Genomic DNA, 263,204 nt, shown 5'->3' on the forward strand with positions numbered 1-263,204 from the left:
CTGGTAACTTGTTTTTCACTTTTAGGTACTTTCCCACAGCATTTGTGCATATCTACCGATTCATCCACCTGGCCTCTCCCTTTTATGCACCGGGATGTTCTTCTAGCATAAGAACATAAAAAAGGCCATGCTGGATCAGACCAAGGTCCATCAAGTCCAGCAGTCTGTTCACACAGTGGCCAACTAGGTGCCTTTAGGAAGCCCACAAACAAGACAACTGCAGCAACATTATCATGCCTGGGTTCCACAGCACCTAATATAATATGCATATTCCTCTGGTGCTGGAGAGAATAGGTATGCATCATGACTAGTATTCATTTTTACTGGTATAAATACATAGCCTTGAATATCCCTCTTCTCCATGAACACGTCCACTCCCCTCTTAAAGCCTTCCAAGTTGGCAGCCATTACCACATCCTGGGGCAGGGAGTTCCACAATTTAACTACGCATTGTGTGAAGAAATGCTTCCTTTTATCTGTTTGAATCTCTCACCTCCAGCTTCAGCAGATGACCCCGCATTCTAGTATTATGGGAGAGGTCCTGTCCACTCTCTCCATACCATGCATAATTTTATAGACCTCTATCATGTCTCCCCTTAACTGCCTTCTTTCCAAGCTAAACAGCCCTAAGCATGGTGTTATCTCTTTTGGAAAGTCCAGACCTCTACCTTTAATTCAGCATATAGAGCTGGTCATAGTAGAGTGGTTAAAGCAGCAGTTATAGGGTTGCCAACATCCAGGAACTAGCTGGAGATCTTTAACTATTACAACTGATCGCCAGGCAATAGAGATCAGTTCACCTGGAGAAAATGACCACTTTGGCCATTGGATTCTATGGCATTGAAGTTCCTCCCTCCGCAAACACCAGCCTCCTCAGGCTCCACCCCAAAAACCTCCCACTGGTGGTGAAGAGGGACCGGGCAACCCTAAGAAGTTAGCATAATCAGGCCTCTTCATATAACTTGGCCTAAAAGCAGTGGCTCAAGCAGTATCCTGGCCCCTGGACCATCAATTCTAATAATGTTCCCTCCACCTGGAAGCCAGTTGTTAAGAAATTTCTTAAGACTGGAGGATTTTTTCTCCTGCTTGGATACAAGGCTGGGTGGGTGGTCAGTTGTGACTCCTTGAATTCAAAATGAAAACCTTTTCCAAAACCTACTTCTTTACTATATGAGGAACGATTTGGCTCAAATCTTTCCTCTTGTTTTGGGGGCTGGAGCAGGCACCCATGGAAAGCAGTCTATAGATTGTAGTTGGCAACAAAATTAAACATTTTTTTACCAGATTCAAGACAATGACATTGCATGATAAATTGACCTAATTTCTTGCCCTTTAAAAACAAGAGTGAGCCCATAAATGTTGGCTGACATTTCCAAACATGCAGTCCCTTACGTTTAGTCTGTATTATTCCATCTCATTTGAAAAGGCTTGGATCTGAACGAGAAAAGAAAGAACTGCTGCAATAACACTACAGAGGACAATTATTTCAGTTGTAATAAAGGGTATGTGTAGTACAGATTAAAATGATTATGTCAGTAAAGCGGTATGGGATTGAAAAAGATTGGAGTGAACCTCAGGGAGTCTTTTGACAGGCAGCGCTAACAGCCCGTCATATTGATGGCCCTGTGTTCAAAGTCCAATTATATATAAACCATTTCACATAAAAATTAATCACGATGAAGGCGGTTTCCTCCAGATGCTCAATGACGTCAGCTACCTGAAGGGCTTTTTGGGATTCTTCTTGATGAGCTGCCCTCTTTTCTCCTCCGTGGGTACAGCTGGCAGTGTCATGCTTAGCTGGTGCTACGTGGTAGGGGGAAATAGCCTAAGGAGAAGTAAACATGGTTATGAGGATTAAAGAAGCGATCCTAAGCAGGTCTACTTGGAAGTAAGTCCCATTATAGTCAATGGAGTTTACTCCCAGGAAAGTGTTCTTAGGATTGTAGCTAGCTGCAGGAGGTTCTCTACCACTCCATTTGTGGGCGGCCTTCTAAAGCAGTTGTCGTCATCTCAGTTAACATTTAGGATTAGAATCTTGAGTAGTTAGTGGAATGTGTAAAGTTATACAGACTTGATTGTTGGAAACGCCGACAGGCATGAAATGCCTAAAACCACAATTAAAACCCCATATAACCATTCTTCAAAATCAATAGGCATGAAATGTTTGCCACTTAAAACCAGAACTGCAAAAGCCGCCACATATTGTCGGAAGAAGCAGGGAAAACAACTGGCAAATTGCATTACGTTCAAATGACAAAGTCTCACTATGGATGCTTTTGACGCGACTCAACAAATGCAAGCTATTTTTAATATTCTGGCATCTTCATACAATGCTAGAGGCTAGTTATGACTCTGTATGTTTGCCCTTGCGTCAAACCAGATGACACCCGTTTGGAAGGGGGAGCCTGTGAATTCTAATGACTCAGTGCTCAGCTGACATTTTTAGGTCTCTTGTTGCCCCGGTATATTTTCAGCATGAGCGTCTCATGGCTTGATTTCTAGGGGGATGATATCTGACTGCCAGAAAACTGTACTTGGGTTTGCTCACAAAAAGGCTGTACTGTGAATTGAATGTAATGGAGATGTGATTTAGCTGCTATTTTGGAAATCTTGCATTTTGGACTTCCTAACGCCCCTCTGACCAAGTAAGGATTATAGGATGAATTTCTGAGAGCAGTAGGCTTGGATTCTTTTTCGAAAATAGTGTGGAAATCCCAACCTGGATACAGTCTTAGTCAGCCCTTAAATGGAATCTCTTAAATAGAATGTCTGTCCTGATTTGAAAACATATTACCATGATTGCACTTCCAATTTTTTCACATGGTATGTTAGTGACTACCGAGGAATTACACAATTTTAGGGTCGACAATGAAGAAATTGAAATTGTTAAAGATGTTCCATTCCTTGGCTCAATCATCAACCAAAACAGAGACTGCAACCAATGAATCAGAAGAAGATTGAGACTGGGAAGGGCAGCCATGAAGGAGCTTAAGTGTAAGGATGTGTTGCTGAAGACCAAGATCAAGTTAATTCATGCCATAGTATTCCCTATTACTATGTATGTGTGTGAAAGCTGGACAATGAAGAAAGCTGACAAAGTGGATTCCTTTGAAATGTGGTGCTTGCTGCAACCCCTGGTTCAATGTACCTGTGAGGGCTTTCAAAAAATATAACTCTAGAAGCTCTGAATTTTCCCGGAGAAGAGTTCAGTTTTTTGATTTACCCCCTTCTTTTACCCTAGCTACTTCCCTTGACCCAGAATGCCCCAGGCAGAGCATAAATCATCCCTGCCATAAATCTACTTCCCATCTGTCACTGCCTTCACTTTTGGCGAAGTTACTGGGAAAACAGTTTTTGACAGGTCCTAAGGTAAGCAACATCATTACAACACACTACATTGTAACAAATCACAGTCATTTACATCATGTTCACTGTGAGGTGAGAACAAAACCAGGATTAGTCATTGAAGCTGCAAGCTGTCATTTAAAGTTTTGTGAGTAGCAGCTGACCATAAGTATCTACAGGTTGGTATTTGCATACTCAAGGGCTTCTCTTTAATGAAAAACCTTTTTTTTTTCTGTTCAGACCATGAAAGAAAAAGTTCAGCTCTAATGTCACATTTCCTTTTAAATGTAACAGCATTGCTGTGTTTACAATAAAATATACAGTCGATCTGCTTTGTAGTTGTCATGTAATTGGAGGCTCCCTAGTTAGTCAAACTCCAAGAGCTGCCAGCAATGGCTCCATTGCTGATATCAGGATCAAGTTTGAAATTATTACAGAAAGGGTCCAATTGGACGGTCTCAAGATAAGCAGTTCTGTGTGTGATGTGTGTGACGAACTCCTTCCCTGAAAAAAATTCAGAGGATATGAGAAAAAACTTAAATTATTATTAGTGTGTGTGTGTGTGTGTGTGTGTGTGTGCGCACACACACACACACACCGTCAAGTCACAGCTGACTTATGACGACCCTGTAGGGTTTTCAAGGCAAGAGATGTTTGGAGGTAGTTTGCCATTGCTGGCCTCTGTGTGGGCTGAGAGAGTTCTGAGAGAACTGTGACTAGCTCAAGGTCACCCAGCAGACTTCATGTGGAGGAGTGGGGAATCGAACCTGGCTCTCCAAATCAGAGTCTGCCACTCTTAACCACTACACCATGCTGGCTAATAGTGCCACATTCATATTCTACACATGAACACACGAAACTGCCTTATACTGAATCCATCAAAGTCAGTATTGTCTACTCAGACAGGCAGAGGTCTTTCACATAATCTACTTGCCTCGTCCCTTTAACTGGAGATGCCCGGGATTGAACCTGGGACCTTCTGCATGCCAAAGAGATGCTCTACCACTGAGCCACCATCCCTTCTAATATTATTCTGGCTTTTGAACACATGAAGCTGATTTATACTGAATCAGACCGTTTGTCCATCAAGGTCAGTATTGCATCAGCTCTCCAGAGCCTTAGGTAGGGGTCTTTCACATCACCTATTGCCCAATTCTTTCTACTGGAGATGCAGGGATTGAACCTGGGACTTTCAGCATGCTTAGCAGATGCTTTACCACTGGGCCATGGCTCCCTTTACTGCTTGGTAGTATTTTATTGTGTTCATTCTTTCCAAACTTGTTCTTGAGTCCCATCACTTTTTTTTAAATAGATCCTAAAACTCAGCGTGGTGGTCTGAGTCCACATTTGGACATGTATCTATATAGCCAGTTGTTAAAACCTGTCAGCTGCTCCTGCTAGGACAAAAGTGAGGGGGAGATTTCTTTCTTGTGCTCGGCTGTTTTGGTGTGACTCGGGTTCCAGATTGGGAGATGGGGTCATTCTCATAGGACACATGTCTAACATACATGGTTACAAACCATACCACCCTCGGCTTTTTTTGAGAAAGGGTGAAATAAACTAGATAACTACATAAACCATCGAATCATAGAGTTGGAAGGGACCACCAGGGCCATCAAGTCCAACCCCCTGCACAATGCAGGAAATTCACAACTACCTTCCCCCTTCCCACCCCTAGTGACCAGAAGATGGCCAAGATCCCCTCCCTCTCATCATCTGCCTAAGGTCACAGAATCAGTATTGCTGACAGATGGCCATCTAACCTCTTCTTAAAAACCTCCATGGAAGGAGAGCTTACCACCTCCTGAGGAAGCCTGTTCCACTGAGGAACCGCTCTAACTGTTAGAAAATTCTTCCTGATGTCTAGACGGAAACTCTTTTGATTTAATTTCAACCCATTGGTTCTGGTCCGGCCTTCTTGAGCAACAGAAAACAACTCGGCACCCTCCTCTATATGACAGCCCTTCAAGTACTTGAACATGGTTATCATATCCCCTCTCAGTCTTCTCCTCTTCATGCTAAACATACCCAGCTCCTTCAACCTTTCCTCATAGGACTTGGTCTCCAGACCCCTCACCATCTTTGTTACCCTTCTCTGGACACGTTCCAGCTTGTCTACATCTTTCTTAAATTGTGGTGCCCAAAACTGAACACAGTACTCTAGTTGAGATCTAACCAGAGCGGAGTAAAGCGATACCATCACTTCGCGTGATCTGGACGCTATACTTCTGTTGATGCAGCCCAAGACTGCGTTTGCCTTTTTAGTTACAGCACCACACTGCTGACTCATGTTCAGTGTTTGGTCTACTAAGACCCCAAGATCCTTTTCACACACACTACTGCTCAAACAAGTCTCCCCCATCCTATAATTATGCATTTGATTTTTCCTATCTAAATGCAGAACTTGACATTTGTCTTTGTTGAAGTGCAATTTATTAGTTCTAGCCCATTTCTCCAGCCTGTCAAGATCATCCTGCAACTTGGCTCTGTCTTCTACCGTATTTGCTACCCCTCCCAATTTAGTATCATCTGCAAATTTAATAAACATCCCCTCTATTCCTTCATCCAAATCATTTATAAGGATGTTGAACAACACAGGGCCCAGCACAGATCCCTGAGGAACTCCACTAGTCACTTCTCTCCAAGTGGATGAGGAACCATTAACTAGCACTCTTTGGGTAAGTTGCAGATCCATCTAACAATAACAGGATCTAACCCACATTTTCCCAATTTGTCAACTAGAATACTATCACAAGTCTTACTGAAATCTAGATAAACTATGTCTACAGCATTCCCCTGATCCAGCAAGGTAGTAACTTTCTCAAAAAAGATTAGTCAGACATGACTTATTCTTGAGAAACCCATGCTGGCTCTTAGTGATCAGATCCATCCTTTCTAAATGCTCAAGGATGGACTGTTTGATGATTTGTTAAACACTTTTCCTGGTATAGAAGTCAAGCTGATGGGTCGGTAGTTACCTGGATCCTCCTTTTTCCCCTTCTTGAAGATGGGGACAACATTTGCCCGCCTCCAATCTTCTGACACCTCACCTGTTTGCCAAGACTTTTCAAAAATAATGGACAGAGGTTCCGAAATTACATCTGCAAGTTCTTTGAGTACCCTTGGGTGCAATTCGTCTGGCCCAGAGGATTTTGTTTCGTTTAAAGAAACCAGGTGTTTGTGCACTACCCCAACACCAGTTCTAGGCTGCAAATCCCTTCCCTCATTACATGTTCTGTTTATGCCATGTTGAGCACCACTTCCCTCACGAGAAAAAACTCGTTGTTGTTGTGACACTTCTGTAAGTATTTTTTGACACACCTGGACTTATTTGATAAAGGACCATATCATTATTCTGTGTATTTGTCCTGGGCTTTCCCATCTCTTAGCATTGATTCATGATTCTCATATTTATATTAGACCGTTTCATTTTCCCATTTTCATATTTTATGATGCATGCAGGATAGTGTGATAAAACTGGTCAGAGAGCCATCTTCTGGGTCCATTTCAATGGCATCTACATATTTTATCAGCCTCTTCTAGCCCTGTTTGCTTTCTTCTTTGTTCTTTCTTGATATTTACCCGCTTACAAGTTACAATGAACACACGTACAATCTGTATACAGCTTACCCTTTAAAAAAAAATAACATTCCTTCAGTGCTCAAAGTGCATCACACTACCAGCAAGGTAGTAGAAGAAGAAGAGTTGGTTTTTATATGCCTGCTTTCTCTACCACTTAAAGAAGAATAAAACCTTACAAAACCTTCCCTTTCCCTCCCCACAACAGACACCCTGTGAGGTAGGTGAGGCTAAGAGAGTGTGACTAGCCCAAGGTCACCCAGCTGGCTTCGTGTGGAGAAGTGGAGAATCAAACCCAGTTCTCCAGATCAGAGTCCACCGCTCCAAACCACCACTCTTAAGCACTACACCACTCTGGCGAACATTACACCACCCTGACAAACATTACACCACTATAGCACTCTGGCAAACCGCTCTTAACCACTACACCGTGCTGGCAAACATTATCCCTGTACTGCAGATGGGAGAGGCTGAGATTATGAGCAAAGTAGATGAAATATTCTCATTGGTATTTGTAATAATTTCCTGGTGCTCCTCACCTTTTTATTCCTGCCCACTTCCACAGTTGATTCCAAGAGAGAGTTCTCTATCAGAAGCAAACCCAGTCCTACCTAGCTGCTCCTCTCTAATCCAGTCCATCAGTTTTGAAAGCCAGTGCTTCTCATAATCATGCTTGGCTGGTTGAGAGAATGTAATCATTCATCTCTAAAGGAGTTTGGCAGTTGTCAAATGTTCACTTTCACAATTTCCTGAACTGTTGTGGGGACCAGGTGTAGCCTTCCTATACACTGCAGGTGGGGGTAAACTCTTTTGCTGACACTATAGCTATACTGCCTTTGAGAACTTTTAACTTTCACTAGTAAGAATCCTCTTTAAGATGCAATGTAAAATGATGAACTTTCCCACAAGTTTCATTGCTGTTGTTTTAAGTCAGGGAGAACATGAACTCCTTGTACGCATGTTATGTATGTTCCTTGTGTGCATATTATATACACTCAAAATCAAATTCTAACAAGCTGTTGTGCTTTATGAACTATGCTGTTGAGAATAAAGTAAACATATATTCTGTACCCCCATCCCCCACCCCGGCCATGTGTAGGACAGCAAATCTTCCAATGCAGAACAATTCACACAGCTGGGAACACCAGAAGTGGGTCATTTCTTTCTGCTGAGAAGCAAAGTATTGCTATTGGAATAATAACTGTTTTCTCTTTACAAATCTAAACGTTTCTATGGATAAGAAAAATGCTTGCAACAAAACTCACACACACACAAAAATGAAAAGGGCTGTAGAGGATTAAGATATTCTTTTACCAGGCAGTTCTCGATTTACCTCCTTGACCTGGCTTTTTACAACCACTTCTTTTTACCAATGGTTGCTATGCTATCCTCCTTAAATTTAGTAATGAATTCTGGAGCTCAAAGTCAACCCAAGGAAGACTGGAGTTGGCAGGAATATTGTGGCAACTTCCCTCCATACCCTCCAACATCTGGCAACTGAGTTCCACTGTCCTAATGGACAGCGCAAGGAGAATTCCTACCTGGTCTAGCTCAGCTCTTCAGCCTTCTGAGTGAAGGATTGTGCTTCTAAAGCAGAAGTCCCCAAGCTGTTCTGCTATCATTTCAGAAGTGTGTATCTTTCACTTTGAAAAAATACCAGTGCGTACTGACTCAGCTCCTTGGCTGTATTGCCCCCTACAGGGCCAAAATTATTAGGGGCTGTGGTATTTCACTGCAGTGGTCGGATCTTTCAAGACACTTTGAACTTGAGTTTAGCAACCTGAATTCATAATGCATAGTGGGGCAAGTTGGTTTATTTGTTTATTTGAAAGCAAGCATGTCTACGTGGCCTCCATCTTCTGTTTTATCCTTTGAACAATCCTATGATATAGGAAAGAATGATTGGCCCAATGTCACCTAGAGAGCTTCATGGCAATGGGATTTGAGGTCTCCCCAATCATAATCCACGGCCACACCCATCTTGATCCAACGTCACTTGTTCTTAGTTTCTTTTTAGACCCTATTCAGACTTCTGGTTTTGACCTTCAAGCCTCTAAATGCCTTGGAACCTTAAGGACCGCCTTCAACATAAGCTTAATCATTCACCAAGTTTATCTAGAAAGGTTCGGCTACTCTGTGGTCCTCCCCCTTCAGATATTCAACAGAACAGAGCCTTCCTGGTGGCAGCACCAAATTTGCAGAACTCCTGCATGAGATGCATTTGACACCATTCCAATTAATTTTTCAAAAATTAAGACAGTTTTGTTTATGTTGATTTTTAAATTTAACTATTTCATAGAATCATAGAATCATAGAGTTGGAAGGGATCACCAGGGTCATCTAGTCCAACCCCCTGCCCAACGCAGGAAACTAACAACTACCTCCCCCCCCCCATGTCCCCAGTGACCCCAACTCTCCCCCCACCATGCAGGATCCCACAATCAAAGCACTCCTGACAGATGGCCATCCAGCCGTTGCTTAAAGACCTCCAAAGACGGGGACTCCACCACCCTCCAAGGCAGTGCATTCCACCATCGAACAGCCCTCACCGTCAGGAAGTTCTTCCTAATGTTTAGGTGGAATCGCTTTTCTCTTAGTTTAAATCCATTATTCCGTGTCCTAGTCTCTGAACCAACAGAGAACAAGCTAGTTCCCTCATCAACATGACATCCCTTCAAATATTTAAACATGGTTATCATGTCTCCCCTCAACCTTCTCTTCTCCAAACTAAACAAACCCAACTCCCTAAGTCTTTCCTCATAGGGCATGGATTCCAGACCTCTGACCATTCTGGTCGCCCTCCTCTGGACATGCTTCAACTTGTCAACATCCTTCTTAAATTGTGGAGCCCAAAACTAGACACAGTATTCCAAGTGAGGTCTGACCAATGCAGAATACAGTGGTAGTATTACTTCCCTTGATCTAGACACAATAGTCCTATTGATGCAGCCCAGAATTGCATTGCCCTTCTTAGCCGCCATATCACACTGTTGACTCATGTTCAGTTTGTGGTCCACTAATCAATTGCTGAATTGATTCTGTTTCCTAACTCTGCTGGACTGAATGACTCTTAGTTTTATTGGTTTGGCTTACTTGCATTTCCCCCCTTGTCTGCTTTTTAATTGATCATTATTAATTCTAAGTGGGTAGCTGTGTTCATCTTCAGCAGCAAAACAAAACAATTCTTGACAATTGTGTTTTTGCTATTCACAATTTAACATATATTTGACTAGATTATTGTAAGTCACTTGGACAGTCTTGTGACCAAATTGGGGCAGAAATGTTTTAACAGGCAGTGAAATTAGATAAAAAGCTTTGGGATCAGAGATCAGATGCAAATGGATCCTTCCAGTTCTTCCTATGCCTTTGTTGCATATTAATATGTGGGTTTTTGAAAGAAAAAAGTCACGTTTGCTGCTGTGTACTGTCCACTGCTTTTTTGCTTCTGTTCTTTCTTCTGCTGTGATATATTCCTCTGAAGTATTGCTGTGTCTGGAAAATAAAGTCATATTTTCAGGTGGAAGGCACTGCTAATTCATATGCTTCCCCCTTGTTGCCAAGCCACATACCTCTTTCACCAGATGTATTTCTTAGTTAGAAAAGCTTTATTTTTTACTAGTAGTTTAAAAAAAACCAAAATTGATAGTCTATTGTAAAAGTTTGACACACAGGCCTATAAGCGAGAAGAACAACATCCCTGTTTCTTGCCTGAAGAAGATGTCTAGATGTCTAAAGGCATATCCAGTTGGTGATGCCTTTGATGAGTGGAACTACATCACAAGAAGAGCAAGTGGGAGTTCTTTTAAAAACGGGCAAGGCCAGGCCCCAAGCCAGCCATGCCATGACCCAGACTGAATAGATGCTTCCTAACCCATTGTCCACAGCTGTCAGAGTCACAAAGTGTAAGAAGCCCTGTTGACCAGGCAAGGAAGGTATCTCTGGTCCGGCCAATCCAAAAGAGTGACCCGATAACAGGTTTTGTGAATGCACAGTGCGATCTGGGTAGTATAAGACCATAAGAAGAGACTGGCTGGACCAGACCAGTGATCCACCTAATCCAGTATCCTGTTTCCACAAAAGTCAACCAGTTGCCCTGGAGGGTCAATGAACAGGTCACAGAGGCCGAGACCTTCCCCTGACGTTGCCTCCTAGCAATGGTGTTCAGAAGTTTAGTGCCTTTGGACGTGAAGGTTCCTTTTAGTCACCATGGTTAGCCACTGATGGACTTCTATCAATCTGTCATCCCCTTAAAAAGCAATCTATGCTTGTGGCAATCCCTACATCCACTTCCAGTGAGTTCCACATTTTAATTACTCATGGAATAAAGAACTCCCAATTCTATTGCCCCTCAACTTCATTGGCTGCCTTCAAGTTCTAGTATTATGGGACAGGGAGAAAAACCTTCATATACATGGGCGAAAGTTCCTTTGTTTATCTGGCGGCAGACCCTGTAACATGCTAATTTCCCCCTCTCTGGGTCTAGTTCAGCTATCACTTTTGTCTTTCTTCATAGGAAACGTGCGCCAAACGCTCACTGTAACAGTATCTTAACTCCATCTGCTCATCTAGTTAAACCTTTTTACACTTAAAAAGGTAAAGGTAAAGGTCCCCTGTGCAAGCACCAAGTCATTCCTGACCCATGGGGTCACATCCCGACGTTTACTAGGCAGACTTGGTTTACGGGGTGGTTTGCCAGTGTCTTTCCCAGTCATCTTCCCTTTACCCCCAGCAATCTGGGTACTCATTTGACCAACCTTGGAAGGATGGAAGGCTGAGTCAACCTTGAGCCGGCTACCTGAAACCGACTTCTGTCGGGATCGAACTCAGGTCGTGAGCAGAGCTTTTGACTGCAGTACTGCAGCTTACCACTCTGCGCCACGGGGCTCTTCTTTTATACTTAGAGGCGCCTAAGTAGTTTTAGGATTGGTTTTAGAATTTTAGGGCTATTTAAATGCTGTTTTAAATAGTTTTATTGATTAAATGGGTTATTATTCTCCTGTAAACCGCTCTGAGCCTGGTCTTGGCCGGGGAGACTGGAATATTAAATTGAAACAATAAATAAATAAATAAAACCCTGCTCAAACTCGATGTTTTAGGTTTGTATGGACTAGTTATTCTCTTTGGGCCCCATAAGTAAACTTACGTTAACATGATTTCTACCAGGGTTGCTATAAAGAGTAACGAAGTAATTAGTCTGATCTAGCAAAGGAGACATGTGCATGGAAGCAAGCCTTTGGGAGATTGAGTGCCATGCATGAGAGCAATCGTGGTGTATTGGTTAAGAGTGTTGGATTCGTATCTGGGAGAGTCAGGTTCAAATCCCCACTCTGCCATGCAAGCTCGCTGGGTGACCTTGGGCTAGAGTCACACCTAACCTACCTCACAGGGTTGTTGTGAGGATAAAATGGAGGAGAGGAGAACGCTGTAAGCTGCTTTGGGTCCCCATTGGGGAAAAGGGTAGGGTAGAAATGAATTATGTAGATAATCAAGAAATGCTTGTGATTTTTCCCATTGCTGAATCCCCCCTAATTCAGGACATAGGGTTCTGGGTGCAACACCAAAGAAAAAGTCAGGTGTCAGAATGGACAGTACCAGCTAGCTGTTCAGGAAGGTAAAAATGGGCAGATTCTCACAGGCAGCAGTGCTCACAGCCCAGTGATGCATAAAAGAACTAGGGGCCATTTACTATGAAGTTCTTTTCTAATTAATGGTACAGATTACGAGGGCTCTTTTAAAAGCCCAGAGACAGCGCAGTGGCTGAATTGCCTTGGTTTGTATATGCTTGAATTGAGTTCAAGCAAACTGTGTATTCAGCGTGAGATGATTTGCATGTGCAATCTTTTATGCAGCTCAATGTTTGGTTTTTATCATCCTGAATGCAAGGTTTATACTGTCGTGTTCACAATTCTGTGAGGTAAGGTGGGCTACAAATCCTGATGGAAATGTATTCTTATTAACCGAGCAACATTTCAAAAAGACGTAACGAACTATTTAAGTACATGGTGACGGCAGCAAGAGTGATATATGAGGCAAAATGGAATGCAGAGAAACACCCAGATTTAGACGAATGGATTAATAAACTAACAGAGTATGCAATTATGGCAAAACACATCTTTTATACATAATAGATCAATCTCAGAATTTCGGGGAAAATAGAATGGTTTTTTTTTCCAATTATATAGCTAGAAATTTGGAACAGAATTGAATTAAATGAAGAGAATGAGAATGATTTGGGCAATACATGTTTAACAAACAAGAAATAAATGTCATTAGATATGGAAAAATCTGTTGAGAACAAAGAGTAATGTCATACAAAGAAACTGATAATCGAGTTGTAATTTTGAATGACAAGCTTCATGTATATTATTATATTGTGTTTATGCTTTAGTGTTTTTATGTTTGTGTTTGTTAAAAGCAAAATTTAAAAAATAAGGTTTCAAGCACTCCCCCCAAAAGATAAATGTATTCTTATTTGATGTGATAATTTCCCCATTGATGTCCCAAGTGCCCCAAACCCAACATTCAAGCTTTCATTCTTCCAAGAATGACCTGAAACATTTAAACACCAATATCCTGGCATTTTTCCCTCTAGCTTTCCAACTTTCCCTCTATCCCCATCATCCATGTTTTCAATTGTCACTCTGCTATTTCAGATAATCATGCTCTCTGGCCTTCTGCCTGCTAGCTGTGTGGAGATTAGGCTCTTTCTTTCTACCTCTGTGATGATCCCCTGCTACTTCTACCATTTGTAAATCAGTGGAGCGAGAAATGAAACAGACATACCAGAAGCACTGGCGCTGGAAAACCAATAATGCGAACAGCACAGGGCTTGCTTGCAATGTTGCAGTCAACTCTGCATTTTAAAAGCTAAGGCTGTAATCTTATCCAAGTCATACCTACTGGAGTATGACGTGACCACAGGGGGGCTTGTTTCAGAATAAACATGCACAGGACAATGATGTAATGCAGATTGTTTTTTCCAAAAGAAAAACTCCTGTTAGATGTCACCATTACACCATACTGTAAGCCAGAAAGAGGTATTAAGGATATGCTTAACCTATTTCCTTACAATGAATATTCACCAGTCTTTTAAAGGAAACCCAAAACAGCAAAAGAACTTGGTTTTATTTTTCACATATAGAATTATGGTATTCTGATTTTTTTTTAAATCGATCTGTTTCCTCAGTTAAAAATACTCTGAATCTTTATATTTTGTTTGCAGTATAATGTATTACCTTAAATTATCAAGCTGAAATTTTATCAGTGTCATTTTAAAAAAATTACACAGCAGTCAATAAATAGGGAGATTCTGAGCATTATACTGGTTGCAGATTTTCATCTTTATCCAGGATGTACAAGAGATTACCTAGAAAAACCTAGTATCCCCACTGTGTGTCAAAAAATCTTCATTGGGGAGTTCACTTCTTATCCTCAAACTGCTGGTCAGTCTTGATTTGCCATATGAGAGCCACTGACATTTGACCAAAACATGAGTCCAAAGGCCAGGCAGGATCTTTGGTAGAAGCTACGGTAGTCAGATGGTTTTCTGTACTACACTGGCTGTGAACAATATTTTGTTTTAGTTAAACTGGAGAAATGGAAAAGTGACCCCTCCATCTTCATGAATAAAGAATGCTTGACTTATTTATTAGTGTGAAACTGAGAAGTTCCCAGGAATTAGTCGTACCAAACAAAGGCTTGCTGGTGTGTTACCTGCTCCTACACTTATTATTAATGAAGCTGCAAACACACAGGAAGTTTACCATCAAGTTAGAGAAAGTTCTTTGAAGTCATTCAGTGTAATTTCTTCCCATAAACAAATGAAAGTAATGGTGAATATCCTTCATGGAAATGCTGGGCCATTCTGAGGTCTGGACAGAAACCTGATAATCTTTCTCAGCGTCATAGCCAAAGGTCCCCAACACATGATACTACTCTCTTGGCATCCACAAGGTCCAGAACAAAATTGCAAGTACTTTCAGGAATTTCCTTTGATGGCATTGTGCTGAGTCTATAGATCATTAAGCACCAAAGTGGCACAGAAGTGGAAGTAGGGTTGCCAACCTCCAGGCACTAGCTGAAGATCTCCTGTTATTACAACTGATATCCAGCCGATAGAGATCAGCTCACCTGGAGAAAATGGCCACTTTGGCAATTGGATTCGATGGCATTGAACCTCCCTCCCCTCCCCAAACCCTGCCCTCCCCAGGCTCTGCTCCAAAAACCTCCTGCCTGTGGCGAAGAGAGACCTGGCAACCCTAAGTGGAAGCATGACAGGAATGGCTACAGGGAAAAGAAAATACAAGAAATCAAACTGTATATATCCATCCGTTTTTATCCCACCCTGCCCATGCGTGGTTCTTCCCTCCCCCATTTTATGCTCACAACAATTCTGTAAATTAGGCTGAACGTGTATGAGTGGCCAAGGTTGCCAAGGGACCTTCAGAACAAAGTATTTGTACCTAGCACAAACATCCTTTTAAGTCTGTAGGCTTTGAAGGGTTATATCTTATTAGGGATGGCACTGTAGACCTCTACACCCCAATCCACACTGGCTCCAAGGGCATTAGTATTGACCATCATGTTTAGAATTTCTGGACTTCCCCTTTATTCTCTCTATATACACCTCATTCTGTCTCTAGGATAAACATCAACCATGAGCACTTCAAAAAGGTAGACCTATAGTAAGATGGAGATGCCTGACACTGCTGAAAGTAGTTTGGATTACTGCAATGTTTGAACTGTGACTTCTAGAGAAAACATACATACATATTAGAAGTATGGTTTTACTTGGTTAGACAGTGGCCTGCTTAGCTTTGGCATAGATCTCTACCAGTAACTTCTACTGGGTGTGATACAAGAGTATTTAATTAGGGTTGGGTCATGACTCAGTGGCAGATCATCTCCTTGAGATGCAGAAGGTCCCAGGTTCAACCCCCATCATCTCCAGTAAAAAGAATCCGCTAGTAGGTAATGTGAAGTCCTTCGTGTGAGAGCCTGGAGAGCGGCTGCCAGTTGAGTATACAATTCAAACCTTGATGAACCAATGGTTTGATTCAATGTAAGACATCTTCAGGCATTTAGGTGTTCAGTTGCAACAGCTAATTATAGAGCCTAGCACTGTCTAAGATTGTTGTTTCCAATGACATCATGAAAGAATGGCCTGAAAAGGGAATGTGGTTGGCAGCCTGGCATACCTAGAAGATGGATGATTCTACCAGTAGTGTGTTAAGGATAAGTAGGGAACAGGTATCCTTTGTCCCCACTATTTTGACAAAATTATTTTACTGAAAGACTACTTTCTCTGTTGCAATTCTGGTGTTCATGAGCAATTTTTCATAGCCATTTACCTGGACAATGTTATCCTGAGTTCAAGCTATGGCCCCATCCGCTTTTAGGTCAATAAAGTGCTTGTGTCAAATACTGTGGGTTTCTTCAGGATCATTCTGCATGCTGATAAAGTTATTTTTGGATTCCCTTGGGGACTGTTGTTCAATAAATTAAAAGCAGAGACTCCAAGGCATGTTATCTCTCCCTCTTTAGACCTCCTGAATTAACTGGCAAATTGCTCTCTTCCGCTTAGCAGGTACAAAACACAACCCACTACTGCTCTAAATCCTCTTGAGCCAGATAGACGATAGCAAAGTGCAGTCTTTGTCTGAAGAATGAAACCTAAAATGAATGCTACTGCATTCAGTCACCAAGAAAGCATAGATGTGATGCTTGTGCTATGAAGATCTGATGCTACAAAGGTAGTTTAAGTTAATCAAGCCTCAGCAAATCTCTGAATGAGGTTTATCTTAAGTGGCATCTGTAGTGAAAATTCTTCTTTCATGTTATTTTAAATTGGTTGGTTCATTCTCCTGGGCTTTTGTTCCAGCTAGCTCTCCATCCACCTGCTACTGCTCCAAAAAAGCAGAAGGGAGAAAGTTGGGGTTGTAATATTATTTTGTACTTCTAAAAGTGTGGAGGAGCCCCGTGGTGCAGAGTGGAAAGCTGCAGTACTGCAGTCAAAGCTCTGCTCATGACCTGAGTTCAATCCTGACGGAGGTTGGTTTCAGGTAGCTGGCTCCTGGTTGACTCAACCTTCCATCCTTCCAAAGTCGGAAAAATTAGTACCCAGCTTGCTGGGGGTCAAGTGTAGATGAAACGTCGTGATGTCACATCACCCCATGGGTCAATAATGACCCAGTGCTTGCACAGGGAACTACCATTACCTTTAAAAGTGTGACTTGTGCAGCACAGGAGACCATGTGCCAACATTACTTAGGTAGTCCATACGAACCTAGAAAAGAGCAAGAGCCCAGTAGCACCTTAAAGGCTAACAAAATGTCAGGCAGGGTATGAGCTTTCATGAGTCACCAGTCACCTGGTACCTGAAGAAGTGAGCTGTGACTCACAAAATCTCATACCCTGCCAGAAATTTGGTTAGTCTTTAAGGTGCTACTGGACTCTTGCTCTTTTCTACTGCTACACACAGACTAACATGGCTACCCATCGTGATCTACTGTACAAACCTAGGAACTGCAAATGTCTCATTTTAATTATAGCTCTACTGTGTATCCAACCTTGCAGATGTTGCATTCCATGAAATAAGCGTGCCGTTGTTCAGGGCCGAATTAGCCATATGAACAGCATCATTAAAGTAAGAAATAAGTGTGCATTTGTTAAGGGATTGGCCCTGTAGCTGTTTTGCACTGCATTCAGAAGATGGCTCAAGGTTAGGCTCAATAAATATGAGCAATGGTGGTGGTTTCTGATATCAGTAATCCATGTACATTTCACAGCACAGTATGTGCACCATATGCCTCACTTAGGCTAATTAAACACAAGTATTAGTACTGTAATTAAAGCTCATTACTCATGCCTGCAACTATTTAATAGTGCTGAGCCTCAATTGCCACTTCTTCACACTAAGTGTCTTACAATATGACTTAGTCTAGATTTAAAATAAAATGGGATTGTATGAAGTATGAAATTGTCCATCATTATATGGGCATCATCCATCATGATGCGGACTCAACCCAGCATTATGCTTGATCCAGCTTGCGTGACGCTGCATCATGTGGACATCTTTCCTTGGAGTGACAAGTATCATCTAGTCAGCAGTTGTACTGATCATTCCTTGGTTCACCTTCCTTTTCCACCTTCTATAAGAGCACCAGTTCTGCTCTACAGCAGGCAGGCAGGCAGAGTCAGCATGGAGGGTACAGCAACTTTGGTTCTTAAAGACTGCGGAAGAATAGGAACCATTCATGAGAGGGGATGATTTGTCAATCTTAGGAATGGCTCTTCCCATTTTACTAGGACACATCTGACTCAGAGATGATGACTCGCCCAAGTCAAGACATGTGACGGAAATGGAATCTGAACTGAGATCAAGGCCTGTTGCATGAAACAACCTTCTTTATGCACACACACACACCTTTACAGCGCTTCCCAAAGTTGAGCAGAAGGGCTGGCATGGTGAATGCCAACAAGAAGACAGCTCTACCATTATACGATCCGATGGAGTGAATCACGATTAGTTTACTTAACTTATACCCCACCTTTCTCCCCAATGGGGAAACAAAGTAGTTTCCATTTTTCTCCCCTCATCTCTTTTATCCTCACAACAACTCTGTGAGGTAGGGTAGGCTGAGAGAGAGTGACCGGACCAAAGTCCACCCAACAAGCTTCCACGGTAGAGCAGGGATTTGAACCTGGGTTTCCCAGATCCTAGTCCCAAGCTCATCAGGGGTTGACAGAACAATACCCTTCCCCCCCCCCACACCCAAACACAAGGTGCTTAGCCACCTGTTCTTCCCTTTTGTTAGGATTTAGCGCATCACTACCTTCATTCAGGGTCTGGACGAGGGAATGAGCATGCCGATGGTACAATTTCCATAACTACAGCAGAAAATGAGTTCACATTCTTTTTTAATTTGTAGCACCGGCAGAAGAATTCACTATACCTCTCCTGCATATCTTCTTTGAAATCCAAATGTTTACAAAGGTTTTTTTTAAAAACACCATCCATAGGCAACAGCACATGGGTCCCCCACCCCCACGTGTGTTCATAACCTATTTTTCCTGCTGCTTTTATTTTTTGCTCCTCTTTGTATTCTATTATCCTCTGGACAATCACTGCAATTAAAGAGGGAAGCTGAAATCACATAATTGTCTGTGGAAGAAAGAAGACTTTTGCAAATAAAGGATTGGTGGACACTGGGAATGCAGATGGATCACGTTTGATGTTTCAGCTTAGCAAATAACACAGTCCTTTTGTTTGTTTGATTTTTTTGCCTGTATGTAAAGCACAACCATTATAATCAGCCAGAAGAAATCCACTTAGTTATACAGACTACGAACGGAACTTCTACATTATATTTTATGAGCAGGGTTGGCCGAAGCCCCCACCCTGCTGTAGGAGCAGGTAGATAGTACCTTGCTAGGTCCCTCTTTGCCACCGGCAGGAGGTTTTTGGGGGCGAAGCCTGAGGAGGGCAGGGATTGGGGAGGGGAGGGACTTCAATGCCATAGAGTCCAATTGCCAAGGCGGCTATTTTCTCCAGGTGAACTGATCTCTATTCGCTGGAGATCAGTTGTAATAGCAGGAGATCTCCAGCTAGTGTCTGGAGGTTGGCAACCCTACTCCCAAGGCTGCCATTTACTGTGGCAGACCCCAACACTACATCTCCTGTTATACTCCCAGATATGTAGGGAGGTGGTGGGCTCCCCCTTACTTAGGGTTGCCAACCTCCAGATGGTGGCTGGAGATCTCCTGCTATTACAACTGATCTCCAGGCAACAGAGATCAGTTCCCATAGAGAAAATGGCTGCTTCGGCAATTGGACTCTATGGCATTAGAGTCCCTCCCCTCTCCAAACCCCACCCTCCTCAGGCTTCACCACCAAAACCTCCAGGTATTTCCTAACCTGGAGCTGGCATCCCTACCCTCACTGAGAGGGTTGCCAACCTCCAGGTACTAGCTGGAGATCTTCTGCTATTGCAACTGATCTCCAGCCAATAGTGATCAGTTCACCTGGCAACAGTTGCTTTGGCAACTGGACTCTATAGCATTGAAGTCCTTTCCCTCCCCAAACCCCGCCCTCCTCAGGTTCTGTCCCAAAAACCTCCCATCGGTGGTAAAGAGGGACCTGGCAACCCTACTGAGAGTCTTCAGTCGTTGGCTGGACAAACACTTGCTTTAGGCTGACTCTGTCTTGAGCAGGGGGTTGGACTAGATGGCCTCTGTATGGACCTTCCAACTGTAAGATTCTAAGCCCTCTGCCTATTCCACTTCTTGCTTTTCTGGGTTCAACATCATTCTATTTACCCTCATCTACTTGACCACGGTCTCTTTTGTAAACTCTTGGGCAGCGACCTTGTATTTCTGCACTTTCTCTATAAAGCAATGTGTACATTAACAGAACGATATAAACACTTTTCCCCACTGCCAAATGCCAAAGAAATCACTAACAATAACCTAATAGTAGCCCATTTTTCTTTAATAAAGCTTGTTGTCTGGCATCAAAGAACAGTGTGAAACACGGCCTGCTTTGCCATTACATTAATTAGTAACCTACTAGTTTTAAGAAACGGTTGTGGATTAGTTTACTCTAAGTTTGCCAAGTTCTATTATTTAACGCAAAGAGGAGACCACTTAACTCAGCACTCCCTTATCGCTGCTAAAGCACAGCAATAAGGAAATGTTGAGGATTTTTAACTATTCTTTGTTTCTGGAATACAGAATTTTGAAAATTCTCACTGATTATTCGTCAAGCTAAATTGCACAAGGAAATATGTTTTTCCATGAGAGTACAAAATTGTGATTATTTACATCTGGGGTTTCTTCCTCCCATTAAAATGATTGCTAGATGTGGTTATGCTTTATTATATTCACATCAGCATGAATTATAACGGTTGTTTCTCAGTAACGGGTAATGAAATACCGCAGGGACTTACTTTTTAATATATCTACAATTTGAGGTAATACAGATTAAAATACTTTAGTATTAATTGGATTCTCCTATCTGTTTCCAGCCATTAAAGGCACTTAAACAACACTGGTGGTAAAGAAACAGAGCTTGTACACCTCTGTCCTAGATAGGGTTAAGAACCTTCAGGAGGGGCCTGGGATCCTCCTGGTATTACAACTGATCTCTGGACTACAGAGATTAGTTCCCCTGGAGTAGATGGTGATTCAGGGGGTGGACTCTATGGCATCACATCCCCTCCTTTAGCAAACCCCCAGGCACTGCCTCTAAATTTCCAGGAACATCCCCAGCTGGAGATGGCAACCCTAATCCTAGGCCAGAATCGAGGAGGAGGAGGAGAAGTTGGTTCTCATACCCCGCTTTTCTCTACCTTTAAGGAATCTCAAAGGAGCTTCCCTTCCCCTCCCCACAACAGACACCTTGTGAGGTAGGTGAAGCTGAGAGAGTTCTAAGAGAACTGTGACAGGCCCAAGGTCACCCAGCAGGCTTCATGTGGAGGACTGAGGAATCAAACCCAGTTCTCCAGATTAGAGTACACCTTTCTTAACCACTACACCACAGACTAGATCCAGACCTGTACCCTTAAGAGTCCCACTTAAAGAAGGTCAGCGGAGGTGGCTTTTAGCAGAATGTACTTAAATGACAGACAAAGACCTTTGGTTTTTTTTTTAAATGTCTCTTCTGTCCATTTCTTAAAGGTATCGTATTCCTCTTGAGATCTGGGGCTAGCAACTTTAAGGAAAGAGCGTGAAGGGAGTGGTTTGTAAAATAGATGGGAAGTGCTAAGAAGCCTTGTGCTATCTTGTCTATTCTTATACATCTCAGGCCTCCAGAAAAAATAATAATAATAAAGTGGTTTGTGCTACTGTTTGCTGCACTCCCTAATTGGATAGAAACCACAACAAATCCAAATGCAAATCCCCAGATGGCTATTTTTGGAATATCCTCTAGAGATTAGTGAAAGACCCAGGGATGTTTGTTGGACGCACCTATGGGCTTGACAACGAAAGCCTTCAGATTCGCAAAGAGGACGGGTGCCATAGGACTGAACTGTTCAAACATTTAATGCCTCTTATAACAACTAAAAAAAAATAACTCCCCTGTAGCATTGCCAGCTTTTCCCTAGCTGGACACATGTGCAGTTACCTGCTGAATTATAAGCAGAAACTGAGCAGATTTTCATCTACTTGACTTCTCAAGCAGCTATTCTGGGCACAGGTGTATTTTTAAGACTGCCAACCTAAGAGTACTTAACCTCCAGGGAATATACAATACCTGTACTGCACAGACAGCACTATCTTTTTTTTAGGTGTGGTTGCTTGTAAGCTATAATTATCTATTAAGAAAACATATGCTGCCTTTCCAGAGACCTGCTAAATGCAATTCACAAGTAAAACACTACAATAAAATCATAAAACAACTGCATTAAAAGAAGCCTTTAAAAACCACAAGAAGAAATCAAGCTGCAAAAAAGTTTTCTATGGTTTGGAGCCAAGTTTCCATGGAAACTGCCTCTGTCCTGTTAGCCTATTGTGAGAGTAAAATCCATTTAGGTGCTTGTGGTGTATCAAGGTACCTAGAAGGTCAATACCAGAAGATCGCCATTTTAATCTCAACTCACTCCCCCTCATACAAATATCCCTCAGTTTGTGACGTTCCAGATACACTGCAACATTTATCAGTGACATGGGACTTTGAGATTGTGAGGGGAGGCCATTTTGATTTCTTCTGATGACTATTTCCCCATTGCCCCTTGGGTCAACCCTACTGGTGGCCTTCTCACTTATTTGATATTTTCCAGTTCAAAGGATGAAGATTAACCTCCTTCCCATCGGTGAACCAAGAATGGGGACATTTTGGGAGGGGCTGAAAATTCATTCTAAACAGGTAGCCGGCTCAAGGTTGACTCAGCCTTCCATCCTTCCGAGGTCGGTAAAATGAGGACCCAGCTTGCTGGGGGTAAAGGGAAGATGCCTGAGGAAGGCACTGGCAAACCACCCCATAAACACAGTCTGCCTAGTAAACATCAGGGTGTGACATCACCCCATGGGTGCTTGCACAGGGGACCTTTACCTTTAAAAGGGAATAACAGGTAAAGATGGTGGTGTGTTTTTTTTTTGGTGTAAGACTAAAGGGCTTCTTAGAGATGCTTTACAGAGAGATAGATCACGATGGGTAGCTGTGTTAGTCTGTCAATATCAGTGGAAAAGAGCAAGAGTCCAGTAGCACCTTAAAGACTAAAAATTTCTGGCAGGGTATGAGCTTTTGCGAGCCACAGCTCACTTCTTCAGATAGAGTTGATAGAGACTAGAATCTGCCAGTACTCCTACTGCCAGTGCACTAAAACAATCACATAGGGTGCTCCTGTGAATATTTATGGCCTACTGTGTGATCTCTTGTGTGGCACTTCCAAATAAAGGACTTACAAAGAATGACCAGTGACGGGCTGCAGAAACTTTTAAGGACTATTAATGAACATGTCAATTACCAGTAATGTTCAGTGATACAGTTTTTAGTTATGCGGATGGGTTTTCTTATACTGCCGTTTTTGTGGACTGCTCCCTCTGAATTTTGACATAGTTTGGCTCCTTAACCCTAAAAGGTTACAGAGACCTACATTAAAGGATCTTAGGTAACAGAGTCAAGAGAAGCCCTTGGCTGAATCCTTGGAGCTGATAGCGCCTTTCAGAACAGCAAATCCTGGCTGGATGGACCAGTGTTTGATATAGCCCTCTTACTTTACTCAGTTACTTGGGAGGGTGAGATGAAGCATGTGATTAACGTTGGTTAAAAGTGAGTGAATAGTGGGAAGGAGGGGCTGTGGCTCAGCGGTAGAGCATCTGCTTGGCATGCAGAAGGCCCCGATTCAATCCCCGGCATCTCCAGTTAAGGGGACTAGGCAGGCAGGTGATGTGAAAGACCTCTGCCTGAGACCCTGGAGAGCTGCTGCCGGTCAGAGTAGACAATACTGGCTTTGCTGGACCAAGGGTCTGGTTCAGTATAAGGCAGCTTCATGTGTGGCAATTTTGCAGTCCCTAGCCTAGAACTCATCATAGGGTTTTCTTTTGAAATGTGGTGTTGGAGAAGAGTGTTACGGATACCGTGTACTGCCATAAAAAGAAATCAGTGGGTTCTAGATCAAATCAAGCCTGAACCGACCCTAGAAGCTAAAATGACTAAACTGAAGCTATCGTGTTTTGGTCACATTATGAGAAGGCAAGTGTGTGTGTGTTAAGTGCCGTCAAGTCGTTTCCTACTCATGGCGACCCTATGAATGAAAGTCCTCCAAAATGTCCTATCTTTCATAGTGGGTAGCCGTGTTAGTCTGTCTGCAGTAGTAGAAAAGAGCAAGAGTCCAGTAGCACCTTAAAGACTAACAAAAAATATTTTCTGGCAGCGTATGAGCTTTTTCTTCAGATAACAGATGGTATCTGAAGAAGTGAGCTGTGGCTCATGAAAGCTCATAAACTGCCAGAAAATATTTTTGTTAGTCTTTAAGGTGCTACTGGACTCTTGCTCTGTCCTATCTTTGACAGCCTTGCTCAGATCTTGCAAACTGAAGGCTGTGGCTTCCTTTATTGAGTCAATCCATCTCTTGTTGGGTCTTCCTGGGAAAGACAGTCGTGCTAGGAAAAGTTGAGGGCAGCAGGAAAAGAGGAAGATCCAACAGGAGATGGTTTTACTCATAAGGAAGCCACAGCTTGCAAGATCTGAGCAAGGCTTCAAAGATAGGACATTTTGTGTAAAGCCTGTATTATTGTATCAATTCTCAATGACAATAACACAGCAGGAGGTTGAAAGATTAAACAATCTGTTTATTGCGGCCAAAATAAAGCAGCCGGGTGCAATCGCCCCAAAGCGCAGGACAATTCACACAACAGAACAAAGGATTGCAACAACGTTTATAACTTTGGGTCAGGGGTGTTACCATGACGTCGATTTACTGCACATTGGTTGTCTACTTCACTTTAATCAGCATAGCGTATTAGACATTGGTCAAAGCTGTCTCTAAGCAAGCATTAGGTCTTGTGACCACATTCCTAAGGACGAAGGTAAGATACTGTTTTTCTCTACTGGTGAGAGGCCGTACCAGGCAAGCAATGTAGGCTTTCATTCTGGCAGCTCACAGTGGCGACTGCCAGACTCATGCTAACTTAAACTAATACACATTAGGGCACCTGTTTCAAGGATCAATGTGTGTGTAAAGTGTCTTCAAGTCACAGCCGACTTATGGTGACCCCTTTTGGGGTTTTCATGGCAAGAGACTCTCAGAGGTGGTTTGCCAGTGCCTTCCTCTGCACAGCAACCCTGGACTTCCTTGGTGGGCTCCCATCCAAATACTAACCAGGGCTGACCCTGCTTAGCTTCTGAGATCTGATGAGATCAGGCTAGCCTGGGCCATCCAGGTCAGGGCTCAAGGATCGATACTTTACCCCTTATACCTGGGGCTGCATGTTAATTACACACATGTGCTTTCACATGGGATTGTGCTAGATGCTAACCCTTATATTCTGTCTGGGCTTAGCATCTTTATAAGTGCGAGTATGCCGACTGAGCATCAAGCATACATTTCAAATACATCTCCCATAGCATATAATGGTCACGTCATGAGACGACAAGAGTCACTGGAAAAGACCGTCATGATAGGAAAAGTTGAGGGCAGCAGGAAAAGAGGAAGACCCAACAAGAGATGGATTGACTCAATAAAGGAAGCCACCGCCTTCAATTTGCAAGATCTGAGCAAGGCTGTCAAAGATAGGACATTTTGGAGGACTTTCATTCATAGGGTCGCCATGAGTCGGAAGCGACTTGACGGCACTTAACACACACAAGCATATAATGCATTCAGGCATTACATTTGGAAGACTTCGATTATTAGGGTCGCCGTGAGTCGGAAGCGACTCGACGGCACTTAACACACACACACACACACACGCAACAGATGCATCCCTCAAAGCTCGGGTTCTGTTGAGTTCCGCTTGAAGGCACAACCCACGGTCCAGAGAAAAGGCTCTGGGGAGGAGCCGCGCCGCCCCTGCCGCTGGAAGCATAGCCGCCGGCGGGGGCCTCCCCTCGCCAGGTGGCCGCCGGAGAGGAGGGGCGCCGGGCTTCCAATCTGTTGCACGACTCCGGGGCGCGGTGGGGGGCGCCCTCGCCCGGAGCTGCCGGGGGGCTAGGGGCAGGGGGAGCCCGAGGTGGCCGCCCTGCGGTGAACCCCAGGGCTGCCAGGGGTCCCGCGCCCCGAGGGCGAAAGCCGCAGACTCCGGAGCCGCCTGATCCTCCCCACCCTTCGCCAGCCGGCGCGCCTCGCATGGGCCGAGCTGCCCGGGCAGGCGAGCAGGGGCAGGGGAGGAGGGGGCGCCGGCCGCCGCGTCCCGGCGCCAGGCGAGGTGAGTGGGAGAGGCGCCTGGCTCGGGAGGGAGGGAGGATGGCCCCCTGGCCGAGGGGAGCGGGTGGGATTGCGGGCGTGGTCGCCCGGGGAAGGGGGCTCGCGGAGTTAGCGCGTGTTGCGCCGGTTTTGTCCCGTCCACGTTCTCGACCCGCGACAGTCCGCCCCCGGGCAGAGTTTTGGGAATTCGGTTTGGGGGGATGTATACCTAGAGCGGCAAATCTAAGGCAAAACCTCCCGTGCATAAATGGCCCTAGAATCGGAAGGGACCACCGAGGTCAGTTACTTGTCTACAGAGTCTAGTTTTGCCTTTATTCTCTTAGCTGCCCAGTTCTTAACTAGAAGCTAAAACGACTAAACTGAGGCTGTCGTATTTTGGGCATGGCATGAGACGACAAGAGTCACTGGAAAAGACGGTCATGGTAGGAAAAGTTGAGGGCAGCAGGAAAAGAGGAAGACACGACAAGAGATGGATGGACTCCATAAAGGAAGCCACCGCCTTCAGTTTGCAAGATCTGAGCAAGGCTGTCAAAGATAGGACATTTTGGAGGACTTTCATTCATAGGGTCGCCGTGAGTCGGAAGCGACTTGACAGCACTTAACACACACACACACACACACACACACACACACACACTAGGGTCATCTAGTCCAACCCCCTACACAATGCAGGAAATTCACAACTAATTCACAAGCCCTGGTGACTTTAACCCACGGGTGACCTGCTGTAGCTGCACTTGGACCTTGCCCCCCCCCCCAAGTATGTGTGTGTGTGTGTGTGTGGGTTGGACTATCTTGGAAGAAGAAGTTGGTTTTTATATGCCAACTTTCTCTGCCGCTCAAACCGGCTTACCACCGCCTTCCCTTCCCCTCCCCACAGCAGACGCCCTGTAAGGTAGGTGGGGCTGAGAGAGCTGTAAGAGAACTGTGACTTGCCCAAGGTCACCCAGCTGGCTTCATGGGGAGGTGTGGGGAGACAAATCCAGTTCACCAGATTAGCCTCCGCCACTCGTGTGGGGAGTGGGGAATCAAACCCGGCTCTCCATGTCAGACTTCTACTGCTCCAAGCCACCTCTCATAACCAGTACACCAGGCTGTGCATGTTTACTTTGGAAATGAACCTTGCTATACTCAGTGGGGCTTCCCAGTAACCACCCCTTTCCATGGGAGGCCATTGATTTCAGAGGAATGTTACTCTGTGTATGCTTAGTGGGAGTACCTCCTAGTAGGCCGGTAGGATCAGAGTCTTTTTATCATCTTCAGGAACATGGGTGATCTGTAGGATGATAGTGATTTCAAACACACTTGCGCGAAAAGGCAAGCTGGTCTCCGGAGAGATCAATGGAGCTTGTTTCCCTTTTAAACTTTCATTTTGCGGTCCAGGAAATTAAAAGTGTGTGTTGGGTGTTAAGAGCTGTCAGGTCGCTTCCAACTCATGGCACGACATTCTTAAATGGAAGTCTCGGGGAACCTTTGGGGTGCCCTGAGGCTCCTGTTTCTTTTTCCTGCTACAGACTACCATGGGATAAAATAATCGACATTGGTGGCAAATCTCCAAAGATCCGAATGGGCGTAGGATTTTGAAACCTGAAACCCAGAAGCAACAGTAGGGTTCTACTTTTATCTGGCATAACCAAAACTGCAGGAATTATTCAAAAGTGATCCTAGTGAAGAAGAGCTCCTGTTTCTATAGCTCTTTCTTGTAGAAAGGGGAATCGGATGGGGCTATTTGGGTGGAACACAGGCAGGATGGTGCTGCTGCAGTCGTCTTGTTTGTGGCTTCCTAGAGGCACCTGGTTGGCCACTGTGTGAACAGACTGCTGGACTTGATGGGCCTTGGTCTGATCCAGCAGGGCCTTTCTTATGTTCTTATGTTGGGGAGAGGGGGGACCTAACATTTGAAGAGCTCTACTTTGAGTAAGGAAGGGAAAACAAGCTAATCTGATGATGATCTGCTAGTTTCTTGATACAGTTGAGAATAGCAATTGCTGCTTTTGAGTTTACCATGGAATTAGCAAAACAAGTTACTTGTTTATAGAGTCTAGTTTTGCCTTTATTCTCTTAGCTGCCCAGTTCTTAACTAGACAGAACTGGGCTGCATCTGCAACCTATCCCGGGGTTGCTAGTTACAATTCCAGTGATATTATTTCCAGACACTTAATTTTAAGAGAAAAGGAATTTCAAACTTTTGTGGTTTTTTTGTCATTTTATTGTGCAAAAGTATGCTACAAATAATATGGGTATGTTTACTTAATAGGTGGAATTCTCTGCTTCTTGCCTTACTGCCAAAGAGACATTACGTCTATTTTTCTGGCACAGTAATAACATGCTTTGTAAAACAGTGTTCCGAAAATGGCATTAAAATGTGTTGTAAATTAAATAGAACTCTCCCTCAATTAAGTGATGGACACATCACACACAATAATTTCCTATGCAGGCATTAGTACCCATGAGCATTGCATAAACCACCCTTTTGCCACCAAATTTTATTAGTTAAGGATCAGCTGGTAGGTGATGTGAAAGACCTCCACCTGAGACCCTGGAGAGCTGCTGCCAGTCTGAGTAGACAATACTGACGTTGATGGAACGTTGATCAGATTCCGTAAAGGCAGATTCATGTATGTGTGTTTGTGGTCTTTGCCATGGATCTGCTAACCACCTTGGAAATATTTGCAATGAAAACTGCTTTCTAATAAGTGTGTTGAGGGTTAGAGAGTGTTTCAGCTGCTCCTGCCCATACATATTCAGTTGTGTATTGGCTCGAGGGCCCCACTCTTGACACTGACTGCATTATTCATGTTTTAACATCATGTAAATGCAGGAGAACCCCTTATCCAAACTTGAGTCCAACCTTGGAGCTGACAAAAATCATTGTAAGTTTCATGTACCTGTTTCAGTGTAATCCCAGGACTCTTGTTGACTGAATCCTGCTTTCAATGCCTCCTATGGGTCACTGGGGATGTGGGGGGAAGAGGTAGTTGTTAATTTCCTACATGGTGCAGGGGGTTGGACTAGATGACCCTGGTGATCCCTTCCAACTCTATGATTCTATGATTCTAGATAGGTGCGCTGTCATTTGAGTGGTTTCTCTGAGGCCAGACATTGATATGGTTCCAACTTTCCTCCAATTTAAGCAGCTGTTCAGTTGGAGGTAGGCTTCTCAAACTGGAGGAAAGCTTCAAACCTTCTTCAGTGGAGTGGTCTGCTCAGGGTAGAATCCACCCCATTTTATATATGTCCAGTTGTTTAGTTTAGGGGCCTTTCCTTTCTTGTACTGTGTTACCTAATACTCTGGCGTAATTCCTGACTTTGATATCAGTTGCAGGTAAAGCGAGTCATTCTTGGGTTACTGGTGACCCAGTTCTTGTTTTTCGTCAGTCAAGAGACTTTAATCCTGAATTGATTTTTTTCCTGACATTGTAAATGTTCATTGGATTGTAATAAGAAAATTAAAAGGTCCGTAAATTTCGGGATCTCGCTTGCTGATCATAAATATTGATTAAGCATCCGCTTGCTGAAAAATTACCCTTATTTCTTTCTCTATTCTTTTTTCTATAATGGAGTGCTAATAGAATGAAAAGAACTGGGTTTTGTTCACTAGGGCCAAAAGACCAAAGCACTATTTTGCATGATTTATTTATATAACGATCGAATATACATTTATTATTTGCGGTGTGTTCAATCACTTCATGTATATTCAATATACAGCCACTGCAAGGTAGAGCCGTGTTTTCCTCATATTGCAGATGGGTGAGTGTGGAAGCTGTAACTGGGCTACCCAGTGAGTTAATGGCGACAGTGATTATTTGAATGCAGGACTTTGGATTCACATCTGAAGTAGCACTGAATATAGTAGTTAGAATGCCATTCAAGGACTGGGGAGATTCAGGTCCAAATCCCCCACTCAAGTTACCGATCTTACTGTGTGACTTTGGGTCAGTCACTCTCAGTCTAGCCTACCTCACACTGGTATTGCTGAGAATAAAATGGTGGAAGGAGAACCTGATCTCCTTGAAGGAGAGGCAGGATAGAAATGTGACACATAGACAGATCGTGACAAAGTGAATTGTCAATCGTTTTATAGGAGAGTATCTTTTTAAAATGTCTTTAACTGGATGGCCCAGGCTAGCCCTGTCTTGTCAGATCTCAGAAGCTAAGCAGCGTTGGCCCTAGTGAGTACTTGGATGGGAGACCACCAAGGAAGTCCATGGTTGCTTTGCAGAGGCAGGCAATGGCATCCCACCTCTGCCTTCTCTTGCCTTGAAAATCATACGGGGTTGTCATACGGGACTGCAACTTGACAATACTTTCCACTACCATCGTTTTTAAAAAATGAAAGTAGGAACAACAAATACTACTTTAACTACTTATTGTTGCTAGAACTTTGTCCCAGTGGCCTAATCAGGGTGAAGCTTATGAACTAGATTTATTCAAGGTTAGAGAAAATATTAGGTTGTGACCTGGTTGGCCCCAGTCCAACTCCCAGTCATGCATATCTATCTTAATTGAAATAATGTATGTTTACGCAACTCCTAAAAGTTCCATTTTCTTGGAAGTCTGTCAATTAGACAACCAGTACCTGGGCACCAGTAAGAGCTCATCTTTATGTTTACCTTGTGGTGGTGATGCCAGCCAAGTGAACTCATTGCCACTACTGTATCTGCACAAAGCCATCCAGCGGAATTGTTCCCATAAGTAAGAGATCTTTAAAACTATCCCTCTGGTGATTTAGACCCAAAACTGGCTTAGGCTATGCAAGTTCATCAGTTCAGTCTTGGAATGTTATCGGAGCTTCATCTAATCAAAATTGCTTGGGTGAGTTCAATTATTCTGGACAAGTTGCTAGCCATAGGGGGCTTAATTGACTGGGACCAGGAAACAAAGTGCAGCTTTAAAGGAGGGGGTAGAGCCAATTGTCTTGAAAGGCAGTTGTGAAATGCTTTCTTTAAAAGTCTCCTTGGGACCTTAAGGATCTTAGACTCATAGAGTTGGAAGGGACCATACAGGCCATCTAGTCCAACTCCCTGCTTAATGCAGGATCAGCCTAGAGCATCCCTGACAAGTGCTTGTCCAGCCTCTGCTTAAAGACTGCCAATGAGGGGGAGCTCACCACATCCATAGGTTGCTGAGTCCACTGTCAAACTACTCTTACTGTAAAAAAATCTTAACAGTATCCAGTAGATGAGGGCCGAAACCAAAGCTCATCCAGATACGATGGAGTTGGTACTGGCCAGTCAGGTATCAAAGAGTTGGCCTAGTCTGGATGGGGTTCCACTGCTTCTAAAGGAGCAGGGTTTTTAGATCTGACAGTGTAAATGTGCAGGTCTCCTCTTTAGTATACAGTATGTTTAGTATCTTTCACCAACTTCAGTTGTTGTGCCAATTGTGGCCCTTCCTTGAGAGGCAAGATTTGGCATCAACTACTCATGCTCTGGTGACATCCAGAATAGATTACTGTAAGTCACTCTTCGTAGGGCTGCCTGTGATTGTTCAGCAGGTTCAGTTGGTGCAAAATGTGGAGGCTAGTCTGTTGATAGTTGATGCCTTGAGAGAACACATCTTGCTGTTTCTTAGTCAACTGCCCTGGCTACCAGTTTGCTTCCAGGCCTAATTCAAAGAGCAGGTTGTCACCTCTGAAGCAGATCGGGGTCAGGGCATGTCAAGGCTTGGTGGGTTCCGTGTCTAGAAAGGAAGACTGCTACATGGTACTGTATTCTATGCTGCTTTTAATCTAGATTTTAGAATAATGGAATCATATAGTTGGAAGAGACCACCAGGACCATCTAGTCCAACCTCCTGCACAATGCAGGAAATTCACAACTATCTCCCCCCCACACTCCAAGTGACCCCTGCTCCATGCCCAGAAGATGGCCAAGATGCCCTCCCTCTCATAATATGTCTAAGGTCATAGAATCAGCCTTGCTGACAGATGGCCATCTAGTCTCTGCTTAAAAACCTCCAGGGAAGGAGAACTTACCACCTCCCAAGGAAGCCTGTTTCTCTGAGGAACCGCTCTAACTGTTAGAAAATTCTTCCTAATGTCTAGATAGAAACTCTTTTGATTTAATTTCAACCTGTTGGTTCTGGTCCAATCTTCTGGGGCAACAGAAAACAACTCCACACCATCTTCTATAAGACACCTCTTCAAGTACTTGAAGATGGTTATCATATCACCTCTCGGTCTTCTCTGCAGGCTAATTATTGACTCTTACTGTGTTTAATCATTTTAATGTTTATATCGCATTATTTTGTTACCATAGTTTTATTTGTAAGCTGTTTTTGTTGACAGGCAGGATTAAAATCTTCCAAACATAAAGGTAAATTGAGTGCTTTATGGAGATTGATAAGCATAAATAGATGATTTCCTGTCCCCAGGGCGCCTGCAATATAAGAGTGTGGCTGGAGAAGAAGATAAGAGTAGGGTTGTATAATGTTGCCAACCTCCACGTCGGGCCTTGAGATCTCCAGGGATTACAACTGATCTCTAGACTACAGAGATCAGATCCCCTGGAGAAAATGGCTGCTTTGGAGGTTGGACTCTATGGCATTATACCCAGCTGAGGTCCCTCCCCTTCCCAACCCCCCCAAGGCTCCACCCTCAAAATTTCCAGGAATTTCCTTGCTTGCAGTTGGCAGGCCTAGGGTAGTGTGAGCAAATACGTCCGGCTGTAATGGCCCATATTCTGTCCTTGTCTTTGTGGGTTTTTTTTTTTTAATGAGTATACAAACTCTACGAGTGTGTGTATTTTTCTGCTGACTTTCAACTTTTAATAATGATGGATTCAATGCATAAATTTTGGTTTTGTTTCTAGGGATTAATATTTGAGATGATGCCCTTAACTGGCAAAACGATAACATTTGATAACTTTCCCGATCCTTCGGATACCTGGGAAATAACTGAGACTATCGGCAAAGGAACGTATGGCAAAGTTTTTAAGGTATTCAACAAGAAAAATGGGAGCAAAGCAGCGGTCAAAATCTTGGATCCTGTTCACGTAAGCAACTTTAAGTTAATAACTGTGACTGTCACATACTTTTCTTGCACTGTTATCAAAATAGGAACCGTAAACAAAATGTACAATATAAATTATTTTGTGCTAAATCTACTGCTACATAAGATTGGTGTTTTTGGAAGAGGGCATGAACTTCGTGTTGTTGCTTTTTAAAAAAGATACATGGATATTTCTGCATACCAACATATCTAGAACTATGTTGGCTAACATAAGCACTAACTTGGAACATATGGGTGTGGTAGTCAATCTAATGAGTTAAGATCACATAGAGTAATCTTAATGTAAAGTATCCGGAAAGGTGGGACACATTGGGGTTTCCCCAGATTAATGTGAAAGTACAACAAATTGGGCATTCATAAATAGGGTTGCTGGGTCCCTCTTCGCCACTGGTAGGAGGTTTTTTGGGCGGAGCCTGAGGAAGGCAGGGTTTGGGGAGGGGAGGGACTTCAATACCATAGAGTCCAATTGCCAAAGTGGCCATTTTCTCCAGGGGAACTGATCTCTATTGGCTGGAGATCAGTTGTAATAGCAGGAAATCTTCTGCTAGTACCTGGAGGTTGGCAACCCTATTCATAAATATTCACACAGTTTATAACCATGTGTTCTACACACTCATGGATTTTCATGGCAATGTATTCTACACAAGGTTGATTATGAATTAGATACTTTACAACACAGTCCTAAGCAGAGATATGCCTTCTAAGCTCATTGCCTTCAGCTGACTTAGTATCGTGTAGCTCCGTTTAGGACTGCACTGCTAGTATATCTTCTCAACGAATCAAAGCTTCTGTGGCACAGAACGGGGAGGCTTGTTCCTGATGAGTGTGGGTTGATGAGAGCACATTACTGCTTTGTTCACAAGTTTGTATGAGCACAATCGAAAATATGGGTCAGAACTGGCATTAATAATGTCATACCAGGGTGCCTAAGATACTGCTTCTTCCCTTGTGTCTTATTCCAGTTTTTCCAGATCAGGAGTGCCTTCCTGGACTTCCATTGATACTCTGGGTTCAGGATTAGATTTACATTTTTTTAAGGGAAGCAAAAGTACAAATTGACACTCCCATATATCACATACGTATTTTTTCTTTATATAATCTGCTGCTGCCCCCCTCTGCATGCTTCTTGGGGCAGGTGCCCCCTTGGCCTCCCCCCCCCCCGCAATCCTGACTGAGTTAGAACATCAAGTACAAGCAAGAATGGTTTCTTATTGGCTATCCCACAACAATGGCCTGACACTTAAAAAAATGGTGAGGCCTTTTTATCGGGGGTGGCTTCTTGTGGCTTATGTCTCGTACATTTATTTGTATCCTTTCTTGATATACTCTATCTGGCCTTACAACCTATTGGGTCTATTGCCTGCCTCTACCAGTTTTCCTTATCCAGCAATACCCCCTTGTTGCTTACATAAGAACATAAGAAAAGCCATGCTGGATCACACCAAGGCCCATCAAGTCCAGCAGTCTGTTCACACAGCGGCCAACCAGGTGCCTCTAGGAAGCTCACGAACAAGACGACTGCAGTAGCAGCATTGTCCTTCCTGTGTTCCACTGCACGTAATATATTTGGCGTGCTCCTCTGATCCTGGAGAGAATAGGTATGCATCCTGACTAGTATCCATTTTAACTAGTATTCATGAATACCCCTTTCCTCCATGAACATGTCAACTCCTCTCTTAAAGCCTTCCCAGTTGGCAGCCATCACCACATCCTGGGGCAGGGAGTTCCACAATTTGACTATGCATTGTGTGAAGAAACACTTTCTTTTATGAGTTTTGAATCTGTCACCTTCCAGCTTCAGCAGGTGACCCCGTGTCCTAGTATTATGAGAGAGGGAGAAAAGCTTCTCCCTGTCCACTCTCTCCAAACCATGCATAATTTTATAGACCTCTATCGTGTCTTCCCTTAGCCGCCTTCTTTCCAAGTTAAACAGCCCTAAGCGTTTGAGGTGTGTGCATGGTATCCCAGTGCCGGTGCTAAGGCTTGCTTAGTCTGAGAGACACAGCCATGTCAAGTACTGTTGGAGTACAGCTGGACTGACCCAAAAAGGCACAAAGCTGATTCACTATCTGATTGAATGTATTAATTGATATTCATACACGCTAATGTAATATGTTTGTTATTTAAGAGTTTGTTCCCTGCCTGCTAGTCTCCCTGTGTATTCTGTCTATCTTTCCCACTGCTTGAAGTTTGCTATACTCTGGATGATGGGGATAGGCCATGGCTCAGTGGTAGAGCATCTGCTTGGCATGCAGAAGGTCCCAGGTTCAATCCCCGGCATCTCCAGTTAAAGGGTCTAGGCAAGTAGGTGATGTGAAAGACCTCAGCCTGAGACCCTGGAGAGCCACTGCCGGTCACAGTAGACAATACTAACTTTTATGGACCAAGGGTCTGATTCAGTATAAGGCAGCTTCATGTGTGTTCAATGAGGAAATGTGTGGGCGGAGCTTGCACTGTTCTCAGGGTTAGATTGCATGTCATTTAGGTATGTTCTTTCTCTGCTTTTCTATGGTCTGTTGGCTTTACGTCTCTTGAAAAGGTCAACCCTTGACAAAATGTGGCAGGACAGCATCCTTGTCTACAAGAGGGCTTGCAGCATACAAAACGTCGAAACGTTTGGTAGTATCCTCCCACTCTGTGTATGGAACACTGCGTTTACCCAATTTCTTCAGCCCCTTGCAGTCATTTCCGGGGCTGGTATGACCTGCACAGTGGAATGCATGCACAGGTTGGGTGGGCTGGAATGAGAAAGGAGCAGAGAATGAAATCATTCCCCTTCCTTCTGCAAGTGCTGCTCCACAGAGGAAAGGAGTAAAATTTGTTTCCTCCCCCTCTTCAGCTCACTGACCCTCTTCCAAGTGGATCCCCAAAAGATCTCTCTGGAGATCAGAAGGGGCTGCAGGAATGGAGAAGAGCGCAGGAGAACTTCCATGCCTGACCAGTATCCACACACCCACCATGAAGGGTTCTTTCTGGACAGATTATTTATCTTGCAAATTGCCAGAGCTTTGTAATATTACAGCATCTATCTGCTTCCAAAGAATTGGTCCCATTCCCAATGCATTAGTTGGTCTTCTTGTATGTGTTAAAATGTGAGATTATCATCTTCATGACATTAATTTAAGAAGAAGAGTTGGTTTTTATATGCCGACTTTCTCTGTCACTTAAGGGAGAATCAAACCGGCTTACAATCACCTTCCCTTCCCCTCCCCACAACAGACACCCTGTGAGGTAGGTGGGGCTGAGAGAGAATGACTTGCCCAAGGTCACCCAGCTGGCTTCGTGTGTAGGAGTGGGGAAACAAATCCAGTTCGCCAGATTAGCCTCCGCCGCTCACGAGGAGGAGTGGGGAATCAAACCCGGTTCTCCAGATCAGACTCCACCGCTCCAAGCCACTGCTCTTAACCACTATACCACGCTGCATCGAAACATCTTGTGGAGTTTCTCTACAGAGAGAGAAGGAGAATTCTGTTTTCTGTCATTATACTCCATGTTCATCTAAAAGATGTAATTATTTTTCAGCTCCCTTTATCAATGGGAGAAGGTCAGGAAAGCTTCTTATTGATAACTGAGGAAAGCAAAGGTTCTGAGCCAGCATCCCACACTGGAATAATGGAATGCCATTCCTAAAGGGGCTTCCTGTTCTTTTTTATGAGAGGGAAATGCTTTGCATTCAGAATGCTAAGGAATGCACAGTTGCACATTAAATGTTCCTTTCCCGTGGAAGATGAGCATCCATAGCCTCTGGACCAAGACCAAATGCTACAGAAGGCAAGTGGGGGAAAGGAGAGCACAGCAAACAGGCGTTCAGCAGCACCAAGGGCAGGCTAGAAACTAGTTGTGACCTATACAACAGTTTGTGAGGCACACAGTTTGACTGTACAAACAAGGCAGCTCCTCTGTTACAGGGCAGCTCCTGTTTCTCCTCAGATACCCTCACATGGTCACCTGAAAGCTTACTAGGCAGACTGTTCATACTGTCCCATAATTCCCCTTCTTGGCCATATGTGGATGGGCAGGGGAGCAAAATGGGCTCAAACAGTAAAAATGTTCTGGTGGCAAGAATCAGAGAGTCTGCATGAATGCTTCTGTAATGTCTTATTTTCATATTTTGTTACATTCAGATGAGTTTGTGGAATAGTCATGCAGGCATGCAAGCTTATATTTAGTACAGAACTGGGCATCATAAAAACCCACATATTTCTGTTCATTACCCTATGTTGTTCCTTATTGCTGCCACAAAGCTATTTTTCCCAGTCTCTGGTCCCTTCATCCACCGAGTTCTTCCATTCTCTCTGTTGTTGCCATAAAATCGCTACTTTTTTTTTTTTTACTTTTGGAAAACCTGGTGCATCCACATAAGAGGGATGTCAGATGCCATCTGAACAATAGTTTCTGCTTCAGTGACACTGAATGTGACACCCCCGATCTGTGGAAGCTGGTCTGGCTGAATAAACTAGACTTAACGCTGCCTTCTACTGAAACGGAAGGAACATTTAGCGGCTGCAGAGGGAGCCATTGCGATAAACAAGAAAGGCGCTTGGGCTGAAGCTCCATTTTCCTTGAGGAATGCTAAGGCTGGAGAGAGGCTGAAAAACAAAGAATCTGCAGCGTGCTCTCTGTGTGCATGTGTATGTTCGTTTCTCAAATAATTACCATCTGTTTATGTAACACTGAAATATTTACTTCTGGGCTTGTGATGCGATTTTGTCAATAGCTCTCGAATGTTGCATCCGAATGATATCATAGCAGGAAGGTAACTAAGTAATGCCGCGGAGACATTTCTGACTGGAATAACTTGCAGTACAGAGTAACAGACTCAAGAGTCCAGTTTTAGATGAAAAGTTTTTTTTATTGCTTCGGTCAGGCACTGTAGAGAGCCACAGGAAAAAAACCACCTATGCTTTTGCAGTGAAGTTGCAACATATACACTAAGCATTAACTCAGCGAAGTTGTATTTTCTTTTAACCATCTTCCTCTCAAACACAAATCCTTCCTCCGGCATCCCCTGTCCAAGTATGTGGTGACAGCTGCCAACTTGGAAGGCTTTAAGAGGGGAGTGGACATGTTCATGGAGGATACGGTTACTAGTCCAAATGAATACTAGTCATAATGCATTCCTGTTCTCTCCAGTATCAGAGGAGCATGCCTATTATATTAGGTGCTGTGAAACACATGCAGGTTGCTGCTGCAGTTGTCTTGTTTGGGGGCTTCCTAGAGGCACCTGGTTGGCCGCTGTGTGAACAGACTGCTGGACTTGATGGGCCTTCGTCTCATCCAGCATGTATCTCTTTCCCCCCCTCAATGCTTTCCTTTCAGCAGGAGACTACAAGTAGCAGCATTTAACATCTTTTCCCAGGCATTTTAGCTGTATAGCACAAAGCATTATGAGTGATCATAACTAAGCGCAGTATTTTCTGGAGCTGTAACATTTCTCATTCCCCTCCCCCTATATCTTTAAATTTTATTCACTAAATAATCTTCAGAGGATGAGGATCGTTTTCATATATGTGATTTTTAACATTCTGTTTGCTTGCTCTTGTTGTGTGACCCTAGGACATTGATGAGGAAATTGAAGCTGAATACAACATCTTGAAAGCGCTCTCTGATCATCCAAACGTAGTGAAGTTTTATGGGCTTTATTACAAAAAAGATGTGAAGGATGGGGATCAACTCTGGCTGGTGCTGGAGGTAGGTAACTTTTCATATAAGTTGGGTTCTCTTCTCTTAGGTTTGTAAGGGGCTGCTGGGTCTCCATAACCCAAGGCTATCTTTATGAACGGCCAAGACAAAACTTGTAGCAATACTTTTGAGGGGCACAATCACATAGAAAGGTCTCTCTGGGTTTTGGCTTCCCATCTGTGAGATGTGCTGAAGCTTGAATCTATGTAATATCTGTTTGTATCATGAAATATTTTTAATATTGTGATGTTGGCCGCCCTGAGCCAAGCTTGCCAGGGGAGGGTGGGATATAAATAAAAGTTATTGTTGTTATTGTTTTTTTTTAATTATTTTTATTTTTATATAATGGGATACAGAAAAGAAAAAAGAAGGGAAGGAAAGGGGGGGGAATCAAGTAAAAACAATATGTTGGTGGCCAGGCTTCAGTATAATAATAAATACATACATCCGTCTTTAAATTTAGACTTGCACTATTAAAGTCCTATAATGATTATTAATTTATGGATCTTCTGAGTTACATATTAAAAAGCAAAGAAATTGGGAGTGCTAATTGATTATTGATATTCAACTAGCGACTATTACAATACAACTATACATACCCTTTTTTATATCAGTATTCTAAAACAACAAGCTTCTAATTTTAACTGCTAATTTAAAGTTTAGCCTCTACACTTGCAAAAAAGCCTGAGAACTTGAAACGCATGAATATTTGTCATATAGTGGTTGCCATTTCAACTTAAAATCATCTATTGGATTCTTTTTCATCAAATGTGTTAACCTTGACATCAAAGCATACTCAGATATTGTCGAAGGCTTTCACGGTCAGAGTTCATTGGTTCTTGTAGGTTATCCGGGCTGTGTAACCGTGGTCTTGGAATTTTCTTTCCTGACGTTTCGCCAGCAACTGTGGCAGGCATCTTCAGAGTAGTAACACTGAAGGACACTGTCCTTCAGTGTTACTACTCTGAAGATGCCTGCCACAGTTGCTGGCGAAACGTCAGGAAAGAAAATTCCAAGACCACGGTTACACAGCCCGGATAACCTACAAGAACCAACATACTCAGATAATTTATTAATCCATCCAGTCATGTCTGGGGAGGTAGGATTGTTGTTATTGTTGCCACCAGACAAATACTAGGCTGCTGTTGATACCATCTTTCTCTTTACCCACCCTAATTTGTACGGAGACTGCCAAAAAAACAAATCAGTGGGTTATAGATCAAATCAAGCCTGAACTGACCCTAGAAGCTAAAATGACTAAACTGAAGCTATCGTATTTTGGTCATATCATGAGACGACAAGAGTCACTGGAAAAGACAGTCATGCTAGGAAAAGCTGAGGGCAGCAGGAAAAGAGGAAGACTCAACAAGAGGTGGATGGACTCAATAAAGGAAGCCACAGCCCTCAATTTGCAAGACCTGAGCAAGGCTGTCAAAGATAGTACATTTTGGAGGACTTTGATTCATAGGGTCGCCATGAGTCGGAAGCGACTTGACGGCACTTAATGCACACACAATTTGTGTGCATCCTGGTATGCTACTTCTTAGTCCTGAGGCAGCTTAATTTTCTTGTCCTTTGGGCCACCAGTGGCTTCCTTGGGAGACAGCCTGAGACTGCCACATCATCCCCAGTGGGGGGATGTGCCTTTTCTGCTATCCCCAGAGAGTTACCAGGAAGCAGGGAGAATCCAATCCACAGTGGGAAGAGTGCAACAGAGGGAAGCGCGCTGGAGATCTAAGCTTGGAGAGAGTTAACTTTGCTGGAAGTGCATCTTATGTCCTTTTGCCCTGTTTCAGACATCCAGTGATTTCAAGCAGATATATGAAATGGCACAAGATGACCAGGCTGGCAAAAAGTTCCAGAAATGCCTGAGTGTGGTGGAAACTCTCCAGTCATTTGCTTATCCCTGTCTTCCTTTGTCTGTTTGTGTAATATGCCTGTGCAGGGATTGCTTTGTTTCTATATTACATTTTCTGTCGTACATATTACTGGTACTAGATATGGGGTGCTACTATCATCACCTAACATTTAAGGTGATGTGCATTGTGAAGTGATACACATTGGAACAAAAAATCCCATCTTTTAGCACATGCTGAAGGGGTCTGAACTTTCTGCGAAGGATAGGGAAAGAGACTTGGTGTCTTAGAGGATAGCTCAATGAAAATGTCGACCCAATGTGCCACATCAGTGAGAAAAGTAAAGTCTATGTTTGGGTTTGTTAAAAAGGGGATTGAAAATAGAACAGATGATATTATAACGCCCCTGTATAGATCTGTAGTGCAGCCTCATTTGTAATACCGTGTGCAGTTCTTCTCACTATATCTCAATAAGGATATCGCAGAGCTGGAAAAAGTACAGAAGAGGGCAAGCAAGGTGATTAGTGAGTAAGAGCGCCTTCCCCAGGAGGAAGGCTGATGAGTCTGGGACTTTTCTATTTAGACAAGCAATGATAGAAGAGAACGTGATACAGCAGGCTTGCCAACTCCAGGTTAGGAAATTCCTGGTGATGCGGGGGTTTAGCCTTGGGAGGGAGGGGAGGAATTCAGTTGTGTATAATGCTATAAAGTCCAACCTCCAAAGCAGCCATTTTCTCCAGGGGAAGCTGATCTCTGTAGTCTTCAGATCAGTTGTAATTCCAGGAGATCTCCAGGCTCAACCTAGAAGTTGGAAACCCTACAATAGATGTTTATAAAATGATGTGTGGGATAGAGAAACTGAATATAGGGAGCTTTCTCTCTTTCTCCTATAGTACTAGAACTCAGAGGTATCCAGTGAAGTTGATGGGCAGTAGATTTCTGGTTGGACAAAAGGAAATACTTCTTTACTCAACTGAGGGATTAAAATGTGGAATTCACTGCCAGAAGATGTAGTGATGGCCACAGGAATAAACGGCTTTAAAAGGGGATTAGACAGATTCATGGAGGATAGGTGAGTGGCTACTAGCCATGGTGATTAAAGGGAACCTCCACATCCAGAAGCAGTAAACCCCTGAACCCCAGTGCCAGAAGGCAACATCGGGGGAAGGCCTCAGCCTCTATGCCCGGTTGTTGGCCCTCCAGAGTAACTGGTTGGTCACTGTGTCAGACAAGATGTTGGACTAGAGAGACAACTGGTCTGATCCAGCGGGGCTCGTCTTACGTTCTTAAAATAACACTTTGTGTGTGTGAAGTGCCGTCAAGTCACAGCCGACTTATGGCGACCCCTTATGGGGTTTTCAAGGCAAGAGACTATCACAGGTGGTTTGCCAGTGCCTTTCTCTGCACAGCATCCCTTGTGTTCCTTGGTGGTCCCCCATCCAAATACTAACCAGGGCTGACCCTGCTTATCTTCTGAGATCTGACGAGATCAGGCTAGCCTGGGCCATCCAGGTCAGGGTGTGCTTACTTTGGGGCGGGGGGGGGGGAGAGTGTAAAATGTACATTCGAGTCTGAAAAGGCAGCGCTGGTTTCTATTGTTTCCTTGCTACAACAAAGTAGGCGAATGTATGATGATTCATCTCTGTAGTTTGGCAAGGCTTGCCCTGAGAGTGTCCCGCTTGGAATTCTTCCTTGTAGCTCCCCTTGAAGTTAATTAAAAATGCTAATTGTAAACGGCTAATCCCAAAGCATAATTATCACGGAGGATTATTGTGATCCGGCTGGCAGCAGTGTTTGCTAATTTAAAGCCTGCCTGAAGTGATACTAAGTTATATTACTTGGCAATGATCTTTTAAAAGTTAATATCAAGTGCTGGAATTTCATTCATATGAATTCTACAGGAAAGATGTATAAATATTTAAATGAACTGTAAATGTCCTCAGTAGATTTGTCTTTTATCGTCTTGTGAGCTTTGCTTTATAAAAAGAAATGAATTGAATGTTTGGTAAGGAATTAACAATAGGTTATGACACTGTTTAGTATGCAGGGACACCTAAGAAGTATATTTAGGGAGGGTGAACAACCCAGTTACGAATCCTGCAAGTCCATCGTATCTTGAAATTTTCTAGACCTCATGGTTGTAAATGGGGGGGGGGGGAATTAAATGAATTGAAGTGCTGCCCTAAATAGAGTTACACCCTCTTAAGGTCATTGACTTTGGTGGACTTCAGAGGGTGCAACTCTATGTAGGATGGCACTGTAAGTTGCTCTGTAATGTGTAGTGTTTTTACTCTGGGATTTATTTCTGACTGTACATGCTTAGGATTGCACTGTTTTGAGTAGCAAAGGATACGGGTTTTGTTTTTCTGCTGTGTTCTGTAGCTCCTGTCCACCGGTTCAGTAGTCTAAGTCTGGCAATGGGAGAATACGGAGGAGCACCCTTCTCATGTTTGCTCGCTTCTTAAATGTGCGCTGAAGGGCTGTGGTACAGGTGACTGGCTGTCTGCGTAATATTTTCTAGTTGCAGTTGTTCCATCCCTAGTTACAGACTTCTTCTGTTGGTATGGGGTGAAGGTGCTAGTTCTACCTCTCCTTCCAGATGCATTGCTGTGGTATTGTCACTGTTTGGGGGTTCGTTGTGTATGGGGTGTGTTTTCCACTTTAAACGGTGCCCCCAGTGCATGTGTGCAAAATTGAAAATGGGGGGAAATCCCCCAAAGATTTTATAAGATTACAATCAAAATTAATTTTGTATACATATTACCAATACAAACAAACATAACTTCGTGGATATCAGGATATGGTTTCTCAATTTGGGGGGGAAAAACATTAAAAAAAAAAAACTACCTGTGTATGCATCTCAGCCTTCTGAAAGCTCTGAAGAAAAAGCAAGGGAGATAAGCTATTTCTTCAAAGAAACTGTAGCTCAAGGTATATATTTGTACTCAACTTCACCAGTCATGGATTACTAATACCGAAACCCATCCAATTCTGGGGGGAAACTTTCCCACTTTGTAATACCCCAGTCTTAGCCAGATGTAACACATTTATTTTATTTATTTAAAACATTTATATCCTGCCTTTCCTCTTGGTTCAGTGCATTTTGCAAAAAAGTTACATCTTTTTTGTGATGATGCTGACAGACAAGAAAGCACTTAGTAAAAAAATATACCTTATGATGTGATGAACTGATCTGCATTCACTCTATGTTGCCTTGGAACTGGAGATTAAAATCCCTGCAATATATAAACTGTGTGTGATTTAATATACATTTCCTCAGCTGGCCAGTTCACCTGTCTCTCTGGAGTATGTTTATCCTACCTTTCTTCCAAAGAAGGCAGGGTGGCTTACATAACTGTTCTTCCCTCCATTTTTTTCTTTACAAGAACTCCATGAGTTATGTTGGGCTGAGAGTGACTCCTAAGAAATGGGTAGCCCCCAGGACTACCTTGCAGGGAAGTGGAGTTTCCTTGTAGGATAACCCTGTCGATCTTTTCTTCCAGTATCGTTTGTGAGCAGGCAGGTTTTAAAAATCACCCTCAAACCTGAAACACCTTTTTTAAAAAAAAGCATGAGCACAAATGGGTCAAGTGTATCACAGGACTGCAATCCCTCTTTGGAAAGGCCATCAGGTTCCAGTTTAGGAACAGAATTTCATAAATGAGTGACAGTGGTATCTATTTGAATCCTTTTGTTTTTTTGGGGGGGGGTTGCTTGTTTTTGCTAGCAAATGCTCTCCCAAAAAATGTCTATTCAACCCAAAACACAAGGAACTACATTCTACTGAGTCATACTGTTGGGTCTGTCCGGACCAGACTTTTCTGTTCTGACAGGCCACAGCTCTCCAGGGACTCGGGGGAAGGTCTTGAACATCACCTACTACCTGATACCATTTTTAAAAATGGAGATTCCAAGGACTGAACCCAGGGCCTTCCTCATGCAGAGAAAGTACTCTACCACTGAGCTATGGCTCCTCCCCAGTGTGGGTATTGATACCTTGATCTGAGTACCTGTGAAATCTACTTTTCGTCAGCTTTTTGTGGCTTCATTTGGACATCTAGTATCGGTTCTCATCCAAACTGTTGTTGATCCTGTTCCATATTGAGTCCAGGTTTGACCCTCTGCTCTTGCCATGTAAGTTTGTGGGGTGACCTTTGGTCAGTCACATACTCTCAGCCTAACCAACCTCAGAGGGTTTTTGTGAGGATAAGATGGAGAGCGGAGACTGTTGTAAGCTACTTTGGGTCCCCATTTTGGGTTGCCAGCTCTGGGTTGGGAAATACCTGAAGATTTTGGGGGTGGGGCTTGAGTAGGTGGAGGGGAGGAACTTCAATAGGGTATAATGCCATAGAGTCCTCCCAAAGTGGCCATTTTCTCCAGGTGGGCTGATCTCTGTCACCTGGAGATCAGTTGTAATTTCAGGAGATCTCCAAATGAAGTAAGTAAATAAATAAGGATTTTGCTGTAGAAAATGCTTTTCTTTATTTAAAAGCAAGGAGGTTGCCAATTCCCCCCCCCCAATCTTCTTGTGAAAAACTTGATAGCAGTCTCCTTCCTTTGTCTACTTATACAATATTTTCTTGTGGGTTCCCTTCTCTGTACTCGTTTGTTAGGCTTCCCACCTGTGTAGAAACAATGGGCAAGTATGATATAGACAAAAGGAGCTTGAACTTGAAACCACTTTGTGAATGACGACAAAATTGTGTACTATAGAACAATTATCTCTGAAAACATCAATGTGCTGAAAATAGAGCGGCTGCGAGGTCTATTTGATTTGGCTGCGTGCTCTGTTAATGCAATGTAATACACTGCCTTTCAAAAGAAGCCATGCCCAGCAAGTAAATGGGCCTGGTAATAAGAGTTTTTCTCCCCCTCTGCTCTTTAGACCAGAGTATCTCTTTTTCCATGCTTTCCTTTTATAATTGCTCCTTTCAATCCAGCCCTGCCTTCTGTGATCTATTATAGCTCTAAATCAACCTTGATTTTGCCATTTCTGATCATCATACTCGGCAGGGACTCTTTTTGGCTTACCAATTACAGTAATTCCGCCTTTTTAAATTATGTCCTTTTCTCTCCGCAGGTTCAAAGATTGTGTGACTACAAGTGGGTTTTTAGTCCACTGAGGTCTGGTAAATACTCATTTCAGGGTGGGGGAGGGTTATATATTACCGCTTCCTTGGGCAGCATACATTATTGCCCACACCATTATGGAGAACAAAAATCCCTTTCTTAATGCTTAGCTTTCATCCATTGGAAGAAAAGCATCAACCAGATGAAAGTTAAGCGTGCTTTGTAAAATTCAGATTGTGAATGCAGCTACTGAATTATTCTTGCTCAACTCAAAGTTCGGAAAATGTTGTGGACGTGGGCACGCTTTAATATCACACATATACATGAACCATTATTGACATAATAACCATATTGGCAGATGCATTTATACAGGCACCTTAAAAGAAAAAAAGCGTGTTCCATCGTAAAATGACAAGTATGTAACTAACATTAAAAAGGATCTCCTCATATTTCAAGCTAATAAAACCCATTAATATGGACCCATTAGTAACAATACACTATTACATCTCTATGGTCATCATTTTTGTCCTAAACCATCATTCTCATTCTCTCTCTCTCTCTCTCTCTCTCTCTTTGTCTTTATGACAATTGCAAGAAATTCAGCAACATGCTCGGTGACTTCCAGGGATTTATCCATCAGTAAGAGCCCCGTGGCGCAGAGTGGTAAGCTGCAGTACTGCAGTCCAAGCTCTGCTCACAACCTGAGTTCGATCCCAACGGAAGTCGGTTTCAGGTAGCCGGCTCAAGGTTGACTCAGCCTTCCATCCTTCCGAGGTTGGTAAAATGAGGACCCAGCTTGCTGGGGGTAAAGGGAAGATGACTGGGGAAGGCACTGGCAAACCACCCCGTAAACAAAGTCTGCCTAGAAAACGTCGGGATGTGACGTCACCCCATGGGTCAGGAATGACCCGGTGCTTGCACAGGGGGCCTTTACCTTAACAATTTGGTACTCTTGTCTGCTGAATTTTTTGGAACTTGAAAGTGAGGATTAATTAATTGTAAATGCTGTTGAGTGAAAAATAGACAGCGCATGACGCTTTAATATACGCTGGGGACAGAGCAAGGTAAACCCCCCCCCCCCGAAAAAAATCTGCTTTTAAGTTTAAGAAGGAATGGCTGTTTCTTATGTGCATATTTTTCACAAGCAGGTTTTAGAGCTCTAAGGCTGAAATGGAAGATTTAATAAAATAATAACCCTGCCCAAAAAAAATTGCACACTGTTTTGTCACCACGCGACTGTCAGCTCAAGAAGACAGCGAAGGGGCTGAGGGCGACTGATCCACTCTTCTGTTTATCCTCCCAGCTAATATGGGATGTAAACAGATGGCTCTTTGAAATCCTAATCTTTTCATTGAGCTACATACACATTAGACAGGTTCAATCCAGCCACTCACATTCTGTCTGTAAATACTCCCCAGTTGCACAGTGCAGCTGGATAACGGGAACTTGAGGGATTCCTCCTTCCTCAGTGTGCAGATGTCTTATATGGAGTCTGACCATTGGTCTGTCGGGGACAGTATTGTCTACTCTGACCAGTTGTGACTCTCCATACTCTTAGGTACAGGTCCTTTCATGTCACGCCATCCTGGAGGTGCTGGGGACTGAACCGGGGACCTTGTGTTTGCAAAGCAGATGCTCTTTAGCGAATGGTGCCAAGTTGTTTTCTGTTGCCCCAGAAGGTCGGACCAGAACCAACAGGTTGAAATTAAATCAAAAGAGTTTCCGTCTAGACATTGGGAAGAATTTTCTAACAGAGCAGTTCCTCAGTGGTGGTAAGCTCTCCTTCCCTGGAGGTTTTTAAGAAGAGGCTAGATGGCCATCTGTCAGCCATGCTGATTCTATGACTTAGGCAGCTCATGAGAGGTAGGGCACCTTGGCCATTTTCTGGGCATGGAGTAGGGGTCACTGGGGTTGTGGGGGGTAGGTAGTTGTGAATTTCCTGCATTGTGCAGGGGGTTGGACTAGATGACCCTGGTGGTACCTTCCAACTCTATGATTCTATTATTCTTCCACACTGAGCCCTGGCTCCGTAATATTTGTCCCAGCATTTTATGCTGGATGCTTGTTATGATGAACACCACCCCGAATGCCTGAACTCTGACACGAAGGATAGCAGCTAGGATCAGAATGTTTATACAGTGAGAATTCCCTCTTTTCAACCAGTTCAGAGTTCTTTGCAGATATGCATAGTTAGTCCAAAATTATTATTTTTGGAGAGGAAGCGGGGAGGACCGGAAATGTCTAAGAATTTAGAATGTGTATTCCACAGGGCTGTAAGATGGAAGGTTGGTTTTCTAAAATAAGGTGGCTAGTGTGGAGATCGGCTTTGGTTATTTGACAGAGCCTATTGCCCAGCATCATTTGCCCCCCTGTGGTCCTAAGAGGAAGCAGGAGAGGCATCCGGAGACGCTTGAGCCATTTCTTTCCTTCTTTCAGTTTAGTTGGCAGTGATAGGGCTTAATGGAGCATGAAATAATCATTACTCCCTCCTGTGAGTGGAGGGTTGGGTCTGGAGACTTGAGTCTAGGCTAAATTTTCCATGAACGGAAGGAGTGGGGTAATCTCCACCAATTCCCCCTTCCTGCTGCTGCTCCATGATTTGCTTCTTATGCTGTTCCTAAGAGCCCCTGTCTCCCGTGAGCAGCATTTTGGGGAGGTCAGTCAGCTAGACCCTAGAAGCTAAAATGACTAAACTGAAGCTATCGTATTTTGGTCACATTATGAGAAGACAAGAGTCACTGGAAAAGACAGTCATGCTAGGAAAAGTTGAGGGCAGCAGGAAAGGAGGAAGACCCAACAAGAGATGGATTGACTCAATAAAGGAAGCCACAGCCCTCAGTTTGCAAGACCTGAGCAAGGCTGTCAAAGACAGGACATTTTGGAGGACTTTGATTCATAGGGTCGCCATGAGTCGGAAGCGACTTGACAGCACTTAACACACACACACAGTCAGCAACAGTGGGAGGAAGGGAGGCAGGAACATTCTGTTCCACTGACAGAATTGCCTTGCATGTCGGATTGCCCAGGGTCCTTCAAACATTTCAGAAACCAGGAGTGCACTGTGAAAAATCAAGAACTTTGGGATGGGTAATGAGGAAGTGGAAGTCTTAAACCAGGAGAAATTCCTGCCCAGGAAAGATGCTTAGGGGTCTCTAATGACACAGTAGTCTGACAACCCCTTCCACCTCCATATTATGGGTGCGATGCAGTCTCTCTTAAATTCCAGTGTTCAGTCATTGGCTAGCTGAGAATATAGCACCTGCATTGCTAATGGTCAGGGTGAATAGAAATGTGTCAACTGTGCTATAGATGAACAATGGGTAAAAGCTGCAGGATGATTTTGATGATGAGGCCGCAATTTAAAATGACATTTCACGCATCAGAAACAAGTGCTCCATTATCAATCTGTTGTAAAAGAATCCTCTGTGCACTTCTTAGTTAGCACACCATGGAGCCCTGTTGGACAGGCAAAGGGAGGAGTGACCCTTGGAGTGATCATTTTTCTTGATTGTCGGAGGAACAGGAAGAACAAGTGCTGTGAGTCGGACATAAGGTGACTACGGACAGCCATTTACCAAGTAATAATTTACAGCAGCGGGCACATGAACCAGTCATCTGTAGTGTCTATTATGTCTTAGTTTCTTAACACCTTGGATAGAGACTCTGCAGACCCAAGTCAACAGCAGAGGACCTTAGAGATCCTACACTCTACTCACCCTAGAGAGAGAGAGCCCACTGTGGTCTACCCAGAGAAATATGACTTTCTCCTGAAGTCTAGGCATTCAGATTGTTCAAGCAATGAATCAGAAACTGTAGCTATACTGCTGTACCTGGTTCTCAGGGACCCTTGTTTTCTTCTGATCTCTTGACAGAAATGAGAGAAAGGATACAGCGTGGCTGCCTACTGATACACAGCTCTGAGCCAAGCTTCGGTGCCTTAAAATTCCTGCTTCCTTGCTTCTGGCTAGCTTGTGTATCCAGCAAGCCTGCTTGGCTATTTAGATGAGCTGGGATAATTGACCCTTTACTGTTCGCTGGGAGCTTATCCATCGCGGACAGAATTCAATCCCTGCTCTCTGGAACTTGAGCTCGGTTGTCAGGTACTGCTGCCAGGGGATCTCTCATTGAATCCCCAGTTTCATCTTTCACTCCAACTCTTTCTCTGGATCAAAAGCAAATATTGAAACATTCTCAATGAGTAGGCAGGCATTAAAGTTGACCCACCCAAAACAGCTATGTGGACAATTGGAGGGGGGAAGGCTACATATACAAATGCTGTGTGGGAGGGAGAAGAGAATTGTGGCAGATTAAGTCAAACATCTGGCTGGCTGCAATCCAATAGGTAGAAGTGCTACACTACTGTAGTTGGAGCTACCAAAGGGATCTGATTGCACTGGGAGAAATTTAGCCCAGGAATGGTCACTTTCTCGTAAGAAAATCAAAGTTGTTTAATCCATTACTAACATCCTATTCCAGTGTTGGGTGAGCTGGAGAGGCTGAAGTGATGTGGGATTCTTGAAGGGCTCTGGGGGAAGCAAAGGCAGATGAGCACACGAGAACAAAGTAGGGTGAAATCAGGAGGGAACAACTATCCTAGTTCACATAAACACAACACAAGATGAACAAACAATCCTGGTGGGTTGCTGTAGCAGCAAAACAAAATTACCCCAATGGTTCCTTGAAGGCTAACGATATTTATTCCAGTTTAAGCGTTTGTGAGCCTGATCTTGCTTCCTTAGATGCATAAGAGTGCAAATCCATGAGGCGTGAGTTATATAAATAGCATAAAGGTGCAGGAGGTGTTACAAAGGCCAGTTCAAAGGAAGAGCCAATGCAGAATATAGAAGAAGAGTTGGTTTTTATATGCCGACTTTCTCTACCACTTAAGGGAGAATCAAACTGGCTTACAAACATCTTCCCTTCTAAAATATTGTCGAAGGCTTTCACGGTCAGAGTTTATTGGTTCTTGTAGGTTATCCGGGCTGTGTGACCGTGGTCTTGGTATTTTCTTTCCTGATGTTTCACCAGCAGCTGTGGCAGGCATCTTTAGAGGAGTAACACTGAAGGACAGTGTCTCTCAGTGTCAAGTGTGTAGGAAGAGTACTATATAGTCAGAAAGGGGTTGGGTTTGAGCTGAATCATTGTCCTGCAAAAAGTATCAAAGGTAATGTGCTAATCATTGTCCTGTAAGTATCAAGATAATGTGCTAATAAGGGTATGGTATGTTAATATGCTTGAAGGGCATATTACAAGAACCTTCCCTTCCCCTCCCCACAACAGACACCCTGTGAGGTAGATGGGGCTGAGAGAGCTCTAGCAGAGCTGTAACTTGCCCCAGGTCACCCAGCTGGCTTTGTGTGTAGGAGTAGGGAAATAAATCCAGTTCACCAGATTAGCCTCCGCCACGCATGTGGAGGAGTGGGGAATCAAACCCAGTTCTCCAGATCAGAGTCCACCGCTCCAAACCACCGCTCTTAACCACTACACCACACTGTGGTGTAATGTAATGAGGTAAGCAGACACAATATGCAAGACATTAGTACCTGTAGGGAAATGGCGGGTCAATGGCTGAGGGATTATGTCAAACTTTTTGATGAATGTTAATTCAGCTATTTAAATATGTTCCTGGTCTGAAGTGGGACAGATTTCAGGATGGGGATTGTACGATTGAATATGTCTCCATTTGAAAAAAGCTTTGCAATACAATCCCGTCACTAGATATGTTCGTCATGCTGAGTGAATCCCAGATTGGCATTATGACCCAAATGTGTGTGTGCATCAGCTGCACGCACAATTTAGTTGTGATGTTTTTAATAAAATGCAAATCAGACGTATGACATAGAGCTTGTATAATACGCTAGGCTTATAGCATTGTTTTCATTTCCCTCTGCTTATCAATGAATTGTTTTCTGTCGATGCCAAAGTTATATGTAATTTTAGCCCAGGGGATTGCTTGGAGGGATGAGAAGTACCTACTTATCCGTTGATCTCTGACTGCAAACACAGTCCAGGTGAAAGGAGCTTTGATGCAATTAGTAAAATTAGACAATGGAAAAAGAACAATTATATTGGAGGGGACACTTTGCCCAGGAGGTTTTCGTTGAGCTGTGGAGAAAATAGAACAAGGTTAATGTCCACAGCTCAGAAACCGGCACATTTATACATGTGCTTCCTGATCTCATTTTCTAGCAAGTACTTTAATAATCCCTTTTTAGCAACATCTCTTCTGCTGAAGCTGTCTCCATTTTGTCAAAAATAAATGAGCCCAAGCTATTTGCTAGGAATAAATGTGCTAACAGTGAACAGAACAACTTTTGGTATCTAGTTTTGTTCTGGCACAGTCTTGACTATAGTGAGTGAGGTTTCCTTTCTCAAGAATAACCATTGTTATACTTTGCCTGACAATTCCAGCTCTGGAACCTGGTTCTTTTCTTCAACATAAGAATATGCCCTTATTTTTTAAAAAGGCCTATTTACAAGAAGCTTTTAAAAAGTACCCAATCTGGAGAAAGCTGTGAGTTGCTTCTGTACACTTAACAAACCTGTTGGGAGTACTGGCCTAGAAAGCGTCATTCATGTAGTCTTAAAAAAACAATAATAACTTTCAGCCCATTCCTGAGAATGGGGCTGAAAGTGTATAGGAGGCGGTGTGACCTGGCCGCCGGCGTAAATGTGTGTAATCTCACGGTTACATGCATTCACGCCAGTGGCAAGGCCAGTCCTGCCGGCAGCCGAGCACTGCGGGACTGTGCCTCCCCCCTCCGCCGGCGAGCCCCCTCCGTGGCGCCGGCAACAACGTGAAGAGGCTACGCCGGCGCAGGGGGTGGGCCAAGGGCAGGCCGGGGGGAGTGGGTCGCCGCTTGGGTGGCTTCTTCACCACTTTCAGCCACTTGCGCCGGTGGCTGGAACAGCATTTCTGCATCTGCTATTTAGTAGGCGCAGCCTCGCTGTTTTCAATGGGGCGAAAAGCCCCAGTTAAACAAAAAACCGCGATATGGCTTTTTTGTTTTGTTTAACAGCGTCGGGGAAACGGCTTCGGAAGAGGCGCCGCTTTGGAAGAGGCGCCGTTTTTCAGAATTTGTTCAAATGTTAAGCTTGCCTGTGTTGGTTTCATTTAGCTCTCTGTTGAAGATTAGAATAGCCCAAACCATGAGCCGTTTTTTTTGCATCTGATGAGAATTACAGCACTTCTGTGAAGTTGCTACATGTGCTAACGGGGAACCAAACAACTTATGGTCTAGCACAGTCCTGACGGGAAGGGCTACAGGAGGAGGTTTCTAAATTGGACAAGTGGAACAGAAAATCCTGATTGTGGTTATAGCTCGACGAAAATGTTGACACAGTGTTCAGCTGAGGAGAAAAGCATAAACTTGTGTGCTAGGGATTATTCGGGAAGTAACTGAAAAAAAACAGCCAATACGGTAATGCTCCTATACATACCTACAGTGCAGTCTCATTTGGAATACTGTGTACCGTTCAGGTCGCCCAGTCTCAAAATGGATATTGCAGAGCAGGAGAAAGAGAGCAACCAAGATCATTAAAAAGTTACTTTTCCTATGAGGAAAGACTAAATAGTCTGGAACTTTTCAGTTCGGAAAAAAGATGGTTGGTGGGGGGATGATAGAGGCTTATGGAGTTATACTAGAACTCCCCTAATACTGGAATGAAGTTGATGGGCTATAGGTAAAGGTAGATAAAAGGAAATATTTCATTACTCAACAAGTGATAAAAATGTGGAATTCATTGCTGGAAGAAGTAGAGATGGTCTCAAGAGCACAGATGGGTTTAAATGGAGAGTAGGTCAACTAGTGATGGTAAGTGAAGGTAACCTCCATATTCAGAGGCAGTAAACCTCTGAATACCAGTTCCAGGAGGCAACATCAGAAGAGCACCTTGGCCCTGTTTCTTGACTCCAGGGCAACTCATTGGCTTCTATATGAAGCAGGTGCTGGACTAGATGGACCACTGGTTGGTTCTTAACTATGTGCTGATCATGCATGTGTATCCTTATCTATGTGCTGATCATGCATGTGTATTTTGCTGTAGCTGCTTGTGTCAGAGAGCTATGATGGCCATAATTTCTCTTCATGTCTATGAGGTGAGTACCCCCAGTGAAGTACGTGGATGTGTAATCATCATTCCCGTGTGATCATCATCCTATGTTTAAATAATTTCTACAAGGACCTGGTATCTATGTAGAAGAAGAAGAAGAGTTTTCTCTACCTTTTTAAGGAGTCTCAAAACGGCTTACAATTGCCTTTTCTTTCTTCCTCACAACAGACACCTTGTGAGGTAGGTGAGGCTGAGAGAGTTCAGAGAGAACTGTGACCAGCCCAAGGTCACCTAGCAGGCTTCATGTGTAGGAGTGGGGAAACAAGCCCGGTTCACCAGATTAGAGTCCACCACTTATGTGGAGGAGTGGGGAATCAAACTTGTTTCTCCAGATTAGAGTCCACTGCTCTTAACCACTACACCACACTGGAATTTTGTAATATGTGAAGAGTGCAATTATTCACAAACAAAATAATTTGGAATACTTTTGAAGACCATGCCACAGCTGTTTTCAGGTCAGTTATTCTGGAGAAGACCCCAAGAACAGTCCTAAACCAGTTTACTCAGAATTCTCCCCAAATCCATTCAGTGAGGCTTACTCCCAGGGAAGTGTTCTTAGGGTCACGTTGGGAGTGACATTAATAGTGTTTCTTCTATTTATAGGAATTGACGGCTACAATGTTGTAACAGACATCAAAATCAGTCCAAAGCATTATGGTAGTTTATGTGCATCTGAAGATACTACCTCTAATAAACAGTGATTCAGTTTGATACGTTGGGTATTCAAGCCTATTTCAGTGGAACAGTCAAGTGCGTGCCTAGTGTGCTCCCACTGAAGTGAATTAAGCTTGAAGTGCTTAACTTATTGTGTCTCGATTTGTCTTAATAGGTAATGCAATAGCCACTGACGTTTAATATGTACATAACTTGGATTGTGAATGCCTTAGGGACCATGATATACTCTTATCAGATTTATTTGAAATTGCCATGACCCACCCTGAACCTATGCCTAAGGATTTTTAAAATGAGTTGTGAGCTGATCTGGTTCCTACGAAAAGGATTCTGCTGAAAACCAGGTCATGTGATAATTACTTTCCTTTTTTTTACATTTATTTTCTGCTCTAGTTATGCAATGGAGGTTCTGTGACTGACCTGGTGAAAGGATTTTTAAAGAGAGGGGAAAGGATGAGCGAACTACTTATTGCTTACATTTTGCATGAAGCACTCATGGTAAGTAAAAATGGACACCTTGTTAAAATATGGGGACTTTGTTTTGACTTCAATCTAATAGTGAATTTAATATTTTATTTTAAAACCTGTTGAATCCCAGGAGATTATTAGTTAGCTGTTCAGGGAAAGGGGCAGGTTCTTGATTCCTCTGCTGAACAGCTCTTTAGTGCTGCTAAGAATATTTGAAAGAATATTTGTGTGTAGCCATAGATTGGAACCATTTTTTTCCTCTCAAGGAAAACAATTTCATATTGGGCAATATTTTGAACGATCAACCCATGAAGCTGCCTTATACCGAATCAGAACATTTGTCCCTCAAGGTCAGTATTGTTTATTCAGACTGGCAGCAGCTCTCCAGGGTTTCAAGTCGAGGTCTTCCACATCACCTACTTGCCTAGACCCTTTAACTGGAGATGATAGGACTAGAACCGGGGACATTCTGCAGTTGCTCTACCACTGAGCCATAGTCCCCTCCCCTTTATTCCATTATAGTTGCTTGTGCTTTCCTTTGAACAAATTACTGTGTGATTTGCTTGTACAAGTCAATGCAAGGCACTGAAAATGCCTGTGTAAGAGCAACAGGGCGCATACCTGAAACATCCTGACCAAATATAATTTCCTGTGATGCTAAAACAATACTATTCTTCATGGTGTTGTGCTGGTGCAGCTTTTTCAATGTGTCACTGCTTCCCCATCCCAGCATGGAGATCATGGACTGGGCCTGTGAATTTATATATGCCACTGACTTGAGAGCCATAGTTTTTAGAATTTTGTCTCAGATCTGGAGAGCCCCAGATTCAAATCTCCACTTAATAGTGGAGTTTACTGGGTGATCTTAGGCTGCTCGTGTACTCTTTTTCTCTCTCAGCCCAATTTATTTCACATGGCTCTAAGCAGAATGAAATGGGGAGTCCAGAGCTCCCTGGAATAAAGTTGGGATAAAAATGAGACCAGCTTGGGAAATGCTTGAGTGTATTAATTTTCTCCCCTCCGTAAATGATCAAGGTTCAAGTATTTTGCATATTAATGACGCTGCTTGGATTTTTAGTGTAGCTGTGTCTCTGCTAAATAAATAAAGTATATTTTGACTGCTTCCTCTTCTTTTCCTTACAACAAATGAAACTTCAGGGACTTCAGCACTTGCACAAAAACAAAACCATCCACCGTGATATCAAGGGCAATAATATCCTGTTGACCACTGAAGGAGGCGTTAAGCTTGTGGATTTTGGTAAGTTGCAGCGTCTTTCATGCCCAAGAGGTCCCCTGGATCCTCCAGCATTAGAATAACTTTCCCATTGTGTTCTGCCAGTGAAATGTCCACGTTTGATCTTCTAAAGGAAAAGTCATTCAGTATATTGTAATGAAAGGACATTTTATCAATCACTAAGAAGCAGCAGTGTTTATAATATTGTCGAAGGCTTTCATGGTCAGAGTTCATTGGTTCTTGTAGGTTATCACACAGCCCGGATAACCTACAAGAAGCAGTGTTTATGTTCGTGGTATATATTAATAGTTTTACTGCTTATAAGTTCCCTCCAATCTAAGACTAAATTTGAATTGACAGTCATGGGTGTGTTAGGAAAACCCAGATTGTCTTGAAAATCTTCGCTTACATCTCAAAATGGTATGCCTCCTGCAATTTTGACATTAATAAGGCTGGCCAGATCACTCAGTTTTAATTAGGTCAAGTCCTGTGTTATAATCTTCCATTCATAACAGAGCAAGAGCACCTCATTCAACCATAAAACAAATGGGGAACAAAGAGTAAAGCTGATCAGTCATGATGTGTGTTGACCGCAGGTCTGCTGAATGACTTTTTGTAAGCTCTGTTTAAAATGGTTTTCTACAGGTTTGTGAAAGCTTCTGCTACAATAAATTTGCTAGTCTTTACTGTTCCACAAATGTCTTTGTTTCTTTGGCTGCTGCAGACTAACGGGGGTTACCCTTCTGGTACTTAGCTGTTTGTAAATGAGATAGATGTTCTCAGCATTCAGAAGTCATGAGCAAACCATGAAGATGGAGGTGACGCCAGTTTTCCCTTCTGGGCCTGGGCAGTGCAGCTGAAAAACGGCTGGGGAGGCCTCCGCACATGGGCTTTCCTGCCTTCCCCATCCTCCTGGCCTTCCTCCATCTTCCTTCCGGCCCCCTCCCAGCCAATCAGGCTCATCCTGGGCTGGCTGTGTGTAGGGTCCAGGCCAGCAGAGCTCGTATGAGGGGGTTGGCTCTCCAGCCTCGCATGGCCCGGATATCAACTCCTGCTGCTCTGCCAGGCCTCAGTCTGCCTCATGGCTTTGCCAAGGCTCTGTCAGCTGCTGGCCCAGTAAAGTGGTGGCCGTTTTCAAATCCAAAAAGGTGGTTGTGTCAGTACATGTGTTTGCTGTAGGGTTGCCAGGTCCCTCTTCGCAACCAGCAGGAGGTTTTTGGGGCGGAGCCTGAGGAGGCCGGGGTTTGGAGAGGGGAGGAACTTCAGTGCCATGGAGTCCAATTGCCAAAGTGGCCATTTTTCTCCAGGGGAACTGATCTCTTTCGGCTGGAGATCAGTTGTAATAAGCGGGAGAGGTTTCGTGGACCTGGAGGTTACACAAACACCGCTGTGCGTGTACAGCAAATTACAAGAAAAAGAAGGTTCCACTTTCAGGAAACGAAGGGGAGACGGGCGTTTCCGATTCTACCTCAGTCCCTCTTCCATTCCTTAATACAAATAAATACATCCAATAAATGCTGCCAATGCCATTACCAGTCTTCAATTCCAACAAGAACATAAATCATACTTACAATACATAATTGTGTAAAGTCTCCTCTCAATTTATTACCGGAACCACCTGTAAAATTATTGAATTCTTACTTATTCCATCATTAGGACAGTCAACCCGGTTCCCAGAGGGATATCCTAAAGGAGTGGCAGAACACTCATCTCCTATTTAACTACTGGTTAGATTACCTACAGGTGTGTGTGACAACCCTTTGTCGGCAGAAAGACATCTGAAAATAAGAAAAAAATAACTCTTTATAGCTAATAGTACAAGATTTGGACTTTCATAATACGTGGAATCTTATGAGGACTGTTTCAGAGACACTTTATTACTTACCTTGCCGTCCATTGCCTTTAGGATAGATATATAGTTGCGTTGTCACTTACCTTGCTTTCTACATCGTGTAGCTTGACTAATACATCATTTTGCACTTTGTTATACTTATTTGCTCCCGTGTTTGTTTCCTAACGTTCAGTACCTGGAGGTTGGCAGCCCTAGTTTGCTATGGCGGGTGGGGCCTCGCCATCTCTTCGCCCCTTCACCGCAGGGGCCGCAATTACACATTTAAAGCTCGATGCACTATTAAAGTAATTCCTTTTCTCATGCTGGCTAAGCTGCAAGCGCTTGACGTTTCTGTAAACCTGCCGACGTGGCTGTGGCACCTCAGATGTATGTATCATAAGCAGGAAGGTTCCCAGCAGACTGGTTAGGACATATTTTCTTCTCTGTACACAAGCAGTCTTAGGTCACGTTAACATGAGCAGATAGTTCAGTACAGCAAATCTGTTAATATGCTATTCTGCCTGGGGTAAGAGAATTTTTACCGTACTTCTGCTTATGGGCATTTTTAGTCAATAGAAGGAACATGTTTTTTGTTTTGTTTTTTAAAAAAAACATTATTCAGAGGTGTAGAAGGTTATTATTTTGTAAGTGGTCAGATGTATTCACGCAGAGTGGCCCGGGAAATGTTTATGGTTATTATCTGGGTGGGACGAAAAACAATTACAAAGCTGAGTCAAACGCTGAATCAATTCATTCAGTTCACTGAATAGACGAGTGTCATTGTTCGAATTGGGAGGAGTTGAATTGAGAAGGAAGAAAACGTGGATTTCTCCCTAGAGAGTAATGTGAACCTTGTTCCTGAAATATTCATGAAAAGGTTTCTAGAGTAAGATCTGTTTAACCCCTTTCTCATAGCTCCTGTCTCCGGCACAAAAATGATTACTTTCTTTCTATAAATCAAAATACAGCAAATTCTGGGACAGAACCATATTATTTCCTTGATCATGATCCTTCTTACACAAACAAAGGAAAGACACATATGCATAGGATTAAGCCTGCAGAACTTTATACTGGAATATAACCTCAAACTATTGAACTATATATGCTTGAACACTATGGTAAATGTAGACCTGTGCAATTTAAGTTCTTTCTGGTAGAAGGAAGACTCTTAAATAGCCAGGTATCCTGATACAGTAGAAACATGCATGCATGGAACCCCTAGGTATGCACTACGGGCAGAAATCTGGCTGATTCTTCTTCTTCACCACACTACATAACAGAGAAAAAGCACCTCATTTAGGGTTGCCAGATCCAGTTTGGGAAATTCCTGGCGATTTGGGGGAAGTGCCCAGGGAGGGGGGGAGTTTGGAGGAAGGAGCTTAGTGCAGATATGATGCCTAAGACTCTGTCTTTCAAAGATGCCATCGCCTCCAGGGGAACTGATCTCTGTAGTCTAGGCCAGGGCAACTCCAGGCCTAGGGATGCCAGGTCTCCTGCTATAGCGGGAGACTTCCTGGCATCCTAGTTGTTTACCTGCCAGCTCCTCAGGCACCAGTGGGAAAAATGGAGAGGGGGACGCATGGCAGCATTGCACCGGTGTGCTGATGTCTCTTCTGGTAAAAACAGGAAACAAGTCATGGACACTCTAGAATTGATGTGAATAATGTGACTCCTACAGCATCTAATGATATTAGAAGAAGAGTTGGGTTTTTTTTTTATATGCCAACTTTCTCTACCACTTAAGGCAGAATCAAACTGGCTTACAATCACCTTCCCTTCCCCTGCCCACAACAGACACCCTGTGAGGTAGGCGGGGTGAGAGAGCATGGCTGGCCCAAGGTCACCCAGCTGGCTTCATATGTAGGAGTGGGGGAACAAATCCAGTTCACCAGATTAGCCTCCGCTGCTCAAGTGGAGGAGTGGGGAATCAAACCCGGTTCTCCAGATCAGAGTCCACCACTCCAAACCACTGCTCTTAACCACCACACCACACTGGCTCTCCAATATTTTTACTTCCAGTGTTTACCTAACGTTATGCCAGCATGCCTGGCTGCTCTCCACAATTGCTCCCTATGTTGCTGGTTGTGGCCTTGCAACCTTGTCCAGGGTTCGCCTTGAGGCTGGTACCCCTAACCTCATTCTGCCCAGACTGGCACATGGGGGAAGTCAGGGACTGAACCTGGGACCTTGTGTCTGCAAAACAGATTCGCTAGTACTTAGCTAAGGCCTCCATTTTAGCTTACACTTTTTAACTTTTTAATGCATTTACTGTGGCATACTTTATCTTTGCATTATTTAGTGCATTGCATGTGGCTCAGCAATAGCACTAGTCACAAATTAATTGGATCTGTGTTTATTTAATTAACTCTATTTAACTTAGGTTTTTTATGTTTTCATTTCATGTGTAATGTGCTGTAGGCTATCTGGTTATTGAAAATAGTTGCATATATTTGAAGATGAAATAATGAATTACTAATAAATTTCAAATCATGATCTATAAATACAATATATAGAAAGAAAAGCTCTGCTAACGACCTGAGTTCGATCCCAATGGAAGCCAGTTTCAGATAGCTGGCTTAAGATTGATTCAGCCTTCCATCCTTCCGAGGTTGGTACAATGAACTTGCGGGGGGGGGGGGGTAAAGTGTAGACAACTAGGGCAATGGCAATCTACCCCATAAACATAGTCTTCCTAGGAAATGTTGTGATGTGACATCACCCCATGGGTCAGTAATGACCCGCTGCTTGCCTTTACCTTTTACTTCATTTATACACTGCTTTTCTCCCCAGTGGGGACCCAAATCAGCTTACATCATTTCCCATTCCTCCATTTTATCCTCACAACCACCTTGTGAGTTGGGATAGACTGAGAAGATGTGATTGGCTCAAGGCCACCCAGCAGGCTTCCATAGCAAAGGGGAGAGGGGTTTGCCCTTGGGTCTCCCAAAACCTAGTCTGACACTCTAACCACTATTCCATAAGAGCCAGCGTGGTGTAGAGGTTAAGAGCAGTGGTTTGGAGCGATGGACTCTGAAGCCTGCTGGGTGACCTTGGGCTAGTCACACTCTCTCAGCCCCACCTACCTCACAGGGTGTCTGTTGTGGGGAGGGGGAGGGGTGATTGAAAGCCGGGCTGATTCTTCTTTAAGTGGTAGAGAAAGTTGGCATATAAAAACTTCTTCATCTTCTTCATCTTAAAATGCCCTAAGGGCTCAAGCAGAGAGCTGAAATGCTCTTGTTCCCTCCCCCCATGCCTCTTCAAGTGCCGAAACAGCAGGTGTGTGTGTGGGGGTGTTTCGGCACATGAAAAGTCATGGGGGGGAAAACAAATGTACCTTAGCCTGCTGCTCTGTGGGCCTGGCAGGACCTCACTGCACTTTTAAATCAGTTTACAATGGTGGTTACGGCCCCATGGCGAAGACAAGGATGCCGTCACATCTAGTTTGGCCCTGATTGTAAAGGTCTCCTAAATTGCCCTCCTAATCTTGACAAGTATGAAATGTGTGCATAGTTTTGGTTCTGTCCATGTATATAACAATAAATGCTTATTTTCATAAAATCTGCACTCTTGTTTTAATCCATCTGCCTTTATGCAATATTTCAACAATGTTACTGTTCCTCTTCCAAAAACACTTTCAATCAATTTTTCATTGTAGCTTTTCTTTAAAACAAAAAACAAAACAAAAAAACCAACAACCAACCAACCAATGCAAAAGCTATTGTTAGAAAATTTGCAAGGATTTTTTTTAAGGCTGTCTAGTTTTATGCTTGACTGGCTGATGAAGTGCTGGAAGAAAATATTGCCAAGCGGGGCATGACATCATGATTCTTTTTGTGAGCGGCAAGAGCCCAAGGAAATATCATTCATCAAGACAACTGAGATTCTGTAATCTGAAATGCTAGTTTGCTGCCAACAGCAAAAATGATGATGGTAATTTAAAAAGCAAGCCTTAAGAAAATTGTCTTACAATTAAAATTTGAAACATGTTTTCTGTTGCATCTGAACAAGGATCAGCTCTTAAATATTGCACTTTAGAGGAGTAGGAGATGTTTTCAACTAAGCATGCTGTGTAAGTGAATGCTAGTTTTATGCTTGCCTGTTTTCTCCATGAAGCAATTGGGGGTAATCAGATCTGACAATGTAGCATAATAAAAAATCTCAGTCACTGCTTTTTCTGTGGCACAAAGGTCCAGGCCAGCATCCCTTTGCCAAGCGGCTGTGAATGAAAGTACCGTAGTTCAGAAGCAGGTTCTGTCTTGGGTGAGGAAAAGATAGACTTGTTCTTTGCCAAGTTCTCCAGGCATGAGTGCCACTGTTTGGGCATGACAAGCAACAATCAAACAATTCTGCAGAAGGACAGAAAGGAGTGGCTTTTAAATTGGTGGTCAGAATCCTAAAGTGGGTTGTGCCTCTCTTGCGGGTAGGTTATGGGCCTGAGGTGGGGAGCGTGGGAGGAGGAGGGACAAGAAGCTGGAAGCTCTGGGCCTGCCTACTCCCAGTGGCAGAGAAAAGAGAGCAGCTGCTCCATTCCCTCTTCCTCCCCTCCTTTGCCACATGACCCACTCAATGCCTTAGAGATGGGAAGAACGGTTGATTTTTTTTAATACCCCGCTTTTCTCTCAAAGCGGCTTACAATCGCCTTCCCCTCCCTACAACAGGCACTGTGTGAGGTAGGTGGGGCTGAGAGAGTTTGGAGAGAACTGTGACTAGCCCAAGGTCTAGGGTTGCCAGGTGCTCTTTGCCACCAGTGGGAAGTTTTGGGGGTGGATCCTGAGGAGGGCAGAGTTTGGGGAGGGGAGGGACTTCAATGCCATAAGAGTCCAATTGCCAAAGCAGTCATTTTCCCCAGGTGAATTGATCGCTATCAGCTGGAGATCAGTTGTAATAGCAGGAGACCTCCATCTAGTACCTGGAGGTTGGCAGCCCTACCAAAGTCACACAGCAGGCTGCATGTGGAGAAGTGGGGAATCATACCTGGTTCTCCTGATAAGTGTCCACCACTCATGTGGAGGAGGAGGGAATCAAACCTGGTTCTGCAGATTAGAGTCCGCCTCTCTTAACCACTACACCATGCTAGAGAGAGAGGCAAAGCCTGCCACCTGCCAAGAACAAGGTGAATGTTTTACACATAGGATTTCTGATCAAGCCAACCAGCCATGCAACGTTGAGTCCCCAAATTCTCAGCGACATCTCTCTTTTGGCAGACAGACCAGTGGGTTGCATCCAACCAGTTTTCTGCTGATGAAAAATGGAGGAGGGGTCCCCACTGACCACCAAAAAAGGTTATGCTGGGGGCTGTGGAATACACATGTACAGAAGCTGCGTGGGATGTAGACTGTAGTGAGGAGGAGAAATTAGTGATACTAAATTAAGAGTCTGGCTGGATCCAACCCAGTGCAGCAAAGTTTCCATGAAAATCAAAAGTTCGATGTGTGTTTCTTAACAGCATTCCGTTATGCAATTTAGATTTTCTATGATACACATATTTCACATTCTAGTACAAATCTGGGATTTTTATTCAACAGACGCCGTATGCTTGATGATGGTTTCATCTTCCTTGTGTTTTTCTTTATTTTTCCTTGCCTTTATTATTGATAGTACTTTTAACGCAAGCAAGCTGTTCGAAGTCGCATTTTGTTTGAAAGGCTGGAATGGAATGAATGAATAATACATGAATCCTAGTACTGGTACTGTTCCTTTAAAAAGAATACCTCTGGCATGTTTTTTTTTTTTTAAAGTGCATGGTGCTTTAAATAAAAGGGTAGTTTGCCTCTCTGAAATGCTCATTGTGGTTTCCTGCTGCTAAGAAAGGACGCAGAAATACTATAATCACCCATCCCCAAAAAAACGTGCAGTCAAGATTGCTTGTAAAAACACTCATTTGGAACTAAACTCAGGCTCCTCCAAAGCCATCAGCAGGGAAAGAAATGCAGAATGTCATAGGAATATTTACCAGCATCCATGGCGGAGTGTTGCTGTCTTGCTTGCTGTCAGAGAATTGCAAGAATGCTAAAAAAGCTTTTAAAGGGGAAATGCCATGTTGCGATGCCATCATGAGATAATTAAAGGAGTGATAACTTCTGGGTGGCATTCCTTAAATATAACTGTCGCAATGATGTCCAGCTGCCTGTTTTGTCTTTAGGTGTATCTGCTCAGCTGACCAGTACTCGTCTCCGCCGGAATACATCTGTAGGGACTCCCTTTTGGATGGCACCTGAGGTTAGATGACTATTAATTCCTGGTTTTAGCTCTGTCTGTTTGTGCTTTCTCTTGTTAGCTTTTGCTTTCCCCCAGTTCTTTATGTTTTTGCAAAATTCTAGAACTCCCTGCTGTTATGTTCTGAATCCTTTGAAAACCCATTGGATCAGCGTTGAGGTTGCTTTATGAATAAGGGGATTATTTGGTGGTATTTATTAGAACACAACAAAAGAACTTAGCTTGTGCTGAAGTTCCTATAGATAGGAGTCTGTTCTAATATGCTCTGTGATATTAATTCTTAAAAAAAACCAAGATATTACATGCATGATAGAAAATTCTAATTGTATACATTTTACCTGCTCAGGCAACTTTGTGCATGCCTTTTTCCGGTGTAAGTTTCCCTAAGGAAAAACTAAGCAAAACTAGGCGATATTTAGGCCATTTATGCATGGGAGGGTTTGCCTTGGATTTGCCACTCTCCAGATGCACATTTTCCCCATCCAGATTCTCAAGACCCAAAAATAAGACCATATGCAGAGTTTTGAGAATTTGGATGGGGAAAACGTGCATCTAGAGAGTGGCAAATGCAAGGCAAAACCTCCTGTGCATAAATGGCCGTAGTAAATTGAGTTCTCTGTATCCAGTCCAAACCACACATTTAGGAATCTGAAGGGTTTCTGTACAAGGCCAAAGCCTTTCAAGGCTGAGGATGAGTCTGCAAATGGTTGTCATTTATTGCCAGCTGATGGCAGCAGGACTGTTAACTCAGAGGTACAGAGGCATGTTCCATTGCTTTTGTGTTCAGAAATGTTTTCACGGCTTATGCATTTGAGTACGTACGCAGCCTTCACAACTGAGGTGGGTGGGCCAGTTCTGCCACGTGGCATTACATCTGTATCAAAGTCCTTTGGGGCTCTGGATCAGTGCCTAACATCTCAAGCTGTCGCATGATTAATGGAAAAGAACAAGTTTCTGTAGTTCAAGTGTTGTCATTCCTAAGTGTAAAAAAAAGAAGGTATTGAGTACATTGTGTCATGAAATAATCAAGGCTTGTCAGGAGATAGAGCAGTTTTGTAATGTGATATGAGCAACAAGGTCTGTTCCTTCGGAGGTGTCTGTTTAGGGCAGGTATCCACAGTGTGGTCCATCTAGCCTAACACAGAACTCCTACTACCAAGTATTGGGGCCATCCCATTATTTTTGCACTTCCCGGTAGGCCATGCAAACAAGTTGTTTATTGAACCAGATGAGCCATCATATGTGGTTGGTAGACTGAGTTCTGGTGAGCCACAGGTTATCCAATCCAGGTTAATGAGGAGAAGGCAGCTACTCTGGTCAACTCTCCATCTAATCCAAGTAGACATATCCCATTGGTAATTGTCAACTGCCCTTCAAAGCTTTCTCCCATGTTTTGAAGAGGATATGTTGCTATTTCTAATAAAGGCTGATGAACACATTACAGAGTGCACAGATTGTATCTGGGGGCCCAGCCTGTGTAACGGTCAGACATGTACTGCAGGTTCTTCTCGATTCCTGTTCACAGGATGCCTGATTTGGATTGGGACCATAGTGTTTGTGGAGAAGGGGCTTCAGCCCACCCCCCCAGTTTTCCTCACCTGAAGCAGCCCCCAAGGGGAAGCTCTGTTTGGTGCATTGCAGAAAACCACGTGTCCAAGGGAACATATGGGTTTCCCCAATGGGTAGGGTTGCCAGGCCCCTCTTTGCCACCAACGAGAGGTTTTTTGGGCGGAGCCTGAGGAGGGCAGGGTTTGGGGAGAGGAGGGACTTCAGTGCCATACAGTCCAATTGCCAAAGCGGCCATTTTCTCCAGGTGAACTGATATCTATCAGTTGGAGACCATTTATAATAGCAAGAGATCTCCAGCCACCACCTGGAAATTGGCAACCCTACCAACGGGCCAAGTATCATCTGCACTGTTTCATGTTGGAAAAAATGGGGCGGGGTGGGAAGCTGAAGCCCTTCTCAATGCACACTGTTGGCCTGATCTGAATTGAGCACCCTGTGTGTGATAATGGAGAAGAACTTGCAGTTAACATCTGATTGATAGAGAGGGTGAAGTCTCCAGATCCAACCTGTGAGTTGTTCTATTGGGCCCAGTATCAGGTTCTGAATTGCAGTACCTTCGACTGTAGAAAGAATCAATTTGGGATTTCTTTTTAGATTGTTATGTGCTTATGCAGCTATTCTGTTACCATAGCAATAGCTGTGGAACCATAGATGAGTTCTTCTCTCGGTGTGTTACTGTCACGGCGGCACATCAACATGATTTTATGTGTCTGCCTCTCTGCTGTTTTCTGCAGCATAGCATTTATTCAGACAGCACGGAGGGTCAAAATACAGTTTAACTACTCACCCTTTTAGAATGTTTCCACTTCATGCTTAGGAGGTATAAAATGTCTAAAATTATGACTGTTCCGGCTGCTGCGCTGGGAAGCTTAAGAACCATGTCAGACTAAAACAATATGATTATCTGGGCAGCTCTCCAGTCAGACGCTTTTTATTTTATGTATTTTTTTCTCTTGATAGGTGATTGCCTGTGAGCAACAGCTGGACAGTTCCTACGATGCCAGGTGTGATGCGTGGTCACTTGGTATCACTGCTATAGAGTTAGGGGATGGAGACCCACCCTTGGCTGATTTGCATCCTATGAGAGCCCTTTTCAAAATACCAAGGTATGGTCTCTGTACACTTTTCTTGTGACTTTAGTTGGGCAGGTGATTTCTTCCATAACCAAGATAACACTGGAAAATTATATGGTTCTGTAAGTCTTTGCAATGCAGTAAGCGATTGTTCTCCACCAGTAAATTGACATAGGTTGGTTTCGGCGTGGTGTAGTGGTTAAGAGCAGTGGTTTGGAATGGTGGACTCTGATCTGGAGAACCAGGTTTGATTCCCCACTCCTACACATGAAGCCAGCTGGGTGACCTTGGGCTGTCACAGTTCTCTTAGAGCTCTACCTCACAGGGTGGCTGTTGTGGGGAGGGGAAGGGAAGGTGATTGTAAGCCGGTTTCAGTCTCCCTTAAGTGGTAGAGAAAGTCGGCATAGAAAAAACCAACTCTTCTCTTCTTTTTTCTGCCTGTACTGTAATTTTACAGAGGAAATAAGGTATCAGACACTCTAAAACCTAGGTGAGAGCAGGGGTTTGAGTCCAGGACAGTGTACAGAGATGTGGGACTCTAAGATGTAAACTGCATCATATGTTTACTAACTGCATGAAGGTACTTTCATTTGGTAGCAGGTAGCATAGCCTTAGTTCGGGCTGCTAAATTAAACTGAAGCTTAGAACCCTAGTTTTAGGCTACATCACTGGCATCTTTCAACAGGAGCACGTGTTTCAGTTGACATAGGAATACCTCTTGACATGGATTCATCAAGCTACAACTGTAATGTTTGGAACACTTTCCGGGCCACTGTCATGTAGAGCATATCAGTGCCACCAGGACATGTTCCTGGTGCTTGGTGGTAGGTCCAGAATGTCGAACCCAAGGAGAGTGACAACAGTATGCTGGACTAGCACACTCTATCATATTACATACAACAATCATGTAAATAGTGCAGTTACAACCCTACAATCCTGAAAAGTATGGGAATGTCCTGCAGTGAGCATTAGATGGCCCGGAAGGCTTTGCACAGCCGTTGGTAACATTGGGCAAGCCTTTCAGTTCAGCTGACACCTTGACTGCGTTGCTCTGTAACAAACAAAAGAAGAGTTGGTTTTTATATGCCTATTTTTTCCTACCTTTTAAGGAGAAACAAACCGGCTTATAATTTCCTTCTCTTCCTCTCCCCACAACAGACACCCTGTGAGGTAGGTGGGGCTGAGAGACTTTAAGAGAACCACGACAAGCCCAAGGTCACCCAGCTGGCTTCGTGTGGAGGAGTGGGGAAAATAATCCTGGTTCACCAGATTAGAGTCTGCCACTCATGTGAAGGAGCGGGGAATCAACCCCAGTTCTCCGGATTAGAGCCCACCGCTCTTAACCACTACACCACGCTGGCTGTCAGAGCTGTTGTCATGGCAAAATTGGTTCTCTTCATGTGCTACAAACCAGGCTTGGGATCTGGGAAACGAACTAACAGGTGTTTCTGTGGTATGCACCTGTAGTGGGCTGCCGAATGATGTGAGTGCGGCATTATTGCTTGATTGAGGACAATATTTATATGCCTGACTTTCTCCTGACCGACTCAGGACCCTGGGCATGGTGGGCAAAATATTCCTTTTGATCCAGGCTTGTCATGCACCAGTAGCTTTGCAGAAGAATTCTGTTTTGCAGCCTGACTCTAAAACCAGGAGGATCGAAATCCCCCTGACCTCTTCTGAGAGGCTGTTCTGCAAGCATGGGGGCAGCCCCTGGAAAAGCTGAAGCCCAGAGGCTGTTGCAGGGTACACTTCAGGCAGGGGATCCTGCTGTTCCTTCCTTCCTCCAATTTTCAGGGAAATACTTTGTAGATCTTTATAGAAGAGGCTTAGTTTTATGTAGCATAGGGTAGTGTTTTAATTGTTTGCTGTATATGGAATTTTTACGGTTGGAAGCCACTTTGAGCTTTTAGGAAATACATTAAATCAATACATACTTTTATTTTTAGGTACTAAAAGGGTGCAAAAAGGGTAATAACAAGAGCCCCGTGGTGCAGCGTGGTAAGCTGCAGTACTGCAGTCAAAAGCTCTGTTCACAACCTGAGTTCAACCCAGATGGAAGTTGGTTTCAGGTAGCCAGCTCAAGGTTGACTCAGCCTTCCACCCTTCCAAGGTTGGTAAATTGAGTACCCAGCTTGCTGGGGGTAAAGTGTAGACGACTGGGAAAGGCGGTGGCAAACCACCCCATAAACATAGTCTGCCGAGGAAATGTCGTGATGTGACATCACCCCATGGGTCAGTAATGACCTGGTGCTTGCACAGGTGACTACCTTTACCTTTTAAGAAGAGTAATATGGTATTAAAATAGCATTTTTGTCTTTTTTTAGTGAAAGCATGGGCTGTTGAAATTCAACTAATGCCGTACTTAAAGAATAGCTGTTGCAAGGGTGGATCCAGTGTAATTTGCTTATACAGCAGAAACGTTTTCATTTGCACAAGTTTTGCTTTTTCCATTTGTAGTGATGTTGTGCAGGGGGAAACGGAGTATATCTTGAAGGGTAATGATCTGTTGAAACCGTCTTGTTCAGATTTAGCTACAGTGAAGCAGAAACATTAGTTACTTCAACGGAAAGTAAGAGCCGGTGAGGTATAATGACGTGCAGGTGGAGCAGCTTAGATTTGGGAGCAACCGAGTCAAATTGCCACCCAGTTGTGTAGCTCACTGGGTGGCCAGAGACAAATTGCTGTCTTTCAGCCTAGCTGGTATCACGGGGTTGGGGTGAGACAAAAAATACTACTCTCTCAGCTAGGGTACAAATAATAAGGAAATGAAATGTAACCTTTGGTTAAAAGATCGTCGCAGTGTCCTGACACCTACCTTGTGTAAACTGGCAGCAATATCATCAGTCTAACTTGCTCTTCCGTTGCCTTCCCTATTCCTCTCTGTTGCCTTGGTGAAAACTGTAATACAAACTCTGATCTACCCTTAAACTTGACTAATGTCTGGCCTTCCATTGTCTCACCTCACCACCATTACCTCTATCGAGCGCTGTCTTCACAAAATCATTCTCCTTTCTCAGACCACATGATTACATTATTTCATTTTTTACACTGGTTTCCTGCTCTTTCCTGGATCCAGCACAAACTTATTAATCTTTCTGTTCTCATAACCTGGTACATCCCTGCTCCTGATGTTCCCTAACCCTCTACCACCGCTGTTTGAAGACCTCCTCCAGCCTCAAATGATGCTGCCTCTTGTACCTGGGACTGCCTCCAAGAATACCTGCGTTATGCCTCCTCACTCTCTCTGCATTCAAACCACTCCTCAAAACTCACTTTTTCTGTAAAGCTTTTGATACAACTTCTTAGTTCCCGTCCCCTATTGGAACTAAGGCCAGGAATGAAATGAACATATTGTTCTCCTGTTTATCCCTACCTCCTGCTCATCCCTGCCCTGTGGTTTTCTTCCTCACATTTTAGATTATAAATTCCTTGGGGACCTGGCTTCCTATGCTCTTTAAAGCATTGTGTGCCTTCAATAACAATAACAAAATTGGTACTTAATGACTCAGTAAGACGGGAATTTGAGATGTATGATGACCCATAATTTGGAAGAGGTGGGATGGGCAGTCCTGTCCTGGTGGGAGTTCAGTCATACGCTTTCATCTCATGGCATATTTCTCATGTCTCTCTGAGTGCAGAATAAATTCCATATTGTTAGGTTATAGGGAACTCTTTTCTGGATATCTCAGATCATGGTCATATGAGTTACAGAGGTAAAATCATTGCATTTAGTCCTGACAATATTAGCAGACCCAAAGCATTGTAAAGACTGCTTATTGCATAAATAATGATGAATAGCTCATTAGTAGTATCATTTTGTTGACATGCTGGAAAATTACAGCTGCACTTGATTTATTTGCTAGAGATTTTTAAATCTGCTTTTTATTTGGTAAGCCATGTAACGTCCAGACCATCATTAGCACACAATACTTTTCTAAATAACAGTCCTTTGAAACGAGACAAACTCAGTTGTGTTTTTGGTGACTCATCTACAGACTCATTACTCAGCCTGACTTCCTTCAGTCTTCTTTGTTCCATGTACACACTAACCTATTTTAACACCATATTATGCAGAAACCCCCCTCCAAAGTTACGGCAGCCGGAGTTGTGGTCACCTGAATTCAATGACTTTATCAGCAAGTGAGTGACAGTTAAGCCATTTACAAGCAAATCAGTGTATGAATTCACATCAGTGTGGTTAAAACTGTGTAATCATGTTTATTCAAAGGATTCAGATGTTCAGATAAGACAGGAATACTTTTTTTTTAACAAAGGGACTGCTGGACAGAATGCAAAGGAATTTCTAGCGTCTAACAGTTAGGGATAAAAGAATTGCTTGTATTTTTAATTAGATCTGTGTTATTCATTATATCCTTGTTACATACATAATATTCATCAGAAATGTAACAGGGGACTCAACGTGGGCAGGGACAAAATGGTGCACCCGTGGCCAGGTGTGATATTCACAGACATTGCAGGGGGGTGGGGGTCATACCTCTTCTTTAGAACTGGAAAGGAGGGGAAAGTGAAAGATAATCGAGAAGGCATATTTATCCACTGCCATGTTTCTCCTCCAAATCTCCAAGTGTCTTGTGTATTTATATATGTCCACGAGTCAATAAAGGGTGTGCCTTAGTATAAAGCAGCTTCGTGTGTTCAATGTGAACCCCTGGAGGGGAAAAGGGTAGAGAAGATTCTCCCTCACTCCAGAACTGGTAGGAGAATAGTGCCCCCGTGCTTGTTCCACGCCCCACCTGGCATTAGTCTGCAATCTCTGTCTTCATCCATCTTTGGTTACACCAAGTTTTTCTTTTTCCTGCCAGTGCAGGTGCTTGACCAAAGATTATGAGAAACGTCCAACAGTGACTGACCTGTTGCAACACGAGTTTGTGAAGCAGGTGGAGGGGAAAGAGAGCATCCTGCAGATGCAGCTGACGGAATTCATTGATGTGCATCAGCAAATGGGAGTCACAGAAAAAGCAAGGTACTCTTCCTCCTTCCTCCCCCTGATGTAGCAAAAAAGATATTTTCAAAACTGTTTAATTGGTACTGTTAAAATGTGTAGTGGAATGCATACCTTCTGAGAGAGATGTTTCTTTAGGATCTTTTTTTCTGGTGCCCAAATCTGAGTTTACCTTTGGTCCAAGCCTGGCCCAAACTTGGGCTGGCCTTTGGCAAGGAGCCTTGAAGAAACCGTTCCCTACCCCGTCCCAAATTGAATCAATGTGGATCTGAGCAACAGCCCTACCATCGCTCATTTTAGTTGGTCACATTGGATCTTGCAACCCAGTTACCCTGGAGCAGCCCCCATGGGCATGATGCCCACCAGAATTTCCCTTCGTGCCCACTGAGCTTTTCAGAGAGTGGACAGGGACATTGTAAAGGTACGGCTTGTGATTGGCTGCCCTCACTCAAATGAAAGGGTTTTCTACTGGAGGATCAGGAGGACTGGTAAGCACCTGGGCTTTCCTTAGTCAGCATGTAGCCCTTCAGGCTTTCTTCTTCCCAGAAGGTGTGAGGTATTCTGTTTGGCTCTGCTTCCTGTGGCAGCCGTTTTGAGATGGTGCTCACCACCCCTTCTCAAAATTCCAGAGATGCCCACAAAAGGTTGGGCATCCCTGCCCTAGAGGAATCTGTCAGTGTCTTGGAAATGGCTTTTACCATGCTAGAAAAGAATGGACGTGATATTTCTGAGGTTTCAAAAATGTTAACGTTTGAACATGCCTACTGTAGAATGGTGTGATGTCATTCGGCTCAATCAGGAACTGGTTTCATTGTCTTTTGCGAAAGAATGCATTCCATCGGCAATTTATTGTGACTCCCCTGTTTTGCAGTCCCAGGCAGATCTTCCCTAGTGGGGTAACCATGGCTAGTGAGACTTCTTCGTCTTGGCCACAAATCTGGGCTAAGCAGTCATCTACGGGAAGCTTGCTAGTTTACAGAGTTGCGCCTCATAAGTGTTCTCATCAGTTTCATGCTGCAGAAGCTGCTCAGCATGAATAATTGTGGTGCAAAGAGGCAGCTACTTTGCATGTGAAGGAAATATATGGCCAGGATATTTTCATTATTGTACCTAGGGTAGAAGAAGACGGAGTTGGTTTTTATATGCTGGCTTTCTCTACCTTTTAAGGAGAATCAAACCGGCTTACAATCTCCTTCCTCTCCCCACAACAGATACCTTGTGAGGTAGGTGAGGCTGAGAGAGCTCGAAGAGAACTGTGACTAGCCCAAGGCCACCCAGCAGGCTTCATGTGTGGGGAAACCAACCCAGTTCACCAGATTAGAGTCTGCTGGTCATGTGGAGGAGAGGGGCATTTAGCAGTGTAATCAACAATACAATACCTTTATTGGCATCATAACATGATACAACACGCCAAAACATCAGCGAAAATAGGTTAAAATCTGCCATTGTTCATGAAAAATAATATTTATTGGTTAAAATTTTATTTAAGTTCTCTTAAACCGGGTGGGCTTGATGCTTTTCTCAGTAAGGGCTGAAGCTAGGAAGGAAGCTACTGAAGCCGTGAGGTTTCGGTCTTGGTCCGCTAAAAGGAGACGAGTCAGATTCCTTTTTGATCTTGTGCACCATGGGTCTGGCAAATGGCTAAGCATTAGATGACGAGGTCCACTATGGAGAGGGCAGTCCAATAGGATATGCTCCACCGTGTCAGGAATTCCAGCATCACAGGCACATAGTCGGGCATTATGGGGAACATGATGGAATCTGCCAGAAGTCACTGCTGATGGAAAGGCATTTAATTTTGCCAGCATGAAAGCTCTTCTCTGGATTGGTAAAGCTAAATTGTAAAGGTAATTAGCACAAGAGCCATAAGATCTGTGCATCATCAAGCATCCAGAATCGGGCCGCCATTTTATGAAATAACTAAAACTGTTTTGGCTCAGTGTCAGGATTTCTGAAACAGCTTCATCAAAGCAAAATACTGGCTATGAAACTTATTAGACAGTTAGCATTGATATATTTCTGCCTTGCTTCAAGGTAAGAGATAATAGATTTTTAAAAAATGAAAAATAGGATTTACAAGGGTGTTTTTTTTGACACTATCAATTGTTAATGTCACTTTTCCCCCATAGCAAATGAGCTGCAAAGAGAAATCTTATTAAAATCAGAGACATTTTTTTTCTTATTGATATTTGTGGCAGCTTAATGTCTTTCTGCAGTCTGCCAGTGAGATCAGAGGGATATGCGTTGTTCTTTTTATAGTCTGCCGTTTATCTCGTGAGGATGATTATGTGCATTCCCAGAAATGAAATCTCCAGCCAGCGTGGCGGAAGAGCCCTTTACAGCTTGTAAGGGTCCGGGATGTAGGAAGTCCTTGCAGAAAGAAGGCTGTACTGGGTCATTGGCCAGGAGCTGATCTAGCGCATGGTGCTAAGGAGAAAGGCGAATGCTTGCGGCAGGAGTTCAAGCTAGTCAGTCAAGTTTATGTGAGCAATGAGCTTGAAGGTCTTTCTAACCAACACCCTCTGCTTGCAATACATGCCATGTTGCTATTTTTACGTTGCAGACGATTCAGATTGGGGGGTGTCAAACTCATTTGTTTCGACGCAGAACTGTAGTCTTTGATTTGTGTTTGGGGTTCCTCCCTGAGTGGCAGTCCATATCTGCACTACGGTGCCATGTATGTTCTCATCACCCTTTGGGTTCAGTGTGCAGAACAGAAGGCGTGTCCCTGTACTATCTCAGCTGAGAACATAATTTCATAAGGGTCCACCTGAGTTTCTCTTGTATCTATGTTCAGGTAGTGCTTGCTGTGCCAAGCCCAATCTTTTGGTGTTGAGCGTGTTGCAAAAAAAAGCCCCCCCCCCCCGTGTGTTTTCACAACACTCCCTTTCCTTCCCCTCCTCCACAGCTCACCCAGAGAGGACAGTTTGGCCTGCCCTAGCATGGTCCAGTGCATAGCAATTAGATGACTCAAAGTGACACTGAAGCAGGGGTTATTCCATCAAGCATTATCTGGCAAGATCAGCTTGTCGCCTGTTGTCTCATCTGCTCATTTGTGTTTGCCAATCCAGGAAGAATTGTAGCAAAGTTTGTGGTTTTGTAGCTCATCCATTTAGATTTTGCGACAGCCGTTGTTGTTTTTACACTGACAGTGAGACCAAACAGGCATTTGGATGGAAGAGCATGAGAAATGCAATAACACATAGAAGTGATGTTGTGCTATGAAGTGTTACCGGGGCAGAAAGCCAGAATAATGTACAAGGTTACAGTATGGGACTAGGACAGTGGACACCTAGGACCAGACCCCTGCTCGGGACCTATGTGTTAAAATGTTCTTGGGTCATGTCTGAACACAAATGAAGCTGCCTTATGCTGAATCTGCCCCCTGGTCCATCAAGGTCAGTGTTGTCTACTCAGACTAGCAGTGGCTTCCCAGGGTCTCAGGTGGAGGTCTTTCAGACCACATTCTATATCACCTCTGGGTTTGCCACAAGGAATTTCAATGAAAAGTAAATTGCAAGTACTCTGTTGGGAACTCAGTTCAGGCACACAGGGGGCCCAATTGGATTGGGATTGCAACACAAGGGTTCTTAAGCCTCCCCCAATGCTGTTTTCCCTACCTGAAACAACCCCAGGGTGGCATATCCTGGGCTTTTTCAGGCCGGAAAAACAGTGCAGTGCTGCAGTCCCAATCGAAACTGAGACCCAGAACGCAATGCACAACTCACGTCTGATTGAAGGTCCTCAAGGTGGACCTGGAGATGACCAGGTAATGGTCATTAGGCTCAGTCTTGATCATGAAGCTTCCTGGGTGGTGGTGGTGATAATGATGGTGATGATGATGAAGAAGAAGAGTTGGTTTTTATATGCTGACTTTCTCTGCCACTTAAGGAAGAATCAAACTGGCTTACAATTGTCTTCCCTTCCCCTCCCCACAACAGACACCCTGTGAGGGAGGTGGGGCTAAGAGAGCTCTAAAAGAGCTGTGACTAGCCCAAGGTCACCCAGCTGGCTTCATGTGTAGGAGTGGGGAAAGCAACCCGGTTCACCAGATTAGCCTCTGCCGCTCATGTGGAGGAGTGGGGAATCAAACCCGGTACTCCAGATTAGAGTCCACTGCTCCAAACCACCACTCTTAACCACAATGCCACGCTGGTTAAGCCACCCTCTCTCAGCCTACCTCATAGTGAATCATGCCATTTTTCATGCTATTTTGGGAACCCTTAAAAATCACTTTCCTGCACTTTGACAATCCGGCCTAAAGAGCTCCGGCTGCCTCATTTCATTTTGATTGAAAGGAGGAGGGGAGGGGAGAAACTGTGCAGAAGAAATAATTGTCTTGAGTCATTTTGTTGTCAATACAGGTTTCATGAAACAGCCTGTCAAGCTGTGCAGAGCGGTGAAACAGGAGATCTGTGGCAAATATTAATAATAATTTCATGGAATTAAATGGGAGAGGGTTTTTTGTTGATGCATTGTGCCTACAATGCCTGGGAGCAGAATGGTACAGGAAGCCTTGTCCACTAATGTCAGCTGAGAGACTTAAAAAAATTCTCTTGGGGCTAACGCAGCAAAGCAGCCCTTTTCCCCTTTAGGATGTCCGTGCCCTTTGACAGTAAAGCAGGCAGAATGTTTTTGAGCTGTGCTCAGATCTTTGTTTTCATGCAGCTTGTATGGCAGATAATAGAAGAAGAAGAGTTGGTTTTTGTACCCCGCTTTTCTCTATCTTTAAGATGTCTCAAAGTGGCTTACAATTGCCTTCCCTTCCTCTCCCTGCAACAGACATCTTGTGAGGTAGGTGGGGCTGAGAGAGGTCTGAGAGAACTGTGACTAGCCCAAGGTTGCCCAGCAGGTTTCATGTGGAGGAGTGGGGAATCAAACCTGGCTCTCCAGATTAGCCAGTTCTCCGGATTAGCTTCCATAAATATAGGGGCTTCCATTAAGCAGTCTTCATGGAGACTTGGTAGATTTCCCTCCAAAGGTTTGTTATGCTCCTGTGTGACTATAAGAGAAGTGTCAGTGGACACGGCAAGGAAAGGAACTCAGGGTTAAGTCCCGCTGATCCTTTCTGTGAGTGGTGGCACTTTTCTCTGCTGTGAGGACCCTTCCCTGGATGCAAGAGGCTTAGAACAACTGATTATGGTGCTTTTCTGCAGCACAAAGAGCCTTCCCTTGATTCAGAACGCTTGCAGGAAGGAACTGGGGCTGGAGGAAGAGGATCCAACACTCTAAAGTTCTAGAAGGAGAATCCAGGCAAAAAAATGCAGGTGATTCTCCTAGGTTGCTTCCAAATGGATTTTGTTCTCCGTCTTTGCTTCCAAACTGGAAAGCTTGGGGGGGGGGGGAGCATCAAAACAATGTCATCTTCTAATTGTATTCTTTCCACGTTTTCCGCATCCTCAGTATGCTCTTTCTCAACCCATTTTTATTATGAGCTTTTTGGAAAGGGTGATGTTCAATGACCTTATCACATTGTCTGTATGGGAAGGTGTGCATTTTCAAATGTCCCGCCCACATTGCTACCATGTTGCGCCAATCAGCCCCGCATGGCTGCCATTTTCCACACCACATCACTGTGGGTCTTTAAAAAGAATCAGTAATTTTTTTAAGCCCTTGGAAAGACTTCCAGTAGCAGGGAAAATGGTGGTCAAGAAGCGCTGATGTCAGGAAATTAAGCAGAACATTCCCATGGGACACTCCATTGCCAATGTGCTTGCCCATGCATTTGCAGCACCAATGAAAGCATCAGGGAGCATCCTTGCAGTATGGAAGCAGCTTATTTTTCCCTCTTCCAAACTTTATCTTCTACAAAACTTGTAGCCTCATGTGATTATCCTAGCAACACTCCTATATATTCAGTAACATGACAAAAATTTCATAGAATGTAATGGTTTAACACCAGGAATGGGAAATGATAATTTGACTCAAGGTCTTTGACATCTCCTTGGGTGATGGGAAAAGCATGCAGTGAGAGAGGGTAAGATGTCAGTTCATACATCTGTCATTCCTGGATTTGGATATATGCAGATTTCTACAAGGTCACCCTGTTGATAAAGCAGGCGTAGAAAAGAGGATGACCCTCATGTACTGCTTCGCCAAACAAAATGTCTCCAAAATATAGATTTGTTTAAAAGGCAGGCATAATTTGCCCTTACAAATTGTCCACAGCCCAATTCCACCATTTTACAATGTCAGCAAAGAAACGCTTTGGATTCAGAGCTCTTCTGGCCAGTGCCACAACCGTGACCTTTACTTTAGAACTGCAGGGTCTTTTCAAAAGATGTTTTCGCACATAAGACTGGAATTGCCCAGCAGCCTTTCGCATGCCATTGGTGTGAATGTGTGTTAGATTTTGCTCTTGTGAAATTGAAAGGCCAGGAACAAACAGAAAGGGTGTGTGTATGAAAAGACAACAGTAGGTCTCCCAGTTGATCAGTGAACAAGCCAGAAAGGGTATTTTATGAGGAGGGAGTATCCCCAGAGGTAAGCATATGTATTGAAGACACAGTCAAAATGATGCTCAAATTTCATTACAAGCGGACCTGTCTGAGTGCTTTTCTTATTAGCGGTTCCAGAATACACACACAAAAGACACGGTAGTGCCTATAGGTCAAATTTACTATTTGCCCTATGCACAAGCAGTAACTTTGTGTCCACTAAACTCATGAAGGGGATATGTTTAGCCCATGTTAACTGCTGGCAAAAATAGCATGTAAATTAAGCTAAATCCTGTTAAGATTATGAGATCATTCTGGTGTGGCAGTCTGTGCTGACCGGTTTGCTTACCAGAGGCAGGAAGGGGAGAGAGAAAGGCCAATGTCCTGAGATGCCCAGAAACCTCACTGAAACTTCTTAGAAGGTACATCACTCCTTCTAACTGTGACCTTGACAATTGTGCCTATGGGCTGAGCAGCGAAATGAGGCCACCTGAGGACAAGGTACAGATTTCTGTATACTCAGGGAAATCCCCAGCTATGCAGAAAAAAGTATTCATTTCTAAATTACAGAACAAACAAAAATCACCCAAGGAGGACTGAGCAGCCTCACTGCCCTCTAGGGACCATGGGACATTGAAGGGCGATTGAAAAGAAATAGAAAGGAAAAGGAGATGGCTTGCCAACCTCCAGAGGAGGCCTTGAGTTCTACCAGAATTGCAACTGATCTTCAGACTACAGATAACAGTTCCCCTGGAGAAAATGGCAGATTTGGAGGCTGTACTCTACAGCATCGCATCCCTGCTGAACTCATTCCCCTCGCCAAATCTCCACCCCCAAATCTCGAGGAGTCTCCCAGTCTGAAGTTGGCAACCCTAGTTTGGCCTGCCTGAGTCCCTAACAACTCAGTGAGTGGGTGGGAGGGGGGAATTGAGTGTCTGGGGTGGTGGGGTTGGGAACTGGTATACAACTGGGGATGGGAACTGGTATACAAGTGGTAAATCCTCCCTCCTCCGTCCAGAATTCTTCAAGCTTTGGAAGATTCTGATCGCTTTGAAGCAAGGAGTCGGGGGAGCAACATTCATTTTGGTCAGAGTAAAAGTGTTTCCTCAATCCTGATTTGTCACCTCCAGGATCCTTTCAAGGGCGGGGGGAGATCTATTTATTACATTTGTGGCTCACCCTTCCTCCAAGCAGCTCAGGGCAGTGTACTTGATTCTGTCCTCTTCCCATACCCTATGAGGTCAACTGCACTGAAAGAGTGTGACTGATCTAAAGTCACTCCATTAGTGAGAAGATTTGAGCCCAGAAGTTCCAAGACCTAGTCTAACCTTTTAACCACAATACCACGCTGTCTCTTCCCAACCGTCCTTAAAGTAACCTGGTATGGGGAGTGGGGGGGGGGGAGGTTGGAGCATGACATAAGATGCATATACCCCAACCCCAATTTCCACACCCTCAAATTCCTCCCTAAGGAGAGTGGGGTAAAATGCCTCTTTCCCCATTCAGTTTCAGGACTTGGAGAGCAGTCTCCTGCAAAGCAGTTGGTGCTAAAGAGCCCTTATACTACAGTGCTAGACTCTGGGGGTTGGGGACAGGAAGCTGCTGCTCTCAGTTCAGGGCTCAGCTATTTGGGATCATGGTACTATTGGGATGCAAGGCTTTCCCAATTGTTTTGCGCTTTGCAATAACTCATGGACCCCTCCCCTATTTGTTTCTCTCTAGTAGCCACCATTAAGTCAGACCTTTGCTACGTGAACTATTCATTGCATCCCTGAATAGCTCTGGAATAGTGAAAGCCATGCATGCACATGCAACAGATACCTGGCTGTCAAATGAGAATGTCTATAGATGTGTGGTATGGCGGTTAGAGCAGGGGTGTCAAACTAATTTGTTATGACAACCGGATATAACATAAATGTTACTTGGTTGGGCCAGGCCGTGCCTCGCCAGCCCAGATCGGGACTAGCTCGCGGTCTGTATAAGAGCTCTCAAAGGGCTGGATCTGGCCCCCAGGCCATATGTTTGACACCCCTGGGTTAGAGTGTCAGACTAGAATCTGGGAGACCCAAGTTCAAATACCCATTCTGCCATGGAAGCTCACTGGGTTATCTTGGGCCAGTCGCACACTCTTGGCATCATCTACTTCACAGGGTTGTTCTGAAGATAAAATGGAAGTGGGAACAATATTAGCCACTTTGGTTCCCCATTGAGGGGAAAGGTGGAGTACAAATGAAGTAAATAAATAGAGAATATTCCAATTTCCCCCCTTCTGTTTGGCTATTCTCATTTTGAATTTAGTTCAAACGTCGTGGTGATTCTTTTTTGACTGTTGTCTCTGGGTGTTTACATTTACCCATGGGAATTACAAGACCATGGGGATTTGTTGCAGTGGGAAAAGCCTTCCTTCTCTCTCTTTCCTTTTTTCTCTCTGTTTACAGATTTGAGCGTATTCATACCAAGAAGGGGAATTATAACAGGTCTCCGGTAGCAAATCAGGAAGATGTAGATGATTTGGCAATGTTGGAAGTGCTAGATGAGGTAAGGTACTTGGGCTGAAAAGGTTGCCTACTCCTGGTGTAGGGTGACACACAAGTTGAAGACACTAAGACCAACATCAAGTCAAGTTAACTGAAAGACTTCACCGTTAGTTTCCCCATTCACAGCATGAAGGGAGTACTTAGTACTGTTCATATTTCTAGTAATAGTAGACTCTTCCTTCTTTGTTTTAAAAAACAGAATACGGTAACAGAGCAACTGCAGAAGAGCTACTCCAGAGATCAGATATATGCCTACGTGGGAGATATCCTCATTGCAATCAATCCTTTTCGAAACTTAGACCTTTATTCTACAAAGGTGTGAAAATAAATTTGTTTGCCATAATTTCAATCTGGAGGCTCTTTGGTGAATGATATGAGGGTGTGGCGTGTAGTTCACATGTTTCCTACCTTCTGTTCTGCATGTTAGGATTTAGCCTGTACCTGTACCATAGTCCCCTAGATGTAAAGCCACAACCCTTCTTTAGTTGCACATGGCCACTAGTGTCACAGTCCACCCTTACATCAAAAGACGCATCCGCTGGGTCCGTGGGATCCTGGATGAGCCTGGCAACCATATTTTCTCCGAATGCAGAAGCCTGCTTTACAGGGCCATCCTAAGCAGAGTTACACACTGCTATATCCAGTAAAGACTTAGATGGGCTTAGATGGGTGTTCCTCTGCTTAGGATGGTATTGCTGTGGTCTCTTCCTGGACTGGGAAATCTGAGTAGTGCTTGCTGCTTTAACATGCATGTTCAGTACTAGTAGCCACTGTTCCCAGTAGGCTGCAGATACTGGTGCTAGTTACCTGAACTGGAACACATGTTACTTTAATATGTGTAATATGAAATGTTCCTCAGCAGGGTCTATATCAGGGTGTCAAACATAAGGCCTGGGGGCTGGATGCGGCCCCTTGAGAGCTCTTATCCAGCCCTCGAGCTAGCCATGGCAACCACCACCCCCCACTCTCAATCTGGGCTGGCGAGCCCACTGTTTGCAAACCCAAAGCAACACCCCTCCCCACCCCACTACCGATCTGGGCTGGCGAGGCATGGCCTGGCCTGGCCCAACCAAGTGACATTTATGTCATATTTGGCCCTCATAACAAATGAGTTCGACACCCCTGGTCTATAACGTTATGAAAAATATGGTACAGGGCCGGATTTAGGGTCAAGTCACCCGGTCTACCACCTGTGGCTTTGGAGTCTGGGAGCACAGAGCTTAATAGGCACCTAGTATGGAATATCAACTTGTAACTCAGCAGTGGAAGCAAGTGGTTCAGATGCTTAGTGGTAATGCTTTAAGGCCACTCCCTACTGTAATACTATTTAATACTGGCCCACACAGTGCATAGTTCCGTTTCTTAATGTTAGTACATTTCAGATACCCTTAAAATTTGAAAAGCTTCTATAAGCAGAGAGGGGAAAAAATGGTTTTTATTTACTGGTATTATGGCCCTGAGTACATTTACAGATTTTAGGGATTAGTAATGTGTGCCCGTCAGTCATCAAAGCAGTGACATTGGCTACAAAGGCCAATCAAAATGAAGGGTTCAGTGATGAACAAAATGGAGGAAGACGCTAAAAGAGCCCTCCTTGCCTGAGGTGCCATTTTGTCCAGGGCCCACACTGTGACTACTGGTAATACTGGTAATACTACTGGTAAAATCGGTCAAATAAGGCTATAAACACAAGAAAACACAATAGTGTAACATAAAAGTATAACGTAAAGAATATTTCTGTGGTCTCGCCTTCAGCATTCCAAACTGTATATCGGGGCTAAACGGACAGCCAATCCGCCTCACATTTTTGCTGTGGCTGACATCGCGTACCAGTCCATGGTCACGTACAATTCGGATCAGGTAACAGCAGTGATCTGCGAAGCCAAATTTGATACTCCTCTTGACTGTGTAGAAAGATGATAATCACAAATTCTCTTCTGCTCTTGCCTTCAGTGTATTGTCATTTCCGGAGAAAGCGGAGCAGGAAAGACCCAAAGCGCCCATCTTCTGGTTCAGCAGCTTACTATACTTGGAAGGGTATGTTTTAGAGAAAAACTGTTTCTAAACCTTTTTAGATTTTTCAGGACACGTATCAACTCTTATTTTCGGTTGTTTGTCATCGGAGAAATTTTTGTGATTCCCAAATAAGAAAATTGTAACACAAAGTATATTGCACTGCAAAAGAATACTTTAATAATGGCTGTTCTGAGAAATTAAATTGGTTGAATGCTTCTGTTTTTAAACATAGGCTAATAACAGAACACTTCAAGAAAAGATTCTCCAGGTCAACAATCTGGTGGAGGCTTTTGGAAATGCAGGCACGATTATTAATGATAATTCCAGCAGATTTGGGAAGTATCTAGAAATGAAGTTCACTTCCATTGGAACTGTTGTGAGCGCTCAGATTTCAGAGTATCTCCTAGAAAAATCCAGAGTCATCCATCAAGCTGTGTAAGTAAAAGGGGGGGCAGGGGGCCATTTCCGAAGAAGAGAGAGGGTGGGCGGCACCAGGTGAATGTGGTGAGGGGAAGGGGAGGTTGAGTCTGCCTATTCCACTTCTGGGGCCACCAGACATTTACGCATTAGTTACAGCAGTTGTGTAGACTTGCTGTGCATAGGCATTCTGGACCTACCAGATATCTACACATTGGACAGAACATTTGAATAGGGCTTACAAACATAAATTCAGATGTAGCCCAGCTGAGGAAATAATTTGAATTTTCTGTGAGCCGATGGTCTCCTCAGTTGGGCCTACACCAGAATTTGTGTTTATTAGCCCCGTTCAAATGTTTTGTCGAATGTATAGCTATCTGATGGATCCAGAAGCGAGACAGACATTCCTAGTGGTAAGGGTAAGCATAGCATAGCCCTCTTACCTTGCATAGGTATCATTATTATTATCACTTATTAGTCACGAATCCATTAAACTTGCTTACAGTGATGTGCTGGGGAAACAACAACAACACCCAACGGCCCTCAGAGTTCATCGTCTCACAAACCACATTTCAGTGTGGCAGCACCTGTTGCTGCCTCTCCTACCGAGTAGTCCTATGCCCTTGAAGTCAGTGGGCTTAGAATGGTGTAACTCTGCTTAGGACTGCACTGCCAAACACTTATTGCCTAGTGTAGATAAGACCTAGAATTTGCTATACGAGTAAATATCAGTACTTCTGCCGTGAATTTCTGAATAGCATCACGGGAGTAGGAACCCAGTGTTTTTGGTCTAATTCTGATTTCATTGTAATACCTGCCATACTAAGTTTTTGTTATTTCAGAGGCGAGAAGAATTTCCATATTTTTTACTCCATCTATGCTGGTTTGGCAGAGAAGAAGAAACTAGCACATTATAAATTACCAGAAAATAAGCCTCCCAGGTAACATTCTCTTTCTATTGTGTTTATGTCGCTATCCCACTGAGAGTTTTCACATAAATCCAAGTAAAGATATAAATGGGATCTCTTGCCTAAAATGAACCTTTTTAAACCTTAGACTAAAAATGTGTTCTGCACCTTGTGACGGATAAGGGGTTAATCTGCAGCAAGCGCTGACACTCTGAGCTCTGAGAGACAGAAGGCATTCGAAGCTTGGGACCCAGCCTGAGAGGAGGCTGTGAAAGTAGTTGAAGCTTGGGACCCAGCCTGGATAGAAGGCTGTGAAAGTAGTCGAAGCTTGGGACCAGCCAGAGGGGGCTGTGATAGATTGGAAGCTTGGTAGTGAGACTGAGCGGAAGCCAGACTGTACTCTGTGAACCTGAGGGGTTCTGTTAAAGCCAAAGCTATTGAGACACACAACCTGTGGTAGTGACAGGAATGAGAATTGGGTTAGAGAGGGCCCATTCTCAGGTCACAGAGGAGAATTAGTCTCTGAGGTAGAGCTATTTCGGTAGCAGTGAGGTGTGAAGGATTACAGCCACTGAGGTGGGGTAGTCAGAGAGAGCGAGGCTGGGGACAGAGTCTGAGAGTCTGCGTCTGAATAATAGTTCTCAGGGATAGAACTAAGCTTGAAACGGAATCTGAGCAGGCTTGAAACTAAGAACGAAAGGAACTTGAGTGAAGAAAACATCTAAGCTATTTCTCTGAAGTAATCTTGCATTTATAAATCTGACTCTGAGTTTTCCCTCCAAATTCTGCCTTTTCCTTGAAAACCAATCTCTTTGAGTTCTGTTCAATAAACTTCCCTGTTTTGTCTGTTTAAGTTAAAACGCCTCGTGTCATATTTCTCTCTGAGGTAAATACTGGTGTGGGACTGGAGGAGAAGGACAATAATCTCCTCACAAATATACTCAGGCCAACGCTTTTCCCTCAGCATATACACTCGGGCTGAGAGAGTGGGATATTGAAGTGGTTGACAGGAGGGTGCGTCAAACACCTCATCTGAATTTTCACATTCTCTCTCCCTCCTTCCTTTTAGGTACCTGCAGAATGAACTTCTCAGAACAGTGCAAGATTTCATGAACAATAGTTTCTATAAGTCCCAATTTGAATTAATTGAGCAGTGCTTTAAAGTGATCGGCTTCACGATGGAGGTGAGCGCTGGCGACGGTAACGACTTTAATAAAACAGGTTGGCACGAATTTCCAGCCAAAACAAGAGTTAGTAAAATGAAACTCCTGCAAATATTGGTGGTTTCTGTTTGAGCCTTATAGGATAATCATGGTGGTGTAGTGGTTAAGAGCGGTGGTTTGGAGCAGTGGACTCTGATCTGGAGAACCAGGTTTGATTCCCCACTCCTCCTCATGAGTGGCGGAGGTTAATCTGGTGAACTGGATTTGTTTCCCCACTCTTCCACACAAAGCCAGCTGGGTGACCTTGGACTAGTCACAGTTCTGTTCAGGGCTCTCTCAGCCCCACCTACCTCACAAGGTGCCTGTTGTGGGGAGGGGAAGGGAAGGTGGTTGTAAGCCGGTTTGATTCTCCCTTAAGTGGTAGAGAAAGTCGGCATATAAAAACCGACTTAACTTCTTAACTTCAGTTTCCATTAGCCAAACTGTGAAGTGGTTGGTTAAGCCCTCTCTCTCCTCCCTGATCTGAACTGAGGCTGTAATTTAACTTTTAAACAGGACCACAGAGATCTATGGTTTTTGTAGGTCACTGTTTATGCCCTCAGTGGCTGCACTTGTGAACTTTGCATCTCCATTGTCAGAATCCCTGATTATTTAGGTACAATTGCATTTAGCCACAGGGAAAACACAGTAGCTTCATCTACTGGGGGGTGGGGAGGAAAGAAGGTTGTCCATCAGACCTAAGCTTCCCCATGTTTTGACATACTTAGAAGGCATCCGGGGCAGAAAACGGTGTGATAATGATAAAAATAACCCCCAATAAGTATTGTAGGACATCTTTCTCTTTAACAGAAAAAGCAGCCCATTCCCACAGTATCTCCTTCAAACTGAAGGTTGCACAGCAAACAGAAAGTAGCAGGAAAGCGCTGCTGGAAATAAACAGTAATCATGCCATACAAGATAGATCAAGCCATATTTAACACTTCCTGGAAAGAGGCATGAAAAATGTCTGTTCTGATACGTAACCCAGCGTCATAACAAAAGTCCAACACAACTTTTTCAGAAATGCCCAGAATAATTTTAGAATTTGGCACACTGTGCTATTTCCTTTTCCTTTTCTTTTTTTCTTTCTTTTTTCTTTTGGTAGCCCCAACCTAAACAAATTACAGTGTTTGGCTGGGATCACTACTAGGTTAGCCCAAGTGCTTGCACTAAGCCTGAGAAGTTTTTCTTACTTTTCTTCTGTGAACAGCCCCGCCTAACACAGGAGCCTGCGATGGTCTAGTAGTTGGACTTTCAGACTAGGACTGTGGAGACTAGGGTTGCCAACCTCCAGTTGGTGGCTGGAGATCTCCCACTATTACAAGTGATCTCCAGGCGACAGAGATCAGTTCACCTGGAGAAAATGGCTTCTTTAGAAGGTAGACTCTATGGCATTATACCCCACTGAAGTCCCTCCCCAAACCCTGCCCACCTCAGGCTCCACCCACAAAATCTCCAGGCATTTCCCAACCTGGAGCTGGCAATCCTAGAGGAGACCCAAGTTCAGAGCCTCACTCAACCATAAGCTCTCTGCATGACCTTGGGCCGGTCAGCCCCTCTCTCAGCCTAACATACCACATGGGATTTTATGAAGATAAAATTGCAAAGGGGAGAATCAGCTGCAGCTCTGTGGAATAAGAGATAAAAATGCAATAGATAAAAAGATTGACCTCTGCCCACTGTAAATAGCTTTTACAGATTTCCCTCAAATATATTTTCTGTACAGTGTTAGGGGACTGCTGTTCAAGAAATACAAGTCCAAAACATTGCTAGCCTACTTGGTATGGCCTAGTGGCTAAGTTGTTACCTGGGATATCTCTGGTACATATCTTGCCTCTGCAGCAACCTCAGTAGATGACTTTTGGCAAGTCACTCCCAGTCTCACCAACTGCTATGTGGGGATAATAGCCCTTGCAGGGCTATTGTAAGATTGCAACAAAATTATACTCTGCAGAGGAAGGCAATGGAAACCACCTCTGCTTCCCACTTGCCTTGAAAGCCCCTTGCTGGGGTCGCCATAAGTTGGTTGCGACTTGACGGCACTTTACATACGCACACAAATAGGAGGCTGACATTAAATTTTTATCAGAAAAGTTATCTAAGGGTCCCAAAGTCACAAAAGAGTGGGGAGGGGGGACCTAATTCTGTATTTAAAAAGCGAGATCAGAGTCCAGTATCACCTTAGAGATCAACAAGATTTCCAGGGTATAAGCTTTTAAGAGTGAAATCTCCCTTTGTCAGATATCTAGTATCTGATGAAGGGATCATTGCCTCTTGATAGCTTATACCCTGGAAATCTTATTGGTCCTTAAGGTGCTATTGGACTTGAATCTTGCTCTTCTACAGCAGACCTACCCACCTGAAACTGTCCCACCTGAAATAACCCAAAATGGGGATATGGCTCTTCGGAGAAGATGGCAGACAATTGAGATAACTGGAGTGTAACTTGACTCGAGAAACATTGTGGGTGAGTCTGCTAGGTTGCCAAAAGCATAGGCTGCTAGGCAGTCAAGATGGTGCTGGAAGGTTATGCAGTAGTCAAGTCTGCTCCAGACCAATGTGGTTCAGTGAACAGAGACAATGTGGGAGACCTGGGTTCAAAATGGCACCATGGGCTTGGACTCATTGTGTAGTCTTGATAATTCACTTTCAGCCCCTTGAGAGTCCTACAGTGCAATCCTAAAAAGATTTGCAATCATTTTAGAGCGCAGTCCTAAAGAGAGTTAGGGGAGGGGCTGTGGCTCAGTGGTAGAGCATCTGCTTGGCATGCAGAAGGTCCCAGGTTCAATCCCCGGCATCTCCAGTTAGAGGGACTGGGCAAGTTGGTGATGTGAAATATCTTCCTGAGACCCTGGAGAGCCGCTGCCGGTCTGAGTAGACAATGCTGACTTTGATGGACCAAGGGTCTGATTCAATATAAGGCAGCTTCATGTGTTCATGTGTTCAGAGTAACTCTAGTCTAAGCCCGTTCATTTTACAGTGCAATCCTAATGAGAGTTACTCCAGTCTAAGCCCATTGAAATGATTGGGCTTAGACTGGAGTAAATCTTTTTAGGATTGTATTGTAAGCTCTTTAAAGTCAGTGGCCTAGGTGGATGTAACTCTGCTTTAGGGAGTGCACAGCTAATTTTCTGCCTCCCAGGGTGGCTATTAAACAGTAAAGATTCTAAAGCTACGCACACTTATCTAGGAGTAACAAAGTGGAATTTGCTTCTGAGTTAACCTTGACCATTTACCTAGACAGGGTTGAGATAGTTTAATGTGTTGCATTTGTACTACAGCTCACCCTCGGACTCACTTCAGTGTGCCATATGGCCAGGCTGGCTTTTAACCATGTAACCTTCAGTCTAAATATTTTCTCCTCCAAAGTGTACTGTAAGGGGAGGTTAAAGCAAATTGGATGCAGCCAGTGTTAAAATGCTGATTCTCGGCACCTGCTCTCAATATTAAAATGAAAGGTTGGTATAATGCTTGCAGCCTGAGGCGCCAATTACAAGACTATAATTGCCATGTTTTTTGTGCATCTGTCTTTCAGGAACTAGGGAGTGTGTACAGCATACTTGCTGCCATTTTAAACGTGGGCAATATTGAATTCTCCTCGGTGGTAACGGAACACATGATTGACAAGAGCATCATTTGCAATCCTACGCCTCTTGAGAACGGTGAGTTTCCCTTCCTTTTTGCACATAATTAAATGCCTTTTGTGATTGAGTGAGCTGTCTAGTTAATTATGAACCATGGAGTTATCTGCATGTCCAAGAAATCGCGGGTCATTGCCTGTGAAGCTCCAAGCAGTCTGGGTCTAGCACACTTTGGGGAGTATGTCCTCCTTTACGGATCTCCGCATGCTGAAGATCAGCGGATGAGAGCCTGCTCTGGAATCCATCTGGCCAAGTTAAATCTCTGGACTCTCTGTTCTGGTCCCCAAAATTTTGACATTTCCTTTCAAGGGTCAGCCTTTCTACATTCCTCACCTGCCGATGTAAGATTTTAGAAAGAAGACTAAAGGCCAAAGCACACAGTACGTGTGAAACCTGATGGGACCTCCCAATGTTTTCTTTATCGTTAAACTTGGAGTACCTGTGGCAGTTTGAAACTTTACATAGTCTCGTAGTGTGCTTTTGCTATGAGCTCCCTCACATGAATGAGATTGGCAAGCAGTACCAGTATGAGTAAAAAAGCTGCTTTGCAGCCCCAGATGATATTTGGATAACAGGCAGCATCATCTTCTAGTGTGGTGTAGTGGTTAAGAGTAGTGGTTTGGAGCAGTGGACTCTGATCTGGAGAACCGGGTTTGATTCCCCACTCCTCCACATGAGCGGCGGAGGTTAATCTGGTGAACCGGGTTGATTTCCCCTCTTGTACACATGAAGCCTGCTGAGTGACCTTGGGCTAGTCACAGCTCTCTTCGAGCTCTCTCAGCCCCACCTACCTCACAGGGTGTCTGTTGTGGGGAGGGGGAGGGAAGGTGATTTTAAGCCAGTTTGATTCTTCCTTACGTAGTAGAGAAAGTCAGCATATAAAAACCATCTCTTCTACTACTACTACCAAAATGCTGTCTAATCCAGTTGTTGTCAGTTCTGCCTGGATCTTTGAAGAATCGGAGTGAGATCTTGAACACTGTGTCACATGAACACATGAAGCTGCCTTATACTGAATCAGACCCTTGGTCCATCAAAGTCAGTATTGTCTACTAAGACCAGCAGAAGCTCTCCAGGTACTCAGGCAGAGGTCTTTCACATCTCCTACCTGCCTTTAACTGGAGATGTCAGGGATTGAACCTGGGACCTTCTGCATGCCAAGCAGATGCTCTAGCACTGAGCCACAGCCCCTCCCCTCATTTCTTTGTTTTCCAGCTGCCTCCTTGCTGTGCATCCAGGCAGATGAATTGCAAGAAGCTCTCACCTCGCACTGTGTGGTGACCCGAGGGGAAACCATTATACGCCCCAATACAATGGAAAGGGCAACAGACGTAAGAGATGCCACAGCCAAAGCACTGTATGGTCGTCTCTTTAGCTGGATAGTCAACCGCATCAATGTGCTGCTCAAGCCAGATACGTGTTTAAGGTAAGGTTTTGCTGCACAAGAGAACATAAGAACATAAGAAAGGCCATGCTGGATCAGGCCAAGGTCCATCAAGTCCAGCAGTCTGTTCACGAAGTGGCCAACCAGGTGGCCAGCCCACAAACAAGGCAACTGCAGCAGCACCATCCTGCCTGTGTTCCAATGCACCTAATATATTCGGCATGCTCATCTGATCCTGGAGAGAATAGGTATGCATCATGACTAGTATCCATTTTTACTAGTACCCATTAATAGCCCTCTCCTCCATGAACTTGTCTACTCCCCTCTTAAAGCCTTCCAAGTTGGCAGCATCACCACATCCTGGGGTAGGGAGTTCCACAATTTAACTATGCGTTGTATGAAGAAATACTTCCTTTTATCTGTTTTGAATCTCTCACTCTCCAGCTTCAGCAGATGACCCCACATTCTAGTATTGAGAGAGGGAGAAATGTTTTCCCTGTCCACTCTCTCCATACAATTCATAATTATAGAGACCTCTATCATGTCTCCCCTTAACTGCCTTCTTTCCAGGCTAAACAACTCGAAGTGTCTAAGCTGTCTAAGAGGAGACATCTGATTGTGGTTTAATCATTTATTTAAAATATCGGTAGGCCCGCCTTTCTTCCCAACAAATTTGGACACATGTCAGACAATAAAAACTAAGTATAACTTCCAAGGTGGTCTCCCATCCATGCATTGACCAGACCCAGTGTGCTGAACTGAGCCAGAACAGATACTGTACTTCTTCACTGCCCTACAGTTTTAAGCCACCTTGACTTCTAAAAAAGGCATACAAGTAACGGAGCCAATATCTGTTCAAGTAATGCATCCAACATGCCAGAAGTGTGTGCTTTAGTGTGGCTGTATTAGGGCCAAGCTAGATGATGCTGGTGCCATTTTAGAGCCTTTTTTAGACTTTTAAAATCACCACAGGGGACTGATCCTGCCAGGGACTATCATTTACGCTCTTGAAAACTGCACCAAGGAGGGATAAGAGTCCCTCATCCCCCTGTGCTGTGGTCACTGGCAGGATCCTTCCTTCATATGATAACAGCTAAAATTAACTTTGCAAGAAAATGGAAAGGAAACAAATTCCCAGATATTAATAACTGGATAGATAAGATTAAACAAACGTATGTATTAATTAAGATGACTAATTTAAAAAAATGATAAAGATATGGAATGTATTACTTGAACAGATATTGGCTCCATTACTTGTATGCCTTCTAGGAAGTCAAGGTGGCTTAAAACTGTAGGGCAGTGAAGGAAAAGGTTAGATTTTAAAATAATGCCGAAGTACAGTATCTGTGCTGGCTCAGTTCAGCACACTGGGTCTGGTCAATGCGTGGATGGGAGACCGCCTTGGAACCCCTATTCTATGTTACATTTCATAGTGGAAGAAAGATGGTATGCAAATATACTAAAGGAATGTGTGTGTGGTTTTGAATGGCCCAGGTAGTACCCTAGTTTACCCTGCTTGTAAAATACTTTAAGGATTTTGAGAACTGGGATCCGGTCATGTGCACTACAGCTCTCAAATTCTGTACAGTGCAGCCAGGTCCATTGAGGAAGTAAACTTCTGTATACCACCAGAGTGGTGTAGTGGTTAAGAGCGGTGGACTCTAATCTGGAGAACTGGGTTTGATTCCCCGCTCCTCCGTATGAACTGCGGACTCTTATGTGGTGAACCAGGTTGGTTTCCTCACTCCTCTACATGAAGCCTTCTAGGTAACCTTGGGCTAGTCATAGTTCTCCCTGAACTCTCTCAGCCCCACCTACCTTACAAGGTGTCTGTTGTGGGGAGAGGAAGGGAAGGAGATTGTAAGCTAGTTTGATTCTCCTTAAAAGGTAGAGAAAGTCGGCATATTAAAAACCAATTTTTCTTCTTTCAACCATGGAAAAAATCAGATGCACAAATCAGGCATGAGTCATTGATTTTAGTTATATTCTCTGTAGAACATCTTTCTGCCTCAGAAAAATAACATTTGAGGTAAAACACATTGACTTAATTTCTGCTCAGATATTTCTGTTGTGAGTGCTACCTTTGCATCCTAGGTCAAGGGCAGCCTTGCAACGTATAAGAGCTTTTTGTCCCTGTTTCAGTCAGGGTTAGCTGCCATGAGGCAATATGTTTGTGTAAAGTCAAATTTGCAATGCAGATTAATCTATGGAATATGCAAATATTTTGTGCTGTATGAACACGCTGCCCGGGAGCAAGGGCAACCTATCCTGGAACCATTCTCTTGACAGACCAGGCGCTTGCGGTTACTCTTTCAGCCTCTGACTAACTCCCCCAAAGGATAACATATTAGAATCTGACATTCTCCCAAACTGGGCCAGAACATTCACAGTCCTTTCCTGATGTCATCCCAGTGGGTTTAGACCAAGAGCATTAGTGGCATTCTTGAAGCAGCTGTGACGATAAACCGATGTGAAATAACCAAGGAAGAAACGTAACATACATTTCGTGATTTTTCAGTGGAAGTGACGAGGGACTGAACATTGGGATTCTTGATATCTTCGGGTTTGAAAACTTCAAGAAAAATTCTTTTGAGCAGCTCTGCATCAACATTGCCAACGAGCAGATCCAGTTCTACTTCAATCAGCACGTTTTCGCATGGGAACAGGTGGGCATTATCATTTTTGTGTTATGTTTTTATTTATTTGTGTTGTTCAGCCTTTCTCACCGAGACTCAAAGCAGATTACACAGAGTGAGTCGATACAATCGGCAGGATGGGACGTACAATAAACAATGCAGTAGGATCTGGGTTGTAGAAATCTGGAACCTACCAGAAATCTGAAAACAGAACTAAGGCAAAGCAGGAGTATTAACATGATGCACCAAATGCAAAAATTACATAGTAGGATCCTACTTACAGCAACAGGCAGTATGAGCTATATACAGTAGTATAAACCATTGTCGCTAACCCTTTAACCACGTATCTTTCTGAACCATTTTGTTAAGTACAACCCTATTACCTATGCAGAAAAGCCCTCTTGAATAATTCAGTGTGTGTGTATAGGGCTACAACATCTAGTCAATTTTAATTGGCTGGATAAATTCAAGCCATATTTATTTGTGTGTGTGTGTGTGTGTATAAACTCTCTAAAAAATTTCCCTTGAAACAGGTTTCCATCCTAAAACTGTGTGTGTGTGCGCCATCAAGTCACAGCTGACTTACAGCAACCCTGTAGGGTTTTCAAGGCAAGAGATGTTAGGAAGTGGTTTGCCATTGCTTGCCTCCACATTGGCAGAGAGAGTTATGAGAGAACTGTGACTGGCCCAAGGTCACCCAGCAGGCTTCATGTGGAGGAGCAGGAAATCAAACCCAGTTCTCCAGATTAGAGTCCACAGCTCTTAACCACTACACCACATTGGCTCTCCTCCCCCCAAAATCCTAAAACTACAAATGTAATAATAGGACAATAAAATCTTATAGAATTAAAACTGAGCAACAAAGACTGGTCAAAGCAAGAGACTCATTCGATCTCCGCTTACAGAAGGTGCTTCCATTGGCGGAAAACAACTCTCTCACCTTCCCCTCTCCCGCTGCAGCCCCAAATGTTTCGTGAAATGCTTGTTCTGGGAGACCGGGAACAATTTGGGAAGATTTGGAGATCTGCAGTGGGACGGAGGTAATGGTGAATATGCCCCCTTTCCATTACTGAAAACTTACTCTGAGATCCAAGCCCATTGAAATAAATTTATTTCTTTTAATGTAACTACCTCTGCAAACCTCACGTGGCAAATGCTGGAAGCATTCCTCCCTGTGTGTGAGAGAAGGGGGGGATGCTTCATGTTGATAAAGTCTGCTGGAAAACATCATCCTTTCCTTAGAATGGCTGGGTTTTGTATGCAAATATTAAATATTAAATAAATCTATGAAATTAATCTACTGGGGTTTCTCTGGTTGGCTGATCACCCGCAAATGTATATAAATAGCTTGGCACTTCTGAACACAGAATTTCCTCTGAGATAGGTCACCTACAACTTCTTTTTGGAGAACCGAAAGAGGACAAATAGACCCCCACTTTTGTTTATATATGTTCTATGCTCAACTGATTGGTTTCTTTCTGCAATTTAAATGTTCATTGGCGGGGGGAATGCATTAGGCTTCCCATTTACAGTATCCAGGCAACAGAACATGGTGATAATAGGTTTGATGCAAATGCAGTGTTGTTTTGATGAGGAATAAGGGTCGCTGTGTAATTTATGGTTCAACAGCAAAAAAGTAAAATAAAATAAAATAGAAAAATAGGGGGGGGAAACGCCCATACCAAGCAGTTTTAGGAAAGTTACTTTCTTAATAATTTGACAGCAAGCATATTAATATGAATTTTCTGTGGCAGTGGGGTGAGGAAGGGTGGGAGGTTTGCTTTTATTTCATGCAGGAAGATTGCTGCCTGATTCAGAAGGTGGAGAATTTGCTTTGGCTGTAAGATGTGATTTTATTTTTAAAACGGATGAAAAATTTGATGCCGTTACCGAAAGCGAATGAACTTGAAGGGTCAGTGGCCAGATTTTCGAGAGCTTATTAAAAGGGTGAAAAATGAATATTTAACAGTTTTAAATGGCAGTGAGGAATTTGTTTAAGAAAATAGGTCACGGTGGCAGGGGGAAATCAAATGTTCAGGCGTCTGTGGATGGAGGCCCCGATCCAGTGAGCCCCTTCCTTTGTAACTATATGGGTTAAACTAGAAGCGAGACATGATTAACTGGAGCATCTGCATGTCTGTGGCTGTTACCACACTAGGTATTCCCAGCAATGTATCAAGAGTTTGGAAATGTTATAAAAAAATATGTTCGCACTTTCTATGTATTCCCAGCGATGTATTAAGAGTTTGAAACTGTTATCAAAAATACTGTTCGCACTTTGTTTGGCCCCTTTAGCTGTGAAGACGTCTTCCAACCATTTTTTAGCTGTGGTATCCAAAAACCCTTTTAAAGTGATGTTTTTAATAACATTTTCAAACTCTTAATACATCTCTGGGAATACAAAGTGCGGTAACCCCCTGAGTGGCATTAACTGGAAAGTTTTATCTGGGATAATATTCTCTCAAAGCTCTTTTTCTTGTGACTGCCTCATCTGCAGTTTGTGAAAGCTTTCAGTTATGTTATACATGTTCCTTAGGAGTTACGCCATTGTAGTTTTTAATCATTATGGCAGTGAAATAATCAAAAGATACAGTATCAGAATCGACTTTCCAGGGCCCATTCAGATAATCCTCAGGCTTCTTCTCAGCGCAGTATGAGGAAGTGCTTTTAGGACTACTAAGCTACACGAGTGGTGTTTCTTTAGAGCAGTGGTCTTCAACCTGTGGGTCAAGATCATCAGGTGGGTTTCCTGGTGGGCTAGCTGTAAACCCCTATAGAGCTGCCATTTTTGGTGCTTTTGGGAAGGACCTGCTGCATCGAGAGCGAAGGTGTCACATCTCCTGCCTCTCTTTGCCAACTAGCTAAATGGAGCAAGCAGATTCCTCCATGCTTGTGACCGTTGGCTTGTTCTTCAGTACAGCACACCTCCTGATGTGTGTGTGGAATTTTTTTTTTCAACAGACCACCTCTCTGAAAGCTATTGCTTATAACTTTTTTGACATTGGCTAGTTACTATAATAATTATATGTGTGTTATGTTAACTGGATCAGCTGCTGTAGCTGTGGCATCAAATAAGATACTCTAGCCCCATATATGTGGCATGAACCAGTGAATGAGGGAGAATGAAGGAGAAGACCAGACCTCTCCTGGCCTCTACACATAGATCCAGCCTGTGCGTAATGTTTAGGTTTATTCAAACCAATGCAGGTTTTTGTCATCTGTTCCAGAATGAATACCTGTATGAAGGCGTTGATGCTCGAGTTATTGAGTATGAGGACAACAGACCTTTGCTGGATATGTTCCTCCAAAAGCCAATGGGATTGCTGTCTCTCCTTGATGAGGAAAGCCGTTTTCCTCGAGCCACTGATCAAACACTTGTGGGTAAGTTACTGGCAGTTTCAGGGCCATTTCCCTGTCACAGTGAGGGTGCCAGTGCGCCACAAGAGCTTGGCTTTCTCCCAGCCATTGGTGGCATGGGAATGAGTGTGGCCACTGGGAACCATGATCAGCATGGAACCACAATTACCTGCCAGGACTCAGTTTGTTGCTCTGGGACTTGGATCACACCTGCCTGGTGGTACACAAAAGGAATTAATGATTGTACCATGGCTTGGAGAGAAAATATGTTAAAGTGACCATTGGCAAGTTGTGCTACAAAGAAGATTGACAAACTGTGACACATTTCATGTCCAAGAGTATATTTGCTTATGTTTTCAGTGTGACTGTATACATGTCTCTAAGAGTACAAAGTGCACCTCTGCAACGAATGTTCTTGCCCATGAAAAGTGCTCAGAAGAAAGGTAAAAGAGAGCCATAAAACCTAGATCTGTTTTGCTAGTTGTTACCCTGTGATGTTCGGAGCCAACTTCCTTGGGCTAGTGTCTTTCAGAGGGGGAACCATCAAAATCCTATGAGAGTTTAGGTTTTAGTGAAAACATCTTTTGTGCGTTCCTATTTTCTGGTTAAGAAAAAATGGTTGGGAAGTAACTGTTGGCATAAATGATACATGCTGGCACCAAGGAAGAAATACATATATTCATTATGTTATACCACTTAGAACACAATCAGTGTGTTTTCTTACAGAAAAATTTGAAGACAACTTGAAGTCCAAATATTTCTGGAGGCCAAAAAGAGTGGACTTGACATTTGGGATTTACCACTATGCTGGAAAGGTAAATGATTTGCAAATGTTATTCGCTGATATTATCAACACCTTTCACAGAAGGTGGGCCAACTAATGGCAATGTTCTGCCCAAAGACTGGAGGATTTTTTTTAATTGCCTTATGGTGGGAAGGGCAAAAATTAGTATTATGGAGCAGAACTCTTAGTTGTTCCAAATTTGTAATAACTAGTAATAATTGAAATTTGCAATTTTTCCAATTCTGACCTATATAGCACAGGATAGCCTAATCTCTTCAGATCCCAGAAGCTAAGCAGGGTCAGCCCTGGATAGTATTTGGATGGGAGACCACCAAAGAAATCCAGGGTTGCTTCGCAGAGGCAGGCAATGGCAAACCACCTCTGAAGTCTCTTGCCTTGAAAAGTCTGTGAGGTCACCATAAGTCAGTTGCAACTTGATGGCAAAAAAATGCAATAAATAAAATTACTGCTCCCCAACATTCATTTACACCTTTCATTTTTTTATTAAGCAAAAATGAGAATACAACAACAAAGGAAAACAGAAATATAACAAAAGCAAATGGAAATATAACATTACTAAAATACTCATAATACAAATTCTTGAGAAGAAACTAAGACCATGCTGCTAATATAACTAAAATATCCATAATAGTGAACCAAGCTCTGCTCTGTCTATTTATCTAAAATCCGCATGCTTGTCACTGCCCTCCCTCACTGCCGTTTACACATTGGAGTGTTTTTTCCATCTTTGAAATTGTTACATTACAGCGAGCGTCCAGTTCTGTATTTTTGTCATTATAATACATCAACATTCATTTATTTTTATTTTTTATTTTGTTTAAATTTTATTAGAAAAAGAACCCCAATGACAATAACAACTAAAAAAAGCAGAATTACTGACAGTCTTCGTAATTTAAAATACAATATATCTCTATCTATCTATCTATCTATCTATCTATCTATCTATCTATCTATCTATCTATCTATCTATCTAATAAAATAAGATCAAGTCTCCCATGCTACAGCTTATTTCTATGTCTTCATATTTATCATTACGTCCTGACTGAGCGCAACGCATTCCTCTTCCCCCCCTTATTTATGTAATTCTCTATTTTACTTATTGTATGTGACCCTACCGCATCCAATCTTATTGTATCTCTGTTTTTCTGATATGCTGTTAGCTTAACTAAAAACATGTATTTCTTTAACTTTAACCAGCCATTCCTCTATCTTTGGAGTTGATTTTTGTTTCCAGTGACTGGCAAAGGTTGTTCTAGCCACAGTTATCATATGTAACACCATACAAAGTTGATCTTTAGCTAGATTAGGTACCAGATTTAACAAGAATATATTGGGTTTATATGGAATATCAACCTCCATTCCAACCGTCAACATTCATTTATACCTTTCAATCATATGGCAATTTTTTAAAAAAAAAAATTCTCCAGCATCACAGCCTAAAAGCAAACTGCCAGGATATCCTCACAGTTCTTCAACACTTTCATAAGTAGTGAGGCTGAAAATAGTCTAGAACAACCCTTTCTCTGCTAGGTCTTAGACTCAACTGCAGCCAAAGTGTACCCTTTGTGAGCGGGATGCAGCCCTACGGGTGTCAAGAGTTTGCATGACGCTCCTCTTGGCCATGCCAGATGTAAGCATGTCCAGGCTGGCAGAGGTGTAGTGTCGCCATTTGCAGCAAGGGGACCACCCCCATGGCTTAGAACAGTGCAAAGGCAGCAGAAGGAAACCAGGGAGGTGGAGTTTTACATGGCCCATTCTGGAGCAATAAGTAAGAGGGAAACTATGTATGAGGTAAGTTGTGTAACAACTTTTACTGCCCTTTTTGCAAAACAGGTTCTGTATAATGCAGGCGGCTTCTTAGCTAAAAACAGGGACACCTTGCCAGCGGACATTGTACTGTTGCTGCGATCTTCGGAAAACTATTTGACCAGACAGCTGGTAATCCACCCTCTAACAAAAACAGGTAATAGCATGTCACAGTGCTAGATCTGTCGGATTCAGTTTTGTTCACCTTAAATCAAAATTCAGAGCAAGAGATCAGCCAAGGTTCAGCATAAAAAAGCTCCTTTGCATTACTGAAAAGGTACGTCTTAACATTACTGATAACTGATGTGATAATTAATCATCCAATGATGATAATTAACCATCATTGAGAGCCAGCATGGTGTAGTAGTTAGGAGCGGTGGTTTGGAGCAGTGGACTGTAATCTGGAGAACCGGGTTTGATTCCCCACTCCTTCACATGAGCAGCGGATGCTAATCTGGTGAACCGGGTTGGTTTCCCCACTCCTACGCATGAAGTCAGCTGGGTGACCTTGGGCTAGTCACAGCTCCCTCCGAACTCTCTCAGCCGCTCCTACCTCACAAGGTGTCTGTTGTGGGGAAATGAAGGTGATTTTAAGCCGGTTTGATTCTTCCTTAAGTGGTAGAGAAAGTCGGCATATAAAAACCAACTCTTCTTCTTCATCATCCATAAAGTTTCCGCAGCCCAAACACTGATTGTTGTAAGTCCTTTATTAGAAAGTGGCACGCACAAGGTCTCACAAAAAGTCATAAATATACATAGGAGCACCCTGCACTATTGTTTTAGTGCACTGACATAAATATGCACTTGGTTCATGCTTGGATTCCTGGCAACTGTTCCCCTCTATCATTTCCGTTTCTTTAAAGCATCTCCGAGAAGCCCTTCAGTCCCATCAAAATCTTTGCCTGCCGTTCCCTTCGCTTACTGGTAACTCTAGCGTCCCCCTACCCGTCCTGTGTACCCTTTCCTTTTGTAAAGAACCATAATTGGTTCTGTATTGAGCCACGTTGGTGCTAGGAGATAGTAGAGTCTTTGTGACTAACACATAATTGCCAACACTGTTGTGATGTTTGGACCCAGCTGGCCGTTCTGTGTAAGCGGGGTGGCAAAGTCAGGTTTTCTCCTTCACACACTATGAAATGGCCCATTTTGACAGGGTGTTTTCTGTCTTCCTTTAGGTAATTTGGCACACAGTAAAAGCAAAACTGCAATAAACTACCAGATGTGGACTCCACAGAAATCCATCAGCCAAACTAAGGTAAGGGAGTGGCATGGCAGTTCTCTCACTGTTTTTAAAGTAGAGGAAGGAGAAGAAGAAGAGTCGGTTTTTATACCCCGCTTCTCTCTACCTTTAAGGAGTCTCAAAGCGGCTTACAATCACATTCCCCCTCCCCACAACAGACACCTTCTGAGGTAGGTGGGGCTGAGAGAGTTCAGAGAGAACTGGGACTGGCCCAAGGTCACCCAGAAGGCTTCATGTGTAAGAATGGGGAAACAAACCCGGTTTGCTAGATTAAATTCCATGCTCAAGTGGAGGAGTGGGGAATCAAACCCAGCTCTCCAGATTAGAGTCTGCCGCTCTTAACCACTGCACCACGCTGGCTATCTCAATATTGTTGTTGTTGCTACAGACAGTAAGCAAGTAACCCCTTCCTTGGTTTCTCTCCCTCTCTCTTATTTCTTTTCTACTTAGCTGGATATCTTTGTGTTGTGCAATTCGTATTCCTTCCGTGAGGTAAAAAAAGAACAACCCTACTTTTCCCTTCTTTCTGACTATAGTTTTATAACTACCTGAAGGAAAACAAAATTAATTCTTAACTGCCGTGATCCTGGCTCTCATTCTGAAGCACGCTTACTTGAGAGTAGGCACTGTTGAATTCAGTGACTCACTTTCAAGTAAGTAGGTTTTTGGTTGGTATGTTATTAAACAAATGAGAACATGCAAAAGGTTCGAATAGTGATGACAGTTCACGCACTGTTAAAAATAACCTCGAAACACAGTAATGTGGGAGGAAAAATTTGCAGGGTGTTTATTAATAGTCCTCCTGGCTATCTCCTGGCAAAACAGATGCCAAAAAGCTGCCTTTCCATACAGTACAGGTATCTGTATGTTCAGTTGTCAAACTGTGTTCAGTATGTGTGTTTGTGTGTGTCTGCATGTGTGTACAGTGTCGTACAGTATTGTAATGTGACTGGAGTAATGGTCTCTGATTTATTTTAGTTATTGCTCAGTAGTGTCTAGAGTTTAAAATAACTGTTGGTTTTTAAAAAAAAAGAATAATTTGTTGAGTTGTTGCAATAAGCTGTAACTCTAGAGATAAGAACCACGGTTTTCTTTCTTGATACATATAGAGTGAGCCAGAAGATACCACACATCACCCAAGAGAAACAACCAATATGAAAACACAGACAGTTGCTTCATATTTTAGAGTAAGACCTCAGATTGTATGTATAAATATTATGTATTGTATAGTAACCAGCTATTGTTCAAGTATGTGAGGGGCTGTCATATAGAGGATGATGCTGAGTTGTTTTCTGTTGCCCAGGAAGGCCAGACCAGAACCAATGGGTTGAAATTAAATCAGAAGAGTTTCCATCTAGACATTAGGGAGAATTTTCTAACAGAGCAGTTCCTCAGTGGAACAGGCTTCCTCGGGACGTGGTAAGCTCTCCTTCCCTGGAGGTTTTTAAGAAGAGGCTAGGTGGCCATCTGTCAGCAATGCTGATTCTGTGACCTTAGGCAGATCATGAGAGGGAGGGCATCTTGGCCATCTGGTCACTAGGGGTGTGGTGGGGGGAGGTAGTTGTGAATTTCCTGCATTGTGCAGGGGGTTGGACTTGATGACCCTGGTGGTCCCTTCCAACTCTATGATTCTGTGATTGTTTCTCCTCCCTCTCCTTTTATTTTTGCAAATGCTACCCTCCATCTTGTTAGGGATATATTTTACATAATATGCAAAATATGATATAGGTTTGTTTATAATATCTAATGTATGTAGGATTTGGTCTGGGAGTACGCAGCTTAGACAACATAATATGCCCCCCCACACATAGTAACTAAATAACCTCCACCTTCAGCCTGCAATACAATGGAAATAATTTTGTTAAGGAAACCATGCAGAAATCTAAAGATCTCATTTTGAATGGCTTCAAGAGCCTGCAAAGTATAATGTGAGGCTGCCAACCTCCAGGTGGGACCTGAAGATCTCCTGGAATCTCAACTGATCTACGGAGCTCAGTTCTCCTGGAGAAAAGAGAATGGCTGCTTTGATAGGTGGAGTCTATGGCATTTTACCTCACTGAGGTCCCTCCGGAAATCTCCCAAGAATTTCCCAACCCAGAGTTGGCCACCCTATAAACTAGCATTACTAGTTATTCTTATATTTCCTGAAACAGATTGTTTTAATTTCACACAATCAGAAGTCCTTTTTGAAAAGATTCTCTCATGCCAAATGCCCAGGAAATTTCATGTAGTCACTTAGCTTTTTTCCCCTCTGCTGAATTTGGGGGTTTTGCCCCTTTTCATTACGTTTTGTTCTCAGCTGGCCAATATTATTACATGGAAAACTCTTTATGATACAGTCAATAGATAGCTGGTTTCAGCCTGACAGCAGCTATACCAGGACTTATGGGCACCTACAGAAGACCTAGACAGGTCCATGAACTGTACAAAATGCAAGTAGATTTGAAATAATAGAGATTGCAAAGAGCTCGCTCACTTGCATGGAGGGTAGTATATCATTCAAATGTTTATTTCCGCATTTCCTTTCAGTATTCACTGATGGATTTATTATCTAAAATGGTGGTTGGCCAACCTCACTTTGTCCGTTGCATTAAGCCAAACAACGATCGACAGGCAAACAAGTATGACAAGGAGAAGGTATTGGTCCAGCTGCGCTACACTGGCATCCTTGAAACCGCACGAATTCGGAGACAGGGTTATTCTCATCGTATTCTCTTCGCTAACTTCATAAAACGGTATGAATTTGAAAAGGAAGACTTGGCAGTTGTTCTTTTGAAAACATCGCTTGATGTTCCAGTCTTAAGTGAATCAGCTTTTAAGATGGGAGAAAGCTTCTGAAAATATGCATGTGATGTTGTTCAGAGAAGCTCATGCTGTTCGGACACCTTGATTCATGCATACCACCCATACTGCAATGACCTTCCTATGGTGCTTTTTGTCATGCAAATGAATGGGAAACAAGTATGGGCTTCTTGTTCATGTAGTACCAATCCGTGGTTTGGTATTATGTCAACCAGTCCTGTATATTCAGAAAAACACACACAAGGAATCTCTAAGGTTTATACCATAACAGCGTAATGGTGTAGAATCACATGCTTGAATGCTGTCTCTCTTGTTATTTACTTACTGCCTGTGGAAATCTAGTGTCTAAAAGAAGATTTGGAGGCTAGCCTTCTGGTTGACTCTGGTGTGTTAGTTTTCTGTATACACAGTGTGTATTATATATTTTATATGGGAAGGATACAAACATGATACTCCCACCTACATTCTGAAGTGGTAGATCCCGGGACTTCCATAACGTGTGGCCTTTCTGAATAAGCTGATCAGCTCAAATACACATAGAAATTAAATATTTGGATGCTTTGTATCAATGTTTATTGTAGGGTGTTTATGTATGCAGCTGTGCTATGTGTCTTCGACGAGCCTCTAGCTTGGCGTTTAAATGTCACGCACACAAATCCGCAGCAGTTTTTAACAGCTTGAGCTGTTCTGGCAAAGAATTAAACTCAGATAAAAGTTAAAGTAGACAGTTGTCACTAAGTGCATTTTGTAAGTGCGGTACTTTGGTTTTGCCTCTTAGATATTATATCCTGTGTTATAAATCAAGTGAAAACCCTCCCGTAAGCCCTGAAACGTGTGCTGCCATCTTGGAAAAAGCCCAGCTTGATACCTGGATACTTGGGAAAACTAAGGTAGTATTATCTCACATGGGTTTCCAATCCATCAAGAATGTCTTCTATTCCAATCCCATTGAAGTTTAATGGGATAAATTAGTGAACTGATTATTCTTTGTGTGTGTGTAAAGTGCCGTCAAGTCGCAGCCGACTTATGGCGACCTCTTATGGGGTTTTCAAAGCAAGAGACCAACAGAGGTGGTTTGCCAGTGCCTTCCTCTGCATAGCAACCCTGGAATTCCTTGGTGGTCTCCCATCTCAGTACTATCCAGGGCTGACCCTGCTTATTTTCCGAGATCTGACAAGATCAAGCTACACCATGCTGCCCTCCCTCTCACTGATAATTCTAGAGGATTGCAAAAGGGTACTTAGCAAAGTATGCTCTTTGTCAATGCAGAGTTGCTACGTCTTCCATTGGGTAGTGCTCAAATGCCCCCCTAACTCTTTATTCACTTCGTAGATCGTTCCCTAATCTCACTACTATCAAACTACTACCAAGGCCCTTGCCCATCTCTTACACTGGTGACTGTCTTGTTCACTGTGTTTTGAATGGATATGTTTCTGGTATAGGAGAAGGTGCCTTGGTCTGATCCAGCAAGGATGTTCTTATGAAGATGGGAGATCCTTGCAAAGTTCTTGCCCTGGATCTCATCCCATAACATGTCATCTTATACTCGTCTTTATAACTGAATGGATGAAAAGTAGATAAATCCAAAGTCGCAGATAATGTTGGAGATCAAAGCAATAATTGAGTCCAAATTCTTTGACCTCAGCTACAACCATATTACTGGATGCATCCATCCATCCAAATAGGGAACAATCACAATTTGTCATTGCTTCCTTACTGCAAACTGATTCAAGGTTGATATTTTGTTGAAGCAGACATTTTTTACTTGGTTAAAGAGTCACCTGACCTTTTCAAGAGGCACTTCATCCTCCTTGGAATTTTTCTTCTTGTGTTCCCCAGTGGTTTTGCTCTGGTATGATAACTCAAAAGAGATGCATTGGATAGGGACTGACAGAGACATGGGGATATATTTTCCTAGAGGCCAAATGGCCATTACTGAGACAGATGTTTCCTTTGTCACTATAGGGAATCTGGTACTGAAGACATAGTATACAGTTCACCTGATTACATATTTTCTATATTTTAAAAGGTGTTCCTCAAATACTACCATGTAGAGCAGCTAAATTTAATGCGGAAGGAGACAATCAACAGGATTGTTCTGATTCAAGCATATGTCAGAGGGTGGCTTGGTTCGAAGAGATACAAAAAGCTAAAGGAGAAAAGAGAAGAAAGTGCAGTCAAAATACAAACAGGTAAATGTTTAACTTGATATATATAACTGTATACAAGTATGGCTTGTTGCTCACATCCGTGTGGAATAAGACCAACAGGGTAAGAACAACCCTTAGTGTCAAGACCTGAGCGGATGGCCTGGGAGGTATCTAGTGAGGATCCAGCCTGCGAATCATTATCCTGCTATGACCAAATGAAGGAACTACACAGAAATCAGCCACCGGAGGCAAAGAACATTTCTTAGACCAGCAGGCCAGAAAGTCAGTAAGAGGCGATGTGGTGTAATGGTTAGAATGTTGGCCTAGGATCTAAGAGAACTGGGTTTGAATGGGTGGCTTACAAAGCTTCCTCCGGCCAGTCATTCTCTCTCAGCCTAGCCTACCTCAGCCTAGCCTACCTCACAGCATTTTGAGGAGAATGAAGTGAAAGAATGTGGAACCACGTAAGCTACCCTGAGCACATTGGAGGAGGAGGAAGAAGAAGAGTTGGTTTTTGTATGCCGATTTTCTCTACCTTTTAAGGAGAATCAAACTGGCTTAGATCCTGGGGGAGGGGGGATGGTTGAAAATATTGGGGACACGCCCACCACCCAAAGCCTATTTCCAGCATTGTGGCTGAGCTTCCTGGCTTGGGGAGGGGCTGTGGTTCAGTGGTAGAGCAATCAATAACTTTAATACAATCCAAGACCAGCAGATAAAAATATATACATAGTAACAGGATAACGACTATATACACCAGTGGTAGAGCATCTGCAGAAGGTCCCAGGTTCAATCCACAGCATCTCCAATAAGGATTAGGTCGTAGGCAATGTGAAAGACCTCTGCCTGAGACCCAGGAGATCTGCTGCCGGCCTGAGTAGACAATACTGACTTTGATGGACCAACGGTCTGTTTCAGTGTAAGGCAGCTTCATGTGTTCATATGTTCAATCTCCTTCCCTTCCTCTCCCCACAACAGACACCTTGTGAGGTAGGTGAGGCTGAGAGAGTTCGGAGAGAGCTGTGACTAGCCCAATGTCAACCAGCATTCTTTATGGAGGAGTGGGGAATCGAACCCGGTTCGCCAGATTAGAATCCACCATTGTTAACCACTATACCATGAAGGAAAGATGGGATAAAGAATGTGTTAGATGCTTTCCATGAGTTTGCCACCAAGTGTATGCTATACAGATAGCTGCAGCCAACCTTTGTTCCCACATGAAATCCGTACTTGCATTTACATTTACACTGTACATTTTTAATGAATAGAAATAAAACATCTTCTGTACACAACTAAAAATCTGAAGGGGGGGAACCCTATTTTACCGTTCTTGAAGCCGTTCTTGGTATTTGAACCTGATATGTTGAACCAGGTGTGCTCTCTTGCCACAAGCAAAAGACCCTCGTGTAACAACTCACTCCTCCTTCCAAAGGGCATGCCTGCTGTAATTTTTCTCCCCCTGTCCGGAATAGATACATAACAGTAGCTTAGAAATAAAATTAGCAAGAGCTTACAAAGTTTCACCATCTGTCTTTAGCTTACAGGGGTTATGCTGCTCGTAAAGACTATACCCATGCAGTGAATGAATCGAAAATGGAAATGCGTGTTACCAGACTTCAGGCTGGTAAGAATTGATGTTTTTAATTCACTATAGTTTTTTCTTTTTTGCGCAGTCAATATGTGTAGCAACCTGTCTAGATCGGAGGGGAGATAACTGCAGCCTCTGATTCGGTTTATTGTGTTCCTCCTATAGACTGGAAATGCCTACAGTGTTTTTGTCCTGCTCGCCTTTCTTTTTTGTTTTGTGTTCTAACTCTGTGTCATTGAGATGTGCTTGGGGCCAGGGCCGGGGGAGGGTGGAGAGAATGTCCCAATGAAAGGAAGAGAGCTGAAGCAGTGGATCCTGAGAGCAAAAGGTTTCCAGTTGGGAGATCGACCCAATGCCCCCAGTAAGGGGATTGAATCCAGTGATCTTTGGGCACACGTTCCACCAAAGTTCAAATCCCCCCCCCCCATGGAAGCATGTCGGATGACCTAGAGGCAGTCACACACCCTTGGCCTAATCTACGTCACAGGATTGTTATGAGGGTAAAGTGAAGGGGAGGAGAACCATGTAAACCACTTTGGGTCCCCACTGGGGAGAAAGGTGGGGTATAAATTAATAAACAAGATTGTGGATCTTTCTGTGGTTCTCCTTCCCCCAGCAGTCCTTCCCAACCCTGAGGAAGTTGATTCCCAGAATGGCAGGACCCGTGTGGACTAATTACCATGTGGTTTGAGAAGGAGGAAGGGTGATCTTCTCCTTCTGCCATCAGCACGGCTCCCCTGACGGAAGAGGCAAGAGGGTTGATCACATCCTCTTCTGCCTCTTCATCACAACCCCCAACCCATGTGGTTATTGGGCCACAAGGCTCCCATGAACATGGAAATCAAATTTTTCAGGGCTGAAAAGGTCTGCTTGGGGAGGCGGGGGAACAAAGGAAAGGAAAGATCCTCATCCCTTGGTAACTTCAGCTGACAGATCATTGGATTCAGACTAGGAGGACGGCCCTTTGCCATACCGTGGACTTGGTCAACTCCCCACCTACACGAACCACCAACCCTGGTAATAGGTGGGGCAAACAATTCCTATTTTGTGGAGAAGTACGTCAGAAGACCTTCAAAGATAAAGGAGATCTTCATTTCCCTAGACAGGAGAAGTTCTTACACAACTGGATTACAGAAAAGGGGCACAAACCCACATGCTTCTTTGATTGTGTGAATTCAGCATAAATTTGTGCTGTGGCTATTTGACATTGTTCCGTGAAAGACAGTTGTGAAAGCTGTATTCTTCTTGTCATTTGTCAGTTGGAAGAGGATACTTAATCAGAAAGAAAGTTAAAGAAATAAAGGATGCAAGTAACAAGGCTGCAACGACAATCCAAACACATTACAGGGGGTTCAAGGAGAGGAAGAGCTTCAAGAGGAAAAGGTGTTGTTTGTTTTCTTTCATTAAAGTTCCATTAAAGTGGGTCATTCCACTGGCTCAGAACCTACATCAGTGCAACCCAATCCTGTCCAGGCTTTCTCACAAGCAGGTTCCGCTGGTTTCAGTGGGACTTGTTCCTTCTTTACAACTAACCAGGAGATCAAGAAATATATTAAAGTCTTGAAGCCAAGAAGTGGGGCCCCACAATTTTTTTCAGACTCAATATTTTCCACTCAGGCTTCCTGATTGGTTCTAAGTCATGTGTAGGCATCCTACCTCAGTCCGGCTACTAGTCTACTTAACTGTCAATAAGTCAGCATGGTATAGTTAAGAGCAGAGTTAAGACTCTAATCTGGGAAACCGGGGTTGATTCCCCACTCCTACACATGAGTGGTGGACTCTGATCTGAAGAACTGGGTTCGATTCCCCACTCCTCCACATGAAGCCTGCTGGGTGGCAGTTCTTTCCAAACTCTCTGTCCCACCTACCTCGCAAGGTACCTGTTGTGGGGAGGGAAGGCAATTGTAAACCACTTTGAGACTCCTTACAGTAGAGAAAAGTGGGGCATTAAAACCAACTCTTCTTTGACTCTTCTAAACAGCAGTGGGAGAACATACTCATGACCACAGGGAGCAAATACTGAGAGTGTACATAAATATCTAAGTAGTAAGTCTCAATTCACATTATTTTCTTTTAACTATGAGCCAGCGTGGTGTAGTGGTTAAGAGCAGTGGGCTCTGATCTGGGTTTGGAGCGGTGGGCTCTGATCTGGAGAACCGAGTTTGACTCCCCACTCCTCCACATGAGCGGCAGAGGCTAATCTGGTGAAATGGATTTGTTTCCCCACTCCTACACTTGAAGCCAGCTGGGTGCCCTTGGGCTAGTCACAGCTCTCTCAGCCCCACCTACCACACAGGGTGTCTGTTGTGGGGAGGGGAAGGGAAGGTGATTGTAAGCCCGTTTGAGTGGGAGAGAAAGTCAGCCTATAAAAACCAACTCTTCTTCTTTTTAACACTGGAGGCAGCAACAGCATATCAGAAAAATAGAGATACAATAAGTTTAGATGAGTTATGGTCATAAACTATAAATAAAATAGAGAATTTTATAAATAAGGGCGAGAAAGGGGAATGTGTTGTACTCAGTCAGGATGGAATGATGAATATGAAGACAAAGAAATAAGCTGTAACATAGGAATCCTGCTTTTATCTTATCGTGTATATAGATATACTGTATTTTAAATCATGAAGATTGTCTTTCTTTTTTTCTGCTTCTTTCAGTTGCTGTTATTATTTATTGTTATTATCCAATAAATTTTAATTCTTTAAAAAATAACAACACTGGAGGCAGCAACGGCAGCTGCTGTGAAAAAGCCCTGTAATCATGCAGTAATTCAACATGCTGATGTGAAATGGACACATCCAAATTCATTTGGACACATGCTAACAGCTCCTCTCTGCTCACCTGTAGCGAGCAGGACATGAGCTGAACCAGTCAGTGCTCAGGCACACCTAGCTGTAATGTGTCTGTGACAGGTAGAGCACCCAAATATGCTGATGGTACTACATCAGCAATAACTTAGCTTGTACACCGACACATCAAGTAGCTCAGCTTGATTTGAAGAGGGCTTCACTGGCTCGAGCTCTTTATGAGAAAAGCGACCTGCCTCTCCAACAATCTGAAACAGCTTATCTTTGGAATACTGAATTAATGCTATACTCAAAAAAGTGTATCTTCATTTTTCAGGTCCCTTTTATTGCTGTGATACTGGGGTTTGTTTTGTTTTTTAAATTTATCATATTGACATTTTAATATATAAACATTGCCCTGGGTGATGCCATAAGGTTGCAATATCTGTTGTAATATCACCTACATATAATGTGTCTGTTCCAGGGAATCATTTCTCAAGAAAGAAAAGGCTGAAATTGCAGCTGCTGTGAGTGAAATGGATCAAGATGAACCAGAACCAGAGGCTGAAGTGGGCATAGCTGTTGAGCAGATTTTTCCAGAGGCTGAGGGCAATACAACTATTCATCAGAGCTCTTCTGCAGAGGTTGAGGGCAATACAACTATTCATCAGAGCTCTTCTCCGGAGGTTGAGGGCAGCTCAGTTGTCGAGCAGAGCTCTTCTTCTCAACCTGAAGAGGAAGCTGCTATTATCCTTCAGAGTAACTACCGGGGTTACAGAGAACGTAAAAAGGTGAAGGAGCAGTGTGAGACAAAGGCAGAGCAACAGCCGCCCTCAAAGCCAAGCCTCAAAGAAGCCAAAAAGAGCGTTCAGAATACAGTACAGGATGCAGAAGCTGGCACAGATCAAACTGATGTTGCTGCATCTCGTGTTCCAAGCATCTCCCGTGATAACTTGCGCAAGAAGGCACCAGCAGAAGACAAAGAGATGCTTCCTCCAGCAGGAAAGTCATCAATGAAACAAAAGCCTCCAGGAGAGCTTTCAGAGGAAGATAAAAACCAGGTCGATTCAAGTCACATGCCTCAGAAAGCATCCATCAAAAAGGCGAGCGAACCGGGCCAACAGATACCTCTGGAGATAAGTGGCACAGATGAGAAAAGCCATGCTTCCATTGTTACCCAAGACAGCTGCCCGGAAACAGGGTCTCTGAAACACGGCAGGGCAATTCCCTGTGAAAATAAAGGCAGTGTAAGGAAAGGCTCCGTGAGGGGCTCTCAGAAACACACTGAAGCCAGCAAGCAAAGCTCGGCAGACAAAGAGAAGGCAGCATTAGTCATTCAGAGTAATTATCGAGGGTACCGGAAAAGAGGGCAGCTCAAAAGAGAAGGGAAATTGCCTTGTGGAAACCAGGAGGGGGAAAGTGGAGGGCACAGTCAGAATCTTGGCTCTAAAGCCGTGAAAGAGAGGCGAAGCTCCGGTGCTCACTCTGAAGACCATAAGAATATTTTAAAAGATGGTGCCGAGAAAGAGAAGTCTGATTTGGCAGCCTTCTCAAGACAGGTAAGAATCATAGAGAGGACGGTGTCTTTTCTTTATGTAACTCTATGGTTTTGGCTCCCGGTGGGTTTTGGCAGGGAAATGGTTTAGGTCCCTGAGGAAGGAGCCATAGGTGGTTGGAGAGGAGAATGCTGAGGTGAAAGGGACAGGAAAGATACCTGAGGAGAAGCAGGTATTTTCTGTGCAGAGAATGGCACGAGCAGCATAAAAGAGAGCTTGTCGCCTCTGGAGATCTATATCAGCAACACCACAAAAAGCCATCCAACCTGGAGGAACGGCTATGGGAAAAGCTTGGAAGGCCAGAGAGAGAAGAAGGCTTTGTCACCTCTCTGGTTTTAGCTTTAATTGTAATGCCGAAGTTTGGAGTTTTGATACATATTTTTCCTGCTTCGTTTCCTACCCCTCTCTGCTAAGTAACTTCTGTTTATATTTTAAGTACCTATTCGTTCAGGGTAAAAGTTAACCAGAGAGTCTGGGAATTTGTTTTAAAATACACATTTTCTTTTCATTTTCCGATAGCTCTCTCCCTGGGTAGGAGAAGCAAAAGCTAGTAGGCTGAAGGCACTGCTGTTTTCTCCCCCTCACCCCCACTCCTTCCATTAACCAGCCCTGGCTCCAGACTTTCTTCCCTCAGCTGGGGTTGATGGGAGAAAGTGTCGTTCCGTTGCTTGAGCAGGGCTGAGTTCAGTGCATTAGATGACAGCTCACTGAAAATTAATCCTCTGCATTGCAGAGTTGTAGAAGATATTGTTGGGGGGGGGGGAAACTAAGACTTTGTATGTGTCATCAGAGAGGTGGTTCAGCATAAGAGTTCCAGGTTTTAATACCTTTAAATCTGAAAGCAGACAGCTCCCTTTTCTTTGCTGGTACAGTTTATCACAGTCAGATGTGAGCTGTTGAGTTCTGACTGTTCTTAGGACAACTATTCAGGAATGGTTTTCTCGATGGTTTTGTTTTCTTGGAAAGTAAAATGAACAGGGGCTGATTTCTATCAGGACCATAGTGAAAGGAGCGAGTTTTTTTCTTCTGAAGTGACTCACAATAAAAATGCAATCAAAATGCAGTTAAAAATACAGTTTAAGTATATAAACAACAAGAAGAAGAGTTGGTTTTTATACCCCACTTTTTTCTACCGTAAGGAGTCCTAAAGTGGCTTACAATCACCATCCCTTCCCCCCCACACACACACACACAACAGGCACCTTGTGAGGTAGTTGGGGCTGAGAGAGTTCTGAGAGAACTGTGACTGGACCATGGTCACCCAGCAGGTTCTCCAGGTTAGAGTCCGCCACTCAAGAATAACTAATTGCATCTTGGGCCAGTCTGAATCCAGTGAGCCAGCTTGTCCAGTGCCACATGGCATAAGCCACAGGCTAACAGCTGAAAGCCCTTTGGCTCTTGCTCTTCAGCATGTGCCTTGGCCATGCCCAAGGTTCATACCGGAAACAGGAAGGGCAAACAGAAGCACGTGTTGAAGATGGCTGCAGTGTCCCTCCATTCACAGAACTTGTGACATCACACGTAATCGAGCCTTTAGTCTCACTGACGTTCAAAATACCTTCAGTGGCATCAAACGGGAGTAATTCCGAGCAGGCTGGCTTCACTGGGGCATGAACACGAATGTAAAGGCACATCTGTTCACCAGTTTTGCACATCTGGTTGAATGCTGTTGCATTCCTCCGTTCACTGCAGATTACAAGTTTGTGTTACTTCTCTGCCAGCTCCTAGTCATGCAGAGGAGTGACGCAGAGGTTGATTCACCCTCTGTGGTGGGGATTCAGTATGCTGAAATAGCACGGTCTGTCTCAGGCATTAGGGCAGGCCTGAATGTTATAGGTACCATCTCAATGTTTCTTTAAGACATTCCGTTTGATGATACTTTTCTATCGGAGCGGGGCTGGCATAGTGACTAAAATATTATCACTTGGTTTGGAGAGATCTGGGTTCAAATTCCATCTAAATCTTAAAAGTTAATTTGTCTCACTACTATGCTATCTCTTCACCTAGCCTACCTCGCACAGTTGTTGTGAGGATAAACATTTTGAAGGAAGGGTAGACCAGAACTGTGATAAACACCAATTATGCGATAGGCCTGTTTTGTACGAAAACAGTACGCTCTTCGCAGCTGAGGGAATGTTATTTGAGCCATCACAGACATTTGACCTGCTTTGAAGGAAATAATCCCCAAATGGCGGTGAATCTTTGTTTCCATTGTTGACTGTGAGATAATAGCCAGATTTCTATGGGTGAACAGGCGAACTGACTCAGTCTAATGTTCTCAATGCATTTTGAACTCAAATGACATCCATCTTGGATAGAATGTGCTTGTATATGTTGATTGCCATTTTGTATGTCAAGGTGTTTCCCTTGGTGTTGGACATAAGACTCCATGTGGAACAATTTAAAACAGATGTAGCAGACATTGTGACTAGTTCTTAAAGCTATCTGAGCAGGCCCTGCATATTGATGGGCTCTGCCCACTGATCATAGAGTTCATACCTTTCAGGGGCTTTTATTAATGAAGCTGTTAACCATCTGAACCCGAAGTACTTGCAGAGTCCATACATTTTGTCTGAGGTAAACAGTCAGCCATTGTTTGTCATTGCCACCTACTTCACCCTTTCAGCTTGGTTCTGGGTGTACCCCCCAGAAGTCTTGAGGCAGGGTCTTGCCTTTTTCTTTACACTGGTCTTTGAAAAGAGGTAGAAACAGTGTGGGACTTAGCACTTCTCTATTTATCTTCAAAGCCTAGCATTAAGTGAGATGAAACCTTCCCTGATCATGTTTCTCAGAAGATCTGGGAGAGAGCCAGATCCTCAAGAATCATGCTGAGCACCTTAAGAGAATCCTCCCTGTCTGAGTCTCCTGCTCATAGGGAGGACCTACATACATGGTTTTGTCTGCAGTAAACACAAATGGGTTGGATCATCTCATTTCAAAGATATCCAGAACAAAATTTCATTGCCTGTTACATTTAGATCCTGAAAGTTGCTCATCAGAGGTAGAACATTTGTCCATATTGAGCTCTAGAGTGAACAGCCTTCAGAGTTCATGCAAGAGAACTCTGTTAAAAGAAGAGTTTCAAGATACCTGTGAAAACAACTCTGTGACAGAGGAGCTGGTTCACTCCTTTCGTTGCTGCCCCCCCCTTGATTTACCATTAAAACAGCCTTTGTTATATTTCCTAGATATCCAAATTATCAGAGGACTATTTGCTGTTGCAGCAGAAACTGAACGAAATGATCCTGTCACACCAGCTGAGGCCTGTGAAGCTCTCCAAAGACAAGCAAATGAATGGCCACTTTTCTCCTCGTGCGCGTCAACCAGGTAAAATAATCAGTCTTGTAATTCAAAAGCAATGTGAATTGGACTTAAAGGAATGTTCCATAAGTTCAGCTGCTTGAGGTGGTGTTCTGCTGTTGAACACATGAACACGTGAAGCTGCCTTATACTGAATCAGATCCTTGGTCTATCAAAGTCAGTATTGTCTACTCAGACAGGCAGCAGCTCTCCAGGGTCTCTGGCAGGGGTCTTTCACACCACCTACTTCTACTGGGTTCTGAAAAGACTGAAATCTACTAAGTTGATGGTAAAGCCAAGATCCGTAACTATTTAGACAATTAATCAGAGGGGTAAATTGCCCTTATCACAAAGACTTGTGCTTAACTAATGTAAAAAGGTAAAGTCCCCTGTGCAAGCACCGGGTCATTCTTGACCCATGGGGTGATATCACATCCTGACATTTTCTAGGCAGACTTTATTTACGAGGTGGTTTGCCAGTGCCTTCCCCAGTCATCTTCCCTTTACCCCCAGCAAGCTGGGTACTCATTTGACCTACCTCGGAAGGATGGAAGGCTGAGTCAAACTTGAGCCGGCTACCTGAAACCAACTTCCGTCAGGATCGAACTCAGGTCATGAGCAGAGCTTTTGACTACAGTACTGCAGCTTACCACTCTGCGCCACGGGGCTCATTGAAACCAATGTACCATGGCTCATATGTGGATTCCTTCTTCCCTTTCCTAGTTCACATACCCACAGTTTGCCAAGATTGCTATATCAGGCAAACTATGTTAGGGCTGATAGGATGGAGAAACTTTTGAAAAAACATAACCTACAAACAGTGTTTAAACCCACCAAGAAAATACAACAGATGCTACGATCAGCAAAAGACAAAAGAGACCCCCTCACCTCTGCAGGAGTATATCGTATACCTTGCAGTTGTGGACAAGTTTACATCGGGACCACAAAACGAAGCATACAAACAAGGATAAAAGATCATGAAAGATACTGCAGACTTTGCCAGCCTGAGAAATCAGCAGTGGCTGAACATGGACTGACACAAACAGGACACAGGGTCTTATTCCAAGACACTGAAAGACTGGACAATTCTACCAACTATTTTGTCAAATTGCACAGAGAAGCCATTGAAATTCATAAACATCAGCACAACTTTAACAGAAAAGAAGAGAGTTTAAGAATGAATAAGGCTTGGCTTCCTGTCCTGAAAACCTCCAGACTAACAAAGACTACAGTCAACAATAGCCATGCAGATTAGCTTTGGATTTCACACATTAACAGATCACTTCAGGATACAATGGTTCCATATTAACATACCACACCCTCATCAGCACATTATCTTGATACTTACAGGACAATGATTATCACATTACCTTTGATACTTTTTGCAGGACAATGTATCAGCTCAAACCCAACCCCTTTCTGACTATATATTACTCTTCCTACACACTTGACACTGAGAGACACTGTCCTTCAGTGTTACCCCTCTGAAGATGCCTGCCACAGCTGCTGGCGAAACGTCAGGAAAGAAAATACCAAGACCACGGTCACACAGCCCGGATAACCTACAAGAACCTATGTTAGGGCTAACCAGGAATTGCGTACAGACCTCCGTTTTGAACTGGGCTTATGAATTGGATTGGATCCGATAATTTCCTGTCACTAACTTGGACTCAGTGTGGTGTAGTGGTTAAGAGCAGTGGTTGGAGCGGTGGACTCTGATCTGGAGAACCGGGCTTGATTCCCCACTCCTCCACATGAGCGGCAGAGGCTAATCTGGTGAACTGGGTTGGTTTCCCCACTCCTACACATGAAGCCAGCTGGGTGACTTTGGGCTAGTCACACTCTTTCAGCCCCACCTACCTCACCGGGTGTCTGTTGTGGGGAGGGGAAGGCAAGGTGATTGTAAGCCGGTTTGATTCTTCCTTAAGTGGTAGAGAAAGTCGGCATATAAAAACCAACTCCTTCTCCTCCTCCTTCTGCTAAGTCATTCTCCCTTCTTTGTCCATTGGTGGAAGTCTTCCTACATCAGTGAATGACTTAGCAGAAGAAAGTCATCGGATCCAACCCCGTGGTTTAGTGGCAGTCCTAATCATAGTTTGCTTGATTCAAATGTAACCGCAAACTATGATTATTGCAAGAGAGGAAAGAGAGACCATGTAAGCCCACATCACTTACTTAATCCTCCAGATCTGTGCTTCAGGGGAACAGGAATGTGACATCTGAATTGCACCATTCTGGAAAAAAAAATATGCATAATTTTACTGCCACTTAATGTCACCTTTGCAAAGTAATGAAAAGATTCTCAGCGCTAATAAAAACGGAAGTTCACTCGCTTGATCCTTAACTACTGCTAGTTCTCTGTTTCTATTGTTGCGGGAAAACGGAGGTTCGTGGAGGAGAGAGACCAAAGACCGATAGTCGAGAAAACAGTTTTATTGCAGCTGCGGCTCAGCCTGTATTAACAAGCACAAAAGACTGAGCCCCGATTGTACTGGGGAATGAACTTTTATCCTAGTCCATGCACGTCAATATTTTCCATGGCACGTCAATATTTGGTGCTTATCTGGTAGTTTCACATAGTCAGGAGCACAGCGGTTCCATCCAGTCCCCTTTATCATTCACCATGACTTTTCCCCCACTGACTCAACACACAGTCTTGTACTGCAGCAGACTTTTTCCTTGCTGTCTCACTATGCGTGGCCGAAACTAAACCCTGTGAGAAATAACCAAGAACTGGAAAGTTGTCTTCATTATTTTGGCAGGATCCTTCACCTTTGTCAGACTCTGTTGCTCATATTAATGACTTCAACAGCATGAAACTGGGTTTTAGTATGCATTTATATATGATCAGAGAGCATGAGTCATCATTCTTACATAATATGGATTAACTAGTCAAGGAGTATTTTGGATGGAGCAAATGCTTCTCTTCAGAAAGCCAAAATGCAACATTGTGATGAAGCTGACATCTCTTCTACCTTCCTTTTTATGTTTATGATGGAAAGTAAGAAGAGGAGTTTACTAGTGCAATCCTAAGCATCATTCTAACTCCATGGTTTTAAAAGGGTGTAACTCTGGGCACTTTCACACATAGTGAATAATGCACTTTCAATCCAATTTCAATGCACTTTAACGATAGTTTCCAAGTGGATTTTGCTGTTTCACACAGTAAAATCTGGCTTCAAGGTGCATTTAAAGTAGATTGAAAGTGCATTATTTGAAATGTGTGAAAGCGCTCTCTGTTTAGGATTAAGGTGCCTAGTACATTGGAAACGTGGGAAATGTGTGGGAATGAACCAGTAGTGGTACCATTTTTGCAAGCATGCAGCTATAGTAAGAATAACCATACCATTAGTAATGGGGCCAGTTTTAGATCATCTGGTACTGAACTGCTGCCCACTGCGTAACCTGTGGCATATTTACCCAGCTGTTATTAACCAAATGCTCAAAGCTACACAAAGCTGCCAGTTTCTACCCCTGTACATGGATCCAGGTGTTTCTGAAATGTTTCCATTCTCACATTTGTGGCCAACCTGGAAGTCAGTTTTCCTACTACAAAACTAGATTGTTCCACATGTCTCAAACAAGACTTTCAAAAGATGTTTTGGATATAAACCACAATCGTTTAACATTTTATCAAAGCAGTTCTCAAATTTGTAACTACATGAAATGAACAATTGCATTTGAGTTGTCTTGCAGCTTTATCTGGTATACCGGGACTTCAACAAAGTAGTATCTGAATGCTAACAAAATTATTTGGAAGTAAATTCTTTCATCTCAATAGTATTATATTCCAGTGGAGTGTGCTCTGGATCCTAGGTTCTTTTCAAATGCACTGCAAGTCTTACAGCCCACCCACCCCCCGAGTTCACTGGCCCTTACTTCCTAGTAAGCATTCTTGAGGTTGCATCCTTGAGATTGAAGCCTTAGGATAATTGTAAAGTCATTTTCTGAAGACCAAGTCCAAAAGACATACCTAACAGTCAATATAATTGGGCTTTTTAGTAGAAACTAAACCACCTTGAGCATTTTGTATTAGTTTAGTGTTAAAACACACAACACTAAGGCAGTTTCAAGGTAAAATGTTTTTGTTTTAAGTATGTTGTGGGTTGCATGCTTGAACAGACAATTCTTGGTGGAAATCCATAAGAGCTGAACCGGTTCTTTGCATCTATATGTGGAAAAACTGCCCCTGCCCCTGTTTTGCCACTTGTCAGTGAATATAAGCCTGATTGATAGAACTTAATAACCATTTGTTCTCCATTGAATAAATGCATATGAACAGTGGAGATTTTGTTAAAAGATAAACATGTAGATGCCCTTTTAATTTATAAAAACTGTAGTCCTTTTTTTGTGTTTCTGGGATGCCGGTGTTTAATTTTCTGTATGTTCCCTGAGGGGGTTAGTCACTTTTTGAGTGGTAATATGGTTGAGATTTCTGATGGACTCAGAAAGTGTAGTTTATTTTACTTGTGTACATGCTTTCCTTCGCATAACTAAGGCACAATGTAATTGCCATTTGAAATGGAATCTGGAGCAGCACTCATAATGTTAATAATAATATCTTTCGAACATTCCGTCTTTAGTGAAAACTGCATAAAAGCCCTGTAGGTTCAGTCCCCCATGAAATGTTTCATATTCTATTTTCAAGGTGTTACCTTTCAAAGAGACATTCTTTTTCTGAAATACATTTAATTCCCCCATAGCTAAGGAGTTCCTTATGAAAACTGGATTGTATGTAAACCTTTGTAGGAGGAGAAGTTAAATTCACAATCACCATATATCGAAATTTCATTTTTATTTCTTCTGTGATGAAAATTTCGCTTTGCTCCGAAGAAGAAATTTTCACAATACTTGCTATATTCAGGAAGAATGGGGCATGCAAATTGAAAAGGCATTTGTTCTACCTTTGTTGATGAACAAGGTGCGCAGCCTTCATCTTGTTCTGTGGGACTTCCATTGAATTAATGAAAGCCATGCAGCATCTATACATGGTGCTGTTTGCTCTAGTATTCAGTTGGGAAGAAGAAAAAGAGTTGGTTTTTAATATGCCGATTTTCTCTGCCTTTTAAGGAGTCTCAGACTAGCTTACAGTCTCCTTCCCTTCCTCTCCCCACAACAGACACCTTGTGAGGTAGGTGAGGCTGAGAGCGCTCGAAGAGACCTGTGATTAGCCCAAGGTCATCCAGTAGGCTTCATGTGGAGGAGTGGGGAAACCAACCCGGTTCTTCAGATTAGTGTCCACTGCTCTTAATCACTAGACCATGCTGGCTCTCCTGAAGACTGAAATTGCATGCTAGCATAGCCAAGGAATGCTGGTTCTATATACCAATATCCTCCACAAAGACAGGATATGTCAGCAGGAACATTATCCCTGATGCCATCATGGCTTGGCCACTTTGTCCTCATCCATAATCACTTCAGATTTGGTGGCAAGCTGCACCCTTGAGTGTAGATAATGCAACACAACCCTGCAGAATGTGAACATGTCCACTGCTGACTTAGAGCAGTGCTTCCTCAACTCCTATCCCCAAACATCTTTGTTCTACTTGGGATTCATTGTTGACATTTTCATCATGTAGACCCATTGGAAGGAAACCCTCTAGAGATTCCAATAGAGCCAACATTTTCCAACCCACCATCAACTGGTGCTGGACCAGTCCACACAAATGGTCCATTTGCTGGACCCCACAGCCCAACTGTATAAGGGACACACAAGGACCATTTCATATCAGAAATGCACCCTGGGAACCATCACACCAATCTGTTGCTTACAGCCAAGCTCTGTGTTATAGCTCTATTTGCTCGTATTCTGTGGACAAGGACTTGCATCTGAAGGCATTCTTGGGGATACAGTACCCACCCAATAAAGGAAGAAACACATTAATGAACAGAAACAGCTTGCCACAAGACAAACTCATCAAAGATAGCAACAGAACTCCAGTGACTGTCTTCTACAGCTGCTAGCCCAAAGCATTCCATCCTGGACAGTCCATCCTGGACAATGACTCTTCTTTCTCTCTCACACAAACCTTGACTAGCAGACCTTTCCTTGCTATCCCAATTTAAAACAACTTCTTATCAATAGAAGTGGTTCACCTAATAGAGACCCAAATCCAGATGCCAACTCTGTGCCAATATCCACTCAGGAATCTTTAATCTAGGCTCTAATAACAGCTGCCATGTCACCTTGGGAACAGTCACTTGCTCATCCTCCAACCTAATATTGTCCATCATGTGTCAAGAATTTCCTTCTGCTCTCTGTGTAGAACAAATTGATCAGTCTGTACACAAAAGAATAAACAGACACAAATATGAGCTCGAAAGTGACAATATTCAGACACCAGCGGTCTCCCAGGACACGGGGCTGATTACCTAAAAGTCCCCATTCTCCAATAAAATAACTTCTGAGAGCGACTTCAACATGAAAGTGCTAAATTAGAATTAATCAAGACAGCATTTCCTGGAGCTGAGACTCTTTTGCCATTGCAGGTATTAATCAGCTTAGCAAAACTCAAAAGATAACATCACCAATTACTGTTACTGTGGATGGTACTTTTTCGTGATTGCATTTTGAATTTTCCATAATAATATCACACCATGTACTTTCTGCTTTTCTTGGCCTTTTGACCTTACTGTTACTGGTGCTTTCTTTATAACCTTGTATTTGTGTGCGTATCTGTCAAGGGAGGGCCCATGCCTCTGATAAAATGAGTTCTAGTCCACAAAACCTTTTTCTAGAATTTAAAAAATGTTAATCTCTAAGGTTCCATAAGATTTCTCGTTTTGCAGCAGCAGTCTAACACAGCTGCCCTGTGAAGTTAGATATTTTGGAAAGGCAAAAACTACTGAACGTTGGAAGGGAAGGGAGGGATACTCTGAGTCCGTCCATGGAGTTCTGAAACTAGGGAAGAACCAGGTAGGTTTTGTTTCTTCCCATTATGTTATGTGTAGCAACAAATATTCACTGAGGAATACTTGAAGCTGCAAACATTAAACCTGGTGAGTTTCAGAACTTCTGGGAACATCAGCATGACAGCTTCCATTTAAGCCTACAAATAGTACAGGAAGTGTCCTTTGAAAGACAGGTACCTAGACTGCTGTCACATTGACTCTAGGAAACCATCTGTGCTGAATGCAGATAGGTTAGGCTGAGAGTGTGTAACTGGACTAAGGTCACCCAGCAGGTTTCCAATAAAGAGTGGAGATTCAAACCTGGAGTCTCCTCCTAGAGAACCAGCATGGTGTAGTGGTTAAGAGCAATGGTTTGGAGAGGTGGACTCTAATCTGGAGAACCAGGTTTGATTCCTCATTCCCCCACATGAGCGGCAGAGGCTAATCTGGTGAACTAAGTTGGTTTCCCCACTCCTTCACATGAAGCCAGCTGGTGACCTTGGGCTAGCCCAGCTCTCTTAGAGCTCCCTCAGCCCCACCTACCTCACAGGGTATCTGTTGTGGGGAGGGGGAGGGAAAGTGATTGTAAACTGGTTTGATTCTTCCTTAAGTGGTAAGAGAAAATCAATTAAGTGGCATATAAAAATCAGCTCTTCTTCTTCTGATCCTTGTTGTAAACTGTAATTGCTACACACCACACTGGCTCTAGTGATATGCCTCTGTATTCTGTTTACCACAACTGAATGTGACCTACAGAAAGCAACTGTAGTGCCAAAGGAAACAGGATGCCAGTACTTGCTGGAGAGCCAGTGTGGTGTAGTGGTTAAGAGCGGTGTTCTCTAATCTGGAGAACAAGGCTTGTTTCCCCACTCCTACACATAAAGTCTGCTGGGTGACCTTGAGCTAGTCACAGTTCTCTCCAATCTCTCTCAACCCCACCTACCTCACAAGGTACCTGTTGTGGAGGAAGTAAGGGAAGGCAGTTGTAAGCCGGTTTGAGACTTCTTAAAGGTAGAGAAAAAATTCGGGTATAAAAACCAGCTTGTCTTCTGAAGTTCTATATACACTGTTTACTGTGAATTATAACTGCTTGCTGTTCCTGAATATACCCAAGGCATGAGATTTATCTCATTGTTCAGCATTCCTTCTTTTTCTTTGCAGTAGGGTAGGGTTCATTGTCTCTTGTTGATAAAACAGGTGTAATCAGAAGCATAGATTACACAGGAGCAATAGATATAGCAGTGTCCTGGCCATTTCTTCATTAATAAAGAAAATAAAATGGTTACCTCCAGCAGCATTTGTTTGCTTAGCTGGGCCATCGATCAGAGGTAAAGATTTGTCTCTAAGCAGAGTATTAATTAAAAAGGGTTTCCTACACATCTTTGTGCTTCGGGAAGCAAAGATTTCTGAGAGAAAATTTTCCCACCGAATTGCCTCGTTCTAGCCCCCTTTTTCCCAATAAAGGCATTAATCAGTGAGGGGCAATGTCTGCTGTTTTCCTTTAAATCGGTTGGCATTTCGATTTCTGTAATTACTGTAATAGTTCAAGGGATAATTGTACACATTTCCCTCAACTTCACTTGTTTGGCATGTCACTTTCCAGCTGTGATGCGCGAATCCAAAAATAGCACTTCATATGCCAAACGGGGAGATTTGCCTGCCTTCAGCTATGAATAGAGGCATCATTATTCATCTCTGACAACTCGCCGTGGCTCGAGCGATAACTTTTTGATGTTTAGCTTTACTTCCTGTAGATTATTTCTGGCGACCACCCCAGGTGAAAGGGTAGCAGGAAATCAGGCCAATACTCTGTGCCGAGAATGTGATGTTTTCAAACAGTCACTTCAGAGGGGAGGGGGAAACAGGCTGAGGATGTACGGACCCTGCCGTCCGTGGCACGTAGCTGCAGCGCTGCACGGATTTCGGTCGAGGAGTGACCAAGCAAGAGGAGCCTTTCTTCCAGTCCTGGGAGCCGGATCTGCCCTTCGGGGTTAAAGAAGGAGCTGTCTCATACTGACAGACCAGTGAGAGGTTTCAGTGCAAGAACAAACAGACCATTTGTACAGCACAACTCAGATGTTCAGAGTGCCACAAAGTAATCCTGATGATAATCTCCATATCATTAAAGGATCGAGCTGAACAGTGGCTGTGTCGGGCCATCATTTGAGTCAGTGGTGGCAGCAAGGCCTCTGCCGGGGATTTTTCACCTATCCTTAGCCATCTGTTGGCTTCCCTATTACACCCCTCCTTCCTGTTATATTATCAGTGTCAACGGAGGGGTAACCTGTTGCAAATATCCAGCAATACGAGTGTGGTTAGGCACCTTTTGTAATTTTGTGTTTTAAGTTTTAATTGGGATTTTATTATTTTAAATTTAGATTTTTATATTGATGTAGTAATGCTTTTTATATGATGTTACCCACTCTGAGCCGGCTTTGGCCAGGGAGGGCGGGTTGTAAATCACAAAATAAATAAATAAATTACACTACTCCGGCTCCCTAAAATATACACATTTTGGCATTTGTATTACAGAACTGAATGGCTTTAAGTGAGATCTTATCTAGCTACCTGTATCCATTTTTAACTGTAAGCCGGTGATTAATATGCACTTTCAGTTTAGTAAAATGAATTATTTGCATTGAAATTTCCTTGCTGAAAGCAAATTGTATGCATCTTGGTTTAGAAAAGCGCCATTGTTCTCAAAGAGGCACATGTTAGGGGATAATTGTCTGTTCATTACATTAGGAGCTGTCTGCATTCTAGATAAGAAGCTAGAACAATAAACGTAATCATTACTCAAACACCACTGTAAATTACTGTGATTTTTTTTTCTGGCCCTCCAATCTATCCTGACCTTTCCAAGGCTTTATTTATCACACATGAAAAGGAAAAGTTATGTAGCTAATTTAGCTGGGGCTCGCACTGATGTATTGCTGATCATTTCTGATTATGAAGGCTTGTGCCGCTTTTTTAATTAAAATGATGTCGGTAGCATAGCATTTCCTTCTCCACAAGAGACACATAGTTTGTTTGAGACATTAGGAGAGCAAATTCTCCCTTTCCTAACCCATACATGGAGTGATAGGGAGTGGGAAAACCCATGCATTGTGAAAGATCCATTCTTCAAGGTCAAACCAAGGGGAATGCAGTGAATAGCTGGGGGATAGACCACTCAAATCGGCAGGGGAATGCAGTGAATTGCTGGGGGATAGACCACTCCAATCAGCAGATTGTTTAGCATGTATCGTTGTAGGTTGCCATCTTGGCTACAGAAAAATTCCCCAAACAGCAATGTGATAGTATTTTATTAGTACCAACTAGGATTGCCAACCTCCAGATAGGGCCTGGAGATCTTCTGGAATTACAGCTGATCTCCAGATGACATAGATCCATTCCCTTGGAAAAAATGGCTACTTTGGAGGATGGACTCTATAGCATTATACCCCACTGAGGTCCCTCCATCCCCCCATCCCCGCTGTCCCCAGGCTTCACCCCACTCCACATATCCAGGAATCTGCCATCGGGAAACCCTGCTGACACTGCCCTGCTTGAACAGCTGCAGCAAGCAACAACAGGACTTCGTGGAAAGGGTCACCCAATGTTTCCACAGTGTAACTTGAGTAGGGCCAAAGGGCTGTTCTCATCAGGCACAGCCCAGACATTGTTACAAAATGGACCTCCAATGTCATGTTGTTGTGGTTTAGTTATCACTGATGTTGTAAGCCCAAGTCTCAATTGTACCACTGAAAGTGAAAGCTCACTTGACTGAATGGTCCTCCTAGGGTTGCCAGGTCCCTCCTGGCCACTGACAGGGGGTGAGGTTGCCAGATGTAGGTTGGGAAACTCCTGGAGATTTGGGGATGGAGCCTGGGGAGGACAGGGATGCGAGTGGGGTACAATATCATAGATTCCACCATCCAAAGCATCCATTTTCTTCAGGGGAACTGATCTCTGTAGTCTGCAGATGAGCTATAATTCCAGGAGATCCCCAGGTCCCACCTGGAGGCTGGCATTCCTAGGTCCTCCATTAAAAAGGGGAAAAAACCTTTCAGAAATAAAACTAGATGTAAGAGGGAACAGTTGTAGCCTCGTCTTCAGGCTGACATGGTAGGGGTTTTTTTCTGTTCAGAATTCCATGATGCGAGAGAGAGAGAGATTTATCCTCTTAATGAAAACTAGCGAAGGGTTTACAGTTATTAAAATAAAGTTAAGTTATGTGGGTTTTTTGAATTGGTGCCAAGTCATAGATTTGTATCTCTCTTCAAACACACCTCCCAAAGTAGGGTTTCCTCTGAATTCCAAAGTTATTTATTTATTTACTATGTTGACATACCAGATTTCTGCCTTAAGGCAGGTTACAAATCTCAAGAAACACATACAAATACAATTTTTAAAAACAACTTATCTCCAGTCATCAATGTGCAAACACTCCTCTGCTCAAATTGCCATTTGGACACAAGTTGCAAGCGGTGGTACCCTTAAACACTTGAAAAATTCATAGATGTGAGCCCAGTTGCTGTTCCTTGTTGTGTAGTGGGCGGCAAGTTGAATTCACTCCCAAAGAATCAGGAGTGAAAGAAGAAGTAGAAATTTACCACCTGCCAACTCCCAGCTTGACTGTCATATTACTGGTCAGAGTTGTCCCAGACTTTGATATACTCTTCCAAGGATAGTTTTCCTTTGAAAATGTTCATACCTGTTATTTCTTTTAATACATTCATCCTAACCGTTTTACTCATGTCAAAATGCATCTTCTTCCCATTAATGAGTGTTTCTCCTGTTCTGACTTCTCTTGTAGTTGCCTCCAGAGCAGAGGACACCCGCCCTGTACAGAGAACCCCAAGAAGACCTCAGACACCCAAGACGCTAAACGACCCTGAGGATTCTACGTATTACACTATGCTACATGTATGCATTCTTGTCCTATTATATGGTAAAAAATCTGTTGGGTATGTCATATGGCTTGAATCCGTAGAACTACAAGTAGACCTCCATTTGCAGAGCTGGCCTTTGCCATCTCCACCTTCTTGCTGAATCCTCTGTCATCCCTCTAAAAAGCAACACAGAGGGTCACATGTCCTCAGTAATGGCATGAGCTGCAGCAGAGGGGTAATTGGCAGATGTTACCCCCTTGTTGTGTGATCAGAAGTGCTCTGGGGCTGTTCTTTAATAGCTGACAGTCTTGTTCAAATCTGCCAGGTTTGTGATCAGAGTATAACAGACACAACTGAAATCAAAATAACAATGCTCCTATTGGACGCATGGAACTGCCTCATACTGGTCTATCATGTTCAGTGTTGCCTGTTGTGATTAGCAACAGCTCTCCAGGGTTTCAGGTGGAGATCTTCCACATTGCCTGAACCTTTTCACTAGAGATGCTGGGGATTGAACCCAAGACCTTCTGCATGCCAAGCAGATGCTCTGCCACTGAGCCACAGCCACCACTGTAGCTATTGCTTTCAGCAGGACCTGATTTATACCCTGTATCTGCAATCTGATGCACACCTCTAGTCAATAACTCTTACCTGAACGCCATAAAATTAACTTCTGCATAAATCTCCATTGGATTCTAACAAAAGCGCAGCATTGCAACTTCATTACTAAGACTCCACACTGCATGATGCGCCACAACTACTTTTCCCAAAGGGCACAAAAATCCGTTGAGAGAGAGCCTGACGAATATCTCGTTATAATCCCTCAGCTCCAGATATATCAGACAGTGACAGCTTTCCACATCTGACCTTATGGCTGCTAAATGGAGAAAAAGAAGACAATAAGCTTTCTGATGTGGCAAGAAGAAACTGAAGAAGCTGTTTGTTAGATTCCTCTTAAGAGCAATTAGACCTTCTTGCTGGAGGCATATGCTTGCTATTGACCTATTTAGCAGCAGGTGACAGAATACATTTGCTTAGTCAGGCCACAGCTATTGCTGGCACTCATCAGAAATATAGCAGAGAATTTAAAGAGATGGGAGCAGGACTAGATGTTGCAAGAGAATTGATGGAGTTGCTGTCACCTGGAGTCTTTTGGCCGCTTGGGTCATCCACAACCGGATGTCTGATGTGAGCTCATCAAGGCACCAAATGCCTTGGCTGATCTTCAGAGCAAATTTACACATCTGAGGGTCTACCCGCAGAAGCATCACATGTAGTTTGACCCTATGTCTTATTTAATTTCCAAGTGAATCTACTTAGAATCATCACCTTAAATCATTTTGGCAACTGGCAGCTCATGCCGCTAGCACTAAACGGGAGCTAAATAATAGCCCTTCAAGAAAGGTCAGCCCCCTTCTTGCTTGGCGCTCTATATTTATACACTGTAGGTTAAATAAATCTGTTTATTTTAGAATCTAGCAAATGATGCGGGTACTCTCGCACAGATTTAAAACCAATTTAGTGCCATATGTTAGGGGTGCTAACTGGTGGCTGATATCAGTACAAGTGAGATCCAGATCTGTTTCATTCTTCTCTTTGATATACAGCCCAAATTATATCTAGGTTTTCTTTGAGAAGGTTTTTAAAAGAAAAAAAAAGATTAAAGACTTTGATGTTTTAAAACTTAGGGGAATTAGAACTGTCCTATAATTCTCTCTGAAAGCACTGTATTTTACAGAGACTATACTACCTCTACCATAGCCATGGGTTAGATCCAGGCTAAATTTTCCACCAATGAAAGGAGAGGTATACTTTCTGACCATTTTCTTTTCCTGCTGCAGACCTGAAGTTACCCCTCATGCCATTCTTGAGGGTCCCACAAGAACAACATTTCAGGAAGATTAAGGAATTGCAGAGGGAGGCAGGGAGGTTGAGAAGATCCGTGCTGCCATGAGAAATGCCTTTCATTCACAGAGAATGTAGTCTGGATCCAGCCCAGTAAGAGGAATTCCCAAAGTGGGGCAGAACAGAAAAGGGAGATCTTTGGGAAATAGATTATGCAAGAAGTGGGTGGGAGGGTTAGACAAAAGACATCTAGAAATCGGATGCTTTTGTAGAAATTCTCCAGATTTAAGTCAGTATAAGAATCATAGTGCAGGATCACTCCAAATTTCAAGATGGGATGAGGAAGAGTTTGATGTTTGCCAAAGCAAGCACACACACAAAAACTGTGGTGGAAACACACCCTGATTCACACAGACAAAAGATTGTAAATTACATTTCTGCATAATGTGCCCTCACTATAATAATGCCTCCCAAAATTATGCTTTCAGAAATCAGTTCAGGAGGAAAAACGGAAACCAAGAAAAAACAGGTAATTTCTCTACTTTGGAAAGTTAGCGACCACATTATTGCCTTAGCTATATTGTGAACTCATATTTAAAGGAAAGGGGTATTGCTAGTTGATCATTCATGGCAAAGTGAGTTCCTTGCCTTCACACTGACCACCAGCAAACAGCATCCAGAGAAGAGCACTCCCCAGGTAGCCTGTGATGTCAGGGGTCTGGAAATGACCCTTATCTAAAGATGGAGGGAGGCTGGCAACTGGGTCTCCCGAGCCCCTCTCTTGTCACAGGTCACCTTTCTTGTCTGCCCCTGCAGACTTCAGCTCCATTCCTGCTCAAGGAGGCAGTGGCTGTAGCTGTCAAGGATCATAGAATCATAGAGTTGGAAGGGGCCATACAGGCCATCTAGTCCCCTGTTTAATGCAGGATCAGCCAAGAGCATCCCTGACAAGCACTTGTCTAGCCTCTGCTTAAAGACTGCCAGTGAGGGGGAGCTCACCACCTCCCGAGGTAGCTAATTCCACTGTCGAACAACTCTTACAGTAAAAAAAAAAAAAAATTCTTACTATCCAGCTGGTACCTTTCCCCCTGCAATTTATACCCATTATTGCGTGTCCTATCCTCTGCTGCCCACAGGAACAGCTCCCTGCCCTCCTCTAAGTGACAGCCCTTCAGATACATAGAGAGCAATCATGTCCCCCCCTCATCCTCTTCTCCAGACTAAACATTCCCAACTCCCTCAGCCTTTCCTCATAGGGCTTGGTCTCCAGTCCCCTGATCATCCTCGTCACTCTCCTCTGCACCCGCTCCATTCTGTCCACATCCTTTTTGAAGTGAGGCCTCCAGAACCGCACACCTCCAAGTATCCTGGGTGGGGGATCCTGGTTCACTTACTCCAGTGGGAGCCTGAGCTAACAGGGTTGGGATGCTCTGGGGTAGGAGATGACAAAGTCCCCCTGTGGCATCTGCAGCTCATTTCCCTACAAATCAGGGGTTTTGTGCATTTTTCTCCCTGGCTGAAGTCAGAAAAAGGATGTAAGCTGGAAGGGTAGAAGTATTGGGGGTGGGGTGGAAAGGCGATGGGGAAGTGAGCACACATGTCTGCTGATTGCTTCTCCGTACCCCGGCATCTCACCCTGTGCACCCCGTTTGCTGGAAAAAACTGGGTAAGAAGATGGCAGTCATCTGCCATCACATGTCATTTATTACTGTGAAGAAGCAGGCATTTTGCTAGCATTCAGAGACACTGTTGTCCTGTCAGCCTGCTGGCGGAGGGCCATTCGTCTCTATGCTTTGCCCTGAGAGCACCAATGTGAGGGCTGATCATCACGTAGTAGTTGGAGTCTAATCTGGAGAACCAGATTGGATTCCCCACTTCTCTACATGAATGGCAGACTCTGATCTGGTAAACCGGGTTTATTTCCCTACTCCTCCACATGAGCGGCGAATGCTAATCTGGAGAATTGGGTTTGTTCCCCCACTCCTCCACATGTAGCCTGCTGAGTGACCTTGGGCCAGTCACAGTTCTCTCAGAACTCCTTCAGCCCCACCTACCTCACAAGGACCTGTTGTTGGGAGGGAACAGAAGGTGATTGTTAGCTGCTTTGAGACTCCTAAAGGTAGAGAAAAAGTGGGGTATGAAAACCAACTCTTCTTCGTCATCATCTCAGTGTGACAGCACCAGCCCCCCTTTGGTGTAGGTGTGGTCTCCTGTAGCATCCACAGGCATCCATATGAGAATAACTAAAATCCAGGACTGGTTCCAGAATTTGGGGGGACCCTGGGCAGAGAGTCCCAGGACCCTGCCCACCATGAGCCCCCCGCCAACCCCCATGGGCCTGTGCATCCTTTCCCCACCCCCTTGCAAGCCCTGTCACCTCCTGCATTCCCAACAGCTGAACCACCCGCACCCCTTTTCCTTGATGCTGCTGGGCCCTGTGCCCAGCTGTGTGGTGGAGTGTACTGTGGACAGGAGGGGGAGGTCACAAGCAGGCAGGTCAGTAGCTGTGCACCCTGCCAGAAGCCCTGAGCTTCAGCAGCTGCCCCCCCCCCAGAGTACGCTGGTGCTGCCCCCCTTTATACTTAATTCCATGGATGAGGCCAGGGAATTTCCTGTGTGTGTATAAAGTACCATCAAGTCACAGCCAACTTATTGCAACCCAGTAAGGTTTTCAAGGCAAGAGACTAACAGAGGAGGCCCGTGAACGCACCAGCAACTTACCTCGTTATTTAGACGTGTCCAGTACACAAGCATCCAACACGACTTTACATTTCTGTTCCCACCACGCCGCCTTTCTCCGCTGCATTTGATAAGCCAGGATCAAATGAAGACCGGTGCGCTCCCACGCATGCCCAGTCAGCGCTCAAAGCAAGGACAGCGATTGGTCCAGCGTCAGTTAGGGAGGTGGGGGGGAGTGGGAAGGTGGGCTGGCAGCAGGAAGTGGATTGAACACAGATTGCATGTTCGCACTATAAGGCTCCGGGTATAAGCTGATGCTCTTAACGCAGAGAAATTTTGCTCTGGAGACGTCTCCGGAATCCTTCGGTTGAGATGAAGTGCAAACATGCAAGGAAAGCCCGCAGAAATCGGAGCTGCAAACACGTAGTGCGGACATGGTCGAGGTTGGCCATTGCCTTCCTCTGCATAACAACCCTGGAATTCTTTGGTGGTCTCTCATCTAAGTACTAACCAGGGCCGACCTTGTTTAGCTTCTGTCTAGATCAGGCTAGCCTGGGCCATCTAGGGCAGGGGATTTCCTAGGCTGAACCAAGGTCAAGGGGCTCGTTCTTGTTTGTGCTTTCTGGCCTGGCTCCAAAACAGTTAATCATACAGATGGTGATTATCTCTGCATGCCTTATTGATCCACATAAGCCATTCATCCATTTCTGAGCCTGACGTCCCCCCCTGATAATGCCACATCTCCTTGATATCACAAAATGCTGGAGTCTGAATTTAAATGCCTCGCAGCCGTGGCTTAGCTGAAAACCTTGCCTACCAAATTGCAGTGCCGAGTGCACGTCAGTGTTAAAGGCATAAATCCATGAAAGGGGGGAGGCTTATAAAAAGGAGTACTAATACAGTCTTAATTGTATCAGTAAGAATGGCATTGCAGAAAATTGCCCGGTAATTGTAGTGCTTTTCTGACTCAACACAGCCCCCAAAGTCAGCAGGTGCGTCTTTGCTGCGTGCCTTTCAAAAGCCGTGTCCCTGGGTACTGCTAAGGACATCATAGGACACGGGCGGTTTGATTTTTCTCTCTTGTAGCAAGACATAGGACTGAGTTACTTTTGTTTCAAAGTTCTGGCTGCATTTTCAAGGTTGACCGAATTCCCAGAAAACTTTCAGTATAACAATCCTGACGCGCAAATCTGGAAAGGTTTCACAGCCACCAGAGATCCATTTTGCACAGGTTGCTACACCACAGAAAAGAGATGTACAGAATGAGTAAAATAATGTGGCAATGTTTTATCTACATGTATGTATGTATGTATGTATGTATGTATGTATGTATGTATGTATGTATGTGAGCCCTGTGGTGCAGAGTGGTAAGCTGCAGTACTGCAGTCCAAGCTCTGCTCACGACCTGAGTTCGATCCCGACGAAAGTCGGTTTCAGGTAGCCAGCTCAAGGTTGACTCAGCCTTCCATCCTTCCGAGGTCGGTCAGATGAGGACCCAGCTTGCTGGGGGTAAAGGGAAGATGACTGGGGAAGGCACTGGCAAACCACCCCGCAAACAAAGTCAGCCTTGGAAACGTCGGGATGTGACATCACCCCATGGGTCAGGAATGACCCGGTGCTTACATAGGGGACCTTTACCTTATAGATATATAGATATATCACTCACACTTTCAGCATGATTAGAAACTCTACATGACTTGGAAACTTGCCTAATGTTTTCTTGGTAGGCTTTGATCCATAAGATATATCTGGTAGATAACCAGCTATCTGCATAAGAAAATAATTGCACAATTAATGTTTTGCAAAGTCTAGTGTGAGGCACTTCTCAAAATCCACACTATGTTCTCCACTTTGGGTCCAGTGACAAAGGGCGGCTATAAATGAAGTTTAAAAAACAAAAAAGGAACAGTGTTCCTAAAGCGGGGTTGTAAGGAAGCAGGAGAACTGTGGAGCCAGGGTAATAAGCAGGCTCCAGGCAAGATTGCTGATGCAGTAGGGGACCTTTTCAGCTGCGGCTAACATAGTTGATGCAGCAGCAAAGTCCAGGCAGCTACTGAAGAGCTCTGAAATTGGCTCTGCAGATCCATTTCTTCCTGGAGTCTGTCCTAATCGAGCTGAACTTAGGGATTCTTGAACCCATGAAGCTATCTTCTAGTGAAGCAAACCATTGGTCTATCAAGATCAGTATTTTCTACTCTGACTGGCAGAAGTTCTCCAGGATCTCAGGCAGAGGTCTTTCACATCACCTACTGCTTGATCCTATTCACTGGTGATGCCAGTGGCTGGACCTGGGACTTCCTGCATGCAAATCAGATGCTCTGCCACTGTGCCACAGCAGCTTCCCATTCCTCTTTCTCCACTTTCTGATACAGGCATTAGCTTGTGGCTCCAGGATTCTCTATGGTCCATTGGTGCCACCTTCTGGGCAGCTTGTCCACAGAGTCCTCCATAGGAGGTTTCAGAGGACGTGTGTGCGCACGTTGCTGTCAAGTCACAACTGATTTATGGCGACCCCATAGGGTTTTCAAAGCATTCAGGAGTGCATTGCCGTTGCCTGCCTCCAGGTCACGCCCCTGGTATTCCTTGGATGTCTCCCATCCAAATGCTTGCCAGGGTCAAGGCTAAGAGTATGTGACTGGCCCCAACAAGGTCACCCAGCAAGTTTCCATTGCAGAGTGGGGATTCAAACCTGGGTTTTCCCAGATCCTAATCTGACACCTTAACCACTACAGCACACTGGCTCTCTTCGGAGGATGCCCCTCCTGGATCAGGCTCACAAGATATGGTGCATGGCCCTCAGAAAGGTTTTGCATAGTCCGGCTCTCAGTATTTGTATATTAAAGACTGTGTTTCCCCTAGCTTTCTCTGCCCTGGCCCCTGCCTGGTGGAATAGCCTGTCTAGTGAGACCAGGGCTCTGCGAGACCTTAAAGAGTTCCACAGGGCCTGTAAAATGGAGTTATTCCACCAGGCCTATGGTTAAGGCCAGCTACGGTTCCCCTATATATAAATGCTGGCCTTCCTAACCTCCACTGCTGCTGTTCTCCCCCATATTCAACTGGGTGTTTGCCCATCTGCTTGCTTGGATGCGGTTTTATGCTAACACTCTAGAGGCACCTTTAGATTAATTAGGACATGGTTTTATATGATTGTTTTGTTTTTTATCTATGTAGTAGGATGTTTATATATATTCCTTTGTAAGCCGCTCTGAGCCCGGCCTAGGCTAGGGAGAGCAGGGTAGTAATTTGAAATAATAAATAGCAGTCTTTTATAGTGCTACTGTGACCATTTATGCATGGGAGATTTTGCCTTGGATTTGCCATTCTCTAGATGCATATCTTTCCCATCTGAATTCTCAGAACTCTGCATGGGAGCTTATTTTTGAGATTTGAGAATTTGGATAGGGAAAATGCATGTATAGAGTGGCAAAACCTCCCATGCATAAATGGCCTGTGTTTGTTGGGTGATGTATTCCAATGCAAGGGTCACATTGCCACTTCTTAAGTCTCTTTCAGCTAACAAACTGGTTTACCGTGATATTTGTCAAATATACGGTCTTTCTTTGTAGTCTGGGCAAGGTCCTGGATGCTGATGATCCCTATTACCAAGAACTGTCATCCGTTGATTCCACCTCAAATGACAGTAATGCCAGCACAAGAGAGACCCCACCAACAGACCCGAAGAGGGTTAATGAAGGGTGAGTAAGGCCGGAAGACCAGCCAAAGGTGAATATTTTGAAATCCCGCTGAACTCATTGGGAGAGACATGCGCGTGTGTTGAATTAAGTGGGTCTGGGAAATGGTATAGTGAATTACTGGCAATTACTGGGAAGAAAATATTGCAGCCAACTTCATTTGCAAGTGTACAGATATTTTTGTCTTGATTCTGTTTTGAAACAGTGCTCGAAGCAACACACAATGTAATTTAAAATCCCGTAAGAATTTAAGCTTCTTAAGAACTTTACTGGGAGGAAGCCCCATTGCCTTCAGTAGAATTCTGAGTAGACCTGCTTAGAATTGTAATATTATGGTGCTACCCTAAGCAGAGTTGCACCCTTCTAGATTAATTGGGTTTAGAAGGGTGCAGCTCTCATTAGGATTGCATTGTGAAGCTGCCATCTTTATGCACGCTTGCCTGGGAGAAAGTCCCACTGAACACACAAGTCTTACTTCCAAAAAAATCTGCAAATCCAAAGGCAATGAAGCAAAAACTATTCCCATGCAGATAGCTAGCCTTGCAGATAGCTAGCCTAATGCCCTCCAGAGCCCTTTTATTTGTAAACAAGCAGGCCTTATGCTGCTATCTGAATTCAGAGTGAAGATTTCATTGCACAGGTGATGCAGACGCAGTGCTCCTGAGCAGAGCTCGGGACATTCGTTCCCACGACTGGCTACATCACGTGACATCGTGGCTACATCACGTGACATCATGGCCCAGAGTCTTCAGTAATGTCAGATTCCATGCTGCTTCACTGGCACCTTGAAAACATTTTCTACCCCAATAAACAGCTTGGATTGCTTGTGCAATTGATCTGGGCAAAGGTACCTGCACCTTATGGTTCATTTATTGAAGTTATACCCAACCTTTCTTCCATCATGGGATTCAAGGTGGTTTACAGTTCCCCAGAGCCCTTCCATCCAGCCTGACTTCAGCTCGGTTGCAGGATTATGTGCCATCCGACAGTATATTTGACCATGTGTTGAACTCCTGCTACCAGATTTCACTGTGAAGTCGAGGTAGTTCAGATGTTTGCATAAACCCCTGAAGAAGTGTTTTCAGAAAATCAAGAATTAATTTTTGATAGCTGGAAATATATTACCTTTTTAACAATATGAAGGCTAGATTATACATTCGTGCTTTTGTAGCTTGATGTCTTCAGTGTCAAACAATGATTAGCATGTGTGAACAGGTCATCTCAGAAGTTACACTATCCTTTGACTTTCCATAGCACCTCAAATGGGATACATTCCAGTGGGATTGGTTCACACATAGGCAGGCAATGGCATAGTGCCAGCGTGGTGTAGTGGTTAAGAGTGGCGGACTCTAATCTGGAGAACCGGATTTGATTCCCCTCTCCTCCACGTGAGCAGCCGAGGCTAATATGGTGAACCGGGTTGGTTTCCCCACTCCTACACATGAATCCAGCTGGGTGACCTTGGACTAGTCACAGCTCTCTGAACTCTCCCACCCCCACCTATCTCACAAGATGTCTGTTGTGGGGGAAAAGGGAAGGAGATTGTAAGCAGGTTTAATTCTCCTGAAAAGGTAGAGAAAGTCAGCATAAAAAACCCAACTCTTCTTCTTAAAGTAATGAAGTGAAACCTGTTCATACATGAAAAAGCTGTCCATTTTATATTGCCAAGATTGGTTACAATCATTGGGGTTGGTATGCCCCAGTGGATCCTCTGGTCCATTCCCCATCTTAAGAAAGGATATCGTTATTTATTTTATTTGGGTGTTTATTCTCTGCTTTTCTCCCAATGGGACCCAAAGCAGCTTACGACATTGTCCTTCATTTTATCCTATCAACAATAACAACTCTGTGAGGTAGTTCAGGCTGAAAGAGAGTGACTAGATTAAGATAACATTATCTAAAACACCCCTGACCAACATCTTTACATGCCCCATGTCTTGTGATTAGGCATCACTAGGCACACAGATGCACAGAAGCTGAGGAGCATCCAGGGCTCTTCCAATTAACCTGTCATTTTCAGTATGCCCTTTTTATTTCCCACCTGGGTGGCTGAGACTAAACTGATCTCATCAGATCTCAGAAGCTAAGCAGGGTCAGCCCTGGTTCATAGTTGGATGGGAGTCCACCAAGGAAGTCCAGGGTTGCTACTGAGATGGGAGGCAATGGCAAACCACCTCTGAAAGTGGCTCAATGGTAGAACATCTGCTTGGCATGCAGAAGATCCCAGGTTCAATCCCAGGCATCTCCAGTTAAAGGGACTAGGTGATGTGAAAGACCTCTGCCTGAGACCCTGGAGAGCTGCTGCCGGTCTGAGTAGACAATACTGACTTTGATGGACCAAGGGTCTGATTCAGTATAAGGCAGCTTCATGTGTTCATGAAGCGTGGTATAGTGGTTAAGAGTGGTGGTTTGGAGCAGTGGACTCTGATCTGGAGAACCGGGTTTGATTCCCCACTCCTACACATGACCGGCAGAGGCTAATCTGGTAAACTGGATTTGTTTCCCCACTCCTACATGTGAAGCCAGCTGGGTGACCTTGGGCTAATCACACTCTCTCAGCCCCACCTACCTCACAGGGTGTCTGTTGAGGGGAGGGGAAAGGAAGGTGATTGTAAGCCGGTTTGATTCTTCCTTAAGTGGTAGAGAAAGTCAGCATATAAAAACCAACTCTTCTTCTTCATCTTTGTCTTCTTCTTTTCAATGTCTCTTGCCTTGAAAACCCTACGGGGATGCCATAAATCGGCTGTGACTTGATGGCATTTGCCACCACCAATCAAAATGCTGCTTTAGTTTATGTCCTCCCCCACCCTACATACAACAATTTTTCCTCTGCCATGGCGGGTGATGAGCAGGGAGGGGGCTGGGGGAGGTTGCTGAAGGTGGAAGTTAAGCAGTTGATAGCACCATTGACCAAAATAAATGTTTTAACTTCTAATTTCTAGCGCTTCTGTACTTAATCCCTAGGCCAAGGGTTGCAGGGAGCCCCTTGGAAGAGAACAAAAGCAAGGATAATCCTTATGACTATCGGAAACTGCTACGGAAAACCTCTCAACGCCGGCGCCTTATCCAGCCGTATTAGCTGCTGCTGCTGCAGTTTGGCTTTCTTGAACAGAACCTTTTTGTATGGTTTTATACTGTGTCCTTTCCTTTTTTATGTATGTCTGTCTTGCTCCAGCATTTTGAAGCAACCATGTTTGCTCATGTGAATATGTAGAATTGTAGCACCTTCCAGGGAAAGCCATCAATGTTTAAATTATAATTTTAAAAAACAACAAACATGGGTGTGCAAATTATTTCATTAGTATACCATAACTGATTTTTTTTTATATATATATATATATTTAAAAACATAGAAATATTTTTCTCTTCTGTCAGTTTTCTATACCCTCACGGTGAAAACATGGGTCTTTCTTAGGTTTGTTTTTTGATCTGCTGGTCTTTGTGACTTCCGTGCAGAAATTGTTTATGAGATGAAATTATTTTAGTTATTTAAAATAACGCATTCACATTAGAAGTGTGTGGGAATTGTTTCACTGATGTGGTCATGATATACTTCAACAAGAAAAATCCACATTTTTGGCCAACACTGGGTATGCAAAATGCCCATTATGTACAAAAAGTACATCTATAATAGGCAGTAATAAATTCTACCAGAATGTTTATTTAGACACAATCCACCAAATACCTTCTTTGCACAGCCACCATTCACTTTTATGATGTTTGCTGTGAAATTCCATGAAAGCCTCATAGAAAGGAAAAAACATTTTACGTCAGTATTGCTTAATAGCTTATTCTTTTAGGTAGAGGTGAGGGATATAAGATTCATGTATATGAGTGGGGTTAAAGATGGTTTCACACATTGGCTGAGGCTCTGTCTGGTTCCTGAGGTTTATGGCTCACATATAATGAATCCCTGCCTATTCTTTACTTTCTTCTACCCTTCACTACAGTTTGGTGTGCATTTGGTTGGGGAAATGCAGATTGGTTTATTTCTCCTCTGTCGTTTCGGGGAAACAAAAAGAACCAGATTCTTCATCTGTCTCACAGAACAAACAAAGTATTGAATATCATGCTAACTTTCTGGTTTCTGCATCAGTGATTAATAATTGACGTGGAGGTTTTCTGCACAGTGGGAACAAAAGATTTCCTCCCTTACTCAAACCCGTTATTCCTCAGCTGCCAGTTAAAATTACTGGTACAAGCAAAATCTTCACCAGAAGACCACTTGCATATATAGATGTACACGCACTGCTCTTATTTTTAAAGAAGTTCTAGCAGAAGAATTTAGGGGAAGACCTTGGCTTCTGTACCCTGTTTGTTTGGCCCTCTGGGGCAATTGGTTGGCCTCTGTGTAAAACAGGTTGTTGGTCTAGATGGACCACTGGTCTGATCCATCAGGGCTTTTCTTATGTTCTTAAGTTCTTTGACAGATACTATTTCTACTGATGTGTAATCCATTTTTATTTATTCGTAATGTACATATTTAAAAATCAGTTATAGAAGTAGAACATTTACTTTGAAATAGCAAGCTTGGTTTTCATTACAATACTTTCTGTTGTTGTTTTTTTTCTTAAAGAAAGAAAGGTAAAGGTCCCCTTTGCAAGCACCGAGTCATTCTTGACCCATGGGGTGACGTCACATCCTGACGTTTTCTAGGCAGACTTTGTTTACGGGGTGGTTTGCCAGTGCCTTCCCCAGTCATCTTCCCTTTACCCCCAGCAAGCTGGGTACTCATTTGACCGACCTCAGAAGGATGGACGGCTGAGTCAACCCTGAGCCGGCTACCTGAAACCAACTTCCGTCGGGATTGAACTCAGGTCGTGAGCAGAGCTTTGGACTGCAATACTGCAGCTTACCACTCTGCGCCATGGGGCTCTTTTCTTAAAGAAACAGAGTAAAAAAAAACCCAATGGAACCACAGTGGACCTGAAAGGAAAACTTTGGGGGTTTAGCCAAATTACACCCCATCATCTCTCTTAGGCCCTGTCTGTAAAATAGAGCTATTACTGACCTAGTTCACAAGATTGTTGTGAGGATGAGTGCGATGAGGGTTGTAAAGCACTTTGGAGACCAGAAGTGTTATGCAAATGATCAGTAATAAGATATCAACCTAAATATAAGTTTGGCTTTGTTCCCATTTAATTCCCTTTGAGGGGGGAAAAATGAATGCATAGAACTTGCCTTGCAATGAAACCCTCATTTGTTTTTTTCCCCCATGAATGTAATTTTCAGCTGGAAACTAGGAAGAAGCCAAACCAGACCTGCCCTTTCCCATAGCAGGTCTTTCACTCACACACTGTCAAGGCAGGAGAATGCAAGACCACAATGAATGCTTCTGATGCTCTTGAAAGATCTATATGATCCATCAGAGAACACAGGAAGGGAGGCTGCCTACAGACTGGCAATTGACTGCCTCATACATAGTCACCGGTCACCTCGTGGGTGGGGGTGTTCCTAACTTTCTACACATAGTCAACCATCTTAGTTTTGAAATATGTCCAAGGATACCCTTGTCATTTATTCCCTCTGGAACCTGTTTCCTTCAGACTTTGTATTGCTACTGTTACCTTCTGCAGTAATGCAATTTGATAAACATGGGGTTGAACTATTTTTTTAAACCTCTTGGCTATCAGAAAGTTTCTGCAAAAACTTAAAGAATTATTCCAGATGCCCTTGGTTTTTATAAAATAATCAACGTGCAGAAGGTGCAGAAAAGAGAAACCAAAATGATTAGGGGACTAGAGCAACTGTCCTATGGGGAGCGGTTAAAACGCTTAGGGCTGTTTAGCTTGGAAAGAAGGCGGCTAGGGGGAGACATGATAGAGGTCTATAAAACTATGCATGGGTTTGGAGAGAGTGGACAGGGAGGTGTTTTTCTCCCTCTCCCATAATACTAGAACGCAAGGTCATCTGTTGAAGCTGGAGGGCAACAGATTCAAAACAGATAAAAGGAAGTATTTTTTCACACAACGCATAGTTAAATTGTGGAACTCCCTGCCCTGGGATGTGGTGATGGCTGCCAACTTGGAAGGCTTTAAGAGGGGAGTGGACATATTCATGGAGCAAAGGGGTTTTCATGGCTATTAGTTAAAATGGATACTAGTCATGCTGCATACCTATTCTCTCTAGTATCAGAGGAGCATACCTATTATATTAGGAGCTGTGGAACACAGGCAGGATGGTGCAGCTGCAGTACTGCTTGTGGCTTCCTAGAGGCACCTGGTTGGCCACTGTGTGAACAGACTGCTGGACTTGATGGGCCTTGGTCTGATCCAGCAGGGCCTTTCTTATTTTCTTATATGTTCTTAACGTCCATAATTTTGATATTCAGCAGTCTCACAGAACATAAGATACTGACTTAAAGTTACCATAATCCAGAATGCCGCCATTCCACAGTAGTCTCAGATATCCCAACTCTAAAGGAGAGCCTCAGCCTGAAAATAGCAGAGCTTGAAAAGAACACCATGGGTCAGGAATCTGGTGATTTGCCATGAGCGTCTTCCTGGCATATAGTCAATCTGGAGTGGGTCCTTAGTGCCTTCCAGCATCACTTGATGGAGAGACTAATATATTTGTCTCTGCAGTTCATTAACTCACAAATCGGTTCTGCAGTCAGCCACCTGAGGTCCCACCTGTTTATGGACATGCTGAGCCAGAAGCGACGCTATGAATGGGGCAAGAAGCCCTAACATACTTAAGTTCTCCAGCTCTTTACGGTATGGACAAAGAAGCCTGTACAGGTGATTCCCGTCTCAATATTACATAGAAGACACCAATAGTGCCATCCTAAGCAGAGTCACACCCTTCTAAGCCCAATTACTTCAATGAGAGGGTGTACCTTTGCTGAGCATTGACTCTCCGTTGTATTGTCTCTGTTTTAAGTGTTCCTCCAGTTATTTACATCCTGACCTCACTCCTTATTAGGTTCTTCTTATGCAGCCAGCTCACTGTGGACTACCTACCATTTGGGCATTATTGATGTATAAGACTGAACGCTATTCCAGCTCTTATCTGCCCAAGCATGTTCCTGAGATAAAATGTGCTGGAATCCAAAGTGTATCATTCCTTCTCATATATCCTTTCATTTTTGTTATGCAGTGTTACATTTATCATCCAAGCTCTTCCAGCCAGATATCTCAGGTGTGTTCAGCCCCACCTTTTTTGAAGTAGTTTTTTTCCCAATTGCATTACCAGATTATGAGTGACAGTTCAAGAAAATGAACAGAAATAGAAACAGTTTAAAGTCCTAGAAGCGCTTTTATGCAATACAGACCTATCCTCAAACACCTGTTGTAGCTCAAGACATAAGTAGTAGTAGTTTTATTGTTACGGTCATAGACCAGCACATATCTAAAACACAATCTTAAGCTGACGCTTACTCAAGACGTAAGAACATAAGAAAGGCCCTGCTGGATCAGACCAAGGGCCGTCAAGTCCAGCAGTCTGTTCACACAGTGGCCAACCAGGTGCCGCTAGGAAGACCCCAAACAAGACAACTGCAGCAGCACCATCCTGCCTGTGTTCCACCGCACCTAATATATTCTGCATGCTCCTCTGATCCTGGAGAGAATAGGTACGTATCACGACTAGTATCCATTTTAGCTAGTAGCCATGAATACCCCTCTCCTCCATGAACATGTCGACTCCCCTCTTAAAGCCTTCCAAGTTGGCAGCCATCGCCACATCCTGGGCCAGGGAGTTCCACAATTTAACTATGCACTGCATTCTGCATAACTACATAAAGGTTAGAAAGCCCTGGTTTTTGTGGTGGCAGCAGGAGAGAAGAAAGAGCCAGGAAACTAGCCATGGGGCAGGAGAGGGAGAACCTAAGAACTGGTTCTCATTACAACCACTGCAGGGACTCACTTCAAGTATGCCTTATACTGAGTCAGACAGCTGGTCTATCAAGGTCGGTATTGTCTTCTCGGACTGGCAGCAGCTCTCCGGAGTCTCAGGCAGAGGTCTTTCACATCACCTACAAACTGCTCCTTTTAATTGGAAATGTCAGGGACTGAACTGGGGACTCCCTGCAGGCAACACAGCTGCTTTGCCGCTGAGCCACAGCCTGACAACATGACAGTCATAACAGGTTCTGGCATTTGCTGCTTTCTTCACACCAAGCAGCTGAGTATTGCTTAAAAAAAAAAAAAACTAGCCATGTAATCCTAGCTGTCACCAAGGCTGCGACTCTCATAGTTCGCTGCATTCCTAAGAATTCTGGGACCAATCGCATGGCAGAAAAAGCCAATGTCTGAGCTGACTGATCACATACCTCATTTCCACGGAACAGAAGAAGGAGAGTTGGTTTTTATATGCTGACTTTCTCTACCACTTAAGGGAGAATCAAACCAGCTTACAATCACCTTCCCCTCCCCCCCCCACCAACAGACACCCTGTGAGGTAGGTGGGGCTGAGAGAGTGTGACTGGCCCAAGGTCACCCAGCTGGCTTCATGTGGAGGAGTGGGGAAACAAATCCCATTCACCAGATTAGCGTCCCGGCTCACCTGGGGGAGTGGGGGAATCAAACCCGGTTCTCCAGATCAGACTCCACCGCTCCAAACCACCCCTTTTAACCATTACACCATCCTGGTAACTTTCTACACCATTGCTAGGTAGTCCTGGTGGTGGTCATTGCCTGTAATCCATGGTACGTTACTCTACAGTTCATAGTTCTGAATGGAGAGGCTACATGAGAGGACAGCTTTGAAAAACTTGGCGGAGATAAGCCTTGATGGTGTCTGGATGAAAGGGAAAGCAATGGCAACCCTGGTATGCAGGTGGCTATTGTACCAAGGATCCATCTTGCTGTTGCTTCCTGTCATACCAAACCTTTGGCATGAAGCTTAGGTGTAAGCATTCAGCTAGAAGGCAAGAAGTGAATCTGGGAAAGACTGACCGCTGGGTGCCCTCTGCCAGCCCCCTATAAGATATTGTTGCACCACCCATGCCCTGAAATAACTAGTTAGAAAACTCCTTTTATCCTTGGAATTTGCACCTGAATTTTGCTTTCAGAGAAAATGGGTGGTTTCTCAGTAGTCTTCTCCCCCTTCCCCTCTGCCTCAGTGTCCAACAGTGTGATCCTATGCAGATTGGCTTTGGCGGATTTAGAAAGGTGTTACTCTGTTTCGGATTGCACTGCTAATTTTGTGCTTCTCTTTATAGTTCAGGCCACAGAATACAAGCAGCCTCGATCGTACTCCGTTCCTAAAAGGCACCGGCAGAAGCTAAGAATCACAGCCCTTGAAGCGCCGCTGCTCTTTACGCGGAATCTCACTGAGTACCAGCAACAGCTGCTTTGGGGAGCAGCTCTGCCTGTTAACCGCGGGTGGGCAGAGAGAGGAGACGTAGCGCTCCAAAGGCAAGCGATCCACCACAAAATCTTCCATGTATTGAACGAATGTGATTCCCCACCACCTTTCCCCGAAAACCTCCAGGCTTGGGGGACGATAGTGACAGTGAACTGGGAACCTCAGCTCGCCCTCCCCTTCGCTCACTTGTGGATTTCAAGCAAGGTCCCTGAAGACAGAGCCCCAGACGCTTACGTGATCGAAGGCTTCCCGCCTGCTTGACTTCCCATCTCTTTTCGTCCCGTCCCCCCCCCGCCCCCGCCCCCGCCCCCACCCTGCATTCCCTAAGCGGGCGCAGAAGCCCGACCTCGGGCTCTCCACCGGGTCCGGCTCTTTCTCCGTCAAGTCTGATTTCCCCCCCCCCCATCCACACTGTCCCTGGAGGGCATCTCTAGGCGCCCATCCCTAGGGGCTGTGGCTCAGTTTGTAGAGCATCTGCTTGGCATGCAGAAGACCCCTGGTTCAATCCCCGGCATCTCCACTTAAAAGGACTAGGCGAGTAGGTGATGGGAAAGACCTCCGCCTGAGACCCTGGAGAGCCGCTGCCGGTCTGAGCAGACAATACTGACTTTGAGGGACCGAGGGTCTGATTCGGTATAAGGCAGCTTCATGTGTTCAGGGGAGGGCCGCGGCTCGGTGGTAGAGCATCTGCTTGGCATGCAGAAGGTCCCAGGTTCAATCCCCGGCATCTCCACTTAAAAGGACTAGGCAAGCAGGTGACGCGAAAGACCTCCGCCTGAGACCCTGGAGAGCCGCTGCCGGTCTGAGCAGACAATACCGACTTTGGAGGGGCCGAGGGTCTGGTTCGGTACCAGGCAGCTTCGTGCGCTCATCCCGTCGTCTTATTGCGTCCTTAATTCCCTGCGCTCCGGGAGGGTGGGGGGAGCCCAATTACGGGCCGCCCTCCCCAACGCCAAGCGAGCGCGTCCTTCGCCAATCCACGCCAGGACCCCCCCCCCCCCCGCGCTCCAGCCCCCGGGGCGAAGCGAGAGCTGCGGCTGGAGCGCAAACGCCCCTCGCCTGGCTCTCAGGCGGCGCGGCGCCCAGGAGCGTTTCAGCACCATGGAGAGCGCCTAGCGCCGCCGCCGCTCCCGCGCCCCCAGACCCAGCGCCAGGCGTGGGCAGAGGGAGACGCCGGCCGCCTCCTCTCCCCAGCGCCGCCGGCCCCGTCCCCGCGTCCCCGTCGCCTCCCCACACGCCCGGCTGCGCCTCGCCCGCCCCTCGCCCGCCTCTCCCCCCCTGTCTCGCTCCTCCGCTCGCCTTGGCGCACACGCAGCCCGGACGCGCTCGCCCCACTTCGCCGGCTCCTTCTCGCCCGTTCCGCAGATGGCCACCCCCGGCTCTGGTTTTTGGTCCCTCGGGTCCGAGGAGGGCTCCGGGGACCCCGACAACCCCGGCCCAGGTAGGAGCCCCCCCTCCCCCCGGGAAGACAGACGCCTGCGCCTCTCGCCAAAGTTCAGCCCTGGGATGGTTGGGCTTTCCCCCCTCCAAACCGGCGCCTGGCACCGCCTGGCTTCTCGCCCTGGGAAGACCGAGGAGCCCCTACCTGCTCGGAGGAGGCGGATTCCTATCGGGGGAGCCAAGCCCAGACTAAAAGACGACCTGGAGAAGGCGCGGAGAGTCGGCTCACCTGAGCGCAAGGAAAGCCCCGCTGAGGAAATATCTCGCTTGCTGGATATCTCGCAGGACCCTTACCTGGCTTGGAAGGAGGAGACGCACCACGCCGGCCGGCCCCGTTATAGGGAGGGGGAGGGCAGGAGGTTGGGGGACAAGAGAGGAGGACAGTCGGATCAAGAGCGTGGAAAGTTGCATGCCTTTCCGCTTGGCTTGGAGCATTAGACCGAGGCTTGCATGCCCAGGCTGGCTTATTTATTTGAATATTTCTAGCCGGCCCCGTACCGAGGGCACGAGGCGGGTGGCGGCATTCCAGCCCTTACCAGCGCTGACTCTTGAGTAAACACCAGACAGGGGGGAACAAGGGGACAAAGAACCTCTCTGTGAAGACCCTGTTGGGAGGGCATCTCGAGGGTCTCGAGGAATCCCTACCCGTCTGATCCTATATTCTTATTTCTCTCCCCCCACCCCTTCAGCAAAAGCTTGGTGTCAGGCCGCCCAGAAGTTTACAGGAGGCATTTCAACCAAACTCTGTGGTAAGCGAGGACAACCAATTTGTAACCCAAATCAGGAAGAGGTGTTTGTTTTTTAAATAACGTGGGGGGGGTGGAATGGTAAGCAAATAAAACAAAATATCCCCCCTCCCAAATATTCGTAGCGATCGGAGGACTTCCAGGCTAAGTTGGTGCTCTTTGTGTCGCGAATCTCCGTTGTGCCATTAAGACTGCGCCGTTTGTGTCTTTGTTAGCCCTGCTGTACGGAGATGGGGAGAAGCCCATGGAGACGGGCGCGAGAGAGGACCCCAGCGCGCCCCCGAGAAAACCCACTTGCGCCTGCAATAAAAAGCCCTGCGGTTGCGAGAAAGCCGATATTAATTATGCATTTTTACACTCCTCAGGTAACCGCCCTGGGGTGGAGGGGGGTTGCAGAGAGTGGGATCGGGCTGCTTGTGTGTTTTGGAATCCGTCCGTGGTACATCCTCCTCCTCCCACCCCCACCCCAATAGTAAAATATTCAGGTTGGATGCATAGCAATCCTGGTTCATTCAAATCGATAGGAACTTTGCCATTCCTTCCAGCGGGGTGCGGACAGGGCCTTTGAGCAAGGAGAGAAGGGGCGAAGTGGTCGCTAAACGGTGCAGGGCGGATAAATGGCTTCCGAGACACCGTTTCAATCGTGCAGTGTGTGTGTGAGAGAGAGAGAGAGAGAGAGAAAGATAGACAGACAGTACATTTACACAGAGAAAAATCGGGAGACCTTTTAGTTCCCGTGGCACTCCTTGAACTGGTTCCTTGAAACCATATATATGTGCATATACTTGCTTAAGTTCATCCATACATATACATGTAGTTTCTAGAAAACAGTTAAAAGATTTCCACTGTTTCTATTGACCTATGTGCGTAGATGGATCACAAAGAAGAAAGGCCTTTCTCTATTCCACTTAGACAAGAATATTTGAATGATTAAATATATGTTGTTGTTTTTTAAAAAACCTCTGGAATAATTTCTTCCCCCAAGGAATAGCATGAAAAGGCCATATATGCGTGAGCACTAGACAGTGAGAAAGAGAAGAGGAATCCAGGCATTTTGAATCAGGCTGTTAAATTCGGGAGGTCCTTGCCAAGAACCATATTTATGGGGTATGAATCTTTCTGCTTCAATAAATCCGTCCAAAACCTTCTACGTTGAATGGGAATATATATAACCGGCAAATGGCCTTCCTCAAAATCATAGAAGCTGCCTAGACGTTGTCAATTACTCAGCGCCGAGGGATGTTGAAGATACTGCTTTGCCAGACTTATCGGTGGCTTCAGCACCATTTGGAAGGACAGCGACCAAGAACAATTTAAGTCTAATTGGGGAATGATGCGTGTGGGTAATTGAGAACACGCGCGTCAGATTTAAATGGGAATTAGGGATGGAGAAACCCCATTACGAAGTGCCACCCGCACAAAGTATAAAGGTTTTTTATTATTATTGTGCTGCTGTTGCATTTAAAGCCTTTTACCCTAATTATGGGTTTTTATTTTTTTGCGGGCTGGGGTGGCTCAGTTAAACACACACACACACACACACACGAATACCCAGTACAAGCAGGACTTCAGGCTGCAAGCAATACATTAATTCCTAAACAAGGAACTGCGTTAAATTACAGGAACACTGAACGTTCCCGAGAAAAAGTATTTCTAAAACAAAGCCTTTTTTCATTCCGTGATTTTACGTTGTTGTTCTTTTGCACTGTTAAATGGAGAGTGCTTGCAATGAGTGAGAAACATTCTGACTGACTACTATAGGTGGGAAAACGTGTCCCAAAACCTAAATATAAAACCGATGTCATATTTCATTCCTCTACGACCTTTCAGATCTTCTGCCGGCTTCCGATGGAGAAGTAGCCACCTTGTCTTTCTTACAAGACGTTATGGACATTTTGCTCCAATATCTGGTGACCAATTTTGACAGATCAAACAAAGTCATCGATTTCCACTATCCAAACGAGCTTCTTCAGGACTATAACTGGGAACTGTCGGATCAGCCTCAGACCTTGGAAGAAATTCTGTTGAATTGCAGAACCGCGCTTAAATATGCCATTAAAACAGGTAACAGCCGAGTTCGGAATATACCTTTTAGAATACGTACGTATGTTTAGGCACACACACATATAACGGATTGTCCGGTTTGATGCATTTATTTTGCCGTTCGGTTGTTTGAAGCAAAGACCTTGCTATATCGGTTGACGGAAGAAAGTGATTTATTCGGAAGAAGGGGGGATTACTCACAGGTTTACTCAAAGGTGTATCGGTTTTTAAAGACAGTGGCTGTTGAAATGCCTTTGTTTCGTTTTACAGACTCACAGAGTTCTCAAAGCTAGTTCGTTCTGAACTGTCACGATTTCCGATCTCGCTGTTTCCCAGCCTGTATACATTCAGGCTTATGGCATGAAATGTACAGGATTTATGATAGTAGAAAAGAGCAAGAGTCCGGTAGCACCTTAAAGACCACTGAGGATTTATGATGTGGACGTTTGGCGTCTTCGCACCATTGTGCAGGCATCGTTTCCCAAGCGGCCTCCGTTTCGTGCGGTTGCGACGGGTGAAATCCGTTGCATGTCAGCGAGGTCCGGCTTCTTCTTTCCTCCAACGTGTTGCATATTTAGGGATCTCCGGGCCTTCCGGGGCAACGAGGAAGGCCAGAGGGATGGCGGGTGGGGGAACGAAAGGGGCAAGAAGCAACCTACTGTATGGAATTCGGTGGTTTGGGTGCGCGTTGTCAAAGCATGTCTGTGGCCATTTATGCATGGGGGATTTTGCCTTGGATTTGCCCCTCTCTAGATGCACATTTTCCCCATCCAGAGTCTCAGAACTCTGCATGGGGGTTTATTGTTGAGAATTTGACTCATCCTTCGCCGACATGAGTCCCGGCAGTCTGAGCTGCGCTCCGACGAACAAAGGCAGCCTGGCTTGAAATTCCGCTCGGTGGGTCGGCTCGAAAGCAGGGCCGACCCTGATTGCGCCGAGGATAGACTTTGCGCGGAACTGGGCGCAGCTTCCCCGGGCGTAAGTCGCCTAGGATCGGGCTGCGCGTTCCTTAATTAAGTGGTTCGCTTTTTTAGTAAGACTATAGGCGAGGAGGGGGGCGAACCCACAAACGCAGTTTTGAATGTGTGGCTGCGGAGACCAGCCAGCTGGCTTGGATCTGGATCGCCTATCGATTTTGCATTGCCGGGAGTGTGTCTTTTTTGTTTCTGTGGATTTAATGTTTAGCTTCCCTTGCTTTTCATTGATGCCTTTCTTGCTTTCAGACTGTTCCCTCTTCCACCCCCACTCCCGCCCACCGACCCACCCTTTTTTGTTTGCTAGCTTGTAGGCTTTGAAGACTCTCCTTGCCAAGTCGCTGAGCCCACACGCCAAGGGTGGTGACATTATTCCTGGACGTGCTGATTTACGATCAGGCCGTCTAGCGCCAGGGAGGGCCTCATTTAATAGCTTGGCAACGCAATCTGACACTCTTCTTAGAACGGTGTAACTTTACGTAGGGCTGCGCTGTAAAACACCACATTTCGGATGTCATCCATAATCATTTAAATCAATCTCTTAAAAGTGCAATGGGGTTTGTTTGTTTGTTTGTTTGTTTGCTAGAGTGGGGTGCACCGATTGTACCTCTGAGGTCTTCTCCCAATCAGGTTGGCTGGTTCCCATGGGATAGAGCGTGGTGTAGTGGTTAAGAGCGGTGGTTTGTAGCGGCGGAGTCTCATCTGGAGGCTCCCACCTACCTCACAGGGTGTCTGTTGTGGGGAAGGGAAGGTGATTGTAAACCAGTTTGATTTCTCTTCTTCTTCCTCTTATTCTTCTTCTCTTCCCCACCCCCCCCCCGCACCTGCGCACAGGTTCGCAGTCTTAATGTGACTGTCAAAGAGAGGAGGCGGGGGGAGCCCCTAGAAACACAATCGATTATTGATGGTTAGAGTCAGACCGGAGTGGTCCATCACTCTGTCTCCGGCGGTGGCCGTCCAGACGCCCTTGGGCAGCGAGGCGTGGCGCTGCTAACTGATTTTTTTGTTACCAGCCTCTGGAAGGGAAGCACAACCGTGGGCCCTCGGAGAACAGCCTGCTCCGGCTTGAAAGGAAGGAGCAGGTCGGTGTTCTCACGTGTGTGCACGTATACATGCAGACATACACGCACAACCTGCACCCAATGGAACTAAGGAGAATTGACTTGATTGCCCTCCCACTGAAATGACAGAGCGATCGTGTGCACGTTTACTCAGAAGTAGGTCCCGTTTTATTCAGTGGGACTGACTCCTAAGTAAGGGTTTTTAGGATTGCAGCCTCGGCCTGGTTTACTTGAATTCTGCGCAGGCTTTTTCTTAAGACACCTGATCAGATACAGAAACAGATGGAAGTAGGAATGAACAATGGCCCCAGTTGACTAGCAGAGAGTCCCTGAGGGCGCTTTCACACATGCCGAATAATGCACTTTCAATGCACTTTGCAGCTGTGTGAAACGGCAAAATTCACTTGCAAAGATCGTTAAAGTGCATTGAAAGTGAAATGAAAGTGCATTATTCGGCATGTGTGAAAGCGCCCGGAGCCCGTGGGGTGTACGGAGGAGAGCCTGGCACAATGCATTGGAAGCCACAGTCCCGCCAACACGATTTGTTAGTGTTATCGGGGCGTTTTCATTGACCTTTACTGTATTCTTCCGATTCCACGTACCCTGTGCTCTTTTCCCAGCGATGCTTGTTTGCGAGGCGCCCATCCTCCGGTAGGGCACCTAGAAATAAAAACTGCCATTAAAAAAAAAATCAGCTATTCAGAGTGTCGTGTAGACAAATGATTGAAACACAGAGAAGAAATTAACGGTGCAATGCAATCCTAAAGCGAGTTGCGCCCTTCTAAGGGCCTTGACTTCAATGGACTTTCATTCTGTTTAGGATTTCACCGTAAATGTAGGAGGGAGATAGATAGAGCATTTAATCATAGCTTTTGGGATTTAAGCCTTTTATATACATGCTTATATTGTGAGCAGATTAATCAGGTGCATGTATAAACTGAGGAATTTTTTTTCTTCAGAAAAAATGTATTTGAACAGTAGCTGATGTTTGTAAAAAGGAATTGGTTCTTCGCGGGTTTGCTGTAAACACCGAACGCACAGCCCTAATAATACGCCGGGTATTTCCCAAAGGTTTATTTAATTTGTCTCTATTCCCAGATTTATCAGTAGAAAGAACCTGCTGTCCTGTTCATTCGTTGCCCCAAACCAGCACCTTTACCGAGCTGTGTCACAGTAACCATTAAACAGCGAGGCTTACTTCTGAGAAAAGGAGCATTGGATTGGGCTGTTAAAATGCAGGCCAATTCGCTTAAAAGCTTAAACAGATCCGCAAGCCAGTTATTTCTGTCTACCCGGGCTTCTATTCAGGCTCAGGGAGACATTTCCCACAACTTCGCTTTCTTTTCGGTCCCCAAACCAGGAGAGGTGTCTGTAAACAGAGGAGGGCTCCAACACACTATTTATATCTGGGAGGTTTTGCCTTGGATTTGTTGCTCTCTCGATGCACATTTTCCCCATCTGAATTCTGAAAACTCTGCATGGGGGCTTATTTTGGGGTTTTGAGAATTTCGATGGGGAAAAATGTGCACCGAGAGAGTGGCAAATCCAAGGCAAATCCTCCCATGCGTAAATGGCCCTGGAATTAAACCGGAGAGAAGTCAGTGGCTGATGAGGGCGCTTTCACACATGCTGAATAATGCACTTTCGATGTACTTTAAAAGTCATTTGCAAGTGGATCTTGCCGTTTCACACATTAAAATCCAGCTGCAAAGTGCACTGGTACTGGATTGAAAGTGCATTATTCAGCATGTGTGAAAGTGCTCAAGTAAAGGCAGGTGGGGGTGAGTCGTAAGCAAGCGCCTCTGTCCTCTGCGCAAACGACTCCCGAGACACGTCCAGCTCCACCCCAAGCATTAGAGTCAACAGGCTCAGAACGTCCTGACTCCTCTTAGGAGCGCACTAGGTGTGGACGCGTCCGGAGATGGAGTGCGGCAGGCGCAAACCCCCTCCAGGTCTCTGGATTGCGGAGGCGGGTCTGAATGGCTCCGATTGCTGGGGGGTGGAGGGGGGCCTTCCGGTCTCTACAGGCGTCCAATGTCGCCGTAGCAAACCCGCGGGCTCTGGTTTTGTCGACGGCAGCTACAGGTCTGCGATGCAATCTTCTGAGCATCTCAGGATCGCCAGTCCCAGCTGGCAAGGAGAGAGACGGACAGGCAGACGGGTGCCAGGGTGTGTGTGTGTGTGTGTGTGTGTGTGTGTGTGTGTGTGTGTGTGAGAGAGAGAGAGAGAGAGAGAGAGAGGTAGTTGTGAATTTCCTGCATTGTGCAGGAGGTTGGACTAGATGACCCTGGTGGTCCCTTCCAACTCTATGATTCTATTATTCTATTCTATGATTCTGTTGGGCACTTTCACACACGCTGAATAATGCATTTTCAATCCAGTTTCAGTGAACTTTGCAGCTGGATTTTACTGTGTGAAACAGCAAAATCCACTTGCAAGCGATCGTTAAAGTGGATTGAAAGTGGATTAGTTGGCATGTGTGAAAGTGCCCTAGAGAGATTCTGGCAGCTGGCCAGATTTTCGACACGCGAAAGAGCCTTTTCGCTCCACCAACCCAACGTGGATCCCGTCAGTCCTGGGGTCCCTGGTTGGAGAGGGGCAGTCGTCTAGTGCACGCGGGGTAGGGGACCAGCCAGGTCCTTGGGGGCCAGCCCCCCGGCGCGGCAGCCTCTTCCTGCCCGGCTGGCCGCCTGGCTTGGTCCGAGCGGCTGTAGCCGAGCGCCGGTCCCTGGCAGCCGCGAGGTGCCCGGCCTGCCTCCAGGGGGAGCTCGAGCGCGCCTCTGGCCGCCTGCCTGGAGGAGCCTGGCCTCTTTGGACGCGCGTGCGCGTGAAGGCAAGGCCCCCAGAAAGAGCCCCGGGGCGAGCCGGGGGGAATGAATGAATGAATGAATGAATGAATGAATGAGAGGCTCGGCCCTGGCCGACAAGCCTCGGCAGGAGGAAGGGCGAGCGAGTGCGCCTGCCTTTCGGGCCTCACCAGACACAGCCACGCTATGCTCTAGGGCAGTCCTGGGCGGTGTCATTTCGTACTGCAGGGAAAGCATTTTTTAAGGTAACTCTGTTAAAAAAAAACTCCTTGCATTTAGTAATCTAGCACTTCACGGAAAGGGTGATGCAAAAACTTTCCCCCTGATCATGAGTTTATCAACTGGAGAGAGGAGGTGCTTTTCTTTTCTTTTTAAGGGGAGGGTCGCACTTTCAAATGGAGGAGGCCTCTGCCCTATGAAATGGCGGTGCCGCTACTGCCACTTTACCCTGCCGCTCTCTAGATACACATTTCCCCCATCTGAATTATCAAAACTCAACAATAAGCCCCCATGCAGTTTTGAGAATTCGGATGGGGGAAATGTGCATCTAGAGAGAGAGGCAAAACCTCTCCGGCATAAATGGCCCCATAGATGAATTTAGGTATGACGAAGCGCCGCACAGAATTGCTGAAGTTCTGCCCAGCGTGTTCAGAAAGCCAGGCTCCGATAGGGCCTTATACACCACCTTGAGTGCAAAGAGAAGCACAGTGGTCCGATCTAAACCCATTGGTTTCAGGCCAGGCAATGCCCAGACAGGAATAGGACTGCTCTGTAAGACTTCAGTCATTTGTTTAGGAATGTCTTTCTGGTAATGTTACAGTTCCAAGCGCCAGGCACACCGGAATCCAGCAAATAGGATCCCCCTTTCTAGAAAATACAACCTGTTCCCAGCCATGTAGCCAGACTCGCTGCTGTCAATTCCTTCCAAGTAAACTATGTCTATAGAACTGCCTGCGCTGCCATGGGAACAGATTTCTTCCGTCTGAGCTGCTTAAAATCAGATGCGTGAAGGGGTAGCAACTTGGGGTGAAGGGAACGCAGGATCAACGGGCTGTTGTTTCCCCCAAGCGTTAGGTGAGGAATTTGCACAGGGGTATTTAAGGTGTCTAAAGTTGTATAGGGACCCCCAAATGGAGTCTCCTTGCTGCTGCTGATTTAAAAAGTCACACACAAGAGAGATCCCAGCCAGAAAAGGCTGGATTAGTGGAAATCTGGGACCATTTCCTGAGGACTTAACAACGGGTCCAGAGGAGGGCAACAAAGATGGTGAAGGGTCTGGAGACCAAGTCGTATGAGGAAAGGTTGAAGGAGCTGGGTATGTTTAGCCTGAAGAGGAGAAGACTGAGAGGTGATATGATAACCATGTTCAAGTACTTGAAGGGCTGTCATATAGAGGAAGGTGCCAAGTTGTTTTCTGTTGCCCCAGAAGGTCAGACCAGAACCAACAGGTTGAAATTAAATCAAAAGAGTTTCCATCTAGACATTAGGAAGAATTTTCTAAAGGTTAGAGTGGTTCCTACACTCCATCTCCAACAAGAGATGGATTGACTCAATAAAGGAAGCCACAGCCTTCAATTTGCTAGATCTGAGCAAGGCTGTCAAAGATAGGACATTTTGGAGGACTTTCATTCATAGGGTCGCCATGAGTCGGAAGCCACTTGACGGCACTTAACACACACACACAGAGAGTGGTTCCTTTGTGGAACAGGCTTCCTTGGGAGGTGGTAAGCGCTCCTTCCCTGGAGGTTTTTAAGCAGAGGCTAGATGGCCATTGGTCAGCAATGCTGATTCTATGACCTTAGGCAGTTCATGAGAGGGAGGGCATCTTGGCCATCTTCTGGGCATGGAGTATGGGTCAATAGGGGTGTGTGGGGGAGGTAGGTGTGAAATTCCTGCATTATGCAGGGGGTTGGACTAGATGACTCTGGTGCAACCTTCCAACTCTATGATTCTAAGGACCTGGCATTCCTCATCCATTACTGGTGCTTAACCGGCTTAGCAGAACTAGAAAGGATGCAATATCACCCATTAGTGCTACTGTGAAAAGCCTCTGTACTTTTTCTCAGTGGCATTTGAATGCTGGGTAATGACGTCACGCTCAGCACTACCTGTGTCACATGGCTCCATGGTTCCTGCTGATAATGTCATAACGCGCCTGCATAGTGAGGGCCAGCCATGTGCGCCTTAGCAGGAGGACTCCAGAACACAAGAGCTTCTGGTAGAGTGGAAATCTGTCTATCCTTAATGGAGGGCCACACGATTCCTGTTGATTCGGGTGGCTTTAGGGTGCCACGAGATTCCTTTCTGCATAAGCTAGTCTGCTTGAGCATCAATGGCGCTGTGCAAAGTGCACCTGCCATAGCAAAAGTGCAGTGCAGATTCAGTGATCTGAGAGAGCAATCCTAAGCAGGTCTACTCGGAATCCTACTCAGGTTTCTTCAATAGGGTTTAGTCGTAAAGGGTTAGGATTGTTTAGGATTGTAAATCTCTTTCCCCACACTACTTTGAGATCGTCTAACTGGGCTTGGATTGCTTCTTTATCTCTAGACTGGGGATTGTGAAAAGTGACATTTGATGTTGATTGGTCAGAGAAATATCGTGGAATGTTCACTCTGGTCCACTATTGGACGAACTTGAACTTCGGGCGGTGCCTTCTAGAGATAAAAGAGAGCCACTGGGGACTGTATTCAATAGTGACTGATGTGGAGACCATAGGGTGCGGAGAGGTCAAAAAAGGGACCAAGTGTGAATGGATTGTTTCATTGCCCGGTCTGGAGATGTCTAATGTCTCATTGTTGGGGAAGGGGGTAAAGGAAAACAGCTACAGGTGAATGTGATGCCCGCCAGGGGGTGCTGCTTGTGTAGTCTCTGGTGTCGGTCCTTAGTGGTATCCATATGTTTTCTAGGAAGCACCTGGCAATAAAATGGAGGGCTGGAGTTGGGATAACTATATGCCGTCTTGGTGACGAGTACATTTCTCAGCTCTGAGTGCTTGGAACACACATGAGCCCTCCCACCTTCACCTTCGGTTCCGAGCCCCTAGAGATTTTGATTGGCTGCTGCTTGGAAACTGTCTGCGCTAGGTGGACCATTTATTTCCATTGAAGCAGGTCATTAAATTTTATGTTCTCCCGTGGTCAGGAAGCTTCTATTCCATTGAACCCATCTTTCCCACCCCCCATGCATTAAAGGACCCTGGTCTCCCACTGGTTCTTTGAGCAGATGAGAACTGGGTTTGGATGAGGAGAACCGCACATACTAGCAAGAACGAATTGTCTGACTACCCTACTAGTTACCACTTCATCCTGTTCCAGAAGCAACAGAAACAATTGTCCTTGATTGGAGCGGTGTGCTCGGCTGAAGCTGCATGTTGTCAGGCATCATAGTGGGGATGCATCTGGTTTCCTCCTATGTTTGACATGGGGGATGGCATAAAATGGATTGTACACGTTTCTCTGCAGTTGTTTATACTGCTTCATCATAAAAGGTGGACGTGAGGACATTCTGGTCTCTTCACGGATCAGAAGGGGCCTTTGGATCAGTGGTTTTTCATGTGATGTTCTTCAGGACACTTTCTGAGTTGCCTCTGGAGGGAAAGGCACAAATGTGGGCCCTCAGAGAACAGCCTGCTCCAGCTTTTTGGAAAAACCTATGGCTAAAGGGCATGCAGGGTGTGAGGTCCTTCTTCCCTTTTGAACCCTCACAAATTTTTCTGCTGTTACCAATAACTGTGAGGGGTTTTTAATATTTCTTAAACCCCACACATTGTCACCTTTGCTTGTGTGAGGAGAAAGCTTCCCTTTCCTCCCCTCAGGTTCAGAGGCTGTAGCTGATTTTATAATTATGGATATAAATGGAAGTTTATTATTTACAGAGAGGTAGATAGATCGATTGCTTTTCTTCAATAGAGGCACAAAGCTTAGTTGGTTAGGAACAGTTCAAATCTTAAATGGTTACAGGCACAGTACTTAGTTCTCAGTACAGTCTCTTCAGGCTATTCAGTAAATATATTCAGACTTTGTTCAATATATTCATTACACTCAATATACTCAGTGTGGACTCAGTTTACCCAAGCACCACTCCTCAGAAAGTGGAGGTTTATCCGCAACCTTTCCCACTCCTCAGATTTGTCCACCTCCTGTGGAAAACAAATCTTTCTCCCCCAAAACACTGAATCAGGAGTCTCCCTATTTCAGGAGCCACCTCCTACTTAGTGACTGAAGAAAGGGTTTTCTTTCTCTACCACAATCTTCCCCCTGTCACCACTCAGGTTTGGTTTATGCAAGCTAGGTAATATTGGAACACGCAGGTTCTAAGAGTCTCTACACACAACTGCACAGTTCAGGAGCTCAGAGCTAAAAGATCAAGAACTTCTCTCTCCTTCCAAGAAGACTCCTGTTAGCTCACCAGACTACGCCCACTGCCTGCAGGCATTGGCTGCCAGAATTCCTCAGTCTCAGAGTTTGCATTTAACCCTGTATCCGTCACAGAAGGCAAGGCAAGCGAGGGCACCGTGCTTCCTGCCTCCCTTTGCGTGCACACTAAGAGAAGCAGCAGGATAGTGAGGTGTAGTCACTCAGCAGTGGGGAGGATTCGTCTGTGGTTGTGACCATCACTGTGGTACACATCCTGGTACTTGACTTGCGTTTCCTGTCCCTGGCTCATTCCGTCTGCTGTCCATGGTCCTGACCTTGACCCCACTGAGATCATACTCTGGCTCCCCCTCTTCCTGTCATGTGACTATGATGCCAGGGGTTTGCCATTTAGTGAATCCCATGCTGCCACTTGGGGGTTAAAAAGTAGGTCCCGGTTCTAGCAAGCTCTGTAGTCTTTCTACCCAACTTGGATCTTATATCTCTGCTGTACTGCACTTTCTCCCCCCCCCCCCAAAAAAAAAACCATCTGGGAATAAAGAAGCATCACAGGTGTTTCCAGTTTCTTCATTCATAATAGCAAGCCTAATGACAAGGTAGAGAGATGGGCTGACCTCTTTGGGGGTGACAAACTGGGGCTCAGGGTAGAACATGAGGTTTGCCTGTGTGCAGCCTCCAACATTCACCCCCAACATATTCTGATGTAGCAGAGATGGAGAAAATCCTGTACCCAAGAGCCTGAGAATACGGGACTCGACCTAACATTCCTTTCTCCAGCTCTGTGAGATTTCTATTGACACTTTTCTCCAAAAGAGGAGAAGACCTAGTATGAGAATTGGACTGGGGAGATCCAGTCACAGACCCCCTGCTCAGCCTCAAAGCTTGCTTGGTGACTTTTGCCCAGCCACTCTCTTTCAGCCTGACCGACCTCGCAAGGTTGTTGGGATGAAATGGAGAGTGGAGAATCATGTGCTCCTTGGATGGAAGGTGAGATAAAAATGTAAGAGGGAGAGAGAGAGAAAATAGGCTCAGAAAGAAGTATCTGAAGAAGTGAGCTGTGGCTCACAAAAGCTCATATCCCACCAGAAATTTGGTTAGTCTTTAAGGTGCTACTGGACTCTTGCTCTTTTCTACTGCTATTGACACACTAACACGGCTACCCATCGTGATCTAAGCTCAGAAAGTGGTGGCCTTTCTGCCTTTGCAACTTTAGTCCCAACTATGTTGAGATTTAGAAGAGAACTGCTTTCACCACCTTCCTCCACTCTCCCGCCTGCTGCTGTGTCTACCCAGTCTGATTACTAAGCTTTTGCGGGTTATACAATGGATGGCAGATGAACTATCTCCAGGGCTGGATCTTTCATGCTGTGTGTATGTGACAGGTAGCAGACCCCTGGCGACTGATAACTTCCAACTTGGGGGCTTTTTTGTCTGCTCTAATTGCCCTGCTGTGACTCCTGGCTTATGTGTTCAAGCAGCAGCATCCTATATCCCTGGATAAGAACAGGTGTGTTTGGCCTGAATCAAGTTCCGTTCGAGCGCTTGTTTCTTTTCTTTTGCCAATACGAAACCCCAGACAGGGTTTTAGCTAGGAAAATTAGCTTTAATCGGGGCGTTGCATTCTTCAACTGGCGCCAGGCGCATTTTTCTTTTGATAAAAGAGTTCACAATAGATAGGTGCAGAGAAATCCAGAAACCCGGGAAATGAGGCATTTCAATGGGCTAATCAGCCGCTGCCTGTTTTCTCATGAATCACTTGATTTAGAAATCACCATTGCTGAGGAAATCCAGCCTTTTTTTTTTTTTTTTTTTTTTTTGTAACGGTGGCTTCTGACAAGGGAGAACTGATGAGTATTTGTGCTGTTTGAGTCATCCCAGCGCTGTCCTGGGCCCCTTGACTCATGAGCGCCCTCGGTCAGCCAAGCCTGCCACTTCCTCATTTTCCCCTGTCTCCCATAATCATCAGCTATTCATCAGAGAGGTTATTACAAGCCCCGGCAAGCTCCTGGGCAAGCGCTCTTGCTTCAGCCTCTGCTGGGTAGTATTCGTTGACAACATGCAGCACGTGAGCAATGAGGTCTTCCGAGAGCCATTGCTAGAAGGCACGAGTTCATTTCAAAGAGGAGAAGGAGGAAATACAATCGGAGCATTTCCAGCATTCTTATTACAGGTGTGTGGGCTGTGCTTGAACTGAAAAGAAAACAGCCTCCAGAAATCTTTTTAGGTTCGTGCGGAGGTGTCTGTAGATTGGGGATCCATGCCATTCGTACCCCCTGCTGCTACCTTAGCTTTTTTTTTTTAATGCAGGTGGCTCAAAACCATACAAACACTTTCGTTTTTGTAATATCAAGATCAGTACATAGGAAGATAAGAAAAGCCTTGCTGGATCAGACCAAGGCCCATCAAATCCAGCAGTCTGTTCACATAGCAGCCAACCAGGTGCCTCTAGGAAGCCCACAAACAAGATGACTGCAGCAGCATTAGCCTGCCTGTGTTCCACAGCACCTAATATAATAGGTATGTCCTCTGATCCTGGAGAGTATAGGTATGCATCATGACTAGTATTCATTTTGACTAGTAGCCATGAATAGCCCTATCCTCCATGAATATGTCAACTCCCCTCTTAAAGCCTTCCAAGTTGGCAGCCATCACCACATCCTGGGGCAGGGAGTTCCACAATTTATGTGTTGTGTGAAGAAATACTTCCTTTTATCTCTCACCCTCCAGTAGTTTTGCACAGCTTTCTTCTCTCTGTGTGGAAGCAACTTGACTCTATAGATGGAGGACAGAGCATCTTTGAAATAATCTGTTCATTCAGTAGTAGGTAATCTGAGGATAGAAGAACAAGCAATGTTATGCTCCTGTCAATATCTGTCTACTCTCCCTAGCTACCTAGTGAGAGCCAAGTTGTTCATTTACAGGTCTCTTTTCATGTAATTTTGCCTGGGCAAATCACTTTCAGGCTCCTACATGTATACATCTCTTAAAGCACTGTTTCAAGCATTGTTCATCCTTCACTGACTGTCAATGCAACCAGGGGACCTTTTAGATTCCAAGATGGCGGGCTCATTGTGATTTGGCTGTAAGACTTCCACGTGAAAAATAGCCTGTTTCCTGTTGTGACACTTCTTAAATTACATCCAGTTGAAGGAACCATGACAGCCAAGATCAGTAAGGAACCTATTTGCCCTGTAAACATCTTTCTGCAGGATCCAAGAAGAAGAACAAAGTCCATGTAATATGTTTTATCAGGACTAACCAAAATGTCACAAAGGTTTCAGGTTCACCAGAATTCTAAATCAGGCTGGATGTTACAATGACAAAAAAGAAGAAGAAGAACAGGGACCAGATGTCCCAGGTCACAATCTTAAAACCAGATCTCTTCAGCATCCTGTGTAAGATGCTGAACATCTATGCAGATTTAAAATGGTGCTGGTGCCAGGTTGCACCACGGGCAATCTGCAGACAGAGAGCATGAGAATGGAGTCCTCTCACTAGAAAGGCAAAGGTCAGCAATAGTCCAGATATCTCTCTGACACACAGCTGAGATGTGCAGATCCCTGGAAGGCTGAGAGTAAAGGAAGGACCTTGGGAGTCATAAGAACATAAGAAAGGCTCTGCTGGATCAGACCAAGGCCCATCAAGTCCAGAAGTCTGTTCACACAGTGGCCAACCAGGTGCCTCTAGGAAGCCACAAACAAGACGACTGCAGCAGCAGCATCCTTGTATGAACATTGCTGGAGGTAAATGTAAGGTGAAGCACAAGGCATGACGTCAGTTGAAGCCAAATGGGGTGGTTTCCTCTTGTGTTGTGGGGAGACGCTTTGTGCAGTACATTTGTGGTCCATTGAAGACTGCATTACATGGGCCAATGGGGAGGGGGGCATAGAAAGTGAAAGCATATGTTATAGAACATGGCTTTAGAAGTGTCCCTAAATATTTTAGCAAGAGTGTTCTTTTAATCCATGCGTATTCTTCTCAGTAGAAATGCACACGTACACCATGCATTATTTAGTACTGTGATGGGGGGGGGGGCTTTTCCAGGTTTGAAAAACACAGCTTTTTCCATTTTATTCAGGGCACCCCAGGTATTTCAACCAGCTGTCAACTGGATTGGATATGGTTGGATTAGCTGCGGATTGGTTAACGTCTACAGCCAATACTAACATGTAAGTAATCTGCATAATGCCGGTGTTTCCAATCATAGTGTTGCTTTAAACACAGCTAATACAATATTGATTCAAAGCCGTCTTTTCAAAACATTAGGCAGCCACGGTTGTGTATGTTTTTGGTCTGTTAATAATCACCGCAATTGTAAACTAGCACCTGTTAGCTTAGAGCTGGTTTGCACAATGGAAGGGTAGAGGCTGCTTTAGGAATAGTCCACCCAGAGCTTGTTGCTTTAGAAAAGAAAAAAGACAAGGAGAGGAAAGGAAAGGAAGAAAGAGCATTCTAGCACTAAGATAGGATGGAGAGAGATAATGGCCATTTATTCAGGGGAGGTTTTGCCTTGGATTTGCCACTCTCTAGACGCACATTTTCCCCATCCAGAATCTCAGAACTTAACAATAAGCCCCCATGCAGAGTTTTGAGAATTTAGATTGGGAAAATGTGCATCTAGAGAGTGGCAAATCCAGTGCAAAACCTCCGATGAATAAATGGCCAATGAGAGCACATCTTACCCTTGTGGAGATTAGACAAAGAAGCAGGAAGAGAAGAAGTTTGCCAGAAGGAAGGAAGTCCTCGGGATTAGCTATTTGGGTAAACAAAGACAGTAACAACAGAGCAGACAAGGGGAAGGATATAGAGCAAATTGAACCTATCTAGCTTGTTAGCTCTACTGCCCCCGCCCCCAAGTTGTGGTATCCTCCATACAAAGATATGCTGTGCAATTCTTCACTTCCAACAGCATCGATGCAGGGACTTTTCAGAAATCCAGGAGAGATTGACTGTTTAAAAATCTCCCTTAGCAGCTGGGAGCCAAAACGGTTGTGTCTGAAATGACACAAAAAATCCGTTAGCAACTGGCTGCTGAAACGCATTACAAAGGCCCTTGCAAAAGGGCCTAAATGTGTGCCTGTGATCAGAGTCAGCCTAATGTTGTCAACTTGGACCGCCAGCAGCAGTTCTCCGAAGTCTCCGGAAGAGGTCTTTCATGGCCCTGCTATCTATGATCATTTAACTGGAGATGCTGAGGATTGAATCTGGGACCTTCAGCAAGGTTTTAAACCCTCACCTAGGGAATATTGGGAAACATAATGATTCATACAGTAGTGCTAGACGCTGGAATGCTCGTTGAAATTGGGCCAGCTGAACCTGTTAAAAATGTAGCAAATCTCAGCCTCCTTCACTAGGGCCATTTATGCAAGGCTGTTTCCCCGCGATCACCCCCACCGACTGCTCTGGTGTTTCATTTTGATTATGCATGCTTGTCCCAACCGTCAGAGGTCGCCTCGCTCTCCTGGCATGTTTCTGCGTGTTTTGCCCCTGTTTTCCAGATTCTCGCTAAAACAGCATCCAGAAAACACAGGCAAAATGCACAGAAACATGCAGGGAGAGCAAGGTGACCTCTGACGGTTGGCAAAGGCATGCATAATCAAAATGAAGCATCAGAGCAGTCAGGTGACCATGAGAGAAACAGCTCTGCATACATGGCCCAGATGTAGTTTTTCAGCTGATATCGGGATAGCCCTGTAATGTGTGTTATATCTGGGGTCTTTGAAGACGGGGGTGGGGAGTAACATATACATGTTAACTTGATCGGTACAACTTGGATATTTCTCTATTTCAGGTTCACTTATGAAATTGCTCCAGTGTTTGTTCTTATGGAATATGTCACGTTAAGGAAGATGAGAGAGATAATTGGCTGGCCAGGGGGTGCTGGCGATGGGATCTTTTCACCTGGTGCGTCATCTTTCTTTATGTTCTTATGACTGTGATGCGTGACATGCTTTGCGGTCATTTCAGGGAGACCAGCAGCCGTCCCTGTTCAAGAGGGCCCTCTCTCTAACATAGAAAGGTTGCATTACTGTGGTAATCTAGGGCCTTTTATGCATGGCTGTTTCCCTCGCAGTCACCCCTCTGATGACTTCGGGTCTTTGTTTTCATTATGCATGCAGTTTCTGACCATCAGAGAGGTCGCCTCACTTTCCCCACTAATTTGTGCACGTTTTGCCCACATTTTCAGATTTGTGATGAAACAGATCCCTGAAAACGTGGGCAAAACGCGCGAAAAGGAGCAGGGAGAGCGAGGCGACCTCTGATGGTCAGGAACGGGATGCATAATCAGAACAAAGACCCAGAGTTGTCAGAGGGGTGACGGCGAGGGAAATAGCCATGCATAAAAGGCCAAGGACTTCCACGTCTTTCCCTGATGAATACTTCCTTCAAGCAAATTGTGTTGCCGCATGTACTCTACTTAGGATTGCACTTTGCAGTTCTTTGCCTGTGAATGCTCTGTAATGGTATTAAGGCCCAAATCCCAACTGTTTATTTGTGCCATTTTGATAGGGTTTCCAATGTCCAGGTGCTAGCTAGAGATCTCCCACTATTACAATTGATCTCCAGCTGATAGAGATCAGTTCACCTGGAGAAAATTCCATACAGTGCCATACAGTTCACTATGGCAATTGGACTGTATGGCACTGAAGTCCCTCCCCTCCCCAAACCTCGCCCTCCTCAGGCTTTGCCCCAAAAACCTCCCACCAGTATCAAAGAGGGAGCTGGCAACCCTACATTTTGATCTCTTGACAGTTTTATTTTGACTTAAAAAGTAGCCATGGGGAGGGCAGGGAATGCCAGTGTGCTCAAGCAGGGATGGGAGAGGGGATCTTTAAGGCTCTCCTCCCTGCCATTTTCCTATTCTAAATTCTCCCCTCCCCTAAACTGTTGTTAACCTTGCTGGTTCCTATGTTTCCCCCCTAGGAGGACAAATAGTTTCCATTTATATCAGGCAGACAACACAGGGTAAATTTAAATACCCCACCCCTCCTTGTATGAGAAAACTGGATACACAACATGCACACACATGCAGCTATTATTAAATAAAAATGCCAGGAGATCCAGTCATAGATATGGTGCCCTAATAATTTTGTTGATGTTGTCTTATCTTCACCCACTCAATCCCCCTTCTTTCTAAAAGAAAATGCTATGAACAGAATTGAAACAGCTAGGTTGTTCTGGGGGGTTTGGATATTCTTTCTGGTCCTCTTGATCTGACAGTGGGATCTGCTGGGGGTGGGGCATCCCTAGCAAACCTTTTAAACATGGCTTGATTTGTATTGAGGGGTGGGTAGAGTCAAGACGTCTGTTGTTCTGAAGGAGTGAGTAATGGGGTCTTGCTAGGGTTGCCAACTCCGGGTTGGGAAATACCTGGAGATTTTTGGGGCGGAGCCTGGGGAGGACAGGGTTTGGGGAGGGGAGGGACTTCAATGCCATAGAGTCCAATTGTCAAACTAGCCATTTTCTCCAGGTGAACTGACCTCTATCGGCTGGAGATCAGTTGTAATAGCAGGAGATCTCCAGCTAGTAACTGGAGGTTGGCAACCCTAGGTCTTGCCCAAGAGTCGTTGTCCTCACATAAGGGGGAGGGGACCCGGCATCATATGCAGAAGTCACTACTAAGACAATTGCAAGAAGTGGTGTGACAGTAAGGAAGGGAGAGAATTTTACTGTCTCTTTCAAGCAACTGTAGCTTACTTGGGCATAGGGGTTTTTCCTATTAGTGGGACATAATGTGTTTTTAGATTGGTTTTTAATATGGGTTTAATATATTTTACATCTTTGTGGGGGGGTTAAACTCCCAATTGCTGTTATCTTGCTGTTACCCACCTTGGGTCCTCAGATGCTCAGGATAAAGAAGACATCTAAATATTTTAGACAAAGACAATATGACCTCTGCCTTCTCATGGCCAAAGGCTCGTTTGGTCCTGGACTTCCCATTGCAGGGGCAAGGGAACGGTCCGTTTCCTTCCCTAAGATCAGATGAGAAATGTATGACTTATATGACAAGTGTCGTTTGTACTTAAAACAATGTCCTTGTGGATAGAAGAAGTAACAGTATATTACTGTGGACTCCAGGTGGTGCCATATCTAACATGTATGCTATGTTGATTGCACGTTTCAAGATGTTTCCAGAAGTTAAAGAGAAAGGAATGGCAGCTATTCCGAGACTGGTTGCCTTCACATCCGAGCACGTAGGTGTTTCTGTTTTATCCGCTTTGCTATTCAGACAAGGCTTGCTAGAATTTTGTCCCACCTGCTACTTTAACCATCCGATCTGCAGAAGCCTCTTTCTCCACATACGAAGGGATGTGTGTGCTATACATCTTCCTAAAACATGTTATACTGAGAAAGCATATTTGACCCGTATGATCTGGTTATGTGGTGACATTTGGTTGGCTTGGCTCATGTCATTAAAGTGACATCCATGGTGAGATGAATACAGGGAGCGATTTGATCATTTATTTGAAGGTTTAAAATGTCTGATGCTGCTTCTTATTACGTTTTCATACATGTTTCCTTTCAAGGAGCATAAGCTACCCCACAGGGTTGTTGTGAAGATAAAATGGAGGCAGTGAGGGCCTGAGCTCCTTGGTGGAAAGACAGGATAAAATGCACCAAATAGATAATCATAAATGCAGAGTAGTGTATATAGTTCTCAATTTAATTCGCACGAGAACCCTGTGAGGTCTGTTCATCTGAAGAAGTATGTTTTGCTCAAGATTTTCCCATGAGTTTCATGGAACAGTAGGGACTTGAACCTGGATCACCCCAATCTTAGGCCAGTTATCTGACCACTTTAACACACTGGCTCATGAATGATCTTGCAATTTTTACAACAACCCTGCATGGCTGGTCAGTACCGTTATCGCTACATTTCATATGGAGCAAGTCTACAGCAATGTACAGTGGGTACACTGGCCTACCCGAAAACTGGCTTGCTCCTCATAAGAATGTTTTTAGAACACAGGGCTTTTAACTTTGTGACGTGGGTGCTTTTACCTAAAGAACAAGAGCTTGTTTTGTTAAACAGGGTAACTTCTGGTTTAATAAAATAAATCAGTGGCAACTTGCCACCATTACCTGGTTCCGAAAGTGATAATACTCCAAACTCCACTGGACTGATCTACGTGGCTCAGTCAACTGAAGACTTCCCTGACTCCAGATAGATTTTCCTGGATCACAGGCACATTTAAGCTTTAGTGAGCCAAATAAAAATCCTCCATCAGTTATGATGACGGGAGGCATGGCGGAGCACATAGAAGGCTTGCCAGGTTTCTGACAAGTTCTTACTAAGGATTATTATAAGTAGCTAAAGTCTTCTGAACATTTTTTAAAAATAGCTTTTCTTAATCAACATATACCTTTCTGTTGCAAATCATTTAAATACATCCACGTTCACTTAGTGACAGGGTTATAGATATTTCTGTTGGCTATGAGGAAATCGTTGATTTTTTTCATTCCTTTCTCTGGTGTAGTGGTTAAGAGTGGCGGACTCTAATCTGGTGAACTGGGTTTGATTCCCTGCTCCACCACATGAGTGGCGGACTCTAATCTGGAGAACTGGGTTTGATTCCCCACTCCTACACACGAAGCCTGCTGGGTGACCTTGGGTTAGTCACAGTTTCTCCAAACTCTCTCAGCCTCACCTACCTCATAAGGTGTCTGTTGTGGGGAGAGAAAAGGAAGGTGATCGTAAGCCGGTTTGAGGCTCCTTAAAGGTAGAGAAAATTGAGGTATAATAACCAACTCTTCTTCTTCTTCTGAATCTTCCCCTAACAGTGTGGCAGCAGCCCCATGTACCAAGGAAAGCAAGGTTAGGCTCTGTGTGTAAGAGCTTGAGTGTTGACTAGGACTGCATAGTCAGTTCATAGCAGAAATGAGATCTTGTACTGGGGACTTCCTGGTAGCTTAGATATCTTGCCACAGTAAGGGGGTTACCGCATTATGTATTCCCAGCGATGTATTAAGAGTTTGAAAATGTTATAAAAAACATCGGTTTAAAAGGGTTTTTGGATGCAATGGCTAATAAATGGTTGGAAGACGTCTTTACAGCTAAAGGGGCCAAACAAAGTGCAAACAGTATTTTTATAACATTTTCAAACTCTTAATACATCAGTGGGAATACATAGAAAGTGCGAACACTATTTTTTATAACATTTTCAAACTCTTAATACATCGCTGGAATACATAATGCGGTAACCCCCATAATGCGGCAACCCCCTAGGTATTCCCAGCGATGTATTAAGAGTTTGAAAATGTTATAAAAAACATCAGTTTAAAAGGGTTTTTGGATGCCACAGCTAAAAAATGGTTGGAAGACGTCTTCATAGCTAAAGGGGCCAAACAAAGTGCGAACAGTATTTTTATAACAGTTCCAAACTCTTAATACATTGCTGGGAATACATAATGCGGTAACCCCCTAACTCTGCATTTGGAAAACAGTAAATAAAATTTCCACTCATCTAAAAAACTTGCTTCAGAAAATGCAACTTGGAGAAAATATGGATCATCTTTGAAAAATACTAAGTGCAGTAGCAATACTAAGCGCAGAAACAGTGGATTGTTTTGTGTTTATTACAGCTAGTGTGGTGTAGTAGTTAGAGAGCCAAGCTAGGATCTAGGAGACCTTGGTTCAAATCTCCTGACTGCCATGAAGGTATCAGGGTGACTAGTCACACACTCTCAGAGTGATTGACCTCACAGGATGGCTGAGAGGATAAAATGAGGGAGGGAGAACTATGTATGCTCCTCTAAGTTCCATCCTAGATAGATAGATACATAGATTATTACACATTATAACACTCATTGGTTGACAAAAAAACTAATCAACCTGAGTTCTATAGCTTTTATGCTATTTCCCCAGGACTCACGAATGAGAATTACACAAGAGTATTATTACTCAGGTGATGTTCCTGGTGGATTGATCTCAAGGCAATTACTTGAAGATTTTTCATTGCAGTCGGATCAAGCAGCCCTGGAATAAACACAAGCAAACTAATCCATGTGCTTTTTCAGAGCCATTTTTCTGTGAAGAAAGGAGCAGCGGCCTTAGGAATTGGTACTGACAGTGTGGTTTTGATCAGATGTGACGAAAGGTAAGTCCCTCTGAAACACCAGGCGTTGGGACCACCATGTATGAAAGGCAGAGGAAAGAAATGTTTTGAAGCCATTCACCAGACAGCACGGCATTGTCCTACATTGGCCTGCCTGAAGATCAGGCACATGGAGATCCAAGCTAGATGTGAAATTGAGAAATCTTCTGGTGGATCTCCCACCGATTTTCGAGGCTTGGTCACAGCCTTGAGAAGAGGGGGGCAACCCATATCAAGACCATGGCAAAGGAGTGAGAGGCAGTTTAACCCCTCACACCATTTTCTGTTTCCCCTCAATAAGTGCCCTTTGCTGTACTGGATGAGAATATTGCCTTGCAGCGATGTGTAAAGCAGGGTGCGGAGATGTCTGTTTTGAACGAAAAGGGGAGCTTGTGGGGGAGGTGAAATGCAGCCGTTCTCCCCATTTCACCTCATCACGTTTCATCTCTTGAAGCATTTTTCTTTCAGTCTGGCTCACTGTTCTTATCAGAGCCAGGCTCGGAGAGAAATGCTTCAAGCCGCAGATTGCCACAAGTGAAGGGTATCGTTCTGTTCATGTCCCAGTAAGACTACCCACTCCCAGAATGGATTTTCTGACATCATCCTGTCTGGTGTGTAATCCTGCAGCTGGGCTGGGACAGAAATGAACTTTTCCGAGAGCCCATAGTAGTCTGATGTTGCCTGTGACGTTTCTTCATGTCAGAAACCTTGTGTGGAAAGCTAGCCACTCAGGTTTCTAGCATACCGTAGTCTCTCTCTGATGGGATACTTTTCAATCTTTTTTTTCATCTATGAATACATTGAATAATGTAGTTTCTCCAACTGAATGCTGAAGGGAAGACAGTCCAGGGAGGGTCATACCATGCAATTCTTATTAACTTATACCCCACTTTTCTCCTCAATGGGTATTCAAAGTGGCGTACAACATTATCCCCTTCTCCATCTTATCTTCACAAGTGCCCTGTGTTTAGCTCAGTTCTCACAATGGTCATTTTCAGCAAAGTACTTTCTATAGAACAAGCTTGTTGAAGCAGTCTCTGGGGGCCCACAACACAGCAGCCTGCCAGGATAGCCTGCCAGGATCTCAATAAATCTCTGGATGTTACATCCCCATTGAGAGTTTATCAAGCGACCTGTGGATAACAGTCCAGGGGTCTGTGAGCTGAAGAGGTCTGCTTTACAAATAAATTAGCAGTGCTATTCTAAGCAGAGTTACACTTTCTAAACCCATTTGACTTCATTGGACTTTAAAGGGTATAACTTGATTCAGGATTGCTGTTGAGGATTTATAGTCAGTGGCAGACCAAAGGAATTCACAAGCTTTTGGTGGTATTGCAGCTGACTTATGGCAACCCTGTAGGGTTTTCAAGGCAAGAGATGGTTTGCTATTGCCTCTCCATAGCAATCCTGGACTTCCTTGGTGGTCCCCTCTCCAAGTACTAACCAGAGTTGACCTTGCTTTAGCTTCCAAGATCAGGCTAGCCTGGACCACCCAAGTCAAGTTTCACAAACTATTATTATCCCTTAAGTCCTTTGATTTTTCTCTCATGCCACTACAGATAAGATCAGATATGCATCAAAGAGAACAAATTGGCCTTCAGGCATAATCAACCTGATGCAAATTTAGTCAAGAAGGCAAACAGTGTAGCACGAACTACATTGTTTTACAAATGGCTAGCTAAGTTTATTTTTCTTGAAGCCCATTAAGTAGTAAACAGGCTTTGCTGTAGAACAGTATCATCTTTGGGTTGGATCCCCAAGTTTAGCTGAAGACACTCTCTCAACAGAACAATCTAGGCTGCAATCCTAAAAACATTTTCCTGGGAGCAAGTGAATAAAATGGGACTGACTTCTCAGTAGATCTAGTCAGGATTACTCCCCTGCTGTATCATCTTTCATTCCCCTCCAGGCAGCCCCCTTCCCCGCAACATTGTTCTCCTGCGTCTCCTAACCCTAAGGAGCATCCATGGAGGGGGGGTAGGACCACAGGGGACCACAGTGGAAAGGCAGAGGTGAGAAAGCTTACTTATGATACACAGGATGCAGCTCCTTGCTGTGGCCAGCTAAAATGAAAAGCAGGATGACAGAAGAGGACCAATGTCAAATCCACACCCATGATGTTTGATTCTTTGTTCCAGAGGGAAAATGATACCATCTGATCTTGAAAGGAGAATTGTTGAGGCAAAGCAAAAGGCAAGTGGATTCACGTTTTAAAAGAAATGAGACAAGGTGGATAAAAACCTCAATATATTTTTTTAAATTAAAAATCAGATTTAAAAAAATGAAATTGTATCATTTTAAGCCAGATTTCTTAAGTTAATCCAAATGTAATATTTCCAAAGGTTCCATGTCTGTAGGCTTTAAAACAATCATGACCAACTATTTAACAGAATGAGTTAGAGATTTTTTAAATGTAAAAGGCTAAAGGTGACCAAAGGTTTTCCTAGTTTCAATAAAGGCTTCATTCAGTTAATATCCCAAATATTTTCAGGTCCCTCTTCGCTATTGGTGGGAGATTTTTGGGGCGGAGCCTGAGGAGGGTGGGATTTGGGAGGGGAGGGACTTTAATGCCATAGAGTCCAATTGCCAAAGCAGCCATTTTCTCTAGGTGAAGTGATCTCTATTGGCTGGAGATCAGTTGTAAAAGCAGGAGATCTTCTGCTATTACCTGGAGGTTGGCAACCCTAACCCCCAATTGTATCCTCACAACCACCTTGGAAACCAGTAAGACAATAATTGACCCAGCCTTACTTGCTGAGATCCATGACTGAATGGGGATTTGAGCCCAGGTCTCCTCAAACCCGGTCTGAGTACCATTCACATGTTATAAAGTCCTTATAGCCACCAGATGTGCACTGGGAATTCCCCACTGGGAACTCAGCTCCCAAATGTGCTTGGGTCCAATTCAGATCAGGATGATGGTCTCAAGGAAAACGAGCTTAAGTCTCCCCCCATGCTGTTTTCCTGACCCGAAATGGACCCAGAGAATCACTGCTTGCCCTACTGGGGAAACCTATAGGCTATGTGTGGCCATCAGTACTAGAGTTGACAACTCTGGTTTGAGAAATTCCTGGAGGTTTGGGACAGTGCCTGGGGAAGATGGTGTTTAGGGAAAGGAGGAAGCTCAGTGGGGATGTGACATCACTCTAGGTCTTCAGCCTCTCGTAGACACTATAGTTTACCACAAAGTCTGCCCTCCAAAGCTGCCTTTTCCTCTAGGGAACTGATTTTTGTAGTCTGGAAATAAGGTATAATTCTAGCAGAAATCCAAATTCCACCCGGAGGTTGGCAACCCAAACCAATATGTTTTCCCTATGGGGCAAATAGTGGCTTTTTAGGGCTGTTTCAAGCCAGGAACACAGCCAGAGTAGGGTTGCCAATGCCAGGTTCAGAAATACCTGGAGATTTTAGGGTGGAGCCTGGAAGGGTGGGATTTAGAGAGGGGAGGGACCTCAGTAGGGCATAATGCCATACTGTCCACCTTCCAAAGCAGCTATTTTCTCCAGGGGAGTGGAATGAATGTTTTAAATAAATGAATAAGCTATCTATGTAGTTTGGAGATCAGTCATAATCCCAGGGGATCTTCAGCTCCTACCTGGAGGTTGGCAACCCCAGCCAGGAGAGACGTTTAAGACCCTTTTCCCCACATGCTGCAGCCCTGATCTGAATCAGGCCCTCGTGTACCTGGACTTGAGTTCTCAATGGGGAACTCCAGGGCTATATCCAATAGGACGTCCTTGTGGTGACCAGGAAGAATTGTGTGAACACACTAGACCCCTATACCACCCTGGCTTTCCTGCTAGGCAGACCAGAGTCTCTGACAGTCACCAATTAAGAGTTTGCACACCAAAATAATGTTTTAGGAACTCAGTCTCTGATGACGGATTCAGACAACCTCTTGGCTGCCATTCTGGTGCAATCTAGGTTGTGGGGGGGGGGGGGGAAACAACACACCTACAGTGTATCTCTTGAGGCCCGTGGTACATCTGCAAGCTCCCTTTAAATTAATAGACATTTCAGGACTGCAAATACTTTTTGTTGGGAGTCCAAAACTGAACCAAAGTGTATTTGAAGAGCGGTAAACATTCTGTGGAGAGGACTGTTTATAGAAGTCATTGACATAAGCATCCATTTTAAATCTGCCTTCAGCAAAGGGGATCTTGCACCACCATCTGATTGCAGCTAGCAGAGTAACTTTAGACTAGGGCTGTTACCGCACTAGGTATTCTCAGCGATGTATTAAGAGTTTGAAAATGTTATAAAAAACATCGCTTTAAAAGGGTTTTTGGATGCCCCGGCTAAAAAATGGTTGGAAGACGTCTTCACAGCTAAAGGGGCCAAAGAAAGTGCGAACAGCATTTTTTATAACGTTTTCAAACTCTTAATACATAGAAAGTGCGAACAGTATTTTTTATAACATTTTCAAATGCTTAATACATCGCTGGGAATACAAGTGCGGTAACCCCCTGGGTGGGTTACTCTTTCAACAGGGTTCAGAACTGAAAAACAAACATGGACCTTTCCAGATGGCCATTTTATTATGTTTCAGGAAAACCCTGCTGTAAAGAAAACATTGGTATGTTTTCACCACTTTGGCAGTTTGCTGCCACCTACAGGGGAAAGCTGCAAGAACGTTGGCAAATAAAAGGCTAAAGAGTATCTTGGTTCGGACATAATGCGAAACCATGGTTTGTTTATTTCAGCTGTGGTTAGTTTGTGAAACCAGGATTTGACTCTTGAACAACCTGTCCAGTCCAGGGTTGTCTCAAAAAAAATGCTGGTTTCATACCTTCCATTCTTTTCCCAGTAGAAACCCAGTTGCTGTCCTTGCCTGCTATGCAGAGAAGACAACACCAGGTAACAAGCAAGGTTTAAACAAGGATGTCCACATTGGTACATCGCATGAAACCATGGTTAACACATCAACTTCAAACCATGGTTTTCTGCTCCTTATTTGAAGTTCTCTAATGAACTATAGTTACAGGAGTGGTTAACATTTGAACAGTCCCATGAACCATAATTGGTTTTGTTAAACCATGGTTTTGTGTGATATCTGAACCAAGCCACAATATAAATGATGCTAATAATGACTTCTGTTTGCTCAAGGTGTGGTTTCTCTCTTTTCCTCATAATGTCTACCTTAACACAATACATGATGTGATGACTGTGGGGGTAGGAGAATTTTATCCTGCATTTCGTCCAAGGACTTTGGATGGCATATGTGGCTCACCCACCACATTTTACCTTCACATAAATCCTAGGAGGTTGATTTGGCCAGGAGAATGACTGGCCCAAGTTCATCCCGTCATTACTACATGGGGATTTGAACCTGGGTCTCCCAAGTTCCAGCCGAACACTTTAACCTCCACATCACAGTGGTGATCTCATCACACCATGCCTCGCTCCACCCCTGCCTGACATCATGAAATGGGCAGAGGCTGAGAAAGCCATATCGCAAAGACATTACACCCAGTATGGAACTGCAGTAGCCGTTACGAGGAAAACAAATGGACAGGAGGGAGGCTGCTGCTTTGGCTCTCTGACACATTTAGCTCAATCCTACACTTAAATTGACAATATAAATCAGGTGTGTAACTTGCATGATGATTAAAGGAGCGTCACGGACTAACTCTATGAAATGTCTGCTGAGGTAGAAGCTTGGTTGCCGATCTTAAAGACTGTTTTTTCCTCTGCAACATTATTTCCTGTTTTTTCCCCCCTGTAGGGATTTGTTCCATTCCTTGTAAGCGCCACAGCAGGGACTACCGTATACGGGGCGTTTGATCCGCTCATAGCTATTGCGGATATCTGCAAGAAGTACAAGGTCTGGATGCATGTCGACGTGAGTACTGGATTGCTGCTCTTGGCTACTGAGCTACTGAGCCAATAGATAGCCAGTATGGCCAAACCCGTGCTCATCAGTGTGGAAATTAGCTGCCTAGCAGAGTGTTTGCAGGATCCTGAGAACTTCAGCTTCCAGAAGTCACAAGCAAGGTATAAAGGTGATGGCAACCCCATGTTCTTTGTCCCCAGCATCTGGTGTTCCGAGGTATACTGCTTCTGTGCACGGAGGTTCTGTTTTAGACCTCGATGTTAATAGCTATTAGTAGACCAAGAATTCCCTTTTAATGCCATTGGAGTTGGTGGCTGTATGAATTTTGTCAAGGTAAGACTGGGTCACTTTCTCTGCCATCCAGCTGCTGGCTTTCACTCTCCATATCCTCGGCTGCTTCCCAAGCCACACAAAGGATGGATCCCCAATCGACTCAAGCATTTGGATATCAGCCTCAGTAATCAATACAGTTGAGCACCATTCACGTTTATGATCTTCTTTTGCAGGGAGCCTGGGGAGGTGGGTTGCTGATGTCGAGGAAACACAAATGGAAATTAAACGGTATTGAAAGGTAAAGTTCCAAGAAGTATTATTACTATTAAACTGTGTGTATACTACAGTGTCTGGCATGGAATGCCTACAAATTAAACTCAACCCAAGTGCTCTCATCAAATGCAGCAGTGTTATTAACTATGGGTTGGATCCAAAGGGCTGATTGGACAAGTGGAAGGCACTTATGTTTGCGCAAGGCAGGGTCTGATTTCGACTGCCTTTTCCTCCAGCTGCAACCCCCCAATACCACCACTCCTGCCATTCCCTTAATCCTCAGGAGCAGACTGGGGAGTGGGGTCAGCTGCAGGAAGGGGGAAACCCTGCCCCATAAACAGAATTCTGATTGCTGTTTGAAGGATCCAGCTCCATTTTTGAAGTTCTGTTCACTACTGAAATAATGGAGTGTATCTTTGCACAGCAGAAACAGTCTGACATAGTCCCTTTTATTTGATCTGTGGCATTATAATTGAAACAAGGATTTTAAAAAAATTATTTTTAAAAATAACAAATAAGAGGTAAATAAAGAGGATGGCAGAACGGGATGCAGTCAAAACTGGGTGAAAAACAGTTTAAAAGTGGGAATCAAAATAGCATGCAGTCCCTGCAGTTACCCTGGGCGTTCAGCCATGTGAATTGTGCAGGTTATAAACATAGAAATATAGAGCTGGAAGGGACCTCAAGGGTAATCTAAATCCAGCCGCCAGCACAACGCAGGAAATTCACAACTACCTTTCTCCTCCATTCCCCCAGTGACCCCTGCTCTATGCCCAGAGAAAGGCCAAAAAAACTCCAGGATCCCTGACCAATCTGGCCTGGAGGAAAATTCCTTCCTGACCCCAAGGTGATGATCTATTGGTATTACCCTGGGCATGTAAGAAAGGGCCACAAGAGCCGAGCCCTGACTCATCCCTTCCTGCCCTCCCTCTCATAATCTGCCAATACTGATCCCACCCCATCCATGTGGACAGACATGTTTTAATGTATACTGATGTCTGGACTGAGGAGGCCAGAACTGCTACAACTGTATGCCTGTTGCTCCCAAATCAGAACTTTCTGGACATGCTCTTGAGCACCCTTTCTAATATTAGCACTGGTTCCCCCTCCCCATTTTTAGTGTTAACAGTGGTCTAACATTTTAATTTTTAAAAAACAACTCATGTTGTTATTAAACTTGGGTTTTTATATAGCATGACATGATCCAGCCAGAGTGAAGCATTTTTATGTCCTAATAATTTCAGCAGGAGCAATTTAAGCATGTGCTTAACTTCCCCGTTGAAGCAAGTTTTAGGTGCAGTCCAACGCTGTACATATATATTCGAAAGGAAGCCCCACTGATTTCAATGAGACCACAGCCCCATGTACGCATGCAAAAACAGCAAAGTCTTAAAGCTGCTTAACTTTGAGTAGGTTGTACCCTACACTGTACATCAGTGTTGCTGATGTGTAGCTATGCCCATTGAAACCAATGGGTTTAGGTGTGCATAACTATGCATCAGAATGCTGCCGTCACCTTCTTTGCAAATGGATACATTTGATTAAAAAAATTTAAATATATATTTTATTTAATTTTATAGGATACAGAAATGAAAAAGGGGAAATGGGGAAAAATAAGAACTGTGTCCAAGTTTTATCAATAAACTATTAATATACATCAAAAATCAGTTTGAAAAGGTAAAGTAAAGCTCCCCTGTGCAAGCACCGGGTCATTCCTGACCCATGGGGTGATGTCACATCCCAACGTTTCCTAGGCAGACTTCGTTTATGGGGTTGTTTGCCAGTGCCTTCCCCAGTCATCTTCCCTTTACCCCCTCCCCCCCAGCAAGCTGGGTACTCATTTTACCGACCTCGGAAGGATGGAAGGCTGGGTCAACCTTGAGCCGGCTACCTGAAACCAACTTCCGTCGGGATCGAACTCAGGTCATGAGCAGAGCTTGGACTTCAGTACTTCAGCTTACCACTCTGCGCCACGGGGTTTGGAGGACACCCTACAATTTCTATAATTTTATTGTAATGCCCCGTATTACTTCTCTTTCCTACAATAAAATATATGGTATTTCATTTTTCTAAATATTTCATCAACATGTGCTAATATTTATTCTAATAATTATATTAATCCTCTATTAGGAACTTGAGCTAAATATATATTCTTCATATCACAATATTAGATTTATGCTCTTTAAAAACAATTACTAATATTCAATTATGTGTATTTATCATATAGTAGTTGCCATCTACATTTAAAATCGTCTAGCGATTGTCTTTTTATCAAATGGGTGAGTTTTGACATTGAAGCAAAATCAAATAATTTGTAAATCCACTCATTCATTGACATTTTATAAATTTTATTGGGTTCTTTTGGGAGGATGCATTACATGATGAGGAGCCCCGTGGTGCAGAGTGGTAAGCTGCAGTACTGCAGTCAAAAGCTCTGCCCACGACCTGAGTTTGATCCCAACGGAAGTTGGTTTCAGGTAGCCAGCTCAAGGTTGACTCAGCCTTCCATCCTTTCGAGGTCGGTAAAATGAGTACCTAGCCTGCTGGGGGTAAAGGGAAGACGACTGGGGAAGGCACTGGCAAACCACCCCGTAAACAAAGTCTGCCTAGGAAACGTCGGGATGTGACGTCACCCCATGGGTCAGGAATGACCTGGTGCTTGCACAGGGGACCTTTGCCTTTTTTTTATTACATGATGGTAAAAACATATCAATAATACTACCTTTTGCTAGCCTTAGCTAACAAGATGCATCGTGAAGCTGCTGGTCGAGAAATCCACTTCTCTGAGGGGAAATTACCAGTCTCTGCATATCCCTCCCAAGAGGTTTCTTTTAATGATGCTATTATTGTAGCAATCATTCTCTTTTGTGGTATAACAGCAGCCCAGGCTGCCTAATGCACTGTGCCCAAGAGCACTGCAATTCAGTGGAAAGTGTCAGGAAGTGATCTTCGCTCCTGTGAGAATTGGTGCCCACACCAGGACCTATTTCCATTCTTAGTGGCAAGGTTTTCTCTCCAACATCAAAACAGCCTCTATATTTTTGAAATGATTTTGAAATAGTATTTTGAAATATTTTTGAAATAGTATTTTGAAATATTTTTGAAATAGTATTTTGAAATATTTTTGAAATAGTATTTTGAAATAATTGTGCACTCGTTGCCATGTTAATTACAGAGAGCCAGCATGGTGTAGTGGTTAAGAGCGGTGGTTTGGAGCAGTGGAGTCTGATCTGGAGAACCGGGTTTGATTCCCCGCACCTCCACATGAGCGGCGGAGGCTAATCTGATAGACTGGACTTGTTCCCCCGCTCCTCCACACGAAGCCAGCTGGGTGACCTTGGGCAAGTCACTCTCTCTCAGCCTCACTCACCTCACAGGGTGTGTGTGGTGGGGAGGGGAAGGGAAGGGAAGGTGATTGTAAGCCGGTTTGATTCTCCCTTAAGTGGTAGAGAAAGTTGGCACATAAAAAACAATTCTTCTTCTTCTTCTTCTACTCCAGAAAAAGAGAAAGTAGTAAAGACAAACACACACACACACACAAATAGTGTGATTTAGTATGTGTGTATTTTTTTAAAGACTTATGCTCCACCCCTCACTTGGGTCACAGGGCTCAGGGCAGCTCATAAGAACATAAGAAAGGCCCTACTGGATCAGACTAAGGCCCATCAAGTCCAGCAGTCTGTTCACACAGTGGCCAACCAGGTGCCTCTAGGAAGCCCCCAAACAAGACGACTGCAGCAGCACCATCCTGCCTGTGTTCCACAGCACCCAAGATAATAGGCATAGTCCTCTGATCCTGGAGAGAATCACATCATTAAATATTAAATATTTACAACATTAAATCTATCAACAGAGATAAAACATAAAGTATCTTAAAATACAATCTGTAAGATAGTATCCTAACTCACCCATCAGAAGACTGATGTCAAAAATAGGCGGCACTGGCCTCGACCTGTCTAAGTGTTTTGCACTAGTATCTGGGGGTCCCCGGTTCAAATCCCCACGCATATCATGGAAGCTCACTGGGTGACCCTGGGCCGGTCACACTCTTTCCACCTAACCTATCTCACAGGGCTGTTGTGAGGATAAAATTATTCTTTGAGTCTCCAGTCGGATAGAAAGGTAGGGGTATAAATGAATTAAATAAATTTTAAAATGGTATTTGTAAAAGGAAGTTTAGATTAACTAGGACCACTGTTCTAGTTCACTTCTAACTTAATATCCTGTACTTGGGTACCCATAGCAGGGTGCCTTTATCCTAAAATACACCTTCTTCATTCACATCCAAATGAGCTGCTTTATTAGTAAAATACATAGCAGTCTTTTCTCAGCTGCTTCTGAGCATTCTACAAAGAAACACAGTAATTTACAGTCAAGTTCCAGGAACATTTTTCTGGGTGTCAGCCCTACTGAATAGATCTGAGTAGACTTCCTTAGGGTAGCTCTCTTAGCGAGCAAGCCTAAACAGGTCTACTCAGAAGTAAGTCCCATTGTATTCAAAGTACTCTTAGGCCATTTATTCATGGAAGGTTTTGCATTGGTTTTGTCACTCTATAGATGTCACACTGCATGGCGGCTTATTGTTGAGTTTTGAGAATATGGATGGGGAAAAGGTGCATCTAAAGAGTGGCAAATCCAATGCAAAACTTTCCATGAATAAATGGCCTTAGGAACAATTTGTTAGGACTGCCTCCTTAAACATATCATCATTACTCAAAGTAAGTTAAGCTTTCCAGAGTACCAAATGCCCAGTGAAAAAACATCCCCTCCCCAGGTTTTGCCTTGGATTTGCCACTCTATAGATGCACATTTCCCCCATCCGAATTCTCAAAACTCTGCATGGGGGCTTATTGTTGAGTTTTGAGAATATGAATGGGGAAAAGGTGCATCTAAAGCACTGGTTCCCAACCAGGGGTCCGTGGACCCCCAGGGGTCCGCGAGAACTAAATTAAGGTCCGCAAAACAAAGTTCTAAACCCATAATAAATTAATAGTTTCAATTAAAAGTTCTCTATTATAAATATATATATATTCAAATATTATTCTAAGTTTAATGTTTAACTGACAGTTATGATTAAAGTTTATTTTCAAATTCTCCGAATTTTTATTTTGAACCTTGGGGTCCCTGCTCCGAACAAAAAAGTCCTAGTGGTCCCTGGCCAAAAAAAGGTTGGGAACCACTGATCTAAAGAGTGGCAACTCCAAGGCAAAACCTTCCATGAATAAATGGCCATAGTGTCAGAGCTGAAACTGGTTTCAGATGTCAGTTCATTCAGTAGATGGATCAGGATGGGTACCTGTGTTTGTCTGTAGCAGTAGAAAAGAGCAAGAGTGTAGTAGCACCTTAAAGACTAACAACATTTCTGTCTGAAGAAGTGAGCTGTGGCTCACGAAAGTTCATACCCTGCCAGAAATTTTGTTAGTCTTTAAGGTGCTACTAGACTCTTGCTTTTTTCTACTATTCAGTAGATGGACTCTGTCTATCTGCATTCTCTCTGCCTCAGTTTCATACCTGTAAAATGGGACTAATCATAGCCTCACACAGTTTATGTAGTGAATTAATGAGACAATATATGTTGAATATTAAAAGCACTGTATAAACAATATGAATATTTGAGAAGGAGGCAACCGGGGAGAACTTCGTCTTTCTAGTACAGTTATATTGTTAAGCTTCCAATACAAAATGTCTGTGTTAGAACATTCAGTCGTTTCCAAGGCACGTTACCCATATGAATACACTTCTCTTGGGTGTTCATAAAAGACCCGACTGTAGTATCAAACAACTATTCTTTTCTTTTTTTCAATTGCTCTTTTTTATTTTCAGCTGTGTTTCTTTGACCTTACAATTTTTTGAGCTGGCCTATTTGCATGAATTGCCGAGTCTCACTCTGATTGCAATCCAGCCTCCCAATGTCTCTTTTTAACAAGGTTTATTGTTCTAGGGCCAACTCCGTGACATGGAACCCACACAAGATGATGGGAGTTCCCCTGCAGTGCTCGGCTCTGCTCGTTAGAGAAGAGGTACGTCTCGCCCAATTTGCATCTTGGGCCCCTTCGAGCACTTCACCTTTTCGTATTTCCAGGATTGTGACACTGACTAATCCACCTGAAAGTGATGGAGATTGTTTCTGAAACCCATGAAATATATCGTTAATCCTTGGTTTGATCCTGAATCCCAGAATTGGGGGGGGAGGAGGAGGAGGAAGAAGAGTTGGTTTTTATATGTCGCATTGCCGACTTTCTCTACCATTTTAAGGAGAATCACACTGGCTTACAATTGCCTTCTCTTCCTCTCCCCGCAACAGACACCTTGTGAGGTAGGTGGGTCTGAGAGAGCTCTAAGAGAACTGTGACTAGCCCAAAGTCACCCAGCAGGCTTCATGTGGAGGAGTGGGGAAACCAACCCGGTTCACCAGATTAGAGTCTGCCATTCATGCGGAGGAGTGAGGAATCAAATCCAGTGCTCCAGATTAGAGTCCACCACTCTTAGCCACTACACCACACTGGTTACAATGGCTATCGGATAGGAAATGAGGCTGCATTTAGATCTCCTGTGTTTCAATGAGGCAATGGGTTTCCAGCCATGCTCTGGGAAATCCTTACGTTTGTCTGGTGACTCTCCTGCCAAGAAAGTGGTGATTGAAAGATGAGAGCGGACACATCCTCTGTACCCTCTTGGGATCTCTGGGGGGATCTCCTGCACGAGTGGACTGGGAAATGCAAAATGGGCCTGGGGCAAGAGAAGCTGACTGGGCCCTGTTGTGGGAAGGAGAAGCAGGAGGAGGAGGAGGAAGAAGAAGAAGCCAACATTGCAGGGCTATTCAGCTCAGTGGGGCCAACAATGGGCCTGAGCTTACCCACTGCATCATCCCCCAAATTTAAGGCTGCCAGCTCCGGGTTGGGAAATACCTGGAGATTTTCAGGGTGGAGCCTGAGAAGGGTGGGGTTTGGGGAGGGGAGGGACTTCAATGGGGTATAATGGCAGTGAGTCCACCTTCCAAAGCAGCCGTTTTCTCCAAGTGATCTGATCTCTATCGGCTGGAGATCAGCTGTAATCCCGGGAGATCTCCAGCTACTACCTGGAGGTTGGCAACCCTACCCACACTGGAAGCAGTGTGCGAGGAGACAGTTGGTGGACTGACATAAACTGCCATGACTGGGTAACAAGCCTCCAGGTGGAGGCTGCTAGAGCTCTTCTGAGATTTATCACTGACCTCCAGCCGATAGAGATCACTTCACCTGGAGAAAATGGCTGCTTTGGAAGGTGGACTCTATAGCATTATGCCCCATTGAAGTCCATCCCCTCTCAAACCCTGTCCTTCTCAGGCTCCACCCCCAAAATCTCCAGCTATTTCCCAACCCGTTGCTGGGAACCCTAGCCATAGGTGATGAAGGGTCTGGGTCAAGTGGCCTCTGAGGCTTGGGCACAGTTGCTTTCTAGCTCTTGAAGTGGCGTACCTGTTCTGGGGTACATATCTAGCCTAGGGCTGCAGGGGCCACTTCCGTGGACCTTTTTGCAGGGGACTAGGCAGAGGTTGGCAGGGCAAGGGGTCTCAGTGGGGCCCAGCCTGCTGGTGGTGCTGACCTTGAAGCTGCCCAAATGCCTGGTGGGCTTCTTTTCCTGGAAGGAAGCTCTGTTGCAAGAATCCACAGATGAAGGGCATTGGGACCCTTACTCGTTCCTGTGCCTTAGCCTCAGGTGATCTTCAGGTGGTTCCACTTGAAAAGTTGGATTTAGGGATAAACTAAGGAAGCTACAGTTTAGGGCCTCACATTTTAGCCCTGTCCACAAGTTCAGTGAACTCATGTATGAGCTGTGTACGATGTATGTTTGATTGTTCCTTATACGTGCGTTAAGCCATTTTCATGTTACATTCAGCACATGTCCAGCTGAATGTGTGATTTAAACCCCCCGTTAATCCAGAGACTGGTCCTCTTTGTCAACTGAACACATGTTGGCTCTTTCTGACAAACAGATGCATGCACATACAAGCAGTATGTACATGCATTCCCTTCCCCTCCCCACAACAGACACCCTGTGAGGTGGGTGGGGCTGAGAGAGTGTGACTAGCCCAAGGTCACCCAGTTGGCTTCATGTGGAGGAGTGGGGAAACAAATCCAGTTCACCAGATTAGCCTCCGCCACTCATGTGGAGGAGTAGGGAATCAAAGCCAGTTCTCCAGATCAGAGTCCACAGTTCCAAACCACCGCTCTTAACCACTACACCACACTGGCTCTCTCTATGGTAAAGACCATTGAGACTGGGGAAATTCCTAGAGTGTTGCACAATGTGTGCATCACTTCTGGGTTGCAAGCAGGAAGTAACATCACATGATGCCACTTCCTCCCATCCCTCCCCCCAATTTTGGGAAGGTGAGGGAGTGCCTGTGTGTGTGTGGGGGGGGGGGGTTTCCCCTGCAGGTGCCAGGCACATAGCCACCCTATGCTCAAGCCCTGTTCCTTGTGTTCCTCCTGACTGTGTCTTCTTGTTTCTTTCAAGGGGATCATGCAGAGCTGCAATCAAATGCATGCTACCTACCTCTTTCAACAAGACAAGCACTACGATCTGTCCTATGACACCGGAGACAAAGCCTTGCAATGCGGGCGCCATGTTGATGTCTTTAAACTCTGGCTAATGTGGAGGGCAAAGGTAAGCATTCCCATTATGCTTTTTGGTCTCAAGCTTGTGAGAATGAGGCACATGATTGTTTTTGTAACAATTAAACTACCTTAGGCAGGTTTCTAAAGAGGCAGTATATACAACCTGTAAACAGATTATTTCCAGATATACAGATGACTGTCTTGTGAGAACACTGCAGTATAAGCCTCTTCTGTGTTATTTCTTTATGAAAACAGTCTAGAACAGTAGGGCTGTTAATTCGGTTCGGGCCGAACAGAAAAACAGCCGAATTTCCCCTGATTCGGCTGTTTTTCGGTTCGGACGAACCGAACTCAAAAAAGGCGGGAAACGGGGGAGCCAAATTTGCCGACTTCAGGGGTTCGGCGAATAAATTCGGCAGATTCGGGGGGGCCCGCGCCTTCACGGGGCTTCCATGAAGGCGCGGGGAGGGGGGCCTTTAAACAGGTCTGCGCCTCCCAGCTGGGAGGCGCAGATCGGTTTAAAGGGCCCCTCGCGCAGAGAGCACAGAGGGGCTTGACAACCCCCTGCCAGCCTTGCCGGGAGTCCCAGCAGGGCTGGGGGGGCTGGAAACCCTCTGCGCTGCCTGCGCAGACAGCGCAGAGGGGCTTGTTGGGGGGCCCTTTAAACAGATCTGTGCCTCCCAGCTGAGGCGCAGATCTGTTTAAAGGGCCCCCCACGCGCCTTCAGGGAATCCCCCTGAAGGCGTGCGGGGGGCCGAATTTCCCCCCAAACTCCGGATCCCCCTCGAATTTTGGGGATCCGAAGCAGGGGAGTTCGGACTTCGGCACTGCCTGAATAAAAACGGGCCGAATTTTGCCGAAGCCGAACTATACCGATTTTTTTTTCAACAGCCCTATAGAACAGGCTTATCGGGACGGTGAACCAGCCGAGGTAGCCACCCCACCCCCCCACTCTCAATCTGGACTGGGGAGGCATAGCCCAGCCTGACCAAGTGGCATTTATCTGGTCCTTGTAACAATTGAGTCCAACACCCCTGGTCTAGAAATTCCCAGAGTACTTCAAATACGAAGTCTTTCCAGCTTGTTTGGCTTAGTTCCTCCAGTATCCTTTAGATAAAACAGCAACTGGCTGCTGTCTGAAAAGTAGTATCTCTCTTGAACCCATAAAGCTGCCTTATACCCTTGGTCCATCAAGATCAGTCCTCCTCAGACTGGCAGCAGCTCTCTAGAGTCTTAGGTAGAGGTCTTTCACATCACTTCCTGCCCAATCCTTTTTTTTTTACTGGACATGCTGGGGATTGAACCTGGGACATTTTGCATGCCAAGCAGATGCTCTCCCACTGAACCTGCTGCTCTTGTTGAATCCCAGTGCAGAAAAACCACTGTAAAGCTGCCATAAAGTAGCTTATTGCTGGAAAACGCAGAAAGATGCAACAAAGACAACCAATCTTGGTCTCATTGCAGTGATGGGTTATGGATGATGGGAAGTCACATAGTGAGGTTGCTAGGCAACAGAACCGGCTCGTAGGAAGCCAGTCATCTCTAGCACAAGCTTTCAGCGTATTATGCGCAAGCTTTTTATGAAATTGATGAAATCACAGCCTTGAGAGTGAACAAAATGATAGTAATTGTTAATTTCAGCCATTGCTCATTTCAAGCCTTGGTCCAGTGACATTAAGAAAGCAATTGCCGCATCTCCCCTCTAGCCCATTTAGCAGAGATTAGGTTTTTAACATTGCAAGGCTAAAAGCTTTTGCAAGGGGAGAGGGTTTTGTTGTAGGAATTCTTAAAAACTAGACTTGGCAAAACTGTGACTAGAACACCTGCTTTCGTTTTATGCTGCAATTAGAGCCGGGCATATTATTGATGTGGGGGAACTAATTAAAAGTCTGTTCCTTTCTGGGGTATATTTGTAAAAAGTCTCAAAGGACCAGCTGATTTGCACTTTTGGAAATGTTGCCAAATAAATACTTTCTGCTGAACGATTCCACATTTCTACACCGAGATGGCCTTGAAGACGAATAAATTCTGTCGAAGGCTTTCACGGTCAGAGTTCATTGGTTCTTGTAGGTTATCCGGGCTGTGTAACCGTGATCTTGGTATTTTCTTTCCTGACGTTTTGCCAGCAGCTGTGGCCGGCATCTTCGGAGGAGTAACACTGAAGGACAGTGTCTCTCAGTGTCAAGTGTGTAGGAAGAGTAATATATAGTCAGAAAGGGGTTGGGTTGAGCTGAATCATTGTCCTGCAAAAAGTATCAAAGGTAATGTGCTAATCATTGTCCTGTAAGTATCAAGATAATGTGCTAATGAGGGTGTGGTATGTTAAAATGTATCTTGATACTTACAGGACAATGATTAGCACATTACCTTTGATATCAATACTAGCATGACAATGATAACATGATAACACAAACATTACACAAAGCGTGGATTTTGTTAGAAATCCACGCTTTGTGTAATGTTTGTGTTATCACGTTATCATTGTCATGCTAGTATTGATAATGTTGGACCAGGTTGCTATGCCCTAGGTGAAGTGTAGCATATGTAGTGCTTGATTTTTTAAAAAAAACTGTCTTGTTAGTCAATGAATACAAAAAAAGGTGGGTTTTCAAGGCAGGAGACATTCAGGGGTGGTTTGCCATTGCCTGCCTCCGCATCACGATCTTGGTATTCCTTGGAGGTCTCCCATCCAAATACTTGCCAGGGTCGAGGCTGAGTGTGTACTAGCCCAAGGTCACCCAAGAAGTTTCCATAGCAGAGTGGGGATTTAAACCTGGGATACCTAGATCCTAGTCTAACACCTTAACCACTGCACCACGCTGGCTCTCATAAAGAAGAAATGCCAACTTTAAATTATTGGCCCCGTTCAGACAACACCACATTGTACATTTCAGAGGGTCACCATGTTGGTTTGCAGCAGAAGTGCTAGATTCGAGTCCAGTAGCACCTTAGAGACCAACCTCTTGTTGGTTACACTGTGGGGCCGATCAGGATCGGGTCCTCACCGCATTTTAAATTGTCTTTAAAATGGTGGTGGTGTCCTTGTGGGGGCCGCAAGGACACGATCACGTTTACTTTGGCCCCGAGATTCCATTTCCAACAGTGACTCTGGGAGTAAAGTTGCTAGCCTACATCATCTGTGTGTCACGAGGACTTGGTATTCAGACATATATTGCCTCTGTATTGCCATTTCGTTGCTGCTACTAATAGGTTCATAAAGGATAGGCTGTTAAATCCTCTTCTAAAGCCACCTGGATTCTAAATTGACATTCATACAGATTGTCTTATCTTTTTTACTTTGCCCTCTCTAGTTGCCTACAGGGAGTAAAGTATGTTGGTTAAAATGTAAAATAGTGATGGGGAGTGGGGTGAAGAATCACTTGCCTAGTTTTGCTTTGCAAGTGCCACTCAGATTTTTTGCTCTAGTTCACTTCTGCCTCTCTTATTCTTTCTTTGTTCTGAAGGGCACTACGGGATTTGAAGCCCAAATCGACAAGTGTTTGGAGCTTGGGGAATACCTTTATAACAAAATTAAGAACAGAGAGGGTTTTGAAATGGTGTTCGATGGAAAGGTATGTATGTGAGTGAAGGTTGGAAAAGCTGGTGGATTTTTAAAGAGCATCCATCATACCTAATACAGAAAAAATGAGTAGTCCCACTCAGACATTAATAACAAAAAACTCATCTGCTCTCTTATTCTGTACTATGTAAGAAGAGAGCCCAAGAAGAATGTTGATTTGTTCTAATGATCTATTTAGCCATTTTTATCCCACTCTTCTTTCAAAGAGCATAGGGTGATGGTATATATATCATTTTCCCTCCCCATGTTGTCATCACAACAACCCTGTGAGGAAGGTTAAGTTGAGAGTAATAGGCCTAAAGTCAGTGAGCTTCAAGACTGAGTGGCATGTTAAGCCTTGGTCCCCCACTCCTAATCTGGCACTCTGACCACTGCACTACAGAACTTCTGTGATCCAGCAAAGGATCAGCAAATGCCTCACCCTTTTCTTTTATCGGAGACATTGTGGGGTTGGTCTATCCCAGCCCTGGACTCCTGTTCGACGTGCCTCACAGCAGGCTGCTCCCCAACAACAGAAGCCTCCCTGTGTTTCTGGAGTGTCTTTAGAATGCACTAGAAAGTAGAAGATCCTGGGCCTGTTCCAGAAACGCATTTGACCCCACTGGAAGCTATGGTTCTGACCCAGACTCTGGTGAGGATCAAACTCCAGTCAGTGAGTACACCAACAGTGCAATCCTAAGCAAAGTTACACCCTTCTGAGCCTAGGGTTGCCAACTGCCAGGTAGTAGCAGGAAATCTCCTGCTAATTCAACTGATCTCCAGCCAATAGAGATCAGATCACCTGGAGAAAAATTGCCGCTTTGGCAATTGAACTCTATGGCATTGAAGTCCCTCCCCTCCCCAAACTCCGCCCTCTTAAGGCTCCACCCCCAAAATCTCCGGCCGGTTGAGAAGAGGGACCTGGCAACCCTGAGCCCATTAACCACCATTAATTTAGAGGAATGTAACTGCTTAGGATTCTACTCTCAGTTTTGAAAGGGCTGACATTCAACCCATTTGAGGGATGCTGGCCTGCTGTCAAAGTTCAGTATGCAGCATTCCTCAGGGCAGCAACTTGTCTGTTTACCTTTAACCCCTTTGTAAAGTGCTATATATCGCCAAAGATACTGTTAATAATATGATTTGTTATTATTAATCAGTATTAGTAGTATATAACGCCCATCTTTCCTTCCACAAGAACATGAGAAAGGCCATGCTGGATCAGACCAAGGTCCATCAAGTCCAGCAGTCTGTTCACACAGCGGCCAACCAGGTGCCTCTAGGAAGCCCACAAACAAGACAACTGCAGCAGCATTATCTTGCTTGTGTTCCACAGCACCTAATATAATAGGCATGCTCCTCTGATACTCTAGAGCAGGGGTGTCAAAACATAAGGCCCACGGGCTGGATCCTGCCCATTGAGAACTCTTATCTGACCCACAAGCCAGCCAAGGCAGCCACTCCCCCTCTCGATCTGGGCTGGCGAGGCATGGCCCAGCCTGATTAAGAGGCATCGATGTCATATCTGGCCCTCGTAACAATTGAGTTTGACACCCCTGCTGTAGAGAATAGGTATGCATCATGACTAGTATTCATTTTGACTAGTAGCCATTTATAGCCCTCTCCTCCATGAACATGTCCCCTCCTCTCTTAAAGCCTTCCAAGTTGGCAGCCATCACCACATCCTGGGGCAGGGAGTTCCACAATTTAACTACGTTTCCAATTACTTGTAGTTAAGGCATTTGTGTGTGTCTCTCTCTCTTAAGGAATTGCATACCAGTATTGATGTGTGTTACGATAAAACGCAAGAAACAGTTCCACAGGCAAGGAGCATAGTAATGGCAGTGATTCTCACAGGGCTTCGCTTCAGTCAACCAAGAAAACACAGTCATTGATCACTGTCATAGGAAGGGATACACGTGGGACGGGGAAAGCATGAAATTTATTACCACTGAGCCGTTCTAAGGCATTGGTCTTTTCCCCTTTAGCCTCAGCACTCGAATGTTTGCTTCTGGTACGTGCCTCCCAGTTTAAGGGATATGGAGGATAATGAAGAAAGGCTGAACCGTCTTTCAAAGGTAAAAAAAAAAAAAAAAAGAACGAAAGAAAGAAATGCCACTTTTTATTGGGAATCCATAATGAAAATAGACTGCACTTTTGGAGGGTATGCAACATGAGAACTGCCCTGCTGGTTCAGACCACTGCTCCATCTAGTCCAGTAGTGTACTGTTTCACACAGTGGCCCAACCAGTTGCCCTGGAGGAACAAACAAACAGGCCACAGAGGTCAGTGCCCTCCCTTGCTATTGCCTCTTAGCACTGGTATTCGGACATTTACTACCTCTGAATGTGGAGGTTCCTTTTAGTCACCATGGCTTGTAGCCACTGATCGACCTCTCCTCCATGAAACTGTCTTATCCCCTTATAAAGCAATCTATGCTTGTGGGCCATCCCTACATCCACTCTCAGTGAGTTCCACATTTTAATTACTTATGGAGTAAAGAAGGACTTCCCTTTGTCCATCTGAAATCTATTTTCCCATTAACTTCATTGGATTCCCCTGAGTTCTAGTATTGTGGAAGAGAGAGAGAAAGTTCTCTCTCCACATTCTCCAATCCATATGTAATTTTATGGACCTCTGACATGTTCCCTTAGTTGCCTTTTGTCTAAATTGAAACATCTCATACTCTTTAGGTTTTCCTCACAGGAAAGGTGCTTCAGCCCCTTAATCATCTCGGGGGGTTACCGCACTTGTATTCCCAGCGATGTATTAAGAGTTTGAAAATGTTATAAAAAACACTTTTTGCACTTTCTATGTATTCTTACCAATGTATTAAGATATTGTCGAAGGCTTTCACGGTCAGAGTTCATTGGTTCTTGTGGGTTATCCGGGCTGTGTAACTGTGGTCTTGGTATTTTCTTTCCTGATGTTTCGCCAGCAGCTGTGGCAGGCATCTTCAGAGGAGTAACACTGAAGGACAGCGTCTCTAGAGAGACACTGAGAGACACTGTCCTTCAGTGTTACTCCTCTGAAGATGCCTGCCACAGCTGCTGGCGAAACGTCAGGAAAGAAAATACCAAGACCACGGTTACACAGCCCGGATAACCCACAAGAACCAATGTATTAAGAGTTTGAAAACGTTATAAAAAATACTGTTCGCACTTTATTTGGCCCCTTTAGCTGTGAAGACGTCTTCCAACCATTTATAAGCCGTGGTATCCAAAAACCCTTTTAAAGCGATGTTTTTTACAACATTTTCAAACTCTTCATACATTGCTGGGAATACAAAGTGCGGTAACCCCCTTGGTTGCCTAGATCTAGAAATAAAGTAGATTAATAGATACATACATACATATGCATGTATATGTGCGTGTGTGTGTGCGCGTGTGTGCGTGCGAGTATGTATAAGAATAAGAATATATAAGAATAATAATATTGAAATAAAATAGGAATAATTTAGTATGGCCAGTCTTGAGACCTTTGATCAACTGAGCTGACCATTAAGAAGAGTGCCCTCTTCTGCACTTTTTCCAGATGTCTTATATTTTTTAGCTATATCGACCAGAACACTATGCAGTATTCCAAATGAGGCCACATCATAGATCAATACAGGGGTGTTACAATACTGGCCACTTTATTTTCAATGGCTTTCCCCAGTATGGAGTTTGCCTTTTTGCACTGATGCCCCACAGAGTCAACGTTTTTGTGGAACTGTCCACTACGTTGTCCTCCCAATCCCTTGTAACTGGTGTTGCCCCCTGACTAGTTTTTTACCCATCTGCATTTCTTACAAGGTCAGGCTGGCTGTTGGTCAATAACGAAAAACCTTGTTTGCCCGTCCCCTGCAAAAATCAGCTAATGTTCTGAAGTTGGGAGGGAGGAGGGCTGGAAAATATAGGATGTTGTGACATCAGATGAGTTGTTCTAGATGTTACAGAGAGGGATCCACGTGTTTAGTCTGGGCCTGAGAGGAAGTTCAGAGAAGTGACTGTACAATATCGATTTGCTTTTCACGCTGTGTCTGTGAAGGTGGCCCCGGTAATTAAAGCCCGAATGATGGAGTATGGCACCACCATGGTCAGCTATCAGCCCCTGGGAGACAAGGTGAACTTCTTTCGTATGGTTATCTCCAATCCAGCAGCAGCTCACCAAGACATCGATTTCCTGATTGAGGAAATAGAGCGCCTGGGGCAAGATTTATAATAATTTGGTCTGCCAAGCATTGCTGAAACCTCTCTAAGTAGACAATTAAGTTGTCACAAACTGTGGTGAATGTATTTGTAGTTTGTTCCAAAGTGAATCTATTTCTATATTGTGGTGTCAAAGTAGAGTACAATTTAAAACTGAGAACATTGCTCCCTTCAAGAGTCTTTTTCCTCCCTTCCCTTTGAGTTTGTAAATACCTTTTTTTCCCCTGCCAGTTAGGTAATCCAGGAAAAGGCTGCATTCAAACAGATTGGGAATAATGCAAGTGCTCACAATTCCACCCTCCAAACGTTAGTATGGTTAGCAGAACTGATAAGCTTGTGTTAAACACAGCCAAACAGAACAGTGTCAAATTGCCCCGAATGGTCACAAAATAAAAAGAGGGCAAAAGCAGAAAGCAATATCTGCTTTAAGATGTTTTGTCTTTTTTTCTTAGTATATTAGAACCGAATTTCTAATTTACATATGACAACACTTCAGATGTATTTAAATACGTATAATTTTGCAAAAGAAATATATATTATATATACATATATATGAAAAAGATCCTATTTTGTAAAATATAGATTTTTATTTTATATGGGTTATAGAGACTGAAGGGGCAACCCCCCGCCCCAGAAATAAGATCCTTTCTTTTCCTTCTTAGGAGGGGCATCAAACTTTTAAAAGTGCTTATTTTGAGACATAGCCCTGCATAAATTGTTTAAGATAAAGGTTTCCTTTCTACATGTCCCCTTATCTTGTGCATCTCCAGGGTTTACTACTGCAAAACCTCGAGACAGTACTGAAGCTCTTAATGAGAAGACTGACAACAGTGAAATTACAAAATGGTGCGGTTCCGAAAGCTGTTTCCCACGTGGCCTGCCTAAGCAGGCGCACAATCAGTCTAGAGACCTACACAAGACTAAACTTGAGGTTATGTTGGGAGTCTCCTCCAATGAGATGCCATTTGCATCTTTATGGGCTGTGGATGGGATCCCTGAAAGCTCAACAGTTTCTGGGCAGCTCAGTCCACAAGATTTACCACCAAGGCAGCAGTTTTTGCTCGGGCTGCTGTCGTACAGGGATGGAGATGAAAAGCAGAGATGCCCTAGGTTCACAGTACTAAAACTCACCAGAGGATCTGCATTAACAGCCAAACCCCCTCCCCCCAGATTAGGAAGAGTTCTCAATGCAGTCCAAAGGCCTTTTCAATCATTAACAGGGCTGCCAGGTCCCCTCGCTCCTCCAGCGGGAGGCTTTTGGGGCAGAGCCGAGGTGGATCGCGTGCGTGCGCCGATGCACGTGCACGTCACTTCCGGTTTACAACCGGAAGCGCCACTTTGCGAGGGGCCTTACGGTACTAATACTTTGCAAACCAGCAGAGTGTACCACGTGTGGTCGTTTCAGTATCTGTGTTTGCTATTTTGTGTGAACGGGTACAGTTGCCAATTCCAGGTTGGAAAATTCCTGGAGATTTAGGGCTGGAGCCAGGAAGGGTGGGTTTTGGGGAGGGGAGGAACTTCAGTGGGATATAATGCCATAGGGCCCATCCTCCAAAGCTGGCATTTTCTTCAGGGGAACTGATCTCTACAGTCTGGAGATCAGTCATAATTCTGGGGGAACTCCAGCTTCCACCTCGAGGTTGGCAACCCCAGAACAAGGCAATGCATATATTTTTCAGCTTCAGTGTATATGTGCATTCCCTCAAAACCCTAAGTTTCTGATTGTGTGTACCAAAGCTGGAAAATTCATGTGTTGTCCTATTCACACAAAATAATGAATGCATAAACTGAAAGGATTACACATAATGTGTTCTCCCCGTACATTAGGTAGGAATGCCAAAGTCGTAACAACTGAAAAGGGTTTTTGGAAGGAGCTGGAAATCCACCATTTTGAAATCCTGGCTGGTGTTGTCTGCCTAAGCAATTCCCTCATACACACCACTCTCTGAAGATAAGCAGAACTAGGGAGATAGGATAGCCTCTGAGGAACATCTTGGAATATACCTACAATGTTTACCTCTGGCCAACGCTCATTCTGTAAGAAGTGGTATCACCAGTGGCTGCCTACACTATTGGTGTCTCATGTGATCTGAGGCCAGCATATATTTCCGTTAAAACCTATGTTTCCTCCGAAGGAAAAAAATATTGATACATCTTGACATAATTGTCAACATTTATGGTTTCACAACTACTTCTAGATGCAAAATCTCCTGTCCATCATTTAGAAGGACAGCTTTTCATAATGCCTCAATGCAACCCAGACTGACAACTTAACCAACTGCCTGTACTCTACGGATAATAAGGAAAAGAGCATGGCCATCTCCTATTTCACAGTTCCCCCTTTAAAAAAAACAGAAAAGCTGGAGGATTGTTCCCACTGTCTTCCCAGAATTGCCAATTAATAATAAGGTATAGGATGTCTTGTAGTGGATGCAGGTGGTGAGTTGATATTCCTTCTGTTAGCCTAGTAGAGGCAACACTGATAGAAAATAATTTTGTTCTTAAATTTGTATTTCCGCACCTTCTTCCAAAGAGCACTGAGGGCCATTTCAAACATTGTGGAGTACCGTAAAAGGTTGAATCCGGGGTCCCCATGTTGTGTAATAGTCACACATTAATTACAAGTTTTCTCAGTTCCCACATGGTGAGTGTCCTGTCCAGTTTGGATTGGGGCTACAACATGTGTTGAGAAGGGGCTTCAGCCTTCCCCCAGGCCATTTTCCTGACCTGAATTGGTCTGGGGGGGGCACTATTTGACTCATAATGTGTAGTGTCCGGGTGACAGCCCTGTGACTGATGGGTGACAGCCCTGTGACTGATTTAAGGAATGTTTTGCCCAACAACAAACAACTCAACAACTATCCGAACCTGGAATTCCCCATCCAAATTCAGCCTTTTGGTACTTTTTTCCACCTCTCCAGGAGGTATTCCAGCCATAGTTCATACTTCCCCTAAGGTGACCTGCTTTCCCCATTACGAGAACTGTTGTGGTGGTGTGTTGAGGACTCATATAGACTACGGATGCAGAGTCATTTTTACAGTGGCAGGTTTCCCACTCTATTTTGTGTGAACGGGTATGGTTGCCAATTCCAGGTTGGAAAATTCCTGGAGATTTAGGGCTGGAGCCAGGGAAGGGTGGGTTTTGGGGAGGGGAGGAACTTCATAGAGTGGGAAAACCTGTCATGGCTGGATTTCATACCTTGGAGTTGCTTCTGTTTATAACCCTGGTTAAGTTAGGGGGTTTAGCTTTAACTAGAACATATGGCCACCTGGGTCTGTAAAGCAATATTGTTTTACACTCTCGAAATACTTGAAGTTTAACAAGTGTAATGTTGTTTGATTTGACCTGAACTACATAGCTTTGGGTACTGGCTCATTGTACTACTGCGAAAGAAGAACAAGAAGATATCTGTGTCTGTAACTGTGTTGCCTTTTTAATTACCGTGATAGTATGGTTGTGTCACCTCCAACTGAGGCTGTGCACTTTAGATTTAAAACTGTGCAATGTTGCCAAACGACATGTTGTCGCTGTCTAAGCTTGTGCAATATATTAATGAGATGTCCTTATCTGTGTGGTAGCAGTATTGAATCTTGATATTGTAAGACCCACATCCTGGTTTCTCTTATTATTCCGATTTACCCATCTGCTTGAGGTTGCAACGATCCTTCCGCCCAAAGCTGAATCCCATGAACAATGTTTAAAGCTAAAGCTTAAGCATCTAAATTCTGCCAGTGAGATCTAAACCCACCTGCTCCAAGTGCTATCCAAAGGCCAACAGGTGCTGCACACAAGGGCTTTGCCGCACACATTGACGGAGGGGACCGCTCTTTGTGGACCCCACGGTCACAAGGATGCTGTCGAGTAGGATCATTGCTCCTAGGCAATTTCCAATCCGACGGTAGAAGCACAAACTCTACTGAAATGAATGGCAACTTGCCTGGTTGGGTAGCTGTCAGATTTCTAACTTGGCAGCTCACCAACCAAATGGTCTTGGAGGGAGAAAGAACGGGGCAATAGCAAAAGTAATCAAGTAGCCTGGGTTACATCTTGCATGTGCGTTTTTAAAAAAAATAAAAAGCTAATTACAGTCAGTGTATATATTACTTCTGTGTGCCTGCCAAGCCAAGATTGTCACCTGCTATTTTCATGTAACACCAGCAGGGTTTTCTTTACCATGTTATTCTGTTGCATCTGGGAGAAAGAACTACATGGCAACCTGTTCTTCTTGTATTTGATTCAAGTATTTTATCTGTGGTGTCATTCGGAACCCCAATAAAAGTGTAAAACGTGGCTTGTCGTGGCTCTGCAGGGTTTTCTTCCTTTCTCCCCTTTCATTCTTGGCCTGCAAGATCATAAAAGCCAGGAACATCTGTCCTGTCATCTTTCAGCAAAGGTCATGAAGACTAGAGTGTTTTATTCCAGCTGTCATCTTGCTTGTTATGATTGTTTCAGCATCGATAACGCGTTGTTTTGTTCAGTGTGATAAGCATAGAAATCATGGCATTCTATTATCACAGCCTCTTTTGGTCTCTCTTGTCTACGCACAAATTGTTGAGATGTTTTGTTACCTTATCATTTGCCAAAGTGAACAACGGTCTCTCATTAAATGTTGGTTCGCTTTCTTTCCCTTTGCAAAACAAAAACCCTTTGTTCGTGATCTCATTCCCAGACATCTCTCAACAGGTGTCCAGTGGTTAAAAGCCTTCCACGGTCTGGTTTAAAGCCTTCCACGGTCTGGGACCATCGTGCCTACGGGACCGCCTCTCCTGGTATACCCCCCCAGAGGGATTTGCGCTCAAGTAACAACAATTTACTGGTGGTCCCCGGCTTGCGGAGTGGGCAGCTGTCCTCGACAAGGGCCAGGGCCTGGCCTGGTGGAACAGTCTTCCAAGTAACATCAGGGCCCTGTGGGATCTAAAGGAGTTCCTCAGGGCCTGTAAAACAGAACTGTTCCGCCAGGCCTACATCTGAGGGCAGCCACAAGCCTTTCTCCATTGTCATCATTTTGCTAGCCTCCCCATCCCCCCCACAACTAGATTTGGGGGTCCGCTGTTCTCTGGGCCTTAGCGCTTAGTGGCTGCAAATAGAAGGGAATGCCATCTTGTTCTATTGTTTTAATGTATAATGAAGAATGGTTTTAAAGTATGTTTTAATATATGTTTTCATCTACATTTTATCATGTTGTTACCTGCTCTGAGCCCGGCTGAAGGTGAGATAGAAATGCAATAAATAAATAAATAAATGGGTTGCTTGAACACCCATGGGTTCGTCTCATGGCATGCTCACCAGTATCAAAAAGGGAGTCGGTTTTGCAACAGCGTTTGGCTGTTTGTTGACCGATTGATGGCTGTTTGGCAAGTAGAAACACTACATTCCTTCCTAAGAGCGCAGCGCGCCCAGCTTTCTGGGCAACCACATTCTCACACAGCCTAACTGAGTTCTGTTCTCTGTATTACTGCTCTGCCTGGTAGGCGATTGCTCAAACAGACAGTTAATATGCATCAGTCATAAATAAACACTGTCGGGGGAAATCCTATCATTCGTTGTTCATCTAAGAAGAAGAGTTGGTTTTTATACCCTGCTTTTCTCTACCGTGAGGAGTCTCAAAGCAGCTTACAGTCGCCTTCCCTTCCCCCACAAAAGGCACCTTGTGAGGTAGGTGGGGCTGAGAGAGTTGTGAGAGAACTTTGACTGGCCCAAAGTCACCCAGCAGGCTTCCTGTGGAGGAGTAGGGAATCGAACCCGGTTCTCCAGATTAGAGTCCGCTGCTCTTAACCACGACACCCCACTGGCTATTAGTCCTTACGAATGTTAAGGGCTGCTGATCTGTTTGGATTTGCAATGTTTTGGTGCATGTGCCGTTTTTTGGGGGGGAGGAATGGAAATGTGTTTGGCAAGTAGTCTGGCACCGAACCAAACAGATCCAGTCAAGCAAGGTAAGTTCAACTGTGAAACACATTTGATGCAACATTTGCAGCATCCCTAGTGTTGAATAGAATAGCGAATGTCCAAACCCTAACGCCATATCCTCTGCCATATCATAGACACCGTGTGATCATCACTTCCATGAACCTTCAGCTTCCCTGTCCACTTGGAAAGCTTGTCTGCAAGGTGACCAGGTGGTTCCCCCTTTTAATGTACCACTATACAAGCTGTGTGGGCATGTGCAGAAATTACAAGGTTAAACCTTGCCTGACAATGTCCAGTTGTCAGAGATGGTATCCGAGAATTTGCTGTGATCATTGCTCCAATTAAAAATTTTTCCTGCCCGACCACAATCTGAACAACTTCTTTGCAAGCAAGTTGCCCATGGTGAAGGCTCGATACTCTGCCTCAAAAAAACTACCCTCACATGGACCTTCTAAGCTTACTGTGTCAGGCAGAGCACAGAAATGTACCCCAGCAACATAGGAAGCAGTCAGAGCAGAGCGCTGAGCCAACCAATGTGTGTGTGACGTGTGTGCCGCCACATCACAGCTGACTTGCGGCGACCCTGTAGGGGTTTCAAGGCAAAAGAGGTTCAGAGGTGGTTTGCCATTGCCTGCCCCTGTGTGGGCTGAGAGAGTTCTGAGAGAACCGTGACTGGCCCAAGGTCACCCAGCAGGCTTCATGTGGAGGAGTGGGGAACTGAACCCGGTTCAGCTCAACTGAATTTGAGAGCTGATACTGTGTATAGAGTGTATACTACGTGATGGCCTTGGGCTGAGGCAATTGGGGTTCCTATCCCCACTCAGCCACAATATTCAAGGTTCAACTTTCAAGACAGTCATTCTTCTTCCCATCTGCCTTGCATAGTTTTGAGGATCACATGTATATACATCTCTTCTTGGTTTATTTTATTTATTTAGATATTTATATCCTGCTCTTCTCCTCAATGGAGACCCAAAGCAGCTTACAAAGTAGCAGCTTACAAAGAGAATGACTGGCCCAAGATCACACAGCATGTTTCCATGGCAAAGTATGGACTAGAAGCTGGGTCCCTGTAGGGTTGCCAGCCTCCAGGTGGTGGCTGGAGATCTCCCACTATTACAACTGATCTCCAGGTGATGGATCTCCAGGTGATGGAGATCAGTTCACCTCAAGAAAATGGCCACTTTGGAAAATTGACTCTATGGTATTAGACCCCATTGAAGTCCCTCCCCTCCCCAACCCTGCTCTCCTCAGGTTACACCCCCCAAATCTCCAGGTATTTCCCAACCTGGAGCTGGCAACCCTAGGCCCTCTGATGGTTCCTTGGAGGAAGAAGAGGATAAATATGCCATAAGATGATGCTCTGTTTTGTTTAGTGGGATGTTTTCTGCTCCGTTAGTTGTTAGCTGCTCAGAATCATCCCTCACCAACGGCTTCTAAAATTATACAATGAAACTGGTAGAGAAACAGCTGATGGGCAGGTGAGTTTCCAAGATCCAAGTCAGCTTTTTTGAGCAGATGCATAGGTTTTGAATCCCAGACTCAAATTAAACCAATTTGGAAGCTATTAACTGAAACATTTGCGCAGACTTAATTAGCACCTTTCAGGATAAATGAGTGGGGATCATTATTGCTCTTTCGAAAGGGCTAGAGGAAAAATGGGAGAAGAATATAAATGGAAGCATCGGCTGAGCAGTGACTCCGAGCTTTCCGTCCCCAAAGCCCACCATCTGTTTGCTCCCCCCTCAAAGTCCTCCAGCTGCCAAGTACAATAAAGAGAAAGGGAAACAAAACCATACTGAACACCAACAGCATGCAGAAGACGAAGGCACCGTATGAGATAGCCTGTAGGATTTCCTTTTGTCTGAGTTTATTGAGCCTGTGTTTAGCAGAGAGTTAAGCTTGTGCTGTGTCGAGGCCAGCTTTTTAATTTTTCCTTCTTCACGCTGACCTTAAAGCGTGGCGGTATAATTAGTAGGGTTGCCAACCTCCAGTACTAGCTGGAGATCTCCTGCTATTACAACTGATCTCCAGCTGATAGAGATCACTTCACCTGGAGAAAATGACTGCTTTGGCAATTGGACTCTATGGCATTGAAGTCCCTCCCCTCCCTAAGCCCCGCCCTCCTCAGGCTCCACCCCAAAAACCTCCCACCGGTGGCAAACAGGCACCTGGCAACCCTAATAATTAGACCTGGTCTTATGACTGATTAGGCCAGGGCATAATTAGTAGGGTTGCTAGGTCTCTCTTCGCCACCAGGGGGAGTTTTTGGAGTGGAGCCTGAGGAGGGCGGGATTTGGGGAGAGGAGGGACTTCAATGCCATAGAGTTCAATGGCCAAAGCAGCCGTGTTCTCCAGGCAAACTGATCTCTGTCGGCTGGAGATCAGTTGCAATAGCAGGAGATCTCCAGCTAGTACCTGGAGGTTGGCAACGGTAATAATTAGGCTTGTCTAGAATAGGATGGGCGGCTGGACTACAGGTAGGGATCTCTAGCGAGCACCTGGAGGCATCTAAGGATGAAGGGCCATTCCTAAAATAGTCCATCACTTGCTGCAGTGTTGGGATAGGATAGGTTGTGGAGGAGACGCCCCTTAGAGCAAACAAGATTACAGGTTCTGCTAACAGCAAGTGAGTTGCACAATCCAGGAGAGGGAAACCATCACATGAAAAGAAGATGGTAATCAGGAGCATCACAGTTGGGGGTCCAGCCCTGCATCGGTTACAAATATGTATAAATGCCAACATCTAAGTCCAATACTGGGATCTGCAACCTCTGTAGCTCTAGAGGCAAATGAAGCTCGGTATGGAACCGAATATGGTTCTTCAACAAAAGAAAAGGAAAATGCAATATTAAAGTTAAGCTCTGTCAAGATCTATACTGGATGGACAGGTGAGATGCTAGAATAACCAGGATGTGAAAGGAACAGCAGGCAACGATTATTATGGGACCGAAGGGCTTCTTAGGAATTATGTACAGAAAGGAAAATGATAGAGGTGGACAGCCACCAGGAATCCAAGGATGAACCACATGCAGATTTAAGCCAATGTAGCAAAACAATCACACAGGGTCCTCCTGTGTATATCTATGACTTATTGTGAGTATATCAGCTAAACACTGGAAAGGGGGGGAATATGTTAAAAATGACATAAGCATATCAGCATCATTACAGTCACAAGGATAACTGTAATCCACATACGACTTTGGTGGTTTTTTCCCTGTGTGTGTGTTAAGTGCCATCAAGTTGGTTCCAACACATGGCAACCGTATGAGTCAGTCAGTCAGTTTATTACAGTGATTGCCGGCAAAGAGAACAAATATATATTATATACATTATAAATACAAAATAAACAATTACTAAAAACCCAGATAAAATATTTTCTCCCTAAAAATTGGCCAAACCATATGAATCAATGTCCTCCAAAATGTCCTAAGTACTAATACTCTTACCTAGGGCTTCTTAATAGTAAAAAGAACCTGCCCCCCACATATATAAACATTATTATGAAATGCCTCCAATTTATTTGCGTATTACCTTCTTCACTATCCACAGTGGCTCAAGGGGGGGAAAAACCACTGGGGGCTGTATGGCCTCTCTGCTACCCACTACAACATAGCAGGCCACTTGTTGGTTTTCGATATATTTTTATACAACTTCTAAAGCTGCTCCTTCAAGAGAAGACATACCCCAGATCTGCCAAGTTGGGCTCTTAAATCAGGGCACATTAGAGATTAGTAATCCATTGCCAAGAAAATCAAGTACCTGGTAGGTTCATTAGCCAGAGTTATGATGTTATATGGATTTCATTTATCCAGGAAGGTTCAATAAATATGCAAAAATAAGAGGACATTCTACAAGCAATGGGGAATTCGAAACAGCCTTTTCCTCTCTATGTAATTAGAAGGACTTCAGAACAGACAGGAGAGACTTAATAGAGTACAAACACCATCATTTCCCCCATAACACTGATCTAGAAATGCAATGGTGTTTTTTCTTCTTCATACATCCACCCTATATATTAGCTAAACAGCCTCACAAATTATTGCCTGGCAGGTAAATGATAGATAATGGCAGTTATGAAAAATGGCAAATGTCGCCATGTCTCACTCTGTCCTTGTGCAGCACTTCAGGCAGAGATGAGTTATGAAGAAGCTGTTTGCATTCTGGGTTTCCTTCCATGCTCCAGCCGGCATTTCTGTCCAGTGTTTTCCTCTAGTTTCTCTGCCACTGAATTGTTTACATTCAAAATATTGTCGAAGGCTTTCACGGTCAGAGTTCATTGGTTCTTGTGGGTTATCCGGGCTGTGTAACCGTGGTCTTGGTATTTTCTTTCCTGACGTTTCGCCAGCAGCTGGACACTGTCCTTCAGTGTTACTCCTCTGAAGATGCCTGCCACAGCTGCTGGCGAAACGTCAGGAAAGAAAATACCAAGACCACGGTTACACAGCCTGGATAACCCACAAGAACCAATGTTTACATTCAGTTCAGATGTTTAGTACAGATGCTTAGTAATGAGAGCCCACCAAACTAACAGTACATTCAAACATTTTAGCCTCCTTGATCATTTAAACCTGGACAAGGGCCAGTCGATCCTGGCTGAATCCTGGCTGAAACAGGGAATAAAGGAGGCTGAAGCGACCATGCGTTTTCGCCCATAAGAACATAAGAAAAGCCATGCTGGATCAGACCAAGGCCCATCAAGTCCAGCAGTCTGTTCACACAGTGGCCAACCTGGTGCCTCTAGGAAGCCAACAAACAAGACGACTGCAGCAGCATTGTCCTGCCTGTGTTCCAATGCACCTAATGTTATAGGCATGCTCATCTGATCCTGGAGAAAATAGGTATGCATCATGACCAGTATCCATTTTAACTAGTAGCCATGGATAGCCCTCTCCTCCATGAACATGTCCACTCCCCTCTTTAAGCCTTTTAAGGTGGCAGCCATCACCACATCCTGGGGCAGGGAGTTCAACAATTTAACTATGCGTTGTGTGAAGAAATACTGTTTTGAATCTCTCAGCGTCCAGCTTCAGCAGATGACCCCGCGTTCTAGTATTATGAGAGAGGAAGAAAAGCTCCTCCCTGTCCACTCTCTCCGAACCTTTATAGACCTCTATCATGTCTCCCCTTAACTGCCTTCTTTCCAAGCTAAACAGCCCTAAGTGTTGTCATCCTTCTTGATATGCCTAGACCTTTGCCTTTGGTACAATTGACCACTCCATTCTTGTTCATCTGCTAGAGCATGGACTTGGTGTTTGAAGTGGGGCTCTTCAGTGGTTTCAGTTGTTTTTTGTTTGATTGGACACAGAGTTTCCACTGGGGGAGTGGAATCAATGAGACGGGACCTGTAGGTGGGGTGTCCCAGGGTTCAATTTTGCTGAATGAGATTGTCCATTTCTTTAGAGTTGGATATCACCTAGTTGGATGACATCCAGCTCTACCTTTCGTTACATAAGTCTCCAGATGAGTCCGTCTTGGCTTGTAACCACTGTTCTGAGGCTGTGGCTAACTGACTCAGGCAGAACAAGCTGAGGCTGAATCCAGACAAGACAGAGCTGATGCTCAGTGATAGGCTGGTGATGGGCTGGTCATGAAGCTACCTTATACTGAATCAGACCCTTGGTCCATCAAAATCAGTATTGTCTACTCAGACCGGCAGCGGCTCTCCAGGGTTTCAGACAGAGGTATTTCACATCACCTACTTGCACAGAACTTTTAACCGGAGATGCCGGGGACTGAACATAGGACCTTCTACATGCCAAGCAGATGCTCCACCACTGAGCCACAGCATCTTTCAGCCTAACTTGCAGCATAGAGTAGTTCTTGAGAGGATAAAATGAAGGAAGAAGAGTTGGTTCTTATACCCCACTTTTCTCTACCTTTAAGGAGCCTCAAAGCGGCTTATAACCACCTTCCCTTCCTCCCCCCACCCCAAACAGGCACCTTATGAGGTAGGTGGGGCTGAGAGAGTCCTGAGAGAACTGTGAGTAACCCAAGGTTACCCAGCAGGCTTCATGTGGAGAAGTGCAGAATCAAACGTGGTTCTCCAAATTAGAGTTTGCCGCTCTCAACCACTACCAACGATGGCTCTGTACACCACACCGGAGAGAAGAACAATCTCGTAAGCCATTTTGGATCCCCTCTGGGGAGCAAAGTGGAATGTAAATGTTTAATTAAATAATAAATGCCCAATTCCAGAGAGAGAGCCGTTTTAGTACGTTTTAGGCCAGGCCTAATGGATGTACTCTTCTATGCATCAGAGGAAGTGAGCTCTGACTCATGAAAGCGCATGCTGAAATAAATGTTGTTAGTCTTTAAGCTGCTACTGGACTTCTGTGTAATAAATAAAAAACATATTTCTGCTTGTCACACAACTGTCAAAGACAAAGAAACCCGGCCAGGAAAAGAAGAGCGTTGGCCACTCTACTTGATCCTTTTCCCCAATTGTCTACCCATCCCCCAAGCTGGATCTTAAAAGAAACTAATCTTTATCCTTTTGGACTTTTTCCCGATCTTTCTCCAGTAATTTCTTATGGGGCTTCATGCAATTACTTGCCTGACAGGGGAAAGTTGTTATTTACAACTTGCAGGCTCCTGCGATAAGATGCTCTTGCTTTCCTTTATGGTTGCTTTTTTTAATGGATATAAATCTAAATTATCCTTCCAATAAATCTATTCTTCTGCCTTATGCATGTGCTTTTCACATGGCTTGCTCACTTTTTCATAGTGATGGCAAGAAGATCCTTTTCCCACAGATAAAGCACACCCAACAATAGCAAAAGCCGTCATACTTAATGAAGGTGGATGAAAGACTGATCAGCTGTGCTTGGCACTGGTAGAAATATTCCATAGGAGGGCTACCTATCTTAGATTGTTCTCCTGCTTTCAGGATAGGACTTGAGTCTGAAATCAGAGTAAATCAAAGGAAAATTAACCACTACACCATGCTGGCTCTAGGAGAGACTGATGTTGTCTCCTGTGCAAATACCAAAGAAAACATTAGGAAGAACTTTCTAACAGAGCAGTTCCTCAGTGGAACAGGCTTCCTCGGGAGGTGGTGAGCTCTCCTTCCCTGGAGGTTTTTAAGTAGAGGCTAGATGGCCATCTGTCAGCAATGCTGATTCTATGACCTTAAGCAGATGATGAGAGGGAGGGCATCTTGGCCATCTTCTGGGCATGGAGTAAGGGGCACTGGGTGTGTGTGGGGGGGAGATAGTTGTGAATTTCCTCCATTGTGCAGGGGGTTGATGACCCTGGTGGTCCCTTCCTACTTTATGATTCTAAGACGGCAACTCATAAAGAAACCATAGCTACTGTTCAGCCATGAAGCTCTGGTATCCTGCTCAAGTTGTATGGTGTCTAGAGATCCAAGGCTTGGTTCACATACAGGGCTGCCAACCTTCAGTACTAGCTGAAGATCTCCCGCTATTACAACTGATCTCCAGCCATTAGAGATCAGTTCACCTGGAGAAAATGGCCATTTTGGCAATTGGACTCTATGGCATTGAAGTCCCTCTCCAAACCCCGCCCTCCTCAGGCTCCACCCCAAAAATCTCCAGGTATTTCCCAACCCGGAGCTGGCAACCCTGTTCACATATTATCGTGACTGTTGAAAACAATACGTCTGGCCGTTAAACATGTTTGGTAGGAAGTTCTCAGCATCCCTACTATCAACCCCCCAAGTCTGATTTAATACAAGGTGTAGAATAGTGAACCCCATTCTACTAGTGGGTTGCAGGTTGCGTGGGGAAGTGATTTATCCTCTACTCCTTTAAATTTTGTTGCCATACTCACATTAACCAGGGTTTTCAGTCCTGGAAATTCTAGGAGGGATTATTAGATCTATGAATCTAAGGGGATGAGGTTTTTGTTCCCCTAGCCCCTCATCCCTTTTAATGTGGGATAACTTAATGAGGTGTTAACAGCTCTGGCAGAGGTGTAAATGGGTCCTAAAAGACCCTTAGAGAATCTGGCACATGCACTGTTATATGTTTTAGACCATATCTGATTATTCTCCAGGCGCATCTGTGTCTCTGGACTGACAAAAGAGAGGACTGCCATAAACAATTAGATGGGCCCATCCACTGGGTTTGAATGCCAAAGAAACAAATCCCTTTGCATTTTTTCCCCAAAAGGCAGGGAAGTGGCTATCTGACTTCCTTGGATAATGTTGCTGTAACTATTTTTATGAGGGTTTTGTTTGGTTCTACAACTCTGTTAGTCTCTTGCCTTGAAAACCCTACTGGGTCGCCATTAAGTCAGCTGTGACTTGATGGCACTTTACACACACACGCACATTGTATTCATAGAATCATAGACTCATAAAATCAGAGTTGGAAGGGACCACCAGAATCATCTAGTCCAACCCCCTGCCTATATCTTGCTATTCAGGAGCAACAGAAATAAACATCCTTAGTTGCAAAATCATAATGGGTGATTCTTAACACGTCTATTTTCACTGGGATACAATTTAGGTGAATGAAAACATCCGTTTCGGCAACTCTACACGTTTGTGTCCACCATGACTTTAAAGCAGACTTAATGAAGCTCTTTCTTTTTTGCTGATTCAACGGCAGGCAATTTATTCCTCCTTGTAGAAGGTTCTGTTTGCTACTTTTATCAGATCTGAGATCTGAGATTTCTCTTTCCAGCTTTCAATGCATTCTGAGCAGCAGCATGCACAATAAGGGTCACTACCCAGAGATTGGGGTCAGTTACTCAAATATCATGTTACTTATCACTGGCTCTTATTGGGATCTTTGGTACTATGCTAGAAGGGCTTAGCTGTGTCTTCGACCAAGGTCATCCTGTTTATTAAGGTTCAGAACTCTTCTGGCTTTTGACTGTTGATGGAAAAGACCAAAGGGGCTTCAAGTTCAGAGGAGTAACACCCTTCTAAATCCATTAGAGTCCATGAGTTCAGATGGGTATAACTCTGTTTAGGATTGCATTATTAATCATCTGCCTCTAGGCCTAGTGTACATAAATGTAAAAATATTTAAGGTCAATATACATCATAAACCTGGTTCTAATTAAGGAAACTCCAAGGGATTTATCCTAGGCATGACCAAAGGCTTTCCTAGCAGAGGGGGAGGGCTGGGAATATCTCTTTGCCACCTGAATAAGACTTGGGCAGAGCGTCTGTTCCTGTTCTCCTACAGGCTTCTCTGTCTTCTCTGTTACAGGTGATTTAGCTTGGAAGTGACCAGAAGCACTTCCAAGCTAACTTTGCCTCTTGGCCCTTGGCTTGCAGCCTGTGGCCTTGAGTAAGCCAGGACAGTGGATCTAGGACCAGCCCAGGAGATGGAGTTGTACAACACTGGATATCCTGCTGTAATGGACAGGCAGGACCTGCATCAGGGGCCAGCATTGTTAGGTACTTGCTAGCATTCATGATCTGGCAGGGGGCTCCCTGCTGCATGGGGGCAATGAGTCAATCTAGCCCCAGGCAACAGAGAAAGAAGCCGCGAACAAGAGAGTTGCACACTTTGTCGTGTCTTCAAGATAACCTTCCCCTCAGGAAGGAAGACCCATCAGGAAGGAAGACCCTGCATACTCCTCTGGGGGCAATCTCCCGTAGGGTTGCCAAGTACCAGGTGGTGGCGGGCAAACCCCCACCAATCCACCTGGCTGCCTGCCAACCAGCTGAGGGTTGGCGGGCAATGCGTGCATGAGTGCCTGCCTGCAGCGGTACATCACTTTCAGTTTACAACCAGAAGTGCTGCCTTATACTTATATCAAGAGGCCTTGAGTTTGAGTGGTAAATGGCCCTTTGTGGTGCATTTTACAACCGGAAGTGCTGCATCGAAAGAGGCCTTTTCCACTCAAACTCCCAGTTTGAGTGGAAAAGGCCTCTTGATGCAGCACTTCTAGTTGTAAACCAGAAGTGATGTAATTGCGTCGGCGCGGCCATATGCGCGCACGCAATCCCACTTAACCTCCACCCTAAAAACCTCCCGCCGAAGGACAGGAGGGGCCTGGTAAGCCTACTGGTGAGAGATATGCTGGGGAAAGCAGAGCCTCAATGTTTTCAGTCTGCTTTTGCACTCAATAGCACTATCACGGTGGAGATAGTCACACTCTGTTCCTTCCAGCTTAGGTCCAAACTACACATTGCATCTTCCAGGTGATTCCCACAAGGATGCCAACTGCAAGTTCCACACAGGAACTCAATTTGAAAGTGCTACTAGGGTCTGATTCCCATTAGGACTGAGGCCCTGGGGGAGGGGGGGTTAGGAGATTCTCTCTTTTTCCCCACACCACATTCCTGACCCAAATTTGGCTCCTTCAATGCTTTTAAATTGAGTTCCCATGGGGAACTCTCAGCTGGTGTCCTGGGGAGGGGCTGTGGCTCAGTGGTAGAGCATCTGCTTGGCATGCTTAAGGTCCCAGGTTCAATCCCTGGCATCTCCAGTTAAAGGAACTAAGCAAGTAGGTGATGTGAAAGACCTCTGCCTGAGACCCTGGAGAACCACTGCCAGTCTGAGTAGACAATACTGACTTTGATGGGCAGAGGGTCTGATTCAGTATAAGGCAGCTTCATGTGTTCATGTATTGCAAGTCCCCATGCCCATCAGGTGGTACCTATACTGTGTAGTGTGGCTCTTAGTTGCCGTTGTGGGGAGAGAAGAAACCACAACTGTGGGGCCAGAGAAGGAGCTACATTGAAGAGACCCACAGGAATTCTGCAGCCAAGGGGGCATAAAACCCTACAGCCAGCCTTGTGGATAAGGATTCTGCAGGGGTGTTCGATCTCGATGCGTGCTGCCCCTTTACCCCAGCATTCTACAAGCCCTCCCTCTGTATTTGCTTCATCAGTTACAAGGATGGGCATTTTTACTAGCAAAATAGGAATGGACAGCCCTATTTCTGTCACTGGAAAAGCACCTCTCCCTATTTAATGGAAAGCGGATGAAAGACTCAGCCGCTGGAACCATTACTCCCACAAGCGATGCGGCAATAAATACCAGCTGATGATGCATGGGGCTCCTTGAGCCTGTCGAAATGAATGGGCCCTCCTTGAAAGTGGACTCCAAGGAACAATATTTTTTCTGGCTGATGGACCATAAGCCTTGACACATACAGTTGGGGGCATAAAGCACAAGCATTTAAGGAAACAAAAGTCCTTGGAGAATGTGCAGTCCAGAACATGTCAGATGAGCCTGAACGGCTGTTTTCTTAAGAACATCTATTGACTAAAACACAGACCGTTTTAACCGCATTATAAATTAACTACATGTTGTTACAATTGTACCACTGGAAAATGCCCAGTACATTGCAGACAGTCCAGGAAATATTGTGCATACAAGTAGTATGTTGCCAGAATCAAAGGGGCTGTGCTAACAATAACCACAATGCCACTGAGCATGCCTGAACACGAGGAGGAGGAGGAGGAGGAGGAGGAAGAAGAAGAAGAAGAAGAAGAAGAAGAAGAAGAAGAGGAAGAGGAGGAGGAGGAGGAGGAGGAGGAGGAGGTGTAGTTGGTTTTTCTATGCCGACTTTCTCTACCACTTAAGGTAGAATCAAACTGGCTTCCAATCACCTTCCCTTCCCCTCCCCACAACAGACACCCTGTGAGGTAGGTGAGGCTGAGAGAGCGTGACTAACCCAAGGTCACCCAGCTGGCTTTGTGTGTAGGAGTGGGGAAACAAATCCAGTTCACCAGATGAGCCTTCGCCGCTCATGTGGAGGAGTGGGGAATCAAACCTGGTTCTCTAGATCAGACTCCACCACTCCAAACCACCGCTCTTAGCCACTACACCACGCTGGCTCTTGTATGGATACTTGTGGCCACTTAAACTTACCAAAGTGTGCATGTAACCATGTGGGAAGTTGCTTGGCTGTAATCTCCTGTTCAAAACAACGTGACCCTTAGCAGAAATCCAAGGAAATGAGGAGGAAATTAAAAAAAACCCTACCATCCAACAAGAGGTTCCAGTCAACCAGCTTCTGGTGGATATGCTCTTTCAGCCTGCAGAATGGCTTGTGGGTTAGATCAATCAGGTCATTCGTAGATTATGAACCTGGTGCATAAAAGCACAATCTAAGCAAAGATTGTAGTTTTCCTACAAGGGGAGACATGACAGAGGTCTATAAAATGGTTTGGAAAGAGTGCACAGGGAGAGGTTTTTCTCCCAATCTCATAATACTAGAACGTGAGGTCATCTGCTGAAGCTGAAGGGTGAGAGATTCAAAACAGATAAAAGAAAGTATTTCTTCACAAAACGCATAGTTAAATTGTGGAACTTCCTGCCCCAGGATGTGGTGATGGCTGCCAACTTGGGAGGCTTTAAGAGGGGAGTGGACATGTTCATGGAAGAGAGGCCTATTCATGGCTACTAGTAAGAATGGATGCTAGTCATGATGCATACCTATTCTCTCCAGGATCAGAGGAGCATGCCCATTATATTAGGTGCTTTGGAACACAGGCAGGATGGTGCTGCTCCAGTCATCTTGTTTGTGGGCTTTCTAGAGGCACCTGCTTGGCCACTGTGTGAACAGACTGCTGGACTTGATGGGCCTTGCTCTGATTCAGCATGGCCTTTCTTATGTACTATCTGCGTTCAGGAGTGCCACAGACGGAAAAAAACACAGCACTCCAAACAAGCATTCTTGGAACGGCTGCAATACGTGCACACAATTTAGAAAAAGGTTTTTCAGTACTGGATGCACACTTTTGAAAAATTGTAATGTAGATGCAGACTAACAATCTCTGGTGAAGAATTCACAGCTCTCCTAGAATTGGATATTCACAGATGTTCAACATCTGCATAATGCAAGGCAGAGGTTTTGGCCCCCAAGATGCATAGGAGTAATGTTACATTTGTATAGATGTTGAAGGAAACTGATGCCATCTTGCCCACTCACATTTAATTTGCTCCATCTTTTATTTCAGCCTCAAATAACAGCACCTTCTTAACCTGACTTCCCCTTCCAATGGTTGTAGATTCCCCCCACCCCCCGCAATCATACAGCTAGGGTAGCCAACCTCCAGGTACTAGCTGGAGATCTCCTGCTATAACGACTGATCTCCAGCTGATAGAGATCAGTTCGCCTACAGAAAATGGCCGCTTTGACAATTGGACTCGATAGCATTGAAGTCCCTCCCCTCCCCAAACTCTGCCCTCCTCAGGCTCCACCCCAAAAACCTCCCGCCAGTGGCAAAGAGGGATTTGGCAACCCTGGAGACAGCACAGCATTCTAATATATAACTTCTCAGTGCTGAAACAACCTAGAGCAAAATGCATACTGATACATTCAGCAACAGTGAAAGGGCATTTACATTCAAGTGATTAAAACTGCATCAAATAATTCTTAGCAAATGACATGTAAAATAAAGGATCTTTTGTATCTAGGGTTCGCAGAGCTAGGTTGGAAAATACCTGAAGATTGGGGGGGTGGAGCCTGGGGAGGGCAGGGATTGGGGAGGGACCTCATCAGGGTATAATGCCCTGAAGAACATCCAGTTACAAGAAATTTTAGCGCACTCTCCCCTGACAAGTTTTTGCTACTCCTAAGTGTGTAGGAGAAGCAAAGGCGATTAGTGCACTGCCACTAACTGATAATTTTGAGGCCCCTTGGTACAATGAGGTACACTGGCCCTCCACAGCTTTCAACAGGTTCATCTGAATGCCTTTTCCAAGAAAATGATAAGCTCCTTGACAAATGGGGGTTCTCCTCTACCCCTTTGATCTTCTCAGTAACCCTGTAAGGAAGATTAGGCTAATACAATGTAACTAAGCCAAGGTCTTCTAGTAGAGGTGCCAATCTCCAGGTACTAGCTATTACAACTGATCTCCAGCTGATAGAGATCAGTTCACCTGGAGAAAATGGCTGCTTTGGCAATTGAACTGTATGGCATTGAAGTCCCTCCCCTCCCAAACCTCACCCTCCTCAGACTCCACCCCAAAAACCTCCCATTGGTGGCAAAGAGGACCTGGCAACCCTATCTCCTAACAGGGTTCATAGGTGAGTGGGGATCTGAAGTATTGTTATCCCACTTTTCTCCCCAATGGGGACCCAAAGCAGCTTACAACATATTTCCTCCTCTGCAATTTTGTCCTCACAACAACCCTGTGAGGTAGGTTAGACACAGAGAAAATGTCTAGGCTGATGTCACCCAGTGAGCTTCTTTGGCAGAGTTGGGATTCAAACCTGGGTCTCCCAGACCTTAGTCCAACATGTCAGCCTTTTCACCACAGTGGCTTCCTGTGCATAGGTCCCCCCTAGCTCAGCTGTCTACTTTGTCTGCTATGCAGGGCTGGATTTAGGTTTGATGAGGCCCTAAGCTATTGAAGGTCATGGGGCCCTTTATATGTCCAGCTGTCCTTTGTCAACAACAAATTGTCGCTGTTTTTTGTGTTGAATATATGCTATATGGTAATTTATGCAGAATGTAGGCACCCTATATATAGAAATGAGCAAACCAGTGATATTTTAGGGAGCAGGCTAGCAGGCAGGGCCCATTATCATAGGAGCCTACACAACACAAAACACTATTGCTGTATATAGGTTTTATTTTATTTGTTTCTTATCTTATATTTTGGAAATGTACATCCAGTTTTTTTTTCCTTTAAATTTTTTTGGGGGGCCCAAGAGAGTGGGGCCCTAAGCTATAGCTTATTTAGCTTATCAGGCCCTGCTGCTATGCCACACTGGCTCTCACACTGGGTTTAGCTATTTCTTTATTTAAAACATTTATTAGCCGCCTTTCTTCCTTGCTGAGCTCAAGGCAGTTTATAAACATATATAAAAGCACATCAAATAAAATACATTTAAAACATAAAAAACAAAACTTATAATCACTACTTAGGACTGCTACTAAACTTAACCAAATGCAGCCCTAAATAAAACTGGTCTTGAACTGCCTCCTGAAGATCGAAAATGATTACTAAAGTCAGTTTGAAGAAGAAGAAGAGTTGGTTTTTATATGTCGACTTTCTCTACCACTTAAGGGAGGCTCAAACCAGTTTACAATCACCTTCCCTTCCCCTCCCCACAACAGACAGCCTGTGAGGTAGGTGGGACTGAGAGAGCTCTAACAGAGCAGTAACTTGCCCAGGGTCACCCAGCTGGCTTCGTGTGTAGGAGTGGGGAAACAAATCCAGTTCGCCAGATGAGTGTCCGCTGTTCATGTGGAGGAGTGGGGAATCAAACTCGGTTCTCCAGATCAGAGTCCACCGCTCCAAACCACTGCTCTTAACCAGTACACCACGCTGATTTGTATGCCCTTTGTCCTCAAAATAGCGAAATTTGACCTCAAGGACTAGTTCCACTGGCTCCTATTATGCTTCTTGTGCAAACACTCATGAACCAGAAGGTGAGGCAACCAAATCTGATTCACAAAGAAAATGCAAACGGTTCTGGTGATACTAATGTATACTTTGGGCTCACGCTCTCCCTCTCTAAAGTGAGAGAAAAATTGGCTTTATGCAAGTATCACATAGATTAAAGCAATCCAGGCTGTTCCTAAAGCAGAGAGTGCAAAGTTATCATGTCCATCTGCTGGCGGTAACAGATGGCAACACTAATTGTTGTTTGAGGAATTCATATTGTTCTAATTTTCTCAAGGGCAAAGTAGGGAAGCAGACATTAAGCTTTTCCCGAAGCCGTATTTTTAACACCAGTCAGAAAAGGGGAAACGGGTTATTTTCAGTAAAGCAACAAATAAAATGGATGGTGGTCAGATGTTTCTCCCGTGCAAATAACCACGGAACAGGGAACAAAAGTAATGGTTAGGGAATGTTAGACCCATTTTGCCAAATCGTCTCCATCACCATCTCTGCTTTCCATCTGATGGTTGACCTGGTCCAGCAGATGGGAGCAAGAACAGAACCTGGATCTGTTGAAAAAGACGGGATACGTCATACATTTCCATGCTCTCTGATTAAGGCTTTAATACTAAACCAGACAAGTAGAATGAGAACAATGTATATATACGTAAAGATTCCTTCCTGGTCGGTCACTAGTCCTGTCATGCAACTACTTAACATGATCAGGCCATAACTGAGGGTGTTTAATCACATTTTTCGCATGCAGAAGGTCCTACATCCCTTACATGTGTCCATCTTAGGTAAGAAGGATCTCAAGGAGGAAGGATCTGAGGCCTTGGAGAGCCACTGTAAGAGCTAGGGTTGCCAACCTCCAGGTACTAGCTGGAGATCTCCTGCTATTACAACTGATCTCCAGCCAATAGAGATCAGTTCACCAGGAGAAAATGGCGGCTTTGGCAATTGGACTCTGTGGCATTAAAGTCCCTCCCCTTCCCAAACCCCGTCCTCCTCAGGCTCCACCCCAAAAACCTTCTGTCGGTGGCAAAGAGGGACCTGGCAGCCCGAGTTGCCAACCTCCAGGTAGTTGCTGGAGATCTCTTGCTATTAAAATTGATCTCTAGGTGAAAGAGATCAGTTCGCCTGGATAAAATGGCTGCTTTGGAAGGTGTACTCTATGGCATTATACCCCAATGAAGTCCTCTCCTCCCAAACCCCACCCTCCTCAGGACCTACCCCAAAAATCTCCAGGTATTTCCCAGTCCAGAGCTGGCAACCCTAGCCTGCTGTAGCTCCTGAGAGCTGACAGAATTCTGAAAGGGGAGATTTATGCGAAGGAGGGGGAATTTCCAAATTATTTATTTCTACTACCACTGCTGCCCCCCACCTCCCAGTTATTCTTTTTGTTCCCCCAGTTGATAAGACTATTGATTGACAAATTACAGAAGTACCTTTTTTTTCCCACTTACAAACCACGCTGGGTGTTTTTTTTTTCTTACTGAGGAGCAAGGTGTCTTACATTTCCTTTCTATAGCTGAGGAAATGTAAGTATTGTGCACAAAATATTAAATGGTTGGCATAATATAAAAAGCTAACAAAATGAGTGGAATGACTGGAAGTCTGGTTGAAAAGCTCCTCCAGGAATTCTAATACTCTTTCATGTGTGGAAATGTTTGCTTCAGGTACCTTTAGCCATTTGGCACAAGACAAACACCCTTTTTTTCTTCCTTCGTTCTTAATAAAAACCAACAGGCCTTTTCCTTGAGCAAACAAAATATTTTACAATGTATACGAACTCTTGGTCCTTTTTTGGCCTTCCAAAGTGAACACGAGGGCCTTTATTTGCATCTGTAACCCTCCTCCGGAGCCACCTGCTTTCAATCTATCCATATTCCCAGAAGTCTTTTATGAGGCTCTCAGCTGAGGGTCACAGTCATGCAATTCGGATGCGATTGCCAGTTTAAATCACTCCATAGGTCATATTTGCTTTGAAGTGATTAGATTAAAGCCCTCTACGTGCACATCACAGGGGGATCCTCAGCCAGGCTTGTTTGAAAGAATGAAGTAAACGGGTGAAAGCGTATCCTTTCAATGCTGGTGTGACACACCTGTGCTGCAGAACAAGTGTTCTGTAAGGGGAGACCATTTCAAATTTTGCAAAATTCCTGTAAAGAATGCGTGCCTCGGCTAGCTGCGTATAGGTTGTCATATGTGATGAAGACATAGATGCATTTTTGTTGCATGTATATGTATCAAATGCACCTGTTTGCTGTTGTGAGGGCATTTCGTAATGGTTAAAGTGACTATATGCAGACAAAAAGGAGTTTGTATATGACAAGTCATCAAGTCAAGTTTATTGTATAAAGGCGATAGGCCGTTACAACCTAAAACAGTATAACAATGTAACAAGGGTTTGTATATGTTGTTAGGAAGCTACAATATCACAGAAATGATACCTTTCTAAATATAACAAACAGTGGACCTACAAGGACTTGTAAAGGTAAAGGTCCCCTGTGCAAGCACTGGGTCATTCCTGACCCATGGGGTGACATCACATCCCGATGTTTACTATGCAGACTTTGTTTACGGGGTGGTTTGCCAGTGCCTTCCCCAGTCATCTTCCCTTTACCCCCAGCAGGCTGGGCACTCATTTCACCGACCTCAGAAGGATGGAAGGCTGAGTCAACCTTGAGCCGGCTACCTGAAACCGACTTCTGTCGGGATTGAACTCAGGTCGTGAGGAGAGCTTGGACTGCATTACTGCAGCTTACCACTCTGCACCACGGGGCTCTTGCCACAAGGACTTGTAGACCCCCGTTATTTCCTCTTTCCCCTATTATTTCCTCCCCTATGATTTCCTCTTTCCCCTCCCTGGAAACCCTCATAGTGTCTCCCCTTTTCCTGCTTCCTTTTCTCCTTCCCACCCACCAGCCAGCCTACCTTTTATCTGTTCCCAAGCTTCAGCTTTCCCTCCTTCCCTGCCTCAGCAGACTCACCCCAGGAAAAGTCTGGCCCACTTGCATGGTGCCTTGGGTGCCATTGCAGTCCCAGTGGCATGGTGACTGCCAGAGCTTGGGCAGGTGGCCGCTGCCGTGATGCCAGGCCGGGCCCAGTGGCCACCGTTTCTGGGCCTGCTCCCTTTCCCCCTTCTCACTCAGCAGCCATCTTATCTTTATCATATCCTCCATGGAACAGTTTGGAAATAGATGTTTGATGTTATCTACAATAAATAATCTATTGATTACGTATAATGGTATATGTGAGGAAACCCTCAAAGATTTATTTAATTCTATACGCTATCACATGTATACTTGAGTTAAGAGTTCTTTCTTATTTCTTCCTATGCTGTTTTTGGAAAATACTTTGTCTACCCTGTAACTAGACTGAAAAGGTTGGCACAATTGACAAATAAGAGTTTATTTCCTCCCTTCAAAGGAGTTAAACGATCGTTTTGCGAAAGGATTTGGAAGTATTAACAGTTGTATCACAACGTTTATACAGTAAGTAAACGATGCAGTTAAAAATATGAGCTTTGGAGATTTAATGTAACTAAAATGGTTAGTTCACCAGTTCAGTCTTCAGAAGATACACATCCCTGGAGCACCTAATGAGGACTCCTTGTGACCTCTTAACACAAACTTAGTTCAGCCCTTTCATTTCATCACAAATATAGGAAGACTAAATTTAAAGTGTGAGCCTCTCCTAGCACCTACACTTCATTATTGTTCCTCCTCAGATGCCAGACTCTGAGAACCTGGATTTTCTAAAACAGCTTTATAATGGATTTTTACTGTCAACTTCCCTCTCCCATCTAGTTCCGCCAAAGTTTCATGGGCCCTGATTGGCCACTCCAGCCAGGAATAAAGGGGATTGGCTGTGTATAGAAAGGGGCAGGACCTTTGCCCATCTTTCACAGTCACCCAGTGAGCTTCATGGTAGAGTGGCGATTGGAAACCTGATAGTCCCCACTCAGTGTTGTCAGTCAGGAAAGGAAATAGTGACAACCGCAGATAAACTCCATATCATGCTGTTTACACATAATTTCGCTCACCCTACTTATCTCACAGGCTTTTTTAAGCCATCACATCACAGCCACCTTATGGCTACCCCATAGGGTTTTCAAAGCCAGAGATGCTCAGAGGTGGTTTGCCATTTCCTGCCTCCATGTAGTGACGTTGGACTTCCTTGGTGGTCTCCCATCCGAATACTGACCAGAGCCGATCATGCTTAGCTTCCGAGATCTGACAAGATCGGGCTAGCTTGTGCTGTTCAGGTCAAGTCCACAGTGAAAATAAAAAGGGAAGGGTGGCCATGTTTGCAGCCCCGAGCAAACATAATATAGTGAATCTGTAATGTTAGAGCATGTGCCTTGTTCATCCTAGCATCTCCAGTTAAAGGATAGCTGCTTTGGGGAGATGGTTTCTCTTCCTGAGATTCTGTAGGCATTGTCCCTCAGAGCAGACCACGCTGAGCTAAATGGACCAATGGTCTGACTCAAAGGAAATGTCACATGTTCTATGTACAATTACCTCACAACAGGCCATTAGATAAATTGTTTTACTTGCAGTAGATTATCTTAAGGCAATATAAAACAGTTTGAATAGTATTTTAGAATCAACGTGATACTGAGTGAATAAAAACAGCATAAACTAATATAGCTTTTGAGAAGGACTACATTCTGCATAAATGCCCTCAGAATGCATAAAAAAATCAATCACACTTCACACACTTTAAGTTAACATACTTACGGTAGTTCCCATGTTTGCATACTCTAGCAAGTATATAAACTTTATTAAACATAATAAAATATATCCAAATAAAATCTGTAAGATGCTGCGGATATTGAGAACACAACCCAAAGATTAATATTTTGCCTTTTATAACATGACAGCTGGTTATACATTAAACCTTTCTTTGTTATATCACATAAGAAACATTAAAAACCTCAAATGACATATCCAGCCCAAACATATCCAGTCCACTTTCCATTCCACATACCAACACACTCCAGGTAATGACCGACACATGCTGAGGAGGAAGAGAAGGCTCCTTCGGATCCTGTGGTTGGTCCTGCTCACGCCAGGATGGATTTTACCCTTACAACGCATTCCTGAGATGTGCCGGTGGCCCTCACCAAAGGCCTTTGGAGGCCGGCGAACGCCCACTCCGGCACAAGAGCCCACAGCACCAGCATCCGGGAGGCACACACTGGCGTTTGTGGCCCCAGTGTCAGAGTGTAGGGCCAGACGCCGGATGCCGTTTTTTGGTCGCTGGCGCAGCAGCGCCAGGCCCAGATACCGACAGAGCCTGCTGCCGACATCCAGATGCCAGCAAAGGCTGCATCATCATCCCGGGAGGCGTTCCTGGGATGTCACGGCACCAGCCGGGGGACGGGGCCGCCTTTAGGCGGCCTTATGAGCCATTTCGGCTCGGGAACACCCCCTTCCCCCCCCCCCGAAGATACAACCCTATGAGGGTTGCACGGGTTTTTTGCACCAGGCAGAGGTTTTAGCCAGTCTGGTCAGGAATGCGCTGTTAGTGAGTGTAGAAATACCTGTTCCCCGTCATTTATGCATGGGAGTTTTACCTAAGGTTTGTTGCTGGCTGGACCCACACTTTCCAGCTGGGAATCTCTGCACCAGCAGCCTCAAAGCTCAAATCAAGTCCTTGCCCTTTAAATGCTGCTTTGTAATTGGCTTACTGTGAGAGAAAATCCCCCCCCAAAAAACCCAATTGCTGCATAAAAAAGCATTTTAAGAACAAAAACCCCCAAAAACGGAGCAATCAGAAAGAAAAGGGGGGGGAACTCCAAACCTCAGTTTTAAAAAGACTTTCTTTTGCTCAGAAAGAGCTCCGAGGAAGCAGGAAACATTTGGATCCCCACCTCTTTACATGCTGCTTTGTCATTGGCTGTGAGAGAAAGTCAGTTTCCTGTGGCCTGTATTATGCCTTCTGCAAGGAAATTTCAGTTGGGATGAGCTTGGGGGAGAGAGAAGAGTCGGGTTAACAGAGGAATGGGAAGACCCGGACCTTGCGAGGGCTGGCAGCGAGGTCATTTCTAATGGACGGAAAACTCGTGCCAAACTCCAAGGACCAACAGAGTCAGACAGGGGGGCGAACGTGCATAACATGCACAAATGATCATTCATCTTCGATCTCAGCGCACTGAAGGAGAGAGGGTGGAACAAATCATTCTCGTTTGTGACATGTGAACTGAGCATTTGGTCCCTAAAATCCTTGCCAAGAGCAACCGATTCTGCGGACAGCTTGATATGCAAAAGGAGAGAAACACTTTGACTAAAAGATGTCACTTCAAAAGTTTTGTTTGGAGGGGGAGCCTCTGGTACAATACATTTTGAATGAACCTGTTGGCAATCTTAGCCAATGGGCAACTGGGGCAGCTGAGGGGGTGACTGTAATATAAAGGATAAAAACAATATTTTATATAAATCAAGTGTCTTAAATACATGATAAATACTACAGCTGGCCTTTGAAGGTATTAATTATTTTCTGGGGAGAAAATGAGTTATAATCCAGTTAAATATCCCTGGTTTTCAGTGATAAATGTATCATTGAAGTCAAAAGGTCTTTACAGGGCTTTGCTTTTTGGCCGGGTTGTGTCCTGTCTTTTCTTTTTGGGAGTCCATATGCATATGAACAAATATTTTCATTACTAGACCTTCGGCCTTCCAGGGCTGAAGGTCATTACTAAGCCCTCAGGCAGTGGTTACCATGGCAGCCTTCAGCATGGAACAAGTTTCCCTCCCACCAGCAAGAAAACCCTAGGATTAGAAAATGGGTTGGGTTTGTTTGACTACCAACAAGGGTAGTTTCTTTCTTTAAGACCATTTCACACACAGTCCACATCTTGGTTAAACCTATTTGCTTTGCCAGAATGCGAGTTTAAGCTGAGCCTGGAATTTTCCTGCAGAGTTGTCTCCAAGCTAAAAGCACTCTTTGGTGCTAAATATGCCTTCAGCAAATTGTTATTTTGAAATGTAACTCTTAGTGAGAAAAACGATGCTATGTATCATATTATCATAAGTGAGTTATCATTTATAACACAAATCATAATACTGGAAACTAGAAATGCACAGATATAGAAAATACTTTTTCCCTTATTGCAATAGCAAGATGTTGATTTTTTAAAAAATGGCTCTCTGTTCTGTTTCAGTACACTCTTGAAATGGTTATAATTAAACCCGCCATGTGCAGCAGGAGGCAAAAGCCAGATAGAACAAAACTTACTCATAACAACTTGAAAGCTACATATACATGGCTGGATACTAACCAACCCTGGTAGTGGTGGTTCAGAGAGACTGCAAAAGTCTTCTGATCACTTTGGCATGGCCAGTACCATCTCAGTCACCCATCCTAGTAAATGTTACTAGAGGAGTGTGGTCTTGCTATACACAAGCAGCATCCACATAACTCTGTTAATGTCTGAACTGGGCTTTAGTCTGAAAAAGTACAAGAGATGGAACATCAAAAGGGTCATCTCCATAATTCTGTGTTATAACTTCAAACCAAAAGTAAACAGGTAGCTTAAGAACTAAATTCCATTTTAGCCAACCAGTATAGATCGTTTGCTTTTGTTTTGCCTTGTCTATTCTCTCCTATAAAAATTCTCCGCCACTCATCTGCAGCTGGAAACGTTTCACAAAACTTTGGGTTGGTGGATGCCACCTTTCATCTTCACTTATTCCTTCCATTTGTTAAGCTTTAGTTATCTTCCAGGACAGCTAAGATGAAATCCATAAAATAGATAAGCTGGTTCCATGCTCGTGAGCAATGTGGTTGATCCTGCCACGCACACAGTCAAGAGAAATAGAAGCCATCGTACCATTGCGAACTTCAAAAGAGGTGCGAAGAGAAACGCTAGTCCAGATGCTTCCTTCTGGCATTTGGCCTCCAACTTGCTGCGCAATAGCTGTGGGCTGCCCATGACCACTGACAAGGCGATTAAGAGTCACTCTGAGTATGTTACATGAGTGGATCAACTTCAAATTAAATGCAACGTTGGCCACTCCCTTTTCAGTAAACACAAAGTATTTCTGAGCAAGTTGCCCAGTGGAAACCAGCTGTATCTGTTTCTCATTGGATGAGACCTGAGTGAAATCCAGTAATTTATTTCTGACAGCTCCTGTAGGCAGCCCCGTAATGGACACCAAGGCCGAAAGAGCAGTGGAAACGGCAGATGGGATCCAGATGAGACTAAGCACACTAATTCCAGAGCTGTCTCCAAAATAACGAACGTTGCATTGTGCTGGGGAAAGGATCTCAAAGCTAATCAGATCCCCAGCTCCAACTTTGGTGGCCCCAGAAGCAGAGACGGACGTGTCTCTGTAATTGACACCAGACTTATGCACTGTCATTAGTTCTGCATTGGTTCCATTTCTGTTGAGGTAAGCTACCACAGAGAAACCTTCTCGGATGCAGGTATGACCCATGGAATACAGGGCTTGATGGAAAACAAACTTCACAATTCCCATTTCAGTAAACTTGATGGCTCTGCCATCGTGGGACAACGTCAGCATGTAAGGGTCAGACAGGGAAGCTAATTTGAAGGTCGGTCGATAGTTTGTTTGGTAGTGCATGGCAGTTGACATTTGTGCAGTCATGGCCACTGCCCCCGTATCGTGGGACAACCAAAACAAACTGAGGGGTGTGTTGAGGTCATAAATGTTGAGGTCTTTGCTTTGATTGCAGAATTGATTTGGGCTCTTCAAAAATACGGAAAGAGTCTGACCCGGCTCCACCTCCGCAGCAATGCTGACGCTGACGCTCTGGAAAATTTTGCCTTCTGGCTGCTCTATACGAACGCCGCTGAGCTCGTAGCCTTCCTCGCTGTTGTTGAACCTTAAGGAAAGCTGGAGAAAGTTTCGACAATTGTGCTTCACGGCAAAATTGAGGTCAGTCCACATCAAGCCGTGGTGCTTGAACAGCAGGCTGTTCCCGTCAACGGCGACCAGTTCGCATGCTTGCTTTCCCTTTATCTTCAAGTTTAAACCAGGATAGACTTGAGAAGTGCCAGGTTTGGACAAGGGTAAGACCATGTTTGCAGCCCATGACTCAGAAAGCTTGTTTTCACTGCCGGTTGAACAAACAGTATCGCTGACTGTGGAGCAAGGGAAAGCAACCACTTCATCTTCACACACCAGACAAGCCTGACACTCCTGCAATTCTTTGTTAAAAAAGTACTCCTGTCCACACAGCCCCAAGGCAGCATCTTTTTCTGCAATTCCCAGGCATCGGAAGCCTCCTGTTTGGGCAACAGAGAATTTCAGTCAGTCACAGGCTACCATTTGGTTGTTTTCTTAACTCTCATATCTTCCTATGGTGAAGAAGACTTATAATTAAATCATCATCATAAGTGTATCAGTTTTATGTTTCTAAAAACGTATGTCATAGAATCAGAGAGTTGGAAGGGACCACCAGGGTCATCTAGTCCAGCCCCCTGCACAATGCAGGAAATTCACAACTACCTCCCACACACACACCCAGTGACCCCTACTCCATGCCCAGAAGATGGCCAAGATGCCCTCCCTCCCATTGCTGACAGATGGCCATCTAGCCCCTGCTTAAAAACATCCAGGGAAGGACAGTTTACCACCTCCCAAGGAAGCCTGTTCCACTGAGGAACTGCTCTGTTAGAAATTTTTTCCTAATGTCTAGAAGGAAACCTCTTTTGATTTAATTTCAACCTGTTGGTTCTGGTCCAACCTTCTGGGGCAACAGAAAACAACTTGGCATCATCCTCTATATGAAAGCCCTTCAAGTACTTGAAGATGTCTACAGTTGTCATTTTAAAAATTATGAATCTTCCTATCCTGTACAGTGATTAGAAATTCAGCCAATAACTTTCACTCACCACCATGTCTGCACGAAGATCAGGAACCCATTAAAGGGGAAAAAACCCAGCAGCCTTACTTATGTAACAGAAATAAAACTGTTCTTCATCAGGGGTCAGCACAGTTAGGCATCTGCCAAAGTCCACATCCTAACAGAGGGTCCACTCCTAACTGGAGATGCTGGGAAGATTTTCTGTTTCTCATTGGGAAAAAGCAGACTCCCTCCTTAAGACACTTCTACCAATTGGCCCAGGAATCACTACAATATTGCAGGGGGTTCTGGGAGAATCTCCATTTCTTGGTGGGAAGAGTGTTATAGGAAGTGGAGCAACAACTCATCTGGGGCCCTTTTAGATCGACTTAACAGTCCCATGGCGCAGAGTGGTAAGCTGCAGTATGGCAGTCAAAAGCTCTGCTCATGACCTGAGTTCGATCCCGACAGAAGTCGGTTTCAAATAGCCGGCTCAATGTTGACTCAGCCTTCCATCCTTCCGAGGTCGGTCAAATGAGTACCCAGCTTGCTGGGGGTAAAGGGAAGATGACTGGGAAAGGCACTGGCAAACTACCCTGCAAACAAAGACTGCCTTGGAAACATCGGGATGTGACGTCACCCCATGGGTCAGGAATGACCCGGTGCTTGCACAGGGGACCTTTACCTTTTCAGATGGGGGTAAAGGGAGTAGAAGAAAGTGACACTCTGTTGACTCTAGGGTTGTTTTGATTAGGGGAGAAAAACAGAGCCATGGTTGCAGGGGAGGCAGCCACTTTTGGGGGGCTGGGAGGCATTTTTGATGGATGGACCCATGGACACGGTGCCCAAAAGCACATAAACATTTGTAGCCATCCTTGTTTCATAATACTGAATGTATTTTTTTTCAAAACCCATGGAATATACTGCATACATGGTTTTACTGAATGAGTGGAACTTAGCCATGAGTCTAAGTCCCTTTATTTCAATGAGACTCAAAACATAACCAGAGAAAATGAATATCTCCCTGTTACAATGTAAGCAGAGTCGATTATTGAATTTTAAAAAGATAATTATCTGCCTTCTATCCAATTAGTCAACTAATTTGCCAGCTAAATAGCAAAGAGAAAATCTATTTGACATTAGGGGTATTTTTAATTAAATTAGATAACTGTTCCTGGATTGCCAAAAGTCAGCGCTGATCTGCCTGTCCTTTGAAAAACTGGGCATTGAGGCAGGACACCATTATGCCTCCTGCTTAGGGTTATCAACATTTTTTTTTTACTGGCTTCGCAGCCTGGCATGCAAATATTTATCAAGTGAAGTGTCCCCCATCACTTTCTCCCCATACAAGGAAAAGCTTTGCATTAAGTTAGGGTGACATTTAAAAAAGCACAGGAGAAGGCCACTTTAAGAATATGGCAACCTTATCCCTTGCCTTGCTGCTGCCTTCATTCACCCCCTTCCCTCTTTGCTGTAAGCAAAAAAAAAAGCCCTGTTTTCTAGCAGTTGGGAGAAGTGGAGGAGCAAACAAAGCAGAAACAGTGGAATGGCGGAAATCAGAGCTGCATCTTGTCTGTAAGGATGATCTTTAAGTTGACACTTGGCAGCTGGAACCATTCCTCTTGAAGATAACACAAATATTTATAGACCTATTAAATATACACCGGAACAAGGGGCTCTACGTGGATCGTTTGCTACAATCCTATCAATACAGAAGCCCAGAGACCAAACCCAATTAAAATAACACATTCAAATGCCAAGAAGACTACTGCAGAAGCCAAACGATCACCCTAGAAGCTGTTAGCATTCTGTGCCTCTTCAGATATTGTATTTTAGGTATTTAAGTGCATGGTGAGCCCACATTCCTGTTTTCATTCATTTCATTCTCATGAAAGAAGCAATTTACCTGGAGTATTCAGGCATTTTATCCTCTCTCCGCAGATGTTTGGCGATTCAACGCATTCATCTCTATCCTATGAATAAGAGAGCCAAGTTCAAATACCATTTGGTATTTATGATAGAAACCTCCTAGTTGTTTGTGCCTCCCATCTCCTCGTTAAGAAGATACATGTATCAACTGCATGCATTGGAACAATACCAGATTTCAAAAGTTGCAAGCTTGTAATCACCGGTGTTTTCTATCAAATTTTTATCAAATAAAGGGTCCATCCATGCTGCGGGCTGCTAATTTATACATGGAAAGGTGAACATAAATGAATGGGATTTTCTGTTTTGGAACTACAGTGCAGACATCACATGACATCAGAATACAGGGGCAATAAGCAAAATTAAGTAGGTGGATCCTGTCCATACTCTCAGTTGAGCATGCTGGTCTCTACTCCCGCTCCATTTGCCTTCTCCTCATGCGGGCACATAACGTACATGAATGCAAACGATTCATGCATCCTCACAATTGGGAGCACTGCTTTTGAAAATGCCCACTCATGGTAATATTACCTATATGCAGATTTGGATAGTAGTAGAAGCTGGTTTTTATACTCCGCTTTTCTCTACCTTTAGGGAGTCTCAGAGCGGCTTACAATCACCTTCCCTTCCCCACAACAGACACCTTGTGAGGTAGGTGAGACTGAGAAAGTTTGGAGAGAACTGTGACTGGCCCAAGGTCACTGACCAGGCTGGGAGAGCCAGCGTGGTGTAGTGGTTAAGAACGGTGGTTTGGAGTGGTGGAGTCTGATCTGGAGAACCAGGTTTGATTACCCCTCCACATGAGCAGCAGAGGCTAATCTGGTGAACCAGGTTGGTTTCCCCCACTCCTACACATGAAGCCAGCTGGGTGACCTTGGGCTAGTCACACTCTCTCAGTCCCACCTACCTCACAGGGTGTCTGTTGTGGGGAGAGGAAGGGAAAGAGGTTGTAAGACAGTTTGATTCTTAAGTGGTAGAGAAAGTCAGCATATAAAAACCAACTCTTCTTCTTCTTCTTCATGTGGAGGAGTGGGGAAACAAATCCAGTTCACCAAATTCAAGTCCACCGCTCTTGTGGAGGAATGGGGAATCAAACCCGGCTCTCCATATTAGAGTCCATTGCTCCTAACCACTACACCATGCTGGCTCTTACATGCTGTAAGGTTACGCTCTTGTTGTACACAGGGGTGGATGCAGCATGCTCAGTCCCAAGTAGCAGCTCAGGGGTGGAGCTAGCACACTTGGCCCCACTCTCTTTCTGCACACATTCCCCAGTATACCCAGTGTGTGTGTAGGGCTACTGTGTTTGCAAGTCTTCCAAGGGCATCCCCAAGCATAGTTTTTTGTACCTTTGTACTAAAGCTTTATATCAAACTCTTGACCTTCAGCCAAAGGGGCACCTAATGATCCAAAGTTGTCTTTGGCTTTGAAAATATACATATCGACAGCAGGGGCAGTCTTAGCTATGGGACATCCAGGACAGCAGCCCCGGGACCTTGCACTGGAGTAGCTGTGCTTGCAGCCCCTACTGATCTGCAACCAGGTTTCCCAGCCACTGCCCTAAAGTCTCTGCCACTGCAGAGTCGCCGCTGATCTCTCAAGCTGCCTGAGACTCACGCAGTGGGGGCAGGCAATCAAGTGTAGGGCAGGGGGGCATCTTACACCTGATCATCCTCCCCCAATGCCTAAGTGATTCTGCAGCCCCACCTCTGAGTTTTCCCCAGGACCCCAGAATCACTAAGACCACCCTTAATAGACATATTAAACAGCACCAGTTCTAATATAGATTGTTGGGCAATTCCAGCAGATATCTAGGCATACAATTAGCATCAGTCCCCGCAGGCATTCTTGAGCTAATAAGTACTTCCCACTGCTATGAAACTGCCTGTTTACTAACCATTTACCAATCAATAGGATCTTATTCCATTGCTGCTATTTTCATCTTATGTATTCTAATCACAACACAAACAGTTTTACCTTGAAGGTACGTAGTAAGGAATTCATTTATCATGACCACCCCATAAGCCTCTTTATAACTGCTCTTATTCTTTGGCCCTATGGCATATCTTTCAGCCAGAGGATAAGCTGAGTTCAGTTCCAAACCTACTAGACATGCTCATGTCATATGATATCTGTGGCATGGACGGAATTTGTACATGTGTGGTGCGCATATGGACAAAAGACAACAAAACGTTAATACTATAGGCATAAACGATGCGGCTTGCACAAAAAGTAATATAACTAAAGCCAAGAGCGTACAGTGCTGAATAATGGAAAAGAGCAAGAGTCCAGTAGCACCTTAAAGACTAACAAAGAGCCACAGCTCACTTCTTCAGTATCTGAAGAAGTGAGCTGTGGCTCACGAAAGCTCATACCCTGCCAGAAAATATTTTTGTTAGTCTTTAAGGTGCTACTGGACTCTTGCTCTTTTCTACTACTGCAGACAAACCAACACGGCTACCACTGAGTGCTGAATAAGACCTTGATCATTTGTCTGTCTGGCCATTTATGCATGGCTGTTTCCTCACGGTCACCCCGCTGTCCACTTCAGGGTTTTGCTTTGATTATGCTTGCATTTTCCGACTGTCAGAGGTCTCCCCTTGCATTTGAGTGTATTCCCTGTATTTTCTGGTTGCTGGCTCAACACAAATCCAGAAAACGCGGGCAAAATGCGCGGAAACGTGTGGGGAGAGCGAGGTGACCTCTGATGGTCAGAAAATGCAAGCACGATCAAAACAAAACCTCAAAGTAGTTGACGGGGTGACCGCTAGGAAACAGCCATGCATAAATGGCCTCTGTGGCAAATCACTGGGGCTATCCCATACCTATTTGGAGAAACTACCATTAAAACATAGAGCATAGATATTTCACCTGGCATATCCGATCAGCATTTGCAGAACATTCAGACAGCTGAAAAAATCCGGCAGGGCACAAGGTGCATTTGTCACACTGTGCAGGAGTCTTCTGGAAATTGCAAAATTCGTCACTTTCACAAATGCCACAGTCCAGTAAAGGTAACCCAATGTTAATCACCTTTGCATCAACTTCTACTTTATGCCTGGAGTATGACTTATGAAGGTGATTTCTGACTTGGTTCTGGAGGCCTTGAAGATTTGCTTCAAAATAATGTTGAATGTCCTCTTGCAAACTGTTAAAGGACATTTGCTTCACGGTGTCAAAAAGCATGCCATACTGGACCTTGATCAGATCCATTTGCTCATACATTTTCCTTTGTTGTTCAATGATTTCCCGCTGCTGGGCAGCCAACGTGTTCTGCTGCTCCGTGAGTTTTTGCTGTAAATCCACAATTACCATCTGCTGGCTTTTTAGCATTTCGACAAACTTCTCTTGTCCTTTTGTAAGCTGAAGCTGCAGTATCAGCGCGTCTTCAGATGGAACCTCATTTTCCCCTAAAATACAAACAGAGCCTGCTTATTTCAACATTCCATCATTTCTTCTAATAACATTTGAGATTAGCAGAGTGCTGAATTAGTATTAAGAAATACAAGAGATGGTATTTATTCCCCCCATTCTGAGATTTAACAGGGACCCTGAATTCCAAATTCAGAACAGACACTACTATAACACATATCCCACTCCTTACAGATGTTAATTTGTTCTTGTATTAGATTTTATGTTTATTCTACTCTGTGATTGTTGGTTGGGAATGTCTCATACCTGCTCTGGGAGAACTGAATTATTTTTTGGTTACATCTTGGTTTAGCCCAGCCTCTCTCTGTAGCATCCCTCTCTTTCTGCTGGGCATTTGTGTGGTGGAAAATGCCGTCAAGTCACAGCTGACTTATGGCGTCCCCATAGAGTTTTCAAGGCAAGAGACGTTCAGAGGTGGTTTGCCATTGCTTTCCTCCACATGGGCTGAGAGAGGTCTGAGAGAACTGTGACTGGCCCAAGGTCACCGAGCAGGCTTCATGTGGAAGAGTGGGGAATTGACCCCAGTTCTCCAGGTCAGAGTCCACCACTACTCCACACTGGCTCTCATGTTGTGCATTTAACAAGACCTAATAAATGTACACGTCTACACATCTGAGGAACTGAGTTCTGACTGGTACTGAAATAAATGTTTTATACCTTATGGTGCTACTGGACACCTGCCTAAGAGGAAGAAGAAGAAGAAGAAGAGTTGGTTTTTATATGCTGACTTTCTCTACTACTTAAGGGAGACTAAAACCAGCTTACAATCACTTTCCCTTCCCCTCCCCACAACTTGTGACTTAGGTGGGGCTGAAAGAGCTCTAAGAGATCTGTAACTAGCCCAAGGTCACCCAGCTGGTTTCATGCATAGGAGTGGGGAAACCAACCTGTTTCACCAGACTAGCATCTGCTGCTCATGTGGAAGAGTGGGGAATCAAACCCGGTTCTCCAGATCAGACTCCACCGCTCCAAACCACCGCTCTTAACCGCTACACCATGCTACATTACACCAGGAGTGTTCACAGACATCATTTTTTCTCATGAAAACAATTCAAAGCTAACATGTATCAGTCACTGGAAATGGCACCTTGTTGTAGGCAAAGTCCAGCTATTATTGCAACTAACCTCCACTCTTCACACTTCCATCCTGGACACCAGCTTCCTTACAACCAGCAGAGAAGTAAGGCTTTAGATCAACCACATATCTGCTCTAAGAGGTATGAGGAAATTATGGTCAGCTTTCTTTATTCAGCGATTAGACAACAAGTTGGTATTGAGGTGGAGCTCAATTACCACACAAGGCTACCCTATGCATGTTTATTTAGCCTTGGATCCCATCATATTTAGTGGAGCCTGGTGGTGGTGGTAGAACTGCCATCAAGTCACAGCCAGCTTATGGCGACCCCATAGGGTTTTCAAGGCAAGAGTTGAACAGAGTTCGTTAATCTTTGCCTTCCTCTGCATAGCAACCCTGGACTTCCTTGATGGTCTCCCATCCAAGTTGTAACCATAGCTGAATCAGCTTAGCTTCCAAGATCTGATGAGATCAGGCTAGTTTGGGCTATCCAGGTCAGGGCCAACGAAGCTTGCTGCCAGGGGATTGTATACAGGACTGCAGCCTGAATTGGCTATGAGACATCACCGCCAGAAGGGTGTATGAAGAAGTCTCCTGCCTTCTTAGCAGTAGAGGTCCATGACCCATGGCTGGAGCTTGGACCAACAAAGGATAGCCCTCATCTTCTGGAATGCACTGCACACATTTCTTATCTGAAGTCAGCAATTCTCCACCCATTTTAAAATAATCTGGAAACCGTGGGGAGAAGGAGGCTCAAGAGCACAGAATCTTCCATCACTATATGCATGCCACCTACCCGGCTTGACATCACAGGTAAGCTGAACACCCAGAGAGGTACCCCCCAGATCTGACGCCGCATAGGCAAGATCCTCCCCGATGAACTGGGCTGCCCTCTCTGTTATTCTGACCAGGGCAGGCTCAGGACATCCTTCGCCCTGGTTTGGGGGGCACAGGACAGTCTGGCCAGCCGGCCGGGGCTTCTGGCGAACGAGCAGGGGCAGGCGGCACTCGATGCCCTTGCAGTCCCGTAAGGTGCCGTTGGGTGCTCTGGCGGCGCAGTCTCCCCCTCCAGAGCAGCTTTCCCCTGTGACCCTTGTAACCATGGCACTATGTTCCAGACTGCTCCCCGCCAAGGGCTGCTGTTGGAGCACAGGAGACTGCTGCTTGCTGTGGGGCTGCCCGCGCACAGGCATCGTGGTGTGAGCAAAAGCTCGGGAGGGGCGGCTCGCTCTGCCTGAGCAACGGGAGCCCTGGCAGTGTTGTCGGACGCTGGGCTGATGTTCGCCCTCACTGCCGCATGGCGGGTTCCGGCAGAGCTCGATGCCAAAGCATCCTCCTCCAATCAGCAGCCAGAGGAAAACCCTTGGCCAGCAGCAACAAGTCCAAGGTAACCGTCTTGACGCCATCTTGAATCACATCTACAAGAAAAAGAAAGCCCAGGGGTCAGGGGGACAGTGGAAGACAGGTCACCCACCTCGCTCGCAGCTTTGCCACTATGGCCCTGTCCCCATGTTACAGTGAATATATATGCTGCCTCCACTGACCTGCTTACAACAGTTCATAAGAAGAAGGAGATTTGGTTTTTATATGCTGACTTTCTCTACCACTTAAGGCAAAATCAGACTGGCTTACAATCACCTTCCCTTCCCCACAACAGACACCCTGTGAGGTAGGTGGGGCTGAGAGAGCTGTGATCAGCCCAAGGTCACCCAGCTGGCTTCATGTGTAGGAGTGGGGAAACAAATCCAGCATGGCCTTTCTTATGTTCCCCTGAAACCCAATCTCCCATTCACACACATGAATCCCCTTGGTGCATAGAAAAGATCACATTCAACAGATGCAAAACAGCCCTGTTCTCAGAGATGCCAGATTGGCCTTAAGGTAAGAAGACATCATTAATTGTAAATCCCGATGCCCCTTTTCTCCGGATCCCCCTTGGAGCCACTGGCTTCAAGGGCCTAGTGAGATGCCCCTTAAGGGCCATACAACCAAGCGGGCTGCTTTCTTGTATGAAACCCAATACTCCAAAGCAGCAGGCTGTCTCTCATCTCCCACCCTCACCTCTGGCTACCTTATCACCCATCTCCCCTGTTCCTCATGGAAGGTTTTGCATTGGATTCGTCACTCTATAGATGCACATTTCCCCCATCTGAATTCTCAAAACTCTGCATGGCGGCTTATTGTTGAGTTTTGCATTGGATTTGCCACTCTTTAGATGCACTTTTCCCCCATCCATATTCTCAAAACTCAACCATAAGCCGCCACACAGAGTTTTGAGAATTCAGATGGGGGGAGAAATGTGCACCTATAGAGTGACAAATCCAATGCAAAACCTTCCATGAATAATACCGGGGCGCTCACACGCACCAGCACTGACACGGGCACTTCGGTAAAAACTTTCCAGACATCCGATTGCCGTCCAGTCTTAGGACGCAGCCCAGGGGCTTACCAAAGGAAAAGCGGACGAGGCAGAATCCACCGCGGCTGGTTTGGGGGAGGCAGGCAGGAATCCAGGAGCAAGCCCCCGGGGCGAGGTTGCTTTCCCCGGCGGCGGCGAACCGACCTCTTCCTCCGAAAACCTGGAAGGGAATGCGAATGTGTCACATCCTTGGAGGCATCCTCAGCATCAGGTTTCCCCAAGCGCCGCCCTTTAACTCTTGCGGCCCCGCGCTCCCACGTGGGCCAGGGGCGGCCGGGAAGCCCCTTCCGGAGAGACTCGGGAAGGCGGGTCGCCAGGGCTTCGTTCCCCTGAGCCTGTCTGGGTCCCAGGTCCCAGGAGAGGGCATCAAGGGACGCTCGGGACTGGAGACCCACTCCGGGGGGGGGGGGGGGAGCGAGGGTAGATCTGCCTTCTAGGCGCTTGGCCAAGCCAGAGAAACTCCCGCCCTCCACCTCCCCCCCCCTCCACCTCCCCCCCCTCCACCTCCCCCCCCCCCACTCTCAGGGCGAAAACGCACGGTCGCTTTATCCTCCTTTAATCCGTGTTTTAGCCGGGATCGAACGCTCATTAGAACGCGTGCGTTCGATCCAGGCTGGATCCTGGCTGAAACAGGGATTAAAGGAGGATAAAGCGACCATGCGTTTTCGCTCTTGCCATTTATACACGGGAGGTTTTGCCTTGGATTTGCCGCTCTCTAGATGCACATTCCCCCCCCCCCATCCAAATTCTCAAAACTCAACAATAAACCCCCCTGCAGAGTTTTGAGAATTCGGATGGGGAAAATGTGCATCTAGAGAGTGACAAAGCCAATGCAAAACCTTCCATGGATAAATGGCCTCTCTGTCTTTGCCCCGCTTGGCTTTGAATGAAGCAACAGGTACCTGGTGCTCTGCCTAATCCGAATTCGCCGATCTGTTGTTTGTGCATGGGAGGTTTTACCTTGGATTTCCATCCCTCCAAACCTTTATTGGCGTAGAGACAACATTAACAATCATAAGCAAGGATTCATATTTACAAAAGACACACAAAATCAGATAAATACTATTAGGGAAGTATATAAATAAATAAAATCAGCCTAGCCACTGAGGGGAGGTCCAGGCGATGTTCAAAATATTAGGACGGTTCCCAGAAATCTGGCAACCTCCGCTGTGGTGTGCGAGCTAAAATCTTTTATCCAATGGCGGACCATCCCCTCATCAGTTCCAGTAGTGAGTTTCTTCAAAAGCGGCTCAATAAATTGCTCACGAGGGTGGAAGCCTTGGATTTGCCACTCTCTAGATGCACATTTTCCCCATCCGAATTCTCAAAACTCTGCATGGGGGCTTATTTTTGAGTTCTGAGAACTCAGATGGGGAAAATGTGCATCTACAGAGTGGCGAATCCAAGGCAACACCTCCCATGCATAAACGGCCTTTGATTTCTGAGAATTTGGATGAGGAAAATGTGCATCTGGAGAGCGGCAAATCCAAGGCAAAACCTCCCATGCATAAATGGCCACAGAAAAGATACAAAAGCGCATTTTCTTTCAGGAGTCCAGAAACCAAGGGCCGGGCAGCGCCTTTTGTTAAAGACCAACCAAAATGACCCAAAAACAGTGTGCAAGGTTTGGAGTTCTTCAGAACGCTTCGTCAAGATGGATGCTTAACAAAAATGGGGAGGGGGATGAGAAAGATCTCTCCGGCCATGATCTTTAGATCTTGTCTCAAAACCCCTATTTCTTTTTTAATCCTCCCTTATGAAGAGTTCAGGAGTGCTTGCAGGCTGTTTTGTGTCATGTTGGTTGGTCTTAATAAAAGGTATTATGTGGCTTTTGTCTTTGGGTTTTGTTTCAGACCAAGGTGGCTGCCTGTAAGCAGGGGTGTGTCTCTCCCATGAATTGCCAGCCAAAGACATCATAGAATTCTTCCTTGATTTAAGATGCTGCTTAGCTTCCAAGATCTGAGAAGACCTGGCAAGATCTGGCTAGCCTGGGCTATCCAGGTCAGGTCTAGGTAGGTAATAAAAAACAAAAAACAAAAAAATAATAACAGGGAAACTGTGTATTTTGAAATATTTCTCAGAGAAGATAATGAGTTATAGTACACAAGTCTGACCCCACTGAAATCTGTGAGAACTTTTTGTCATTGATACTGCTGCTGGGGGTGGTCCTCCAAAGGGGGGGGGCAGTATTACATCCATCATTCAAATTCAGAGCATACTTCATATTGCATAGAAGTTGGTCCTGGAAATGCATTGTTTCATTCTGTGTCTGTGAAATATTTAAGGAAATGTGACTTCAGTGTTTCAGTCTTGCAAATGTAAGGTTGGTTTTACGAGGAATTAGAACGTTTCGACTCTCGTCAAGTCCCCCTCTCTCCCCCACCACCACACACTAACAATTTTCCTTTAAATCTGCTCTGGAAATCCTCCGTTTCAGGATTTGCTTTAATTAACTGTGTTTTATTAATGTTTACACTCTCGATTAGCAATTTACTGCCAGAATTATAATTGCATTTTTAATCATGAATGCTTTACTATGAACTGTGGACACATTCCATATTCCATCTGTGACAGCAAAATCCAATAAATCTGAACACGTTTTTTCCAAAGTGATAGTTTTCAATGAAGTTTGCTTTCAAGCAAGTAGACTCATTTACAATTGTTGCTTGCCCATATAGATCTTTCTCCCCCATTTTTAGTTTAGTTTTCCAACCGAATTTGTTTCTTCTCTCAGTGTATAACATTAACTCGGTTGCTAGTTTGCAATTTAAAATTAGCAAAGATGGTTTTCAACACTTTTGTTTCAGTCCTGCTGATTTTGTTCATCTTAGAGGCAATCTAATAGGCAAATGGCATGTTTTAAAATGAGTAGCTTGTCTCCTTTGCTTTAATAATGTGAAGCAATTTAGTTCATTTAGGAAACAAACAGCACAGTCGTAAGAAGAGTTACACCCTTCTAAGTCCATTGACTCAAATGGACTCAGGAGGGTGTAACTCTGTTTAAGATTGCAATGTAAGGCTAGAATCTATATCATTCATGTCTCCCAGAGTTTATTCTATCCCTTTTTTTGACATTCTAACAGGTAGAATCAACACACATGTCCGGGGCGGGGGGTGTTATAAGGGCTGCATTCACACATTGTTGGATATTGTGACAAAATTCCAATGGGTCACACTAGTAAGCATTTGCACTAGCTGGATGCATGTCCACACAGGAACATCTAGTTGTAAATTACTGTTAATGAGTAACCATAGTGCAATGTCCAGTGATGGGGATGGTGCAGCCCATATGTCAGAAGCTCCACCACCAACCTTCATGTGGTCCTTGGCATGTATTATGGGGTCTAAGCACATACAAGGGAATGGGTATATGTGGCTCTCTCCACATAACTGGGAACATGCATAGGCTCCATTAATATGTTTCAATACATTGGTTGGGGTTGGCACTTCTATTACCATTCTTTGGCCATTCATTAGGGGAGGGGCTGTGGCTCAGTGGTAGAGCCTCTGCTTGGCATGCAGAAGGTCCCAGGTTCAATCCCTGGCATCTCCAATTAAACGGGACTAGGCAGGTAGGTGATGTGAAAGACCTCTGCCTGAGACCCTGGAGAGCCGCTCCCAGTCTGAGTAGACAATACTGACTTTGATGGACCACGGGTCTGATTCAGTATACGGCAGCTTCATGTGTTCATGGGTTTATTCTACCCACTTCGAATGGCTGAAGAAAGCTTCTGAGGAGCACCTGGACACATTTTGTGAAGCGGGACCTAATTGTTTTGTACAGTTGAGTATGTGTGGTGGTTGGAGTATCACCCTAGGATCTGGAAGGCCCAGGTTTGAATCCCCACTCTGCCACGGAAGCTTGCTGGGTGACCTTGGACTAGGCATACACTCTCAGCCTAACCTACCTCACAAGGTTCTTGCTAAGAGGATAAAATGAAGGAGGGTAGAATAATGTTCTAAGCTGCTTCTGGTGTGCATTGGAGATAAAAGTGAGGTATGAGGAAGGAAGGATTCCGAACAGAATTACATTCTTTGAAGTCAGAGGGCTTCAAAACATGTAATTCTGCTTAGCTCTCTGCAGTTTAAGTTGCTTCTTAAAAAAATAAGAAAAAGGAAAAAGAAAGTGGAGATGAGTTGAGATGAATACTGCCTGCCTGCCTTCTCTGCCTCCATCTTGTCATTTGTTATTTTCCCTTCTTCCATCCCTTCTTTATGTTAGAAAAAAAAATCCTCCGTGTGAGTTCCTGAATTGCAGAGTTTGCTGCTTGTGCTTTTGGAAGAAAGGTTAGAATAAACTGCTGTCTATGTAAAGTTTCTCATTTAGTGCCTTTTAGAGGAAATACCTTACTGATTAAAGTGGCCCTGATCCAAATCCTCAGAAGAAGTTTATAAATGAGATATGAGTTGTAGGAGTTGCTTGTATTCCAGTCATGGCAGCAGGTAAATTAACATCAGTGGATGCCAACATGTACTTAGACGGACTTACTGAAACCCACCAATGGTCAAATCTTTTTTGTTGACGTGCCATCAGAATCCAGATAGTCTACATCTCAATGAAACTGCAGCTCTCTTTATACTTTCCTCCACTCCAAATTTCACCTCATCTTGTTTCCATATGGCTATGCAAAATAACTTTCATACACATAAAAGAATAATTTTTTTTTTGGACTTGGTTCCAGTCATTTGGGGGTGTATTGACTCCATATGAGCAGCAGAGTCTGGGCTAGGATCCCAGTTTCTCTGGAGGAACTTGTTATTTCTGAACTGAGCATAGGTGCAAGCTTTCTTGCTTACACGTACAAAAGAAGTACGGCAAAGAGAATTCTAAAAGGTCCCAACCTTGGAAAAAATGGAAGCAGGCCTCTCCTTTGGTAATGACTTCACCTGCACAAATTGTCAGTTCCAACACACCTGTCGACTTTATCCAAGGGCTCATCTGACCTTCCAAATGGATCCTTGATTTCCTTTGTAAGACTCGCTTTCAAATTATCTGCAGACCAGATCAAGCTGCTCCTACATGGGGGTGACTCCTTTGCATAGGCTCAATTTCTGTTGTGAATGCAGAGGCAACCAAGTACCCACACTGGGCGATTTTCCATTCTTTCATCTCAATCCCTTCATGCCCAGCAATCTCCACCCCTGCTGGTGGTCATGGGAAGTCCCATCAGGTCAAAGATGTGACCTGCCCTGAGTCTGGTCTTGACCAGGGCGGGCGGGCAAGAAAGCGAATAAATAAATAAATTAAATGACTTATGGCAATCCCTCATAAGGTTTTCAAGGCAAGAGACGTTCAGAGGTGGTTTGCCATTGCCTGCCTATACATAGCAACCCTGGACTTCTTCAGTGATGTCCCATGCAAATACTAACCAGGGCTGACCCTGCTTAGTTGCCAAGATCTGAAAAGTCAGGCTAGCCTGGGTCACAAAACTGTTTCGGTATTATACCTACTACTGACTGGGGGGCAAATAGCAGGCACAACGGTGATTAGGAGGAGAAATGGCACCAGATGTGGGTGAGGAGGTTTGGAAATCTGGGTCTTCCTACCCATGCTGTGAGGAATCTCACTTCCATTATAATGTTTCCAGGCAGATGAAAGTAAACCGAGGAAACCAGGGAAGGAGAAAGGAGCGTGGATGGAGGGCAATGTCATGCGGGATCTCTGGAAGATTCAAGTCCAGCTTTTCAGCCATAGAGCAAATCCACTGTGCTGAAGCAACCTCAGAAACAAACTGGGTGGAGTGTTATTGGTCGCTGGACCACAGGCTGAGATAAAACTCATGTTGGAAATCCATCAGGCCAGTCAGAACATACAAAGGAGAGTCAGTAGGGCTGAAGCCACAACATTCATGTCCTGAGTTTTCCTGTCTGGACAGGATCCAACATGTGGATCCTACCTGCCCAAACTCAGGTAGTCCAGAATCTGGAGGATTCTGTTACATTTGGACTGAAAATATATACTAGTGTAGAATGTTTCCTGCCTCCCTCCATATTCCTCAAAGTCTTTCTCCTCAAGCACATTTCTACCATCTGAAGTCATGTCCAAGCCTCTCTGAGGAGAAAAATATTTGAGGGAATTGATTCAGACAGGTAAGCATGTGTGGGACTGGTTTATTTCCCCAACTCTGTGTGGTATAGTGGTTAAGAGCATGGTGTAGTGGTTAAGAGTGGTGGTTTGGAGCAGTGGAGTCTGATCTAGAGAACCGGGTTCGATCCCCCACTCCTCCACATGGGCAGTGGATGCTAATCTAATGAACTGGATTTCTTTCCCCTCTCCTACAGATGAAGCCAGCTGGGTGACCTTGGGCTTGGCATAGCTCTTTAGAGCTCTCTCAGCCCCACCTACCTCACAGAGTATCTATTGTGGGGAAGGGAAGGTGATAGTAAGCCGGTTTGATTCTTCCTTAAATGGTAGAGAAAGTAGGCATATAAAAACTAATTCTTCTTCTAACCACCCACCAGTTTTGCAGAGACTGTCTTTCCCTCTTCCTCCTTCTACTACAGTCCGCTGAGGCACCTGAAATTTTGTTCCTAGGAGTCGGCACATGCTCAGTCTTCCAAAGACTTTATTCACCTACCTTTTCTAGTTCACAGGTGAGTTCTTACACTCCCACAATCCAGATTCAATTTACAGATTTTCCTGCTACTGACACTAGTAGTCAGTTGTTTGTTTGAAACAAAGTCCGGTGTTGTGTAGAGGTTAAGGTTTCGAAACAGGATCTAGGAGATCCTGGTTTAAATCCTGACTTTACCTAAAGCTGCCTGGGTGACCTTGGGCGAGTCACATGCTCTCAGCCTGGCCTACCTCAAAGAGGTGTCGTTATGAGGATAAAATGGAGAATGATCTACACTGCCCTGCATTCCTTAAATGCAGGGGTAATGAAACAAATTTATGTAACAGTGAAATATAACACATTTAAAAGGTAACAAATTTAAACAATAAAAAGCACTGTTTCCAAGTGTCAGGTTGGTGCTTTCCTGACAACTCTTCCATATATATGATTTGTGTTTCTTGCTTTTAAATGTTTCTCTACATTTTATTCTTTTGGGTTTTTTTATTTCTGAATTGCCATATATACAATGCAGTGTAAGTTGGGTCCTTATTACAACAGACATCTGAATAGTGTTCTCTTGTCTGGGAATTTTATTGTTTCTTGATTGATGGCATTTTTCTAACCCAGCTGTCTTTCTCTACAATTTCAAAGTGTCTAGGAAATATATTTTCTAGCTTTCTCCACTTTATTAATCATTCTAATGGTTTCATGTCATGCAAAATGGTATGAAATGATATCTCAAGGCTGCCTGTAACCCTTTTCCAGAGTTCGTTGAAGGGGAAAAAAACACCCCAAGGAATATAGCGAAACAGTGACTCCGTGTGGGGTGCTTCCAATGCCACAAAGGCAGTTGACTTCATTGAGGGTCAATGCACACAATACTCAGTAATGCAAGCTGATAGGATGAGTGTGGTGTACAAAAATTGGTTAGACCTAGGCTTGAAACTCAGTCCACAAAACTTACAAGGCCAGTCACTCTCAGACATGAGAAGGAGAAGAAGGAGGGGTTGAGGAGGGTCCATGGTTCAGTTTGTAGAGCAGCTGCGAAGGTCCCAGGTTCAATCCCCGGCATCTCCAGTTAAAGGGACTGGGCAAGTAGGTGATGTGAAAGACCTTTACCTGAGACCCTGGAGAGCCGCAGCCGGTCTGAGTAGACAATACTGACTTTGATGGACCAAGGGACCCCTGCTCTAACCACTACACAACACTGGCTTTCAACTGGCTTAATCGGAAGCATATCCAGGTCTCCTTTAAATTTGCCTGTGCGTGCTTGGTACACATGTATATTCTTGTACATATGTTTGCAATCAGTATGTTGTATGCGACCTTCTTTTGGCAACTTTCATACAAAGGTAAGGGACATGGTGTAGCGTACACCAATATTGGTCTAAAATATCAAGCCATCATAAGCAATAAGATTTTCCTGGTTAGATGCCTTCCTTTCAAGAGGAAAACAAGATTCAGATTCTTTGGTTTAAAAAAGAGGGGGGAACCTGTGCGGTAACTGAAATGCTTCTACTGAAAAATGCTTCATAATCTGATGGGCTCTCAAGCGCCCTTTGTAAATTGTTGACACTGATCTCTGGTCCAAGCAGTGTGTAGAGCCAGTGGGTGGGAGTGTTGTGGTTCCAGTGTGGCGTTCACCTCAACCTTGAGACCTGATTTCAGCCATTCTCAAAACAGAACAGAATATTATTGATTATACTTGAGTGATAAAGATTGTAATGTAAATGCAGTGTAACTAAATGCAGGTTAAAAAATTATACGTGGGTGTGGGTGTGGGTGTGTGTCTGAAAATAAACTGCAAATGCTTTGAACAAAGAAATACTCTAAAGAGCAACTCTGTTCCTTCTCTTCGAGACAGATTTTTCATCAGATAGTCCAAGGAAATTGTTTACTTTGGCCTCTGGAAACAGTATAGTGTTTTTTCTATAGGAAAGATGGTTTTGAGTAATGTTTGCTCCCCGGAGTATATCAGTTTTACTTCTACCTAAGATATTTATAGTATAGCCAGAATGTTATTTGTTATTCAATCATTTGTTATTTGTTATTCATTGTTATCATGTTATTTGTTTGTTCAATCCCATTCATTCAACTAATTTATTCCCTTTCTTCATTTCTATACTGCCATGAAGTTAACCCGCTTTTAGAGCACCAGCAATTATATTTATTTATTTGGAAAATTCCTATGTTGCCTCTTCAGAGACCTGCTTTGCATGGCTTACAAAGTAAAGCATGATAAAAAAACACACACACACACACAACATAAAATTAACTATTAACCTATTAAAACCCAGCAGTAAAATCAGCTAGAACATAAAAACGGCAGCATACAGGTTTTATTGATGTCTTACTAAATACTTTTCAGGCTAGAATCAGACTATAGAAACAATTTAAAAACATTGACCTCTCAATTAAAAGCCTGGATAAAAGAAATATTTTTGCCTGGTGCTTGTGTGGTGTAGCGGTTAGTGTCAGACTAGGATCTGGGAGACTGAGGTTTGAGTCCCCACTCGGCCATGGAAGCTTGCTGAGTGTGGTTGCCAACCTCCAGGTGGTGTCTGATGATTTCCTGGAATTACAACTGATCTCCGAACGACAGAGATCAGTTTACCCGGAGAAAATGTCCCCTTTGGAAAATGGACTCTATGGCATTATACCCCCATTGAAATCCCCCCTACCCAAACCCTACCTTCCTCAGGCTCCACCCCAAAAATCTCCAGGTATATCCCAGTCTGGAGCTGGGTGACCTTGGGCCAGTCACAGCCTCACAGCCTAACCTACCTCCATTGTGAGAACTGTCCATTTATTCCTACTCTTTGCTTCCTGTCATTTAACCAATTCTTAATCCATAAGAGAACCTGTCCTCCAATGCTATGACTGCTAAGTTTATTCAAGAGTAGGGTTCCCAGGTCTCTCTTCACCACTGGTAGGAGGTTTTTGGGGCACAGCCTGAGGAGGACAGGGTTTGGGGAGGGGAGGGACTTCAATGCCATCGAGTCCAATTGCCAAAGTGGCCATGTTCTCCAGGTGAACTGATCTCTATCAGCTGGAGATCAGTTGTAATAGCAGGAGATCTCCAGCTACAACCTGGAGGTTGGCAACCCTATTCGGGAGTCTTTAGTGAGGTACTTTTTGAAAGTCCAAGTATATAATGCCTACCGGGTCACTGTCATCTACATACTTGACCTAATTTCTGCTCTCTGCCTCCCTCACCATAGGCTTGTGGTGTTCCAATTTGTTCAGGAGACAGATGTGAATCACTGCTGGCTTTTACTTTTTAACGGGGAAGCTGCCGTTGTGGTGTCCTCCCAGTAGCTGCTGGTACAACCTGGGACTAGGGTTGCCAGGCCCCTCTTCGCCACTGGTGGGAGGTTTTTGGGGCGGAGCTTGAGGAGGGTGGGGTTTGAGGAGGGGAGGGACTTCAGTGCCATAGAGTCCAATTGCCAAAGCAGCCATTTTCTCCTGGTGAACTGATATTGATCAGCTGGAGATCAGTTGTAATAGCAGAAGATCTCCAGCTACTACCTGGAGGTTGGCAACCCTACCTGGGATCCCTTTTTGCCTCTAGCACCGTGCAACACATCGAAGCCCCCTTCCTGTACTCCAGTTAATGCTCTTAACATCGGGGGGGGGGGGAGTGGGCTTACCATCATTCCCCATCTCTTCCACCCCCCACTTTGCTGATCATTCAGCCGGAAAAAAAAAAGAATTCTGCTGATCTTACAAGTTCGCACTCTGCTCTGCAATGTTTAAATCGGCCCCAGTGAAGGTCCTGCCCTAACACTCCCCTGCAGATAACAGGAACTAGAAGCACACACCACTTCCTCCAAGGAGGGTGGATAACTGCGGCTCATCTACTGACGCCAGGAAGGGGACTGACCCTGCCCCGGGGCCCTTGCCCGACACGAGTCTGCTGGCTGATCCCTCCCATCTAGTCCCAGCACACCTCGGCCTTCCTGGCCAGCTGACCAAGAAAAGGCAGCAAGGTAAGCTCAGAGACCATTGGGATCACAGAGTCAGAGCAACCCCTCAGTTTCTTTAGTGAGAGGTTGGTGTTATGGAGGATAGAACTCTTGTAATTGGAGAAAGGGGTGGGTGGTGGGAGGCGGGCGAGTTCAAAAATCAGTTGAATTGTAGAGGGAGGGTTTGCCCCTACAGGCTTTGAATGTGAAAAAGTAACTTAGTACGACCAACAGTAGAAAAAAGCAGGAGCCCAGTAGCACCTCAAAGACTAACAGAATTTCTGGCAGGGTGTGAGCTTTCGTGAGCCACAGCTCACTTCTTCAGATACCGAGGGAATGTGATTCCATCTGTCCTTAAGTAGAGACGAGTGAATTAGACACACCATGGCAATGTAAATGTCAAAAGCAAGTAAATGGCATTGTGTGCGTGTGTAAAGTGCCGTCAAGTCGCAGCCGACTTATGGAGACCCCTTTTGGGGTTTTCATGGCAAGAGACTAACAGAGGTGGTTTGCCAGTGCCTTCCTCTGCACAGCAACCCTGGTATTCCTTGGTGGTCTCCCATCCAAATACTAACCAGGGCTGACCCTGCTTAGCTTCTGAGAGCTGACAAGATCAGGCTAGCCTGGGCCATCCAGGTCAGGCATTAGCAGGCATGATTGGATTAGATGTGATATGCAGAGGGGTAGTAGGCGTGGAGAAATCAGCATTGGTAATGAGGCAGGAATTCCAGATCTCTGTTTAGTCCCGGAGAATGCATAGTCTTGAGCTTCATTATTAGTTGTAATTCAGCAGTCTCTCTTTCTAATCTCCCTTTGAAATCCCTTTGTAAGAGAACTGCTGCTCTTAAATCAGCAACTGAATGTCCTGGAAGGTTAAAATGACCAATATATTCATGTATATGTATATGTGTGTGTGTGCGTGTGTGTCTCCCAGCTGCTTCATCTTTAGAGTTTCAGTGCCAGAGTTCATTTGCCCTGTGAGTGGAAATTGTTTTTCAATTTCCATGCGTCTAATGAGTAAAGTACCTCTGAGCATCTGATGAGTGCTTTTCCCTCACCAGTAAGAAAATCCACCCCCACCCCCATTAGTGATTAAGCCTTCCGGGTCTGCCTGTTCCTCAGAAACTCTGATGGTATGCCTGAAACCCTACTTAGTAAATAAGACGTTGTTAGTGTGAGGAGGGGGAGCGAGGGGAAACCGCCTCAGTTCTTCATGAACAGACTTGCCCTCTCTTTGGTCTGAAGAACGATTCGGTGTGCTGCCTGGCTTCTCTGCCCGCGGTTTTGCTCACTCTGCAAAACTTCCTGCCACAAGAAGCTGCAATCGCTGCTCCCGTGTGCAACAGCAACCATTTTGCAACAGAGGAGAGTAACCGCACCGCTGACTTCCACTAAGTATTTTAAGCGATGTGAGAAAACTGTTGGCACTTCCTTAATGTAGGGGGCCTAGGTTTTTTTTGTTTTTGTTTTAAAACAGACTGGCCCCTTTTCCAGAAAGACATAAATGTGTGTTCCCTTATTTCAGAAATCGTGTAGTTCCTCAGAATTTAAGAGAGCAGCTATTTCACCTTTTCAGCCTTCCCTTCATGCACTGGTGACAGGCCAATGACTCTTTGGTCTTTTCTGCATGGCTGTTTCGCTCACCGTCACCCCTCCAATGGCTTTGGGTCTTTGTGTTGCGTTATGGGCAAAACACGTGGGAATGCAGGGGGAGAGCAAGGTGACCTCTGATGGACAGAAACCGTCGGAGGGGTGACAGTGAGTGAAACAGCCATGCATAAAAGACCAATGCGGGCTTTTGTTCAACCGAGAATGAATGAAGATGAGGTCTTAGGTAGAGGATGTGTAGGGAGGGAACCATTTATTTTATTTATATCCTGCCTTCCCCAGCAATGCTGTCCTCGGGGGTGACTCACAGCATATTACAACCATTTAAAAACATTACCGTTTTGGTTAAAAATTCACCTTGTGTAAATGTACTCCATTAATGACTCATTTAAAAAGGCATCCATGATGGGGGAGAGGGAGTCAACTAAATGGCGGATCCCCGAGGAAATTTCTTGAACGTCTAACCTGGCACCTGAAAAGCAGCTCTATACAATGTGGTTCTCAAAAATTGAGTCTCCCAGCCATGGTTGACAGGTTCTTGACATTTCCCAGTTTTGTAGTCCCTGACATGCAGTAAAAATGGGTGGGGTATCTAGCATCATGCAGGTTGCAGTAAATGTCGCACACACACACACACATGTACTTCTACGCTGCCTTTAAGATGGCCATTTCTGAATCAACAGATTCTGGTAAATCACATACTAGTGGGGTTTAGGCAATTGCCACTTTGGTATTTTCCTCCAAGACTGGTATTTCCAAATGACAACATTTGCAGATTAATAGTACTTGAGGCATAGATTGCATTGTATTTAGAACCTGAAAGGAGGCAGAAAAAAAACACAATTAGCATCAGTATAATTAAGTAAATATATTATGAAAAGCTCAGTTGCTAGAGACCCGATGAGACATATTTTCCAGATTAGTCAGTGGCTCACATTATCCTTCAGCAGAACGGGGAGTAGTTAGATTTCATTTCCTTACGCCTGAATAGCTGCTACTGCTTCTGGGTGCTTTCAGAGCTGAGGAACCATCAGACATTTGCTACCATAAAAGTATGGCCTTTTCTGCATGCATGGCTTATCCCAGATTTTCCATGTAGTTGATCTGCGAGGCTTGGAATCGATTTCCACGGTTTTGGTCTGCATGCCTCCCTTATCAATGTTGTTTTCTTTTTTCTCATATCAGTTTTATCCTGTCCACACTTTCCCCTAAAAGCGATGTTTTCTGGTGGGGAGCATAGAGTTGGAAGGGACCACCAGGGTCATCTAGTCCAACCCCCTGCACAATGCAGGAAATTCACAACTTCCCCCCCACCCCCAGTGACCCCCATTCCATGCCCAGAAAATGGCCAATATGCCCTCCCTAAGGTCATAGAATCAGCATTGCTGACAGATGGCCATCTAGCCTCTGCTTAAAAACCTCCAGGGAAGGAGAGTCCACCACCTCACAAGGAAGTCTGCTCCACTGAGGAACCACTGTAACTGTTAGAAAATTCTTCCTAATGTCTAGCTGGAAACTCTTTTGATTTAATTTCAACATCATTTGTGACATCATGGATGATCATGCTGGATACTCCCCCTACTTCCACCTAATTTTGTTTGTTTTTTTGCACATGTGCTCCAGCAGAGAAGTTGGCACAGAATGGATGCCCCACACTTAAGCGCAATCTGCCATTAGAGACATCTGAACCCCTCCCCCCCCGCAAAAAAACCAACTAGATTCCCAGTGCGTTTAGCTCTCCTTGGCAAACTTTCCATCTGTGTTGATGAATGCCCTGATCCCCCCCATTTTTCTTTCAAAACCAGAACTCTAATCAGGTAACTTTTGATATCACAGGAAAAACAGAAGACTGCTTGAAACACGTGGCTAAGAGCAAGAACCCCCCTTCCTTCCCCTCCCTCAACTTTTTTTTAAAAATTTTTTTTGGAGACTCGGATTAGCAATGGTAGAATCTGTATTGTCTCTTTGCTGTTTTGTCTTTAGTTAATGCTTCACTACTTACGGGCTGGGTCTCAAAATTGAAGGCTCATTAGCATTTACTTCCTCACCTTCTCTTAGCATCAAGCAAAAATATTGTGCTATGCTAGCTCCTAAATCAAGGCTCCTTCTTATTATGTCTTACACAAAACACGCAACGTAGAATGAAAATTAACCTTTCTGAATCATTATCAGTAGCTTCCATATTTAATATTACCAATGTCCAGTTTAAAACTTTTTTCCCCTTTTCTTTGACTTGTCTCACTTTTTACACTGCACATGAAAAATGACATATCTTGAAAAGGCTTTCCTGCTTCCAGGCTAGGGTTGTCGGCTCAGGGCTAGGAAATAACTGGAGGAGGGCGGGGTTTGGGGAGGGGAGGGACTTCAATGGAGTATAATGCCATAGAGTCCACCTTCCAAAATAGCCATTTTCTCCAGGTGAACTGATCTTTGTTGCCTGGAGATGATTTGTTATCCCAGGATATCCCCAGCCATCACTTGGAGGTTGGCAACCCTATTCTAGGCTCAATGCCAGCATGGTGCGGTGGTTAAGAGCGGTGGTTTGGAGCGGTGGACTCTGATCTGGAGAACCGGGTTTGATTCCCAGCTCCTCCACATGAGCGGTGGAGGCTAATCTGGTGAACTGGATTTGTTTCCCAACTCCTACACACGAAGCCAGCTGGGTGACCTTAGAGCTCTCTCAGCCCCACCTACCTCACAGGGTGTCTGTTGTGGGGAGGGGAAGGGATTGTAAGCCGGTTTGAGTCTTCCTTAAGTGGTAGAGAAAGTCGGCATATAAAACCAACTCTTTTTCTTCTTCTTCTTCTTCTTTGGCATTTTGTTCTGATATCTATTTAGGTATTTATAGCCCTCTTTCTTCCCCAATGCAGACCTAAAATGACTTAAACATCATTCTCCCCTTCTCACAACTGCAACCCTGTTAGGTAACTGGCACCTTGGTCTCCCAGCAAGCTTCCATGGCCAAATGAGATTCAAGCAGAAGACTCAAGGTGTTGAATAAATCCTTTATTTTTACCTCCGGATCCCTACGTGTTTCTCCTGTGGCTGCGTCAGGGGATCTATTGTAATCAGGTAAAATACACTCATAGAATTAGGTTCCTCATTAGTTCCTAAGAATTTTAACCTAAAATTTTTAAAAAATTCTAAATGAATTGTGTTTGGTAATATATATGTTTTATAATTTGTTTTTATTCGACGAGTGTATTTTCCCTGATTACAATAGTTTCTCTGACGAAGCCGCAAGCAAAATGCGTAGGGATCAGGAAGTAACAATAAAGGATTTATTCAACATCTTGATCCTTCTGCTTGCTACTGCTGGTGTGGCACTGACTTCTTCCTAAATAGTATTCAAACCTGGGTCTCCCAGATCTTAGTCTGACACTCTAACTAGGACACCATGCTGGCTTTCCAATACTAGTATGTGGCAGTAAGTACATGCAGCTCCCCCAAAAACCCAATATTAAAACCCAATAAAAATAACATGTTTCAAATAATAACAATGTAATCTTAAACATGTCTGCTGAGAAATAAGTTGCCTAGAGGCATGTTTAAATTGGATTCAGTATTCTTTGGCTGGTTTTGTAAAAGCTCACTGTAAATGACTTTCTTCTATGCTTCTTAAAATTACAATCATTTTTTATTTGTAATTACAAATGAACAAAAAGGATGAAATAATATTATTATTTCTGAACTGCATCGTAACATAATACGATACCAATAAATATTCAGATTACACCTATTAATATACACTGCAGGATTTAATGTCTTGCATTCTCATTCGGTTTGATCTTATTCCAGTATGAAATAGAAGGGTGCCAGTTTTTAACAAAGCTTTCTTGGGTAGATTGTTTCCTTTCCCCCATATGTCTATTTGCGGTAACTTTCTCCATAAGTATAATAAACCATAACTTGCTGGTCCAAATGTTTTTCTCATGTTTTCTGTGTGCCTTCAGAAATTATTAATTACAGTTAAATGTTTTGGGCATGTGTAAATGTTGGTGTGGTGTAGTGGTTAAGTGTGGTGGGACTCTAATTTGGAGAACCAGATTCGATTCCCCACTCCTCCACATGCAGCCCGCTGGGTGACCTTGGGCCAGTCACAGGTGTCTCAGAACTCTCTCAGCCCATGTGGAGGCAGGCAATGGCAAACCACCTCTGAATGTCTCTTGCCTTGAAAACCCTATGGGGTTGCCATAATTCAGCTGTGACTTGATGGCACGCACACACACATTTTGAAATCTGTATATTAGGTAAATGACTACAAGAATTATCAGCCATAGCAGGTTTTTGCTGGATAAATGTTTTCGTGAAGACTGATAATTCCACAGTAGGAAACAACATTGGAAAATGTGTAGTTTTTTGCTTACTATCTTTGTGACTGTTGTTATAATCAAATCTTCACGTGCACACTCCACAGAGTTTAAATCTGGCCACAAAGGGTTAATTGGTTAATTGGTTAAAAAGGGTTAAATGGTTAATTTTGTCTTGATTGTGACCTATAACAAATTGGAAGTTTTTGAAATCTAAACAACTGTGGGCACTTCTGCACTAAACATTTTGCTCTGTATTTCATCTGTTTCCACCGTGCTTCACGCACAATCAGTTTCGGAAGTTGATTCCATACTACAGGCTTTCCTCATGGTTTTTCTGAGTTTTTGAGCCGGGTTTTCTATTGCACATAGGGGACCCTACTATCTAGGATCTCAGCTGGAGGGGGCTGGGGGTCTTTACAAAGGTTGACCCATAAATGGATGCTTGGCATGCAGAAGGTCTCCGGCTCAATCCATGGCAGGTTTAGTTAAAAGGATCAAGGATGCAGAGATGTGAAAAAATCTCCGTCTGAGATCCCAAAGAGCTGCTGCTGTTCCCAGTGGACAACGTTGACCTTGACCAACCAGTGGTCTGACTCTATATAAGGCACCTTTATATGTGAGCCTGGAATTTGCAGGCAACTGTGTCAGCTAATAGTATTCCACAGTTGCGTAGTTTTGATTAAACAGACATTCAGAAGATAAATTCCAGTCATAAACCATGTGTCGTTAGAGATTAATAAGAACGACATGCATGCATTACTGACAGCAGTGAAGTTTTTCGTGAAATATAGGTGCTTTCCTCCAGAATGTAGCAGTGTGTTCATGTATTTAGAGATTGATGGGATTGTACTGTGAAATGATAAGCAGTTTTCACATGTTTTGTGGGGAAAGGTACATTTGAAAACAGCTTCTGAGGGACTGGATAGAATGTTTTTGTACAAAACACATCCCCGCACACCCCCAATATACACCCCATGTTTCTTAGGGCTATAAGTAACTGGCCTCTTTTCCCCCCAGCAACAAAAACTACTGAAGGAGCCTGATAGTTTCTGATGTTGTGCCTGATATTAACAGCTAGTTTCTATGAGCATAATTCTTATTCCTTCAATGGAAACCAGTGGGCCGTTCTGAAGAGCCTGAACTAATTTTAAAAAAATCTGAATTGTGTTTGCTTGAAATTCAGATAGCTGTTTAAGGGAATTTCTTAGCACTTCAAAAATATTAGCAATTTGACTTGTTCAGCTAAAACCTAACAGCTGTTTATAGATATGTTAAATTTCTAGGAACTGCCCCAGGGGCAACCAGGCGCATAACTCTTTTCCAGTCCTGGTTACATTGCAACTGTTCATCCAGAATCATAGGTCAGGATTCTCCAATAGAGGCAAACCCTTGTGGGCTAGTTGGCAATTGGCTAGAAAGTGGGTGGTGTCGGTGGAGTTGAACAGACTAAAAAGTTGTAGCTTCTTGGTTAGTGCCTACAGTCGCCAAGGAAGATAATCAATGTCCTTGTAATAAAGAAGTGGAAACCAAGGAATGAGGACTAGCCATTTCTTTAAGTTGTTTCTGTAGCCCCATGATAAATCCATGTGGTAAAAACTGAGGGGCCTAACGCACTCAGTATATACCACGTTTTAAAAAATGTGTTATCCAGGTTAGATCGCACCTCAGACCTCCCATTTTGGCTTGGAAATGCTTTGGAAGCGCCAGACATTTTTTTCCCCAAAACGTCTATACCACGATGTATTTTGTTATGTCGTTTCAAAACCGGCAATCCAAGGGGTGCGTTCAGTTACATACGCTATTCAGTTCTCCTCCCCTCTTTTTGTAATACCCAATGAAAAGCCTTTCTCATCCCATCCCACCTTCCCCCTCCCCTCCCGTTTGCATCCACCAATCATTATTGTTACTTAATCCCCCCCCCCCCAATAAGTGCTTGTGGTCTTACAAAGGAACACAGGAACGTTGGAACATTAGATCAACCATTTTTATTTGTGCAGGGTCCCAATCAAACATTTCCTTCATATGGAATGTCCTTGAAGTGGATTTTGTAAATGGTTCGTGGGCTTGAGGGGGAAGGAATGCAGAGGAGGGCGAGGGCTGGAAAAGTAGCAAAATTGCTGTGAGCGGCAGATGGGGGAGGGGGAAGCAGGAGGAGGAGGAAGGGAGAGAGACTGAGGGATAGAGAGAGCGTCCGCACACACACACACACACACGCACACACAAGGACTCTCCTGCCGGCACAAAGTTTCTCCCCGCCTGTTCCTCTCTTTCTCCCGCTGCAGGGGTTGAGCGGGCCTCCCTGCTCTCAAAAAAATTTTTTAATGTGCTCGTCCCAACGAAAAAATGCAAGATCATTGGACCAACGCCCGAAAAGACGGCAGCTCTGTGATTAGCACTGTGCAAGGAATGGCTCATTTTGCTTTTTTTGGGGGGGGAGAGAATGCCTTTATAGGGGGTGATTAGGGTTTCCCTGCCATGCAAATGAGGTAATTCTTAATGGCGTTCAGCGCTCCTTGGGATCAATGATATTGCGCATGCGTAAAAAAAAAGGGGAGGGGAGGCGGGGAAGCATCAGCGACGTAGACATGACACAGTGCTCCCCCACGCTCCTCCTCTCAACTTTTCGGACTATTACTTTGGAGGTGCGATATGACGATAAACCGTCTTGGGAGCAGTCTTAACAGGCACGGTGCGATCGGAAATGAAGAATACGCATCCAAAACACACACACCAAGCACTATGATAATATGCTGTAAATTGTTGGTGCGTTAGGCCCCTGACATTCTTGTAATCCTTGCTCACCTTAGAAGATGCTTAAAACAACAAATTATACTGGAGTGTTGCTGACGCCTAGAGATCAGTTGTAATGGTGGGAGATCTCCATGCCCCACCTGGACATTAGCAACCCTATTGGCAAGGTGGACGCCAGTTCTGCCTGTTTGTGCAATATTGTGCAGTCATAGGTGCACAGATGTGCCAAAGAGTGAGCCTGTGAAGAAAAGTTGGCAGCCAACATTACTGTGTGAATGTGCCCCCGTTGGATCACTTGGAACTAACTGCTTATGTTACACACATGAATGGCTTCACGTATAATGAAAGTAATCTCCAGCCATTGTGATTCTTCTTGGTTGAAACTGAATTCTTTGCTAGGCTAAGAAGGTAACTGTGTTCTAAACTTCCCACACACATGAACCTTTCCAAAAGCGGTTTCATAACAGGGTTCCACTACTGCTACATGTTGGCCTGGATCCTGTCACCCTGCTCAACAAAACTTTGAAGGTTTCCTCCAGCCAAAGGAGCATTTCTCCAACTTTCAGTGACTCTTCTGGCAAAAGTGCTAAGATACGGGCCATTACTTTTGCCTCTTCTTCTCCCTTCTCTCTTCTCCCGCATTTCGGAGAATAAAGCCTGCATTTAAAGATAGATGACTTATCAGTTCACTATTTGGTTGCACCCTTGAGGAGGCTTCCTGGAGGGAGAACTGATGAGAACGCTTCCATAACTGCTGATCCAGAAAACCACACAAGGGATGTGGGAGGATCCTGTCTGCCAACAAGGGAGTGATGCTTAACTTTGTAATGATTAGACAACCATTATGCCAGCTCCTACTTTAACAAGAAGATAAACATTTTGGAATGAGAATCCTGGGTCAGCTTTGGTTCACGAGCTGGGAGAAAACCCTGCAGAGGAAGGCTTCTTTGATAAAGGGCCCAGCTCTTCTGTCCTGAGAAGGAGATCTGCAGCCGTTTGGATTGGACTACACAGACTAGAGGTAAACTGAAATTTGGAGCCTCTTAAAATGTGGGGTGGGGAAGAGCTGCAGAATAGTTAAGACCAATCAGATGGTTACAGCTGGTGAGCATTTGTTTGGTCTCAATAAAAATAATATATTTCATAGACTTTTTATTTTATTTTGCCAATGAGCCAACACTTTATATAAAATAATTAACACAGCAGAAACAATTAATAGACTTGCAGCAGGAAGGTACAATGAGGCCTCTTTATAAATGTGAGCAATCCTTTCTTACCTAAACTGATCTTTAACTTCCCTGTAAAGAAGAAGAAGAGTTGGTTTTTATATGCCAACTTTCTCTACCACTTAAGGAAGAATCAAACCAGCTTATAATCCCCTTCCCCTCCCCCCTCCCCACAACAGACACCCGGTGAGGTAGGTGGCAGGTGGGGATGAGAGAGCTCTAAGAGAGCTGTGAGTAGACCAAGGTCACCCAGCTGACTTCATGTGTAGGAGTGGGGAAACCAACCCGGTTCTCCAGATCAGAGTCCACCACCCCAAACCACCACCCTTAACCACTACACCACGCTGGCTCTCAGTGCTTCAGTATCATGGTGTAACTAATGCAGATAAATATTTTATTTATTTACTTGATTTATATCCTGCCTTTCTTCACAGTGGGAACCCGAAGTAGCTGACATAGTTCGCCATTTTATCATTGTAACAACCCTGCGAGGTAGGTTAGGCTCAAAGTATCAACAACTGTGTAGTGGGCCCAGAGAGGTTAATTTGCCAAACAGAGGATGATAAAATATGTTATTGTATCTTTAACAGTGTAAATACATCAAAGGTACATATCTCAGATCTTTAGGGCGAGTGACATAAATAACAGGTCTCCCACAAGAGAGAAACCTACACAAACATACAAGTTGTTATAATGTTATAAAGTCAGGAGATACAGTGTTATAGAACACAAAAGCTTCCAAAGTTGCATGGGAAAGACAATGGAAGGTGCTATCTTCCCGTTTCATGTGTCTTCGTCAAGTCTCTCCTCATACAAATGGTTTCACAAACACCACTCTATTGTAAAGGCATAATCTTGAATTACCACCAGTACCCCCAAGCTTGATGTTTTCAAACTTAGTTCTGGTTTGGCAATTTACTTCTCTGTGCTCATTACCCAGTTGTTGATACTTTGTTCCTAACATTAGTTACTGTGTAACCCTTTTGTAGGTAGGTTAGGCTGGCAGTGAGTGACTGGCCCAAAGGTCACCATGAAAGCTTCCAAGGCAGAGTGGGGATTTGAATCTGGATCTTCCAGATCCTAGTCTGAGACTTTAACTGGCTTCTGGTCAGTAGTAAGGAAATCCTTAGCGTCTAGATCAAGGGTGTCAAACATAAGGCCCGAGGGCCGGATCTGTACCCTTGAAAGCTCTTCTCCGGCCCACGAGGCAGCCCCCTCTCCCCACACAGGGCTGGCGAGGCATGGCCCGGCCCAACCAAGTGACATTTATGTCATATCCGTAGGGTTGCCAGGTCCTCCTTCGCCACCGGCAGGAGGTTTTTGGGGCGGAGCCTGAGGAGGGCGGAGTTTGGGGAGGGGAGGGACTTCAGTGTCATAGAGTCCAATTGGCAAAGCGGCCATTTTTCTCCAGGTGAACTGATCTCTATCGGCTGGAGATCAGTTGTAATAGCAGGAGATCTCCAGCTAGTACCTGGAGGCTGGCAACCCTACATATCTGGCCCTTGTAACAATTGAGTTCGACACCCCTGGTCTAGATAAACTCTGGACTTTTAGCAGAGCTGGAAAAATACTTCAGAATCTTGAGCATTTCTTCCAACAAAATATGTGAAATTTGAAATGCCTACGCCATGAGTGTGTTGACATCCGGGTACAGTGGAAGAGGCCATGAAATGCAAGAGGTACAGCTTGACACTTCTGTGTGAAACTTAAAACGGTAAAGGGTTCACAACATCTGTCATAGCTGATAACACGGTCTGCTTAGTTACACATCATTTCATTCCAGCAGCTCACAGCATAGAAACTTTTAAAAAGGGGAAGTGGGTTTTTACAAAGCATCTCTCCTGGTCTCAAGTTAATCTGACTTAGTCAGAGAAGTTGAAATCTTTGAGCAGTTCCTGACAGAAAACTAACACGATCTTAAGCACGATACTGCTGTGTAGATAGTGCTTCAGTATAATTCCAGATGTTTGCCATGTTAGTCTGTAGCAACAAAATAAAACGAGTCTAGAAGAAGAAGAATTGGTTTTTATATGCCGACTTTCTCTACCACTCCAAACCACCGCTCTTAACCACTATGCCACGCTGACTCTCTCTAGTCCAGTGGCACCTTAAAGACACTAGACTAGAGACTTCTGTTACTTTTTTCACTTGGCTATGAAATTCTAACTGCACAGTGCCTATTGGAATAAGTGGGGTTTAAATAATCTACAACTTTTTTTCCTTCGTCTTGTTTGCATCAGAAGGAAACATAATAATGTTGCCTAGTGAGATCCTTTCAGCTGTCTGGTTTTTTGACATTTATATGCATATGCTTTGGAGGAAATTGTGGCACCTGCCAACCCAGTGTGAGTACCGTTCTTAAGGGTATGCATCGTTGTTGTAGCGCTAACAAACAGATTGCCTCGTGGCCATAGTAAAAGCACATACTCTGTGTCCAAAAGTTCCCAGTTTCAGTGCCCAATCATCTCCAGCTGAAGGGTCTTAGGGAGTAGATGCTGCATATATGTATGCCCGAGACTATAGTGAGCCACTGCCCATCTGATCAGTCAGTACTGAGATAGGTGGACTAGTGGTGTGACTCAGTAGAAGGTAAACGGATATGTTCATACGAGTCACTTGACACCCATTCTGCAATGAGCCGGATTGTTTATTTCACAGCACTGAGCCACACAAATGTTAGTGTTACTGAAGCCAAAGTCTCTTCCGGACTATGCTTGGGTTGCTCTTCATCTCTGCTGTTAGACGTGCTGGGTGTTTCAGCCCTCGCTGTGTCCTGATGAACTACATGATTTACAAAGGCTACTGCTGGTGTTGCCGAGTCCAGGTGGGGACTTTTGGGGTGGCGCCTGGGAGGGCAGGGTTTGGGAAGGGGAGGGACCTTAGCAGAGTGTAATGGCTTAGAGTCCACCCTCCAAAGCAGCCATTTTTTTTCCAGGGGAACTGATCTTTGTAGTTTGGAGATCAGTTGTAATTCTGGGCAGTCTCCATGCCCTGCCTGCAGGTTGGCAACCCTAACTCCTGCACAGGTGGCCCATCATTCTCACAGAATGAGTATTCTGGAGAAAGGCACCCTCTTTTTGCATGTTGTGTGCAAGATCACACCAGGAAGGCGGGGAATCACTGCCTAGGCTTACCAGGTCCCTTCTCTGGCGGGAAGTTTTTTTGGGCGGTGGTGAGGTGTGATCGCACGTGCACAACAACGCCGACGCGATCACCTCACTTCCAGTTTATACCCAGAAGTGCGGCAACACAAGGGGCCTTTACCACTCAAACTGGGAGTTTGAGTGGTAAACTGCCCCTTTCGATGAGGCGCTTTCGGGTATTAAACACATTGCAAGGGGCCGTTTACCACTCAGATTCCCAGTTTAAGTGATAAAAGGCCCCATGCAATGCATTTACACCCAGAAGTGCCGCGTCACCCGGGGCCTTTTACCACTCAAACTGGGAGTTTGAGTGGTAACTGGTCCCTTGCGATGTGGAGCTTCCGGGTGTAAACCGGAAGTGACATGGTGCCGTGGGTAGGCGCGTGTGCATGTGTTGCCTGCCGACCTTCAGCTGGTCAGCGGGCAGCCAGGTGGATTGGCACGGGTTTGCCCACCACCACCTGGCACTTGGCAACCCTATCGCTGCCCCAATCCTCGTTTCCTGCTCTCTGGTTCCATTCTAGGAGATTGATCAGAGAAATGTCTACTCTTGAAACTCTGCTTGTCCTTCACTGGAACACAGGCGTACTCCACAAAGTTAGTCTTCTAAAAACAACATTACGTTCAGCTTCAAGATCTTCCTTGTAACACACCATTAATAAATAAATGGCAGTAGGGGGAAATGGGCAAATTGCAACATTAATAAAATCCCCTTGTTCTAAATACACATTGGCACTTGTGTTCCTATTTTACATAAATAACAATCCCAAAATTTATCTATCATTACAACCTGCCTGAAGGGCATGTTTTTATTTGACTTCCGACTAATCAGTTTTAGAATGTTAGAAATTACCGTTGCTGCTACAGTCCATCTATTTGGTGAAAAGATCTTGAAGTGCTGCTCGTCTGATAAGAATCGATGCAACAGTTTTCTCTTAAATCACTAAATCGTAGGTTGAATCTCTAGGAATAGACCTGAATGCCAAGCATTTTTGTTCAAGTGTAAAGGTAATAATAAATGTCTTGAAGTAGTATAAGAAAAGAGAAATATGTTTTGCATACGTGCTTTCAGATGTGTTGCATTTTTGATACTTCAGTAAGGGCCAAAACTGTATGTTATATCAAAGTTTTGTATCTAAAACGCACGGTGTATAATTTGCCAACTGGGGAGGATAGGGTTGCCAACCTCCAGAAGGGGCCTGGAGCTCTCCTGGACTTACAACTGATCTCCAGATGACAGAGATCGTTTCCCCTGGAGAAAATGGATACGGAGGTCCTTCCAATCCCCAAACCCCACCTTCCTCAGGCTCCGCCCCCAAATCTCCAGGAATTTCCCAACCTGGAGTTGGAAACTCCACAGAAGGGTCTGATATGCTTGGGATCACAATATTGGGGTGAGGGTGTTAAAGCCTTTCCATACGCTGTTTCCCTTATTTAAAAAAATGACCCACACATATCTTGTAGTTCCTTCCAGCGGGGGGGGGGGGAAATATGGGCAAAAGAAGATGCTTGATTTTGTTGTCTGTCAGAACATAATGTGGCCCAGGAGGACACTTTAATTTGGAAAATGGTCTCCTAGAGAACATTAACTCACCTCCCCCTGTGCCAAAGTCCTATCATCCCTCAGTGGCTGGCTGCTTCTTAGGGCCAAATTCCACATCTTGAGTTCCAGTGATGGAACTCCAAAGTACCATGATTAGCTGTGGCTCAGTGGCAGAGCATCTGCTTGGCATGCAGAAGGTCCCAGGTTCAATCCCCGGCATCTCCAGTTAAAGGGACTAGGCAGGTAGGTGATGTGAAAGACCCCTGCCTGGGACCCTGGAGAGCCGCTGCCTGTCTGAGTAGACAATACTGACTTTGATGGACCAAGGGTCTGATTCAGTATAAGGCAGCTTCATGTGTTCATGTGTGTACTAGTTATTAACCTTGGCTGGATTAGCTGCAATCCTACTTTACTGTAGTGTAATATATCAGCCTCCCCCCTTCCACACACACACATTCTTTAAAATTCTTCTCACTTTACAATGGTGGCTTTTTTGTTACGTGTGATGGGCATAAGCTTCTGGTTGCTGATTCTGGAGGGCTTTTCAGATCGCCATAATCAGCACAACATCAGAAGCAGAATGTCCATGAATGTTACCCACTGAGTTCTGGTCATTCCTGAAGGATTGCTGTCATCACCAGCACCTCCAGTATCTCCAACAAATGCTTGTGTGTGTTCTGGTGACTTCAGGCAGGGGAAGGTGTATGAGTCCCAGGATACAGAAGGTCCCAGGTTCAATCCCCGGCATCTCCAGTTAAAGGGACTAGGCAAGTAGGTGATGTGAAAGACCTCTACCTGAGACCCTGGAGAGCTGCTGCTGGTCTGAGTAGACAATACTGACTTTGTTGGACAGAGGGTCTGATTCAGTATAAGGCAGCTTCATGTGTACTTCTGCTGCAGGTAAGCAAGGTATGGGTAATTCTACCAAAAAAAGAAGACAAGAACATCAAGTTTGGAGAGCTACAGATAGGGTTGCCAACTGCCAGGTAGTAGCAGGAGATCTCCTGCTGATAGAGATCAGATCACCTGGAGAAAAATGGCGGCTTTGGCAATTGAACTCTATGGCATTGAAGTCCCTCCCCTCCCCAAACCCTGCCCACCTCAGGCTCTGCCCCCAAATTCTCCCGCCGGTGGCGAAGAGGGACCTGGCAACCCTAGCTACAGATATGGTAAAGGGCAGAATTCAGTGAGCAGTTTCACTGTTGTGCAGATTGTCAGTTTGGGTGGCAGGAGCCTGTGCAAAGAGACTGTATCCTATTAAGTGGCTGCCAGGGTCTGATCCTAATCTTTGGTGCTGATGAAGCAAAAGATATTCCCCCCTGAAGCACAGCTTTGTTTACGAGAAGCTTGCAAATGTGGAAGAAAACTGCCGACAACCATTTGCCAATGACTTAATTTCTAAGTGCTCATCAAATGTTTCCAGATGCATAATTTTTTTCCTGCTAGGGAGAGGGTGTTAATGAAACATGTCACCTGGCCATGACATCCAACTTTGCCACAGACGCCTGGGGGGTAGGATGTCTTTTTAACTGCAGTGATACAAAACTTTGTTTACATTGCTTTCACTTCAGCAATCTCTCAGGATAGAGCTGCCTGGCGGATCACCTCCTTTCTCTCTTATAAATATTCACCAACTTGAACTGTGTGGTGCTTTGCTATGCCTGGGGGGGTCTTGCTGATTGTTTGTCTCCATAGCAATTACCGTATCTGATCAGATCACTGGTCTGTTCAGTTTGTCAGCAGCCTACCGCTTTGCTGCTGTTCATTTATGGTAATCAGAGGCTTCTAGGGTGTGCTGTAATATTTGAATACATTTGGATTTTCTTAGCAGGTGGGGAACAGTTGAGAACTCAGGCTGAGGTTGTCTCTCCTCTCTATTAATCGAGAGCCTGGTTAAATCCCCCCCTTTCTGGATCCCCAGTGGGACAAAAAGCTGTCAGCAAGGAATAAGAATCCTTGATTACAGATCGTTGAATAGATAGCAGCAATTATTTACCTAGTAGATTGTTTTTCTTGCTGCCTAGAATTATTCTAACAGCCAACCTGCAGGTACTAGATGGAGATCTGCTATTACAACTGATCTCCAGGCAATAGAGATCAGTTCACCTGGAGAAAATGGCCTCTTTGGCAATTGGACTCTATGGCACTGAAGTCCCTCCCCTCTTCAAACCCTGCCCTCCTCAGGCTTTGCCCCAAAAACCTCCCACTGGTGGGGAAAAGGGACCTGGGAACCCTACTAACAGTCCGATCCTGACCATGTTAATTTAGAAACCTGTATATTTCAATAGGACTACCTCTATGAATGTATGCATAGGATTCCAGTTTGAGTTTATTTTTTCTTGATCTTTGTAACTTTTCACCCTTAAAAACAAACACATTGTACCATACATTTGAAAGGTGCGAATCATTAATACTAAATATTACGCGGTTATTAAAATAATATTTGCGACTTGTTTTTCTACACTGACGGCGTATAGGCATGCCCATATCGAAGAACCAATTAATTTCTTTTTACAAAGGCTCTAATGAGGGCCAAGAAGACGGTCGGCTCACATTACTTGACCAATCGAATGGTAACGCCTTGTATTGTGTCATGGTCAAATATTTCAAGACGAACCTAAGCTAGAGTCTCAATTGTGCCATGTCTTTCACCTGTATCTTTTTAAAATCATTTACTCAAGAGGAAAGGGGACAGGGCTGCTTGCTTATCTATCTCTGGCCTTGGCAGGCCCCAGGGCTATAGCTAGGATGGGGCCAGTGGGGGTGCTGCCAGTGGGAGCCAGGATAGTGTAGTGGTTAAGAGCGGTGGTTTGCAGCAGTGGACTCTGATCTGGAGAACCGGGTTTGTTTCCACACTCCTCCACATGAGCGGCAGACTCTAATCTGGTGAACTGGATTTGTTTCCCCAGTCCTACAGACGAAGCCAGCTGGGAGACCTTGGGCTAGTCACAGCTCTCTCAGCCCCGCCTACCTCACAGGGTGTCTGTTGTGGGGAGGGGAAGGAAAGGTGATTGTAAGCCAGTTTGATTCTTCCTTAAGTGGTAGAGAAAGTCGGCATATGTTTTTTAACAAACCAACACTTGGAGCCCTGGCTTGCCACGCCTGGAAATAAGATAGCCCCATATAATGAAGAAGGTTGGCCAGGGCCCTGCTCTGAGTACTCCTGCAATCACACCTAGTGTTATAAGCAATATTGGCACTGAACAGGTTGCATGCAGAATCCTGTGGGTCAATTTGCTTGGCTTCTGGAAATGGTATCCCTATTGAGGTTTTCTCTTTAAGTATTGATACTTGCCTGGAAATAATTGAGAGAACTATTTAAAAATTACATATCTGGGTCTGGCACTAGAGTTGCCAGGCCTGGGTTGGGAAATACCTGGAGATTTTTGGGGTGGAGCCTGAGGAGGGTGGGGTTTAGGGAGGGGAGGGACTTCAATGCCATAGAGTTCAATGGACAAAGTGGCTATTTTCTCCAGGTGAACTGGAGCCAGCGTGGTGTAGTGGTTAAGAGCAGTGGTTTGGAGCAATGGGGTCTGATCTGGAAGACCAGGTTTGATTCCCCTCTTCTCCACATGAGCGGCGGAGGCTAATCCCCACTCCAACACACGAAGCCAGCTGGGTGACCTTGGGCAAGTTACAGCTCTGTTAGAGCTCTCTCAGCCTCACCTACCTCACAGGGTGTCTGTTGTGGGGAGGAGAAGGGAAGGTGATTGTAAGCCAGTTTGAGTCTCCCTTAAGTGGTAGAGAAAGTTGGCATGGAAAAACCTACTCTTCTTCATCTTTATCCGCTGGAGATCAGTTGTAGTAGTGGGAGATCTCCAGCCACCACCTGGAGGTTGGCAACCCTATCTGGGACTCATAATTGATGCTGTCAGAATAGATCTCAAGACATCGAATAGTGATAATTTGTTGAGCAGTAAACTAAGCTTTTTCCACTGAACAGCACATTAGTGACCTTAAACGCTTGCCTTGTACCCAGTTCTTTTCTCGTCCTTTCATTGCTGATTAATTTTCATGTGTAAGAAGGTCATGACTTGTGCAATTTTTTCCCTCTGTAATCACGTGATTTCCTGTGGTTGTATTCTGAAATCTTGATTTGCAATAATCTTCCTGCTCATCTCTTGCCATTTCCAGCGTGGTAAGTTTGTTTGGAAGTTAGACATAACAGCTAGTTGCACCGGAGAGCATTCCTTAATTTAAATGACTTGCTTGGAAACTTTTGCAATCATCTTCCTGCTCATCTCTTTTGCAATCATTTGTAATCATCTTCCTGCTCATCTCTTGCCATTTCCAGCATGGTAAGTTTGTTTGGAAGTTAGACATAACAGCAAGTTGCACCGGAGAGCATTCCTTAATTTAAATGACTTGCTTGGAAACTGCACAGGTGGCTTCATGCTAAAAGCAGAGCCGGTTTGCAATTCGAGGCCTCCATTTCCATCCTTGCTATTAGGATATAAGAAGAGCCCTGCTGGATCAGACCAGTGGTCTACCTAGTCCGACATCCTGTCTCACACAGTGGCCAACCAGTTCCTCTGGAGGTCCAACAACAGGGTATAGAGGCCGAGGCCTTCCCCTGATGTCGCCTCCTGGCACTGGGATTCAGAGGTTGATTGCCTCTGAATATGGAGGTTCCCTTTAGTCACCATGGCTAGTAGCCGCTGATAGACCTGTCCTCCATGAATCGATCACATTCCCTTTTAAAGCCATCTATGCCTGTGGCCATCGCTACATCCTCTGGCAGCAAAATCCACATTTTAATCACTCACTATAAAGAAGGGTTTCCTTTTGTCTGTACTGAATCTACTGCCCATCTATTTCATTGAATGCCCTTGAGTTCTAGTATTTTGGGAGAGGGGAAAAAAGTTTTCTTTGTCAGCTCTCTCCACCTCGTGCATAATTTTATAACCCTCTATCATAGCCCCCTTAGTGGTCTCTTTTCTAAATGGAAAAGTCACCGACTTCTCAGCCTTTCTTCATAGGGAAGGTGCTCCAACCCTCTAATCATCTTGGTTGCCCTCTTCTGCACTTGTCCAGCTCTGAGATGGTCCTTTTTGACATAAGGTGTCCAGAACTGTATACAGTATTCCAGATGAGGCTGCACCAAAGGTCTATACAGGGGCAATATAATATTGGCCGTTTTATATTTCAGTCCCTTTCCAAATGATCCCTATCATAGAGTTTGTCTTTTTCACCATTGCAGCGCACAGGGTTGACATTTTCATTGAAATATTGACTATGACCCCAAGAGGTTTCTCCCTCTCTGTCTCAACAAGTTTAGACCTCATTAGCATATACATGTTGAGATTTTTTTTTGTCCTGATGTGCACATGAAGAAGAAGAAGAGTTGGTTTTTATATGCCGACTTTCTCTGCCACTTAAGGGAGAATCAAATCGTCTTACAATCACCTTCCCCTCCCCACAACAGACACCCTGTGAGGTAGGTGTGGCTGAGAGAGTGTGACTCGCCCAAGGTCACCCCGCTGGCTTCGTGTGCAGGAGTGGGGAAACAAATCCAGTTCACCAGATTAGCCTCTGCCGCTCATGTGGAGGAGTGGGGAATTGAACCTGGTTCTCCAGATCAGACTCTACCGCTCCAAACCACCGCTCTTAACCACTACACCATGCTGGCTCTATGAGCAGCAGACTCTAATCTTGTGAATTGGGTTTGTTTTCCCACTCCCCCACATGAAGCCTGCTGAGTGACCTTGGGCTAGTAACAGTTTTCTCAAAAAACTCTCAGCCCCACCTACCTCACAAGGTCCCTGTTGTGGGTAGTGGAATAGAAGATGAGTGTAAGCTGCTCTAAGACTCCTTAAAGGTAGAGAAAAAGGTAGAGTTGGGTATTAAAACCAACTCTCCTCCTCCTCCAATTTTTAATCCATCAGAGAACCCATCCTCTTACCCCCAACTGCTAAGTTTACACAGGAGTCTTTGGTGAGGCTCCTTGCCCTTTGAAAGTCCAAGTAATGTTAATAAGAACCCCAGTGTGCAGAGGACCCATGCAAGTAACTCCCTTTTCTTGTAAGGGGCACTGGAGTTTTAGCCCTATTCAAAAGAAAAAGAGGCAATTTCAGCCCATTGAATGCGCTTCCTGCATACGGGCCCCACATCTGCCTCCAACAGCACTGGCCATTATTATAAAAGCCGTTTTCCTCAAAGGACTGTGACGCTCTGTAATATTATATTAAAGTGGGCCTTAAAGTAGTACTTTAAAGTGAGTAATAGATATTTAAAAGTTTGCAAGTATGCCACTTATTCATAGTTCTCCCCCCCCCCCTTCGCCATAGCACCAGGGAATATTCTACTAAATGACTCTATTGTTGAATTTTAAGCATGGTTTGATTGTACTTCAAGTGACTCACAGTGCGATCCTGCGTACAGTTCCGCCTGTCTAAGCCCATTGACTTCAGTGGGCTTATAATGGTGTAGCTCTGCTTAGAATTGCACTGTCAATGTTGATTGTGATCAGAATTGGGATGCTGTTGAAATTGGGCTAATGGCCAGTCCATCTATTGTCAATCGATTATGATTTTCCTAGTAAACTGGTTCTTCTGACTCCATCTCTTTCCCTCCACTGCCAGCCCATTCTTACTCAGGTAATTTCTGTTAAATGTGACTGTGTTCTTTGTTTCCCTTTGTTTCCTTGAGGAGTGCAATAGTCAATAGCTATGATTTAATTCTCTTGAATCTTTTTGTGAAAAGCATTGGTAGGTGTTCTCCAGCTGTTGATTGTTCATGTCCTCCAATAAATCCCATTTCTTTGAAACCCGATAGACAGGAGGTCCACACCTCACTAGCTTATTACATTATAATAATTCAACATGTAAGTTTTCCTTTTCTACTGTTGTAATTGTTCACCCCTTGGATTTTCCTTTGGAAACAGAACAATCCAGGAGGTAAATGGTTGTGTGTGTGTGTGTGTTAAGTGCCGTCAAGTCGCTTCCGACTCATGGCGACCCTATAAATGAAAGTCCTCCAAAATGTCCTATCTTTGACAGCCTTGTAGCAGTACAGTATCCCACAATGTGTAGATCCACTGTATATCACACAAGAGCAAAGGGGAAGATGT

The 263,204-nt window shown here is 44.4% G+C and overlaps 2 protein-coding genes across 3 annotated transcripts; both read left to right on the forward strand.

Moving 5' to 3' along the window:
* Positions 1 to 33,118: 33,118 nt before the first annotated feature.
* On the forward strand, positions 33,119 to 137,680 carry MYO3A (myosin IIIA). Of its 2 annotated transcripts, XM_056856986.1 has the most exons (36): positions 33,119 to 33,286; positions 38,860 to 38,994; positions 55,089 to 55,193; positions 56,322 to 56,421; positions 64,371 to 64,447; positions 66,974 to 67,119; positions 71,164 to 71,229; positions 71,918 to 72,073; positions 80,928 to 81,027; positions 81,226 to 81,342; positions 82,782 to 82,886; positions 82,980 to 83,063; positions 83,275 to 83,477; positions 84,302 to 84,400; positions 85,437 to 85,551; positions 89,105 to 89,231; positions 90,426 to 90,636; positions 93,113 to 93,260; positions 96,458 to 96,611; positions 97,314 to 97,402; positions 99,226 to 99,355; positions 100,374 to 100,453; positions 100,889 to 100,930; positions 101,548 to 101,625; positions 102,968 to 103,173; positions 104,019 to 104,130; positions 105,270 to 105,432; positions 106,928 to 107,014; positions 108,238 to 108,361; positions 110,249 to 110,408; positions 110,451 to 111,323; positions 114,509 to 114,647; positions 126,310 to 126,419; positions 128,719 to 128,759; positions 134,476 to 134,604; positions 137,566 to 137,680. In XM_056856986.1, exons 1-36 carry the CDS (start codon positions 33,119 to 33,121, stop codon positions 137,678 to 137,680), a joined length of 5,094 nt encoding a protein of 1,697 aa, XP_056712964.1. The 2 variants fall into 2 exon arrangements, with proteins under 2 accessions (XP_056712964.1, XP_056712963.1); XM_056856985.1 differs by lacking the exons at positions 80,928 to 81,027; positions 81,226 to 81,342; positions 82,782 to 82,886; ... (23 more) ...; positions 134,476 to 134,604; positions 137,566 to 137,680 and having other exon boundaries at positions 71,913 to 72,016.
* A 7,581-nt stretch (positions 137,681 to 145,261) lies between these two features.
* Positions 145,262 to 191,397, forward strand: GAD2 (glutamate decarboxylase 2). The gene is made up of 16 exons (XM_056856980.1): positions 145,262 to 145,351; positions 146,040 to 146,099; positions 146,312 to 146,461; positions 147,927 to 148,160; positions 161,433 to 161,523; positions 163,146 to 163,258; positions 165,434 to 165,549; positions 168,374 to 168,453; positions 170,589 to 170,643; positions 174,176 to 174,292; positions 174,790 to 174,854; positions 180,771 to 180,849; positions 183,329 to 183,478; positions 186,894 to 187,001; positions 188,977 to 189,066; positions 191,018 to 191,397. Exons 1-16 carry the CDS (start codon positions 145,276 to 145,278, stop codon positions 191,189 to 191,191), a joined length of 1,758 nt encoding a protein of 585 aa, XP_056712958.1. The 5' UTR covers positions 145,262 to 145,275; the 3' UTR covers positions 191,192 to 191,397.
* The last annotated feature ends 71,807 nt before the right edge of the window (positions 191,398 to 263,204 follow it).

Source organism: Euleptes europaea, chromosome 11 (assembly GCF_029931775.1).
Source record: "Euleptes europaea isolate rEulEur1 chromosome 11, rEulEur1.hap1, whole genome shotgun sequence".
NCBI lineage: Eukaryota > Metazoa > Chordata > Lepidosauria > Squamata > Sphaerodactylidae > Euleptes > Euleptes europaea.

What these genes read in the sequence shown, in the direction of transcription:
- MYO3A (XM_056856986.1), top strand. Translation starts at nt 33,119, where the DNA reads ATGATGCCCTTAACTGGCAAAACGATAACATTTGATAACTTTCCCGAT. An exon ending in TTCAATGACTTTATCAGCAA is followed by an intron (nt 71,230 to 71,917) that starts GTGAGTGACAGT and finishes CTGCCAGTGCAG; the next exon opens with GTGCTTGACCAAAGATTATG. An exon ending in ACGTTTTCGCATGGGAACAG is followed by an intron (nt 93,261 to 96,457) that starts GTGGGCATTATC and finishes CATCTGTTCCAG; the next exon opens with AATGAATACCTGTATGAAGG.
- GAD2 (XM_056856980.1), top strand. Translation starts at nt 145,276, where the DNA reads ATGGCCACCCCCGGCTCTGGTTTTTGGTCCCTCGGGTCCGAGGAGGGC. An exon ending in CCCCGACAACCCCGGCCCAG is followed by an intron (nt 145,352 to 146,039) that starts GTAGGAGCCCCC and finishes CCACCCCTTCAG; the next exon opens with CAAAAGCTTGGTGTCAGGCC. An exon ending in AAATGGTGTTCGATGGAAAG is followed by an intron (nt 187,002 to 188,976) that starts GTATGTATGTGA and finishes TTTCCCCTTTAG; the next exon opens with CCTCAGCACTCGAATGTTTG.